Genomic DNA, 288,358 nt, shown 5'->3' with positions numbered 1-288,358 from the left:
TCAATGTGTTCTTTTTTCCATTTCCAGGAGTGTAGATTTAAGTGTTAGGAAGTCTTTACTGTAAGTGTGGAGTGTAACCATCTATGGAAACGAAATATCGATAATAAACAGTTCAAATGAGAAGAGAATACAAGCTTTAGAGATGTGGTGCTACAGAAGAGTGCTGAAGATTAGATGAGTAGATGGCGTAACTGATGAGGAAATGCTGAACAGAATTGGGGATGCAAGAAATTTGTGGCGCAAAGATTGGATTGGTTGATGGGACATATTCGGAGACTCCAAAGGATCACCAGTTTAGTACTGAAGAACAACGTGGGAGGTAAAAATCGTAGAGGGAGGGCAACAATACAGTAAGCAGTTTCAAAAGGATGTGGGTTGCTGTGGTTATTCTGAGATGAAAAGCGTTGAGCAGGATAGAGTAGCATGGAGAGCTGCATGGAGAGCTGCATCAAACCGGTCTTTGGACTGAAGACCACAAAGAAAGAACCGCCTCTCAAAATATGGGAAGCAAAGGAGTTGCTGTAGAAGAGATTGTTCCTGTCATATGTCTGAATACTCACTGTTCCTCCTGGAATACCTTGTATAAGGTTGCGGCCAATTTGTTTCCCTATCCTTGTCCTGTTCCTGTTAGTGCTTCGACTCTAACGATATAAACATGAATTAAAATTATTGAAGACCCTGTGTCATCTGACCGAGAGAGCGAACGAAATACTACGCTGTGGGAACATATCCCGTCCACGAAGAAATTTCGCGTGTAACATGCAGCACGAGAAATCACTGGATCAGTTTCCTAGGAAACAATAGGTTTATGTTCGTAGGACTTGTGCCACGTAATTCATCCACTACAGGAAACATGTGTACTTCAGCACTGTTACTAAGGTGCAGCGACGCTGGTGGTTGGAACGACAGGTATAGAAGGGCCTCGCTCCATCTTTGCTACACGTTCCCCCAATAGTTTTCTCTCCGTACGCAACAGCTGTCACAAGTCGGGAACCTCCCGTCCGAAGGCCCGCCCGTGTTGAGTCAAACCTGGCAAATTATGCCATCAGACAATGCTGTGTGGCAAAAGCATGCACAGTGCGTTTACAAGGCGCCCACTTGAAGACGACCTGCAGATGGCCCATTACAATAAAGATTTTGTAGTTAGAAATAGTACATGGAAATGCTGATGAGTTTTCATGGAGCTGTTTGCGAGCGATGGTGGAGTAGTTATTGAGGTATTCCAGTACAACACTAAGTTTTACCACAATATAATCTTCTTGAACCAGCTGCATTTTTCCGGGTTAGACGAATGAGTGCCTCCATTTCTGACCTCTGAAGATCCAAACCTCGCCCTGCCATATCATTGCTAATCAGATCGAGCCATCTCCTCCTCGGCCATCTTCTAGGTTTGTTGCCTTTGAGCTGTCAGACTACAGTCCAGCTGTTCTTTGTCTATTCTTTCTTTTGAGATGACCAAACAGTTCATCTTCGATTCCACTCAGATCACATTGAGGGGTTGTTTAATTTCGAGAAGATGGCGCACCTTGTCCTTTTTCGTTTCGTAATTCTTAAGAAGTTCATCTCCACTGGCTGCAGCTTGCTGATATTTCTCTTGGCTTGCGTACAGGTACGTAATATATGGAACAAAGAGGTTCTTATACTGATATCATTTGATTATGGTTGAGGTGAGTTATTTGGTGGCCAAGGTTTATATAGATTATTTATTTATTTAATTGATTATATCCAAGGTTGATATGATTCTAACCTTAAGATTTATCTTTTAACTTTTATTTTTTGAATGTTTATTTTAGTAATGTTATTTTTCGTATACTTAAATAGCTTATAATTAGAGTGTGACACTGAAGATGTTAAGGAAGTATGTTTACTTTTAGGTATTTATAAATATAAATATATTATTTTTACAGTGAAAATGTAATGTTTTATTTAAACTATAAAAATTTTAGAAATGTTAACGGAGTTTAACCGCTAAGATAAAAAGTTTGCAGCTTTCATATTGGCTTTACATTTTCTTAGTTGGAACTTTATAGTTCAATTATACTATTAACAGTAATATGCCTCTTTTTGGCTTCAATTAATAAGAATAAGGGTATATTATTTACCAATCTTTCAAGTCGAAACTGACTGCAATATTTCGCTTCTTATATTATTTAAGGTTGATTGATTATATCAATACTTTTTGAATGCAACCCAAATGTTATAGTTAACTACAACTCTTTATTCTGCTCATTGTAAGACTTCTTGATTTCATTCATGGTATAGTCCGCCTAATAGGACTAGAATAAAAAATATTGTTGATACTGTTCAGATTATAATGTCTGAAGTTTTGAAAATAATTACAACTGGTAGGATTAATGCAATTTCTACATCAAAGATTAGAAAAATTACTGCGATTAGGAAGAATCGGAGGGAGAATGATATTCGTGCACCCTCAGTGGACCAGTGTGACTCTCCAAATTCTTATACAAAGGCTAGGTCGGTTCCCCTCATTACTGATTCTGTCCCCATCCTGCTCGCTTGCTTGCTTTCTACAATCATCTCCAGACTCTGGAATTACAAGAACATGAGTATCTTCACATGGTTTACCAGAATATCATACCATTTACGCGATGCTTCTCGATATCAAGCACATAGCAATATCACTTACATAGCAGTATTGCTTGCACAGTATAATTCCAAAGATAAATACTGGAAATTATTTCCCTACAAACGCGAAACTTTAGCGAGGTGCAGCGAGGTGGAGCATGCTGTAAACCACTGAGAACTAGAAACTTATCTTGTCTGTGAAGACCTTTATGGGAAAACTCGAAAGAAAAATAGAGGAAACTGATAATTAAACTCTCGAATTCGAGAAGATGGCGCACCTTGTCTTTTTTCGTTTCGTAATTCTTAAGAAGTTCATCTCCACTGGTTGCAGCTTGCTGATATTTCTCTTGGTTTGCGTACAGGTATGTAATATATGGAACAAAGAGGTTCTTATACTGATATCAAGGGAATTTTCTAATCCTAAAGAAGCTTTCTTACAAAGTGGAAAAATTGTGCTCCATCGGATACTTACTAGTGATTTCCGCAGACGATTATCTGTTGTTTCTACTTTTAATGATAACAGATGGTATTGAAGTATTCATATGGTTTTATAGCGCTGCTAGGCATTCTGATACGTACGTGTCGTACGGTATGCCATACGGTACCCATTCCCTATAATCGTGTCAGGTATCCCCTTTAATAGAGTAGGAATCCTGTAACATAACTAACATAACCTTAGTCGTATTATGTTCTATTGTCAGTTCTGTAGCATGTTTATTTTTCTGCTACGAAATATCAGGCGCGCGGAATATCTGTTTCCGACAACTAATTAGGAAACCTGTGGGTACGATACACTTTTAGCAAGACTCCTTACTCTCTCTGTTATACGTTCCATTAACTTGAGACCATAAGATATAAGAGTAACGTCCAAATTGTTGCTTCGTTTCTGTTTATCTACTTCCTTAAGTAGCGGAAAATGATACATTGATATCAGTCTTTGGAAAGATTTTTCATTCCAAACTACCAGAAACTACGAAGTACGGAAATTGGAAGGTACCACATGGGGGAGCGCGGCCGTGCACCGTGATAACTATTGCTGTGTTACTCCAGTGCTGATATGCATGTTCGGTATGGTACAAGTAGTCATTCTGAAAGATATATGTGGTGCTTAATGACACCTGTAGCATTATCACGGGTTGTTAAAAAGCTACACCCGTAAATAAACTCCACTGTCTTGCTGCCATAGCCCCTCCTGAAATTGGAAGCGAGATAGCTGCTAGGTGCGAAAAAAGCAAGGCTGTGAATATGGACCCCACTCTTTATATGGCTGTCAGCCACCATATTCTCGGCTCAAATCGAGAAAGAGCTTCTTGGAAACTACTGAAACTCTTATAGGAACACCACAGCAAGCAAGGCCTTGCAAGCAAGCAAGCAAGGCACCTTGCCTTTCAGAAAACAACAAGGAGGGCTCCCAACAGACTACGTTCTCGTACCACGAGATGCAACACGAACCTGCAGAAGTCGGTCTTCTTGTGGAATCAGTTTTTCTTTGCAAGTGCTGTGCAGACTAACAACCATCTACTACAATGTTGTTATCTCCACCCACATGCACCATGAGAGACCTGATAAGGGCGACACCAAAAAACACTCGACGTGGCCAATTTCTGGTCAACCAATGTATAAACTGATGTCAGCGACTGATTTTCTTTTGTTGATTGTACACTTCGTAGTTCTGACACGATAGTAAATTCCAAACTGTGGACTTGATCCTAAACAATCTATGCAATCGATGTGCTCTAGTTGCTTTGATCACGTTTGCTGTTTCCTCGTCCATTCCAGTTGTGTTTAGGTGATTTTGCTCTTCTGTCAATGTTTGAGAACGTGCTACTTCTTCTCATCGTGTGTCTTTATTTTCGTGCTTCCAAAGGCTTTAGAATAGGAATGGTCAGTGTTTTTCACGAGCCAATTGATGACGAGCAAGCTGAGACGCATATACGGCCGTATGCTGATTTTTGGGTTTTTCGCTTAGAGCATACGGCACCCATACACCCGATTTTTGAACCTTCCCCATTGCATGCAAATGAAGCACGATGGCAGAATGATCATCTATCATCACATTCGACATTTCTCGAGCACACTGGCGTGGATCATTGTGGATTAACGCGTTTGAAGGATCTTCATCAAATCCCAACGGTCTTCCTGAATGTGGAGAGTCACTAATGTCAAAACGACCCTCCGTAAAACAAGAAAATCATGTTACTGCTGTGCTCTGTCCATTGGGATTATCCGCAAAGGCGCTGCCGTTACCCCTCTATCGAATTCAAACGGAAAAATATGTAGGAAATATTTCGATTTCTCCGCTTGGCAAACCACTTTCTCTCGTCTACAGCTCCTGTCACTATCTCCAAATGACAAAATGACAATATGTAAACTCAAATAGGAGCATAGAACTACAAATTAAAAATGACATTCGGTAAATAAACCTACAGCAACCGGAATGGCAATATGCAAAACAAACAGGTCCTGATGGAATTCCAATTCGGTTTTACAGAGAGTACTTTACTGCATTGGCTCCTTACTTAGCTTGCATTTATCACGAATCTCTTGCCCAACGTAAAGTACCGAGCGACTGGAAAAAAGCGCAGGTGACACCTGTATAGAGGAAGGGTAGAAGGACGGATCCTCAAAATTACAGCCCAATATCCTTAACATCGGTTTGTTGCAGGATTCTCGAACATATTCTCAGTTCGAATATAATCAATTTCCTTGAGACAGAGGAGTTACTGTCCATGCATCAGCACGGCTTTAGAAAGCATCGCTCCTGCGAAACGCAACTCTCCCTTTTTTCACATGATATCTTGCGAAACATGGATGAAGGGTATCAGACGGATGCCATATTCCTTGACTTCCGGAAAGCGTTTGATTCGGTGCCCCACTGCAGATTCCTAAGTAAGGTACGAGCATATGGGATTGGTTCCCAAGTATGTGAGTGGCTCGAAGACTTCTTAAGCAATAGAACCCAGCACGTTGTCCTCGATGGTGAGTGTTCATCGGAGGTGAGGGTATCATCTCGAGTGCCCCAGGGAAGTGTGGTAGGTCCGCTGTTGTTTTCTATCTACATAAATGATCTTTTGGATAGGGTGGATAGAAATGTGCGGCTGTTTGCTGATGAAGCTGTGGTGTACGGGAAGGTGTCGTCGTTGAGTGACTGTAGGAGGATACAAGATGACTTGGACAGGATTTGTGATTGGTGTAAAGAATGTCAGCTAACTATAAATATAGATAAATGTAAATTAATGCAGATGAATAGGAAAAAGAATACCGTAATGTTTCAATACTCCATTAGTAGTGTAGCGCTTGACACAGTCACGTCGATTAAATATTTGGGCGTAACATTACAGAGCGAAATGAAGTGGGACAAGCATGTAATGGCAGTTGTAGGGAAGGCGAATAGTCGTCTTCGGTTCATTGGTAGAATTTTGGGAAGATGTGGTTCATCTGTAAAGGAGACCGCTTATAAAACACTAATACTGCTCGAGTGTTTGGGATCCCTATCAGGTCGGATTGTGGGGGGACATAGAATCAATTCAGAGGCGGGCTGCTTGATTTGTTACTGGTAGGTTTGATCATCACCCGAGTGTTACGGAAATGCTTCAGGAACTCGGGTGGGAGTCTCTGGAGGAAAGGTGGCGTTCTTTTCGTGAATCGCTACTGAGGAAATTTAGAGAACCAGCATTTGAGGCTGACTGCAGTACAATTTTACTGCCGCCAACTTATATTTCGCGGAAAGACCACAAAAATAAGATAAGAGAGAATAGGGCTCGTACAGAGGCATATAGGCAGTCATTTTTCCCTCAGTCTGTTTGGGAGTGGAACAGGGAGAGAAGATGCTAGTTGTGGTACGAGGTACCCTCCGCCACGCACCGTGTGGTGGATTGCGGAGTGTGTGTGTAGATGTAGATGAAATGCACCAACCTAATATTTTTGATAGTTACTCATTTGCGTTTCCTCCTTAATATTATTATTGCTTGAGGCTACATAAGTGACCACACAGTTGCTTTCAAGCGCCCTGCCATACGTGTCGAGAAAAATAAGAGATGACGAGCTGAAGGTATCTATCCGGTTCATCAACATCCTGCCGTTTGCCCTTATATAATCGTTCCTGGCCGCGTCACATGAGGCGGGCGTTGTGCAGGCATTTCTCGGAACCGCCGCCTGGCAGAAGTTTTATCTTGAGGCGATGTCAGTTCTTTCCTTGAGCGACGTGGAGCGACTAACATAATCGTCTATAGTTGCAAAAGTTCGTGACTGACAATGTACTCCATTCTTTCACGTCTTACACTGGTTTAGTGCACAGAAAATTTCATTTCAAGAATTGAGAATGCTTTCTCAGACTCCTCCTAGTCTCATATTGCTTCGGATCACCCAGAATAACTCTATCTCTTTATCTCTGAAAGCGTCACATCCAGATGTGCCGACGATCACTGTTACTTATCATTCATTTCCATTCAAGGTCTCATGATAACGTTCTTCCTTCTTCTTCATTTTGTCGTCTTAAATACTTTTTATATGCTAATATCTGTCACGAGCAACTGTTTAAGTTCTCTGCTTCCCTGATGTCGTTCTTGAGAATTATGGTGCATTTTATCTACTAGCTCAGCAGGTACTTTGAAATTTGTATTCAGAATTCGTAGATCCAATAGCCCAAGCAAAGCGTGCTCACCATTGTTGATTCTCTTTGAAAAAATAATTTTTCGTACCCAATCGACAAGTTACCGTCAAGTTAACCCTGTTGACCTGGAATCAGATCACTTTAGGGCTGTTCATTGGCAGTGACAGCAAAATGTAAAGAATATGCAGATTTACAGCATCTAATGGATAACGTTGACACAGGACGGAGCAATGAGGGTAGCACAGCGTGCCTTACGCTCCGGTCGCTATTGGAACACCTGAATGTGTTTCGTATTTGCTGTAAAACAGAAAATAACGTTGAAATGAACACCATGCTCCAGCCACTGAGCACGTAAATTCAGACTTTAAACAATATTTCGTGTCTGCGTGTGTCAGAGAGACAACACAGACACATTTCACTTTTATTCTACTAAGCATTCTCAACATACGTGCTGTAATGTATGACATTTCTAGGTGTCATACAAACATTGCTTGTAAATTTGGGACAGTTACTGTCTTAGTCTGCGTAAAATGAATGGATACTTACAGTTAAATTCCTTGACATCTCCCACCAGCTTTCACAGCGAACTTTTAATTCCTTTACAATTACTAAAATTTAATGGGCTGTTGATCCGTGGTAAATCAGTATATCGTCGCAGTATAGTAACCCACGAGCAAGATACAGGCATGTTTAAGGTCGATCAAGGATGTTTTCCCCCCCCCCCCCAGGGGATCCACAACTCTTTTGTGGATACGTGCGTAGTGAGCACGGGGCCCCGAGCTAATGTGGCCTTCCTTCCTTTCCGGGCTGCATACCTTCCCTTTCCGCATCCTTCCCCATCCCCTGTCTTCACCCCCCCCCCCCTCACCTCTGGCTCTTTCCTTCACTTTCTCCCCCTCTGGGAGTATGGTTTCCGCCTACGTCCGGAGACGGACGCTTGTAAATGTACCGCATTCTTCTTCTTCCTTGCTTGTATGTCTTCTTCCTTCCTTTGTCCTTCTACTTTCCTTACCTCTTCTCTTTACCCTTTTCTCCGCTGCGGCGTTTGAGACCCCCTCTTCTTTCCTTTCCCTTTCTCTTTCTTCCTCCCTGTGCGTGTCTGAAGGCCGACCCACGCACTTCCATGCGTAGCCGGTGACGGGGTAACGCGTAATTCCCCGCCCCGGGTAGACAGGTAGGACACGTACGTACCCCCTGGTAAAGGCCAGGCCCAGGGAGGGGTGATTACCCGAGCTGATACCTTCCGAAAGTGCCGATTGGTCCCTCCGTCCGTTTGTCGGGAGGTGTGACCTGAGGTGTGAACAATCACCTAAGGCGGGTGTGCCCTCGGTGAGGGCCCCCACAAGGGAGGAGCGCGCCATCGGAGACGCCGGTAATCATGGGGGATTCTTCCGCAATGGTTTCCTCACCTTCCACTATGTCTGCTCACAAACGTAAGTTCACTGAGTCTCAGCCACAGACGGTTCTTCCATCGTTGCCACAGTTCCTTGTTGTTTCTCGGTCTGACGAAGGTCACGACTTTTCCACGGTCAACCCTTTCATTATTCAGAAAGGTGTCGACGCAATTGCGGGTCCTGTAAAGTCTTGTTCCAGATTGCGGAATGGTACCCTGTTGTTAGAAACACACAGTGCCCTCCAGGCTCAAAAATTGCTGCATACTTCTCTGCTCCACACCTTCCCTGTCCGGGTGGAACCGCACCGTACCTTAAATTCCTCGCGTGGAGTCGTTTATACATGCTCCCTCGATGGATTGTCTGACGAAGAAATTCAGCACTACCTGTCTGACCAGGGCGTCACCGCTGTTCATCGGGTTATGAAAAGGGTTGACTCGAACATCATTCCCACCCGCACTGTCTTCTTGACATTTGACAAAGTTCAACTCCCATCAAAAATCAAAGCAGGCTATGAGATAATTTCCGTTCGCCCTTATGTCCCAAACCCTACGCGTTGCTATCGATGTCAGCGGTTCAATCACACCAGCCAGTCCTGTTCCAATCCGGCCAAATGTGTTACGTGTGGCAAGGATGCCCATGAGGGTGCTTGTCCACCTCCATCCCCTCACTGCATCAACTGTATGGGTGACCACGCTGCTTCCTCTCGAGATTGCCCCGTTTTTAAGGATGATAAGCTCATCCAGGAAATAAGAGTGAAGGAAAAGGTGTCGACCTTTGCTGCTCGAAAGTTACTCGCCAGTCGACAGCCCACCGTGCCTCAGAAAGGAAAATACAGCACTGTCCTTGCTTCTCCTCGGCCAACAAAGGAGGCGGCCACGCAGACTTGCGACCTCACATTTAGTACCGCGGTCGTCAGATCGGCCAGCGCAAAGATCGCCCGTTCAACCTCACCACTTTCGCCTGCCCACTCTATGGCTCACCCTTCGTCGGGTTCTGCTAAATCTCGAGCCCAAAAGTCAGACGCCAAGTCTTCGAAAAAAGAGCATTCTCGTGAAGAGTTTTTACGTACTGCAACTTCACAACCATCGGTTCCTCCTTCATCTAAACATCATACCTCCAAGAAGGCTACGAAGAAACACAGTTCCTCTCCTTCTCCGCCAAGGCGTGTCCCAACTACAGCAGCACCTGGCGGAAATCGCCCTCGGCCATCTTCCGTGTCGCCGAGGCGCACTGCTGGTGGCCGGTCACCTGGCCGATCGTTGGTGGCAGGAGCTGCTCCTGACCAACCTATGGATCAGGATCTTCTGCCTTCGACTGAATGCCATTCCATGCTGTCGGTCGCAAGCTCTGAGCAGTCGTTGAGTTGACAGCACCCTTGGTCACGTTTCTCCATTTTCTGTTCACCCTATGTCCATTATCCACTGGAATATCCGCGGCATTCGCGCCAATCGGGATGAATTGTCGATCCTCTTACGATCCTACTCGCCGGTCATCTTCTGTCTTCAGGAAACAAAGCTGCGTCCCCATGACCGCTTTGTTCTCCCTCATTTTCAGTCCGTCCGATATGACCTCCCCTCTGTTGAAGGCACTCCAGCCCATGGAGGACTCATGATTCTGCTCCATGATACTCTCCATTATCACCCAATCCCCTTAAACAGTTCCTTCCAAGCTGTCGCCGTCCGTCTTTCCCTTTCTGGATACACGTTCTCTCTATGTACAGTATACATTCCATCGTCTACACCACTGGCACGAGCTGATCTCCTTCATCTTCTTGATCAGCTTCCACCCCCCTATTTGCTGGTTGGGGACTTCAATGCCCACCACCCGCTTTGGGGATCTCCACATCCTTGTCCACGTGGCTCACTATTGCTAGACGTCTTCCACCAAGCGGATCTAGTCTGCCTCAACACTGGGGTCCTCACATTTTTGTCTGCCTCCACGGCAAAATTATCTCATTTGGACCTTGCGGTCGGTACTGTTCCGCTAGCCCGGCGCTTCGAATGGTTCGCCCTTGATGATACACACTCGAGTGACCACTTTCCATGTGTCCTTCGACTGCAGCCTCAACTGCCATATATGCGCTCGCGACGCTGGAAGTTTGCCCAAGCCGATTGGACACTTTTTTCGTCTCTAGCGACATTCGATGACCGTCGCTTTTCCAGCGTCGACGATGAGGTCACACATTTTACCGACGTTATTCTCACAGCTGCGGAACGTTCAATACCACGCACCTCCGAATTGCCCCGGCGCCCCCCAGTTCCTTGGTGGAACCAGGCATGCAGTAACGGAATACGTGAGCGGCGACGTGCTCTTCGCATTTTCCGTCACCATCCAACTTTGGCCAACTGTATCCGATATAAGCAGCTCCGTGCGCGATGCCGTCGCGTCATCCGCGATAGCAAGAAGGCAAGCTGGCAATTCTTTATTAGCTCATTTAACACCTTCACTCCCTCCTCGGAAGTTTGGAGTCGGCTTCGGCGGTTCTCAGGCGCGCCTAGTTTCTCCCCGGTCTCTGGGCTCACTGTCGCGCATGATACCTTAGTGGACCCCGTCGCAATTTCTAACGCATTGGGTCAGCACTTTGCTGAGATTTCGAGCTCTTCAAATTACCCGCCAGCGTTTCTCCCGAAGAAACGTGCAGCGGAAGTGCGACATCTTGCTTTCTCCTCTCAAAATCGCGAAAGCTACAATACTGTTTTCTCCATGCGCGAACTCCAACATGCACTCTCTTCTTCTCGCTCCTCCGCCCCAGGACCGGATGGTATCCATGTCCAAATGTTGCTGCATTTATCAACCCATAGCCTGCGCTACCTCCTTCGCCTTTATAATCGAATTTGGACCGACAGTACCTTTCCCAGGCGATGGCGGGAAGCTATTGTCGTTCCCGTTCCGAAACCTGGAAAGGACAAACATCTCCCCTCTAGCTATCGCCCCATTTCTCTCACGAGTAGTGTCTGTAAGGTTTTGGAGCGTATGGTGAATTACCGTTTAGCTTGGTGGCTGGAATCCCGCAGTCTTTTAACACCAGCCCAATGCGGATTCCGACAACATCGTTCTGCCGTTGACCATCTTGTTGCTCTCTCCACTTATATCATGAACAATTTCCTCCGGAAACGCCAAACGGTAGCAATATTTTTTGATCTGGAGAGAGCATACGATACCTGTTGGAGGACAGGCATCCTCCGCACACTGTTCTCTTGGGGCTTTCGAGGCCGGCTGCCCCTTTTTCTTCGCGAATTTATGGCAGAGCGCACATTTAGGGTGCGGGTGAACACTACTCCCTCCCGTACTTTCTCCCAAGAAAACGGGGTACCCCAGGGCTCCGTGCTGAGTGTTGTACTGTTTGCCATTGCCATTAATCCAATTATGGATTGTCTCCTTCCTGATGTCGCGGGCTCCCTCTTTGTGGACGATTTTGCGATCTACTACAGCTCTCAACGGACCAGCCTTCTTGAAAGACGTCTTCAAGGATGTCTCGATCGCCTCCACTCGTGGAGCATCGAAACCGGCTTCCGTTTCTCACCCAGTAAGACCGTTTGTGTTAATTTTTGGCGACGTAAGGAGTTTCTTCCGCCCTCCTTACATCTAGGTCCTGTCAACCTTCCGTTTTCCGACGTCGCTAAATTCTTGGGTCTTATGTTTGACAGAAAACTGTGCTGGTCCTCCCACGTTTCCTATCTTTCGGCTCGCTGTCTGCGTTCCCTTAACACCCTCCGTGTCCTGAATGGTACCTCTTGGGGAGCGGACCGAGTGGTCCTTCTCCGCCTCTATCGCGCCTTAGTGCGCTCGAAATTGGATTATGGAAGCATAGTCTACTCCTCTGCTCGGCCGTCTATTCTTCGGCGTCTCGACTCTATCCACCACCGTGGATTACGTTTAGTGTCTGGAGCTTTTTACACCAGCCCTGTGGAAAGCCTTTATGCTGAGACTGCTGAACCTCCGCTATCCAATCGGCGCAGTCCAATCGGGCAGTCCTTCTGAGTCGTTATGCTAGCCATTTGTCATCCATGCCTGCTAATCCAGCCCATGACCTTTTTTTCGACGCCTCCCTTGATGTCGGGTATGCAGGCCGCTCCTCCTCCCTACTACCCCCGGGAGTCCGCTTCCGTCAACTGCTCCATTCTCTTTCCTTCCGCTTTCCTAAAACCTTCTTGACAACTTGGGGTACAGCACCGCCTTGGCTCCGTCCCCGGATCGACTTGCTCAGAGACCTATGTCAATTTCCCAAGGATGGTACCCCTACACTTGTTTACCGTCGGGCATTTGCTGCTCTATGTGCACAAATGACGGAAGCCACATTTATTTACACCGATGGCTCGAAAACATCGTTAGGTGTAGGGAGTGCCTATATTGTTGGCGACACCCCAAATCACTTTCGGCTTCCCGACCAGTGTTCGGTTTATACTGCGGAGCTTTACGCTATTCTCCAGGCTGTCCACTACATCCGCCGCCATCAGCGGATACAGTACGTAATCTGCTCAGATTCTCTCAGCTCTCTCCTAAGTCTCCAAGCTCTTTACCCTGTGCACCCTCTGGTCCACCGGATTCAGGACTGTCTGCGCTTGCTCCACCTGGGGGGCGTCTCAGTGGCGTTCCTCTGGCTCCCAGGACACGCTGGTATCTGTGGAAATGAGGCGGCCGATATAGCGGCCAAGGCTGCAGTCTCTCTTCCTCGGCCAGCTATTCAGTCTCTTCCGTTTACCGATCTACGGAGCGGTTTATGTCGCCAAGTTGCTCATTTATGGCATGCGCATTGGTCAACACTTCCCCATAATAAATTGCGGGAAGTGAAAGCCCTTCCTTGCGCATGGACCTCTTCCTCCCGATCGCGTCGTCGGGAGGAGGTAATTTTAGCTAGACTCCGGATAGGGCACTGTCTTTTTAGTCATCGACATCTTTTAAGCGGTGATCCTCCCCCACTCTGTCCCCACTGCTCTCAGCCGTGGACGGTCAGACACCTTTTAATTGAATGCCCCTATTTTAATCCGTTACGCTCCCGTCTACAGCTATCGCCTGATCTATCGTCGATTTTAGCAGATGACACGCGCTCAGCTGACCGCGTTCTACAGTTTATTAATGACAGTGAAATGACGTCAGTCATTTGAAGCCTTTTTTTGGGGGGACAACCAACCCCTTTCTATAGTGGATTTTTAAGCATTCCTTCTGCCTTTAGTTTCTCAAATTTTATGACTTTGTTCCCATTGCTGCTGATTTTAAATTTCGTTTTCTTCCTGTTTTCTACGTCACGGGCTGGGCGCTAATGACCATAGAAGTTTTGCGCCCTAAAACCACAAACAAACAAAAAAGGATGTTTTCCAATCAGTATTTATTGAAAGAATTGGAATGTACAGACTGTTCTGTACTTGTGGGCTGCTTTTGTGGTTACTACAGGCAGAACGGCGGGAAAACGAACAGAGCACCATAAAGGCAACTGCCGATAGAGAAGGATGGATATTCAGCTGTAGCGGTCAGCAAATCACAGTATTATGTTTGGTATTCCGTGTCATGGCTGCTACGTCCTGTTTGCAGCGGAAGGATAGTATTACTCAGTTTTGTATTATTTACACTCATCATAGCAATAAAAGAGCGTGTTGTGACCATACAGGTTTATTCGTAATATACTCTAAATAAAGCCACAAGCAAATTACGGCGAAGTAGATAATGATGGATATGCTTCATATTTATCTTGTCCAGCCTTAGTTGTCCACTGGCAGATACAGTTATAAAATTGTATCAGTCCATCAGGAATGTATTGTGGAATTTTCTTTATATCGATCAGATTCTTCTTTTTTTGGTGGGACAGGTTCACTATACATTTGTTTAAATGGACAAAGGCCCTTCTATAAGTCATTACCCTTCCAACGAGCACTTCTGTTGATAGGTCATGACCTCACCTCCCAACGAAGATGTCCTCAGCACAGGGTTGCGAAATATTTGGTCTATCAAGAAAATTCACTGGACCACGGTACAATTGCGTAGGATATTTTAAGAATCGTAACAGTTCCGGCCGTACAGTTATTTTATGATTTCGATCGTTTTGCTTATATTCACGAATTCTTGTTCGTCTCTAGTTTCGTACTTTGTGTTCACTGTACTACAGGCTCAGTCGATAGTTTAGTCGCTACTGAGCCGAGAGAGCACCTCTGTGGTTAAGATATCGTATCCGGTATGAGTAGCGTCCATACACTCATTTGGCTTTATGCATTTGTCTGTGGGTTCTCTAAATCTCTTCAACCGAATTCCGGGATGGTGAATCCGAAATCTACGTGACCAGTTTTCTGCTTCTTCGGGTACAGTATTAGTTTATACGCCGCAGTATGCAAAGGTGCACATTGATCATTACAAATATAAAATTCCTGCTTAGTTCATACGTTCATCTGTTAGTTGTATGTCGTCAGTCTTCGAAATGTTCTAGCCTAATTTCGACTCTTCTGATTGTACCCTAGAAGACAAATGAAATTTTTTATATCACCAAATATCTGTCCTTTATGATTTATTATGATAATGACACAGAAGATACACTCAACAGCCAAAGAAACTGGTACGTCTGCCAAATATAGCGTAGGGCCCCTACGAGCACGCAGAAGTACCGCAACACGGCATTACAATTCCCTGCTGACATGGTTTCACGAGGTCGTCTCCATACCCGTACACGTCCATCCACTCTGTTGTGGACTGGCAAGACAGCCAATCCACTAGGAGGAAAGCCGAAAGGCACGCGTTTAAGCTCACGCCGGCTGGCGTGAGGTCTGGAACAGGTCAGGGATATGAGCCTAGCAAAAATAGTTCGTATCTGTCGGAATACTTAACTTTAATCCATAATTGGTGAATATCGCTCTTGACGGTACATGTTTTACAGCATCAATAGTAACTGGTAATGGCGCCTTGCTAGGTCGTAGCAAATGACGTAGCTGAAGGCTATTCTAACTATCGTCTCGGCAAATGAGAGCGTAATTTGTCAGTGAACCATCGCTAGCAAAGTCGGCTGTACAACTGGGGCGAGTGCTAGGAAGTCTCTCTAGACCTGCCGTGTGGCGACGCTCGGTCTGCAATCACTGATAGTGGCGACACGCTGGTCCGACGTATACTAACGGACCGCGGCCGATTTAAAGGCTACCACCTAGCAAGTGTGGTGTCTGGCGGTGACACCACACACTCGGTACAATTTGAAATGAGACTCATCCGACCTGGCAACATGTTTCCAGTCATCAACAGTCCAATGTCGGTGTTGAGGGGCCCAGGCGAGGCGTAAAGCTTTATTGTCGTGCAGTCATCAAGAGTAAAGGAGTGGGCCTTCGGCTTCGAAAGCCCATATAGATGATGATTCGTTGAATGGTTCGTATGCTGACAAGTGTTGGTGGCCCAGTATTGAAATCTGCAATAATTTGCGGAAGGTTTGCACTTCTGTCACGTTGTACGATTGTCTTCAGTTGTCATCGGTCCCCTTCCTGCAGGATCTTTTTCCGGCCGCGGCGATGTTGGGAGATTTGATCATCTTGAAAATATTTTGAGGTCTGGCCTGCTCACTTACCGAATTTTTAAAGAGCCGCGGTATTTTGACCGGATCCTGATATTCACGGTACACTCGTGAAATGGTCGCACGGGAAATTCCCCACTTCATCGGTAGCACGAAGATGTTTATATAAAAATGTTAAAAACCACGAAGATGGTGTGTCCCATCGCTCGCTCGCCGACTATAACACCGCGTACAAACTCACTTAAATCTTGATAAACTGCCATTGTAGCAGCAGTAACCGATCTAACAACTCCGCCGAACACTTGTTGTCTTATATGTGAGTTGCCGACCGCAGCGCCGTATTCTGCCTGTTTACATATCTCTGTATTTGCATAAGCATACCTATATCGTTTTCTTTGGCGCTTCACTGTACACATGTGTATTAAACGCACTTTCATTTTATTTTCCTTGTTGGAAATTCCTCACCTTTAAATGCCAAAAAATGTTATCTAGAAAGCACTTAAATAGCAAAGCTGACCTTATCTGCTCTGACGACGTTGCCTGCGACATACCCAGTTATTAATTCCGGAAGCTGGAAAGTTCATGCGGTGGCATTCGTTGGTTTCTCGTGTTGTTATAACGCCATTGGTTCTCTTTCGGCGGTTCTTAAACCTGTAAAAACGGTATAACGGCGTGTCATTAGTATTACGTACCTTGGTCCATCTAACAATTTACTTTTTATGTTTGGGATGTCCCAATGCGTATGTTAATCGTAATTGGATTTTCGTTCAATAAAATTTGTTTGACATTTTGAGTTCTGCTGTGAGCAAAGTTTTTACTTTACGAATTATTCTACCCGATTCAATTTTCTCTGTACATAACGAATTTTTTCCTGTTTAGGCATTTCCAATGGCAAGTTATGCAAGATTATTAACAGCAAGGCAATCAAAGGGGCACTTACAAATATTGTAGGTAATATCAAGAAAACTTATCTGAATTCGTATTCGTTACATATTCTGTGATACTGCACGATATGAGACAGATATAAACCAGCGATCATTGTGATTATTCCGAGAGTAACATCTCTTGAAACGTACTACTTTTAAGAAAATAGAGCCGGTAATTATTCGATGTGGATAGCAAGTCTTAGAGTTATTTTACAAACTTTGTGGTGATAATGATCGCCCTAATAACGCAGAAATGTGCGAGTGCCAGTGGGATTTTAGGAAAGCTTTCCGAAGTGCTTCGGAGCTATGATACTGCCTTTGTAGGTATTTTACAGGAATGGAATTGTCGCCAACTTCGAGCAAAGTTTTGCACTCGAGAAAGTTTTCAGTTGGTTGCTGAAATTTCGGTGCTAATCTCTGGTCCGTCCAGTATTTGGAGCGTTTCGACACATTGGACAGCAGCAGTTCCAGACAGCTTTCACAGCTAACCAGTACCTTATTTCTTTTTCATTCTTTTTTTGTATTGACGAACTAGGATCACGCAATAACTTTTGCTCCTCTTCTTAGTTGGGTCCTATTATTACCTGTGTTCCTTCATCGTCTGCCCATGTTGTTATTTCCTTTCTTCTGTTCATGTTCTTTCTAATATCGTAATATTCCCTAAATTGATGGTCACCTAAATTTCGTATTTCTTCTGTTATTTCCGAGTCTTTGATGTACTTTCTTTCTATTTCTTTTCTTATTTCTGTAGTCTATACAACGGTTGACCTATTTTTCCAGAAATGCAGGAAATTGGTTGCCTAGCTCTGTTCTCATTCTTGATGTAGAGCTGTCCCAAGAATATTATTCTCCCTTTGTACATTTTCGTACATGTCCGCATTATATCTGGTTTTCCATTCATCTGCACTTTTTCTTGTACCCATTCTTTTTCTAACAATTTTTCTTTCAGTTGGCTGTATTGAGTTCAGCATGTAGTACGTTTTTAAGTATTCATATGCATATAAACGTCCACTGTGGTATACTGTTTTAGTTTTGTGCATTCCAAGATCATTTGTTTTCTCATATATTCTTAGTTGAACAATATGCTCTTTCCATATTACTAACTCTTAAATCTATTGCAATTTTTTCTAGTCCACTGTGCTGCATGGTTTCTTCAATATATTTAAACTTACTAACTTATTCTATTTTTACGTATTTTGGTTTTATGTATTTTGGTGCGTATTTTGTAACTGTCATCGATTTTCTCAGCTGGAATTCTTAGACCAGTTTTGTTGTTCTTATGAAGATTTAATTGAGTAACTGCTTCTGTCAGATTCCCTGAAAGTATTGCCAAATCATCTGCAATAAACAGGCAGATTACGTTAATTTAATTTGATTTCCTTTCTAGAAATATTGGTTCAATTTTTTTTAAGCTCCAACTTCCAGGTCCTAAATTTTATTAAAGTGCAGCTAAACAGTAAACATAGAAAGTCCCCTTTTTTATTAGCCCAATTTTTTTATTTTTAAGTGATAGAGAGATTTCTCTAATACATTTTACTTTTGTTACAATTCCACGAACTGTATTTGCTATTTTTAACACAAAATTCTGTAATGATTTTAGCTATTTTTGTGCCTACAGAATCAAATACTATTTGTTATAGTTGTTATTATTGTAACAATCATATTATGTTTTCGTGCTAGCACAGGGGTGCATTCGATGCGGCTTTACTCTCACTACTGACAAGGGGAGGCCGCCAATTGTGAAATTCAGATTCGATTCATACTGCGCATAATAAAAGCTCATGGCCAGAGGTGTAATGTGGCAAACCACCAAGATGCACTTCTCAGCCGTTGTCGAGAAAATCGACAGTTAAAAGAAACCGTTGCGGTGAAATACTCTCTACGATTAATGATTTTTCTACAGCGTCATAGCGCAGCGGTAAGCGCTGGGGTTCATAATCCGAAAGTCGCCGGATCGAATCTCGCTCCATGCAACTTTTTTTTTTAGTATTTGTTTTTTGTAATTTATAATTTTAATTTATGTGTATATATATATATATATATATATAATTCCCGGCAATCAGTTGCAACAATTATGCATATAATAAGTTGTTGAAAGTCGTTTGTCGTGGAAAAACTGGCGACTTCGAACATCATTATGTTTTCCGCAAACAAAGTTGTATTTCACAAATATTATTAATTGTCTTCATAATGTTAACCACGTATAGTTAACGGAAGACGTAGAAACGAATACGTATAGCGTAAGACAAACGTTCGAATTAGAACAGAGACCCCACGAATACAAACTTGCTGTGGCAGGTATGAAATATAAACTCCGTTACTCGCTCGTTACACTTGAAGGACAGATGTTGAATGGCCCGAAACGAGCCGCCCCATAACAGCGTAGTTGCCTGCTAACTTTGAAAGATGGTAGATGCGGTCCCTAGCGCAACTTATAACATCGTCGAAAAACAGTGCGGACGGGACAGCTTTGGTACACCCTGTTAAACAAACGGAAAAATGGAGGCGGTACAATTGGAGAGCGATCCGCCCTCATCAACGCGCATAAGCAATTCATTAATAGTTTATATATATATATATATATATATATATATATATATATATATATATATATATATATATATATATATAATATATATATATTTGAATTGCAAAAAACTAATAATAAAAAAATATTGCATGGCGCGAGATTCGATCCGGCGTCATTCGGATTATGAACCCCAGCGCTTACCGCTGCGCTATGACGCTGTAGAAAATCATTAATCGTAGAGAGTATTTCACCGCAACGGTTTCTTTTAACTGTCGATTTTCTCGACAACGGCTGAGAAGTGCATCTTGGTGCTTTGCCACATTACACCTCTGGCCATGAGCTTTTATTATGCGCAGTATGAATCGAATCTGAATTTCACAATTGGCGGCCTCCCCTTGTGAGACGAAATGGCTCTGAGCACTATGGGACTCAACTGCTGAGGTCATTAGTCCCCTAGAACTTAGAACTAGTTAAACCTAACTAACCTAAGGACATCACAAACATCCATGCCCGAGGCAGGATTCGAACCTGCGACCGTAGCGGTCTTGCGGTTCCAGGCTGCAGCGCCTTTAACCGCACGGCCACTTCGGCCGGCTCCTTGTGAGACGAAAGCCAGTCGCTCTCCAACCACAACGCAGAGTCGCTCTATGTTGAACAGTTCTCACAAGGAATTTTCAGAAGGAATTAAGGAGTCGAGAAGTATATTGCTGAGCTCTGCAGGTAGGAGTAGACAAGGTTGGCGTCCTGCGTGACTAGTGAGGCGAGGCGAGGAGATAATTGCGTTACGGGGTTCAATTGTAGAAGGCGAGATTGTGATCCAGAGCGAACAATAGAATGTGTGGAGGGAATGCGAAATCGAAGTCAGAGTTTTTCCTTGGCCAGCGAATGTGGAAGGATACGCTTGATCGGCAGGTTGGAGAAATACGCTACTTTGTCACTGGCAACTGGTTATCTTTTCTGATGGTGGGAAGTGAGATATATTTTACATAACAGCAGCACGATATTAGGAGAGAGTCGTCAAAACAATTCGAGAAGAAATTTAGCACATTTCAACGACTGAGGATGAGTATTTTAAAAATAGTAGATACAGTGGTTTTAGCGTATGGGAAAGACGCGTGTTCAGGTCGATGGGCAATGCTACATTTGCCAAAAGAGTGAAAGAGACAGGCTCGAATACTCACTTCATTTCCCTCTGCTTTTCATGTGACAGAATTATTGGGTCCAGGTGATATCCCTTTAAAAATTACTGTAAATTTTGATAGAAGGTACATCTCAGTTGCATTCGTTACGCAGGTGAATGTATTCAACTTCCAATAAAAAGGTGAACTGAGAGCACTGGAAGTTCCAGAAAAGGAGGTAAGGACCATGGAGACACAGCAGTGGATAGCCGAAAGGAAAGAAGCTTCCAGTAGTTGAATGGAGAAATGCTGACGACAAGAGACTTGATATGATAAGGAGCATTCACCTCATCAGTAACAGCCTAAACAGAAAAATAGTACGATACCTGACTGACAGTGTGTTACAGTTATATTCAGTGTCAGGGTATATAGTTTCACTACCATCAGAACCACGCAGTCCACAAAACGCCGTCCGCTTTCTACCAGAACAAGGTAATGCATGGGAGTCGATAGAGAAATCCAGGATATTAACAACTACACACAGGCAGTAAAGGATCCTCAATATGTAGTCTTCCTGTGTGAGGCATGTGTTTATAAACTGTCTGCCACTGAGCGCCGGTGGAGCGCGCTGGTCCCCGCCCACTTCTTTCACCCCTCAACGGAAAATAAATAAAAATAAAATGAAAAATCGTCTATGATGTGGCCATGCTGGATCAGTCCGCTGCTAATAGATGATGACTGATGACTGGTTGCCGAAGACAGAACCTTACAAGCATGCATTTAACTTGTAGTACAGCAGCTTTAGCGTCCGCATAGCCGAACGAATGTACAGACAAATGTTTCACAATTGTTTCGATGTTGCAAGACATTCATCGCCAAGGATAGAAACTTACGGTGAACTAGGTCGTTCAAGCCACAGGGTTTGCGTCTGCGTGTTACGCTGTACGAGCAGGTAAATTGTCTATGCTGCTAAAAACTGAATATTAATTTACGGCCATTGGTTCCTCATCTCACAAGTACTCACCCGTTTGAGAGTTCTGTTTTAGATGTATTTCTGTTCCCAAGAACTCTTCCAACAAATCGGAGTCTTTCAATCATCTTACCTATTACAAATATTACTTGTTTTTCCTACATTATGTCGCTCCTTTGTTTTATTGTCTAAGTATTTGAACAATGTGACATGCTCCAGATGTTCCCCACTAGCCTTGTAGTTGAATACTGTCGGGTTCTTTCTCTTTGTTACAGACACTGTTCTACATTCATTCAGCCGGCCGCGGTGGCCGAGCGGTTCTAAGCACTTCAGTTCGGAACCGCGCGACTGATACGGTCGCAGGTTCGAATCCTGCCTCGGGCATGGATGTGTGTGATGTCTTTAGGTTTAAGTAGTTCTTAGTCTAGGGGACTGATGACCTCAGATGTTAAGTCCCATAGTGCTCAGAACCATTTGAACCTACATTCATTCACATCCAGAGAGAGCTGCCATTCAGAAGGAAATGTTCACTCTGTAGCGGAGTGTGCGCTGATATGAAACTTCTTGGCAGATTAAAACTGTGTGTAAAACCGAGACTTGAACTCAGGATCTTTACCTTTCTTGGGCAAGTGCTCCACCCACCATGCTACCAAAACACGACGCACAGGCCGTCCTCACCACTTTACTTCCGCCAGTACCTCGTTCTGGAAACATACCATAGGCCGTAGCTAAGCCATGACTCCGCAATATCCCTTCTTCCAGGAAGGCTAGTCTTATAAGTTTCGCAGGGGAGCTTCTTTGAAGTTTATAGACGAGATACTGGAGGAAGTAAAGCTGTGAGGACGGGTCGTCAGTCGTGCCTGAGTAGCTCAGTCGGTCGCAGTTCGTCTCCGGGGGCGGCGCGGTTCGCACACCTGTTTACTTCCACGCCGCGGAGCATTGCGCGCGCGAGGTTGTTTACCTCTTGCGCTCAAGTAACGACGCTATAGTCACAACATGGCTCACTCCTACAGGAAGTCAGCCATCAAGATCAGCTTCAAAAATGGTTCAAATGGCTCTGAGCTCTATGGGACTCAACATCTGAGGTCATCAGGCCCCTAGAACTTAGAACTACTTAAACCTAACTAACCTAAGGACATCACACACATCCACGCCCGAGGCAGGATTCGAACCTGCGACCGTAGCGGTGGCGCGGCTCCGGACTGAAGCGCCTAGAACCGCTCGGCCACTCCGGCCGGCTTCGCGCCTTCGAAATCCAACACTTCATACGGGAAGAGATCAGAATAGAGCCACAGAACTTAGGGATCCACTTCTCTGTTATGAGTAATTTGGTTTACCTTAAACTGATCAACGATATAGTATGTGATAAAACTGTACATGTTCATAAGAAAGGGCTAAAATTGAAACATCCTGATGGCAACGTAGGGACACTGTCAATCGACCACGCGGGACCTGGTCTCCGCACTACTAGGGTTTGTGAACTTCCCTTCGAGGTTCCGAAAGACGTCGTGTTCAACGCATTATAACCATACGAATGCGTCCTCAGCCATGTCGCCGAAAAACGAACTATTTTTGCGACAAACCCCGTTCTTAACGTGGTGAGGCAAGTTTGGATCGAGCTTACAAGGCATGTCCCATCTTACCTTCTTATTGGTGGCTGAAGAGCGATAATTATTCACGACGGGCAGCCCAAGGCCTGCTCGGGTTGTGGCAAGGAGGGCCACGTACGTTCAGAGTGCGTCCAAAGGAGAATAATTCAAGGAACGACGGGCGGAGCTCTACCACCACCCACGACGTTATCCACGCCTCTTTCGTACGCTGCTGCCTTGCACGTTCCACATTATGACGGACGACCCCATGGAACAGATGACACAGGCGTCCAAGATGTCAAACGATGAACGCCCCGTTGAGCAGCTGCAACAGAAGTCCGACGTCGCGGAGACGGATGCGAGTATGGAAACCGGCTGATTAGTGCTACCGACGGCCGCTTTGTCCCCAACTTCCAAGGCGACGGGGCTTCCAGAAAGCATTCGGATATGGAGAGGGATGTATGACAGCCAAACAGAGGTCGAGTCGCCAAAACGGTGGGATAAAAGGCGTCGCACACCATCAGACGATTGCTTTCTCCATACGGGAGACCATGAACGAGAACAGGCAGACAATGACGACGCCACAGTAGCGAGTGCTGGAGTCTCCAACAACGACCGACGTTGTACCGTCGAATACGAAGGGCTTCTCTCCACCATCGAGACTTTTCAGGCGAGTCCCCAGTATGTCGCAGAACACGGCACAGTAGAGAAATACATGGCCATAACAGCAGAGGCTGAGAAGATCCGGCCGCAGGGATCGTCTTGGCAGAGCTTGGCCGATGACAGTCAAGAAATCGAGCATCCTGCAACCACGGGAATCGCGGTTGAGGCAACACGTCCCACAGAGCCTTCTTTATAACTAACAATGGCCACTCACTCGAAGCACCGACATAGAGCGCACCGACCAGGACAACGTACGCCTAACCTGCACGCCCCAAGGAACACAGGACGTCAACAGTAGTTCCGCATTGCATCCACTAATACTAATACTATACGATCACAGATCAAGACGATCTTACTCGCAGATGTGCTACATGCGTCAGACATAGGTATCACTCATTTACAGGAAGTATACGTCGACGAATTTCCTTTCCTCTATGGTTACAACTTGATGTCACCAGCTTGAGAAACCGGTAATGGAGTAGGGATATTTCTTAAGGGAGGTATAGTAGCGGAGGACGTCACCTACCTGCCATCGGTACTCGGGGTGGCTGTGACTGTACTTGGACTGCGGCTTACCTTCTACGCGCTGTCAGGCACAGGCAAACGAGGAGAACCGTCACGTTTTATCGCGGAAGAAATAGCCTCGCTCTTTCTAGGACGGCACGCTCATTATATCCTCGGCGGCGATTTCTGTTGTGTGCTGGCGCCGAAGGATCAGTTCCCACATTGTAACCCGTGCCCAGAATTTAGAACATTGGTACAAGATCTGTAGTTGGTAGATTCGTGAGAATATATCCATGATGACCGAACCGGGTATACGTATGCAACTAGCCATTCCGCCAGCCGCATCGATCGCGTCTACATCACGCGCCGCCTCCAACGTGACATCCGTGATGCAGAACTAAGTCCTTCATAGGACACCTGGTATACATCCGCACGATCGCCCTCCAAAGGAAGCAAGTGTGGCGAAGCCGCGGCTTAACGAAAATAAATGAAGTCCACCTTAAAGATCCAGAGTGTCAGCAAGTTATTGAAGAAGTCCGGCGATCTCGCCGCAGGTGTCGACGGACTTTGCTTTGGTGGTTGGGACATACCAAACCGGCGATACCGCGTGCATTGATTGCGATGGTACACGTACACTCACAGTGGAGACAGCAAACATTTTTATATATTTTATTTTTATTTTTTATTATTTTTTTACTTTTTTTGGGTCATCAGTTTTCTGACTAGTTTGATGCGGCCCGCTACGAATTCCTGTCCTGTGTCAACTTCTTCATCTCAGAGTAGCACTTGCAACCAACGTCCTCAGTTATTTGCTGGGTGTATTCCAATCTCTCTCTCCCTCTATAGTTTTTGCCCTCTACAGCTCCCTCTAGTACCATGGAAGTCATTCCCTGATGTTTTAACAGATGTCCTATCATCCTGTCCCATGTCCTTGCCATCTTTTTCCACATATTCCTTTCCTCCCCGGTTCTACACAGGACCTCCTCATTCCTTACTTTATCAGATCACCTAATTTTCAACATTCTTCTGTAGCATCACATCTTAAATGCTTCGATTCTCTTCTGTTCCGGTTTTCCCACAGTCCATGTTTCATTACAATACAATGCTGTGTTCCAAACGAACATGCTCAGAAATTACTTCCTCAAATGAAGGCCTGTGTTTGATGACGCTAGAGTTCTTTTGGCCAGGAATGCCTTTTTTGCCGGTGCCAGTCAGCTTTTGATGTCCTTGTTCCGTCCGTCATTGGTCACTTTGCTGCCTAGGTAGCAGGTAGTAGAATTCCTTAACTTCATCTACTTCGCGACCATCAATCATGCTGCTATGTTTCTCGCTGTTCTCTTTCCTGCTGCTTCTCATTACTTTCATCTTTCTTCGGTTTACTCTCAATCCATATTCTGTACTCCTTAGACTGTTCATTCCATTCAGCAGATCATGTAATTCTTCTTCACTTTTACTCAGGATAGCAAAGTCATCAGCGAATCGTATCATTGATGTCCGTTTTACTTCGTCGATCGCTTTTCCCAGATCTACAAAGCCTATGAACATGTCTTGATTTTTCGTTAGCCTTCCTTCAATTATCAATTGCAACGTCAGAATTGCCTTTTAGTACCTTTACCTTTCCTAAAGCCAAACTGATCGTCATCCAATACATCCTTAATTTTCTTTTCCATTCTTCTGTATATTATTGTTGTCAGCTACTTGGATGGATAAGTTGTTAAGCTGACTGTGCGATAATTCTCGCACTTGTCAGATCTTGTAGTCTTCGGAATTTTGTGGATGATGTTTTCCCGAAAGTCTGATGATATGTTGCCAGACAGAATGTCATGAATAGTCGTTTTGTTGCCACTTCCCCCCATGATTTTAGAAATTCTGATGGAATGTTATTCATCCCTTCTGCCTTATTTGATCTCAAGCCCTCCAAAGCTCTCTCCAATTCTGATTCTAATACTGGACCCCCTACCTCTTTTAAATCGACTCCTATTTCTTCTTTATCACATCAGACACATCTTTCCCTTCATAGAGGTCTTCGCTGTACTCTTTCCACCTATCCCTGCACTTCCTGTTCATTTCGTTCCTCAACGACTTGGATTTCTGTATTCCTGGATTTCCCTGAACATTTTTGTACTTCCTTCTTTCATCGATCAGCTGAAGTATTTCTTCTTTTACCCACGGTTTCTTCGCAGCTATTTTCTTTGAACCTACGTTTTTCTTTCCAACTTTTGTGACTGAGCTTTTTAGAGATGTCTATTCCCATCAGCTGTACTGCCTACTGACCTATTCCTTATTACTGTATCTATTGTCTTAGAGAATTTCAGTCATATTTCGTCATTTCTTAGTATTTCCGAATCCCACTTCTTTGCATATTGATTCTTCCGGACTAATGTCTTAAACTTCAGCTTACTCTATATCTGTTCCTCGGTACGCCTTCGCCAACCCTTGACAAGGCAAACAATACGGGGACACACTTTTCAGTGCACAGCGTATGCAGATGATCTATTCCTTATGGTGCGGACTGGCAACGACATAAATGCGGCGCTGGACTGGATCAAAAGATATGGCGCTGGTATGGGTAGCCGACAAATCGGTCGCCCAGATTATTGATACTGGACTACCTGCTGACTGCGTTGCGCCATTCCAGATACGGGGCAGTATAAAGTGTCTGGGGATCGTCTTTACAAATGAGGTGAGATGCACTGCGGCAGGCCGACCGGGGTGGCCGAGCGGTTCTAGGCACTACAGTCTGGAACCGCGCGACCGCTACGGTCGCAGGTTCGAATCCTGCCTCGGGCATGGATGTGTGTGATGTCCTTAGGTTAGTTAGGTTTAAGTAGTTCTAAGTTCTAGAGGACTGATGACCTCAGATGTTACGTCCCATAGTGCTCAGCACCATCATGCATATTGAAGTATTATCACATCAATTACACCACCAACCATACTATGTACACTATATGATCAAAAGTATCCGGACACCTCCAAAAACATACTTTTCCATATTACGTGCATTGTGCTGCCACGTACTGCCAAGTACTCTACATCAGCGACCTCAGTAGTCATTAGACATCGTGAGAGAGCAGAATGGGGCACTCCGCAGAACTCATGGACTTGGAACATAGTCAGGTGACTGGGTGTCACTTGTGTCATACGTCTGTACGCGAGATTTCCACACTCCCAAACATCCCTAGGTCCGTTGTTTCCGATGTGATAATGAAGTGGAAACGTGAAGGGACACGTACAGCACAAAAGCGTACAGGCTGACGTCCTCTGTTAACTGACAGAGAAGAGGGTCGTAATGTGTAATAGGCAGACATCTATCCAGACATCTATCCAGACCATCACCCAGGAATTCCAGACTGCATTAGGATTCACCGCGAGTACTATGACAGCTAGGCAGGAGGTGAGAAAACTTAGATTTCATGGTCGAGCGGCTGCCACACATCACGCCGGTAAATGCCAAACGATGCCTCGCTTGGTGTAAGGAGCGTAAACATTGGACGACTGAACAGTGGGAAAACGTTATGTGGAGTGACGCATCACGGTACACAATGTGGCGATCCGATGGCAGGGTGTGGATATGGCGAATGCCCGGTGAAAGTCATGTGCCAGCGTGTGTAGTGCCAATAGTAAAATTTGGAGGCGGTTGTGTTATGGTGTGGTCGTGTTTTCCATGAAGGGGGCTTGCAGCCCTAGTTGTTTTGCGTGGCATTTATCACAGCACAGACCAACATTGGTGTTTTAAGCAGCTTCTTGCTTCCCAGTGTTGAAGAGCAATTCGGGAATGGCGATTGCATCATTCAACACGGTCGAGCACCTGTTCATAAAGCATGGCCTGTAGCGGAGTGGTTACACGACAATAACGTCCTGTAATGGACTGGCCTGCACAGAGTCCTGACCTGAATCCTATAGAACGCCTTTGGGATGTTTTGGAATGCCAACTTCGTGCCAGACCTCACCGACCGACATCGATACCTGTCCTCGGTGCAGCACGCCGTGAAGAATGGGCTGCCATTCCCCAAGAAACCTTCCAGCACGTGATTGAACGTATGCCTGCGAGAGTGGAAGCTGTTATCAAGGCTAAAGGTGGGCCAACACCATATCGAATTCCAGTATTGCCCATGGAGGCCGCCACGAGCTTGTAAGTCATTTTAGCCAGGTGTCCGGATACTTTTGGTCACAAAGTGTAGTACAAATTTTGTAATACCATTGAGTGACACAAAATAATGAATTTTTTTTCGTCCGTTACTTGCAAACGAGAGCCGACCAGCGTGAATGGATAGTGGATCGCACCGCTGGGGATCTCTCCCTGAGCCGGCCGAAGTGGCCGAGCGGTTCTAGGCGCTACAGTCTGGAACCGCGCGACCGCAACGGTCGGAGGTTCGAATCCTGTCTCGGTCATGGATGTGTGTGGATGTCCTTAGGTTAGTTAGGTTTAAGTACTTCTAAGTTCCAGGGGACTGATGACCTCAGCAGTTAAGTCCCATAGTGCTCAGAGCCATTTGAACCATTTTTTGATCTCTCCTTGTTAGACATAATTCAACGGGTCGCCTACGTAAATACCTACTTGACGTCGTGTATCTCCACACTACGCACAGATTCTTCCGATGCCGAAGACGATCGCTCGACGAATACTGGAAGCGTTTGGATACCTCGTCAGCGCGGGATTACTCTTTAAGACCTGACATAATGCCCTGACCCTACCCATTGGTACAGGATGCCTCAGGCTCGTAAACGTTCGCGGTCGTACGATAGCCTTTTATCTCAGTGCAATGTTGAAAATGTGGGTAGGCAACAGCCGAGTCCGTCGAGACTATTGATAGACGAACTGGCACCAGCTTTTCGAATCGCACCAGTGATGGTGAAGAACATTTTTCAACCATTTCACCATATCAGAGATTTTTTAATTGAATATAGCTACGTTAAGAAAGGTTTCCCGCCCAATAGACCGTCGACAGCACTAGACGTCTATCGAATACTCACAAGGAGGCTCCCCCCCGCCCCTCCAACCCTGTGGATGCATGGTACCCGAAAATCCACTGGCCGCTGGTATGGCGGACAATTCACCATACCACCCTTGACACACAAACACTAACGACATGGTTGTTGTTGTTGTTGTGGTCTTCAGTCCTGAGACTGGTTTGATGCAGCTCTCCATGCTGCTCTATGCTGTGCAAGCTTCTTCATCTCCCAGTACTTACTGCAACCTACGTCCTTCTGAATCTGCTTAGTGTATTCATCTCTTGGTCTCCCTCTACAATTTGTACCCTCCACGCTGCCCTCCAATGCTAAATTTGTGATTCCTTGATGCCTCAAAACATGTCCTACCAACCGATCCCTTCTTCTTGTCAAGTTGTGCCACAAACTCCTCTTCTCCCCAATTCTATTCAATACCTCCTCATTAGCTATGTGATCTACCCATCTACTCTTCAGCATTCTCCTGTAGCACCACATTTCGAAAGCTTCTATTCTCTTCTTGTCCAAACTATTTATCGTCCATGTTTCAATTCCATATGGCTAGACTCCATGCAAATACTTTCAGAAACGACTTCCTGACACTTAAATCTATATTCGATGTTAACTAATTTCTCCTTTAACGACGTGGTACCTGGTAGTTAATGGTAAACAAGTCACCAGATCCCGATTCCACGCCATCAATATGCTGAACTCCCCGTATGCCATGTGTGTCAGGTTGGAGACGACGACACCCACCGTCTTATTTGCGGGCCCTTTGTGACAGTGTGGCATCTTGTGACGAAGATGATATCCTTCCTTCCCCGTGTAGGACAACAATCCATTGACCCTTCGATTGTTTTTCTTCTTGACAGAAGTTATTACCCACGAGCCAAGACGAACGAGGTGACACGGATACGAGCCCAAGTGGTGCATTACTTGCTTCGCGATCGCCCGAAGAATATGCTGGACTTCTGGAACCACATGCATGAATGATATACAGCGATTATGCGCAGCCAGAAATACCAACAATATTTTTCTAATTCCTGGGTAGTGCGCTACGAGATCCACAGCAGAGCAGGAATGAGAATCTGATGTTGAAGACGATGAAGAGGCGTACACTGACCATGACGAAACGGTTATCTCCTTCAGTTCTAGGAGACAACATGCCCGGAGGCAGCAGCGCAGTCGAGGATCACTCTTGTACTCACCCACTAGCGGCGACTTTTTTTTCCTCTCTTTTTATTCGAGAACACATATTATCTCTTTAGTGAAGAGCGCCCCATGGACGATGTCGTTGTAAACTCAAAAACAAGGTGTATTTTGTTTCCTTTGAGTTACGTCCTTTTCAAAGTGTTTTGATTTCTGGAAGACGTGCCTGGCTGCAACATGAGGTGCAACGTTATCGGCGAGGATCGCGGCCACGAAGTGGGACGCAGTTAATTACTGTTTTGTACTGCACGAAGCACTTTATGTCTGTTATTTGCGCCACCATTACCACTTGTTGTCACATCCTAATCCTTAATAAGTCAAACAAATTCCTCACTTATATTTTCATGTTATACGTGGAACAATAAAAAAATAAAAATAAAATAAAGAAAGAAAAAACAAAAAGGGCGGTTAAGGCGGAAAATACCAGTTCGTGACGCAAGGGAGAAAAAATGGCTAAAACAAAAAAAAGAGAAAAAGTCGATTAGGTTGACCGCACCAAAAAAATTAGGTAGAGCACTTACCCGCGAAAGGAAAAAGTTCCGATTTCGAGTCTGGGTGAGGCACGTAGTTTTAATCTACCAGGAAGTTTAAGAGCTGCCATTCTTTGCAGTAAGTGTCTCTGATTTTTCTACAATCACCCAGCGACACAACTTCCCTTCACAACGGAGACTCTCCGAGTCAGCGTCGCATTGCGCAATATTCACTTCGGTAATGGGAGAGTTCATGAAACACAACGACCTACTGAGCCCCGCCGTCAGGCAAAACTCACTCGTTTGCCGGAGACAGGCAGGCGGCTTCATGTCACTGACTGATGCTTTCTGTGCAAAGCAGTACAAAGTAAACTGAATATGAAACGATTTAGCGGTGTGTTTCACACGTAAAAGAGCTGTGTAGACAGCCGCAAAGAGAGATTAGAGTTAGCATCCAGTCGTCATCTACGCCACTAGAAATGGTAATACAATGAGAACACCGTGTGCGTATAGCATGCCACATAGGAGGAAGGAGGGACATAGTGCTCAAATGGTTTAAATGGCTCTAAGCACTATGGGACTTAACATCTGAGGTCATCAGTCCCCTAGACTTAGAACTACTTAAACCTAACTAACCTAAGGACATCACACACATCCATGCCCGAGGCAGGATTCGAACCTGCGACCGTAGCAGCAGCGCGGTTCCGGAATGAAGTGCCTAGAACCGCTCGGACACAGCGGCCGGCGGTCATAGAGCTGTAATGTTCTTTCGGTGACGTGGCCGTTAGATAGAGAAGAAACTCAGACTTAGGAAACCTAGGAGGGCAATAGGCAGTATCCGTTCCACAGGTACCTTCCAGCATTTGCCTTCAGCGACAGAGGGAAATCAGTGAACAGCTAAATCTGGTCCAGTGTCTGGTCCCGTGTCTGCCACCTAGGGAGACTACGTAACTCTCTAGGAATTTAAAATTATTCATTGTACTTAAGATAACAAAACAATGTAATTTTTATAGATACACAGTGTATGTAATATTTTGGAAAGGAGTCAGTCCAAAGTCTTCGCATCAGCTCAGACAAGTAAACAAAGCTGCATTGAGCAGTACTAGCACCTAGACATTCCCACATGCTTGTCATCATTCCACCTCACCATAGCTCAGAAACCTGTGTCCATCCACTATTTAAATAAGTTTTCAGTTTAAAGACTGGATTGATGCATCTCTCCAACCCAGTCTATCCTGCCTCAAACCTCTTCATCTCTGCGTAACGACTGCAACATACATCCACCCGACCCTACTTTCTCTGGTCAAGCCTTGGTGTTCCTCTACAATTTGTATCCCACACATTTCTACCCATTACCAAATTACCTACTCCTTGATGTCTCAGGATGTGACCTCTCAGCCTACCCGTTCTTCTGGAAAAGGTGTGCCACAAATTTCTTGTGTCTTAAACCTGAATCAGTACAACTTCATTCGTTCACCCAAGCATTCACCTTTAGTATCACATTTCAAATGCTTCTATTCTCTTGTTGTCTGAACTATCCATTGTTCCCGTTTTTCTTCTGCACAAGACTACACTTTTGACAAATGCTTTCAGGAAAGATTTTCAAACACCTAAATTAGATGTTGACAGTTTTCTCTTTTCTTTGGAAAAGCTTTTCTCGCTGTTGCAAGTCTGATTTTGTATCCCTTTTACTTCTTCCATTGCCAGTTATTTCGCTACGCAAACAGCAAGACTCATCTACTACTTTCATTGCCTTATTTCTTAATCATGTGACATTAGACGTCAGAATGACACGTGTGGAGTGAGTGATCACTGTGCTATAGCAGTTCGCCGAAGGAAAATCTGAGGCACCATAGGGACTGACAAGTCTACACACCGATGAAGATAAACACGGCCAGACAGAATTTCCAACGCTCAGTTGTTGGCCAGGTAGGTTGCAAACGAGGCTTTGGTAGAAATGTATGTTTCATAAACGGCTAGTACTTAGCAGGGAATGGGGGTATTGACCTTGAGCGACCTCTAGCAGACAGCTCAGACAACACGATTTGTCATTGTGCATTGCTGGAGTATAGATAATTGCGCGTTTGCTGTCGAGCAAGATTTTAGAAAAAATGATTCTGTGATCATGGTTCAAAGTATTTTACACCAAAACTTTAATATCGAACATCGAGGTGCAGTCTCAGATCGAAACACCCTACTACGATGGGTTGAGGCATTTAGAAGTACAGGATCTATGATGAAAATAAAAACCACTGTGGTCTTCCCCGAACTCCAGAAAAGACAGAGTGAAGGGGAGTTCTTTCTAATGCGAAACGATCCGCTAGGAGGCAGGCTATAGCGCTGAGTATGTCATGTCTTTCGCTTCATTGCATCTTACATGACGTTTTCAAATTTCACCCACAGAAAATAATGACACTCCAGGAGCTAAGAAAAAGAGATTTTGTGCTACGCAAAGAATTTTATGGCTTAATGGACGCCATTCTAGCGGAAGATGCAGACGTCCTAGTAATGAATGATGAAGCCCATTTCCATCTGGACAACTATGTTAACATACGGAACTGTCGGTATCCCATATGAACTGCACCAGAAACCTCTCCACAGCTCAAAAGTAACAGTTTGCTGCGTCATCTCCAAGATATGGATTGCCGGTCCTTCCTTTTTGGAAGAGAGGGGAAATACAGTTACCTGTGACATCACCACAACACAGCAAAGTTTTAAACAGCTTCCTGTGCCCAAAAATGGAAAGACATGTTAACATATGGGAAATGTGGTTCCGACGAACTAGTGTCACAGCTCACATGGCGAGAGCGCTCATGGAGTGTTTGCTAGACACATCATTTCGCGATTTGTTGATGTTTTTTGGCCTGCACGCTCTCCTATTGGTGTTTGACTTCATTTTGTTAGGCTACCTGTAATAAACTGTGTACGTGAACAATACTGCACAAAAGATAACCTGAATATCTCCATACGTCAAGAAATTGAAGCTGTGTGAAAGAAATGTTGGAGACGCCATGCAACTTTGCGAGGTGAGGCTCCGAATTTGCCCACAATAAGAACAACGTCATTTTAATGACTTTATTTTCCGAACCTAATGAATGTGTATAGATTTCAAAATGCAGTAAAAATTAATTTTTATTAAAGGTAAAACTTTTCTTCTATAAATAAAACAGCGTAAATGTTTCGGTTCTGAAAAACGTGCATTTCCTCCGCTCTACGCCGCATATATACAGGGAGAACATTAATCAAATCGACAAACAGCAGGGACGGATTACTGACTGAAAATGGAGGAAAAAAGGTCCTATGAATATGTGTCCGGAAACGCATAATTGCCACGGCAGATGACGCTGACGTATGAAAGTTCCTCTGACAACGTGACGTGTGTTCCTTGTGTTGTAATTGACGCAGCGTGCTGTAAGCAGCCGAACGGTTCGGTATTCACGTTGGGAACAAGCTGAGTTGGTGTTTATGTACAGCCAGACAGCTCGAAACGGTTTCATTAATGTTCACCCTGTATATAAATATACACAGAGCGAATAAAATTTGTGCACATGGACGCCAAAGCGTGATTTCATGCATGCTACAGTACAAAAAAATCTCTTACAAAGTTGCTACGCGTCCATATTTTCGGTAGGAAATGGACGTTAAGGAAAGGCAATTTGGCAACAGTGTAATCGCATGTGCGACGAGTGTCTTCGTTCAGTGCTGTCCAGATAATACTGTGCGTAGAATGTTGCCTCAGAGTACTGGAGTTCACGATTTTGATTTAGGGTGTAGGTGCAATTTTTTCATTACCAAATATTCGAATACTTGATATTGCGTCTGGTTTCTTAATCGTTGTACAGCTAATTAGTCAGCATGGCTGTTTTTGTTAAATAATGATTCTTGTCCGATATATACGTCGGGTTCCCCTCATGAGAGTCGGCGGGCACATTTTCTGTGGTCTTTAGGCAGATATTTGCAATTTAATTTATGCTATTTGTAGCTGGAGTCGTCCCAAACAAATACTGCTCATAATGTCTTCCATTGTCGACGAAAAGTGTCGGTTTGTTTCTTATTATGAACAAAACTGCATTCCAGATTAGTGTAGTGTGATATTCGATTTAACAGTATGTGTAAGATATCAACAGGAGCGGTAAAACACAAAGAACAACCAGTTCTCCAGCAGCAACTAAGCAGTACTTCTGCATGGTGGTAGCAGACAATTTGGGCCTGTGCAGTGCTGACGCTGCTGTTTTATGTTGATCTGGATGATAAGAACTGTTTTTAATACCTAAGACAGTGGTCGTTGGTTTCCTGAATGTGCCAAAATGGTTTCAGAATGAGATTTTTACTCTGCAGCGGATTGTGTGGTGATATGAAACTTCCTGGCAGTTTAAAACTGTGTGCCGGACCGAGACTCGAACTCGAGACCGAGATCGAGTCTCGGTTCAGCACACTGTTTTAATCCTCCAGGAAGTTTCGTGCCAAAATAGTGTTTCTGATTTTTATTCATACCTGTAACGTCAAGGAAATTTACACTTTTGTTACTTTCATGTTCTAAGGCGTCGATCTGCGAAAAGCGTTCGACAATGTAAAATGGTGCAAGATGTTCGAAGCTCTGAGAAAAATACGGATAAGCTATAGAGAGAGACTGATAATATACAATATGTACAAGAGCCAAGAGGGAATAATAAGAGTGGACGACCAAGAACGAAGTACTGGGATTAAAAAGAATGTAAGACAGATATGTAGTCTTTCGCCCCTACTGTTCAATCTGTACGTTGAAGAAGCAATGGTGGATATAAAACTAAGGTTCAGGAGTAGAATTAAAATTAGATGAAAGGATAACAATGATACGTTTCACTGATGACATTATTATCCTGGACGAAATTGAAGAAGAATTACAAAATGGTTCAAATGGCTCTGAGCACTTAACTTCTGAGGTCATCAGTCGCCTAGAACTTAGAACTAATTAAACCTAACTAACCTAAGGACATCACACACATCCATGCCCGAAGTAGGATTCGAACCTGCGACCAGAAGAAGAATTACAAACTGTAGAGGAAGACAGAGACTGGAATACATCCAACAAATAATTGAGGACGTAGGCTGCAAGTGCTACTCTGAGGTGAAGAGGTTGGCACAGGAGAGGAATTCGCGGCAGCTCGGATCAAACCAGTCAGACGGCTGATGACTCAAAAAACAAAACAAAAAAGGTGAAGGTGATATATTATGCATGTTGTTGAGTTTATCTGCAAGCGCGTGTATTTCATTACTCCTATCACTGAATAAAGTGATTGTATCATCAACATACTTCTTGTAACAGGTAGGTATCATTTAGCTGATGATTTGTTGAGAGAAATTACTGTTCTTGATTGTATCAGATAATATGCCACTCTGCTGTTTGTAAAATTTATTATTGAAACTGAAATAGTTATGTGAGACAATGAGTTCCAACAACTCTATCGATGTATATATATTTCTGCTAAGCTTTAACTTTTTACTCTTAATCAGACTATTTTTTATTGCTGCAACAATTTCTGCAATTGTTAAGTTTGTGTAGTCTAGCAAGCAGACCCGGATCTAGGAGGGGGCAAACCGTATTATCTGCTCCAGGCGGCAATTTCAGGGGGCACCAAACTCATATTCTTGATGAAAAAAAGTCTTGTTTCACAAAGCGCCTAGCATCCGGCGCCCGTTGGTCTATCGATTATTCATATGATCTTGAAAAGAATCCCTGTTGGTTTTTGAACATTTTTGAACACATCCTAAATTGATTTCTGAACGAATCATACGTTGATTTTTGAATGCGTCCATAGCGTACGTGATGTCTTTGCCAGAGGAATCCCTGTCTCATCTAGAAATAAAAAACGTTCCGGGCAGACAAAAGGAGACGGGCCTATACGAGCTGAGTCGAATAAACCCGAATGGGTGAATGACAATCGCTTTTTGTTTATGTTGTTCATTGGGTGTCCGAATGAAAAGCATTATTATAATTGCTAGCGAAATCCACAGATTCATACCACCAGAGTGGAAATAAACGACTAACAGGAATAACAGGTAAGAAAGATTATATATTACATTCTCGATGCTTCCAAGAAAATGTAATTTTGACAGAAAATTTTTGCCAGATCGCTATACTACTAAGGACCAGTAGTACAGTCCCCGGCTAGCAGCCGCTTAAGTCCTGTTGTCGGAGTAGCGCGGAAAACGCGTCATACGAACACGTAATAGCCCCTAACTGGAGAATAAACGCGGGATAACCAAACCGGTGATTCTGGCAGGATTAGTGAAGTTAACCAGGGACTGAGATTTGACAGTGGCAGGAATAGTTACAGAATTACTGATGACAAGATTGTTAGAACGAGGAAGGAGAAGAAGCGGGGACATTACACAGTTTATGTGGAAGAATATGACGATTCCAAATTTATGTAAAGATTTCGTGCTACTATTGCTTTTCGATTTCATGTTTGAGAAACTGGAGCGTATGAATGATATGTGGAACTATTTCCCAACATAAAACTTTTTGCTTGTAGTAGGCCTAATAGGGATTTGGTATTTGTACTTCGTGAATTGTATTTTGTCATGTTATTCATATAAATGAGGTAGATAAAAATGACCATTCGTGCAAAAACAGTATCGCTTATTTGGTGTGCAATATTAGAAAGCCCTGTACGTTTTATCCAGCAGACGTAATCAAATCGAGAAACCATACCAGTCTTCAGTACTATTCGCATCAACAGGTTTTTCAGTATTAGACAACGACAATTTGATTTCTGACGTAGCAAAACAATTGACAAACTTTAATGAGGTAATAGATTCTTTCGCAGAAAGGAAGTCAAGCCATGCAAAGCTATACCAAGATTAGAAAAAAAATGCTAGGCTCTAAGGATTGAAGAAATGTGTATTGTCTTACCTGTCTTTTATGTTGTCTATATTTAATTTTATTTCACACAAAAAAAAAAATAAAGTTATTAGCCAATACGCAACAAAGAGTGCTAACTTTCTGAAGAGTTCCTGTTTTCCTGGTCACAAATAATCCCATCCAATATTAATTGTGACGTTTTTTTAATATATTGTAAGATGGTAAGACCTATGTCCATTACATGAAGTCATTAAAGATCACCTAACTCACATTGAGCGAACAGTAGGGCTGAACAAAAATGACTGACATGAAAACTTTGTGGAAACGCGTCGATTTACTGGAGGCTAGTTTATTCCAGGGAAGTATACAGAGTTGGCCGTGGCCGGCTGTGGAGCGGCGAAGGGAAGCGACAGTAGGCAGCTTATGGCGGCTCAAGCTCTGAGAAAATGGTAACGGGGCGCGGCCTTCAGCTGCCTTAAGATGAGTGACAGTGAGTGGGTGGTTGACGCCATGCTGGTGTACCGGGAAGCAGATGGAGAACTTGTACGCCTGTCGATAAATGTCTGTCGTCCAGTTTTCAGCTAAACATGCGAGCAAGCTGCGCAAAGCTATGGTGAAGTGGTCAACAGAGGCCAAAATATGCGTGTTCATGACTATAGCAACTTCACGCTGAATTCACAGTCCGCAGAGTCTGAAGTAAAGCAGGTGAAGAGCGACAGAATGAAATACGCCGGCCTCTGATGGGAACATAGGACCAAGGAATCTGAAGTACTCTCCTGGGAGTCAGAATTCCGGAAAAATGGGTGTTTTGTGCAGACGTTAACCTTGATGGATAGCCTGGGAGGAGCTAAATAGCAGAAGTTGAGAGGAAGGGAAATTTTGTGGGAATTTGTTCACTTCCCAGAGCAGGCATCGGTCGGCGCTGGGAAGCGACGCATAATTAACGCGACTTGCACTGCAATTGGCGTAAGTGATTTTGCTGGAGGGGAAACCGAGGCCAAGAGCGGACTGGCAGAAGTCTTCGTAGAGGTCTTCCATTCCCAGCTTGCCTAGAGTGCGGACGTGGCGTTCTTTACTCAGCTTGCCTGAGAAAGAGTGAGCATCTCTGCAGTTTTGGACTTAGCAAATGGAATGATTGAGCTCGGCGATAGGAAGTTTGGTTCAGCTATGTATGAGCAAGATAGCTAGGAGTGAATAGACGAGCACAGACTTGCAGCACCACGAGGTCGGCCGACGTCGGCATGACGACGACGCTCGGCCACGCTGTATTCGGTGATATTGCGCCCGCTCCGGCCACTGATTAATTTGTTGGATCACATCAGCAAAGTTTCTATGAGGGTTTCATGGGCCTTGTATTGCAGAATTCTTCTCGCACTTCGCATTATGCCTGGGTCAGTCGATAGGAATTACATTTGAGTTATCGCGCTTTACTCCACCCAAACGCAATTTATTATCACTGCCTGGTAGGAGAATCATGTAATGTGATGATTGAAGGTCGTGACTTGAAATAAATTTTGTGCTCATTGGCTGCATCTGTTTTCAATCAAGTAGTTGAAATCCCAAGTCACTTTCTTAATTAATTTTATGTTCAACATTTGCATCTGGTGTTCAATAGCTGAATATAACATCAATGTACACCCCTTTTTAATTAACAGTGATCAATTCTGAATCAGTTAATGTCAACACTGCCACCGCTGTTCAATCAGGAGTCACAGGGCCTTATTCCTTTCTTTGCTTTATCCGATATTGCGGCAGTTTTGCATTCTCTGTTGATCTGTTAGTAAATTAGCTGGGGTGAACACACGCCAAAACCAGATAAGTGACCGAACGAGGTGGCGCAGTGGTTAGCACACTGGACTCGCATTCGGGAGGACGACGGTTCAATCCCGCGTCCGGCCATCCTGATTTAGGTTTTCCGTGATTTCCCTAAATCGCTCCAGGCAAATGCCGGGATGGTTCCTTTGAAAGGGCACGGCCGACTTCCTTCCCTAATCCGATGAGACCGATGACCTCGCTGTCTGGTCTCCTTCCCCAAAACAACCCAACCCCAACCCAGATAAGTGAAGAGTGGGGTGTTGCATATGGCTGACCCATGCCAGGATACGATACTTTGGGATTTGCTAGGAAGTAGTCTTGAAAAAGGAAATTTTTCCACGTGATCCATTGCTTAGCCATTTTTAATTGGAAAACTGGTAGCATTAGTTACAATAAGTTACATTGTCTTCTTCATGTGCTGTCCTTTCAAATTGACATTTATAGGTGCCTGTGCAATGTATTTGTGATTTGTTGGAGTACGCCCGCATCTCGTGGTCGTGCGGTAGCGTTCTCGCTTCCCACGCCCGGGTTCCCGGGTTCGATTCCCGGCGGGGTCAGGGATTTTCTCTGCCTCGTGATGGCTGGGTGTTGTGTGCTGTCCTTAGGTTAGTTAGGTTTAAGTAGTTCTAAGTTCTAGGGGACTGATGACCATAGATGTTAAGTCCCATAGTGCTCAGAGCCATTTGAACCATTTTTTTTGTTGGAGTACTTATGATGTGCAGTGCCGTAATCAGCCGATGCTGAGCACACAGAACACAATCATTGGTACTAGCCTTTTTGGGGGAATGCTTCATGAACTGTTTGTCGGGTCACTGCTCACACCCAGTGTATCAATTTGAATCCTGATATATGTTTTGGGTTATCTAATTATTGAGAGTAAGGAGTACCTGGGTTTTGAGTTTTCGTGTAACATAAAAGTGCAAATGATAACGAGGGGAAAAGCCAAGACAATGGCAGAACATAATCAGATTGTTACTCGGGAGAACATGGGTGATAGTAGGGAAAGCTCTATCGATGAGCGTGACGAACGCGAGCTGCAACTTCGTGAAACTGGGTCTCACGACTGGTTTAGTCCGCTGAATAGAAAGGTCGTTGATTCAGGCAGTGATACTGAGGGCTCGGGGGACGCAGGGAGTACAGGATTAATCCATAAGTATGGAAGATCCAGCCTAAGAAGCCAGAGTGTGTTGGAACAAAACGGTGTCCGACCGTTATCAAACGATTCATTCACAAGTGATCCGACGGGGCTGCGGAGACGGTACTTGTCTAGATATGGAAGAGTTTCTCAGAACAGAGAAGAGTCGCATTTTCAACCACAAAGAACGAGTATCAAAATGCAGCTACTCACAAAAATATTACGGACCTGTTGCAACAGATGCAAACGGTGAACTTAGAGCAGAGCGCCAACCTTAATGCCGAAATTAAAAAGGCGAATTCGGAGCTGAAAGAGCAGAGCGCCAACCTTAATGCTGAAATTAAAAAGGCGAATTCGGAGTTGAAAGAGCAAGTAAAAGAGGAGGTAAAAAATCTCGGCGTCAAAATAGAGAAAGAGATTGCCATCATCAAACGAACGGCAATTGGAGCCAAATTAATTGCGAAAGGTGCAAGGAAAATAGCGAGAGAAACTCGGGACTCCACGCAAAGCACGGCAAAAGTAGGAAGGGTCATGTTATCAAGGCTACAAAGCCGGATAAAACGTAACGAAGAAAAGCGACAAGAGCAACCGGACATAGGGCCTAACGAGATGTTGAAAGAGGAGGTGGCGATATTAAAAAGAAATTTAGAGAACGAGGTAAAACGTCTCATTACAGAGACATCAGGAAAGGAGAAGGGTGTAATTACTGCGTCGACTGAACCGTCATTTGTCGTAACATAGATAACCGCTTCACGGTGTGACAAAGTTGACACTATAAGCAACGGGAGCCACGCCGTCATTCACAGCTCTGAGGCAACGACCGAGGTAAACACGGACAGAGCGCAGCAGTCCAGTGAGCACAATTGCTGCCGGCTGATTAGATGTACCCAACAACTGTCGAACATACTAAGGGTGAGAGATGACGTTAGCGTGTAGGAACGAATTTGTCCACGTCCCGAAATTCATACGAATCGTAAGAACGGTCGAAATGATAACTGGAATGATGACCGATTTGACTACAAGCATTTTGTATCAATCCGAAAATTCCATCACCACAAGGACGAAGGTAATAGCTTGCATCGAAAAACTTTTATGGGACAATTCGAGTTATCTTTGCCCCCAAACTGGCCATTGATGTACCAGCTGGATTTTGTGTGCTCCCATATGGAGGGCGCGGCCGCTGAGTACATGAGAATTGTAGCGATGACTAGCGTCTCGTTCGAAGAATTCAAAAATGCCTTCTTGGGCAAGTATTGGTCTAAACAAACCCAAGAAAGGATCAAACAAGAAATTATGATGTCCAGAGATATGGAAGGGGCAGGGTACCGGAGTCCGGTCAAATTTTTTGAAAATATGACAGAAAGGAACCAGTGCCTAGACAACCCATGTAGCGGTGCGGAAATCATCAGATTATGCTACATGAAACTTCCCATCTCGTATCAACAATCACTTGCCGGTCGTTGTGGTAGCGATGCTGAGGTATTTAAGGGCATTTTGCGCGAACTGGAATTCGCATTTCAAGAGGAACAGGCGCGGGAGAAACGTCGACAGCGTGAACAAAATAACAACCGTCGCAATAATGGATCCCAGTTGGATAGTAGGCCAGCACCGAACTAAAACGGCCACAACCAAGATAAGAGTAACGGCAACTCGAAAAGAAGGTACACGGAAGAAGAGCGACACTCTCCGGTGCAACATAATAAATCACAAAGAACTTGGGGCGGTAATCAGCAATTGGGAAGGAACAGGAATAATGGTTACCAAAATAACAATCAGGAAGAGGTCGAAGTCCGCCCTCCGAAGCCTGGTCCATCCCACCTTAACGGGCAGGATTACGAATGACTAGACCAGACGGCGGACGTAGTAAATATAAGCATAGAATAAGGATTTTTTCTAAAGTCCTATTTTTTCGTGTATGTACTGATTTTAGTGGTAGAATGTCTCGTTTATATGTGACTATATTTTGTGTTTTTATTATTAATAATGATATTTCGCCTCTCGATGTTGAGAAAGTGAAGTGCATTATTTTGTAAAAACACATTATTAAAGAATGGAAAACAAGTATTTCTGGGCGTACCCCTAGAAAAAGATAGATTAGGAACTCTGTAAATTACAGGAAAGTTAACCGTAATTGTATCTCCGTCATTGGAGAACATATTTAAGGTGGCCAGTCCCGTAGGTCGTTACGAGGACGCACCGATGCATCTCGTATGCCCCTGAATACGTAAGAGATGGACATCTATACGCAGTTGCGTGAATTAGCGCACCCAGTGCGTGTTAAAATGAATCGGATGTAATCAATACGCCAGAAATACTTGTTGATACCAAGATAGTGTAACAACTGTGAGTGTGAGCAGTGAGCTATATTTGTGTTGTGCCATTGTGACATTGCTAATCCGAAACATGTTCACAGGCCTTATGAAACCATTGGTGACAAAAGGAGAAAACGGGAAGAAAATAGAGAAGAGAAGAAGTGTCCCAATAGAACGCGATAAAGGACGCTATCCAAACTTCCAACAAAAATCTTGGTAAGATTGACACATGTCTAAGTTTGTTGTGTTTTATACATGTTCGCAGGCACAATCAGAGGGACGTCTGCCACATAAGGAATTCAGAAGAAAAAACAAGATTAGAGATAAAAAGTAGTAAATAGTAGATATGTAGTCGGGTTGGCCAACACCGTGTTAGTCGTAGGAATTGGTAGTTAGAAATGGTGATGGGATCCTGTCCAGATAATCTTAATTCCCTATCCCTTGATTGTGTGTGTGTTTGTGAACGACTGTGAAGCAAGTAGTCTTGTACATTTTTATGTTTATGTATAAAAAAGTTCTGTTACATTTCTATTTTAATTGAACCTGAAGTTGATTTACAATCAAGTAAAATTATTCGTTTTGTAATGAAATAAGTTCATTGTCTTCAATCAAATGTAAAAAAAATGTATGGTACTGATGGTTAAACATGAGCACTTTTCCATATACTAAAATTAGTGGTCTTAGTGTGTTAAGGTGGCGTAACTGAGCAAGAGGGAGTTGAAGCTACGACACCTGGCACACCACAAACGAGCTGACAAGGAACGAGGACGACAGCAATGAGGGGAGCACACAGCTGACGATGCTGATGGCATGCAGACCTCGCCCTGAATCGACGGGGTCGGTGGTCAACTCAGCAGCCAAGGAGAGGTGACAAGGTGACATCCAGCATTCTGTGTACGACAAGGAGGTCGGTCCTGGTCTCTGTACACGGTGCGGATCGGGGGCAGCAATGAAAAGGTCCAAGAAGGTTTCTATATTTGTTGCTCGCCACGTCAGGTGGAGCGACAGCCCAGCTGACCTTTTGTGCCTAATGACACCAACTTTGAGGGCCTGAGCAAAAAAATATGCTATCGTCTGATCACGGTCCCTCCCTTGCCGTAAAACGTTTATAGAAGGAGCAATGACCTGTGGCTGAGCTGCGAGAGGTCACCGATCGTAGATGCACCGATGGGATCTCGGGCCTGTCGGACAAGATGTCAACAACGAGCTCTTAGGTGAGAGCCATCCTGCCTCAAGAAGATGCGGGTGCCTGTGGCGCCATCTAGGTAATCGACGTTGCTCTCTTCTCAGTCGTTAGTCATCCCTCAACTTGAAACTTCCTGGCAGATTAAAACTGTGTGCCCGACCGAGACTCGAACTCGGGACCTTTGCCTTTCGCGGGCAAGTGCTCTACAAACTGAGCTACCGAAGCACGACTCACGCCCGGTACTCACAGCTTTACTTCTGCCAGTACCTCGTCTCCTACCTTCCAAACTTTACAGAAGCTCTTCTGCGAACCTTGCAGAACTAGCACTCCTGAAAGAAAGGATATTGCGGAGACATGGCTTAGCCACAGCCTGGGGGATGTTTCCAGAATGAGATTTTCACTCTGCAGCGGAGTGTGCGCTGATATGAAACTTCCTGGCAGATTAAAACTGTGTGCCCGACCGAGACTCGAACTCGGGACCTTTGCCTTTCGCGGGCAAGTGCTCTACCAACTGAGCTACCGAAGCACGACTCACGCCCGGTACTCACAGCTTTACTTCTGCCAGTACCTCGTCTCCTACCTTCCAAACTTTACAGAAGCTCTTCTGCGAACCTTGCAGAACTAGCACTCCTGAAAGAAAGGATATTGCGGAGACATGGCTTAGCCACAGCCTGGGGGATGTTTCCAGAATGAGATTTTCACTCTGCAGCGGAGTGTGCGCTGATATGAAACTTCCTGGCAGATTAAAACTGTGTGCCCGACCGAGACTCGAACTCGGGACCTTTGCCTTTCGCGGGCAAGTGCTCTACCAACTGAGCTACCGAAGCACGACTCACGCCCGGTACTCACAGCTTTACTTCTGCCAGTACCTCGTCTCCTACCTTCCAAACTTTACAGAAGCTCTTCTGCGAACCTTGCAGAACTAGCACTCCTGAAAGAAAGGATATTGCGGAGACATGGCTTAGCCACAGCCTGGGGGATGTTTCCAGAATGGGATTTTCACTCTGCAGCGGAGTGTGCGCTGATATGAAACTTCCTGGCAGATTAAAACTGTGTGCCCGACCGAGACTCGAACTCGGGACCTTTGCCTTTCGCGGGCAAGTGCTCTACCAACTGAGCTACCGAAGCACGACTCACGCCCGGTACTCACAGCTTTACTTCTGCCAGTACCTCGTCTCCTACCTTCCAAACTTTACAGAAGCTCTTCTGCGAACCTTGCAGAACTAGCACTCCTGAAAGAAAGGATATTGCGGAGACATGGCTTAGCCACAGCCTGGGGGATGTTTCCAGAATGAGATTTTCACTCTGCAGCGGAGTGTGCGCTGATATGAAACTTCCTGGCAGATTAAAACTGTGTGCCCGACCGAGACTCGAACTCGGGACCTTTGCCTTTCGCGGGCAAGTGCTCTACCAACTGAGCTACCGAAGCACGACTCACGCCCGGTACTCACAGCTTTACTTCTGCCAGTACCTCGTCTCCTACCTTCCAAACTTTACAGAAGCTCTTCTGCGAACCTTGCAGAACTAGCACTCCTGAAAGAAAGGATATTGCGGAGACATGGCTTAGCCACAGCCTGGGGGATGTTTCCAGAATGAGATTTTCACTCTGCAGCGGAGTGTGCGCTGATATGAAACTTCCTGGCAGATTAAAACTGTGTGCCCGACCGAGACTCGAACTCGGGACCTTTGCCTTTCGCGGGCAAGTGCTCTACCAACTGAGCTACCGAAGCACGACTCACGCCCGGTACTCACAGCTTTACTTCTGCCAGTACCTCGTCTCCTACCTTCCAAACTTTACAGAAGCTCTTCTGCGAACCTTGCAGAACTAGCACTCCTGAAAGAAAGGATATTGCGGAGACATGGCTTAGCCACAGCCTGGGGGATGTTTCCAGAATGAGATTTTCACTCTGCAGCGGAGTGTGCGCTGATATGAAACTTCCTGGCAGATTAAAACTGTGTGCCCGACCGAGACTCGAACTCGGGACCTTTGCCTTTCGCGGGCAAGTGCTCTACCAACTGAGCTACCGAAGCACGACTCACGCCCGGTACTCACAGCTTTACTTCTGCCAGTACCTCGTCTCCTACCTTCCAAACTTTACAGAAGCTCTTCTGCGAACCTTGCAGAACTAGCACTCCTGAAAGAAAGGATATTGCGGAGACATGGCTTAGCCACAGCCTGGGGGATGTTTCCAGAATGAGATTTTCACTCTGCAGCGGAGTGTGCGCTGATATGAAACTTCCTGGCAGATTAAAACTGTGTGCCCGACCGAGACTCGAACTCGGGACCTTTGCCTTTCGCGGGCAAGTGCTCTACCAACTGAGCTACCGAAGCACGACTCACGCCCGGTACTCACAGCTTTACTTCTGCCAGTACCTCGTCTCCTACCTTCCAAACTTTACAGAAGCTCTTCTGCGAACCTTGCAGAACTAGCACTCCTGAAAGAAAGGATATTGCGGAGACATGGCTTAGCCACAGCCTGGGGGATGTTTCCGGAATGAGATTTTCACTCTGCAGCGGAGTGTGCGCTGATATGAAACTTCCTGGCAGATTAAAACTGTGTGCCCGACCGAGACTCGAACTCGGGACCTTTGCCTTTCGCGGGCAAGTGCTCTACCAACTGAGCTACCGAAGCACGGAAGCCAGGAAGTTTCATATCAGCGCACACTCCGCTGCAGAGTGAAAATCTCATTCTGGAAACATCCCCAGGCTGTGGCTAAGCCATGTCTCCGCAATATCCTTTCTTTCAGGAGTGCTAGTTCTGCAAGGTTCGCAGAAGAGCTTCTGTAAAGTTTGGAAGGTAGGAGACGAGGTACTGGCAGAAGTAAAGCTGTGAGTACCGGGCGTGAGTCGTGCTTCGGTAGCTCAGTTGGTAGAGCACTTGCCCGCGAAAGGCAAAGGTCCCGAGTTCGAGTCTCGGTCGGGCACACAGTTTTAATCTGCCAGGAAGTTTCATATCAGCGCACACTCCGCTGCAGAGTGAAAATCTCATTCTGGAAACATCCCCCAGGCTGTGGCTAAGCCATGTCTCCGCAATATCCTTTCTTTCAGGAGTGCTAGTTCTGCAAGGTTCGCAGAAGAGCTTCTGTAAAGTTTGGAAGGTAGGAGACGAGGTACTGGCAGAAGTAAAGCTGTGAGTACCGGGCGTGAGTCGTGCTTCGGTAGCTCAGTTGGTAGAGCACTTGCCCGCGAAAGGCAAAGGTCCCGAGTTCGAGTCTCGGTCGGGCACACAGTTTTAATCTGCCAGGAAGTTTCATATCAGCGCACACTCCGCTGCAGAGTGAAAATCTCATTCTGGAAACATCCCCCAGGCTGTGGCTAAGCCATGTCTCCGCAATATCCTTTCTTTCAGGAGTGCTAGTTCTGCAAGGTTCGCAGAAGAGCTTCTGTAAAGTTTGGATGGTAGGAGACGAGGTACTGGCAGAAGTAAAGCTGTGAGTACCGGGCGTGAGTCGTGCTTCGGTAGCTCAGTTGGTAGAGCACTTGCCCGCGAAAGGCAAAGGTCCCGAGTTCGAGTCTCGGTCGGGCACACAGTTTTAATCTGCCAGGAAGTTTCATATCAGCGCACACTCCGCTGCAGAGTGAAAATCTCATCCCTCAACTTGCTAGTCAGAACTAATGTCACTTCCGTTCCTGCAAGAAACTTGTGCCGTGTGTGTGAGTGTGTCAGTGTGGATTCAAATGAGTAACATGCACCTCAACGAACGTAAAGTACTCATTTGTTCTGTTTATGAATTATGTTATAAGAAGGTTATGATTTGATAAATGTGCCATTTGTTAAAACTTCATATATTTGTCATGCCACGTCTCTTTGTGTTAGAATAAGATTTCATACTTGTACCTTGTTACAAATACACAACAGTGGTTGCTCAATACGCAATGATGCTTGTTATTTTGGTTGTGTTTTATAGATATGTATATATAAAAAAAGGTACATGTGTGTACACAATCCCAGACACTGGACTGGGCCAGACCTTGTTGAATTGTGTAAAGATGACACTTACACCATGCACAATATAAACGTCCAGAGACAGTGAGACAACAAAAATAAAACTTTATTTATAAAATGTCAAAAGGGTGTTCACATATAATTGAATGAGAGCAACCATTATCAACTTCACAAAATGTTACACGAATATTGTTCATGTATGTTTTTAGTAATTTAAGTCGAGTAGGGATGGATAACTGAGAGTGAATGGACCTTAAGTTATAATTCGCTCACCATTAACACTTTTATAACGAACAGTCTGTTTTCACATTCATTTCATGTGTTCTACATGTACTGTTAGCTTACAAAGACGCTACGAAGCAAAGTTATACGCCGTTTGCATTAGCTGTCCGGGATGAGGTGAAAGAGGTGATATTAATTGAATAAAGTTGTTCTTTAAGAATACATATGAAATAATGTTGTTTATTAAAAATAGCTCTTGTGCTTGATAAAACAGAGGAACTAAAAGCCATTAATATCATTAAAACAGTAGCTAGGAATAATGGGTACAATCCTTTCTTTACTGAGAAATTTTCGTATAAAACGAAAACCAAACACAATACATCTGCCGCCTCCTTGTTGCCATTATGGGCTCCTAAAACCACCACCAAATATGCTGCTATACCCTTTCTATGAAGGCTGTCTTTTAAGACTGCTGATCTCTTCAAAAGCACAAATTTCAGAATAAGTTTGTTCACAAAAAATAAGCTGCAACATGAAGCCATCCATAGTGCAAGTACTTCCATCCATCCCCATAAAAAATCTGATTCGTACAAACTAGTATATCAAATCTGTCCAAAAATTCATTGGCCATACAGGTAGAAGCTTAGAGATAAGATTTATAAAAAACCTCAATGCAACTGAGCTAAAGAATTTAAGCAAATGCATCTTTGCTACTCTCATTTCTGAAGAGAAACGTGCTATGCAAAGCATTGAAACTAACCAACAGAGCCTTCATTATGCAAATAAGGGAAATACTATGAACGTCCCTGAAGAAACAGAAATTTTTGCATAGGAAGGCATATCACCACACAACATCCTCAATGAATGGACTCAACTAACTAGCAATGCTTTTTTAAAACCACCAAAAGCTACTCTCTTATAGGACACAAAAATAAACTCCGCCAGTTTTTACCGCTAATATATACCACACATGTTTTTTACAAATTATGTGTGTAACATATTTTAAAAATAAGATCTACTCTTATCAAACAAATTATTTCACATGCATTTTTGTAGAGCAACTATGTTTTGCTACTGCACACGTATTACTTAGCTATTATTGCCAAAAACATATCGATGTTAATATCAAGTCTTCTAATTCATCCCTGACACTTAATGTAAACAATGCACGTCAAACATGTTGTTGCTTGGGATTGGGTGACAGAATTCAGGAAGAAGGTGAATAGTCGTTTGGCGTAACTGACAGGCAGTCTTGACCCGACTACGTCATTAAAATTCCCTTATTACAAAAGGTAAGGCTTGGAACACGTGTTGAAATGATAAACACTATGAGAAGTTGTAGAAACTTCTAATTATATTTAGAAAACGGTACCAATTCCTGATGGATTTGCTCTAAAGAAATTGTACCCATGAAAAGACCAAGTCTTTACAAAGAGTTGGTGGCTAACTAGCATTCTTCTACTTAAAATGAAATCGTCAGATTAACGGAGCCTACACCCACGACAGGACACACGGAAGTCCCTAGCTGAACGGCCAGGATTCTGTCAGCTGTGCTGAAACTACTGGAGACGACTCTGCTTAGCCCTGCGTGGTAACTCTCCTTGGTTGCCCCTTCTGATACTACCACCAACTCCCTCCTCTGACTGTAACAGACCTCATGGAGACTCCTACTTCAGACTTCTAATTGAGTTTTCCCCTTCGCCCCAGCCAGTCCTGACATGCCACGTTGTCAAAACGCTGTCACCATCTCATTAGCTCTAATAGACTATTATTATTTGGAGGCTTAGTGGTGGGAGGGAGGCGTCTGTCATTAAATCATGTCTTTGGCCTGCTACAGGCTCTTTATGTATAAGGTATAGGTGCCCCTTCCAAAGACTCTATCCCTTTATCCTTCTCCTTGTCTGCAATTATATCACTCTTGTTTTTACGGCTTATGGTGTTATCACTGTAAACTACCATCGCCACCCTAGCACTACTGGTCAGTATTTTCCCTGATGTGATTAGGGGCCTCTGATATTTTATGTAACATTGAGAGGAGACAAGTTACTTTCTCACCTATTTTTCGCATGCAGAAAATTATTAAAGATTTTATTACAACCTCACGCACCTTGGGCGAGACTCTAACAAAGTTAACAACCTGAGCAGATGATGATGGAACCTGGTAGGACACTAAAAGCATCAGGTATTTTTATGATTTTTAGCTTGTTGAAACGGCTTGTTGGGAGTTGAAAGCAATTGGCGGCAAGCCCATCCCTTAGTAAATCTTGCCAGACAGGCCCATAGCTGTACAGGGCATATAGGGCAGCCCCTCATGTAGACAGGGCTCCAGCAGAACAATGCTGCAGTACCTGCTGTGGCACCAGCAGAAGCCTGGGCTGGGGCAACAGTGTAAAGGGACGCATCTACACAGTGGAGTCATAAAGCGAGCATTGTGTACAGAGCCATGTGTAATAAAAATTCTCATGTTTCCGTGTTCACCAATAGTGCAAGTAGGCCAGTGAACCACTTCCCTCAGCTGCCTCTGTTGTGTAAGACAACTCTGGCATCTGAGAAACATCTAGAGATAGGAACTTCATTACACCCCATAGCTAAGACTAACAAACTCCAAGGCACAGGTGATTTCGATAAGATCTTTGAGATTGTATCTGTTCGTTTGTTGCTGTGGGAAGAGATATGGCTTCGGAAAAAATCATCCCTCCTCCCTCTGTGAAAACTAAAAAAAGCCAATTATTGGCGGTTATCTTTTTTTTCGGAGATGCAGGCTTCTTAACTCTTGCCCTGGTTCGACACGAGTTTGTGCTGTCGTGCCGGAGGGGAGATTGAGCGCCTCTAGAGCCTTGTGATTGGCTCAAGACGGTGTGAAGGCAGTGTCGTTCACGCACTTTGCGGGAAAACGGATTTTTTTTTTCTGGAAAGGTGTGAAGCACTCGGGTGCAGGACTTTGGTCTGGTAAGCTCTTCTAGTCGAAGCTCTGGCATGTGTGGTTGGTTCTTGGGACCTGTCCTGAGACTGACTACACTTGCGAGTAGCTTAGACTGGGGAGCCTATGGTGAAGTTCTTACTGTACTGACAGTGTGACTTCAAACGTCTTGAACTACTTGTTTGCCGAAGGCACAGTTATTCGTTTTTGGTTTACCAGTCTTGACGTTTGGTATCCTTGTGCGCTCTGTCGTATAAGTGAGCCAAATTGGTCCTTGGTACGACCAGCGAACAGGTGTGTCACACACTGAAATCTACCATGATTTCAGGGCTCTGGTAGAGACTAAATTGCGATCCGTCTGCCTGATCGCTAGAGCGTGAGATTTTTGCATTTCTTTCGTGGCCGCGATCGATTCACAGGTGCCAGCTCCACGTCTCGCCTCCTCCGCCACAGACATCTCGCCAGCTGCAAGTCACGCGGCCGTACAAAGTAAACAGGGTGACGTACTGCCGCTCCTTCATTGTCAGGGCTTACAGATCTCAATCGCCACTTGCTCTCAGGTGCACCTATGTAGAGAAACTTTAGTCGATTTGATCAATCAAAGTCTGCTCAGCGTCAGATGAATTCAGCGTGTGTTATCCACAATTTTTAGGGCCAGAGTTCTTGACTCACTGATTACCTAGTCAAACTGTCTTTGCCAACCAGGATCCACCCAGTGAAGTATTAAAGCATCTGTTAGTTGTTTAGGGAATTAAATCTTTAACTTTTTTAGCATAATTTGTCTGGTTTGAAAAAATAAATGTTGTTAGTACACTAAATTTTGCCAACATTCTCAATCAATTAAAAAGTCCGAACAAGTTACCTTTCAACCTCCCTCCAATGTCTAGCTGTTGTCGCACCTAGGTGACCAGTATCTCTTGACTCATCAGTTTCCCTTTATTATGTTTCGAAATTACAAGACTTGGCAGTTTACTGTGGCTACTAGAACATGAAGTGTACGTTAGATCAGATTGTTCGTTGTAAAAGTGCTATTGGTGGCCCATATTTTACTCGGGGCTTTCGTGATTGTACTTATTACACTGGGACACGTTTACTGTGATACACGGAAAGTAATAAAATGGAAGCCTTAAACGCTATCACATATTCACTGTAAGTACTTGTATGAAACACCCTTTATTCATTAACAAAATCTTCTCGGGTTTCCAGCTTGTCAGGTGGTTGAGATCCCACTAGTTTTCGCCGGAGCTCTCCTTGGCCATTGTCACGTAGCAAATGACTGCGTTGTTGCCATGGCCTCCCCGTTATACAGTCGCGCTGCTGGCTGTGATGCCACTTGTGCCCTCTTCCTCGTCAACTGTGATAACGTTGCATCCCGTGGCCGTCACCCCCGCTTCAGCCTCGCGATGGCCGAGTGCCAGACTGTGCTGAACTGCAAACTGCCGTCCTTGTTGACGGTGTTTTCAGATGTTTTTATTTCTGCTGCCCTCTCTATGACGCTATCCCAAAATCCTCATAATGACAGATGTTTTGTCCAATAGAACCCGGTGTCGATTTTCTAAAGCGTGTTCTGCCACAACTGATTTTTCAGGTTAACGTTGGCATAAGCACCTCTCGTATTCCGTCCGGCGGTGCTCCACAGTGCGTACTTTCTGGCTGACGTAGTGCTAGCTACACTAGCATGGTATTTTGTAGATATAAGTCGTTCTAAGTCCTAGATCATCCTTCACAGGCCTCATGAGTTGTATTTTTGCTGGAGGCCTGAACACTGATGAGATGTTCTGTCTCTTCAGGATCCGGCTAATCTTTCCCGACACTATGCCACAGAAACGCAAAAATGGAAGTTTCTTGTTCTCTTTTGTGGTGGTGTTCTTCCTGCATGTCTCACCAGAAGTAGCCAGTGATACTTGACGGTGATTTTAGTCGTTTTCCCAGAAGACGTTTCGGAGGTGCTTTACTTCTAGTGGTGGATTTTCAGCATCTGAGACGACTTTAGCACTGTGGACGAGGATATTCAGAACGCACGTTTTTGTGGTGTTGGCTACGAGCGTGCAGATACCGATCCATCGGTATAGGAACACGTACGATAGAACAAGAGAGGTGATTATGTGTACGCTATCCTGAAAAATCAGTCGTGGCAGAACACGCTTTGGAAAATAGACCCCGAATACTGTTAGACGAAACATCTGTCATTATGAGGATGAAGGGATTTTTGGACCTCATAAAGAAGGTAGTAATAATAAAAATATCTGGAAAAACCACCAACAAGGACGGCAGTTTGCAGCGTAGCGCAGCCTGGGATCCGGCCATCGCAAGGCTGAAACAGGCGCGACGGACGCGGGACGTAAACATTACCACAGTGGGTGAGGAAGCGAGCACCAGTGACGTCACAGCTAGCAGCGCGGCTGTATAACGGCGAGGCCATGGCGACACGGCAGTCATTTACCACATGACAATGGCTGGGTAGAGATGGGTCGAAAGCTCGTGGGATTTTAACCCTATGACGCAGGTGGAAGTCAGAGAAGATTTTATTAATTCGTATCGCCACGAGATCATGCATTCATACAGCCGTTATGCAATTTCCAGATTTCATTTATCATCATCTCCTTTATGAATGTTTATTACTTAATATATTTTCACGATAGAGCTCACTGGTATGGAAAAAACCATAAAGCAGCCGTGTGATGAGGAACAAAATTTCGAAACCGGTAATGGCAAGGACAAAAAATGCGTTAAAAAAGAGCGTCTTTTGCCGGCCGAAGTGGCCGTGCGGTTAAAGGCGCTGCAGTCTGGAATCGCAAGACCGCTACGGTTGCAGGTTCGAATCCTGCCTCGGGCATGGATGTTTGTGATGTCCTTAGGTTAGTTAGGTTTAACTAGCTCTAAGTTCTAGGGGACTAATGACCTCAGCAGTTGAGTCCCATAGTGCTCAGAGCCATTTGAACCATTTGAAAGAGCGTCTTTAAATCAGTGATTACTGGCTGTTTTTATAAGATGTGTCATTCTGAATGTTCTTTCCGTCTTTCAGCTTTCCCTCCTTTGCTTAACATTTGACATCTTGATATTCAAGCAGCTGCTTATTTTGTCTCCAAAGACATTTTTTGTTAATTTCCGTATAAGCAGCGTCTACCTTCACTATAGTCGCACATGCTCTACAACTTTGCACTTCTCACTTTTTACCAGTCTGTATTGTCTTTAGTCTGTCTCATTTTCTGCATTTTTAAAGTGCACTCTTCATCAGTTAAATACAATATCTCGTAAATTACCCAGGAATTTTTACTGGGCACTTTCTTTTAACCTAGTTGTTCCTCAGCTGCTTACACAATCTTAAAGCTACACTCTCATCTTTAATAGTATTTCTTTTCTCTGCTTCAGTAAGTCGTTCCTAAATGTTCCCTTAGAATCTCACAACTACACCTGGTTGTTGAAACACGCTCTGGTCCCATAGCCCTATTTTCCTAACATTCTGCAATTTGTTCAGCTTTAATTTGCATTTGATAGCTTGTAAATGACAAAATTTACATCTGCCCATAGAACTGTTTTGGAGATTGAACGCTGGTTTCAAACTCTCTGTCGCACCATTATGTAATTAATCTCTAATCTTCCAGTGTCTCCAGGTCTGTTCTAACTATACAGTCTTCTTATGTGATTCTGAAATAAAGTACTAGTGGTGGTTAAAATATACTAGCCCACACTGGAATTTTTACAGAAACCAAAGAAGACGGTCTTTACAGATTTTGATGCGCTAAACACGAATATCACGATTAAAATTGTCTCCTAGCTCAGGGTTATAAGGAAGTTGGGACTTCAATTTATACATATATTGCTACCTTAATCAATAAGACATATACATTAATTGAACTTACCTAGTTTATTCTCGCAGTTTATTTGCCTTCCTCTTGTAGGTGATGTCTGGAGCATCTTTGTGTAGCATCCAGCAGGAATCAGCCACAGCAGTAATACACCGTCCTGTGTACTGCAGTTGCATGAGAGAAACGCCCTTTTGGAGCCGATCGTTGTCATCACTGAATGGACCACAGTTCTCTGGGAACACATAGCGGCCGAAGTAAAGGAAGTGCATCTCAGGGTTATGTTGCAGCTAATGACCTCATAAGCATGACTGAGTTCGTCCACAAGGTCCCTGTAATTTTCGGTTCTCCTGTTTCGCAAGAATAATGTTGCCAAGTCACGAAAACAATGCCATGCATTTAGCTGATCAGGAGTTAGAGTGGACTCAAAGTGTGTGTGTCTCTGAACAGCTGGTGTATCTGTGGACCAAGGAATATTCCGCCAGTAATTAGACGTAAGTACAAGAATGTATCAGTTACAGCAGAAATAAATGCGATCTAACAATTAGATGTTACCGTCGTTCTGCCCTTTTCTTTGTAGTTTGATGCATCTCATAATATGGGGACGTAGGAGCAATTCCGATTTTCATTAAGTAATAGTATTTCTTCCTGGCCAATTTTTAGCCAAGTCGCCTTTGGATTGAGAGCCATTGGGGTGGTCTATTCCTCTTCACAAACAATGGCAAAACGGCCAATACAGCAGGAACATTTTCCGAATGCTCATTTCACTCCGCGTAGGCTCAAATGGTTCAAATGGCTCTGAGCACTATGGGACTCAACATCTATGGTCATCAGTCCCCTAGAACTTAGAACTACTTAAACCTAACTAACCTAAGGACAGCACACAACACCCAGTCATCACGAGGCAGAAATATCCCTGACCCCACCGGGAATCGAACCCGGGAACCCAGGCGTGGGAAGCGAGAACGCTACCGCACGACCACTCCGCGTAGGGGCCGACATGATCTTTTGCGTTAGAATGTCCTAGATAAGAGCGGATTTCTGATGGGAGCACACCGCCCACGCAATAAAGCGTCACTGCCTTGACTTCAGACTAGCTGTTGCAAGCTTAAAGCACTAAATCGCGCTGTTTTGGAGTACGCTCGGCGTGGTTGGATATTTAAAAATTCTCAGAAGAGAGAGGGAACTCAAAACGACAATTTCCTCTCGTTTCATAGGCTAGAAACTAGCCACGAGTTTGATTGGCTGATGATAGTTAGGCGTGCATCTTTCTTGGGAGCACCGGAAGGAAAGGGGTTTCAACCACAGCAGGTTACCCTGTGTAGTGACTAGCCACAGGCTTTGATTAGCCGATAGGTTAGGCGCGCTCCATTGTTCCACGAAAACGCCATAAGTCGAGGAAGATAACTTTACGTAGATCGAAATAACAAAGTGCCTGACAGCTGTTTACGGGAAGCTACCACAGCAACAACCAATGAGATCACGAGTTTGACCACATCTTCTCCCCTGTGCACAGTTGTCATATCGCTCTCGTACCTCACCTGCCGGTTCTGATTCAGCGGACAATTGAAATAATGGCTCTGCGCACTATGCGACTTAACTTCTGAGGTCATCAGTCGCCTAGAACTTAGAACGAATTAAACCTAACCTACCTAAGGACATCATACACATCCATGGCCGAGGCAGGATTCGAACCTGCGACCGTAGCGGTCGCTCGGTTCCAGACTGTAGCGCCTAGAACCGCACGGCCACTCCGGCCGCCGCGGACAATTGAGGTCTGTAACATAATTGCAGCGATTTTTTCTTGTTGCGGTATGCTTCTTTCATGGAATGTGTGAAGCTAACTGTGAATGCGCTAAGAAAGTGATGCAGTACTAAACTGCACAGGTGCTACTGCCGGAGCTATATTGCGCTTGGCCGTAATGGCGAACTGACAATACCGCCGACTCTCACTTGTGAGCTCTTCGGGGAGACACTTCTCTCGACTCTCTAGACTCGTCCGCAGACGCTGGAATGACACACTTCTGTGGGACACGAGATGTGGACACTGATTGTGGATGCTTGTTCTGTAAGTGCTGCTTTGCGGCGGCAATTGATTTGAATCAAAAGTGTTTAGGAGGTAGTTTTGATTAGGCACTGTCTGATAATAAGGTTCCTCTCGTGATATTCAACCTATGTATTACTGCATTAATTGTACTCTCGTCTGGAGTTTTGCAGGTGTATGATCCAAATAAATCTTGGGCATAGGTTCCCACACTGCTCATTACAGTGCCAGTTACTGACCCCTCTGCATGCGAGCCTAGCACTCCCTCTCATAATATGATGAAGGTGATCATTTCTGTAATATTGGTTGTTGTAAGTCCAAGGGTGATCCCAGGAGACCATCTTTCTGATTTTATTTCCCCAGTACCTTACGGCTCACTCATAGGTGTCCAGAGCATAATTCACGTCAATTTTTTACCATGTACATTATTGTCATTCGAATGTAAATTTCCTCTATATGTGATTTTATACATATATGTTTAATAAAATCAGTAAAATAGCTATATGGCAATAAGTAAACGTTTACATTAATTTCAAAACTAGTGAATCTCCCACACAATTACTATTGTTCAGTGCTTTTGCAAGCCCGTCATCTATTGTTCATTCCTCAGGGCCCTTTCCTCTTTTCTTGTCAGTCTGTTGCACTAAATACTCTTTTACGTATCTGAACAAATGGGGAGCGGTATGACTGCTGCCAGGTCCAGCTGGCAAATACGCCAAAGCTTAAGACTGACAGCTTGTACCCTACTCGATTTGGTATTTACAACCCTGTACTCATCTGACCAAAACCCCTGTTCTTCCTGCCGCCGCAGTTCACTAGTTCCCACTACATCCAACATCAGCCTAACCATTTACCTTTTTTAATTATCTACCCTACCTACCCGATGAAGGGATCTAACATTCCACACCCCGATCCGTAGAATACCAGTTTTGTTTTTTTGGTGACAATATTTCATTGAGTAGTCCCCAACCGGCGATCCAAATGGAGTGTAGTTGCCCTCCGAAAATATTTTACCCAGGATATCACCATTAAACTATACAGCAGAGCTGTACTGCGGGAATATAACCTGGTGAAATTTCCACTTGCTTCCAGCCGTTCGCATTGGCAACATAGCAAGGCCATGCTGGTTATTGCTAGAAGCCAGGTCAGCCAATCTGTCACACGTTTACCCTCCGCTACTGGAGAGACGTCCGCCCCCGTTAGCTGAATGGTCAGCGTGGCGGAATGCCAAGCTCAGGCGCCCGGGTTCGATTCCCGGCTGGGGCAGGAGACTTTCTCTCATCAGGGACTGGGGGATATGTTGTCCTCATCATCATTTCATCCCCATCTCCGACGCGCAAGTCGCCCACTGTGCCGTCGAATGCAATGAGTACTTCCCCTCAGCTGCCGAACTTCCCCGAATGGGGGACTCCCGGCCCACAATGCTGTACGCTCATTTCCATCTTTACTGGAGAGACCATTGTCCCTTTTTAGGAACCATGCGTCAATATGACCTTTCCATAGACACATCTGCAGTATGGCTATCTGTGTCGCAGAAGCACAAAAGTCACTCCACTGCGACAACGTCAAGAGCTTTAAGTATCTGGACGATCGGAGAACAGACAAAGAGCATCTTTCTTCTACATAGAGAAAAGACCCGGTACGATCAGCACATAACTGCGATCGTGAAGCAACGACGGCATACTGGTTTGTACTCACTGAAGCATCGGGCATCTCTTACCATTAAAAATGGATTGTTTTTTTGTTCAGCCTGGGCTGAAGTGAATTGCACATTACCGTTTTTAGCTATCAGATGTTGTGGTTATATAATAACAAAGTGTCTGTCACAGACCTAATAGTTTTACATCTACGTCTATATGCATACTGTGCAAGTCACAATACGATACATGGCGGAGGGTACCTTCTACTGCTAGTCATTCCGTTTTCTGTTCGACTTGCAAATGAGCGAGGGAAAACCGACTCTCTATACGCTTCCGTACGAGCCATAATTACTTTATCTCGTCTTCGCGGTAGTTAAAGGAAATGTATGTTGGCGACAATAGAATGGTTTTGCAGTCAGCCGCAAATGATCGTTCTGCCCATATTTTCGATAGTGCTGCACGAAAGGAACGCCGTCTTCCCTCCAGGGTTTCCCATTTCAGTTCACGAGGCATCTCCGTAATACTCGCTTGTTGATTGAATCTACTGGTAATAAATCTAGCAGCATGCCTCTGAACTGCTTGGATGTCTTCCTTTTTACTCCGATCTGGTGGAGATCCCAAGCACTCGAGCAGTACTCGTGAATGGGTCACAGTAGTGTCACACAGGCGCTCTATTTTATAATCGAGCTACACTTTCCTAACATTCTCCCAACTAGCTGAAGTCGACGATTCGCTTTTGCTACTACCGACTTTACATACTTGTTCCATTTCATACTGCTTTGCAACATTACGCGTAGATATTAAATCGACGTTACTGTGTCAAGCAGTACACTGCTAACACTGTGTTCCAACATTACGGGATTGTTTTTCCTATTCAGCTGCATTAACTTACATTTTTGTACATTTAGTCATCAAATAGAAATTTAGAGTTATCAAACAGGATTTCTGTCTAAGTCATCCTACATCCTCCTACAGCACTCAACGGCGACTTTTCTCTGAGCACTTCAATGACATTAGCAAACAGTCGCAGAATCCTGCTCATCCTATCATTCAGGTCGTTTACTTAAATGCAGAACAAGAGGAGTCCTATCACACTTCCCAGGGGCACTTCGGAGGACATCCTTGTCTCTTTTGAACACTTGCCGTTCAGGACAGCGTACTGTGTTCCATCGATTAAGAAGTTTTCGAGACACGTATCTGGGAAGCTATTCCGTATGCTCGGACCTTCGTTAAGTCTGCAGTGGAGCACTGCTTGTAGCACTTCAACCATGGCTCGTTGGACATCGCGCGAGAAAAGGTCAAGCTGAGTTCACACGAAAGATGTTTTCTAAACCCATGCTGATTTATGGACAAAAGTTTTACTGCCGCAAGGAAATTTATTACATTCGAACCTACAAAATGCTCAAGAATTCTGCACTAATTGCGTTAAACAGTCGGTAAGCAATATAGCAGACTACGGGACGTTCAAATATACCGCGTGTAACAAAAATGTATGCCCAAAACACTCCTCGCATGTAAAGGAATAAAATGTGTTCTATGGACGTGGGTCCGGAAACCTATTATTCCCACATTAGAGCCCATTTTCTACTTCTCTTCATAATCGCATTAATCATTGAAAACAAAGAAACAGCAATTCGTGAGGAACATGAAAGTCTTCTTATATGAAATGTTGAAAATATCATCTTTGTTACGTTCGGTGAGAATATAAAGTAGTTTGCAATTCTTAGGTTCCCCTCCAGGTTCCAGTTGAACGTAGGTAATGTTAATAAGTGACTCATTTCCTTGCTTGTGTTGACATCCGACTAACTTTGTCTCCCTATTAGCGTGAAGCAGGAACTATTAACTGTTTTTAGTGTTCATCACGGACCGTGCGAGAACGTGGCATCAAACGTTTAGTGTTCATCATGGACTTGGTTCTCATTACTGTCTGCAATGGAAGTGTACTTAAAGGCGGAATTGGCAGATGCCCATTTGCTGCACGGATTAGCAAATGGTAATGTCCGTGGCGCTCAACGTCTGTATTCGTGATGACTGGGTGTTGTGTGATGTCCTTAGGTTAGTTAGGTATAAGTAGTTCTAAGTTCTAGGGGACTGATGACCGTAGATGTTAAGTCCCATGGTGCTCAGAGCCATTTGAACCAAGCCAACGCCTGTATAGGGAGAGGTTTCAGGAACGACGGTGCCCCGACAGCAGGACGTATGAAGTAACTGATCTTCGTATTAAGAAGCATGAGATGTTTAATGGAGGGGGCCTGGAACGACAAGGTAATATCAACTGGAGAAACCGAGCGAGATGGAGCAGTGGTTAGCATATTAGCCTCGCATTCGGGAGGACGACAGTCCAAACCCGCCTCCGGCCACCCAGGTTTAGGTTTCCCGTGATTTCGCCAAATCGCACAAGACAAATACCGGGATGATTCCTTTGGAAGAGCATGGCCGATTTCCTTACCCATCCTCGACACAATCCGAGCTTGTGCTCCGTCTCTAGTGACCTAGACGTCGACGGGACGTTAAATCTAGCCTTCCTTCAACTGGAGAAGAAACTTCTACCTGCAGTTGACGACAGACCTAGTGTCGGTATAAGACAACCAGCGGAAAAATACTCCTATCAAAGCAACAAAAAAAAAGCAAATATGCTCCTGTTTAAAAGTCTTCCTCAGCACTTTAAAAATGTTTTCAAAATGTTTTTTGGCATGCGAACATAATCACGCTTTTTTTAACATGCAACTCACCTCTCAACCGACAATCTCCCCTAACTGTAAATCGCTCACACCCACTTCTCCAGCACTGTAATTCCCTCTTGCCCATTCTCACTCACTCATTCAGCCCAACTCATTCTCATTATCTCTTTGCATCCTCTGTTACTGCCCCGTGTGTCACAGCCACAGTGCCTGTTGTGGTTGGCAGGAGAGCCAACACCGTGTTACTACAGGAGGCCGAAATGGACGCGTTTTAGCTCACGCAGGCTGACGTGAGGTCTGGAACAGGACAAGGAAATTAGAATTTAGAAAAACGGACGTAGCTGGTGGAATACTTAATTTTAATCCATTAATGATGAACGTCGGTCTTGACGGTACATGATTGACAATATCAGTAGTAACTGATAATGGCGCCTTGCTAGGTCGTAGCAAGTGACGTAGCTGAAGGCTATGCTAAACTATCGTCTCGGCAAATGAGAACGTAAGTAGGCAGTGAACCATCGCTAGCAAAGTCGGCTGTACAACTGAGGCGAGTGCTAGGAAGTCTCTCTAGACTAGACCTGCCGTGTGGCGGCATTCGGTCTGCAATCACTGATAGTGGCGACACGCGGGTCCGACGTATACTAACGGACCGCGGCCGATTTAAAGGCTACCACCTAGCAAGTGTGGTGTCTGGCGGTGACACCACAGTCCCCTTCGTTCTGTCCGTCTATTACTGTCTCCTCTCAGTCTCAATGTCTCTCTCTCGCTCTCTCTTACTGCTAATATCTCATTCCCTCCTTCCTACTGCTCCTGTCTCTCTCTTCCTCGTTGTCATTGTCATACACTCTATCTTGGCTCTCACCCACTTCCACTTTCTCTTTCTCTTCATTCCTCCACCCTGGCACTGTCTCCTTCCCTCCTTTCCTACTTTCCTAGCACTATTCTGTCACTGTCAACTATGTTCCACTACCACTGTGGCCCTCTCTTTCGCTCACACTGCACTGTCTTCTTCACTCTATCTGTAACACAACCATTGTCTACTACCATCTAGTATTTATTACTTTTCTGTCTCTTTCCCACTGCCTCTGCCTCCTTCTCTCTTAGCATAAAAAGCGAGAATGTTTCTCATTCCAAAAGTGTTTGAAATTTTTTTAAAGATGCTGAGGAAGGTAGACTGAGGCATCTGGTATCCCTTTTGTCAAGCCGTCTTTTAAACACGAGAATGTTCGCCTTTTTCGTGCTCCGGTAGGAGTGTTTTTCTGTTGCTTTCCTTCTTCTCCCTGCCACAGCAGAGCATGTCACTCATATGAAAAGAACGTTGTGGATAAGTAATTGTTCCGGTGTAAGGACAAGAGCAGGCACTACGATCAAGAAGGGAAGAGCAGAGACGGCTGTGAGACGACGTCAGCCGGTAGTTCGCTGCTGAGGAACCCCTCTCTAGGATGGCACCAAGTCAGGAGCGGCCTCTACAACAAGAGAATATAAGCGCCGCGCTGCCTAGCCGAAGTGGGGGGGGGGGGGGGGGGGGGGGAGTAGAATACGAGCAGTCATACAAACGCTGCAGCAGTGACTTATGAACTGCATTGTTTTGCTTGCAGTGAAGTTGTACATACCGAAGGACATCATTGATTATTTGTCGCCATTTGCTTGCGACACATTTTTGTGAATACGCAAAGTTTAGTATTGTCAGCTTAACTGACTGTAATAAACTCCATTAATACGATTTGCTTGAATTGTTGTCCAGCGATCCGAGGGAGCAGCTTCCTAGGCACCCTATATTAGACGAGTGGGCAGAACACAATAGAAATATTTTGATAGTTTACTTATGTGTAATATAAATAACACAAATCAATTTTACATCTCAGGCCGAATGTTACGTGGGCTAAAATTTTTCATGTGCTTCAGTACTACAACTTGGGATTCCCAGAACCCTTCTGATGATAACGGAGACGCTTCACAGCATATTTCTCGCATCCGTACCAATTAGCTGCAACTCGTAATGTTGACCACGTCATTGTATGGAGAGTGTTACATGAGAATCTGTCGTATCCGCTCCACGCATAGCGTGTGCACGCGTGTTGAAGAGTTGTAGAAACCGAGTTCTGATATGGAAATAAAGCATTTTTCGGACCCATGTACATATACGAGTAAAATATTTTCTTCTTCTACCTGTGAAGAAATTTTTGCTGAGAATTTGACGATGCCTATTCATTACATGCTCTATGTACACAATGAATGCAGGAAGCAGGATCAGACACATAAAAGCTGTTACGTAAGGTCTAGTCAGAGAGCAGGGTGCAGCAGGGACGGTGAGCACACACCATGGTAAAAACTGTCGCTTGATGCAGTACCGTTACTTTGTCAAGCTTCAGTATGACTTTGTACATTGTTCTGTCAGCAAATAATACTAATATTTACATCTCCATTTACATGGATACTCTGAAAATCACACTTCAGTACCTGGCAGAGGGTTCACCGAATCACCTTAACAATAATTCTCTGTTATTCCAATCTCGAACAGCACGCGGAAAAGACGAACACCTGTCTTCCCGTACGAGCTCTGATTTCCCTTATCGTATTATGATGATCGTTTCTCCCCACGTAGGTCGGCGTCAACTACATACTTTCGCATTAGGAGGAGAAAGCTGGTGATTGAAATTTGTGAGAAGATCCTGTCGCAACGAAAAAGTCTTTGTTTTAATGATGTCCTCTCATAATCCTTTATCTTTTCCGTGACACTCTCTCGCCTATTTCGACATGATACAAAACTTGCTGTTCTCCTTTGGACTTTCTCGATGTGCTCTGTTAATCTTGTCTGGCAAGGATCCCAGACTGCGCAGAAGTACTCCAAAAGAGGACGGACAAGTGTAGTGTAGGCAGTCTCTTTAATAGACCTATTATATTTTTTGATTTCCTGCCAACAAAACGCAGTCTTTGGTTTGCCTTCCTTATTTTCTACGTGCTCTTTCCAATTTAAATCGTTCGTAATTGTAATTCCAAGGTATTTAGTTTCTGAATTTATGGCCTTTAAATTAGACTGATTTATCCTGTAACCGAAGGTTAACAGATTCATTTTAGCAGATTCATTTTAGCACTCATTTGGGTGACTTCTCATTATTTAGGGTCAATTGCCTATTTTTGCTTTTCTAAATCGTTTTGTAATTTGTTTTGAGCTTCTGACGACTTTACTACACGATAAACGACAGCATCATCTACAAGCAACCTAAGATGGCTACTTAGAGTGTCTTCTAAATCGTTTATATAGATAGGGAATAACAGAGAGCCTATAAAATTACCTTGGGGAACGCCAGAAATCACTTCTCTTTTACTCGATGAATGTCCGTCAGTTACTACGAACTGTGACCTCTCTGAGGCCGGCCGGTGTGGCCGAGCGGTTCTAGGCGCTTCAGTCTGGAACCGCACTACCACTGCTGTCGCAGGTTCGAATCCTGCCTCGGGCGTGGATGTGTGTGATGTCCTTAGGTTAGTTAGGTTTAAGTAGTTCTAAGTTCTAGGGGACTGATGACCACAGATGTTAAGTCCCATAGTGCTCATAGCCCATTTGAACCATTTGACCTCTCTGACAGGAAATCACGAATCCAGTCACATAAGTGAGGCGATATTCCATAAGCACGTAATTCCACTACAAGCCGCTTGTGTGGAACAGTGTCAAAAGCCTTCTGGAAATCTAAAAATACGGAATCGGTTTGAAATCCCTTGTCAACAGCACACAACACTTCGCGTGAATAAAGACCTAGTTGTGTTTCACAAGAATGATGTTTTCTAAATCCGTGTTGACTGTGCGTCAATAGACCGTTCTCTTCGAGCTAATTGCCGCGCGGAGTGGCCGCGTGGTTTAAGGCGACATGTGACGGATTGTGCGTCCCTCCCGCCGGAGGTTCGAGTCCTCCCTCGGGCATGGGTGCGTATGTTGTTCTTAGCATAAGTTAGTATAAGTTAGTTTAAGTAGCGTGTAAGTCTAGGGACCGATGACCTCAGCAGTTTGGTTCCTTAGAAATTCTCACATTTGAACATTCTTCGAGGTAATTCATAACGTTCGAACACAATATACGTATGTTCCATAATTCTGCAGCATATCGACGTTAATGATATGGACCTGTAATTTAGTGTATTACTCCTACTACCTTCCTTGAAAATTGGTGTGACCTGTGGAACTTTCCAGTCTTTGGGTAAGTATCTTTCGTCAAGCGAGCGGTTGTATATGATTGTTGAGCATGGAGCTATTGCATCAGCATACTCTGAAAGGAACCTGATTGGTATACAGTCTGGACTGGAAGACTTGCTTTTATTAAGTGATTTAAGTTGCATCACAACTCCGAGGATATCAACTTCTAAGTTACTCATGTTGGCAACTGTTCTTCATTTGAATTCTGGAATATTTACTTCGTCTTCTTTGGTGAAGGAATTTCGGACGGCTGTGGTTAGTGAGTCTGCTTTGGATTCACTGTCGTCGATACTACTTCCATTGCTATCGCGCAGAGAAGGCATCGATTATGTCTTACCGCTAGCATACGGTACTTAACATTCGACCAGAATCTCTTTGGATTTTCTTGCAGGCTTCGAGACAAAGTTTCCTTGTGGAAACTATTATAAGCATCTCTCAATGAAGTCCGCGATAAATTTTAAGCTTCAGTAAAATATCGCCAATCTTGAAAACATTGCGTTGGTTTGAATTTGGTATGTTTTTTTCGTCGTTTCTGCAACAGTGTTGTGACCTGTTTTGTGTGCCAAGGGAGACCAGTTCCGTTGTTTGCTAATTTATTTGGTATAAATTTCTCAATTACTGTCGATACTAGTTCTCTGAGTTCAAGCAACATCTGATCTACAATTACATGGTTAATTTGGAAAGAGTGGAGACTGTCTCTCAGGAAGACGACAAGTGAATCTTTATCTGCTTTTTTGAATAGGTATATTTTTCGTTTATTTTTGTAGGATTTGGGGTTACAATATTCAGTCCCGCTACGACAACCCTGTCTTCACTAATACCTGTAACCGTTTTGACGCTCGTTATTAGCTCAGGATTATTTGTTGCTAAGAGGTCAAGTGTGTTTTGACAAACGCTATACTACTTGCGTGGCATCAAGACCTAACTGCTCTTAATAATTTTCAGAGAATGCGTTTAGCACAAATTCGGATGAGGTTTTATACGTATCTCCGAATTTAAACATGTATTTTCGCCAACACGTCGAGGATAAATTAAAGTCACCACCAACTATAATTGTATGAGTTGAGTACGCCTTTCAAACTAAACTCAAGTTTTCTTTGAACCTTTCAGAAATTGTATTATTTGAGTTGGGAGGTCAGTGGAAGCATATAATGATAATTTTATTTCGGTTGCCAAGAATGACCTCTGCTCATACTAACTCACAGGAACTATCTACTTCAAGATGAACTGCTTCTAACAGCAGCAAACAAGCCACCTCCAACTGTGTTTAGTATATCCCTTCCGAACACCGTTAGGTTCTTCACAAAAATATCCGCTAAACTTATCTTCGGCTTTAGGCAGCTTTCAGTGCCTATAACGATTTGAGCATAAGTGCTTTCTATTAGCGCTTGGAGCTCTGGTACTTACTCATCACAGCTACGATAATTTACAACTGTTATACCGGTGGTTCATGGATCTACGTTCTTCCTGTGTTCGATCTGCACCCTTCGAAACTGAAGCCCTTTTTGTGTTTCCCCGAGACCCTGTAACCTAAAAAACGGCCCAGTTCACACCACACAGCCCCTGCTAGTCGTGTAGCCGCCTTCTGTGTGTAATGGACACCTGATCTACTCAGCAGAATCCGAAACCCAACCACCCTATGGCGAAGGTCGAAGAATCTACAGCCCGCACGGTCGTAGAACCGTGTGAGTCTCTGATTAAGATCCTCCAGTCGGCTCCATACCAGAGGTGCACAATCGGTCTTGTCGACTATGCTGCAAATGGTGAGCTCTACTTTCATCTCGCAAGCAAGACTGGCAGCCTTTACCACTTCTGTTAGCCGCTCGAAACCAGAAAGAATCTCTTCCGACCGAAAGCGAGCGACACACATCATTGGTACCGACATGAGCCACCACCCTGCAGTCGGCTGCCCCCTGTGCTCTACAAAGCATCCCGAAGGATCCTTTCCACATCTGGAATGACTCCACCCAGTATGCACATGGAGTGCACATTGGCTTTCATCTCCTGCTTGGCAACCATGTTCCTAGGGAGCCCCTAAACGCGCCTAACGTTGGATCTCCCAGCTACCAAAAATCCCAGCCTTTATGATTGCCCAGATCTTGCAGACTGAGGACAAGGCTGCAGGACAAGTGACTGCATCTGGCTGAGGGACAGTCTCAGCCGCTGACAGCACCTGTAAATTTTTTGTCAAATTTACTGGGGAGGTCTCATATGCGGTCCTCTGGGAAGTCTTTGACTGCCTGCCACGCCCTGAGGCGACCTCCCACTCGATCACAGATGATGGGTCAACCTCAGTGCGAGCTGGGCTGGCCACTGGTGTGGACCGATCGGAGGACTCAGGCATGCTGGACGTTCATTGGATTCCCACGACCAACCCACAACAGTGATGCCCATCCACTGCAACTTCAAGCTGTGTGACCGAAGCCATCACACTCTGGAGCTTAGAGCGCAGTGTCACCAACTCAGCTCGCATCCGCACAAAGCAATCACAGTCCCTATCCATGCTAAAGACCTTGGAAAACTACACGACAATCGACACACGCTACGGAACTCTACTGCACAAAACGCTAGAACTATGTCTAAAAAATTAAATTAATACGCAGAGATTCAAAAACTGAACTACCATAGCACTCAGGTGAGACTAAATAATTTGATCCTGATTGGATACTTGTAATATGTCAAAAAGTTGGTTTACTTTCCGACGCAAACGGAAACGCGAGAACTTTGTCTATTAAATATTAAATTTCACAAGCTGCGGCACTGTCGCGAATAAAACAGTGAACCATATATACAATAAGTTTCCTTTAATTTACGTCTATGGTCACAAACTTTTTGTAAACAGATTACCGGTTTCGGTCTATAATGACCATCATAAGATCTGCAGCAAAAATTGGAAAAAAACATAAATACACTCGCAGATTGTCTACAGCTTAAAAACAATAAATAGACCATAATGAAGAATACTACTGACGAGCACACTAACGCATCTGTATGTCAGTAGTACTTATCATTATGGTCTATTTACTATTTTTAAGCTGTAGACAATCTGCGAGTGTGTATGTTTTTTCCTTATTTTTGCTGCAGATCTAATGATGGTCATTATAAACCGAAACCGGTGATCTATTAACAAAAAGTTGGAGACCATAGACGTAAATTAAAGGAAACTTAAAATATTAAATTAACACGCAGAACCTGAAGAAACTAAACTCCAAAGCACACAGATGAAACTGTACAATTCGCTCCTGGTTAGGAACTCGTAAAATGTCCAAAAATCGGTTACTTCCCTGTTGCCGCTTGTGTCTCGGCCGGCTGCTGCTGCCTGACTAACATACTCGTACAAATCTAAGTGCCAAATGGCGTAACGATTTCATACGACTTCTTCCCAAGGCCAAATTGAGATCGACTGCACAGCTCGAGGAACTGGCCGAAGCGATCGGCCATGTATTGTGAAGATAGAGACTCTGCATAAACGCAGGCAGTTTAACTGTCAATGATGCATCCATGCCTCGACATCCAAAATGACGGGTTAAAATTTGCCACCCTGTAGGAGAGTCATGAACTGTGCTAGCGTAGAGTTTGCGAGAACGTGATATTTGGAAGTCTGGATCGGTCCTGGAGGCGTGCGCGGATAGCCTTAGTGGTTAAGGCGACCACTCCCAAAAACCTGGGAATACGGTTTCGAGTCCCGGTCCGCCACAATTTTTCACGTATCGCAAAGAGCTGACGTCGATGAATAGCCGCAGAATGCGAATCTATTTCGTCCCATATTCATGCCATCTCCGTGGTAGATCGAGAGTTTTTACAGCGTTTCTTATGCGAAGGAATAATAAACATCCTTTTTCAGTAATTTGCAGGGTTTCGATGTACAGCAGCTGTAGAATACTGAAAGGCCTCGCGGCGACAATTCACCCAGTTGAGATCTGATACTAAAAGCCAGCGCCGGCTGCAGGAGCCGTTGCAGAGCCTAGGGTAGGCAATTGGCAGGTGTCGGCTCTGGGCCGGCGCCACGCGTTTAAAGGAGGCGCCGCTGTTTACTGCTGGGCGTTTACGGAGCACTTGCGTAACTCAAAGTGTGACGCGTGCGCTTTGTTGCTCGGTGGACACAGTAATAACATCCGCTTAGGTGTCCACACATTACATGACCGCTTCACACCTCGAGCATCTTCCACTCGCGCCATATTGTGCGTTGCTCACCGCGAAAGCGTTCGTAGAACGAACTCTACATCATTCAGGAACTGAAGCGCCCACGATCAGTTCGTTAAAATCATCCACTTGCGCTATCTTACTCTTGCTGTCTTGGGTGTAACGCAGACATTAGCTTCTTGCCGTACTCGCTGCCGCTATTAACCTCTGACTCCAGGTTAATGCTTGAAGCCAGCCGGTGTGGCCGAGCCGAGCGGTTCTAGGCGCTTCAGTCTGGAACCGTGCGACCACTACGGTCGCAGGTTCGAATCCTGCCTCGGGCATGGTTGTGTGTGATGTCCTTAGGTTAGTTAGGTTTAAGTAGTTCTAGGTTCTAGGGGACTGATGACCTCAGCAGTTAGGTCCCATAGTGCTCAGAGCCATTTGAACAATCTTTTTAATACTTGAAGCCGTGGATCTTGTTGGCGTGGAGAGATTTTCGTGCCGCGGCAATACTGGTAGCATACGCATGGGAAAAGTACCTGTGGTCACATCAGATCGACTTGCACAGGAGCAGCAGTCCTTTCAAGAGCAACAGTCTGGAAGGTTGATCTAGATACTAACAGAAATTTTGGACAAGTGAGGAAGTTCCAAACCTAAGTGAATAACAGTAACTCCAATAAACATGTGTACAGAGTGTTTAAAAAAGTGCCACTTACGCCTACAGGAGGTTTCGTAAGAGATGACCTAGTAAACAACTTCAACACGCGCGTGTGGTCATATGAAAGTCCTCGAGAAGTGATGGAGATAAACCATAGAGATCACTTCAGCATCAATGTAAGGGTAAAAATTACCGATGCCAGACTCATAGGGCTAAACGCTTTCCACAAACAGATAACGGCTGCTGTGTATCATCGATTTCTTCGCAATAAATTACCACGGCTATTGGAGAACATTATCTTTGCAACAAGTCAATGGATGGCTTATGCACGGCGGGGAGTCACCCCAATTTCCAGGTATAGTCAACAGCCCCTCACCGCAACGTTTCATGAACGACGGATTGGTCGAGTAGATCCGGTAGTATGGCCTCGTCGTTCAACGGACCTGTATCCGTTGGATTTCTGGCGATAGGGACACTTAAAGGCCCACCAACAACGTGCAGACGTTACAGAACCATCTGGCCAACGCATGTGACGCAATCTGAAGGAAGCCAGGCGTATTTAAAAGATTACGTGATTCACTGCGAAGGATGCGTCAGGATACGTGTTAATCACAGGCAACACAGTTACATTAGATTGAATTAGATTTGATTAATACTTGTTCCATAGACAATGAATACATTTCATAATTTTGTGGAACGTGTCATCATAAGAAAAGGTTTCCTTACGTGACATAATTCAATTTTTTTTAATAACTGTAAAATTAATAATTTCTATCTAAAAATTCGTCTGTTGAGCAGAGGGAGTTTTCATTCAGGGATTCTTTGGTTTTTATATACTGAATGGCTGCCAGATCTTTGATGCCATTTGGTAAGTGAGCAAAGACTTTTTTGATAGCATAATTCACGCCTTTCTGTCCCTAAGTTTGATTTAACCCAGAATAGTGAAGATCAGCCATTGTCCTAATGTTGTAACCATGCACATTGCTATTGTTTTGAATTGGAATGGGTTATTAATGACAAATTTTGTAATTGAATTGTGAAACAAGTGTGAATATCCCTATATTCCTTAAGTAAATGTCTGCAACAAGATCTTGGGTGGGCTCCAGCGATTATTCTGATTATACATTATGTACAGTGAACACTTTTTCCCTTAGTGATGGATTATCCCAAAATATTATCCCATACGAAAGCAGTGAATAAAAATGGCCATAGTAAGCTAATTTACTGATACATTTATCGCCAAAATTTGCAGTAACCGTAGTAGCTGAACTCAAACTTTTCAGCACATCAGTGTGTTTCTTCCAATTCAGTCTTATCAGTGCATAGACCGAAAAATTTTGAACAGTCTGTCTTAGCTGCAGACTTCTGTCCAAAGTCTATTGTGTTATGTTATCTACTGTATAGGACTGTTTATAGCGTGGTTCAAAATGGTGCAAATGGTTCTGAGCACTATGCGACTTAACTTCTGAGGTCATCAGTAATAGCGTGCTTTATCAAAATTTAATGAGAGTCTAATTAAAGAGAACTACTGAATAATTTTCTGAAAGATTTTTTTTACAATTTCCTCAGTTGATTCTTGTTTGTTGGGTGTGATTACTAGTACCATCAGCAAAATGTATTAGCTTCGCACTTCTGCACTCTTCCAGTTAAATATTAATTAAACCATTTGTGTACTGTCCCATTCATATCAGAATATTTAAGGTTATCTAGAAGAATTCCATGATTTATATAATCAAATGCCTTTGAGAGATCACAAAATCCCAATGGGTGATATTCCGTTATTCAGAGCATTTAATATTTGATCAGTGAAAGCATATATACCATTTTCTGTTGAAAATAGTTTCTGAAAACCCAACTGACATTTCGTTAGTATTTTGTTTTTACAAATGTGTGAAACTACTCTTAAATTCATTACTTTTTCGAGAATTTTGCGTAAAACAGTCAGAAGTGATACTGGGCGGTAGTTGTTGGCATCAGACCTATCCTCCTTTTTATACAATGTCTTAACAATAGCATATTTCAGCCTATCAGGAAAAATGCATTGTTTCAGTGAGCTGTTCCATATGAAGCTGAGAATCCTAGTTATCTGTTGTGAAAAATCTGCTAGTAATCTGCTGAAAAATCCATCAATTATATGTGATCTTCTATTTTTGTGAGAGTTTCATTATTTTCCTAATTTCAGAAGGAGAGGGGAGGACAGCGTAGAATTACAATTTTATCACATTGCATAGGTATTGCCTCTTCCTTACACAGCCATGAATTTTCTAATGCTCATTTGTATCTTATTTTCTCCACAACATTTAAAAAATGATTATCAAAAATCTCCCTTAATGACTAGTCCTATGTAACAGGTCTGGTTTCCGTACATACCGGTGCCGTGGGCAAAATTCTTGAACTGGATTGACAATCATTAAAACAAAGTCGTTTGTGGCCAGATCTTACCACGAAATTTCAATCGTCAACTTTCTCTTCCGAATGCTCGCACCTACTAGGGAGAAATGAAAATCGTAATGACGTAAATGAAATCAGAACTCGCACGGAAAGATGTAAGAGTAGGTACATTTTTCTAGTTACGCCTACATCACCTTCTGCATTAATATTTGATAATTTTCTAAACACTTTGTGTTAAATGAAACCCTCAGCTACAGATACAAGAAAATCACTTAAGGACAGGCGTAGGACAAAATGATTCGTGTACTTAAACATATATATCTCGAAAGATATTGCACCTGAAATAGTAAAACCTGAAATTATTATGTACAGCATAATGCTTGACGACCTGTGGAGTTTTTGTCTGAAAATGACCATCGACAAACATTTTATAAGGATTTGAATTTTCATTATCATTGTTTCTGTAATGTGCTTTTTCCCGTAAACTAATCAAGCAATAAAACTGCAATTTCACAGTTTACTTCTGCATAATAGGCTAATGAAACGTTTGGAGCAGATTTTTCTTTAAGGTCGTAGTTGCTTTGAAATTAATTTTTCAGTTGTTTGCAACCCAGCAATGCTCTATTTTTCTAAAATTTTAAAGGCGTTCTTTTCTCAGAGAAAATATAACGGAAAAGTGCCTCATAGGATTATTAAGTAAGTAATTCTTAAGAATTTTGCAAAATTTCAGGATGTTCGCTTTTACAGTTCCTGGGAAAAGGTACATTATAGCTCAAAAAAGTCACTTTACAGCAATTTGCATTAAAAGTATTTGTTTCAGTTTTCGATAATAATGTTATACCTCTAATGACTAATGCCGTCCATATCCATAAACTTTATTCTCTTCCTCGTCTTCCTGGAGTAATCTCGTCCCCTGCCTCCTTTGCCTAGCCTACTCTTGCATTTTTTCTTCTGCTGCCTGTGCTTTGCCCAGTCGTACTTCATCTATGCTTTTGAGGCACTTCAGTGTGGATGCACCTCGATGGAAACTTAGTCTCTGCAGCCGCTTAACCCTACCTACATTTCCACTACTGAACACTACACAGGTCTCATATGCAGCTATCTTGATAACAACTGAGGACACAAACAATGTTTTTGAACAACACCTACATATAAGATGATTTTATCTCTCATTTGTGTTTTGTGTTTTCCCATGTACACATTTTTTTAGCAGTTCAGTATTGCCTAGGTACGTGAAAGTTGGTTTTATAACTTCTAAAACAGCAAGCAGCAAACCATGTTTGTAGGTGAATGGCTTTCCACTGGCTCCTGCCTGAAGATATTTGCACCACAATACGCCACGAAGGGAATATTGAGGATTACCATCTGTGGAAAGTTTGTGAAAGAATATTGCCCACACGGCTTGCTGCGTTGTTTTCGCACTCTTTTAGTTATCCCTGATAGGTTTTTGGTAATATATTTGTAAAGTGTGAGTTTCCTGGTCTGTCAGTCTGTTAACACCGCACACTAGCTCTCCATCTTCTAATTTCTTGCCTTTCATTTCTTTCTTCAATCTGAGAAGTCTACCTCTCAATCGCTTTTAAACATGCACCAGACATTCCAGTTTTTTAATTTTGATCTGTGAACCATAAGGACTGCTCTATAAAACACTCTTAAATACACTGCAATCTCCATCACCTAAATACTTCACACACCTAGCACCGTTTTGTTCAACTGTCCTTTGGAATATTAATTTCTTCCCAGCTGCTTCCATCCCACCACTTGACTCCAGGTAATTCTTGGACACTTTCTTTTGTTCCTGCTGCCACCTTTCTTCTTCACTGCCATGATCGTTCTTTTTTGTGTCACACTGAGAGCAATATTTACTCACTACTTGGAAGTATAAGATTTCCCCTGTATCCACACTAATGATTGATCATACACCATCAAGTGAAGTATGGCCCCTCTTCATCCAGGTTCCATCACACACAGATCTGTCTTCACTACACAGTGTGCTTCGTCCGCAGCTCGTGGTCTTGCGGTAGCGTTCTCGCTTCCCGCGCACAGGGTCCCGGGTTCGATTCCCGGCGGGGTCGGGTATTTTCTCTGCCTTGTGACTGGGTGTTGTGTGTCTTCCATCATCATTTCATCTTCATTGATTCGCAAGTCGCGTCAACTAAAAAGGGCTTGCAATACGGCGGCCGAACTTCCCCGCATGGGGCCTTCCGACAAACAATGCCATACGATCATTTCATTTCATTTCAGTGTCCTTCTTCCCCTTCCTCAACAGCTGCTTTCACATCCTCCTTGCACTCAATTTCAAGAGCACTGGGAAGTATTCCATTATAATCACTGAATTTAGTCACTGATGCAAGCATGTTCATAAAGCCACCAAAAAAATTGTGCCTCCTCTGCCTACATCTAAGCATCTCATGGCGTAACACAATCTTGTATGCGCCTCATACATTTTCCCATGGAAAATTTTCCCATGTCTACCGACTTTAGAAACCAGGCTCACCAGTACTGCCCCCATGAAAATAAACAAAGGTCCCATCTCCTGTTATTCGACGGTTGTGTTGGAATTGGAAGGAGAGAACTGCTTACGTCACACCTCCAAGAGCGAGACCCACGAGAAACACAAGCCGAGCGTGTACGTCACGAAGGTAGGCGTGAACTCGCTCGCTCGCTCAGCTCAGCAGACAAAATGTGTTTCTAAACCTGTTAACTCGCAGCTGGGCGTGTACGTACTAACGAGAATTGCATCTTCTACATGAATCTGCTATTATGAAGTCATACTAATTTACAGTGCAACAACGAAACTTAGTTTAAGATCAATACTCGATATAAATGGTATAACAGCTTGTTTATAGCAGTTAGTCTCTTCTGCTTAACAGTCCTCATTTCATACAAGAAGTGGTGCCTTATGCAACTGATAATCATTTTGGCATGATTTTAATTTAATTGTACCCCAGTACAGCTGTAACAAATTATAAGTGGGCCTATGGACTTCCGATCATTGTAGGGCTAGTAGCAGTAGGACTCCACAATGACGGATTGCAGTAGAAGATGCCATTCTCGTTTGTACGTACACACCTAGTTACGAGTTAAGAGGTGTAGAAACGTAATTTGTCTGCTGAGTTGAGCGAGCGAGCGAGCGCAGGGCTACCTCCCTGACGTACGCGCCGCGGCCTGTCTTTCTCATAGGCCTCGCCAAGAGTCTTGCATGTCAAATGGCGTACCTTCTATGGATATGACTTCATATTGGCGTTGAAGAACACTGATTTATGGTATGATTTTATGTCCCTAACAGGGCTGACGGACCTACTTCTATTTATGATACTAACTGAAAAACCCAGTATTGCCCGGGTATTTACGAGGATCGTTCAATAAGTAATGCCCCACATGTTTTTATTTTTTTTTCCTCAGAACATATTTATTGTTAAGAGTCAAAATTTGGTGTCAATATACATCAATATGCCTTGTCGCTGTCCTGTTTTTCTACGTAGTCTCCATCACGTTCTATGACCACACGCCAACGTTGTGGAAGAGCATGTATTATCCACTGGTAAAAGCTCTTGTCCTGTAGGCGTAGCCATGTTTTCACTGCATGACTGACAATCTCGTCACCTTCAAATTGTTTTCCCAGTATAGAATCTTTAAGCAGCCCAAAGCAGCCAGGTCTTGAGTGTAGGGTGGATGAGTCATACAAGAATTCAATAGTAGCAGGCTGCTTGTCACGTGAGTCGTAGGTAAACGCCATTTTGACGCTGTAATACTGCTCTGCCATCTGATAGAACGGTTCGAAACTTCACTGGCGCACATCAAATGTGAAGCACCAACAAGGACGTTTGTCTATATACATTAACGGCTTCTTTTTTTAATGTGGAGAATTACTTATTAAACAACCCTCGTGTTTACAGCTGTATCCGAGACTTTGTATGCGTGTAATTTATACAACGTCTGAAAGCAGAGTGATTGGGGACATGAACGAAGTGCTTGTCTGCTACACTAACACGGGGAGAGAGCCACGTAGAGCTCACCGTGCGAAAAGCAAGGCACACACAACGTCTGCCTTTGTGCTATGTTTATGTTCATGGCATAACATAAGCTCATCGGGAATTATACACGTTTAAAGTGAAATGGCAAATTTTTCGGAATAAGAGGGATTTGGGGTATAAAAACACGTTCGCCTGCACCTTCCCATCAAAATTTCCGCTTCTATGATATTAAACTGGAGAGAAGCACTTTAAACCTCTGACGCTTTTTATCAGAGTTACGCTGTGCCTCGCTTTTGGAAGTAGGTTTCAAAGAGCGAGCTAAAGTCTGATGTTCCAAAACTGCAGCAAGTCTCGCTTCGCGACCTTCATTGAATTCTTGAGAGCGCATGGTTCTCAAACTTTTGCCATTCTGGCGTATTCGGAAAAACTCGACTGTTTCCTAGGCATTTTTATTCGTAAACAAAACGAAATAAAAATATAGTAGTAAGCACCCAAATCGCAAATCAGAGTTAATAAACACGTTTTTTTTCTCTCCTTTCTTGTTACTTTAGCCCACTCGCCCCAAATGGGCAGGAGGTGGGCTATCAGTGGTATAATTTCCGCTCTGCAGCCACGAGCATTTTTAAAACTATAACATATAACATATTAGGACTGTTTTTCTTTTTTAAATTAAAAATCAATGACACAGTTAAAAAACGAGAATATATGGTAGAAGGGTGAAATTCTTCGAAGGAAAAGCACTGAAGCACTGCATATAACACTACCGTCTGCTACTGCTATAATGGTTCAAATGACTCTGAGCACTATGGGACTTAACATCTATGGTCATCAGTCCCCTAGAACTTAGAACTACTTAAACCTAACTAACCTAAGGACATCACACAACACCCAGCCATCACGAGGCAGAGAAAATCCCTGACCCCGCCGGGAATCGAACCCGGGAACCCGGGCGTGGGAGCGAGAACGCTACCGCACGACCACGAGATGCGGGCTGCTACTGCTATACCATAACCCTAAAGTTGGAGGCAGGTTGTGAAATAAAACTATCTTGTTAAAGCAATTATGGTATAACGCAACAGAGCAGTGTTACCCCCTGAGAGGAATTCTGTTGTATTGACCGCGTTATACCTAACGGAGGTGGCTTATCGGAAATAAAAGTCAGAATTACGTAAATATTCGAACAGTAACAAACAATATTTTTCCTATCTACACTGTTTAATGAATAAAGAAAACGGTGGCCAGCCTAATCAGGCAAGAGAATGATTGACATTCCTGTTCAAGAAATTAAATATGAGTAACCTTCACGGACCAACACAACCTATACTTTGCTACACGCGAGTACAATGAACTCTGACACCTGCATATGTTCACGGTAAGATTTGAGCTAACTGAGCAGAACAAACTATTTGCATAAATATAACAGATAACGAAACATACTATTACTTTCAGAGCTAATTGAAACTGAATGTTCTTTATAACATTACTATTACTATTCACTGCACAATCATTAATTGGACATAGGTTCAGTATTATTGTTCAAATATTTTCCTAGCTGACATAAAATTATAAATGCAGTTCAATGCATTTTTATGAACTGTTCACAGGTTAAATATCTCTCAACTAAATACTATTTTATTTAGAATGAAAGTTAAATGGAATTCACTAACAGGTTACTTCTCACTGTCTTTTGAATAGAGAATTTATGGTTTTCATAAATAGTGGTCTTTCCGTTACTTGTTACCTAGCATTAGCACAATAGACACTGTGGATCCTGTTATACTATTAATATGCACTTCCAATACACAAGAGGAACAAACATTTAGCAATCATGAACATGTAACTGTCTACTATTGCAGTTTTCCACTTTTACTACAGTGAAACACAATGTTGACAAAATTGCAAGAAACCGACTCACCTTTTAAAATTTACTACAGGCAGCAATGTGATCATTTACTAAGCAAAACTTTATAAGCCCCAGTTTTATGAACTTTTAATCTTTAAAAGAAACAGCAAATTGTCTTTATTACCACAGTCTTCTGCTTTCAAGTAAATAATTAAATAGATGACTTTAAAACTTTACAAAACTACATTTACTGCTTCCCACAATTTCACTAAATCCACAGTAAACCTGAATATTCCCTTCCAATCAAAGATCCAACAACAATATGTAATTAACTGTCTAACATTGAGGCTTTCATTTTTTCCACAAAATAGGACACTCGGTAATCATAGTTCAAATGGAAAGGAACCTGAGAGGAGTTGTGATAGGGAAAAAATCAAGGTAGGTACATAAATTCAGTTATAAGTTACCTTATATTTGTGCACACTAAAACATCCAATAAGCTGATCCTTCACTGTACATTATCATAGCATTCCGATACAGTGATTGCGCAATGTGGTGACAACTGCATGTTGGTAGGTGGATTTGCAGGCAGAATTGCTGGACTCTGTCCCTTCTTGGTGGCGATGATGGATACCAATTCCACAATCGTTCCAGCTATTTATCCATCCATTCGAGGCATTGGAAAGTAGCAGAAAAAGCCTCTCTCGGAACCAGCACAATATACAACTTTTACATGGCAGTGCACAGTTTGGTAGCTCGTCCCCGACTGACTCTCAATTCCACCTTTTCTACTTATCCCAACCACAATCTGCGCGCGCTACACAGTTCCGTTCCCGAGGGGAATCACAACAACTTTTACATACAGAATAACTAAGAACCCTAAGTGAGGATCAGCAGTTTACATAACAGCAAACAAACATTTTAAATAAAACAGAACGTTTGCACATATTAGTATTTCTAAAAAAAATTATTCACACAGAAATTACAATTATATACAGTGAGTTTTGTTCCATCCAAATGGGACAAAGAATTTAAATGACAGATATACTACATTGCATAGAATCAAATCATGACATCAAAGTTTTAACAAAGAAAGGAGTATACAATTTTGTGTTATCGATTCAAACACATTTACAGATACTCAATGTTATAACATTAAATAAAACAAAAGGCAAAATAAATCAGTAGAGTATTAGAGCTGTGGTGTTACATGCAGTCTTACTTAAAATCTGAAGGAACCGCACTAGGAAAGAAGTGTATCGGGGTGAGGAAATATGTTCCACCGGATTGAGGGTTGTCGGTAGAAAAGATAACTATGAAGTTGAAGGTAAGTGTTGGGTGGATAGTAGAAAGACAGAAGGTGGGGGAAACAGAGGGTGAGGAGAAGTTTGGTGTCTCGGTAGAGCAGTGCTAAGAGATGAAGATGGATGGAGCGGGAAGGGAAGAGAAGAGCCCTGATGTGGAGAAGGGTAGGTGGGAAGAGCTAAAGTTGGTAAGAGGGATAAATACCCAGGCAGATCTCACTGTCTGGAAGAGGAAGTTGCATTGGCGAGGATATGGAATATGTGGAGGTGTAGGTATGGCGGGACGTGTTTGTAAAGGCATGGCAGCATACCAGGATTGGTGATTAGAAGGGAGACAACGGGGTTACTGGAATCTAGTTTTCGGATTGTGTAGGAGATGCTGAGATGTTCCATGTGGTTGAGGAAGGTGGGAATTTGAGGGGATGGTAGAGGATCTATGTTGGGGAAGATAAATGGATGCAGACAGCTTAACGGAGTGCATGGCGTTTGGGGATTTGAAAGGACTTATAGAACTTTGATGGGGCAAAGATCCGTGCAACATTTGCATAGCAGAAGAAGTGTCAGATCAGGGTTTTATAGGTGTGGAGAATAGTGACGTATAATCCCCAAGTTCGGCCTGTTAGTAGTCTTAATCTGTTGTGGGATTTTTGTTGGATGATTTGTAGGTGAGGTTCCCATGTTAGCTGCCGGTCGAGGGTCATTCAATGATATTTTAGTGCATCAGGTAACTGGATAGGATGGTCACAAATGGTAAGACAAAAGTCATGGAATAGAAGGTGTAAGTGGTTTGTCCTATAATTATTGGCTGGGTTTCAGAGTGGTTGGCCTTGAAGAGCCATTGCACAAACCAGGAGGTAAACTGATTGCGGTGGATTTGGAGGAATCGACAGGGTTTCTGAAGTGTAGGATAGAGGGCGCGGAAAGCAGTGTCATCACCACACTGGAGGAGGCGGACTGGTGGCTGTTGTTTGGGCATATCAGCGGCGTAGAGGAGATAAAGGAGAGGAGAGAGGACAGTCCCTTGGGGCACTCCTGCAGCGGAATGGAAGGTGCAGGAACTGGTATTATAAATAGTAACAAAGGATGGGTGACTAGATAGAAGGGATGCAATAAAGACATAGTTAATTGAAATAGTTTGGAGTTTAAAAGGAGAGCAGAACGCCATACAATGTCATAGGCTCTCTCTAGGCTGCAGAAGCTTGTCATCACAGAAGAAATTGTTACGGAAGCCAAACTTGTTAACGGGAAATGGTGGTTTTGGTGCAGGTGTTGATGGATTGAAAGACCTTGCTAAACACTGAGGTGATATCAGTTGGACGTTTGTACGGTTTGAGTGGTGGTTTTATAAGTTGAGAACAGTAACGCGTGGAGAGGATCAAGGGCGTAGATATGCGGGGAGGGGGGTGGGGGGAAGACCGGGTCGAAACCCACCTCCCCCCTCACCCAGAGCCATGCAGGTTTTTTTGGCTCTGAAGTCGCTCACGTTAAGATATGGCAGGTATTTGTTGTAGCGATATGAAATCAAATTTTGCCTGTTGAACACTTAACAATGATTATTAGATTGCGAAGTCTGGCAGCAGCGGGAAATGGCTTGATGTCCATGTTGCGATACTAAGTTGAGTTTCGGCTCTCCGCTTCTTACCGGTATATGTGGGTACAATTTGTGTCTACTGTCTTATGTTTAAGACTATTGCCAACTATAGTAATCTAACAAGTACAGCATTGCAGCAGGGGCGTGGAGAACTCGTGTTGTGTGTGTCAAGTGAAAAATAGCATAACGAATGTTTTTGAACAGGAATAACTCTATGATATGCTTTCACGTAACGCTGTTATTTTTCCCTGTAATTTAGACCATAGCTGCCGATTATCCACGGGCTTGCATGCCTAATGCGGCATCATTGTATAGCACATAGATAACATTCTCACTGTCACATCCCTCCCTAACGTGGAGACAAAATTCCTGCTTTCTCTATACCTCACACTCCACTCAGGTCGAAGCTAAACTTGGCACCAGCAACTTAAATCGACTTCTATCGATATCTGCGGAGCGGAACTATGGCGCCTCAGATCACTGAAGCTTGAAACAAACAAATATGACTTGAACAAGATAATTATTTCCATTTGCTTGAAGGGTTTTAACCCTAGAACACTAGACGGGGGAAATATTATATTGCTACTAAAACATCGTAAATTTTACTACTCCATATTTTATTCAAATAAACTAGTAATGCATAGCTTATGTAGAATACTAGTTTATTATAATTATAAGCTCTCCAACGATACGTCACATAAAAAATAAGTACAAAAACTCCTGTTTTATACCCTACAATGACACTACCAAATCAGCGGGAACCGCGAGTTGGTACCAACTGCGATCTTAAATTTTACGAACGTTTAGTAATCTAGGGCTAATGCTTTATACTTTAGGTGTGCCTTAGAGTTTAGTGTGTAGTGATGTAACAACAGTGTAGTCATAGACGCCAGCCACAGGAGGCAATAGAATGCACTTGCCCCCCTCCCCCTCCTCCTTCCCCCTGGAACCTGGAATTGAGTGAATAACCGTCAATTCTCTGTGATAGAACATGTTTTTTGTCACCTATTCAATTTAGTTCTTATTGCACGTCGTCTTTCGAAACTGACCAGCTGATTTATGTAGGAAGTCGGAATTCTAATATCTCGTCCCCCTCCCCGGAAAAAAATTGTGTAACCCCAGGGGTAAATCTAGTAGCTGAGTTGGACGTATTTCCAGTTGCCTGACAACACTGGTGGCCCCGTCGTAGTGTTACCGACCAGTCATCGAGCGTGCGTTCGTTTATTTGAAAGTTAAACAACGAGCAGAGTCGGTATAACTTTTAAAACGTTTCATCACACTGCTGGCAACAAGGGAGCTGCCGCACTCAGAATCACTGAGACTGAGTTGTGTGCCCAGTTCACCTGAGGTGATATTTCATGGTAAGTTTTTTTTGTATATTTTGGAACAGAGAAGTGTTATTAAATAAATCTGCTAATTTAATCGTATTAAACTTACATTACAGTAAATGTAAGTTTTGTGCCATCCATTGTATATTAAGGTTAGGGGCTTACCGCTTAAATAATCCAGAAATAGTCTGTTTCTAGTGGCCTCGTAAATGCATTAAAAAGAGAGTAATGCTCCAGAAGACAGATCCTTTGGGAGGAAAACACTTTAAGAGCGGAAATGACTTTAAATGTACTTTGATGTATAGAGTAACGAACGGAAACTTTCATTACTCACTTAATTACAGGACTGTAATTACGATGTTCACAGTACCTGCTCTATGGGGGGAGGAAAAGGCGACAAAGAAGCCAATCAATAGTTTGGTATTCCTAAGCACATAATTTTAATTTCGACTCGTATTTCATTTCGGTAGCAGTTCCAAAGGGATGCCGATCCTTTCCCGAATACGCCATACTTACAAATTATACCTTAAAACAAGCAATTTAGAGAGTATTTACAAATTGTGTTACCTGGAAAACAGCAAAAAACGAGTGTGAGGTTCAGAATATCTTCCAGTAGTTGCTTTGTCACTACTTTGTGAGCAAAGTGGAACCTCATGTTGATGATCCGCAACTCTAACTAAGATCATTAATCTTAAATGCGAATGTGCGTGAGATAATAACATCTCGTCTTTTCAATATTTTTCGATATAGCAACTTTTCTTTATGTTCAACCCACGTGGAGTGTACTTTGTGAGACCAGTACCACGTGCTTATATACACTCCTGGAAATGGAAAAAAGAACACATTGACACCGGTGTGTCAGACCCACCATACTTGCTCCGGACACTGCGAGAGGGCTGTACAAGCAATGATCAGACGCACGGCACAGCGGACACACCAGGAACCGCGGTGTTGGCCGTCGAATGGCGCTAGCTCCGCAGCATTTGTGCACCGCCGCCGTCAGTGTCAGCCAGTTTGCCGTGGCATACGGAGCTCCATCGCAGTCTTTAACACTGGTAGCATGCCGCGACAGGGTGGACGTGAACCGTATGTGCAGTTGACGGACTTTGAGCGAGGGCGTATAGTGGGCATGCGGGAGGCCGGGTGGACGTACCGCCGAATTGCTCAATACGTGGGGCGTGAGGTCTCCACAGTACATCGATGTATTCGCCAGTGGTCGGCGGAAGGTGCACGTGCCCGTCGACCTGGGACCGGACCGCAGCGACGCACGGATGCACGCCAAGACCGTAGGATCCTACGCAGTGCCGTAGGGGACCGCACCGCCACTTCCCAGCAAATTAGGGACACTGTTGCTCCTGGGGTATCGGCGAGGACCATTCGCAACCGTCTCCATGAAGCTGGGCTACGGTCCCGCACGCCGTTAAGCCGTCTTCCGCTCACGCCCCAACATCGTGCAGCCCGCCTCCAGTGGTGTCGCGACAGGCGTGAATGGAGGGACGAATGGATACGTGTCGTCTTCAGCGATGAGAGTCGCTTCTGCCTTGGTGCCAATGATGGTCGTATGCGTGTTTGGCGCCGTGCAGGTGAGCGCCACAATCAGGACTGCATACGACCGAGGCACACAGGGCCAACACCCGGCATCATGGTGTGGGGAGCGATCTCCTACACTGGCCGTACACCACTGGTGATCGTCGAGGGGACACTGAATAGTGCACGGTACATCCAAACCGTCATCGAACCCATCGTTCTACCATTCCTAGACCGGCAAGGGAACTTGCTGTTCCAACAGGACAATGCACGTCCGCATGTATCCCGTGCCACCCAACGTGCTCTAGAAGGTGTAAGTCAACTACCCTGGCCAGCAAGATCTCCGGATCTGTCCCCCACTGAGCATGTTTGGGACTGGATGAAGCGTCGTCTCACGCGGTCTGCACGTCCAGCACGAACGCTGGTCCAACTGAGGCGCCAGGTGGAAATGGCATGGCAAGCCGTTCCACAGGACTACATCCAGCATCTCTACGATCGTCTCCATGGGAGAATAGCATCCTGCATTGCTGCGAAAGGTGGATATACACTGTACTAGTGCCGACATTGTGCATGCTCTGTTGCCTGTGTCTATGTGCCTGTGGTTCTGTCAGTGTGATCATGTGATGTATCTGACCCCAGGAATGTGTCAATAAAGTTTCCCCTTCCTGGGACAATGAATTCACGGTGTTCTTATTTCAATTTCCAGGAGTGTAATTGTTTGACCCATCAAGTTAATTGTATGACGATAGTAACCAGTTCGATATTTTTCTTTTGTAAATTGCGTTTCGATGTAATTTATTTTAATTATCAAAATTATTGTAGAGTTACACTTTTTGTGTAAACCAAGTTGACCACGTGAAGTATGTGGTGTAATCATCAAAGTAGAGGAGATTTCACAGACAATTAGTATGAATTTAGTATACCAGTGTGTGGTAATTTCATGACGGACAGGATTGCACTACGATCGTAACTTCTTTGGGTGAAAATTGAATCGGTTGGTTGTGGTTAATTTCCTCTTGCATATGTTTCAACGTTATTCGTATGTTATTTTATGAATGCAGTGTTGTATGCAGTCTCCCAATCTTGGCTCCATATTTGATGTGTTCCGTAAGATTACAAACTCACATTTTTACAATCCTAAATAAGGCACCAGTTTAGTTATGAATCAGGTTTAATATGCTGAAATTTTAACGGAACAACGATCAATGTTAAAATAAATGTCCAAATATAAACTGATTTATTTCTTTTTATTTAAATTATCTTATATATATATATATATATATATATATATATATATATATATATATATATATATATATATATATATATATCACCGGTTGTCGTAAGATGACTATTAAAAGATTATAATTAATGTTAGTCTGTTTGGGAATTTGGTAAGCTAGACTGGATACCTGGTGAAACAGTTTCTCAGTAATGCAAGGTTAACTTCCCCAGATAGCTCACAGCTTTTAACCCGCTTTTATTGTCTTGAATATCAGCACCGCTTTCAGAACAACTTAATGCATGAACTTTACACTATGAAGTGGATCAATTATGTGGATCACCGCAACGTGAGTGTGAAAGAAAAGGCTATGGTATGTTACGTGCACTTCTTTCACTTAGATAGGAAAGATTTTCGATTTTGTGTTGCGGTAATCACACTTTTTTATTTAAATCCAAAAAACTTCAAACTAGACCCGTAAGTCACGGAAAAATAACTTGCTACACTCCATTCACACAATTCAATTTACTCGGCAGAGCTAATCAATCAATGAAAAAAATAATCTCCTGATCACCATACTAATACTTTCGATGTTAATAGTTATCTTATTCTAATTAGTGAAGAACTGCGGTGACGTGCTTTTTTCGAATCTTCTAGGGTATTTCCAAAGTCAGTCTGCGGAATATTTAAACATCGTCGAAACTTGACAAGAGGAAAGATACAAAACTTTTTTTCCAGATCTTGACGACACACCACTGCATTGAAAATCTTTACAGTCGAAAATGATAACCAGTCAGCTGTTGCAAAGCCCCCAAGGTACGCGCACGGAGTCAGTTACCAGTTACTTGACAAAGGGAACTCCTTAACGAGAACAGGCAACCATTAACAGATGAAAGTGAAACGAATATGAAAGTCTGCGAATCAGTAAATTGCTTATTAATGTACTTAAAAGACAAATTTTACACACAAATGTATTTGAAAATAAAATAAAAGAAAAAACCACTACTAGTTCAATGCTGGTAATTTTAACATGATTCAGTCTTTTAACTTACTACGGAAAAGAGCAGGAAAAAATTGTCCATGAAACCTGCACTCAGTGGTTTTTCTGTTAAGTCATTAATTCCTGTCACAATGACATAAAGATCTCTTGAGTTTACCTTGCAGGCATAAGATATATGAGACGATTATATTCATACTTTTTTAATTAACTACCAATTACCTTCTCAAAGAACCATCTCCACCACGCAAGGAAGATGGCGAAAACCAGTTATATGTTGAAAAATGAATGTTCCTTGATGAACGGCCGCAAGAACGAATTGCAAAGTGTTCTATTTGTATTTTCCTTACCACTATGTGCGTCCAAGCATGACTCTGTGCCGCTTCAGACGCCAAAGCTTCGTAACTGCATTTCAGCAATCTTTCAAAACTTCACGGGTATATATTACGTTGTCGATATCGATATCTCGCGAGTAGTTTCACAAAAGCTGAAATATTATTCATGGTTGCTGATTCGAGGCATGCTGCTTCGGGATGGTAGGTCGACAACTGTTTGGTTTTGTCTTTCAAGTGTAACAGCAAACACATAGGCGATATGAGAAGTGAGACCATTTGTTGCTTACAGTTTGACTTCCTGTTTGAAAGCTAATCTTGCCATTTCGCACCATGTTGTATGACTAGCTACAGTTAATAACAATGTTGTTAATGTGTCAGGATTGGCGAGGAATGAAAAGCAGTGGGCACTCGTTGAGGTGAAGAAGTTCAACATTTTAAAGTCGGGTCGGAAGCTGCCAGTAGAAGAGAGCGGACAACGTGTCCGCTCCGGGCGGCTGGCCGCAGTTCCACCCCCACGTGACCGCCTCTAACCCTCCCTATTGGACAGCCAAGTTGTAGACGCGCAGTTCGGTAGCGTTACCTCGTCAGCAACACGTGAGTTTAGCTGTTGATGGTTCAACACGTGAGTTTCAAAGTGGTTCTCTCCAGTTTTGTGCAACGTGGATGATACGCTGGAACTAGCCGCCAGGCAGAAGGCACTCACAAACATCAAGCGAAAAATGAAATCAAATTTTTATACTATTAAATCCATTCAGTAACGGCCCCCACTGTGCAATGTGTTTGGTTTGAGAATGGGTGCATCAGCCCGAAATCGGGAACTATTGCAGCAAAGAACTGTATGTTCATATAACTGAGACAGACAAAATAAAAAAATTTCAAGTTTCCTGAGTCATTTGTGGTCCTGTACCTCGCCTTAATCTTCCGAATAAAAAATAAAACAGCCATACACTGAATCGTGAAGCAGAACCAGCATACGAAGATACATAGAGGTTCAAGTAGATATATAAGGATTCAAGTAGAAATCGACCAAATCCCAAAAATTGTGACAAGTAGGAATGAACTGCTCGTTTTAATAAAATAAGATTATATTTAAACAATTTGATTTTAGTGACGAGTTCCTTAAGACACATTCTTCATGGTGGCATGTAAATGAAAATATCAATGCTCTACCCCTAGTTACTAAACTAAACGTTGTAAATTATCCGACTGACACAAGTGTCAAGTTCATGTAACACTGTAACAAATAATTTTTTAAAAAAAAAAAGAACAGAAGATATATCCAAATCAGGTTTTTCATGAACATCCTCATAAAGTTCTAGGGCAAAAACAAAAAAAACAAAAAAACAAAAAAACAAAAAAAATATGTCGACGAAGAATATGTATGTTTAAAAGAAAATGTGATTTTCACGTCATATTTGCCTCACGCGCTTAGCAAATAGCAGGTTTATAGCGTATTACGAAAGTTGATGGAGCAGTAGAGAATTAATAATTAAGCTGAAAGTGCACTAGTAATGTTTTTCGCTAAAAGGATGCTTCTGAACAGCATTTTTTGAGATTAAAGGTAAATATGACTTTATCCCATTTCACGAATTTTCAAATGGAGAACAGCCCCTTCTCCTTTTTCTACGGAGCCGAAATCACGGACATTTCATTTCATTGCGCGAAGAAACAAAACTAGGGAGCAGCACAAAGAAACAACCAAACGTGAAAAATAAGAGAGTCCCTAAGTGACATTTTATTTTTGGAAGAAACGCGAAAATCGCAAGTGCCATGTGACCTTTCTTACACTGCAGTAAAAAGGAATAATTCAATGTTAACTTCAAAACTAATCGTTAAATCAAGCAGATGAAGCCAGAAAACCTATGAATAAATAAAATTCCACTTGTGATAATTGTGTCCTATAGTTGATCAAAATGAGGAAGGGAGAAGTAGATTTCTTTGTTTGTCGACGGGAATGTATTACATACAACTTAATTTTTATTAAATCGTATAATTACAAAAAATTTCAAATGAAAAGGGGAACGAATGACTACCCGAAAAAGAACAAGACGGAGGTGGCAACGAGAACGTCTGCTATCTTCCCTGGAATAAGGACTGACCGTTCCTTGAATGAGAGCTGGCCACGACTAAAGTGAAAGCTGAACGACTGTTCCTTAAAAGACGTTTCTGGGGCCTTCTGTTCACTTTGGTGAGCCTTCCTTTAGACTCGTTCGTTCGCGAATGACCCACTTCGAAGACACATCATAATTTTTCTGCTACATTGCTTTCGTTCCCATTCACTTGTATCAGATTGTTCAGTACATTCAGTAGATGCAACTTGCGTTCCAATTTTAAAAGCTGAAAGTGTTTATGACAGTTCAGTTGCTAATATTTTGAGACCCTGATCTGAATGACGATCTGCTACTTGAACGGGAGAGCAGCCCCCCCCCCCCCCCCAAGAGCGAAAAATTGTCTATGCCCCTGGTGAGTATAGTGGTGCACAGCGTTGCAAGGATTATTAGAAAGGGACTAGAAAGGAGAGGGAGCATTCTTCGAGATATCAACAGATAATGCAATTGTGATCAGGTGAAGTTCTTTTTTTTTGTGAAGAACTTGTTTAATGTCATGTATTGTGATTAGGTAGACCGAGCGAAGTGGCGCAGTGGTTAGCACACTGTAGTCGCATTCGGGGGGACGAAGGTTCAAACCTACGTACGGCCTTCCTGATACAGGTTTCCCGTGATTTCACTAAATCGCTTCAGGCACATGCTGCGGTGGTTCCTTTGAAAGGGCACGGCCGATTTCCTTCCCCACCCTTCCCTAATCTGAGCTTCTGCTCCGACCGCGTTGTCGACGAGACGTTAAACACTAATTTCATCCTCCTCGACCTCCTCCTCCTCCTCTGATTGTTGGAATGAATGGGGATATCAATGGGACAGATTGGGACAGTGAGTTCAGGTTTGGTTAAGGGAGTGGGAGTCATTGGAGGAGCTGCTGGTAGGAGGGGAAGCAAGATTAGGGCACTATATAAGAAAATGGGAGTCCTTGCAGTGTGGATAAATGGGTGCGTTTTTGCGATCTGCAGTTCAGTGGGCATTGTAACGAAGGCACTTTTAGCAGTAGTAGGTCTGAGGATGGAATCCGGATGATTCGCCCTTGTGGCAGTGATGGTTGTGGCAGTGATGGTTGTGGCAGTGATGGTACATCAGGGCTCCTTCTTTAAGGAGAAGGTCTATGGTGGACTTGGATTCAGTAAAAACATGGACGAGGTGGGTAGGGCCATGATCATTGTTGACCCCAAGGGCTTTTAGAAGTTCTAAATTCGGGTTGTTGCTCAGTTCAGATTTTACTTCCTTACTGAGATCTCAGTGCTGACTTTGGTGATCGCTGTGGTGAAGGTTCGGGTTGTTTGGCATGAGGTATTGTGGTAAGAAGTGTTAAGGCCTTGGGACCAAAGATAGTGCAAGAATTCTTGGAGAGGCGGTAAGTGTGAAAATGGGGATTCAGAAACTGTAGGAATACAGAATCTTTTCTTTGGATGATTTGTTGTATGTGGAGGCTTGGTAAATATTTTTGATTTCTAGGCTGAGGGATTTGGATTTGAGGAATTCTGGGTCTGGGTTGGACAGGATGAAGGTGTGCATGGTAGGGGAAGATGTTGGAGGGGGAGGAGCTGTGACTATACGCTGAGTGTCAGTGGGATCAGTTTGCGGATTTTTTGTGGAGGAGTGCAAAGATGTCGGTGTTTTGAGGTTTTGTTAGTTTTTTAACGGTTGTTGGAGGGAGGGATGGTTGGGGGATGTGACATTGGTGAGGGTTACCGGGAGTCGTGCATATCCTTCAGCATGACATGTGTTGGTTGGAGTGGTGAGACTTGAGGAACTGATGCTTATGATGTCATCTGCGGCAGTCGTTGCTCATTGTGCTGTTAACTATGCGGCCGTGGTGGCTTGTGAGTCGTGGCTGAAAGAGAAAATGTAGCGGGAGCTGGGGACAGAGAGATATGCATGTATTACTACTGTGGTGGGAGAGGATACTCTAGGTAAGGGAGGATAGATGTAGGGGGTGAGTTAGAGAACAATGAGATCTGGAGGAGGAGAGTTCTAGATGAAAGGCATTATGGAATGATCCATGATGGCGGACTGTGATGAGCGACGTTGAATGGGCTGAGCGGCCGTCGAAGCGGCGCTGGGACGACGGTGACGAGCTGTGGTGGAGTTGTGAACGGTGAGTGTCTCCGATATGACAGGCATGGAAACAGCTGTGTCAGGTGTGGTGGGATGGCGGCGACAAACAGATAGAAGTGGCGATGGCGACGGCGGCGAGAGAGTGGTTGATGCGTGATTGGTGGTTGACGTCGTCGACGGCGGCGGCGGCGGTGAGATGAAGACGGCAGCACTGACGATGATCCACAGAGTAAGGTGACGACGAAACACATGCACACGCTGCAGAAGTCTCGAGGTCGCAAATAACACATGAAAGAAAGTCTCGATTACGAAAAAAAACTACACAGACGAACGAAACTTCCTGGCAGATTAAAACTGTGTGCCCGACCGAGACTCGAACTCAGGACCTTTGCCTTTCGCGGGCAAGTGCTCTACCAACTGAGCTACCGCAGCACGACTCACGGCCGGTACCCACAGCTTTACTTCTGCCAGTACCTCGTCTCCTACCTTCCAAACTTTACAGAAGCTCTCCTGCGTCCTGTACACAGACGAACAGTTACGGACGCAAAATGTACCCTACGAGTCTATGCAACAAGTTGACCAGCAACAAACGAACTAGTTCTAGGAAGTACCTAGCCTGGTCCTGGGGAAGGATGTGTACGTTTTTCCTGTTAATGAATATAAATAAAACATATCGAAAGAAGTAAAGCAATGTCGTTATGTTTTTACTACGCAAAGCGAAATCAGTAAATCCATATATCATAGGCAAGTAAATTCAATGTTCTTTTATATTCGTAAAGATAATATTGTGTTAAAAAAAAACAACAGTGCCATGTATTGTTTGTTTGCTGTACTACTAAATTAACAGCGCCATCTATTGGTTCTTTGGTGAACTACACCGCCACATCCGAACCACTAAGCTGAGTAAACTCCTAAAACTATAAATTACGATATTTTTTCCGTGATCCGCTTTTAATGAAAAGCCCCAAGCTACGCTAAAGTACTCTGTGAAAACGTCATGAGAATTCGTTTATTAGTTTTGGAGATTAGCATGTTCAAACAGCTGCACAAGACGATTTCGGTGACAATTTCAATTACTACTTCTTTTTTCCGTGATCCGACTTTCACGAAATAAAGCCTATATGTTGCCCCAAGTCACGCTCAAGTAACCAGCAAACGCCCCAGAAACCTCGAAAAGTCTTCTAGTAGTTTTGCAGATTAGTGTGTTCAAACAGACACGACGCTTTTACACTTTTATTATTAGTATAGATTTCATAGAGTTATCTAGTTTTCTTCGCCAGGTGCTTCGAACGACTATCTTACGTATGTGTTTGTTGCTTCCCCTCTTATCAGCTTGTCAGTTCGTAAGTACCTGACGAGATGACTAAAAATTGAGTGTTAGTCACTCCAGTCAGCAGGGTAACCTCAGAAACCACAGTACTGATCTAGTTCACCATCTCTTCTTTCAATATACTTGATCAAACGCGGTACTCCATCCAGGAATACACGACACCATTCTTGCCGTGCCTGTGCGATCCAAGGTAAGCGAGAGCGCCTTACATATGTTAAACCCGGAATTCTTTGTTGCCAAAGTATCATTTTTATGTGTCGAACGGTATCGAGAAGCTGATATTACTCATGGTGGACCCTACGGTTGACACTACGGCGACATCTCTACAAGCTGCGAGTGAACAAACAAACCTGTGAGGTTGTTGGGCGACCTCCGACACCGACTCCACATCCGGGTTTTTTTGCGGACGCCTGCTGTATTTCACAGTTTGCGAAAAGCTGTTCTCCGTGGAGAAGAAGGAAAACCTGCACGAAACCGCTGGCTAGTACGTAAGGACTGGGCGGCGCGTAAGGTTCGGCGACAGCTGTGCGCTCCCAGGGCCAGTTACATCAAGACCGGGGCGGCTGCGTTACGCGGCCTGCCCGGTCACCCGTCAGCGTTTATAAAACTCCCATCCGGTTATGGAATGATGCGCCTTCGTCCGGCACGGCAATTCTATTTGCGCTGCGACCCTTATGAAACGAACGCAATTGTGGCGTTGCAGTTGCTGCCTAACAGGGATCCCCGTTTCATGTCCAGGCATACACAGATTCCCGCTCTGTGGACGTAATGTTTACTTTCGCGTCGCACCTCCTATATGTAATTTTTTATTGTTTGTCTTGCTGGTGCACTCATGTAATCTCCAATGATAGAACTAAAGACAAACCATTCCTTGGGGTAAAAGACTATAAAAAAGCAGTATGTTTCTAGTACCTGTGATGACTTGTTGTTGTGTGATGTCCTTAGGTTAGTTAGGTTTAAGTAGTTCTAAGTTCTAGGGGACTGATGACCATAGATGTTAAGTCCCATAGTGCTCAGAGCCGTTTTAACAGTTTTTCTAGTACCGCCTAACGCTTAGTGAGAGGGGACGATCTGGATATATATATATCAATTCATGACATCCATCTTTACAAATTTCCTTTTTCTGACCGACACACGTCCAGATCGTCCCCTCTCACTAATATATATATATATATATATATATATATATATATATATATATATATATATATGATGACTCTTGAACATTATTAAGGTAAATACATAGTTTGTTCTCTATCAAAATCTTTCATTTGCTAACTATGCCTATCAGTAGTTAGTGCCTTCAGTAGTTAGAATCTTTCATTTAGCTGGCAGTATTGGCGCTCGCTGTATTGCAGTACTTCGAGTAACGAAGATTTTTGTGAGGTAAGTGATGCATGAAAGGTATAGGTTATTGTTAGTCAGGGCCATTCTTTTGTAGGGATTTTTGAAAGTCAGATTGGGTTGCGCTAAAAATATTGTGTGTCAGTTTAGTGTTGATCAGAATAAGTAAACAGAGAAATATCTGAGTACGTTCAGTTTTGCTCAGCTGTTTGAAAATCAAGTAACTTAAGAGGTTCATCAGCACAGTCATTAATAATTTTCCTAATGGGACGTTACATTAGTAGAAAAAATTAGAAAGCCTAGATCGCTAATTGTTTTAAAACAATGACATTCTCCGTTTATTCGCAAAAATGTTTCGGCGAAAGCAACAAAAAAATGGTTCAAATGGCTCTGATCATTATGCGACATAACTTCTGAGGTCATCAGTCGCCTAGAACTTAGAACTAATTAAACCTAACTAACCTAAGGACATCACACACATCCATGCCCGAGGCAGGATTCGAACCTGCGACCGTAGCGGTCACGCGGTTCCAGACTGAAGCGCCTTTAACCGCACGGCCACACCGGCCGGCGAAAGCAACAGAAAATAGTTCTTTCCGCATGAACATCAACAAAGATAAATACAGTTTTACCAAAATATAGATACATTTCTGTGTGCAGAATGGTTTTTATTTTCACGTCCCTCTTACCAGTTATTTGTATACTTCGTACTTTATTTGTCCTTTGATTCGACGCACACGTTTGTGAAACCACATTTCAGATATTTCTAGCTCCTGCTTTTATGGTTTTTCAGCTGTCCGCTTTTCTATTTCTGTGTTCTGCTGAGGGTCTCGGACTCTGGAACTCTTTCTCGCACTCTTGCATTACTAAATATGATTAGTTAAGGCACTGTTTTTCTTCAGAACGCTAGTCTGCTTCTTACATACCTTTGTTTGTTTCCTTCTAGAGTGTGATGTTTTCCAGACTGCAGATGTACTGCGTCAGTACTAATTTCTTAGAAAGTGTAACACGAACAACAACCTTTAATGTTATAAGTCACACCTCAATTGAGTCAACACGTCCACCGCGATACGTGATTAGCAAATCACATGGCCACTTTTTATCTGTCCTCCCTAATCAAAATCTTTAACTTATCTACGCAGTGCTTTCATAATCTTGGTTATATCAAACGATTGGTATATAGTGAGGCCCCGTCAGGAATGAAAGTCAGGGTAAGGAAACTGCACCACACTAATGTTAATTGGCGGGAGAAAGGCGGAGAGAAGAAGATATATCAGTGTTTAACATCCCGTCGACCTCGAGGTCATTAGAGATGATGCACAAGTTCGGAGATGGTGTACAAGTTCGGATTGAGGAATAGGATGGGAGAAAAATTATCTGTCTCTTTTTCAAAGGAACCATTCCGGCATTCGGCTTATGCGATTCAGTGAAATCACGGAAAACCTAAATCTACATGGACGGTTGGGTGTTTGGACGACCATCCTCCTGATTGTGAGTCCACTTCGCTCACTACCGAGGGAAGACAGCATCGGGGATAACATTGAGGACAGACCTGTGGCGCAACTCGCCATTGTGGTACATACTGCCTGCGTACCCAACAAAAGACACCGCTCTCGTCGAAGCCTCTTATGAAAGCCTGAAATAGCTGCATGACACGTTGGTGTGCTTCTTCCGCTTCAGTACTGATAACCGTCACTCCTTAGTGCAACTGCAATGTCTCTGTAAGAGACATATTTTGTTTCTTACGAGTAGTGTTTGCGAAAAAGATAAATCATATGATAATGTTAGCCGTGATATAGCTAACTGTAAAATGTGGTGATGAGTGGGGCAGGGGAAGACAAACAGCATAATTGGAGAGGTTTTTCTTCGTTATTACGGATTGGTGGTTTAGTTAAAGTGTGGATGTATTGTCTCAAGTGTAATTGTGCAGAATAAATGGCTGTCGCGAGTGCTTGTATGGTATAGGGTATAGCGTTCACGGCTGAAAGACGTGTGTACTGCGACAAAAAGCGAAGACTCCTTCCATAAGCAGTTATAATCAAGCTCTGAAACTTTCAAGCTACGCAAAATGTACAGTTCTCAAGCGCAAAAAATGATAAATAAATAAAATTGGAAACGCTATCCGACTCGTAGAGGTTAATAGAAAAGTCCCACGCCTATGTACTTTCATAATTTAAAGCAGCGGAAATAGGTCTGCATAGCTAATACTTGGACATCGCACAGTGAATATTGTTTCGTAAAGGCATACGAATATCGTATTAATCTGCGGAATCTATACTCACGATACATTACAAACAACAATCGGCAAATCAGCACCCGTCGACCTACCTTAGCTGAATTCGGAACCTAATAGCATGCTTATTGCTGGTCTCTTGTGAGATCGGAATCGAGTATTTGATTTCCGATGCGCCCTGAATATTTGAGGATGGCGAAGCGATGCCGCAAGATTCAGCAATATGATGGCCATCCACCGTGCCACAATCTGGTGACTTAATACAAAGAATGATAGGGGATAGCTCGAAAAAATCCAAAATAAGTAAGGTGATAAGGAATTATAGTGTATGTGATCTGGGGCTTTACCGGCGTGTATGTTGCTTCCAAGGTTCTCGGGCGTGCTCCCGGATCGAATCGTCGAAGGTCCACGATATTTCGGCGAACAACCGTTCCGCCATCATTAGGTGGTGCTGATGGAATCACCACCTGACAGTGGCGGGACAGTTGTTCGCCGAAATATCGCGGACCTTCGACGATTGGATCCTGCAGTGCACCCGAATACCTTGGAGGACGTTACATTGCCAAGAAGGGGCACAAGAAATTATTTTAGAAGCCCACGTGGGTACTCAGACCTACAAAAACAATATTCAGATTCACGACAAGCAATAGGAAAATCCTTTCATCATCTCACGGTTTATGAACGAGCAGCACTATTTTATACTCCAAGAGAGCGTAACGGCTTTGACTTCACAGCAGAGTGAAATTAAAAGATAATGTACGGCACTAAAAACGGCCTCCTTTTAATTAAGTATAAGCAATCTATGAGCTTCCATTTTACCACGCCCTGGCACACAGCCCAGTTCCTAGTCGCGGAGTAATCGCGATCAAGCGATGCCAATATAACGTCGCCACTTTATCAAAGCTTCACAACGGCAGGCATATTGAAATGGGTGCGCCTAATTCTTTATTTATTGTAGAATCTCAACAACAGCATTGACCTCCACCAGACAAAGGTAGTCTCCCATGCAAGGACGGCTCCAGCAACAAGCATCCAACCAAACCCGGTACAGAAAATAGACTAGATCAGCGAATACTCTTTCAGTCTTTCAGACGAGAAGGACCTAACGGCCCACAACCTACGAACGATTCCCATAGGTCGAAAATAAACTGACTCCCTCAATATCTAAAATTGCTCCAGTGGTCATGGAAAGAGGTTATTACACTACATTGGTTAATCGAAACTGATTATATCAAACTCACATAAAGTATTTGAAAGATAAATATCGCGAACTACTAAAAGCAAAATATAATGGTAAGAAGTGAAAGTGCTGAATGAACAGGCGTCTTTCACAGTAATGAAGATGATGAGAGAATGAAACCAGATGCCGAAAAGACTACTCTTCTTCAATACTGTGGTCACTGAGACGCCAGAATCATATAATGATTTAGTTAGAATCATCCTGTTTCAGATCTCTACAACACGGTCACGGAAGAATCCTTTCGTTGCCCTTATAATCGAATTCTAGCTTGGCTCAGCCGCTGCTCACGTAGTTGCTCGGGCATTAAGCTCCATCTTTCCTTCCTTTTCCTCGAATGCCACGAAGAGGCTCGCTAACGCCGTCTCCTGGCTACGAGACGGATGGATCACAATCAGCAGTGTCACATACCCACACACCAAGAAACACTACAGTGACGTTTGGAATTTAACCCGATCTGGAGATCAGAAACTGTATGCTAACAGATTGCTTTGCCTTCCTGGTTGAACCCTACTAACCTTCTATTAGATAGCATATGGCTTGTTGCAAAGGATGGGAAACACGTGAACGACAGTGCAATTGAGCATTAAACGAACCACGAACGGTTCCCTGAACATACGTAAGATAATCTGTAGTTACATGCTTCTATTTCTTTACTGTGTTAACACTTTCACCAATACAGAAGATGAGGGAAGTATTCTAGAGCTGAAGTTCACAGTGACCACTTTATATCTTTGAAGCACCACATTGTTATTTCCGTTATGATTCTAGCTAAACTAAAATATGTTTTGGAGGGTGTTTGTAATGCCCTGAATGATAAGTAAGTGTAGCTGTACAATTAATATATGTACTGTATTATATTCTAAAGTGAAGAGCGGATGAGAAGACAATTTTTTTCTGAGGAATGGGGGATATTTTGAGAAACTAACAAACTAGTTCATGAACCTAAGCACAAGCTTCCTCATAGACATTTTTACTTGATTTTCATAACGTCATAGTTCGCTTAAAATATCTCTCATGCGTTTTCGCTTCCCGAGCACGGGGTCCCGCGTTTGATTCCCGGCGGCGTCAGGGATTTCACCTGCCTCGAGATGAATGGGTGTTTGTGTTGTCCTCATCGTTTTATCATCAGTCATGCATGTGGCGAGATTGGACTGAACAAAGGTTGGGAATTTGTACGGGCGCTGATAACCGTGCAGTTGAGCGCCCCACAAACCAAACATCGTCATCATCATCTCTCATGCGTGTGTTTGACGCCTGTCGGTTTCTGCCGTTTACAGAGCATAGGCTGTTGCTTTGCGGGGCTGCAACTTATAAGGCCGGTCTGTATTGCCATCGATCACATGTCAGAGCACAGACCATCGCGGACAGACACTGTGTACACGAAGGATTATTCTTACAGAAGTTCTCCTGCTCTCTTGGAGCAGATAAAGCACTAAGAGATTTGTTAATCAGAGTGAAAATGGTTCAGACTGGGGCTTAGACTAGAACCCCGAGCAGAGAATTCATAATTATGTTTCATAAAGCTCTAACATAACTTCCACTGAGCAGAAACGAGCCCCTCAAGCTTACAACAACTAACTTACACATTATTTAATGGAACTAATACCATACAGAAGTAGATTTCTTGGCAGAAGCGACAAAACTCCGCTATGTAATCTAATAACAAAAACTGCAGTTACACAGAAGAAGTGATACAAAGTGATGGATAATTAGTAGTTGCAAACCTGATAATGGCAGCATTTTGCTAAAGTGTCTCATGCCAAAACCGAACAGTGTTATCATTGCTCATAAAATTAGCGAGACAGTTACAAGTCTCACTCTATTTATGTACAAATTTAAGTTTAAATGAATATCAAGACAGGAGTGACACAGGAAGATGGATGTTCACCCCTTCTACTTAACTCAGTTTTTGAGGAAATATTCAGAACATGGGACAAACAAATCGATGGTGTTAACATGAGGAAACACAAGGATAGAACCGTCAGCATGAAATGTCTAGCCTTTGCTGATGTTGTAACCATCAAAACATATAACAGAAAGGAATCCAAAGAAGCTCTACACACGCTACATTAAATCTCATCCATAACAGGACTACGCCGTACATGGACACAAAATCCATAGGCAGACACCCATAGGCAACGAAGTATGGAAAGAAAATACAAGTAGAAAATTTAAAATATGTCGGGGACGTTATACAGAAAAAGAGGACTAAACGCGACGTTCAATGAACAAAGGATCACAAAACTACGAAAAGCATACAGACTTAAACGGAACCATTACAACAAAATAAGTACTTCCATCAGTGCCATATTCAGGCTCTATAGACGTCCTACCAGACGCATTGTATGCCTCAGAAAAAACAGTAATCAAGTGAAGAACGAAAATCAAGGAGATGGAAAAACAAGAAGGAAAAATACTGCGAAAGACCTGTGAGCCGGTTCAGGAAGAATCTGTATGAACAAACGGAGACGATTACAGACAAGAAGGGCAAAGTTCTTGGGATACATACATAGGATGAACGAACAGACCGATTAAGAAGATTTTTAACGTAGTGACAAGAAATACATCTACATTTATACTCCGCAAGCCACCCAACGGTGTGTGGCGGAGGGCACTTTACGTGTCACTGTCATTACCTCCCTTTCCTGTTCCAGTCGCGTATGGTTCGCGGGAAGAACGACTGCCGGAAAGCCTCCGTGCGCGCTCGAATCTCTCTGATTTTGCATTCGTGATCTCCTCAAGAGGTATAAGTAGGGGGAAGCAATATACTCGATACCTCATCCAGAAACGCACCCTCTCGAAACCTGGACAGCACAGTGAAAAGCGGTTGGTTAAACGTAATCGTGGAAGACCTCAAGAAATTTAACATCTCCACGGAACATATGACAGACAAGGAAGAATACGGAAAAAAATCTGAAAACGAAAATTTGAGCAAAGGCATAACTAGAGCAGCAAGGAAGTGGACAGAAAAGAGGAATAAGAAACATGGCGAATATTTGAGAAGTTTTGGGGAAGAAAAAAGAAAGACAGAAAAAAATACCAGGAAAACTGTGTTTTAACTTTTTCCTTAAAACGGAATGAACGACAATAATGCTTCTGTTGCTGATGCGGTTTTTTTAAGTGGAAAACTGATGATAGGGAGGCGGCTGCTCGTTCGGGGCGCTGTTGGCAACAATAGCCGGTCTGGTTTATGTAAAGCTGGGTGCGGACGAGGAGAAGTAGCGCAAATGGGAGGCGTTATGTGAGCGGAGGCACCCACATTTAGCCGGTGAGGTGGTTATACGGTGCCCGAAGCCGGCGGCAGCAGGAGCTGCGCGGCGCGGAGCCACGGCGCATGCGCAGAGCGGGGGCCTGGAGGGGGCACGGCGCGGGGCGCGGCTTACGTAAAGTCGTTCACTGCGAGGCAGTCAGTGTGCGAGCAGGATTGCGCGCAGTTAGTTGGTGGTGAGTGCCGGGCCAGTGAGGAGTGCGCACCGGCCACGCAGGCGACACAGGCCAGGGAGCAGGGAAACCGGGCGGTCAGTGACAGATGCAAAGGCCGCGACGGAAGCGATGAGCGGCGGTGAGTGCGACGGCAGTGCGGCCGCGCGGCGGCGGGTCCGCCAGCTGGCCAGCGCGCTGCTGGAGGCGGCGGTGGGCGCCGGGGGCGGCTGCGCGGCGGCGGCCGGGGGCGGAGACGGCGCCGCGGCCGCGGGACCTGAACTCAGCCCGTTCGCGTGCCCGTCCTGCGAGGGCGTGCTCGTGTCGCCGGTGACGCTGGCGTGCGGACACAGCCTGTGCCGCGTGTGCACGGTGCGGGAGGCGGGCCGGCCGTGCCGGCGCTGCGGCCTGCGCCTGCCCGCCCCCGCCGCCCCCAGGGACGCGAACGTGAACGTGAACGTGCTCGTGCAGGCGCTCACCGAAAAGTGGTGGCCCGCCGAGCTGGCGGCGGCGCGGCTCCGCGACCAGGGCAACCAGCTGTTCGCGCGGAAAGACGTCGCCGCCGCCCTGCGCAAGTACGACGACGCCCTCGTCATCGGTGAGTAGCTTCGCCTGCCTCGCCGTTCTCTTCTCTTCACTGCACTGTCACCAGGTCTCCGCGGTTACCGCGTCGCTAAACATCATCACACAATACACTTTTTGGAACGATCCAGTAGGGTCGCATGTAGGAAAAGCGAATGACAGGCGGTGATTGGGAAGACAAAGCTACAGTTACAAGACGCCTGTGCGGACTACGATAGAATCTTGCTCGAGTCCGTGGAATTCCTGTCTGTCGGACACATCGAAGGTGCACAAACAACGAGAACAGAGGATGAACCTAGGGTTGTTTGTCCGGTACGAATGTGTAATAGAAACATTAACCACATGTCATTGACCTAATATGAACATGCAAATCAGTCAGTCAGTCTGCGTAAGAAAGACCAGTTATAAATTGAAATCCGGAAAAGTTCAATCTTATAACAGTCGGTGAATAATAGTAAGACACAGAAAAATATAGTATTCTTGAGTTCCGTAATTATAGTGGTCAGGACGTGAGACGAATGACAGAATAACGGGACGGTAGTTTGTTATAGCTTCTGGTACAGAAAAGTAGTTTGAGTTGCAAGAAAGTCCAAGTCTATCTACTTTCAAACAATACTGCCAGATGATTTGGTCTTTGTATATTAATCTCATTCTGAGAATAAGAAAGATAGAAGAGTGAGTGATTTCCTCATGTCAGCACTTGTTTACTAAATTGTCGCTAATATTATTACCGTGCAATTCACAATCAAGTGCGTGGCAGACGGTTCATCGAACCAGATTTAAGCAACCACTGTACCGTTCCACTCTCGAACACGAAGAACAAACACAAATCCTTTCGTGAGAGCTCTGATTTCTCTTATTTTATTATGATGATCATTTCACCTTATGTAGGTGGGCGTCAACAAAATATTTTCGCATTCGGAGGAGAAAATTTGTGATTGAAATTTCGTAAAAAGATCGTGACGCAGCGAAGAACATCTTTGTTTCAAGCGTAGATGGAAGTAGTTTCAATAAATGTCTTTATCGTTCGGTTACAGCTAGAATGAATGCTTCGTAGAATTTTGTGGGACAATGTTGGAAATAACCTTCACCTTGTTTTGAGTAGTGTTGAATTTCTGTTGAATGAAGAATCGGACACTTCCAATATGCATCTGAGATTTAAGTGTGCTGCACGGTGTAGTGAGCTGTTACCTGGAGTCATGTCGGCACCATGCAGGTGTCTCCCAGGCAACGAGCGGTTAGACTATTCTCTGGCACCATGAGTAGGAGGTGTTGACAGACGGCGCGCCGTGTGTCAGCGGTGACGTTGTGGGCGGCGCGGTTGTCCCCTGAGTCAGGAGCTGCGGCATGGCGACGAGGAACGGCCGTCACGCCTGCTACCTAGAAAAACCTTGCGGCGCTCGCCTGTGCGCTCGCGAAAACGCGCACAGTTAGGCGAAACCGTTACTGCGAAGCACTGGGAAGCCCGCGCACAGAGAGGAGGAAGTGGGTTTGCAATTGTTTTCTCGCTACAGACTGCCAACGTGACGCCTTGCTGGTGGCAATCTCTTTGTAACCAATCCTTTGCACCTCCCGTGATTTATATGGAAACAAATTTCCTCGTTGATGAATTGACTTTGTCATTTTTGACATCATTTTAGCCTTCCCGGAAATTCACGGTAGTGTGTGTGTGTGTGTGTGTGTGTGTGTGTGTGTGTGTGTTTTTGTTTGTTTTCAACATCGTCAAACAATAGCGAGTCTTGTTCATTGTTAGCCTGTCTCGAGTAACCTGCGCTGCATGAGGAATGCCAAGTTCTGAACACGTCAGCAGCGCTGACTGGATAGTTACGTAATGATTTGCAGCAAATATTCCAAATAAGTATGAGGTGCTTTCGTGGCAGAAATTTTCCTTTTTTAAAGTAGTAATTTGTTCCTACAGTGAAAGAAATCATTTTTCTCATAATCTGTAATTCCCGCCTCGTCATCAACTGTCAACCCCTACGGCGGTTCATGGCAACGAGTCTGAGTTCACTCGCTCGCCCATTTGAGAAGGAACGATTGCTGATGTATATAAAACTGGAAGAAACTTGTGTTCCGTTACTGTTTTTATACACCGTTATTATTTAACGAAAATGTTGTAGTTGCAGTTACAAGCCGCTAAAACATGACAGTGTCAGTTCATCGCCTCTATCGCAGCAGAGATATTTTCGACGATAACGTGAGTAGCAGTACCACAGTGCTGCATTTTTAGACGGCACACAATCAGCATTGGGACTGGAACGGTGGGCCCAGCAACAATACCTCCAGGAAGATGCACGCGACAGCTTTATATAACGCCAAACTCGTCGCGGGACTTACGAAACGATGGGTGACTGGCGGGCACTACGTAATCACGAGTTCTCTTGCGCAGTTCACTGCAGGTCTAGCCTGTGGCCCACGGTATAGGGTTGCTACACTGGGACGGGGCGTGCTGCGGTAAATATGTTTTGACTGACTTGGGTAATCTGTAATGCCAAAGAAAAATTTCTCCCGGGCATTTCAAACTCTGATGAGCTTATCCTCTAACTAAGAATAAAACTCTACCCTGAAATTACAATTACCGCAACAGGAAATTGCAAAATTAGATAATTTTTTGCGTTATTCTGTACAGTATGGTTTCTTGTACAATGGCTGTGTACTTGGTAACTATGCATTACGGTTCCACACCATGTCATACAAGGAGACGATCGCCCACTGTTTGCTTCTCCAGCTAACATCGGCCTGCGTGCTAGCGGCCTAGCATCCATAGAAGAGAGAACAGGTACGGGGATTGCACGGCAGTGCCTTCGGTCTTCCTTTACGCAACGGGAGCAGCCAGTGACCAGTTACGAAACGGTATGGCGAACAAGGAAGTGCCGGCTCGTCGCGTAATAGCATCATCTCAGCAATTGTAGACGCGGTTGGGGCAGCCATTCAGCCGGACGCGGCCTGGAGCCGCTGTCCCCGTTCCCCTGGCTCCTAGGGGACGCCGCAGAGATGAGTGTAGAATGAAAGCCTTTGTCACTTACGTAATTGAGATGTGATGTACGCCACGGGCACTGATCTTTGGCCTCCAGGCGGTGCGGTGTGTTCTGCCCCACGTAGTATGAGATAGTGTCTGCTTCACTTACATAATCACTCGGAATTTGTTTTTCTCCAACAGTACTTAAAAAGAGCTCTATTTCCAACACCTGTCTCTGTATCTTTACGTTAGCAAACCGTGACATCCGAGACAAAGAAACACTCACTCTGTTATTACAACAGCTGTCACCTGCATGCCTGAGTACTGAACAAAGGTATGTACGTATAACTCTGTTGCGTAGTTGCGAAATTGTGTCATTGATTCTCATTGTATCTCCTTGCAACCGTGATCTTATTTGCTAGTGTATCATTTCAATTCCAAAACCGTCTCATGTATTCCTCTTTTATCGCCAACTTTCTACTATTTTCGTGTCATTATACATTTCTTCCTGTTCGCTTGGTAGTGTATCACTTTCAGATCTGATGTAAAGGCTAGCATCATAACAATAATTTGCTTTCTTTGCATAATACTAACTGGAAATTACAGAGCAAATTAGTTTTTCATTACTGTTTCAAACTTCTGTCTGTCAGCTCGTTCTATATTGTCCTCCAACTTTTCCTATATCGTATTAATTTCTTCATGTCCATGTGTCAAGTACATCTGGCATTGCCATTAATCTATTGTACGTCTTCTGATTTTTGCCTGCACTCACAATGTTCCTTTCTAGTCATCCATCTATCTGTAAGCCTGCCAGGTTCCCCCTTGCATGTTCGCTTCTGTGGTAAGAATTTCCCGCGTGCTGATTTCTGCATCTGTCCGTTCATGTAACAGTACATGTTTATTACGTAATTCATCTCTTAAGGATGTTAAAAATTATGTAAACCGTTCGATCACACGATGTCCTACAAAATAGTAATGGTACCTTAAGTTGTGGCTACCGAAATCTTCACATTCGTCTATTCGGCATTTTCACGCAAAGATATACCATGCACGAGCAGTAGTTCTTGCAGATCCTCTCGTATTTTTCTCTAACATTGCTCACATAACTTACTTTTAATTAAAACCTTCCTGAACGTCTTGTTAAATGCAACTTAATACACCAGACGATTCACCCATATAATTAAAATAGCGGAATTAGTAGGAACAAAAAACAGCTTTCTCCCAATCCGTTAAGATCGAAATGTATTTAACCAGTAATGCGAAAATTTCTCTCTATTTAATTCACGTTAAATAACTAGGTCTAAAGGCATATTTATCAGTTTCATATACAAATGACATTGCTAAAGTTACAGGTGACAATAGGTATCAGAAACAGAATTTTATGTCCAACGAGCTGTCGAAAACAGACCTCTTCTATAGGGCAACACATAACACGACAGTCGGTACTGGTTCACGAAACTGGATTTCCGTTATCAGCCCATGAAGACAAGCGATTCTGTTCTTTGCTATTCAGAGAAACCGCGGGAAACTTAAATGGGAAAGGTAGAACGGAGATCTGAGCCGCCGACGTCTCCTGTGTGCGCCCCGTACAGTCGTGCCATCTTCCTCGCTAATTGCAGCCGGATCCGCCGCACGGCAGTCAGCCACACTGATGTTTCGGCCGTGGAGTCAGACGTAGTGCTTTGTGGAGAAATAATTTTTGTTTTAATGTAAAGCCAGGATGCAGATTTAGTAACTACTGACTTGTATCACACAGATACCTTACACGATTTGGACAAAAATGTGGAAACACCGCAAAAAATGGATACTTTAACATAAATGCTGATATGAAACTTCCTGGCAGATTAAAACTGTGTGCCCGACCGAGACTCGAGCTCGGGACCTTTGCCTTTCGCGGGCAAGTGCTCTACCGCACACTCCGCTGCAGAGTGAAAATCTCATTCTGGAAACATCCCCCAGGCTGTGGCTAAGCCATGTCTCCGCAATATCCTTTCTTTCAGGAGTGCTAGTTCTGCAAGGTTCGCAGGAGAGCTTCCGTAAAGTTTGGAAGGTAGGAGACGAGATACTGGCAGAAGTAAAGCTGTGAGGACCGGGCGTGAGTCGTGCTTCGGTAGCTCAGATGGTAGAGCACTTGCCCGCGAAAGGCAAAGGTCCCGAGTTCGAGTCTCGGTCGGGCACACAGTTTTAATCTGCCAGGAAGTTCCATATCAGCGCACACTCCGCTGCAGAGTGAAAGTCTTATTCTGGATAAATGCTGATACTAGTCAAGGTCGCAGGCTGCGCTGTTGTACTGAGCCACAAGCGACACCTGTGCAAAATCTTCAAACGCTGAAAGTGTCAGTCATGGTCAGAACAGTGTTCTGTACAGTTCTGAGTTCGTTATGTCGGAGCTAAGAGAAGTCGAATTTGGGCAAGTTGTTGGTGCTCATATTGTGCGTGCTTCTGTAACCTATAGAGCCAGAATGTATAGTGTTTCAAGATCTTTACCGCATACAGAAGAGGACTGAGACGAAAAATGAAGAACCGACAGCTCCAAACGTCACTGCAGATCAGAATGTCACATTCGCGACCCCTGTCAGTACCAAAACAATACGAAGGGAGCTCCATAAGCAGGAAATCACAGGGCTAGCTGGAATTCCAAAATCACTTATCAGTCATGCAGATCTCCGTAACAGGAAAACGTGGTGGCGAAGCTGTAAAACCTGGACATTGGATCATTGGAAGGGTGTCATTTGGTCGGATTACTGTTGTTTTACATTGTTTCCAGCTTATGGTCGAGTTTACGTCCCAAGAGTATTGTGAACATTCGATGATAAGTTGGGCAGCCGTATCGTACTGTTCCATAGACTCCATGATTAATCTGCAAGATGGCGCTACTGCCAAGGATTATGTGATCATTTTGGCTGATCTGGTCCATCCCGCCGTAAAGTTTCATTCCCCAATGATAACGCTGTGTTCCAAGACGACGGCGCCCCTGTTCTCACAGCTTTCATCTTCCAGTACTGGTTTTGTGAGCTCGAGAATGAAGTGTCTCGTTTGCCCTGTCCACCACAGTCAACAAATCTCAATATTATTGGCCCATTGTGGTCAACTTTGGAGATAACTTTGCGTATTCGGTATCCCTCTCCATTGTCGTTACCTGAACTTGTCGCTATTTCGCAGGAAGAGTGGTGTAAGATTGACCTGTATTTATCCATTCCGAGACGACTGGAAGCTGTTTAGAGTGCCAGTAGTTTTCCCGCATCATACTTGTCATAATAATGTATGGTGTCTACGGTTTTCTATAGTTCCACCCTCTGTAGATGCTTTTCAGCATATAGCTGTTTCTACTTCAGAACTCGTAGCGTAATTATAACATCAGAAGCATTGCAGCCAGACATTTGTTGAGTGGAGCGAAATACAACATATCTAATGGTGACTGAGCAAAGATATCTGACTCAATATTGTATTATTAATGAACATTGTCGAGATGCCGCACGAAATCTGGAGAAATGTGCGGTTCATGCATATTTATCTGATTACATTAGCGTCGGTCCCAAGCGCGACGTGCGTGCCACGAACCACGAGCCCGTGTCCCGCTATCGGCTCGCCGCGTCCACAAACACGCCGCCTGAATTGTGGTCGCTTGTCCGGTGACGCCACGACGTGAACTCCGACCTCTGTCCTTTCGCATTCCGCAGGCGCTTTTGTCCGGTGGATTTCATCTGGAAGGCAGGAGGCTGACTGGAACTTTTCCGGGAGGCACTAAATATGCCTTTCCCATTGTTCTTTGTGACATATGCCTTACATGGACAATATTTTTCGGTTGGCACGTCCATAAATCAGACTGAAAAAAGCTGTAGCTCTCGCGTTCTGCACGAGTGTGGTTGTGGAGGCTGTTATACCTTTACAAATTTGTCAACGGACAACGTTTCAGCATCCAACTGCACATACTGAGTGGCGACGTGGCTAATTGTGGGAACAGCAGATCGCACGAGCTCGAACTAGATATGGGACAGCGCAAGAAGCACGTGCGGTGCAAAGTTGCCTTCACATTCCTTTTGTTAGCTGCTTTCAAAAAGTACATGCTTTCATACTTTGTAACCTGAAACATTGAACCAAAGGTAACGGATAGGTGCACCGATTCTAGCATTGGTTTCTTAAACATAAAAACAACATCCACTCTCAAACCCTAAAATTTAAAGGCTCGAATAAATATATCGATTAGCTGATATCGAGAAGCTGATTATACACGAAAAAAGTAATTTCATAGACAACTTCCTAATACGGGTATAGTATTTCAGATGAGCTGAAAAACTCTACATTTAGAGATTTCTGCGGTTGTGGACAGCAAAAATGGTAAACAAATGTTCCTTTTAAACAAACGTGACAGCCAATACCTTACCCCCTATATTTGCATTTAGAATATGTGACGTAACAACACAATTGGATGTTTTAAAATCTCAAATTCGTGTAACTAAACTAGAAAGTCTCTTTATTGATATTAAAATTGCTTCATACGAAATGCTCATCTTGTTCATTCGCGAAAGAGATTGCACGTCCCTCTGTTATACACACGCGAGTATTTCAATATCGAAATACTGTGATGTCAAACTGAGGATAAATATGATTATTACATTTTAACACTATTTTCTGTCGCAATCGCCGCTGCCGGGAATGGTGAAAAGGTATAGACTGAAAGGAAGGGAAAATTAATAATCAAGGACTAGTACGTAGTACCAAATGGTAAGTTGGGTTCAGGTTTGTTATAAGATATTTTAGAGAACAGGCATTGGCATGATCACGCGGAAAAGAAGAAAAGGCTCGCTAGTCTTAGAGACCGAGACTACGAAGTCATATTAGTGCTAAACCGTAAGTTTGCCTACTGAAATACTGACAGTAAATTGTTACTATAGTTATCTTTGGCAGGATACTTGACTTCCAATTCCAAACAAGTTATGTCATCGTATTTATCTAGAACCAAAGAATTCGTACAGTATTGGCGGTGGTAGTAGTATAAACACAGTTCCTCATGCCCTGTTTCTTCCGTGGGATGGAGGCATTAAAAATTCGTGCTTGCTTGGAATTTCTTAACAAGCTACGCATATTATCGGCTTTCATTTTTCGTTCGTCAGTTACAACACAAAAACAACATTATTCTGAAAATGTTTTCACCTCGACCGTGGACAGAACGGTTTATATATGTAATGCCATAACACAGATACAGAGAAGGTAAATTATTCATGCCGTTGCACCTTTTTTTTCTGCTGAATATGTGAGTCGATTTGGTGGAAACAATGTATAAACAAACTCGAAAGAAGTGTTGGATGTAGACTCCAAAGACTTTTGAAAGAAAATGAGAATCCGCAGTTCTTGAAAGTTTTATATAATGTTGTAGGTACATCATGTAATTACTGGAAAGGGTCAGTCCCATAATGTACAAGAAAACAGAATTTTAAAATATTGCACGAGTGTTTCTCCCACACAGAGCACTGCCTGGGTAATGCCGAGATTTTGAAAAGTTTTACGCAAGCCAGGATAAGTTTCAGAAACAAAAATTTTAGTAACAACAGGCTATCGAATCTATCCGTGGGAGTAATCGGACTCTTGTCGTCAGAAACCTACATGGCGCCGAGAAGGAGTATCCATATCATGGAGTTGTATCACTATTCGACATATGAACTCTGAAGTTACATCTGTACCTACGTTTACATGACTACTCGGCAATTTACACTTAAAGTCTCTGGCAGAGGGTTTATTGAGCCACCTGCACACTTTTTCTCTACAATTCTACTCCCTAATGGCGCTCGGGAAACACGCACACGTAAATATTTCCGCTCGAGCTCACATTTATGTTTTTTTTTTACAACGATTATCATTTTTGCCTATGTAGATGGGGGTCGACAAAATATTTTCGTATTCGGAGGAGAAAGTTTGTATTTCGAGAAGATCTCTTGGCAACGAAAAACGCTCTTGTTTTAGCGATTGCCACCCGAACTCCCCTATCACATCCGTGATACTCTTTCCCCTATTTCGCAATAATGTAAAACGAGCTGTCCTTCTTTGAACCTTTTCGACGCCCCCTATCAGGGAAGTTGAGGAACCGGCGGTTGGATGATTGTCGTAGTGGTGACGCTTTTGGGGAGCGGCTGCAGGCAGAAGCAGCTGTCTTCTCCGCAGCGTTACGTAACTGGGAGGCGCGCGATCGTTGGGGAGCGCTCCGGATCTCGTTTTGCGACGCGCGGTGGCCGTGTTTGATGTGCCCCCTCCGTTACAGCTGACGTGTTTCCAACATGCAGCTTATGCCAGACAGCGAGTTTCTTCGAATACATTCTGAGACCTCTTTAAGGAATTTTTAGAAAATACAGAACTGTACTTGTAGCCGAAAAAGGAACCCATGAGTGAGGAAGACGTGACGATACTAAATTTCCCCTAGTATGCACGACTTCTCGGCTGCTGGTAACCTTGAATAGCTTTAATCGACGATAGAAGGACCCGGTACGTACAATTGGAAAAGGTACCGTTGGAGGAGTCTGACAATAAACACATGTTCAGCGAGTATTCGAGGCAAATACAACCGTGTAGCGCTTGCATAATACAATACTGTGTTGTTTTCTACATACAAATATTGGACTATTTTTTTTCTGCTTGCGATTACTGAATAAAATAAAAGGAGATGCAGAAATCTTGTCAGTATACACATTGCTTGTCCCCAAAGGCACCCAGGTCGCCCGCCGAGCATAACGTGCTGATTCAACGAAAGGACTGTCGTCAGTATTACATTAATGTTTTACTGAACGAAATGTTTGAAATTCATATGGCGCAGTGGTCCAAGATTTGCAGGCAGATTCTAGAGAAAAAAAAAAATAGGAGATTCGTACTTATTCATCGAACGTCAATCCGTATTTGCAATTCAACGACATCGGCACTAATGCCGAGAAAGGTTGCTATCATCTCAGAAATTTTCCTGTTCTTGAAAGAACAAGCAGTCTTAGTAGGTAGCGTCGACTCCTCTCTCATATCCTGTCAGGTATGATTGAGCTTTCATGAATAACAACATTCCATCCCGTGGTTGGTTGTGATGCCTCCTGATCTGCGATACATGAAATCAGATACTGAAAACACTCTTGTCTTTCTTGTTTGTAGTAGCAGCAGCTTCTTCGCACCCAAGTCAGGAAGAACGGGATGAGTCAGAGATACTGTCCGCATCATGCCACCACAATATAAGAAATTGATTAGTAACTTGACAGAATAACATCATAAACTTGGAATTCCTCAGTTCTTCAGCCGGCCGGAGTGGCCGTGCGGTTCTAGGCGCTACAGTCTGGAGCCGAGCGACCGCTACGGTCGCAGGTTCGAATCCTGCCTCCGGCATGGATGTATGTGATGTCCTTAGGTTAGCTAGGTTTAATTAGTTCTAAGTTCTAGGGGACTGATGACCTCAGAAATTAAGTCGCATAGTGCTCAGAGCCATTTGAACCATTTTTTCCTCAGTTCTTCAGCACTTTTCATCACCTGCATCGCTTTAAAAAATTAATTTTTCGTGTCATATTTTTACACGATTCAGAAGTAGTATAAAGTTACTCGTATTTCATACGTATTTGGATTTGCTATCATAGAAAGCGATTCAGTCGTTCAGACTTGTCCATGGATAGTGTGACAAAACTAACCCATACGATCACTATCTCCTCACTTCAAGTCAAAGTATTCCCATACTGAAGAAAAGAGCGGAGGGGAGCAGATGCACCAATCCTGGATCGTCGTTCTGGACAAGGTCCGAGTGGAGGTGGGTTTCCGATGCCTTCCTCCGACGAATTCTCAAGTTCGTACGTGTGTCGCGTGGATGATTGTGACCAGTGTAGTGTTGGATTCGTGTCCTTATGTTTGAAGCAAAAGGGAGAGGGCGAAACCCGGTGCAGGTACACGGCCCACTCCTGTCGAACAGCACCAGCCGAGCTTAACGTGCCCGTCTGACGGACGATTCACCACCAGCAGTATAATGGTTCAAATGGCTCTGAGCACTATGGGACTCAACTGCTGTGGTCATAAGTCCCCTAGAACTTAGAACTACTTAAACCTAACTAACCTAAGGACAGCACACAACACCCAGCCATCACGAGGCAGAGAAAATCCCTGACCCCGCCGGGAATCGAACCCGGGAACCCGGGCGTGGGAAGCGAGAACGCTACCGCACGACCACGAGATGCGGGCCAGCAGTATAATAACCCGCCCTCACTTCATGAGACATTGCGAACAGATTTGAAATTTAATGTAGGATACTGGTGCAAAGCTGTTGATAAAGAAATTTACGCCACCGTCTCTCGTCCCCGTGTCGATCAGATTCTGACAGCAAAATTTTTCCCGCACCAAGATTCGAACCGGCTTACCTCAGACTCAAGAGGCACCGCTCAGGCGTGCGTTAGCGGCCTTGGCTACGGAGGCGTGTATCTCCTCACGTGAAGGTCGCTATTTACTCAAGGTTGCGGCTTAATCGGAACAAAACGAAAACACCGTATGGTCTAAAGTATGTCGGCTTTGTTCTCCACTAAGGCTCTCTCTTTCCCCGTCACCGCAAGATTTTGCGCCACCCTATTCAGATTCACGCACTGTTAAAGGCTGAGTGGAAGCAAAATCCCTATCCAGCAAAACTTGTTTGCAAATTAAATATTCCGTAACGACAGTGTGTCCAGCAGTACTATCAGCTATTCGTCCCGTATATTAGTAACGTTAAGTTACTCAAGCCGCCAGCACACGGGGCAAGGCAAGCTAACGTTGCCGTCCAAACATACGGGATCCCCAGCGTGACGAGACTCTATGCCGTCGGCTCACGGGACGAGCTGGTTAACGTGATCTTGCGCTCTCAGTGCTCTCCAGCAGAGTTGTCGGCCTTATTTGGCTCGCAAACAATACAGTTTGTTCACGAAAACGGACGCGTGTAAAATCCCCACATTAGCTGTATTACAACGCACATTTCCTCCCTTGTCCATATGCTAGTCGTGTCGTTCTGTCCGTGGTGTGCATGAATAAAAGCTTCAGTATCTGTGAACGTGTGTTAAGCCAAAAAGGAAAGACACATGTCCATGTCAGTGAGGACATCAGCTTACAAAAGTCCATCAAATCGAACAAACTCACTCAGACCGCACGTATATTTACACAACATTACGTAATACAAAAATTTTTTCTATGAATTTCGTAAGAAAGTCCAACAATCTTTTGGAAAACATGAAGGTGAAGAAAAGAAAAGGTGCAATAGGACTCGAACCCTACACCAATCTACTCTCTGCGCTGTGTCATGGTGCCTCTACACATTACGTTTTCTTTTAATCTCATTTTGTTCGTTTTAGTTCGTTCCAATCTGCTCAGGGCGGACGTCGCAAGACACTCGTTTCAGTTCGTCGTTGATCCATTAACTCGGTTTTTTTTTTTTTTTTTTTTTTCCAATTACATAGGGCAGCTAACCCTCTGAGCGAACACGCTGACCTACCGTGCCGGCTCTCTAGGCCGTACCGTTGTTATAAGAGCTTTTGCATTTTATTGGATTTTATCTTATAGACTTCTATTGCCGATTTGTTGTTAATATACATTTAATTATAACAAATCCTAACAAGAACGACACGATGTTTTATGAATAATGTTCCGTTTCCTTAAAACTGCTTTCTCTGTTACCATTCGAAAATAGCAAAATCTGAAAATTCCTTAACCACCAGTATGACGTTTCCCGTAGTTTTACTACAATAAATAGTACCAACAACTATTCGTTATCGGGATATTCAGTGTGCTGGTGCTTAGAAACAGTATATATTTATGACATGTAAGGTATAACATAAGACCTACCGAATATGGGCTTCCACTGAACGAGGAAAGTACAACATGGTATCCTGTTGTCTGCGGGCCTCAACATTTCTGCTTGTGACTTAGTGAGCGTGCTTGCTTCCTATTCGTTCTGCTTTACGTCGCCGAAATATCTCGCAGAACTTGTTTTATGTTTAACGTGACGAAATGGCTCATCAACGTGAAACAGCGCCAGGTGACCTCAGAAAACTCGTAGAGGCCACGTCAAAGTTAGCTAACTCGTCTCGAGTGCCAGCAGCTTTAGCTTAGCTCCATGCATGTAGACAACACGAAGTTTTCTTGCTGGTGACGTAGCGTATTTTTGCAGTAGTTTTCTTCGGTGTCTTTCTGCTCTTTCATTTACTGTTCTGTTTGTGTGGCTTCTACATTCCATTCGCCCTTTTTTTCAGAATACTGTCTATAGTGTGCACGGTTCATTGTCTAAGCGAATTAGTGTCGGTAGAAAAGTCGCCACTCTCGCAGGCAGCGCGGGACCAGTGTTGGCTGCAGCGAGCAGAGTAGAGTTGCCGTGCTTATACTGCAAGATGAGGGCGCCGCTGTATTGATCCGCAGGCCGCGCCGCGCCGGGCCTTGGGCATTCACGGCCCGCCTGTCGCTCTGAGCAGACACCGCGCGCCGGCAAAGGGCACCGCCCAGCACTCCGCTCTGACCCAGCTGCCAGATGATTGATTAATAACGTGTGCCGTTTTCACGAAGCGTATGGAATCACGAGCTCTGGTTCTGCTAATACTTTACATTCTTAAAGAACTCGGCCCCGTTTGTAGTTAGTTGGCTCGATACTTTTTTTTTCATCTCGACCTTGTTTTCGTTATTTGCCAGCTACACGCTCTCGCTCTACGATTTTAGGATGGTTCTAACTTTTCTTTCGGTGGCTCTGTTCGAAAACATACGCATTGGAACGCATATTCAGTGAAGTACATGTTTTGCAAAGAGATGGCGTGATTCATCCGCCATCCCACTATCTTTTTCTCCGTTGTGCACTAAGATCACCAGGAATGGTTGATGCCCAACCTTGTGAGAATTGATGTAGTTCGCGGAGTTTGTGCTACATGGGACCTTGTTATCCGTAATGAGTCATACAGTATTTATGCTACCGGTTTTCACTGCCGAGTAAGATTTCCATTCTTCTTCATCTTTAAAAGACAATGTCCGTCTTCTTCTAATTTTGCGCAAGCTTTCCTGTGTCCTGTTGTCATCTATTGGAGATCTTGATATTTCGTATTCCTCATTAAATGAGCGATGATTCTTTCCGCCGTTTATTCTTTCATTTACAGTTTGATACACTGTTTCACTTCAGATGATCAGATGTGTGTGAACTACTTAACCTAAATTATCCTAAGGACACACACACACACACACACACACACACACACACACACACACACACGCATGCCCGAGGGAGGACTCGAACCTCCGCCGAGACCAGCCGCTCAGTCCATGACCTTTCACTTCATAAATGGCACATAAGTTGAGACTCAAACCACAAAAAGCTGTACAATAAATATACAGTTTTATTTTTGTCTTTTTTCGTGTGTTATTTTCGTTCCGTATTCTTCCTAAAGACTTATTTCTAGGATTACTGGCTTTTAATTGCAGTGTATTCCCGTCTGGTCAGTCTAGGGGCAATATGCAGTGTGTGTTAACTGAAGAAAACTTCACATGGAAAGATCGCTAAAAAAAGCGTTTTATAGAAAAGCCGCTTTCCACACAGCTATTCTGTCATCATCGGACTCAAGCTTTTGAATTCTTGCAACATACCATCGATGAGTGTTACACGTCACTTCACCTTGCATATGTACACCCCGTTACACTGAAGGTCACTAGACATCGGCATGTCAAATGTAAAAGTAATATGTACAGACATAAACATAACTACGCTGCGTCGATTGCAAGTGCACACTTTCAGTACCAGCTAGTAGTTGCTGGCCAGTTGCCAGCTCGTAGTGAAAGTGTACACTTGTAATCGACGCAGCGTAGTTTATGTCTGTACATTACTTTTACATTTGACATGCCAATGTGCAGTGACCTTCAGTGTAATAGGGTGTACATGTGCAATGTGAAGCGACGTGTAACACAGATCCATAAGGTGTTGTAAGAATTCGAAAGCCTAAGATCCGATGATGACAGCACAGCTCTGTGGAAACCGGTCGTCCAATAAAATTCATTTTCAGCGATGTTGGCTTGCTAAGTCTTCTTCAGTTACATTTTAGTTGCAGCTTCGTACTGCATAGTTTGTGTTCATAGTTAGGTACGAACAAATTGAAGGAGATAGGGTCTGGAGCCGAAGCTCGGAGATGAACCAAGAACTTTGTGCGAAGCCGTGCGTTTTGCTGTTCTCTGACTTATCACAAAATTCAGTGACACTTGTGAGCGACATGGCACCTAATGCTTGAATCGGCTTCTTGTTTGTTTTCATTTCACCTGCAAATGGACAATTCATTTGTCTCAGGAAATGAAGTGCTCATTTATTTTACTGTCCTCATAGCAGTTAGGAATTCATTTTACTTGGTGCAGTGCGTATATACACTAGCGATTCAAGTGCCGCTTGAATTGCCGTACCCGGCACTGGTGGCCACGTAACGCCACGGCCGTTCGTAAGGTTGCGTCCAGCGGCGTTAATGGCGCCGTGGGCCACACAGTTTGCGGTGGTCGTTATTCATACCTCATAAATAATGCCGGGTTCTCGCTGCGGCAGTTTCACCTGAGCTCGGGAACATCAGCCAGCAGCTGCGTCTTGCGTAACATTTTCGAAGCAGAACGTTGGCCACATGAAAACTATACCCAGCTGAAAAAAATCCGTAAGTTATGAAGTGTGTAATTATCCGCGAATATAGCTTAAACGTGTTCGCTTCCTGCAGTTGCAGCAGTATTAGAGTCCATACGGAGGTCTTAATTGCGACACATTTCCATGAGCAGGAGTGGCGTTGGAGTAAAATGGGAGAGAAAGCTGTCACTTACGGCATGTAACAAACTGGGAGCGCTCATCAGCTTATAGAGAATGGACTTTGTTACACTGTGATAAAAATGGCGGAAAGCAAAGTAAATGTAAGTCCAGTATCAAAGTGCCAATCCCAGGCAACATAATAACTAAGCAAACAATTAAGGGAATCTCTGACGCTGAGGTACGGTAAAAACATAACAGGCAAGCTGCCTACACGCTCTCGTTCACTCTTCCGGCCATAGATTTACACGATGACATCTTAGTAGAGGTTGGAACCGACATTGTATCAATTGCATTTGAATTTATACAAATTTATTGTTAATTTTTTTCATGAATGTAGAAAGAGTTAAAAGAGCGGATGACCTAATTCGAAACATCTGTGTTTCTGTTGGGTGATAGCTGTTAAACAATATATATATTGTGTGTGTGTGTGTGTGTGTTCCCCCTAAGTCGCCTTTTTTTCCTTTCATTCAACCATATACTCAGGCATTCACGTCAATCTCTGCGCTACAATACGAAACAGGGAGCAGCTCGACATTTTTACATACACAAAATATTGACAGACGTGGAGGTCGTGAGAGATGTCGGAAAACAATTTGCTAAAAGTAATATCCCGTTGTACAGAATTTCAGTATTCTACTTTGAATATCTATTCTTCGTAGAATGATATGTTTGTTTTTTTTTTTTTTTTTGGTAGGTATTTTTTAATGGATGCAGTATGTATCAGCCGTAGGTTATTTCCACAAACTATTTCTCCTGTTCAGCTCGTTTTTAAAGGGTGGGGTACAGAAAAGACGTCGCATTTCTTTTTAGCAGAGGGGAGGGGATGGAAATGAAATTGACTTCATTATTCTTGTGTTTGTGTTTCTTATTCCAGTATTTTTTTTTTCCATACAAATGTCAATTTGACAAGCAGATGAGTTTTCAGAACATTTCCATTACTGTGTAAGTGAGCAGCTCTGAGAACCGTCCTCTTTTCTGAAAGAGACCTAGTGTGGTGGCGCAGTGATCGGCACCTTGGACCCACATTCGGGAGGACGGCGGTTCGAATCGGCGTATGATCTTCCAGATGTAGGTTTCCGTAAATCGTTTCAGGCGAATGCCGGGATGGTTGGTTAGTTTGAAAGGGCACGACCGATTTCCTCCCCCATCCTTGAATAAAATCTGAGCTCGTGTTCCGTCCATAATGACCGCGATGTCGACGGGTCGTCAAATTGTAATCTTCCTTTCCTGAAAAAAGGGTATGCAATACAGTATAATGTTAAGCAATGAATCTCAAGTCTAAGACTGCAAATATATAAATTAGCAATGTGCTACATGTCTAGCAATTCGTGTTATACAGGGTGTTTCAAAACTCGACAGCAAAACTTCAGGCATGGAATCCTTATTATATAACAAACAAAAAAGTCTAGAAAGACACGGACTCTAAAATGAGTACCTTCAGAGCTGCGAAACAAATCTCTTTGCTTTCCATCTTTTGGTGGGGTGTAGTGTGGACGAAAACAATTAAAAAAAGTCCAGTAAATATTGACTCTGAAACGTATACCGGAAGAGCACTTTATAAATAGAAAAGATGTGTTTCACAATAGCGAAGGTCAACAAATGATTATTGGTTCAAATGGTTCAAATGGCTCTGAGCACTATGGGACTCAACTGCTGAGGTCATTAGTCCCCTAGAACTTAGAACTAGTTAAACCTAACTAACCTAAGGACATCACAAACATCCATGCCCGAGGCAGGATTCGAACCTGCGACCGTAGCGGTCTTGCGGTTCCAGACTGCAGCGCCTTTAACCGCACGGCCACTTCGGCCGGCCCAACAAATGATTATTCTCTTGAGATATACACTTCTATCACATTTTTACTACACATGTGTTTCTCGTTTTGCCGGCCGGTGTGGCCGAGCGGTTCTATGCGCTTCAGTCTGGAACCGCGCGACCGCTACGGTCGCAGGTTCGAATCCTACCTCGGGCATGGATGTGTGTGATGTCCTTAGGTTAGTTAGGCTTAAGTAGCTCTAAGTTCTAGGGGACTGATGACCTCAGATGTTAAGTCCCATAGTGCTTAGAGCCATTTAACTTTTTTTTTTTTTTTTCGTACTACCTTCTCCCAAAATATGTAAAGCAAAGAGCTTGCAGTATAAGAGATCTGTTTCAGAGTATCGAAAATGAATAGGTGCTCGTAGCTCTTAAGGTATGCGTTTTAGAGCCTACATCTAATATGCTTTTTTTTCCTACTGTATGAGGAATCCATTTCTGAAGTTTTGCTCTCGATCTTTGGAACACCCTGTAGACATACACAAAGCACCGTCTGAGATGAGAATAACGTAAAGTGTACACTTGTTGCCTGCCGTTTCCCCACGTAACCACCACGCCGCCGACTCGAATCGGCCTGGTCTCGCGGTCACTCAGCCACGGTGCCGGAGCTCGGTCCAGTACAGACAAAGGCTACGTACAGCCCCGCTGACTCACGGCGCCGGTTGCCTAATGTCCTCAGCTGTCAGCTCGCGCGCTGCCACGCTTCCCTTCTGGATTCTCTACCGCAGTCCCGCCGGACTCAGCGTCTTCCCGAACAACATCGACAAGACACATTTCCGAAAAATCTTTCGCTTCAGAGACGAGCGATACGCACATCTGCAGGATGACCCACAAAGGCACGTTAATATTGACATGCAGTATAAATACAGAATACGGCGGCTAGCCACTTGTGATATATCTCTTTATTTCCGTAAACCAGTTTTCGAACCTTTTCAGTCTCACGTTCGCATGGGACATTCATTTTGCAGAATGATCCTGGGACCGGTATCGAGCTCATGTCCATGAGCAACGGCCTTATGTTTTATTTTAACCCTTCATAAAATTTTTACTTTCTAGCACATTTTCATATGATAAAAAACGAGACAAATCGTACTTCCATATGTATAGGTCTTTCGTCAGCTGTATGAATATAAAAAGTGCTTTACTGATATCGCAGAAAGTCTTCCTTCTCAACCACTTTGATAGCAGCGTCCCTTACACACAATAAGGTGCCTACCGATTACAAATGTAAATGCTAACAAACTTGAGCAACTTACAGTGATATTTATCACCCCATCAACGAACGTCGCACGTAATAAAAATAATATCGTAAAGAACAGCAACCAGTCGGCATTTCTCACGCGTTTTGGAGTTCTCGAATAGCGCTTTAAGCATATTTAAAAAAGTTTTTAAACGAGACCTTGAATGTAAGAACTCTGATCGGTGCCAGTAACGTTACAACCCACCAATAATCACATCAATTTCACACGAGGAAATGCGGGACTGTCTTGCATGAATTAGTTTCAGGCGGAAGGCGCACATGATTTTAAGTGTATCATGTTGGTATTCCTTTCTAACGAGCGTGGTTTCATTTTCCCAGTCGTAACCTAGCACCGTGGAGTGACGGGGAATGGCCTGCGTCGCGAATCAGAAGTTGTTCTTCCAGAACGAGCAATGACGAAATATCCAGGTCATCAACGCTGTTGTTCCCATATGACTACCACTCGTGTTTGAATTGTATTGCCGGCCGGAGTGGTCGAGCGGTTCTAGGCGCTACAGTCTGGAACCGCAGGTTCGAATCCTGCCTCGGGCATGGATGTGTGTGATGTCCTTAGGTTAGTTAGATTTAAGTAGTTCTAAGTTCTAGGGGACTGATGACCTCAGAAGTTAAGTCCCATAGTGCTCAGAGCCATTTGAACCATTTTTGAATTGTATTAGACACGAAAATTGTGCCATTTTAATAGATAAACTATTAGCTCTGTTGGTGTTCGCTCCAGCACACTGAGACAAATTACGATGTCGTGTTCTTCCATTGAAAGAAAAGTAGGTTCTACTTAAGGCGAAACAGTGCATATGCCGTTATGACAGTTACTGTGGCATTAGTCGTTCTTCTCTTAAATCTTAGTTTGAAAAGATACATGGCGATGAGAAACCTGTAACCCAGGGTAAATTCCTGTAGTATTCTAAGGTGCATAGTTCTCGGATGATGGCAGGATGGTAAATGGTAGAGTCCTACCCGGATGATGTAAATGGAACCTCAAACGGTGTACGTCATTCACCACTGCGAGAGAGCAGCAGTGCTTATAATTCACAAGAAGCAGGTCGTAAGCTGGTTCTTCTGATGTGCTTGCAGTACGCTAGGTCGCTTCCTCCTTCCTTATTCACTCCTACTTCCTATTATCTACCTGTCCCACCGTTGAAAACAATAGTTGCACCGATTTTGTTCTTCATGTGGCATCTCGTAAATTGGAATGCTGTGGCTAAGGTATTATTTTTCTAGTGAGCTATCTTCTAGCAAAACACAAATATATAAGTGAGTTTTGGAATCATATTTCATGCAAACACGGGGACACAACTTAAAATAATCAAAAATACCCTTGCGCCTTGCTGTGGAATGCAGTTGTGAAGAGACGTATACATTCCTCTGTCTGTCTGTACGACGGTAAGGTTCGTATTTTTGCCCACATTAATTTTTTCAGACTTAAAATTCATTATGAGGCAGAAAATATTCCTGGTGTCGAACATCTAATCATTGAACTGCTAATCTGACAGGCTTGCAGATCAAAATTGCTGGGAATGTGGTCTTGGTTTCGTACATTCGTGCAAGAAATAGAGGGAAGATACTAAATAGGTTTCCAGTCGCCTAACCGTGTTCTGGTCGGCTGCCTTGTTCATAAGTGAGATTTCTAATTCAACAAATTTCCTCGTTTCCACTGACAAACAGAAACACACTCCTTTTTCCGGCGGTCCCCTTCACGAACAACACAAATTACTCTTTTATTGTCTGCGCTCTGAGCGAGGTGTTAGCATTTCTGGGGCAGTGGTTTCGTTGTCGATGCGCTGGCAGTTGCAAGTGCCATTGGTCCATATATAGGAAGGTTATTAATACCGATTTCAGTAAGTAACATCGTACGAACATTTAAGCTGCTACGGCTTGCCATTATCTTTACACCGTTATCAAAGAGTTAACGACTTTTTGTGAAGACAGAACGCAGCATGTCATTGTCAATGGAGAGAAGTCTTCCGAAGTAAGAGTGATTTCAGGTGTGCCGCAGGGGAGTGTCATAGGACCGTTGCTATTCACAATATACATAAATGACTTTGTGGATGACATCAGAAGTTCACTGAGGCTTTTTGCGTATGATGCTGTGGTGTATCGAGAGGTTGTAACAATGGAAAATTGTACTGAAATGCAGGAGGATCTGCAGCGAATTGACGTATGGTGCAGGGAATGGCAATTGAATCTCAATGTAGGCAAGTGTAATGTGCTGCGAATACATAGAAAGAAAGATCCCTTATCGTTTAGCTACAATATAGCAGGTCAGCAACTGGAAGCAATTAATTCCATAAATTATCTGCGAGTACGCATTAGGAGTGATTTAAAATGGAATGATCATATAAAGTTGGTCGTCGGTAAAGCAGATGCCAGACTGAGATTCGTAGGAAGAATCCTAAGGAAATGCAATCCGAAAACAAAGGAAATAGGTTGCAGTACGCTTGTTCGCCCACTGCTTGAATACTGCTCAGCAGTGTGGGATCCGTACCAGATAGGGTTGATAGAAGACATAGAGAAGATCCAACGGAGAGCAACGCGCTTCGTTACAGGATCATTTAGTAATCGCGAGAGCGTTACGGAGGTGATAGATAAACTCCAGTGGAAGACTCTGCAGGAGAGACGCTCAGTAGCTCGGTACGGGCTTTTGTTGAAGTTTCGAGAACATACCCTCCTACGTATATCTCGCGAAGAGACCATAAGGATAAAATCAGAGAGATTAGAGCCCACACAGAGGTATACCGACAACCTTTCTTTCCGAGAACAATACGAGACTGGAGTAGAAGGGAGAACCGATAGAGGTACTCAAAGTACCCTCCGCCACACACCGCCAGGTGGCTTGCGGAGTATGGATGTAGATGTAGATGAAGTATTGCGACTCTGGACGTTGATATAAAAAAAATATTGTTCAGGTCTTTCTTTTGTATGCAGAGCCAAACCTGTTTTGGTATAACCGTTTTATTGAGATTTATTCGAAGAGGTCTGCAGTTACGTTGCCTGAAATTCAGCGCACAGGCAGAGGCGGCGAAGTAGCGTGTTTGAACCTGCCACGAGACAGAACTGCTGATGCTCCTGTTCCAAACTCGTGTGGAGATTTGAAAGCTGAGAATGTGGTGGTGTAATTCGTAGTGCTGTCTGGCCGCAAGTGATACGCGTGGGCACGCGTAAACACAAGGCGAGCAGAGGCAGCTGGGCGGCTCACCGCTTTTGTGTGACGCTGTGAAAGAAAGCGCTACGGGGGCGGCGGCGGGGGTGGGGGTGGAGGTCACGTGCCGGCGGGGGAGGCTGGCAGCTGCAGCTGCGTGCGCTCCGCGGCACCCGACCACGCACGTGAGCCTTGCGTATAGGCGCCGCGCGCGACCACGTGACGCTCCGGCGCCGCTGTACCTGGAAAGCGCGCGCGACCGTTTTAGCGCTGAAAAAGTCTGCAAAAGGACGCCCGCTGAGCCGTGCCTTGGGGCCTACCCCCACTCCAGCCCTCACCACCTTTGCCTTTCTTCCGCTGCAAATATTCATCCGTGTACGGCAAGCGCTAGAAACCTCGACAAAGAATTAGACAGTGTTAATGTGCTTGCGTCTCATCAGCAAAACAAGTACACTACTGGCCATTAAAATTGCTACACCACGAAGATGACGTGCTACAGACGCGAAATTTAAGCGACAGGAGGAAGATGCTGTGATATGCAAATGATTAGCTTTTCAGAGCATTCACACAGCGTTGGTGCCGGTGGCGACACCTACGACGTGCTGACATGAGGAAAGTTTCCAACCGATTTCTTATACACAAACAGCAGTTGACGGCGTTGCCTGGTGAAACGTTGTTGTGATGCCTCGTGTAAGGAGGAGAAATGCGTACCATCACGTTTCCGACGTTGATAAAGGTCCGATTGTAGCCTATCGCGATTGCGGTTTATCGTTCCGCGAACTGCTGCTCGCGTTGCTCGAGATCCAATGACTGTTAGCAGAATATGGAATAGGTGGGTTGGATCCCAACGGCCTCGTATCACTAGCAGTCGAGATGACAAGCATCTTATCCGCACGGCTGTAACGGATCGTGCAGCCACGTCTCGATCCCTGAGTCAACAGATGGGGACGTTTGCAGGACGACAACCATCTGCAGGAACAGTTCGACGGCGTTTGCAGCAGTATGGACTATCAGCTCGGAGACCATGGCTGCTGTTACCCTTGACGCTGCATCACAGACAGGAGCGCCTGCGATGGTGTACTCAACGACGAACCTGGGTGCACGAATGGCAAAACGTCATTTTTTCGGGTGAATCCAGGTACTGTTTACAGCATCATGATGGCCGCGTACGTGTTTGGCGACATCGCGGTGAACGCACATTGGAAGCGTGTATTCGTCATCTCCATACTGGCGTATCACGCAGCGTGGTGGTATGGGGGTGCCATTGGTTACACGTCTAGGTCACCTCTTGTTCGCATCGACGGCACTTTGAACGGTGGACGTTACATTTCAGATGTGTTACGACCCGTGGCTCTACCCTTCATTCGATCCCTATGAAACCCTACATTTCAACAGGATAATGCACGAGTGCATGTTGCAGGTCCTGTACGGGCCTTTCTGGATACAGAAAATGTTCGACTGCTGCCCTGGCCAGCACATTCTCCAGATCTCACACCAATTGAAAACGTCTGGTCAATGGTGGCCGAACAACTGGCTCGTCACAATACGCCAGTCACTACTGTTGATGAACTGTGGTATCGTATTGAAATTGCATGGGCAGCTGTACTTGTACACGCCATCGAAGCTCTGTTTGACTCAATGCCCAGGCGTACCAAGGCCGTTAATACGGCCAGAGGTTGTTGTTCTGGGTAATGATTTCTCAGGATCTATGCACCCAAACTGCGTGAAAATGTAATCACATGTCAGTACTAGTATAATATATTTGTCCAATGAATGCCCGTTTGTCATCTGCATTTCTTTTTGGTGTAGCAATTTTAATGGCCAGTAGTGTATATTATCAGGTCTTTTCATCATCATTGCCTCCTAACCCACTACTTCATCGCTGCAACTTCATTTCTTTTGTTTGCACTTCATTCCTTTTCTCTGGTCGAATGAGGGGGTGCAATGATTAATCCACTGGACCCGTGTTCGAAACGATCGGATGTCAATTACCCTACTGGCCGTACCGGTTTAGGTTTCCCAACACGGGAATACGCAATGTGTCTAGATATTGGAGTGAAAGACGTAATTATGACTATTTGAAATGAAATGCAGATGAACAAATCACCAGCCTTCTTTCCTTCGTTATTGTAAAAATGCAGAACCCATTTTTAACACGTCTTTGTTAGAATTAACCGTTCATTTCTGCTAATATTCTTCTGGAGTGAGGTATTTTAGACACCTTTAGTCGCCGAACCTCCAGTATTACATCGTGCACTTTCGTGATATTTTCTTCTGTGGCTGTAGGTTTGTGACGTCCATTGAGAGCCCCATTTTTCCAAAAGACTTAGGCCACCTTTAGGTTCACCTACCTATTTCTTAACTGTTAAAAGTATAAAAAATGTCTCCTTACCAACCTTCACCAACTTGGGATGAATTTCCGTTGACGACCAACCGTCGAAAACGAAGAACTTCATGACGACGTAATGTTCCAGTGTACTGATTTGAACGAAACACACACACAGCGCGGCTACTCCACAAAGCAAGCCGACATTTGATTTATTCTATTGCGTAACGCGTACCAGCGTAACAAGAATAATTGATATGAACGCCATCTCTGTGCCAGACCGATAAATTTCGTCCATGGCGAGAGAATAACAAAAAGAAAGCGAGAGGACTGCTGGTCGCTGAGTGTGGACTGCTGACGTGTGCCTTTTGGCCACCGGAAGATGTCCGCCCAGAGCGCTGCTCTGGCGGCGGCGGTGGCGGCTGCGCGGACAAAAGACCGCAGCGGGCCACCTGTGCCGTGATTGCCCGCTACTGCGGACGCCAATCACGGCGCAGTTCTTCAGTCACGGCAATCGCGTTGCGAAGGCGAAGTTCCTCCTGCTCCCATGACGATTTCTTCCTGGAAGACTCTTTGAGTTCGCGGCAAAGTTTCCGACTGCCAGCCGCGCGATTGTAGCACTCTGACAATTGAGACTAATGATCTCTTCAGCCAGTATTACTATGCAACACGAGCTGAAGGACGCAGCTTCTCTAGCAAATATATGCGGCGAGAGAATCTCACGAGTTTTGTTTGTAACTCTAACTCTGCTCGAGCGAAGATGCCTAAGATGTTGCAGTGCTATCTAAATTTCTAGATTTCCAGAAGGCTTTCGACATTGTTCCTCACGAGCGTCTTCAAACCAAACTGCGTGCCTACGGAGTTTCGCCTCAGTTGTGCGACTGGATTCGTCATTTCCTGTCAGAAAGTTCACAGTTCGTATTACTAGACGGAAAGTCCTCGAGTAAAACACATGTAATATCCGGCGTTCCCCAAGGAAGTGTTATAGGCCATCTATTGTTCCTGATCTATATTAACGACGTAGGAGACAATCTGAGTGGCCGAGCAGTTCTAGGCGCTACAGTCTGGAACCGCCCGACCGCTACGGTCGCAGGTTCGAATCCTGCCTCGAGCATGGACGTGTGTGATGTCCTTAGGTTAGCTAGGTTTAAGTAGTTCTAAGTTCTAGGGGACTGATGACCTCAGATGTTACGTCCCATAGTGCTCAGAGTCATTTGAACCATTTGAACAGTCTGAGTAGCCGTCTTAGAGTGTTTGCAGATGATGCTGTCATTTACCGTCTTGTCAAGTCATCAGATGATCAAAGCGACTTGCAACATGATTTAGATAAGATATCTGTATGGTGCGAAAAGTGGGAATTGACCCTGAATAAGGAAAAGTGTGAAGTTATTCACATGAGTACTAAAAGAAATCAGCTAAATTTCGATTACGCGATAAGTCACACCTATCTGAGTGCTGTAAATTCAACTAAATACTTAGAGATTACAAAGAACCTAAATTGGAACGATCACAGATAATATTGTGGGTAGACCAAACCAAAGACTGCGATTCATTGGCAGAATACTTACAAGGTGTAACAGGTCTACTAAAGAGACTGCTTACACCACGCTTGTCCGCCCTAATCTGGAGTGTTGCTGTGCGGTGTGGGATCCGCATCAGGTGGGATTGACGGATTACATCGAAAAGTACAAAGAAGGGCATCTCGTTTTGTATTATCGCGAAACAGGGGAGACCGTGCCACAGACAAGATACGTGATTTGGAGTGGCAGTCATTAAAAGAAAGGCGTTGTTCCTTGCGACGGAATCTTCTCATGAAATTTCAATCACCAGTTTTCTCCTCCGATTGCGAAAACATTCTGTTGGAACCCACCTACATAGGGAGAAATGATCGTCATGATAAAATAAGAGAAATCAGGGCTCGCATAGAAAAATTTAAGTACTGATTTTTCCCGCGTGCAATTCAAGAGTGGAACGGTAGAGAGACAGCTTGAATGTGGTTCATTGTACCCTCTGCCAGGCACTTTATTGTGAACAGCAGAGTAATCGCGTAGATGTAGACGTAGATGTAAATGAGGAAGGCCCAAACCCCTGCCAGGCTACACTTTCGTCATCATTTTGGTAAACAATGTAAGGCAAACACCGTTCATCATTTACTCCCAGTAGAACTGAAGCTCCATCTCTGTTGTCCTCAATATCGACGAAAGGTTAATATCGGGAAAAATGAATGGAGGAGTGAGTACTTATTTGCGACTAACACATACTACGGCCGGCATTAACTGAAGTGCCTGTATGGGAACCATACGTTTCTCTGGAGGAGACATCAGGAAAAGGCAAAAATCAAATTTCATAACAGATTACTGTTTACTATTAAAATTCAGTGACTGTATTAGGAAATCAGCTTCCTCTTGCTATGACGACACCACCTGTTCGACAATGGACGGATAGGAGTCTCTTTGGAGGCGGGAGAGAAACTACAATGGAAGAGCTGAAAATTTGTGGAAGGAGAAACTGCAACATTTCTGAAAGAGAAGTTAAAACTCATAACAGATTAAACAGTAGTTTATTTGAAAGCGAGGGTGAATACACAGGAAGAATAAAGAAGATAGACCCAAAACTTTGAGCCCGCATCTCGTGGTCGTGCGGTAGCGTTCTCGCTTCCCACGCCCGGGTTGCCGGGTTCGATTCCCGGCGGGGTCAGGGATTTTCTCTGCCTCGTGGTGGCTGGGTGTTGTGTGATGGCCTTAGGTTAGTTAGGTTTAAGTGGTTCTAAGTTCTAGGGGACTGATGACCATGGATGTTAAGTCCCATAGTGCTCAGAGCCATTTTGAACCAAAACTTTGATAAGTAAACTATGGCAAGGAAGTGCCGGGAATTACGTTATTAACACTGAATGGAAGTACGAGGTTGTAAGATGAGAGAGGGACATAGGCAATACTTTGAGAAATGGACGAGGCAGCAAATAGTGGTGTTGACTGCAAACTATCGGACTAAATGCTGTAAATAATCAAAAAAGACAAAAGAAGTATAACCGGTCTTTGCGGATGGAAGTAATTTAGAACTCATGAACTCGGGCATGGAAAAGGCAGTAAAGGTCTCTTAGTATTAAGAATGCTGTATTTGGTAAATAGGTGTTTCTTTTGCGATATGCAAGGCATTGTCGGAAACTGAAATCATAGTACTTGACAAAATATATATCACCGGAGAACGATGCTCAGTCGCTTAGGTTAATGATTTACGGACTTTTTTTTTTAGAATTTGTGCTAGTAGCTGTCTACAGCGGGAGAGACAGAAATATGGACTGATGCGACGTGAACGTAAACGTCAGTTACCGCTTTACGAGTGCTGATAAGGAGGGACCCAAGTGCCTCTTTTATCTAATCCATTCTTTACCGTGACAATACCTATCTGTTATTGTCTTTCTCTGCAGGGATCATTTGATTTCGCCATCCAATGGGCTCACCAAAGTACGTTGTAGCGTAAATAGGACTTTATTTCGTCAGCTGACATACAACAATAGTATATATATTTATTCCAAAAACAAGTCACCACCACAGCATTCAGCCCACATTGCGCGGTACAGGTTACTCTCACGGTAATCAGGATCTCCCATATTCTCGGTTCTGTTCACTTAAGCAGCCTTTTCAGGCACAGTAACTTGCTGTCTCCAGGCCCAAGCTCTGCCACGATTCCTGTGAAAGGAAATCTCGTACTCGTTACCTCGTAACGCATGGAATATTTTCACCTCCCTCTGAAAACTGTCTTAATTAGAGTCACAGTGGCCTAAATCTGCCTCTTTGCGAAAGTTATTCTGCGAAAAAATTAAACAGTGTGATCGCCACTAAAGAAAATTTTTGCGTTTTAGTACTATATTGATTCTTCTGTCAGCTACTTATTAGTCTAACACGGCAAATCTCTGAAAGTTCTTCGTCTCCGGCCATCCTGATTTAGGTTTTCCGTGATTTCCCTAAAACGCCTCAGGCAAATGCCGGGATGGTTCCTTTGAAAGGGCACGGCCGATTTCCTTCCCCATCCTTCCCTCACCCGAGCTTGCGCTCCGTCTCTAATGACCTCGTTGTCGACGGGACGCTAAATACTAATCTCCTCCTCCTCTGAAAGTTCTTAAAATTACGCGTTCAGCAAAACGTATGAAATGCCAAAATTTTAACGTAATATAGTTACTATTGTTAAGTTTCTCATTTAGTGACAGCTTCTTTAATGTGTAGCTCAGTCATGTATCTGGGACAATAAGAAGCCAGCTATTGAGTAAATAATGTAGACAAGAGCTAAAATGTCTTTGTGGAATACTTTTCCACATTAAGTGAAGACATGGTGAGTGTTGAATGGTAGGTGCATGGTTAGGAGTACTGATTTCGTATAAATATTAGAGTTCTTTACTATCAGCACATAAAGCCTCGATGGTGCCGCAGGACGGTAGAATAATGTTCCGAAGACACTAACCCTAGATTAGTCTTCCCATGCATAACGTTACACAGCAGTGGATTTCAAATGACTGATAGCGATGAATAGTCTGTCTTTTCTTTATCCCATAAGTGAACACGGTGTTTGCTCGGTTTCGAAGCTATAATGTCGCCATTAAAGCATATGTATTGTTGGCTGTTACTGTCACCAATATCATACAGTTTGATGTCTCCCTGAATGAAATACAACAGCGGTCTCGTAACATTCGTCCGGTTTTCAGCGGACGACAACTTGCAGAGTGAAAGATTTGGAGCCTCATTCGGAGGAAACATTCCAACTGAATTACCTTAGATATTCTTGAATGCAGATAGACCACTGAAGTAGTGGTCGCGCTTAAATAAGATTGGTTCGTAACCAACACAGGACTTGCTGCCAGGGAATGGTACAGCAGCATGGCAAGACACCACAACGTAATTGACGATAGTGGTCCAGATTACCATAGAGGGAGAAGAACTGCCAAATTGATAAAGGTGCATGCCATCCGTGTAGTTTAACTGCATACCAGTACGTCGCACGTCTAGAGTACATAGTTGTGCTCATCTTGCTTAATAATGTAATTAAGAAGGGGGAGTGTGTCAGCCAGTCAGTCCATAGCCTAATCCTCTGGAGAGATTACAGGGGAACGGCCCAGTCCGATGTTTTACGTCATCGCTGAATAATATATTGTTGGGAATTTTGTAAAGGAGGAAAGATTACAAGGCGTGTGAAAAAAGTAATGAGACTGATTTTTTTATCCACCAATTTTTTTTTTCCAAACAACAGTATGGTTCCCTTCAAATTAGTTCCCTTCGGTAGGTGTGAACCGGCAGAGTCATTGTTTCCAGTCTTGGTACCAACGCTGAAAGGCTTCAACTGATGTCGGCTACATTATTTTGAACGTTCTCCAGATTCCCAAAATTACATCCTCTTAACACGTTTTTCAATTTCGAGAAAAGAATAGTCACAAAAACTAAGATCAAGTAAATAGGGCGGCTGTGGAACAACACTTACGCCTTCTGAAGTAAAAAGTTCCTTATGGAAGTGACTGTGTGACATGCAGTGTTGTCATGAGGCAGCTTCCACTTGTCTGCATTGTCTGGACTCATTAGATTCACCCTTTCCCTGAGCCTTTCAAGAACATATTTGAAACACTTAATAGTTTGTACGGGAGAACAAATTCTTTGGGCACGTTACTCCTACGGTCAAAATAAGCAAATCAGCATTGTTTCCAGAATGAGATTTTTCACTCTGCAGCGGAGTGTGCGCTGATATGAAACTTCCTGGCAGATTAAAACTGTGTGCCGGACCGAGACTCAAACTCGGAACCTTTGCCTTTCGCGGGTAAGTGCTCTACCAGCCTTTTTTTTTCATTTTGCTCCTTGTTGATCGTTGTTTGGTCGTTGCGGACGTCACAATGACATCTGTTCAAGTTAGTTTGTTGATCCTTCCACTCAGTTTTTATTTATTACAGAGGCCAACCGGCTCTCTGACCGAACACGCTGAGCTACCGTATGAGATCACAGCGTTACTTTAGCTCTTCTGCGAACCAGGTTCGCAGAAGAGGTTCTGTAAAGTTTGGAAGGTAGGAGACAAGGTACTGGCTGAAGTAAAGCTGTGAGGACGGGGCGTGAGTCATGCTTGGGTAGCTCAGTTGGTAGAGCACTTGCCCGCCAAAGGCAAAGGTCCCGAGTTCGAATCTCGGTCCGGCACACAGTTTTAATCTGCCAGGGAGTTTCACCATTGTTTTTATCTTTCATTTGTTCATTCCAGTTTTCTTCAGTCGAGGAGTTGTCTCACTTTGCTGCTTTGACTCAGAATCGAACTAATCTAGGATTCATCACCTGTAATCACACGACTGAATTATTCGTGGCCATTGGCAGTCCTCTCATCGATTGTTGCCCTTCTCAGTTGCGAGGTTTTTAGGCAGCATTTTGTCACAAATATTATGCATGTGTAAATCTTTGGTAAAAATTTGATGTGCAGTGAAAAAGATTAGCAGGCCACCCATCATCCTTACTGTGATCTCACAAGAACATGCACATGTTTTCTTCAGTTTTTGATGTTGAAAGTATCCCTGGGGTAGGACTGTCTTCAACGTATTCTCAGCCTTCCAAAAACGATTTGTGCCAGCGAAAAACTTGCGCTCTTGGCAAGGAATGTTCTCCATAGGCCTGTTTTAACTTTCCAAAGATGACTGACGCGGATTCCCCATGTTTAACATAAAACTTGATTGCATAACGTTGCCGGACGGAGTGGCCGAGCGGTTCTAGGCGATACAGTCTGGAACCGCGCGACCGCTACGATCGTAGGTTCGAATCCTGCCTCGGGTATGGATGTGTGTGATGTCCTTAGGTTAGTTAGGTTTAAGTAGTTCTAAGTTCTAGGGGACTGATGACCTCAGCAGTTAAGTCCCATAGTGCTCAGAGCCATTTGATCCATTTTTTTGCATAACGTTACTCTAAATTCCACTGTTCCATTTTCGTACCACACAACAAAAACACAGATTCATAGATGGCGCTCTCAGGAATCACAATATGGCTTTACGGTGCTGAAAATGGGAATGAGCATCTGGAAGGCAGGAACACACCGGTCTACATAAGTAGAACAACACAGCGTTTCTAGATCGCTTAGTGTTGTCTGTCTCATTACTTTTCTCACACACATCATTAGCCATTAGAGACGGAAGACGAATTCGGTTAAAGATATAGCGATAGGGAAAGAAAACGGCCTTGTCTTTTCAAAGGAACCATGCAGGTATGTTGCCTCAAGCGATTTAGATGTATCACATCCTTTCGGATGCGAGTTCTGTGTCTTACACTGGCAACACCTCGCTCTGTGAGGAAGTAGAGGGCACTGTCATACTGTCCGGTGATCACGAGCCTTTTGCCGTCCCTGTTTGATGTGGTGCGAATTCTGGTAAAGCAATCTTTCTCGGCACCCAGATTCGAACCAGCCACCTCTCGACAAGAGTCCGAGCGGACCAGCGTGTTTCAGTGAGGTGAGCGGCGCAGCCAGCAGCCAGAAGGCGGAAGGGAAGGCTGGTGCGCGGGTGGCCGGCCGGACGGTTTTAGCCGCCCTGGTCGCGCGGCGCTGCGCAGCGTTACATAAAGGAGCACGTCTCGTCTCTTCCCTATCAGAACACCGGCAACGCCGCGTTATGTAAAGCGCCGATTGTCCCCTCCATCGGTAAATATATCTACTCCGATTACAGGGAGGTGCGCTGCCCAATGCCGCCATTGTTCTCCGTCTAATCCAGCCTGTCCTACCTGTGTATGTTACCTGGCAATCGTTAAAAATTCCTGATAATGGCGGAGGTATCCGACGAAAGCTCGAGAGTTTGCGTGGCTTAGAAGTGAGAGCGTATTTTCAAAGGACTTGGGAGATCAGTTGATCGGAATGGAATGGCTCTGAGCACTATGGGACTTAACTTATGAGGTCATCAGTCCGCTAGAACTTAGAACTACTTAAACCTAACTAACCTAAGGACATCACACATATCCATGCCCGAGGCAGGATTCGAACCTGCGACCGTAGCGGTCGCGCGGTTCCAGACTGTAGCGCCTAGAGCCGCTCGGCCACTCCGGTCGGCTGATCGGAATGGACAGTTTCCTGAAAAGAAATAAGATGAACAGCAACAGTTTAATAGATGATTTTTGCTATTTGGGCAGCAAAATAATGGCTAAAGTAGGAAGTATGTAAAATGCAGATTTGCAAGAGCAAGAAAAAATTTCTGAAAAACGAACTTGCCAGATCAAATATCAAGGAGTTATGAAGTATTTTCTTCAGATGTATGTATGCAGAGTGAAGCGACGAATGAAAATTTGTACCAAGGACGGGATTCGAACACAGGTCTCGTGGTCACTAGACAGATGCGTTAACCACTACGCCACCGGGGCACAGTGACTTTACGCAACTGCACGTACTACCCAAGTACGTTTCCCACATCCATCCAATTTCCCCTTCACGCGTCAGCCCACTTGGTATTCCCCATAAAACAAAACAGCCTTGCAGAGGCCCTCCAGCTATATTGGAACAACACCGCAGCATCGAATTAAACGGGAGATCCTTCTTGAAACCCAGACATAGGTGCTTTAATCAAATGAGACTACATGGTTCCAGAGACCTTTTCAAGTCTCCAGTACCTAATATACACATGTGCAGACTGAAGGGACGAATGATTTTGTACCAATGCTGGGATCCGAATCCGGGTCTCTGCTTTGCTGTTTGAGTTTAAGGGGAATACCAACTGGCAGTGAATAAGAATTTGGATTGAGAAGGGAGGCGTGCAAGGGTAGACCGCGCACTTCTGCAAAACCACTGTGCCTTAGCATATCTACCTAGTGAGCATAGATGTCTAAGACTTGAAAAGGTATCTGCAACCACATATGATTATTTCCTTACGCTTGTAGTCGGTGTACGTGCACCGACGACAGTTCGTCCCGGAACACAGTACAGAGCTGCTTCGCATATACAACAGATGTTGAAAGTGGCCTCCATGGGAGGTGATGGCGATAGTAGCAGTTGTTGTGCAGGGTACACATAATCGTTGCTTGCTGGCGGGCTACTTGCGTGGAGCTTGTACTACCGCTCGTCTCAACATCCTATAGAACCGGATCTTCCAAATCTGGTGTAAGCACAGTCCGTCGCCTCCCTGCACGTTGTTCTGTCCAAAAGGGTCCATGGCCACACAAACCCCCTAAAAGGGGTTGAAATGCTGTGTGATGTGGTCGGTGTCTGTGAGGATACTTGTTTGGTGTAGTCGTGCTGCCTCTCGACCCTCCCCATGTGCTTGGCTGCACACAGACACCTTCTCGGCTTGTTACCGACGCGAATATAGGACCCTGCGTCAATCATACAGACTGCAAGACGCAAGGAAGAGAAGGAACACGCTCCACGTGGGCAGAGGAAGTGTCATTCGTCAGAGCCATCTACCGTGGCAATGATACATTTCCGGACACGTATCCGAAGGACGTTCTTACTCCATTTTGCATCAGGAATTCGTCACTGCAATTTGTCTATTTTACTAATGTTAATCCTGTACACCTATGAAAAGACTTCTGTGAAATATGGAAAGACGAGTGGTGGTTCAAATGGCTCTGAGCACTATGGGACTTAACTGCTGTGGCCATCAGTCCCCTAGAACTTAGAACTACTTAAAAGTAGCCTAAATACAGCACACACGTCCATGCCCGAGGCAGGATTCGAACCTGCGACCGTAGCGCCTAGAACCGCTCGGCCACACAGCCGGCACGGGTGGTGACGTCACAGTTAAAGGAGACTGGTGAAAAAGTTAGTATGAAAGCGTGGTGTGCTCAGGATCAAATCCTTTAATGCATCGTTTCAACTGGACTTCGTCCTAAACACGATTAAGTGGCTGTCCATGTACATCTTTGTAACGCAGTTTTATATCGTAACCTATTCTACTTTATTCGTGAGATGAGTTGACAACGGGGTTTACATTTCATCTAGGGCTTGTGCTGTACAAATAAATAGTAAGTTACTGTATGCGCGTATGTTTGCTACTTTTTTGGTCGTATAAAATGGAGTATATTTGACATAAATATTATGATATCAAATGAATGTAATATTGGAATAAAATTATTCTTCATCGATATATCTCATTCTGGAAACATCCCCCAGGCTGTGGCTAAGGCATGTCTCCGCTACATCCTTCTTTCAGGAGTGCTAGTTCTACAAGGTTCGCAGGAGAGCTTCTGTAAAGTTTGAAGGTAGGAGACGAGGTACTGGCAGAAGTAAAGCTGTGAGGACGGGGCGTGAATCATGCTTGGGTAGCTCAGTTGGTAGAGCACTTGCCCGCGAAAGGCAAAGGTCCATAGTTCGAGTCTAGGTGCGGCACACAGTTTTAATCTGCGAGGGAGTTTGATATTGTAAGTATTCCACCACGGAGCAAGGCAAGGTTCCTTCTTCGACACCGTGGTACTGCACACAAATTTTATATGTCAGGAATTTTCACTCTTAACTATAACAGGTGCGGTGAAAACAGTATGAACTACATTAAATAACGCTAACAGGATCACTAGAGGGCAAGACAGAAACTGCAAGACATTTAAATGTGCAGGGAAAGAAAGTTACAATGTCCATTCAGTTTCGTAAAACGAATTTGTATCTTTATCCATGTGAATAACTGTAAAGCATTTGCCATAGACTCAAGGCCAGGTAATGAAATGAAATGTCGTGTGACGAGGGCCTCCCGTCGGGTAGACCGTTCGCCTGGTGCAAGTCTTTCGATTTGACGCCACTTCGGCGACTTGCGCGTCGATGGGGATGAAATGATGATGATTAGGACAACACAACACCCAGTCCTTGAGCGGAGAAAATCTCCGACCCAGCCGGGAATATAATCCGGGCCCTTTGGATTGACAGTCTGTCGCGCTGACCACTCAGCTACCGGGGGCGGACTCAAGGCTAGGTGAAGGCCCAAGCGATACGAGGGTTAAGAGGGTTACCCATGCAACAAAACTGCGCCCCCCCCCCTCCCCCTGCTACTTGGTTAAAATGGCTCTGAGCACTATGGGACTTAACTTCTAAGGTCATCAGTCCCCTAGAACTTAGAACTACTTAAACCTAACTAACCTAAGGACATCACACACATCCATGCCCGAGGCAGGATTCGAACCTGCGACCGTAGCGGTCGAGCGGTTCCAGACAGTACCCCCTGCTACTCTTTACCAAAAATCTAGTATTGAGCAGTTCCCGAAACACAAGGGACGCAAGTACTGGGTGATTCTCCCTGCATACCACTGTGCACAGCTATAATGCGACGTGAGTACGATTAAATGTCACGTTTCAGAGCTCACCAAATTTATATTTCAGGAACGGAAAGGTGTGTGGTTCCCAGAGTAGACCCAACAATGCCGTGACAAAGAAAGTGTTGCGTCGGTGGCACGCACGTTGTAGCCGTCCAGCGGGGGTGACGCGAATGAGAAAAGTGGTTTACGAGGGTGTAATGGGATAGGCGCGAGCCTCGGTAGCGCAGGCAGAGGCGCGCCGCCGGCCGCGCTGACAGTAAATGGCGGCGTGACGCCTCCGCCGCCCCGCCATGGTGGGGGCGGCTTACGTAATCCCGGACGCTGGGCGCCAGGTGGGGCCGCGCGAGCTCCGCTGCGCCGCCTCCGCCCACCCAAGGCGGGCGGCTGGGCCACGCCGGCTGCTTTTGTCTCCGTGTGTGTGTGTCCTAATTACACCAAGCAACGACACCAGGTTGACGGCGGTACTGCATTGTCCAATTATTGTAGAACCTCGCTAAACCGTCCACCACGGTGCCGGGAGCATGATGCAGAAAACAGCGGATTACCAGAGGAGCACTTATTGACTCATAACATCACAATATAGTGCGCACAACATTAATTTTAAACTGGGAATACTGTCAGAATTATTGATCCATATTAAAACATCACTGAAACGAAAAGAAAACGTTAACACACTAAAGAATGTACAGTAGTGCCTGTACTGCAAAGTACGACTGTATCGTACGGTAAGGTATTGTTACTGTGAGTGAATGTTTAACGTCTGTACATACCTGTTACAGTACTGCATTGATAAACAGCTGATTTGCACCGAAATGTTTAAAACACATGAAATCACACCGAAAAAAAATGTTCTGTTCTTAAGCAGGTCTAAAAAAGTCTGTATTATTCTTTTGCTTAGCAGACGACCACCTTGATTTTGCCGCGGTTTTCCGCCATAAAGTGTGTAAAACATAATGTTTGTCTGGGGTACACATGTATTGAAGGACTATATCAAATGCATTTTTAGTATCGTTATGTGATACTCGAGACGTAGGTTCACTGTCTTCGTTGTCGTCATCATCTTTGTCGTTCTCATCGGTTGTTAGAGTTACAGCGTCGATGATTTGGTCGTCTGTTAATTCTGCTTCCCGTTGTGAAGTCAACGTCACCTGTACTGATCTACTCACTTACGTCACTGGGATCAATGTCCGGTTTTAAAAACTGTGTCACTTGTATTGTTTTAGTTTTACACACTTTAATGTGTAAGGATAATACTGTCACTAATTTGCAAAACAAATGCGTGCATAATAACACTTATTGATGGAGTGAGAAACAAGTTTAGCCGGCCGGTTTGGCCGAGCGGTTCTATGCGCTTCAGTCTGGAACCGCGCTACCGCTACGGTCGCAGGTTCGAATCCTGCCTCGGGCATGGATGCGTGTGTTGTCCTTAGGTTAGTTAGGTTTAAGTAGTTCTAAGTTCTAGGGGACTGGTGACCTCAGATGTTGTGCCATAGTGCTCAGAGACATTTGAATCATTTTGAAACAAGTTCTTTCATACCAAAGCTAGTCGAACAAACACCCAGTAAAGGTCAGCTGCCTACTGATCCACATCGCGAGTCATCGACAACTCCAGACCTGACTGTAGCAGCAGCCCCTGTACGTTAACAAAATACCGAAAATGGGATGGTTGGACTAAGCGCGAAGTCGGACCATCCGAGGTCGGATTAGCGAGGTTCTAGTGTGTACCTGTCTTGTGATTTGGTCCCGAAGAATTATCTGCTTGGGTTAAAGTTGGTAGGAGCGACATTTCTTTCTTTCAGAGTATCTTGAGAAGCAGACTAAACACACAATATCTTGTGCTTTCAGTAGAATTTCAGCAGCAGTTGTAGTCAGTCCACCGCCAATGTCGCCAGATTTTAGCGACATCTTTTTTAAGTAGGTTTGGGCGAAGCAAGCGAGAGAATATGAAAACTCGTGGGTGTTTTTTTGAAGACACCGAGCTTCACACCCAAACGCTTTACGCGGGTATAAATTTGCAATGTAAAATACCCTCTGCCAGGCACTTAAATGTGATTTGCAGAGTATCCTTGTAGATGTAGAATTATATGAACACTCAGGTATTGTGCTGTATAGCTTGTGGGGATTCAGAAAGGCATAAACACATCACCCCCTCAATACGCCGGCTGCGTGTCGCTGGCAGTAATCGCTGCTAAGGTAGGGTGCGACGGCACGGCGCGTGTGACGGCTCACGTGGCCCCCGCAGTCCTTACAGGGCAGGCCCACAGCCCAGCTGTGGCCGCTACACAGAGCGACAGCAGTGCAGGCCTGCCCTTAACGAGGCTCGCCGCAATCATCGCATTAGCGGCTAATCCCGCGACCCTCGCTACTCCCAGCTGCTCGTCACGCAGTCTGCCTCTCCGTTAATCGCCGCACAGCTGACAGCTGCCCAACACTACGTTACTTCAAGCAGCAGCGGTCGCGATTATTTTTAATTCTTTTTTTGGGGCGCCAGTCTTCCGACTTACCTGATGCAGCGTGCCACGCTTTCCTATCCCTACCAAACTATTCATTTCTGAGTAGCACTCGCACCCAATACAATTACTTCTTCTATATCTTCAAATCTCTGTTGTGCCCTGCAAACTGGACACCAACAGCTCCATCTAGCTCCATCTAGTACCATCCAAGCTGTTTTCTGAGCTCTTTTTCCCGTACTGCAATTACTTACTGTTTAAGGATTTTTGTAGGATATTGTAGGATAAGGTTACATCTACTTAAACTTTCAAATCAAATGGCTCTGAGCACTATGGGACTTAACATCGGAGGTCATCAGTCCCCTAGAAATTAGAACTACTCATACCTAACTAACCTAAGGACATCACACACATCCATGCCCGAGGCAGGATTCGAGCCTGCGACCGTAGCGGTCGTGCGGTTCCACACTGAAGCGCCTAGAACAGCACGGCCACTCCGGCCGGCAGTTACCTTAGACACACCATCTCTCATCACCAATGACGATACAGGAAAGGAGTGGTCGGTGTGACGAGCAAGCAGAGATGCGCGTAAGGCCACCAGCTGATTTTTGTTATTTCGACTTTTGAGCATGCGGTACTCATACACCGAATTTTTGAACCTCCTCCATTGAATGCAAATGTCGCACGATGGTGGAATGATCACAGTTCATCACATTTGCCAGTTCTCGAGTAAATTGACGTGGATCATTGTGGATTAATGCATTTAAAGATCTTCATCGAACCCCGAAGGTCCTTCTGAACGTGGAAAGTCACTAACGTCAAAACGAACCCCCTTAAAACGAGAAAACCATTTTCTTACCGTGCTTTGTCCGATGGCATTATCCCCCTACACGGCCCAAATGTTTCTGCCTGCCTCTGCAGCTGCTGTCCCCACCCCGAACCCTCTCCCTGTTGAACTCAAACAGAAGAATATGTCGGCAGTGTTCTGATTTCTGCTCTTGGCACTCCGTTTTCTAACGTCCGCAACTCCACTCATTATCCCAAAATGACAATATGTGAACTCAAATAGCAACAATGATCCACAAATAAAAAATGACAATCGACAAATAAACCCATAGCAAACAGAATACCAACATGTAAAACAAAAATGTTACGATCTAATGCACCATCCTAAAAGATCACAATGACCTATACGTATAAAAAATCTGTTCATAAATTTAATCAGGGCTGGAGTTACTTTCTTGTTGAAACAGGCGAAATACTCGCGAATGGAAAACTTACTTTCTTAATATAAGAGCTGTCACATTGCTTCTCATAACAGAAATGATAACACGGTGGGACACGACAAGAGCGGTACAGCTATCATTTGTGTATTGCTTGCGGTGTCAGTGCAGCCCGCAGCTGCCATGTGCCAACTACTCTAACTAGGACAGTAGTCGTCCACACTGGCGCCTGAGACGCGATGAATCAATACTGTTCCCGTTAGGAGGATTCCAGAAAGCGTGCTACAGAAGAGAAGGCAGCGAAACTGCTACAGTCGGTAACGCGATTCGCTAACCGTCGAGGTGCGGCAACGAGGCAAAGCAAGGGACGAGTGAAACGGGAGGCGGCATGAAATGGTACTGATCCGTCAGTCCGCGGAGAATCTAACGTTCAGTGTCCCGGCTGCGGGATGCCTCAGCGCTTTGATGGGGCAACTGTTCAAAACGAGATCAAACCTGAACTGCAGACGCACAAAGCACGCAGGGTGTCCCGAAACTTCAGAGCCTAACCTAAAAAAATGGCTCTGAGCACTATGGGACTTAACATCTGTGGTCATCAGTCCTCTAGAACTTAGAACTGCTTAAACCTAACTAACCTAAGGACATCACACACATCCATGCCCGAGGCAGGATTCGAACCTGCGACCGTAGCGGTCACGCGGTTCCAGACTGAAGCGCCTAGAACCGCACGGCCACACCGGCCGGCCCTAACCTAAACAGATAGTAAATACTATTTTGCGAAACGTAAGTAATGGTCAGACATGAACGTTTCAGGCAGTACGAGATGTGAATCAGCAATCTATTAAACGCGCATACTTGTAAATTGCTTATGTGTAGCAACAAACAACTACTCACCATAGCGACGTAGCGCCCGAGGACCAATAAACAACCGTTTGTGATGTGTTCACGATGTTCACTGTTGTTTGCAGTCTATGACTAATTATCAGAGATGGGGCGTTACTGCTTACAGGAACTTGCAGACACGCATTGAATGTATATGCATCAGCATGAAGTTCTTACAAAGCTAAACGAATGCACAGAGACAAGTTTCTCATCAGGTATAATCCTAAAGGGAGTAATTTTATCACCGTTGATAGAAACGTATGAGAAAGAATTCTGCGCACAGATTAATTTGAAGGTATGGCGTTGGCTAGTATGGGCAAGATTCATCAGTAAGCACCCGACAATTTGCACGCGAAATGCACGCTTCGAAGAAAACATGTGAGGAATACTGGTGCAGCAACACTTGGGGCCAAATGATTCTGAGCCCAGAGTTCAACTCTGTCACCGAATTACAACTCTCAGCAGGATAGCACATGATTAAATAAATATGTTTTACGAGGGCTGACTGACAAGTAATGCCTCCACCTTCGTAGCCCTTCAACAGTTGGCAGCACTGGCTTGTTCCGTAGCCTCTTCTCTACAGCTCTAGTTGGCGGAAAGCCTTGGCATTGAACGGTTGTGTTGTTACAAAGTATGGAACCCTGTGCAGACGGTCGGTCAGTGCGATTTCAGCAACGTGCAGTCATTGAATTCTTGACAGCAGAAGGTGTCACTCCAAAGGAGATTCATCAGAGAATGAAAGCAATGCATGGTGATTGTGTTGATGTGAGTACTGTGCGTCGTTGGGCGAGTAAGTTTAAAGATGTTGAGGCGGGAACAACTGATCTGCCTGACAAACAAACAGTTGGACGTCCTGTGACAGCAACGTAAGAGTTTAACAAGCAAAATGTTGACAGATTTATTCAAGACGATCTTCGTATCACTCAGAGAGAAACTGCAAACACAATCGGCATTTCACAAGAAACACTTGTGCTGATTTCAAAACTGCTCGTTCCTCTATCACGTAATGGAATAAACTTTGCTATTTTTAGCTATAGGACTTTCAGGACGACGGCAAGATAGGTACACCAGGCTGCTCTGATTTTTATGTGATTTTTATGTGATAGCTGATGACAGCTTTAAGTTTATTTAAAAAAAAGTTCCCTATCTCAAATAACTCAAATTATTTTCCTCTTTTCTTTTTTTACACGTCAGACTTCTGACTGGTTTGATAGAGCCCACCACAAATACCTCTCTTGTTCCACTGTCGGCTCTTCACCTCAGAGTAGCACTTGCACTTTGCGTCCTCAATTATTTGTTGGCTGTATTCCAGTTTCTATCTTTGCCTTAGAGTTTTTGCCCTCTACATCTCCCTGTAGTACCAACGAAGTTATTCCTTCTGAACGCATGTCCTTTCATCCGGTCTCTTCTTCTTGTCAGTATTTTTCACATTTTTTTCCGCTGACTCTGCGGGGAACGTCCGCGTACTTAGTCTCACCAGGCTACTTAATGATCAACAACCTTCTATAACACCCACACCTCAAGCGCTTTTATTCTCTTATTTTGCGGCTTTCTCACAGTCCATCAATCTCCGACACATTTTCATAAATTTCTTTCTCTAATTAAGGTCTATTTATGATACTAGCAGGCTAATTTGACCATAAATGCTCCGTTTGTCTGTGCTAGTCTAGTTTTTATGCTCTCCTTCCTTCGCCCGTCTTGCTTTATCTTGTTTTCAAGGTATCAGAATTACTTCATTTCGTCTGCTTCGTGGTCACCAATTCTGATGTTGAGTTTATCGCTGTCCCCGTTTCTGCTACTCCTCGTTACTTTCGTCTTTCTTCCGTTTACTCTTAAACCGTATTCTGCAGTCATTAGGCTGTTCATCCCATTCATCAGGTCGTGTAATATTGTTCTTAACTTGCACTGATGACACCAATATCGTCAACTAATCTTACCTTTGATATCCTTTCAGCCCACTCCTGAACCTGTCTTTTATTTCCGTCTTTGCTTCTTCGATGAATAGATTGAACAGTAGAGGTGAAGGACGGCATCCCCGTTTTACACCTCCTTCGATCTCCTTTACTATGTGCACTATTTTAACCCGGCAGATTTGAGGATGGCCTACCGTCTAGGAGAGGTGTCGCCAGCGCACCTACATGGCGTACATCCGACTGGTTAGTGCTATTCGCGGTCGTGAATCAGAGCTGTTTCCGTAGCAGGGGCGCCGAGAGTGCGATAGTCGGTGGCGTATTTAATGAAGCGCGCCGAAGATAGACCGTTTCTATCTTTGCTAGCGTATTATGTAAGGCGCCGCCGACTTGTGACTCACCAGAGTTTTCCCCCCGACTCGTTCCCCAGCGCAATCCGGCTGCTCGTCCGCGTCCAGGAGAGCAACAGGGAAACTTCTGCCGCTCTGCGTCACGCTCTTCTCTCCGCGTTCGGCTTAGCGGATTGATGTAACTCGCCTGTTTGAAAACCGCTGCTCGACGGGAAGTAGTTTTTATACCATTCCTCCTGAAGAACGGCGAAGGTGAAACATGCCCGGCTGAGAAAGCTTCGGAGTTGGTGGTCCTAAGGTGCACTTGCGCTCTTCTAGTCCAAAGGTACTCACGGCCCGCGGGTCGCATGCGGCCCAAAGCAAGTATCGGTGCGGCCCAAGAAGTAAGCATCTATCACACGACCGGCAAAAAAATTCACAAAATTCCATTTATGTAAAGATATGATAAATTGAATATTTTTTTCGCTCAGCAGTTGTTGTTAGTAGTATCGACCACATTATGTGTGCCCCAAAAATCCTCGTCTTCTTCCAGTGTGGCCCCCCACCAAAAGGTTGGGCACCCCTGGTCTCGTCTTTTACACTCCGCGGTGAGGCCACCTCCGTGGCTGAGGCTTTAGCATTCCAGGCCATTGACGCGGAAGCCTCGTGTTCGATGGCCACCACCTTAGATTTTCCAGTGGTGAAAATCTTTGGAACGGAGGCCACTCAGCCTGGTGAGAAGCTGCTTTAATGAACAAGTAGCGAAGTTGACACGGAAGCCTCCGAAATGGCGTGAAGTCGAAATGTTTACACCCAGCGGGAACCACACATTTGTTCGATTCGCACGTACAACTGTTTGGTAGGCTGTTTCTGTTTCTGTTTAACGTATATGTAAGAAAACGGAGCTACATCAGTGACTGAACTAAGGTTTTTTTGTTTACGGCGCGTTTCGGAGACTTTGATTCATCATCATGTGGGAAATTTGGTGATTATTTCAGGTATATTGCTCCAGGGAAATCAACGACGTCGAAATATCTACAGTCTCGTTTGTCTTCATCGTGTATTTTCCTCGAGAGCGCTGAAAAAAAATGGTTCAAATGGCTCTGGGCACCCTGGGACTTAACTTCTGAGGTCATCAGTCCCCTAGAGCTTAGAACTACTTAAGCCTAACTAACCTAAGCACATCACACACATCCATGCCCGAGGTAAGATTCGAACCTGCGACCGTAGCGGTCGCGCGGTTCCAGACTGTAGCGCCTAGAACCGCTCGGCCACAATTGCCTGCGAGAGCGCTGAACCTGTCCTTCCCACATTCGCTGTTGTAAACTTTACCAGAGATGATGATGTCGCTGTGGAAAGAATCACAGAACCACCTTTACCTCTGTAAGCCATGAAGTACGTACCAGGTGGAAAAGAAAGTCTTGGGGCAAAGAGAGAGACGATGAATGAAACTGACCCACGAAGATGGTTGGTTGGCTGATTCGGGGGAGAGGACCAAACAGCGAGGTCATAGGTCCCATCGGATTACGGAAGGGTGGGGAAGAATATCGGCCGTGCCCTTTCAAAGGAACCATCCGCCATTTGCCTGATGCGAAAACCTAAATCAGGGACCGAGCGAGGTGGCGCAGTGGTTAGACACTGGACTCGCATTCGGGAGGACGACGGTTCAATGCCGCGTGCGGCCATCCTGATTTAGGTTTTCCGTGATTTCCCTAAATCGCTCCAGGCAAATGCCGGGATGGTTCCTTTCAAAGGGCACGGCCGACTTCCTTCCCCGTCCTTCCCTAATCCGATGAGACCGATGACCTCGCTGTCTGGTCTCCTTCCCCAGACCAACCAACCAACCTAAATCAGGATGGCCGGACGCGAGTTTGAATCGTCGTCCTCTCGAATGCGAGTCCAGTGTGCTACCCACTGTGCCAGCTCACTCGGTGCCACGAAGATGGAACGATTGTCGCCCTTAACCACTGAAAGTGATATTGACGATGACGTCGACGACGATGATTTTGTCCCATCTGAACCCCAGCTCTGTCCCCGTGACGTGCTCGTCTTCTTGACATGTTTCGGCTACTGTCATAGAACTTGTAACTTCGGATATGATCGTGGCAGTAATCGAAAGTAATGTAATTTGTGAAACAAAATAATTAAGGCATACAGAGATAATTATTCGCCGTAACAGATAGCTCGTTGTCTTCGGGACGTTGCTTCCTTGTTTCCTGCCGGTGGTTTTCTTACGAACCGTGTTCAGCAGGGCGTTGCATAAACTGCAGTTTTGACGTTCTTGCCAGCCTGCCGGCGCACTGCAGCGGATGGAGTCTGCGACTGGCCGTTACGTAAGCCGCTTCTTGGCACGGCAGCCGCAGAGCACGACTCCCCCGCCAACGCGTCTGGTCCGCGCGCCAGCGGCAGCGGGAAGCAGCTCGCACAGTTCCTGCTCTTCCCTCCTCCTCGCACGTCCGCTGCTACTCGGGCAGTGACGCACGCGACGTGGCCAGCCGCAAGTCTGCGTCACGGAGTAGCAGCTGAGGTCGTGCATATTTTATCCACCTGTTGCGTTACACGGATGTCAGCCAAATTGTACGTCATCATTTGACTCAGACAGCTTGGACCAATGAGTAAGACTCGAAGCTACTGCTGACGTTGAAGGTCACTGGAGATAAGGCTCATTAAGGTCACAACTCTGGCTCATCTAGATACGAATCTGAGAAGCCGAACAATCCATTCTGCACGTTTACGATTTCGGTATTTCCTTTGTCGCAGAATTTCCGTGTGCAATCACGACCGCGTTAAAAAATATGTCTGGACAACGGAGGAGGTGGCACACTCAGAAACTATGCTGATGAAACCAACGTACATGCGTATCGACATCCAGACAATAATCAAAGGTTAATTTACGCTGCTCGGCACCACAGAAGTAAAACTGCAAATTGTCAGAGAGACTGTTGAAGGAATCGGTTCATTTTTCCTAATATATCCTCTGATTTTCCTAATTCACTGCAGCCGAATATAAGGAAAGGTAGCCAGAATGAGATTTTCACTCTGCAGCGGAGTGTGCGCTGATATGAAACTTCCTGGGAGATTAAAACTGTGTGCCGGACCGAGACTCGAACTCGGGACCTTGCCTTTCGCGGGCAAGTGCTCTGCCATCTGAGCTACCCAAGCACGACTCACGCCCCCTCCTCACAGCTCTACTTCCGCCAGTACCTCGTCTCCTACCTTCCAAACTTTACAGAAGCTCTCCTGCGAAAAGGAAGGTTCCGAGTTCGAGTCTCGGTCCGGCACACAGTTTTAATCTGCCACGATGTTTCATAAGGAAAGGTAATCTGAAATCCGAAGCTATTGCTCATGCTGACATCGACAGAAAAAAGAGAAATATCAGTTTGTAACACCTCCTCCGTCAAAGTCTAGAATCTAACAAACAAGAAATAAACGGTTCACTACTTTTCTGCTTCTTGAGGTAGTGGTTCAGTATTGGAAGAATCAGTTAAATCACAAATGTGTAACTGCGATTAACAGTGTCTTAAAATGTTATTTCATGAGGAAGAGAAAGCTAGAGTTTAGTCAGCAGAATCTGCTGAGTAAACTGCGGACTAATGTCAAATGCATACAGGTAGTTGTGGCTGGCGAAGAGGAACACGTGATATAACGAACCAGAAAAAAAATCAGAGTATAAATAATTCGTTTTGTTCGACGCACGACGCTGGTAGACATACAAAATTTTACAACTCGTGACGTTCGTAAATAGGACAAATATCTAAGAATCTGTTTCGATTCTCATCGGCGTCTCATGTAGATAGGGAACTAAAAATGTAAATACGAATGTGACTGAAAATAACTGAAAATTTAGTCAGGGAAATTTTACATTACATACCGGACGGTTATCAGTGAGATACCAGGCATTCTAGCAGCAAAGGTCAACGAGCCAGACAATGTCTGAATCTTATACTGTAAATGTTGAAATCCTCTTTGCGCAAAAAAATTAGGCGTGCGTCAGCTCACCATCCGATAAAAGATAGAGATATATTCACCGTGGATATTATATGTGCCAGGGCAAGAGCTCTAAGGCGAACAGAGAGGTGAAGTGCACTAAAGTTTTCTGTAATCCTTGAGTCTTCTCAAGACAGAGATTAGAGTGTGTGCCTCATTTCAGCATACGGTTTGCAGCTGTTACCAAATTTGGTGTCTGACATTCTTCCGTCGTCCCAAGGCCATTTGTAGCTAACATTTTTGCCAGTTTTTTTTCCATATTTATTACTCCTGTTTCCAAGCGCCGTTGAATGCTATTTTAAAAGTACGTCGCTACGTTTTAAAGGAAATACGCTCGCTTAGTTCCGTTGCCAGTTTCGTACTATCGTGTATTGTGAACATTGTTTCTATATCTCCAACCAGTTTATGTGGTATTTGAGGGTCCATGCTCGATTTATAAAACGTTACGGATGTCCAAACTATGTGAAAAAATCGTGTGTAATGTTACTGTATCACTACTGCTTACTTTATCGCCCCATAACCTCAGGCAACTGTATAAGCTTTTTCAAGAGTCCATTTCGCACATTCACAGTTTCGTTATTTCTGTTGCTGAGAAATTTCTGTGCACTTTCACGACGCCGTTACAAAACGGGACTGTGCCGCGGAAGAGACGACAGAGATTGTGTGTCGTTGAGTCCTGACACAACGCAACCTCCACGTAAGAGGACAAAGGGAAACACACAGCCGCGCTCGAAATCTGGAAAGCCAACTACAGCATCCGGCTGGCATTCCTACACACGACTGAAAGATTAACGCAGGCGGCTGTCCACGAATGCGCGCGATCAGTGCTGGTACCGAACAATTACTCGCCGAAGGTGAACCGGCCGGAGCTTACGTAACGTAAACTGTGCTCGACGCCAGGACGGCTGCCAAACTATTGCTTTCGCCACGGCACTGCGCCCCACACATTTCCAACTCACCACGACCGCTAGGAATTATTACGCTGTTCACCTACGGGAAGCAATCTGGGTCCGCGTAAGCTAAGCCATGGGGACGCTCTCCCCCTGAGATATTCCACAGAATGTAACCAACTGCTTGCTGTTGTGGCGGTGAGTCGCTCATGTAGGAAAGACGGCTCAGCATTCCTCGCCTCATTCCGTCACCGTCTGTTCCTGTGTAGGAAATACTGTATTACGTATTTTCCCCTCTCGTCGATGCTTGGCAACGGTAGAAGAGCAAAAAATAAATTTCTCTCAGAATGAAGGACACTACAGTGTCTTAGAAAATTCTGCTGTCAATTAAAGGCGCCATAGCTGGTAATACATCACACTTTGCGGTATTTAATTGACAAGATACTGAGCTGTGCTGGAAGATTTTGACTTTTCCCATTCACTGAGGTGACGAAAGTCATGGGACACCGCAACTCGACGCGGTATGGGCACAATAAGGCGTTGGGAGTCCCCTGCCCGAAACATTGAGCCATGCTGCCTCTGTAGCCGTCCATAATTGCGGAAGTGTTGCCCGTGTGGGATTTTGTGCACGAACTAACCTTTTTTTTATAAAGAGGTGGAGCCACTCCACGCCCACACCGGCATGATGGCCAACTCAAAAGGTCTACTGTCATCTCTGCATAAGGGTTAGTTTTCACTAAAGTGCGCTGTCGCAGGATGTGGGTACTGCGATGTTTGCGTACGTCTGGTTAAGGTTAACCATTAATACACGCTCAATTGGAAATAGATTGGGTCGAAAGTCGAACGAAGGGTATCGGTTTGGAGGGCAGAGGAAAAAAAAAGTGCCAAGGCAAGAGCCAAGGGAAAAAAACCTCTGCGGTAGTTAGCACGGGTGGTAAGAGCAGTAGCGGATGTCTTGCTGCCTACTACAGGTCATGCAAGGGCAGGCTTTGTTACGCGGGTATCATGCATGTCGATACCTTTGACGTTGTGCGGTGCTGTTATTCGGCGGCTGCCGCTGGGTGCCGGTGGTGACCTGTAACAGTTAGGTTCATCATCGTTTTGTGTCGGATAGTTCATATGTCAGATGCAGAGTGTACGGTGATGCTGGTGATTTGTTGGTGCGTCAGTGGGCGAGCTCGTCGGTTTCTCTGCTGTAGCCTGTTGGTCGGCTTTGGTAGCAGCTGGTATTGCCAGTCAACGTTGCTGGTATGCGGCAGCTTGCCGACGTACGTCGCTTCTTGGTGTGTGTTATCTTGCCATAGGTGGCTATGCTCTAGCTAGCAGTGTCTTTGGCCGTTTATGCTTCCACCTATGGTTGGGATGCGAACTAACATCTCGATTATGTCCCATAAACGTTCGATGGGATTTATATCGGGCGATCTGTGTGGCCCAATCTTTGGCTCGTTGTGTCCAGAATCTTCTTCAAACCAATCGCGAACAATTTTGCCTGATGACACGACCATTGTCATCCATTAAATTCCACCTTCGTTTGGGAACGTGCAGTCCATGAATCGCTGCAAATGGTCTCCAGGTAGCTGAACATATCCATCTGCACTCAGTGACCCATGTAAACACAGCTCACACTATTATGGGGCCACGACCAGCCTGCGCGGTGCCTTGTTGACACCTTGGCTAAATGGCATCGTCGGGCCTGCGAATCCTACCATCAGCTCTTACCAACTGAAATCGGGACTCATCTGACCAGGCCACAGTTTTCCAGTCGTCCAGGTTGCAACAGACATGTTCACGAGGCCAGGAGTGGCGCTGCAGGCGACGTCGTGCTGTCATTCGTCTTCTGCCATAGCCCATTAACGCCAAATTTCGCCTCTCTATTCCAACAGACACGTTTGTCGTACGTCCCACATTGATTTCTGCAGTTATTCCACACAGTTTTGTTTGTCTGTTAGCATTGACAACTCTAAGCAAAGCCCGCTGTTCTCGGTCGTTTATTGCGACCGAGTGGTACTAGGCGCTTCAGTCTGGAGCTTCGCTGCTGCGACGGTCACAGGCTCGAATCCTGCCTCGGGCATTAATATGTGTGATGTCCTTAGTTAGGTTTAAGTAGTTCTATTTGTAGGGGACTGATGACCTCAGATGTTGTCCCATATAGCCATTTGAACTATTTCTCAGTCGTTTAGTGAAGGTCTTCGTCCACTGCGTTGTCCGTGGTGAGAGGTAATGCCTGAAATATCGTACTCTCGCCACACTGTTGACACGGTGCACCTAGGAATATAGAATTCCCTAACGATTTCCGAAATGGAATGTCCCACACGGCCGGGCTGGGGTGGCCGAGCGGTTCTAGGCGCTACAGTCTGGAACCGCGCGACCGCTACGGTCGCAGGTTCCAATCCTGCCTCGGGCATGGATGTGCGTGTTGTCCTTAGGTTAATTAGGTTTAAGTAGTTCTAAGTTCTAGGGGACTGATGACCTCAGAAGTTAAGTCCCATAGTGCTCAGAGCCATTTGAACCATTTTGTCCCATACGTCTAGCTCCATATTCCATTCCGCGTTCAAAGTCTATTACCTCTCGTTGTGCGGCCATAATCACTTTGGAAACTTTTCACATGGATCACGTGAGTACAAATGACAGCTCCGCCAGTTCACTGCCGTCTAATACCTTGTTTACTCTGTACTACCGATACCTGTGCGTGTGTGTATCCCTATCTAGTGACTGTTGGCACCTCAGTGTACATCACATTTCTCGCCAGCTATTGTAAAAAGGTTGCAGCGGTTGCATTGTTAGCATACCATAGTTACCGCAGCATCTTAATAAGTGAAAAACTCTATAATACGTTGCAAATAAACTGTCTGGGTGCTATTACTAATCGAAATCTTGGTGTTGTTCACCTTTGGCAAGTTAAAACCGTTTGCCACACCGGGATTCTAACAGAATACTTGCCTTTCACAGACCTCGCGATACCAGTTTCGTATAATCTTTTGACGTAACAAAAACCTGTATCTTTCCAGCGTGGCGAACAGCTTCATTTATCCGTGACAAGAGTATGGTCTTAATAACTTCCCCGCCGTAGACCTAATTTTAGAAAAGGTGCTTCCAAAGTAACTTATATCTGTCACATTATGCAGTCAACTGATTTTATGCGCATAGCTGGTAGCATTGCTCTGAATGTGCCATCGTGTACAACTGCGCTACAGTGCCCACGAGCCTGCTGGCGAACTTGTCGATTTTTATTCTCTGCAGTGCACACGCTCTAGGGGCCTAACGTCTTGCCCTGTGACGAGTGGTGGACCTTCAAACACGTTGCGTCGCAAAACAGGTCTTGCTGTCCACGGCCGGTTTGGTTACTGCCTCTTACTTCGTTTTTTGGTCCCTTCGCACCTCAAATAAATTTGCTTACAATGGCCGTCCTGACAACGGGAAATGCCCAGTAGGTAGCTTGGTCCGGAATTTAGGAAGCACTTACCAGTAGTGTGTGCGCTGTAATAAAGCCTCCATTTAATTTACAGTCCAATACCTGTGACTTAAAAGTTATCTCTGAGTAGCTGCGACGGAAGAAAGCAACCGTGGCGCCTCCTAGACTGTTGACGGTCAATTACGTGACAACGCGAGGTTTATGACTTCCGTAAAGTGCCATTTCACAGTTTTGTGTATTGCACCTGAAGCTGTTTCACGAAATTCGGACGAATTGGTTGGAAGGTATCGTTTGCAATAAATGCTTACAGATTGTGCCTGATTTGAATCGTTTAGAATTTCAAGAATTTGGAAGATTCGAATCAATGTGCACTTTCGCCGTATGATCGGATCATAAACCACAGGTTGAGTCCTGGTAATTCGATACAAAATTTGGCAGTCTCCGTTGCCGCTCCTTTTGTGGAACCATAACTGTATGATTTAAATCTCACAGTTCAGCAGCGCTACTACTATTTATCAGCGTAAAAGAACGCTGTCTGGAATTAATTACATCGACGTGACTCGTTTTGATCTAATGTAATTCTCGTATGTGCTCAACTAAGAATCTAGACGTAGTTTGACATCCTATTTACAGCCGTGTTTTACAGCAACACCTGTTCCGTGCTGTGGAGTGGAGTGGAGCGTGCGAATAAGCGGCGCGATGGTGACGCAAACTTTATGACGTCACGAATCTAGCTGGCGTGGCTGCGCGCGTCGACGAGATAGCATCTGCGCGCGAGCGGGCCGAATCGATTGTTCTGCCGAGGTTTTGCGCGACGCCATCTTTGATCATCGCAGTAACCAAATGAAGCTTGCAGTTGCATTCCGAAGGCCAGAATGAGAAATTGCCGCTGTTATTGCGGTTCGGGATGACGGCCGTATTTCCTCATTCATGAGGTCCACCGCTCCAAGACAGACCATTAATCTTCTGTGTGGAATAAATGAGCAAAAGTGTGCCCACTGCAACAGCGCTGAATATTTTACAGCACAATAGCCCGGATAAATGAGGTCGCGTATCTACATTCATCTCTAATACCCAAGCAGGAACAGTGGCTGACCGTAGTTTCACAAATACTCAAGACGTAGTCCTTGCAGTGCTGACCAATTGTACGAGATCCTTGCGCAAGTGATGGATACACCCGGCAGCGTTACTCAAGTTGAAAGCAGAATTATAGCCAAATTTAGAGTAACTCCGAGAGCTACGAGGCGTGTGAGAAAAGTATTGGAGGCTGACAACAGTGCGAGCGATCTGACAATGCTGTGCTGTTCTACTTGCGCTCGTCCCTTCCAGATGCTCAGTCTGGGTTTCAGCTCCGTACAGCCATCATGTGATTTGTGAGAGCGCCGTCATTGACCTTGTGTTTTATTTGTGTGTTACGAAACTGGAATAGCGGGATTTAAAGTAGCGTTATGCAATCAGGTTTTGTGTTAAACTTGGGGAATTCGCGAAGGTGACCTTCGAAAAGTTGAAACGGGCCAGTGGAGAACATTTCTTATCAACAGAACAAGTTTTTCGCTGTCATAAATCATTTTTGGAAGGCCGAGAACACGTTGAAGATGAAGATGGACTTCGCTCAGGCAGACCTTCAACTTCAAAAACCGACGAAAATGTCGAAAGTGTGCGTGTTCTTGTGAGATCAGACCGACATTTAACAGTAAGGATGATAGGTGACCTGTTATAGTTTCACCGTACATCAAATTTCGACCGAAGATTTGCACATGCGAAAGGTTTGTGCCAAAATGGTGCCGCAAAAGCACAACAACTGAGCAGGGCAATCGAAGAAACGTGAGCGTTAATATTTTTGAGGGATTGCCAATGATCACGAATGGTTCAGTTGTGTGCTCACCAGCGATGAACTCTGGATTATTGAGTACGATCCTGAGACGAAGTGGCAACGTGAGGAGTGGCACACCGAGACATATCCTGGACCGCGAAAAGCAAATCAAAGATTAAAACAACGCTAATTTGCTTTTTTGACGATAGGGGTATCGTGCATAAATAATTTGTTCCTCCAGGACAAACTGTCAACCAAGTGCTTCACAAAGATGTCATTCAAAGGTTGAGGAAAAGGGTGAATCGAGTGAGACCAGCCCTTGCAGACAAGTGGATGCTGCATCACGACAACGTCCCATGTCAAACGGCTACTTCCATCACGAAATTCTTCACCTCAAAAGGCATTTCTGTTGTTCTACATCCCTCCTATTCACCTGCTCTGAGACCTTTTGACTTTTTTTCTTTTCCCGAAACTGAAAAAGTCTTAAAATGATGTCATTTTGGGACTCTGGAAAACGTTCGAAAGAATGTGAGTGGCGTATTAAAGGCCCTAACAGTCGAAGCCTTTCAGTGCTGCTGCAAAGACTGGGAACAATGACTGCGCCGGTGTACAGCTGCCGAAGAGAACTACTTTGAAGCGGACAATACTATTGTTTGAAAAAAATAAAAACTCTGGTAGATAAAAAATCAAACTCATTAATTTTCTCACACATCTCGTGAGTCAAAAGAAAAGAAACATCTTCACTTAATCATTTTAAATTAGATTGGTGCATGTAGTTAGACACCGCGAGACTGTGCGCCTAACAGATAAGGCTGGTTTTAACATGCAGTGGATGAACAGGGACAACAGTGCGTTATGTACTTTTACATGAGGTTTTCACGTGCAAAATGATATTTCTTCACACTCAATGGCGTTTCATTATAGTTTTTATTTCAGTGCTAGGGTTAATAGGTTCCAGGCAAATGTCATTGTGGAAGCACGTTGTGCGAGAGGTGTAGCGATCCAGTGTTCGACGTATTTGCTGACCACTGAAATAACTTTTAAATTTCTGCGTGCTTGCTCCCTGTGGGCTAAAAGCTTTAGCTCTGTGGTTTGTCATTCATTTCTGTTGTCAGATAGTGTTCCTTCTGCCTTGGCATCGCGTAGCGCTGATCAGCGGACGAAGGTAATGAAGGACACCAATACGAAATTTATAAACTTTGTTCTGTTTCGATAGGTCGATTTTTAGGGTCGTTAGCATTAACAGGAGTACTTTTAGGTGACAGTGTCGTTGACTGCCGTCGCTTACTGCATTTATGCTGTGTATTGCCGCATGCCGGGACTTGGTTGCAATCTGTCCTTCACATAGCGGTGGCTTTTGTAGTGCGCGTTACGTGATTAGCGTGACCTCGATCCTTCATGTAGACTGCTAGTTGTAACGACGGCCGGCTGCTTTCAGAGCAAGAGAAGAACAAAGAGAGTGTACGGAATTTTAAAAAAAACAGCGCTGGTTGCTGTTGTTGGCCTCTGTACTCGTTATGTTGAAATTTTTCTGTCTCTTGCTCTTGTATCAGAATAATTTATATATTCCTGACAGTATTCACTATCACCTACGCTGTTTCATTAGATACAACTGCAGAATAAATACGGTTCCACAATCCAGGAAGTATGTGGGCATAAAAATTTCCTTCGATAGTGTGCAGAAAGCCGTGTAACATTTTGTTTTTGTTACTGCTTAACTCGGTAACTGAGGATTCTGTGTGCGGAAGACAAACAAAGCGAAAATCGTGAACGTGCCACATGGATCTAATCATGAAAGGTGCAGGATGAGACAGCTACGAAGAGATTAAGAAATCGGGGAAACGAGGAAAACGGCGAACTGCTCCCAATAAATCTAGGCATTGATCCCAAATGATGACAAATGGTCACACATCTTCAGCGCAGCTTTCTAAACGCGACTTCTCCTTTATTGTAATTGCAACAGCGACCGTGGTGTATCAAGTGCGCTGCAGTATTTAGACAGATACTGGGGACGTGATGATCCTAGCGGTGTTATGGGGAACCGATGCGATATTCATCGGTATTTATCAACGAATACTGAGGAAAAGACTTTGCCGCTCTTGGTAACGCAGCCAATATTTTCCTGTAACACCATAGAGAACATTTCTTAATTTTCCGATCACATCCGTATAATCCCTTGGTTCTTAAAATAACGACTACAAGACAACAAATTGTACGTCATACATGCATTTCATGCACTCATTCTCGCACTTGATTCTTATGGTCTTCAGCTTCACTGAATTTTTTGCCCAGTTGATGGTCTCAGTGTGACCTATGATTCCTTGTCTTCATTACTGAGCGTGATGATAATACGGAATATCTTTCACTGTTCAGTGTGGTGGTGGACGTTGCTTGTCATTGATTCCGTACTCTGAGAGTGTGATGCAATAATTTCATTACGTGCAAAGTTAAGTTGCATAACAGCTACCGCCACATGACAGATCATGGATAAAAAGCCAGCTTTAGTCACAAAAGTAGGCCATACCGTAATGTGATGAAATGTACATTTTTGTTACACGTAAATATATGTTGGAACTCTGCTGTACATACGTACTTTGACTGTAACTAGAGTCTGCAGATGAACGGACAAACACTGAAATGCACCGTTCAGTGATTAAAAAACGGTATTTACCATCCCACCGGTGCTTGTTTGTGTTATATAGTTGATTGTGGCGGGTGCTTGTATAGCGTGATGTTGAATTTGTATTTTTACAGACTATCAATAAATGAAGGGAAGGAAGAGAGTGAAATCCAGTGGGCAGGCGAACGTAACGTCCCATCAGCTCTGACAGAAAAAATGGTTCAAATGGCTCTAAGTTCTATGCATCTGAGGTCATCAGTCCCCTAGACTTAGAACTACTTAAACTTAACAAACCTAAGGACATCACACACATCCATGCCTTAGGCAGGATTCGAACCTGCGACAGTAGCAGCAGCGCGGTTCCCGACTGAAGCGCCTAGAACCGCTCGGCCATAACGGCCGGCTAGCTGTGACACATTCTCGCATTGTATAAGTTTTGGGGGTGTAACGCAGGAAATGGCGCCCAGTGTGGTTGTCAAGTATTTTACGTTAATATTTTTCCCGTCAAATACCGGCTGCGAACCTTTATTCGGGTATCAGGTTTCGAACCGAGTAGGTGCCTAGTCCACAGCACTTCATCGGTTTGGACAAGTTCGGTACGGTCGCGTTCATAAATGTGAAAATGGGTTGTGTGAACGACAGCGAAAACGAATAGTAATTTTTTCAGTAATTGTATAGTACCGAAGAACACCCTTTGACGATCATAAATCAGATGTCGACCTACTACTGTTACATTAGGTATTCTGAAGTCAGGAGAAACAGAAAGTGGTGAACATGCCACATCAATTTCTTTGTGGCTCTCTGCCTCACCTATTACACTACGGAAGAACGAGTGAACGATGTACTAGCTCGCCTCGTTCACTCGGTAGATGTGAAAGTAGTCATTGCTTCCTCGTTTCATCCGGTAATGCAACAAAAACAAACCTTAATATATGGAACCGTAAAATATAGAGTCTGCACGCACTTGATAGTGATTCGCAGGGTACAGACGTAGATGTCTGTTCACCGTTCTGCGGCTGACAGTGACGAGCTAGTTGGCGGACGAGTCAGGGGTGAGCGGGATGTGAGGATTTAGGAACTTGGCTCTGACGATTCACCATCACCCGCCCCTTATGACCACGAGTTTATTTCGAAATAGGTTAGCAAGCAACAGCGCTTCCTCACGCCTAGCCGCCTCTTGAACAGTTGGGTTGGGTTGTTTTGGGGGACGAGACCAAACAGCGAGGTCATCGGTCTCATCGGATTAGCGAAGGATAGGGAAGGGAGTCGGCCGTGCCCTTTCAAAGGAACCATTCCGGCATTTGCCTAGAGCGATTTAGGGAAATCACGGAAAACCTAAATCAGGAAGGCTGGTCGCTGGATTGAACCGTGGTCTTCACGAATACGAGTCCAGTGTGATAACTAATGCGCCACCTCGCTCGCTTTCTTGAACAGTGCTTGGACAGACTACAGGTGGGTGCTGTACCTGTCGTGGACACGGGCCGGTAGCCACGGAGGCCATTGCAAGTCTCTGCTCGTCTACTGATCAGCTTACGCATAAAGTGCAGTAGTTTAGCTTTTAAGTTCCTGTGGGACCAAACTGCTGAGGTCATCAGTCCCTAAAAGTGCAGTAGTCCGCCGCGGTCTAGTCGATAGCTCGGTCGTTCGATAGCGGTGTAGTATACGGGCGTGCGAGGCGACGCGCCGGTCAGCGCGTGCTGAGGCCCTGGCAGGGAGCGATCCACTGTGGAGGCGGCGGCGCGCCAGCCGTGGCAAAAAATGTACCGGCAGGCGACGCCATGCCGCGCGTGCATGGGCCGCTCATCAGAATTTCAGTGGCGCGCTCAGCCCGTTGCGTAACGCACTCACTTCTCGTCGCTGTATTTTATTATACCGTCATGCTTGTCCTTGCAAGACTGTAATATATGTATTCAATACAACAGAACACTACGTATCATATTATATTATATTATATTAATAAAAAGTATCAATAGCTCTGTATTTTTAAACAAGTGACTTTCATAACCGACAGGTACACTGAGGAGCCAAATAAACTGGTACACCTGCCTAATATCTTGTAGGGCCCCTACGAGCACGCAGAAGTGCTGCGACACGACGTGGCATAGACTCGACTAATATCTGAAGTAGTTCTGGAGGGAAGTGGCACCATGAATCCTGAAGAGCTGTCCATAAATCCGTAAGAGTACGACGAGGAGGAGAACTCTTCAGAACAGCACGTTCCAAGGCGCCCCAGATACGCCCAATAATGTTCATGTCTGGGGAGTTTAGTGGCCAGCGGAAGTGTTTAAGCTCAGAAGAATGTTCCTGGAGCCACTCTGTAGGAATTCTGGACGTGTAGGGTGTCGCATTGTCCTGCTGGAATTGAGCAAGTCCGTCGGAATGCACAATGGACATGAATGGAGGCATCTGTTCAGACATGATGCTTACGTACAGGTCACCTGTCAGAATCATATCTAGACTATCAGGGGTCCCATATCATTCCAATTGCACACGACCCACACCATTACAGAACTTCCAGCAGCTTGAACAGTCCCAGCTGACATGCAGGGTCCATGGATTCATGAGGTTGTTTCCACACCCGTACACGTCCATCCACTCGATACTATTTGAAATGAGACGCTTCCGACCAGAAAACATGTTTCCAGTCATCAACAGGACAATGTCGGTGTTGATGGGCCCAGGCGACGCGTAAAGCTTTGTGTCGTGCAGTCATCAAGGGTACACGAGTGGGCCTTCGGCTCGGCAAGCCCATACTGATGATGTTTCGTTGAATGTTTCGCACGCTGCAGAAATTTGCGGAAGGATTGCACCTCTGTCACGCTGAACGATTCTCTTCAGTCGTCGTTCGTCCCATTCTTGACGGATATTTTTGCGGCCGCAGCGATGTCGGAGATTTGATGTTTTACCGGATTCCTGATATTCACGGTACACTCGTGAAATGGTCGTACGGGAAAATCCCCACTTCATCGCTACCTCGGAGGTGCTGTGTCCCATCGCTTGTGCGCCGACTATAACAGCACGTTCAAACTCACTTAAATCTTGATAACCTGCCATTGTAGCAGCAGTAACCGATGTAAGAACCGTGCCAGACCCTTTTTTTTTGTTATATAGGTGTTGCCGCCTGCAGCGCCTTATTGTGCCTGTTTATATATCTCGATATTTGAAGACGCCTGTCTATACCAGTTTCTTTGGCGCTTCATTGTGGTACTGCCATCTAGCTTTCTTCTTCACCAAATAGTTTGGCGTGCACAGTTAGTCAGTTTGCATTCAAATGTCATCCCGTAAGGTAGATCAGATACTATGTGTTTGACAAATACAGTTTACGTACGAATCTGTTCATATATTTTGGTAACTGTTAGCTTGTTTAGATTTTAAGGTGTGTATTTTATGTAGTTTTATCAATGTTTTTCCATGAGCGTTTGCTTCTTCCGTTTCTACGATGTGCATTTTATGTAAATGTACGAATGATTTTTTCACTGACACCTTTTCATGCATTTCTATTGCAGCGCCTTTGTGGGGCGTAAGGCCGAAGGGTGTACGGCAGAATCCATACGTATTATAAAGAATGTGCGTCCGTGAGTGCGCGCGCGAACCACTGGACCGATTTCAATCAAACTTTGTGCACATATAATTTACTGTCAAGCAACAATCGCTGTGGGCGGTAAGAACCACCTACCTATGCTAGGTCAGGATATAAGACGTCATAAACATTGGGATGCGTGAAAACTACCGCATTGTGCATGCCGTATAAATTTATTACTTCTTTGCCAGTAACACTATTCGCAATATATTTCATTGATAATATCCATATATGTACCTACGTAAATGTATCATTGTATGGCACATAGATATAACGTCATAAGCGCTGAGGTATTTGAAAAATGGAACATCGTGCATGAAGTTTTAATAAATTTATTCTTTACTAGTAAGACACGCTTATAGTCGATTCAGCTTAAGGAAATCCCTGACATCTGGCAGCGCAAAGTGCAACGGTTGTATGCGAAAACGACAGTCGTCTATAGAGCTGTGAAAAGGCGTTGACGTAGAGACTTTCACAAAAAAAAAAAATGGTTCAAATGGCTCTGAGCACTATGGGACTCAACTGCTGAGGTCATTAGTCCCCTAGAACTTAGAACTAGTTAAACCTAACTAACCTAAGGACATCACAAACATCCATGCCCGAGGCAGGATTCGAACCTGCGACCGTAGCGGTCTTGCGGTTCCAGACTGCAGCGCCTTTAACCGCACGGCCACTTCGGCCGGCTTTCACTAATACATGGAAATGAAATTTGTTTGGTATTACACGACAGACACAGTTCATTCTTTGCTTTCGTTTCTAACAGAAAATTATCAAAATGAATGCGTAGACAATACCGGGTTTGTCAGCTAGCAGAATTGGTAAATACGGTGGCCAAGACTTACATCCGTTTCGGAGTGCATTTGGTGGTACCGTGATGCCATCCGCCCCTATATCGTCTTTGCTGGTGGGTAGAGCAGACCGCGCTGTACTTGGGGAGGAGCCCGCACCTCTCTGTACGCCCCAGAGGGCAGGTGGCAGCGCGGCAGCGGCTGTCGGGCGCCCTTGGGACGGTTTTTGCGGCGGCAGCTCGCTTTGGGCTGCCTCAACCCGGAGGGCCGCTGTCCGCCAGGCGCCGGCCGCCAAACAGGTTCCCCGCGGCGCGGCCAGGTCGTCACTCAGCGCCACACCCGCCTGCCTGGCTGGCCCCTGCAGCCCGCCGCTCTGCGCCCAGCTGCACTCGCCACGCGTCCCGCCGGGGCCCCAGCACTGCGGACGTCTAGCAGTTCCCCCTCATCTCGTCGTGATCCTTCTTTTGTATTTTAAGAAAAGTTCCGGAAACCTCATCGGCAGCTCCTGTGCCACGTACTGCGTGCTTATAATTAAAGCGCAGCTACTCCCGGGCGTCCAGAGTGCGCGCCGTAACTATACTATGGCAGCGAAATTTGGTAGCTATGCTAATGTGGAACCGATTTACGCTGAAAAAAAATTAGTTCCAGTTTTGACCACCAGGTGCAAATCTGGCGCTGTACAGCATCTCGTCGACGTCTCCAGTGCCATATTCAAAAAACTGTCTAAGCAGCGGTTGATAATAAAATCATCATTATGCCTTTCTCAGTTGCAGTTGTTTAATATTTTCTGCCCAGTAGACTTACGTACTACTTAAAGTAACTTAAACTTATGGTAAGAACAACACACACACCCATGCCCGAGGGAGGACTCGAACCTCCGGCGGGATAGAAGAAAAGTCACATGGGAGAAGACCTCTTGGTAGATCGAAGCTGAGAGCTATGGCTCTCCGCAGCGTAGTAGAAGATTTGACATGTGACGGAGAAAAGCACTTAATCACAGTCCGAGAATTGTTTCTAGAACAATGCTTCCCGTTGACCGGTGGAGTGTTTGATATGCAAAATATTATTGGCAGATTAAAAACGTGTGCCGCTCTGGCGAGTACGCCATTGCACAGACAACGCTCAAGGTTGGAGTCACTGTCGAGCGAACAGGTTCAGCTTGAGATACCTTTCTCTTTACAGAGTACTGACAGAGATGAACGTTCGTGACAGGTTCTCGAACGTAGACACGTTCACATCCGTGAAACCGTCAGCCTGCCATCCCCTCCGCTTTCAAACTGTGTCCTCTCTCCCAGGATACTGCAAGCCTCGTACGCTTGTGAGTGCTACTTTACTGATAGTGGTCTGAGAATATAAAGAGATGCATACCAGGAACGGGGAGTGCAGGAATAGCTAACAATCCTAATCCGCTACTGCGTTGTGCGTAGACAAAACTGCTTAGTGTAGTCGTTGTATACATAATATACAGCCAGGAGTAATTTCCCTGTGCCTCGAGTCAGATTGCGGTCCAGCGACCGATACAGACTTCATGCCACTTTCACCACAATTTCCTACGTGGTGCAACAGATCAACTGGACAATCAGATTGACGTTTGGAAACTGAACATCAGTCATAGATGTTTAAACTGTGCGTTATTACACGCAATGGAAAACTGTGTTCTGAATTTTACTTTTAAAAGAGCGGATTAGGTTGTTGTGCCCCCTCGATCACGAGCTCGTCAGCGACGGAGCACTTGTGAGTGGAGAAGGAAATCAACCTCACCTTTTGAAAAGATCCATTCCGGCCTTCGACTGAAGTAATTTAGAGAAGTAATCGAAAAACCAAGTATGGTTGGATAAACAGAGACATGAACTGCTGTCTGCCTGCATATAACCTGTCCAGTGACTCAACACTGCGCCATCTCGCTCGATACTAGAAATGGTGGTTATGCTTGGAGTGAACAGAACTAGCTATTAGCTGTAAATTATTTGTGCTTTCTGCTTTTAGACTTAATATGGTCAGTTTTAAAATAGACAGTCGGTTACGTTTTCACATTCCCTCCTTCGTTACTCTTTTGCGACATAAAAAGTAATGAGTATTGTAATTATAAACGGCCAAGGTTGGAAGATTTTTCTGGTAATTAGTTCATCGGAAATAGCTATATCATACTCGAAGACCGTTCGTTGCGTCTTTTGTGACGGATATCCCTCCCAAGAGTCACCAGGCGCATTTTCTCAGATGTTGCGGCACATTTAGCAGTTTCGTTTTTGCAATATGTGGCTGTAATGAGTCCAAACAAATATTGATCATCACGAATTTCATGCGAGGCCCTGTGTCTACGGAATGCGTAGCTTTGTTTTCTGTGTCAAACAACACGATTTTTATTCCGGAATGTTACGTGCCCACTCGATAGAGCGCTGCCAGATTAGCCTAGTGCGATATTCGTCTCGTTGATATGTGTTAACAGGGACTGTAGAGCATGGAATTCCAGCAGCGACTGAGTAGCGTTGCTGCATGGCGGCATCAGTCACTGCGGACCAGGCGGTGCCATCGCTCCTGGAGTACTCGTTATTCCTCGTGTTATACTGTCCTAATTAATTCATATCGATAAAGCAAATACCGCACTAGCTAATTTGGGACCGCTCTACCGATTGTGCAGGTAAAATTCTTCTTAAAAAGTTTTGTATGAAACGGGAAACAAACCGACATTTTCCGACGGCCCTGGGTGTCGCATGAAAGGGGTGACGAACAGTATTTGTTTGGACCGACTCTGGCTACACAGCGCAAAAACGAAATCGCAAATATGTTCCGAAACACCAGAGAAAATGGTCCTGACGACTCTTATGAGACACACCCTGCATAGTATAGAACGGTAATTAACAGTTGTAAGATACATTCTGTTGAATGCTGCTACAGTTCAGAGATCGATGTAAACCATATATTTGATTCCAGAATGAGATTTTCACTCTGCAGCTGAGTGTGCGCTTATATGAAACTTCCTGGCAGATTAAAACTGTGTGCCGGACCGAGACTCGAACTCGGGACCTTTGCCTTTTTAATCTGCCAGGTAGTTTCATATCAGCGCACACTCTGCTGTAGACTGAAAATCTCATTCTGGAAACATCCCCCAGGCTGTGGCTAAGCCACGTCTCCGCAGTAGCCTTTCTTTCAGGAGTGCTAGTTCTGCAAGTTTCGTAGGAGAGCTTCTGTAAAGTTTGGGAGGTAGGAGACGAGGTACTGGCAGAAGTAAAGATGTGAGGACGGGACGTGAGTCGTGCTTGCGCAGCTCAGATGGTAGAGCACTTGCCCGAAAAGGCAAAGGTCCCGAGTTCGAGTCTCGGTGCGGCGCACAGTTTTAATCTGCCAGCAAGTTTCATGTATTTGATTCTCGCACGGTTTCAATAACGCCCATTTCAGACTTCGAGCTTGCCGGCCGCTGTGGCCGAGCGGTTCTAGGGGCTTCAGTCCGGAACCGCGCTGCTGCTACGGTCGCAGGTTGGAATCCTGCCTCGGGCATGGATATGTGTGATGTCCTTATGTTAGTTGGGTTTAAGTAGTTCTAAGTCTAGGCGACTGATGACCTCATAGTGCTTAGAGCCATTTGAAGCATTTGAACTTCGAGCTTTACTCGTTAGAGACAGAGAATTTGCTGGCATTGGTGATGAGGTCATTTGCCTAAAGTGATTTAGGGAAATAATGGAAAACCTAAATCTGGATGACAGGACGTATGTGAGTCAATTTTTGGGCTACTGCACCATCTGGCTGGTTTGAAGCTGTCGAGGTGGAATTATTGAACTTATTATAGGCCTTATAAAACAATAAACTGGTAGCCAAGTTAGCAGGAATTCTTTTTATTCCATGATTACCGGTTTCGGCGAAACTAATGCCGCCATCATCGGATCTAGGAGACATACAGGTTACAATATCAAGGCATACAATGGTGATACTAATAGTTGCCTATAACACGCAGGCCTTACAAAATTGTCCTAAGTAGCACATAGCCGTCCGAGAGAGATGATATTATTGATGTTAAGTGTCTCCATCACATACACGCGCCAGCTATGTACTGCTGCAACTCCGGCCCTGTTCTTACACTACAGGCCGCGTCGCGAGATGGCGGTAGCAGAAGAGGCGCCGATGACTGTCACAGCTCGCGTCATAGTTTCGCCGAAACCGTTAATCATGAAAAAAAAAAAAGAATTCCTGCGATCTTGGCTTCCAGTTTATTGTTTTACAACCATTTAGAACGCTCCCACATGAGCACAATGTGCTCCCTACAAAATTATTATAGCCCTGTTGTTATGTTTAATAGGTAAATGTACGATTAAAAGACGAGCGTCGTGCATGTTGTGTCGAGTATGAGTAGAACTTAGTAGTTTCTGTCATTAACTGTGTTTTAAGCTAAAATCCTTACCAAAGCTGCTTTGAGTGCGAAGGAAAAACACGCCGTTCGTTTTCCGACTGGAAACTAGTGAGAGATTTCAGAGTTTTTACCCTTGTGTCGATCGCAGGCTACCCAAGGAGCACACGAGTAATTTGTCCGGCTAATGGCGAGGATTCCGAAGAGACAATCGCTGCAACAGGTGACAGTCGAGGCGAGGAATGCGGCCGGACGGGACGGGGCGGGGCAGGGGCGTACGAGCGCCACGCACGGCGCGGTCAGCTTTTTGCTTCTCGCAGCGGCAGCGGCAGCCTGGCTACGCAGAGCCGAGACCTCGTCCCCCGCCAGCAGAGCACGGACCCGCCACGCAGTTGGCCGCCGTCGAACCACCCAAGAATGCGCGCCGACAGCCACACACTGGCACGTTCGGCTTGGCCGCTCATTTCTCACCGGCGAAACGGGACGGGCGGAGGGAACGATCGACGCCAGAACAGAGCGCCGGTCCCGTTTAACGTGACGCAAGAGACGTAAAGTTTGCACTTGCTCTGGTCTCCTCTCCCGCCCTAAAGGCAAAGGGAAAAATTGTCGACAGTGCGTGCCATACCAAGACGCTCACCAATCCGGATACTGGCCACGCCCGACTGAACTTAATTTCTGTGATCGGACAGCAATCACTGTATTCGTCTCGGCACGGCCGTTGACGTCCGAGACAAAGTACCTCTAATCAAATGCTTTTTTTCTGTCCTTCTCCCACTCCTAATACACACATCATTTCCTGGCCGTACCAATGTGCTCGTCCTGTTCACTATTGTGGACGGCAGGGCCAGTTTACTGTGGCCTCGGGAAGTAGATTTTAAATGGTTCAAATGGCTCTGAGCACTATGGGACTTAACATCTGAGGTCATCAGTCCCCTAGAACTTAGAACTACTTAAACCTAACTAACCTTACGACATCATACACATCCATGCCCGATGCAGGATTCGAACCTGCGACCGTTGCGGCAGCGCGTTTCCAGACTGAAGTGCCTAGAACCGCACGGCCACAACGGCCGGCGAAGGAGGTTTTAGTTCAGCTTGCAGATGATGGCCTGGTCTTTACCTAATCGTAAATTGGTACCTGTCGGACAGGGCTACATTCACAGCTTTTGGCTTCACGTGATAACCGGTGTTTTACAACACCCGTTTCCATCCACATCTGTACTCCGCAAGCCACCTTGTGGTGTGTGGCAGAGGCTACTTCGCGTACGAATCTGCCTTCCAGCTTTCCGTGTCTCACTCCTGAATGGTTCGCGGTAGAACAATTGCCAGTAAGCGTCCGCGTGGGTTCGAATCTTTCTAATTTTATTTTCATGGTCCTTTCGCGAGACATGCGAGGCGGAGGCAATATATTAGTTGACACTTGTGGTAAGGTACCCTCTCGTAACTTCAACAGTAACCCACACCACACAATTCGAAAGAAGCTTCTGAAAAGTCTTGTAGGAAGCGGCATCTTACACAAGCGCTATTAGCGGGAGCAGGAGATGGACCACGGAAGTCCCTGATATGTTTTCCTGGGACTGAAATATGTTTCACGGAACGTTTCGGAGCTCGTAGAATAGAGGTTGCTCTCGTGGTGTCGTGGTGGCAAGTCGTCGGCTCTCTAGAGTTAATGTTTTGAAGTGCTCAGCTGGAATCGAGAGCTAGTAAAATGAAATGGTGGAGTGGCGTTGATGGCCGGGAGGCCCCAACCGGGGAAGTTCGGTCGCCGAGTTGCAAGTCTTATTTCAGGTGACGTTATATTGAGCGACTTGCGTGTCGGTAATGATGAGAGGATGATGACAACACCAGTCCACAAGCGGAGTACCTCCAACCCGGTCGGGAATCGAAATCTGGCCCACTGATCGGTAGGTAACCACGCTATCAATCAACTAAGCAGGCGGACTCAGGAGCTAGTGATCCTTCATGATCAAGAGAATCGCTTATCAAACGCGGAAGGAGTACAAGAACCTGTAGTGCGGTCCTATAGGCGGGTGCGGAATCCTGTTCAGCCCTTTTCCGGTATGCAAGACGAGTTTTGTCTTTTAGTGAGCGTGTAAATGCTTCACAGGAACCGAGCACCTTGTATCGCAGCGTGAAGCCATTAGCTTAGCTAGCTGGAGTAACTGTTCACTGACAGATCTGATTTGACGAGGTTTAACCAAAGTAAATAAATTCCATTTGTTTCCGTGAAAATTTGTTCAAAATGTTCAAATGGGTGTGAAATCTTATGGGACTTAACTGCTAAGGTCATCAGTCCCTAAGTTTACACACTACTTAACCTAAATTATCCTAAGGACAAACACACACACACCCATGCCAGAGGGAGGACTCGAACCTCCGCCGGGACCAGCCGCACAGTCCATGTCTGCAGCGCCTCAGACCGCACGACTAATCCCGCGCGGCGTGAAAATTTGGGTAGTGTGTTTCTGCGTGTCTTTTGCCTTACTGACGTTGAACTCTATTCCAGTTTGCCAGTTGGAGGTGGGTTACATATTCCAGTCCAGCAGTCGGATCTCGGTTCTTCCCGAGAGTATTTAGATAGCTACAAGGTTTTTACTTACTAGTAGGAGTGCTGTGAAATTTTAATCCTTCCTCGTCATCCTTACTTACACTGTTTTTATACGTGTGGCAGCGCAGAGATTTAATGCGGATCCGTTAATAAATATTTTCGAATAATCCTGCAAAGAAGTACGCCATGTAATTTGTTTCGCGGAACAAGTGTCTATGTGTTCTGCCAGTGGCGGCGGCTGAGACTTCGCGCAGCATCGCGGATGATCCGTGGAAGGACATGAAGAACGTAACAAACTGAGGGACAGCTTGAGAGAAATAAGTTACGCGTCAATGCCATCCTACCCCCCACCCCCCCTCTCTGCACCACTCCTTCCTTGGGAAAAAACGCTTGAGAAATCGCGCCATACATTACCCTGCAGATTCCCGTAGGCTTCATTTCTGTGTGGTACGAAAAGACCGCTGCGTCAGCTCCATTTTTTTCACACGATATCTTGCGAACCATGGAAGAAGGGTATCAGACGGATGCCATATTCCTTGACTTCCGGAAAGCGTTTGACTCGGTGCCCCACTGCAGACTCCTAACTAAGGTACGAGCATATGGGATTGGTTCCCAAATATGTGAGTGGCTCGAAGACTTCTTAAGTAATAGAACCCAGCACGTTGTCCTCGATGGTGAGTGTTCATCGGAGGTGAGGGTATCGTCTGGAGTGCCCCAGGGAAGTGTGGTAGGTCCGCTGTTGTTTTCTATCTACATAAATGATCTTTTGGATAGGGTGGATAGAAATGTGCGGCTGTTTGCTGATGATGCTGTGGTGTACGGGAAGGTGTCGTCGTTGAGTGACTGTAGGAGGATACAAGATGACTTGGACAGGATTTGTGATTGGTGTAAAGGATAGCAGCTAACTATAAATACAGATAAATGTAAATTAATGCAGATGAATTGGAAAAAGAATCCCTTAATGTTTGAATACTCCATTAGTAGTGTAGCGCTTGACACAGTCACGTCGATCAAATATTTGGGGGTAACATTGCAGAGCTATATGAAGTGGGACAAGCATGTAATGGCAGTTGTGGGGAAGGCGGATAGTCGTCTTCGGTTCATTGGTAGAATTTTGGGAAGATGTGGTTCATCTGTAAAGGAGACCGCTTATAAAACACTAATACGACCTATTCTTGAGTACTGCTCGAGCGTTTGGGATCCCTATCAGGCCGGATTGAGGGAGGACATAGAAGCAATTCAGAGGCGGGCTGCTAGATTTGTTACTGGTAGGTTTGATCATAACGCGAGTGTTACGGAAATGCTTCAGGAACTCTGGTAGGGGTCTCTAGAGGAAAGGAGGTGTTCTTTTCGTGAATCGCTACTGAGGAAATTTAGAGAACCAGCATTTGAGGCTGACTGCAGTACAATTTTACTGCCGCCAACTTATATTTCGCGGAAAGACCACAAAGATAAGAGAGATTAGGGCTCGTACAGAGGCATATAGGCAATCATTTTTCCCTCGTTCTGTTTGGGAGTGGAACAGGGAGAGAAGATGCCAGTTGTTGTACGAGGTACCCTCCACCACGCACCGTATGGTGGATTGCGGAGTATGTATGTAGATGCAGATGTAGACGTGGGTGTCGTTTCCTTTGCTGTGAGTATTTGACATCAAGTGATGCTGAGCGAAAAGTGCTGGCGAGCCAGCGCATTGTGCAACGGCGAAGCGCTCTCGCGGTGACCCAGTTGCGCGGCGCGATACGGATGCTGATTTACGCCGCCGTTAGTGCGGCCGGAGCCGTTGTTGCGTTGTCCCCGCTCACTACATTCTGTAGGCGCCGTGGAGTTTCTCAGTGCTCAGCGGATTTAGGCCACCGCTCCGTGACAAATAAATCTCCAGTTTTCGAAACGAGGTCGTCAATGCGTAGGACTGTAGCTGCTAAAATTCTGCCGCTGTAATTTCGCAAAGGTACCAATAGACGAGTGCGTTCCAGATTCCGACGCGATGTGGACCGGAGATTCATTTGCATGGTACCCACCGTGGTTCAACGATGCACAGTTTCCGAAACTAGGGCGGGGGGTACTCCGAGTCATACTGAAAAGGTCTTACGCAACTTTGAAGAAGTTCTACTTTCAGTTGCTCTTGCGGATAACGATACGACGAATAGTAGTCCACAAAGAATATGTAAAGTATGAACGAAGTGATCGCGCTCTGCGCCCATCACGAAAACCAGTTACTATGGATTTTGAGATTTAACTTTCACCCGATCCACCATCTGATTTATTCCTTTGATACTTTCACAATCGGTTGCTTGTGTAATTTATTGTGGCGGAAGTATGTAATCCAGGGCAGCAACCAAATTGATATAAGAGCTCAGACCCACTTCAGAATTCAAGGAAAAGACTCTGGATAAGTGTTTTGGGTTTAGTAGAATGAGGACCGATGGATATCTTTACACGAGTGATTTATTTGCGGAAACTTAAGTGCTGTCGATGTTGAGGACGTCGAAGAACAAATCAATTAGTTATTTTCCAGTGTTCTATTTCAAAGGCGATATGTTCTGCATGACTGAACTTTTTCTGGCTTTTGGCGCGACATTCACGTGCGGCAAGCTTTGAGTGTTCAGATTCTACAAGTGGAAGCGAGATTTCTCAGGCCGCAGGAAAGTTACAGCATATCACATTGATGAGCGCCAAGCCTAATAGCCGGCCGCTGTGGCCGAGAGGTTCTACGCGCTTCAGTCGGGAACCACGCTGCTGCTACTGTCGCAGGTTCGAATCCTGCCTCGGGCATGGATGTGTGTGATGTCCTTAGGTTAGTTAGGTTTCAATAGTTCTAAGTCTAGGGGACCGATGACCTCAGATGTTAAGTCCCATAGTGCTTAGAGCCATTTGAACCAAACCTAATACATCACGAAGGAATATATTTTGCGAGCTGCGCCTGTAACAAAACAAAGTTTCTTGACGAAATTCAAATTCCGACATTAGCCCCAATCGCGAATTGAAATAAATTCAGTGGCGACACTTGAAAATTCGTGCCAACCGGGACTTGAACTTGGATTTCACACTTGACGCGGGCGATCGCCTTATTCGTTCGGCTGTCCTAGCACACTTCAAGTCCAACCCAAGTTGTCTGTGTAGCAGTACATCCTTCGATGATGTGGCACCATCATCAGTGGGTTTCCCTTCATTCTGCTCAACAGCACATTTGCTTGTTCGCGTTGTAGTTAGTCCTGTGCGTTACACGTGTAACTGTAATTTGTGGTGGTAGTAGTTTCCACTTTGTCACAATACTATAAACTCTCTTCCCAACACGCACTGTTTTACTGGAACCATTGTGACAATGGCGAAGATACTATAACAAACAATAAAATTGCAGATAACAGACTGTGTTAAGACACTAGCTGTAGTGCAGAAGGCAGAAAGCAACAGGGACATAAAATCTTCAGTGAAATAAAATATAGGGAAGTCCACTCACGCTGTTATACTATCAGCGAAGAGAGAACGACAAGAAATTGCGTTTTGCTCAAGGAGGAATCCTCAGAATATTTTGTATGTCCATCCTTTTAGCAGGAGGTCTCTGGGACGACGGCCATTTACTATCGTGACATGTAAATAAAAACACCTACAGCCGTCCTTATGATTTTATTTTATTTTGTCGCTACCAGTTGCGTCATCTTCAGGCTGTTTTTGATGCGATACAGGTTGATAGGTTCCCATGCATACCACATCTGTTGCCAGCATTACTGGATACGCAGATAATGTGTCAGCACTCCGACCACCTGACACATTATCTGCGTATCCAGTAATGCTGGCAACAGATGTGGTATGCATGGGAACCTATCAACCTGTATCGCATCAAAAACAGCCTGATGATGACGCAGTGCAGCGTTGAAACTGGTAGCGACAAAATAAAATGAAATCATAAGAACAGCTGTATGTGTTTCTATTTACTTGTCCTCAGAATATGTTTTATTGTTCAAGTAAACAAGAACGTAGTATTGAACTTCTCCCGAACAAAATAATCTGAATGCACCACGGGTTTCCAAGCAATCTCGGATTGTATGAATGCATGGTGTCTGTTGTTTCGGACGCAAAATTACGTTCGACCTCCTGCGGTAATCTCAAAGTAGCGACCATGGAGGACATGACCGCGACTGCAGATAGATGGCGCTCGGTGGGAGTGTAGGTTGGCTGGGAAGCGTGCCGAGATATGCGGATGGCACAGTGATGCAGGAGACCCTCGGTTCGAATGTCGATCCGACACACATTTTCACTCATCGCCACTGATTCCGCGTTAAGTCCCGAAGTAGCTGCCATCAATAGTTCCTTTCCTTCCCTTTCGTTTCTCCTCTCTGCACCTTCAATTTACACAATCTTAGATTAGTGATTACTTACGTCACCCTCACGCGAACAGAGACGAATTGCTGCTTACTTGCAAATACCTCCCCTAGATCCACTGAGAACAAATGCTTCGTGTCTCCTGACCTCAGTTCTCAGCGAGTCGTCAAATCCGTAAAGAGGCAACTACGATATCAATACCTGCGTTGCATACTCATTTCTGAGATACTGCTCGGGAAACAGTGTTGTCCGATTTGATTTTAACGAACGACGTAAACCGAAACGAGTCTGATAGACGTTCCAGTACCGAAAACGCTGAAGCGGTCCGACAGTGCAACTGGAGGCAGTGGCGGCGCGCAGTTTGGTGGTTAGGCAAATTTGTGCAGGTCGTGGTCAGGCGGCGTGTAAGCCGAGCTCAGCTGAGCGGCAGCTCGGGATGAGGCGGGAGGCTGCCTCCACCGGTCTCTCGCTGGAAACCCGACGCCAGCCCGCGGTGCAACCGCTTACGGCCACGCGGCTGTTAAAACGCCACCAATCACGCGACGGCTCGCTGCTGCCAGACTGGCACCTTCAACGAGATCACAATCGTGATGTGTTTCTTTTATGTGACACGCCGGGGCAGCTCAAACGAATGTCCTCACTAAACATTCCGTGTATTTTTATGAAGCTCTAGATCAGATCGTCTCTTCTTTAAATGGCATCTAAACGGAACGAATGAAAGAAAGATCGCTGCGTTTCTAAAGATAGACATTAGGTTACATCTTCCAATAGTCATGATTGTTAGGTACGCCGTGCGATCGTGTTCAGCTTGAGTGCGGGACAGACTGCGAATCACAAGAGCTGGGGCTCGATCTCCAGTCGGTCCAACGACTTATCTTCCTGACAGCAAACAGGACTAACCTCTCCGTCAGTGTGGGGGAATACGCAATTGTCGTTAGACTGAGGATCCCACTATAACTTGACGGCGGAACAGTTCTCACGTCGTACGAAGACAATGATACATCTCCTCATTATTATTACTGGTTTGATGTAGTCCATCACGAATTCGTCTCCTGTGCCACCTCTTCGCCTCAGAATTGCACGTGCACCCTACGTCCTCAGTTATTTGTCGGATGTATTCCAGTCTCTGTCTCCCCGTACAGTTTTTATTCTTTACAGCTGGACGGAAATTATATCACGGCGCCTTAACATAGTGATATAATCCCGTCCCTTCTTCTTGTCAATGTTTTCCACATGTTCCTCTCCTCGTTGATTTTGCTACGAATCCCCTCATTTATCAGTCCTCCTGATTTTCAGCATTCTTACATATCACCACATCTCAAAAGCTTCGATTCCCTTCTTTACCGGTTTTCCCGCATCCATGTTTCACTAACATACAGTGTGCTCGACTCTTAGTCTTAGAAATTTCTTCCTTAAATTACTCGCATGCCCGGTATGTGATACAAGTAGACTTCTTTTGTCTAGGAATTCCCTCTTTATCTGTGCTAGTCTACTTTTTATATCTTTCTTGCTTCATCCGTCAAATGTTATTTTTCTTCCAAGGAACCAGAATTCTTTCACTTGGTCCACTTCATGGTCCCTAATTATCATGTCAAGTTCATCGCTAATCTCATTTCTGCTACTCCTCGTTATGTTCGTCCTTCTTCGGTTTTCTGTTCATCCATATTCTATACCCACCAGACTATTCATTCCATTCAGTAGGCCCTCAGTTCTTCTCCACGTTCACAGAGGTTTGCAGCAGTCTCAGTGAATCTTATCTTTCTTTTGTTTCCGTCATTGCATCTTCGACGTATAGATTCGACAGTATGGGCGAAAGAAAGACTACGTCCCTCTCTTACACCTTTTTTAATCCTAGCACTTCGTTCTTGGCCTTCCATTCTTATTGTTCTTTATTGGTTGTCGTACAGTTTGTATATTACCCGTTTTTCCCCTAAAGGTTACTTCAACTTTTGTCGGAATTTCGAAAGCCTACATCCTTATAGAAGCGTTGTCCCTACTTTTGTCTCTTTTCATGTTGCTGATTCAGTTCCATTGTGTTAGTCCAATGCTCTCGGCTCGATCCTCGGTTGATTCTTGAAGTTTATCTTGTTATCGTGAGATTAAAGTATGGATTTATTTTCAGTGAATTAGAAAATGCCGCCCCACTACGTAATTTCCAATCTCTTAGCTCTGTCGTATTTCAGTTCGGAGGAAGACTGCGGTATAGTACCTCAAGTATTTCCAAGCCGAGTAATATGCTCAGTGTAGTTCAGTCGAATCGCAAGGCTGATGACCTTGTTTTTATAAAATCGGTTAACAGACTGACTGAAAGCAAGAGCAAAGATTTGGTTTTTCCTTGATGAGGAAGGAGCAAGTGCCATCGTTGTTAGACTATTGCCAACGACAGTCACATACCACGCTAAAAGATCATTGCTTCTAATTAAAGTTCCATTCAGTAATCAATACTCCCCGTGTCGGATAATCGGAATGTGAACACATGCGATGATAACCCATAAAACGCCACTTGTTTTGCCATCCAAATCCCACTCTCTGTGAGAATTTCGCGCTGAGTAGTGATCCTGATTTGTAAAGAGAGATGTTGTTCTCCTGTTCAACTACGCCGATTTAAATCGTCCAGGGGGTGCTTCGCAACGGAACATTGTAAAGATAAACGAGAAATCGTGCGTAGTCAAGTTCGCCTTTTCTCTTTCGAGGTCCGACATTTGTTCTGTCACCTAAATGTTAAAAGTTGTTTTCGCACTGTACGTTCCCTTCACTGTGGAACTCTCTAAGAGCAATATCCTTGTCAATTCTTTTGCGTCTCTCGTTTACACATCTATGGAGTATTCTTCTTTGGCTTCAGAGCTTTAAACCACAAATACGTCAATCTTCTTCTTGGCATTTGTTCGTTGCCGGCTTTAGATTCCTGTTTTTTTCTGTATAATCAGTAAATCTCTTCTCATTTACGAGCTTCTCGCCTGAGTGAAACAAATAGTTGCGGGAGACGAGACTGTGATGCAGTGGAAAGAGAATTTTGTTTGCTCACGGGACAGTCAATGTCCAAGAATGCACTTAGTAGTAGCCTGCTCTGATGGATGATTGCGTTACTCGCAGATGTATCTGCCATCAATTCTAGCCACCAGTAGCGATTTCCGTTTATCTCCGGTTTCGCTTTTCAGGGAAATGCCAAGGTCAACTCCTCCTCCTTTACATACACAGCAGATAGAATCACTCAGTATGTAGTTATACGGGAGCTTTTACGGAATGAAAATCAATAGACAATCGTTGCCCAGTATTTAAGGATTGCCGTTTGTGCGACGTAATAGTTCCTGTTGAAGTCTAGCGAAACAATCTTGCGATTGTGCGTACACTATCAAACACAACACACTGAAAGTGCGGCCAGGTTTTCGGGCAGTTGTTAAGAAAATCAGAGAATGTTGTTTTTATTTCTTTGGTGATGACGCCGGCGGTGGCCGAGCGGTTCTAGGTGCTTCAGTCCGGAACCGCGCGACTGCTACGGTCGCAGGTTAGAATCTTGCCTCGGGCATGGATGTGAGTGATAGGTTGGTTGGGTTTAAGTAGTTGCAAGTTTTAGGGGACTGATGACCTCAGATGTTAAATCCCGTAGAGCCCAGAGCCATCTGAACCATTTCTTTGGTGATATGAAGAATGCCGTGCGGTTAAAGGCGCTGCAGTCTGGAACCGCAAGACCGCTACGGTCGCAGGTTCGAATCCTGCCTCGGGCATGGATGTTTGTGATGTCCTTAGGTTAGTTAGGTTTAACTAGTTCTAAGTTCTAGGGGACTAATGACCTCAGCAGTTGAGTCCCATAGTGCTCAGAGCCATTTGAACCATTTTGATATGAAGAATATATTTCACTTTCACCACTAGGGTGACTTGAGAATCTCAAGAAAACGACTGCGTCGCTACTTCTTAAGTATTTTAGGTCCTAATTTCGTTATCCACATTTCGTTCACTAGCGTACGAGCTTTGGCAGAAATATCGCTTGTGCAGTTTTTCCGGGGACGAACTCCGTACACTCATTTCTTGGGCTTCAAGCGCTCGACAGGGAAGTCATTCGCGAAGATGGTCATACCTCGATTCTTGGTCACGGTTTTTGACTCTCTAGAGTTGGAGATGACCAGGGACCTAGTGCTGTCGGCATAGTATGTCCATTTGGAGAACTTTGGCTATCATGCGGAACATTCTTGAAAATGCATGTGGACGATGCGTCTTTGAGATGGTGAGGTTCAGTTTTTTTTTGTGCTTCGCGCCAATTATTTATTGCAGTAAATGATGTTACGCAAGCGTCTTTTTTCAAAGATTTCTTGGTCTCTATTCGTTGTCTGTTCTTTCGAATATCATTGTTCATTTTTATGCTCTTCGGTTTTCACAACTGAGGATGCGAACGTTTCTGACAGGTTTTGAAGATGCCCCTAAATTAATTTTTTCAGTTGTACTGATTTATTTGTCAAGTTCTTTTTCTCTTCACCAACAGCGCTTCCATCTCATCCTTATATTGCCCTCGTGGACTACTTCTACTTCCTCTGTATCATCATCGTCCTCATCATGATCGACATCCTAATTCGTTCACTTATGTTTTATGCTCACCTACTTCCTTACTATCCTTTCCTCGAGACGTAATTTAGTATTTCTAAACTCACGTAGAACATCCGTTTCCTCACTTGTATTGTTTTGTATGTTAACCGGGGACCTAGAAACGACGGAGAGGCTCCGTCCCCGCCGCAGCCGCAGTGGTCCACAACCCCACGACGACTACCGCAGTCCACTTCACCCCTCCGCCGCCCCACACCGAACCACTCTTTCAGGGAGGAGGCTTATTGTGCGGTTCGGCCCCGGGTGGACCCCCCCCCCCCCCCCACACCCCAGGGAACGTCTCACACCAGATGAGTGTAATCCCTATGTTTGCGTGGTAGAGTAATGGTGGTGTACGCGTACGTGGAGAACATGTTTGCGCAGCAATCGCCGACATAATTTCCTCACTTAGTATTAGCAGGCGGAAAATAATTCCGACCACCGTTGAAACGGCGAGTCAGTGGTGCGGAAATTTAGATCAGTTCCGGTACCTTGTCTTCCTCCCCACCGACAGGTGCGCCGAGCTCGTGGCTGTCGGCCAGCGTGCCGGAGGAAACGCCGCGGTCGCTTCGCGCGCAGCGTTTTTCCGCGGTTGTGCAACCGCCGCCGCGCCGGCCTGCATCTGTCGCAGTCTCTGCTCGGCCGGCAGGGCCGCTTCCCACGCTCGCGTCTCGTGTGCAGCCGGTCGTGAAGCCTTCGGTCGCCCGCGAGTTAGCGAGAAACGGAATCGGGAAGTCGTTGTCAGTCTGAGGACGGTCACTGACACGCCCGCAGCGAGCACTTGCATCTTTTTTGGCAAGCTTCTTTCACAGTTGCTTAAACCCTTCGCTGACTTTCCTGCAGAATCGGCTTTTACTCCATGCAGCTTGCAAACCGTAGCAATTATCGTCTTTTCTCAGTCTAGTGAACTGCTATGACGTGAATGCGTGTGCGAACATTACGGAATGCGAACTACTCGCTGTTGAGAGGAACGCCGCTACACGTATTGCCAAATGCATTGAGGTTGACGGACATCATTTTGAGCATTTATTCCATTAATGTGGTATTTACAGGTAATCACGCTGTAACAGCATGCGTTCTCAGAAATGATAAGTTCACAAAATTACATGTATCACATTGGAACAACCGAAATAAAATGTTCAAACGTACCTAAGTTCTGTATTTTAATTTAAAAAACCTACCTATTGCCAACTGTTCGTCTACAATTGTGAGCCATATGTATGTGACCATTACAGTGCCATCTATCACAAAGTGAAAAAAGTGGTCCAACTAAAACATTCATATTTCTTTACGTACTACACGAATATGTAATAAAAAATGGGGGTTCCTATTTAAAGAAACGCAGTTGATACCCGTTTGACCTATGGCAGCGCCATCTAGCGGGCCAACCATAGCGCCATCTGGTTTCCCCCTTCAAGCTAGACAAGTTTCGTTCTTCGTAGTTTTTTTTTTTCGTTTGACGCTTATTTCGTGAGATATTTGGCCCGGTCACGATCAGTGGACCACCCTGTATATATATATATATATATGTCGCAAGCAGTTAGAAGATTAAAGTTACTTGCGTGTGAGAAACAGTGACGGACGTCAGCGAAATGTGGCTAGCTGTAGTGGAGAAAGCGAGACGCTGCTGCGAGCAGCGTAAACGGTGCGGTGCGTGGCACCTGCTCGTCAGACTAGCGGCTGGCGGCCCCAGCTGCTGGCAAACCAGTTGTCCGCAGCTGTCGCCGTGGCTGTCACTGCAGCTGGCCGGCCGGGCCTTCCTTTTTCGGGGCCCACGGCCGCTGCCGCTGCCGCCGCCGCTGTCAGCAACAGGTAGCGCCGGCTGCCTCCCGCTGCTGCTGAAGCCGCCGTAATAGCTCTCGCGTGCGGGCCACTCCTCGACCTCAGACAAGGCGGGCTGAGCTGGGCTGGGCTGGGCTGCGCTGCGCTGCCTTCTGCTGCCAGAGGCATACACCGCGCACCGACCTCACAGTCAGAGGAGACAACCGCCGAAGGAAGTAACTCCCTCAGCGACGTGCATGGGAAGGAACTCCGTACAGTACGCCAGTTTTCACACTTCAGCATTTACTTGTTATCTCCTTTGTGGCATTTTCGCCATTCAGTCCACTATCCCAATTCATATTACGTAGAACAATGCTTCTGTAGCCAACTTCATGTACTCGTTGACAAGGACAGTGCCAAACTAGCATCTCTAACCAAAGCTGTCCTCGAGTTGGTTTTAACGCCTCAACGGTCCGTGAGACGAATGATTGCTATTGGCAGTTCACGTGGTCAGATGACAGTGTTGCCGGATGTGCCGTACTGCACCCCGCTCGCTGCGCCTCGACAAAAATAAAAAGCAGTTCCTGTCTGCAAACCTAAATTTATTGACTGTACTTAGTTCAAATCTACGAGGGGCTCTCAGTAAGTAATGCAAACATTTTTGTTTTTTGTTCTCGACCAGATTCGGTTGAAACAACGCGGAATCTCTTGTGGGACATCATTGAATATTCTCGCTTTAGCCCCAATAGTTTCACGAAGTACCGATTGCGATGTTACATGTTGTTGTTGTTTTTGTTGTTGTTGTGGTCTTTAGTCCAGAGACTGGTTTGATGCAGCTCTCCATGCTACTCTGCCCTGTGCAAGCTTCTTCATTTCCCAGTACATACTGCAACCTACATCCTTCTGAATCTGTTTAGTGTATTCATCTCTTGATCTCCGTCTACGAATTTTACCCTCCACGCTGCCCTCCAATAGTAAGTTGGTGATCCCTTGATGCCTCAGAACATGTCCTACCAACCGCGATCCCTTCTTCTAGTAAAGCTGTCCCACAAACTCCTCTTCTCCCCAATCCTATTCAGTACCTCCTCATTAGTTATGTGATCTATCCATCTAATCTTCAGCATTCTTCTGTAGCACCACATTTCGAAAGCTTCTCTTCTTGTCCAAACTATTTATCGTCCATGTTTCGCTTCCATACATGGCTACACTCCATACAAATACTTTCAGAAACAACTCCCTGACACTTAAATCTATACCCGATGTTAACAAATTTCACTTCTTCAGAAACGCTTTCCTTGCCATTGCCAGTCTACTTTTTATATCCTCTCTACTTCGACCATCATCAGTTATTTTGCTCCCCAAATAGCAAAACTCATTTACTACTTTAAGCGTCTCATTTCCTAATCTAATTCCCACAGCACCACCCCATTTAATTCGACTGCATTCCAGTATCCTCGTTTTGCTTTTGTTGATGTTTATCTTACATCCTCCTTTCAAGACACTGTCTATTCCATTCAGCTGCTCTTTCAGGTCCTTTTCTGTTACATATAGCCTTCAAAATGGTGTCTGTAACGGATGTGAGTTTCTTTTGGCGGAAAACCAGAACTTTGCAGATATTCATAGGCGCTTGCAGAATGTCTACAGAGATCTGGCACTGAACAAAAGCACTGCGAGTCGTTGAGCGAGGCATCCGTCATCTTCGCCACAAAACCTCATTGGACTGTTCGTCCTCCTCCACCCTCCAGCTCGGACCTCGCAACTTCAGACTTCCATCTGTGTGGCCTAACATGGCCCCTTGTACAAACTCGAAAGTCTTCAGAGAAGCTACTGAGAATCTAGTATGCAGGAATCTTTAAGTTCTTTGTTACAGTTCACTATAGAAATGCAAACTATTTTCGCTGTACTGTCGAAGGTTCACAGCTTCCCATTTCGTTGTTAAATATTTGCATTATTAATTTGTTCTGCAGCGAGCGACGGAATAATTTATCAGTTTATTAATAGCTACAATTTGAAGTTCGCAGAATATGATGATCGGTCGATGGCATGTCCTCCTCTTAAATTACAGTATGTGGAACTATTAAACTAATGGAAAACTCCACTCCCATTGCTTGGTGTTTACCCAAGCTTCATCTGACCACACAAAACTTTCGAATGTGACTGCCATAATGTTTTTCAGAAATCTTCCCCGCCATGCAGCAACATCGATTCTCTTCATTAATGTCTTAATGTAGCTGAAGCCTTTGTCTTTTGACTACTATACGCAATGAAAATTTGGTACCTTTAAAAATATCGCCTCTCAGAAGTTATAAGAGCAATTTCGGTAGCTTGGTCTGTTTTTTCTTCTCTTGCAGTAGTTATATACATGACGACGAACAACATCTTTCTGAAAATCGTCCAAAGCTCACTTCCTTCATCGTCGGCCGCTTTTTTCTGGTGCCTCCAGCCTTGCTGTGCCATTCTCTTCACAATCTATATTGTACTTTTCTTTCCCTATCATTAGAACAGTGTTTCTGTATACTTTTGAAGCTGTAGATCTACGACCGGAGCATCACGAATAAAGTGCTCACTTCGTTTTCTTTCTCAAAATACTACCTCACAGAGTACACGTATTAGCGGACGTGGCTATTTAGCATGGTACACGACCCGAAATGACAGCACCGTTTACACCCAAGAAACTCAATTTTAAGTTCAACCCTCGAGACGGCAACGTCGCTCGTGCTATCAACTCAAACGCCGTCCTCCACTGGCCAGCATCTTGCGGCCGCTAGGCAACGAAAGACACGACTAAGCTGTTAGTACGAAATGTTTGGATAGCGGGGACCCGGATTCGATTCCTGGCCGGGCTGAGGATTTTCTCCGCCCGAGGTCTGGGTGTTTGTGTTGTCATTTCATCATCATTCCGGAACTGCCGAGACTGGAAATGGAAAGATTTGGAAGTTGTATGGGCGCTGATGACCAAGATGTTGAGCGCCCCACAAACCAACATCATTATGAAAGGTCTGTGTCCGAGACTAAGGCAGTGGTCATATTAGAGTACAGTGTATCACTGGCTTCCTCTGACCTCTGAGGTGGTTTATTTACAAGGGCAATTATAGGTAGATCTACAGTTTACTGTGAACGACTGCAACTTCTCATTTATAAGTTGTATAAATTGTCGACAGAGGTCAAAGAAGCAACAAGTGACCGAAAAAGACACTAGGTCAGAACGAAGTTTGAACGCCGATCTTTTGAAATTTAGTCTGTTACACGTTTAGCCAGTGAGCCACATTATTATTTACTCTGCAATGGACCACCCTCGAGGGCTGCCGAATAATGCACAAATAAGCGTAACGCTCTGCGTGAGTCACCCTTAGTATATCCACCGCGCGCTTCCGTGATCAATGGATCTTTCAAGAAGTTTTTCCTGCCCAGTGCCGCAACACAAACAGGTCTTTACTGCTTCCAACACCTGTTCAAAGATGGAAACTTTATACGACTGGCCGTAATTCGGTGTGGCAGATCATGGAGAAACATCGGGAAGTTCCGAAATTTCTGCCGTCACTCTGCGAGTAACTCATACACGTGCCGTCCCTGCAGCTCCTAATATAGGCGCCACTCCCATCAACTGAACGCTTAGTTAGATGAGGACGGCTTATAGGAGGCGGCTTCTGCGCTCCCATCGTGCAGCTCCCACGCAAAGAAGGCAAGAGTATGCCTTCCTTCGACATTAAGGTTGCTAGAGCAGGACCTCATTTGGAAGGGAGGACGGAGAGGGAACATGGAATTCCTGAAGAACCCATCCTAGCGTTGTAGCTAAACTACTGAAGTGTATATCCACCGGAGACACAAAGACGACCCCTTCCAAGAAAGAGTGTATTATCCAGTAAGCGACTTTCTCAGTAGAATTTACCTTTATTCACTCATTACTTTACTTCGTTTATCACTTAGGGGAGATGAATTAGATTGCGTAATAATAGTAATGAAGTAACGTTCTTAAACGATATTGAAGCATTATTGAAGAATTAAACGCAAAAAAAATGGTTCAAATGGCTCTGAGCACTATGGGACTTAACATCAATGGTCATCAGTCCCCTAGAACTTAGAACTACTTAAACCTAACTAACCTAAGGACATCACACAACACCCAGCCATCACGAGGCAGAGAAAATCCCTGACCCCGCCGGGAATCGAACCCGGGAACCCGGGCGTGGGAAGCGAGAACGCTACCGCACGACCACGAGATGCGGGCAATTAAACGCAGAGAGCTATATTTTTTGCTCTGGGTGACTGTATCTATTGGTACGTGTTAAATACCTGAGCGAGTATCGTATTGATTGCATAACCTGTGGAAATAATTATTCTTTGAATTACCCAAAGTGCCCGTCTAAAATAATAGTTCCAGTTGCTTAGAAACCACTGGCAAAGTTCTGTTGTAACGGTAATAGCATTACACGTACTCCTCGAAAAGCCTGTGATGTTCTTTTTTAAAAAAAAGCAGACTTTAGCCTGTGTGAGCGATTGTCAGTGCTTATATAACGTTTCAACTTCTTTTTTTACACCGTTCATCACGTCAAATCTTATCAGACTGCAATTTATGAAACAACAACCGCTAGAAATGTGCGGCAGCCAAACATTAGTGTAAGAAGTGAAAGTGATCATAAATGGTAATATTGAGCGACTTCAATTATACAGATATGTCTAACTGAGGTTAACGAGAGTCCTATCATCATCTAGCGAGTAAGAATGGAAAAATTTTTCGTATACCGCGTCGTCTCAGGACCGCACCGAAAGAAGTGAAATTATTTTCAGTAATGATAAAAATAGGTACATGTTTCATCGATTGTTTTCTAGTTGGAACAAAGTGCGTGTTCCTGTGGAGGAACGAATCACACTCCTCACTAAATAAAAGAGCAAACGCTTGCAACATTTACGTCTTAAAGCATTTTGTAGCGATACGTCCTTCATATTTAAGAAGGTATATTTCAACGTGCGAAAGCGACCAAGACTGGTACGTAACTAGGTGTGATACAAGTACAGTAGATAATAAGAATCTGTCACGAACTGGCCTGTGCTGTGTGTGTTAAGGCACATCACAAATCACGACAGCCAGACTCGTGATAATCACTCACACGTGAATGTAGGTTAAGGGATGAAATTAACCATGCCAAATCTGTTAGTAATCGTGCCGACTCTCGCGGATGCGGGACACAGGCAAAGTGTTTGCCATACTTCTGTTGGACCGCGCTATGTTCTTGCCTGCTTCGAACGCCCGAACTGACGTACTCAGCCGTTTGTAAGGTGGCGTGCAGATCAAAATGTTCAAATGGCTGTAAGCACTATGGGACTTAACATCCGAGGTTCAAAAATGGTTGAAATGGCTCTGAGCACTATGGGACTTACCTTCTGAGGTCATGAGTCCCCTAGAACTTAGAACTACTTAAACCTAACCAACCTAAGGACATCACACACATCCATGCCTGGGGCAGGAGTCGAACCTACGACCGTAGCGGTCGCGCGGTTCCAGACTGTAGCGCCTAGAACCGCCTGGTCACAACCGCCGGCTAACATCCGAGGTCATCAGTCCCCTAGATTTAGAACTACTTAAACCCTAAGGACATCACACACATCCATGCCCGAGGCAGGATTCGAACCTGCGACCGTAGCAGCAGCGCGGTTCCGGACTAAAGCGCCTAGAACCGCTCGGCCACAGCGCCCAGCGACGTACAGTTTCACGTTGCTCCGCACGACGGTGCAATTTGGCGTTTGTTATATGTACTGGCGAGAAAGAGGTCAAAGAAATGGTAAGTGGCAGAAAAACTCCTAGAACTGATCGAGCATTGAACCTCTAGTCTTTGGAATTGTAGTGTGACACCCACTGAGCCGTGGAGACACTGCACTGTGTCTAACGTGTCGTAAATGTGGATGCAGAGGTGGGAGTTGTTGGCTGTGGACTGATACGTCAGGGACAGCAGCGATTCGCATGTTAATTATCCGGCGAATGACAAGATTTAGGGAACTGCGTTTTAACCGCAGCGAAGGTACGAATAACACGTAGCGGAGACGGCGAGACAGGCGATAGACGGACGACGGTGCGAGGTATACTGCAATGTGGTGACGGCGCGGCGGAGGCCACGGAGACGCGACTGACGGCTGATCGCGGTTGCTGGGAAGGGCAGGGAAGGCAAGGCAAGGGAAGGGAAGGGAAGGAAACCTGCTGTGCGGCGCGCGCTGGCTGCCGCGGCTGCGGCTGCTCTGTTACGTAACGGCGCGCCGTGGCCGCCAGCTGCCGCCAAGTTCAGCCGGCTGCGCTGCACGGCCGCTCACCTCCAGCGCCGCTGCCCCGCCGCCACCGCCTCTCACTCGTTTCCCTTAAACGAACGCCACACGGGACGAGGCAGCTAACGTCGACGTGCACGCAGACGGGATGTCCAACGTGACGAATCACTGCGTCGTCGGCACACAGGACGAGGTGGTTAACGTGATTTTTGCGCTCTCGGCGTTCTTCAGCGGCGCGCCAACAGTACAGTTTGTTCACGAAAATGGGCGCGCGTAAAATTCCGATGTTAGCTCTTTAAAAACGCACATTTCCTCCCTTTTCCATGTGTTAGTCGTGTTGTTCTGTCTGTGGTATACATAAATAAAAACTTCAGTATCCGCGAACATGTAACAAGACAAGAAGTAAAGATACGTCTCCGTGTCAGTGAGGACATCAGCTAAAAGTTCACCTGATCGGACAAACTCATTCCTGTCAAGAGAACGCACTTGTATTTACATAACATTACTTCTTACAGAAATCATTTCTAGTAGTTTCGTAAGAGAGTCCCACAATCTTTTGGAAAACATGAAGTTGGAGAAAAGAAAGGGTACAACGGAATTCGAACACTAGAACAACGCCCGCATCTCGTGGTCGTGCGGTAGCGTTCTCGCTTCCCACGCTCGGGTTCCCGGGTTCGATTCCCGGCGGGGTCAGGGATTTTCTCTGCCTCGTGATGGCTGGGTGTTGTGTGCTGTCCTTAGGTTAGTTAGGTTTAAGTAGTTCTAAGTTCTAGGGGACTTATGACCACAGCAGTTGAGTCCCATAGTGCTCAGAGCCATTTGAACCACTAGAACAACCTACTCTCTTCACTGTGAAATGGTGCCTCTACACATTACGCTAGGCTGTAGCTTCGTTACAACAGATTTTGGATTACATTGATTTTATCTTACAGACTGTCATCGCCGATATGTTGTCAATTTACTTTTAGTTGTAGCAAATCCTACCAGAACAACACGTTTTTCATGAATCCTTAACGTGCCGTTGCCTTAAAAAGGCTTACTCTAATAACACACGAGTTATTGTGGTGTCACCGCCAGACACCACACTTGTTAGGTGGTAGCCTTTAAATCGGCAGCGGTCCGTTAGTATACGTCGGACCCGCGTGTCGCCACTATCAGTGATTGCAGACCGAGCGCCGCCACATGGCAGATCTAGTCTAGAGACCCCCTAGCACTCGCCCCAGTTGTACAGCCGACTTTGCTAGTGATGGTTCACTGCCTACAAACGCTCTCATTTGCAGAGACGACAGTTTAGCATAGCCTTTAACTACGTCATTTGCTACAACCTAGCAAGGCGCCATATTCAGTTACTTCAGGAATGTATTCTGAACAGACAATATTGTAAATCGTGTACCGTCAAGAGCGACGTTCATCATTAATGGATTAAAGTTAAGTATGAAACTAATTATGTCCGCTTTCTGAATTCTCATTCCTTGTCATGTTTCAGACCTCACGTCAGTATAGTTCTTCCCTCCTCACGCCAGCCTGCGTGAGCTAAAACGCGTGTATTTCGGCCTCCTCCAGCAACACGATGTTGGCTCTTCTGTCAACACAACAGTTATGACTAACAATAATACCGGGTGATCAAAAAGTCAGTATAAATTTGAAAACTGAATAAATCACGGAATAATGCAGATAGAGAGGTACAAATTGACACACGTGCTTGGAACGACATGGGGTTCTATTAGAACCAAAAAAATACAAACGTTCAGAAAATGTCCGACCGATGGCGCTTCATCTGATCAGAATAGCAATAATTAGCGTAACAAAGCAAAGACGATGATCTTTACAGGAAATCCTCAATATGTCCACCATCATTCCTCAACAATAGTTGTAGTCGAGGAATAATGTTGTGAAGAGCACTGTAAAGCATGTCCGGAGTTATGGTGAGGCATTGGCGTCGGATGTTGTCTTTCAGCATCCCTAGAGATGTCGGTCGATCACGATACACTTGCGACTTCAGGTAACCCCAAAGCCAATAATCACACGGACTGAGGTATGGGGATCTGGGAGGCCAAGCATGACGAAAGTGGCGGCTGAGCACACGATCATCACCAAACCACACTTGCAAAAGATCTTTCACGCGTCTAGCAATATGGGATGGTGCGCCATACTGTTCTAATAAAACCCCATGTCATTGCAAGCATGTGTGTCAATTTTTACCTCTGTATCTACATTATTCCGTGGTTTACTAAGTTTTCAAATTGATACTGACTTTTTGATCACCCGGTAAATACCAGAATTCTTTAACCATCAATATGACGTTTTCTGTAGTTTTATCGTAACAAATCGTACCAGTAACGATTCGTTCTCGGGACATTGCTTAGAAACAGCACATACTCGTATCGAAGGTACGTAAGGTTTAACATAAAACTTCTCGAATATGCGTTTCTACTGGCCAAGACAATATGGCGTCACGCTTTCTGCGGGCCTCAAGGTTTCTGCTTGTCACAACGGGAGTTTTGTTGCTTCCTATTGGTTGTACTTTGTGTGACACGTCGCCGAACTTATTCTGTGTTTCACGTGACAAAATGGCCCCTCAACGTGAAATAGCAGGAAGTGACGTCACAAAACTCGTAGAGCGCCAATTCAACGTTAGCTAACCGGTCTCGTGTGTCTACAGTTTTAGGCTGCGATCAAGTGGCATCGACATAGACATCAGCCGAAGACAGCCGAACATTTCAAACCTGTACGCCAGTACGTCCGCGCCCACAGTGCTGCCGATCTCCTCATCAGAACGTACAATCTGTGAAATTCAGTTTAGGTTGTCGTCTTCGTTCGAATCGGCAGACGTTTTCACACACAAAATGTCGACCTTCAGAAACTGATAGGTATAGTGCAGGAAAGGTGGGGTTTGTGGCATCCTGAGGATGAAAAATATCATAATCCGGATACAGTCGGAATGTGGACTGAAGTCGCAGCTTTGTTGGAAACCGCAAGTAGGCAAAGATCTTTCTCGGAAATTTTAGGCGTAAATTGTAGCGTCAATAATTCGTTCGAGGGTGGCGTATCTTACGCTTAAAGTTACTTTTGTAGATACTTTTCGGGTTGTAGTGTTTGGGCATTAGCTGTTTATGAATTCTTATTAGTGCTTACTGGCGTTTTGTGCCACCAGGGTCGTGATTCTCTGAGATGGTTTGCGAATATGAAGTATGTTTCCACTTCTCAGGCTCGGAGTATGTTATAATAAAATTGGGGTGTTTCACACGTCTGGATCTGGATCTGCATCTACATCTACATGACTACTGTGTAGTTCATACTTAGGTGCCTGGCAGAGGGTTCTTCGAACGACTTAGACGATTTCCTGGTGTTCCACTCTAACAGTGCGTGGGAAAAATGAACAGTCTTTCTGTACGAGCATTGGATTCTCATATTTTAATACGATGATCGTTTCTGTCAGTGTAGATCAGCGACAGTAAAGTATTTACATATTCAGAGGAGAAAGTTGGTAATTGAAATTTCGTCAAAAGATCTCGCCGCAACGCCAAACGCCATCTTTTAAAGATCGCCACCCCACCTCGCTTTTCATATCCGTGACACTCCATCCCTCACTGTAGTTGTGAACTTATCCCAAACCATATAGTCAAATGTCTTTTCCAACTCTATAAAACACGTGTATTCGTCTCTGTCCTTCTCAATAAACCTTTCAATATTCGCGACGTTTCATTGCGTCACTTGTTTCTGTATTGCATCTAAAACTTTCACTGTGAGTCCATTTACTCCACATTGCGCAACTTCCCTCCACAGTATCCTATATTGTTACGGGAATTAGCTCGTCTGTTCTGAAAGACGCTGTTCTTTCTATTGACCAAACATATTTCATCACATTTATGCCATCATCAGTGTGTACCTTTATTTAGACATTATGCTCTAGAATGTTAGATTGTGTAAAACCTTTTTTACAATGTAATATAGACTGTCAAAGTTAACTTGGTGGTACTTATCCTCATGTGCATGCTCATTTGTTGTAGAAACACTGAACACGATACATATTTTAAATGAACCACAGTCCCAAGTTACAACTCCACGGTATTAACGTTGCTGCTGTGTACTCGGCCCGATAACAATAAATACAAATTGCGTGTTGGTCCGAGTTGACTTCCTCCCACGTACACACGCGCTATATCTAACACATACACATTACTTCCTGCGCGGAAACCATTTATTTAAATTACTACATGTTCCTGACCCGTATGACTGGTTTATGGCGTGCGAGCCGTGACTGAATCACTTTGCGTAGCAATGTCGTGATAGTTATACATTGCTGTTATGCATCCTCTAGTGCAGTTTATCGTATCTGGCTGCATCATATCGACAGACACCTGCTTGCATCGGCCGCTTCATCTTTCTTCTGCGAGATATAACAACACGGAAACTGAGGACCGGGACCCTAGACAGGCAGGGACAAAACATTTCCCGTTAATGCCCCCGTCTTCTGTACTGGGAACCTCTTCCCAGCGTCCCGCAAGGCGCGTGGCGTCACAGTCAACCTTGCGTCTCGCCCACTGTCGCTGGATGACACACGAGCGAAGACCAGCGCGCTGCCTCGGCTGGGAGCTCTAGTGCAATGCTCGTCTTTGTTCTTGCCTGCGCTGCAGTCTCCGTACCTGTTAGGGACCTCTCTCGTGTTCCCAAACATGCTGTTAATATGTAATCTCGTTGATTTTCCCGGCGTGTTATGTGACTATGTTCTTCACGGGTATGCTGCCGGATATAATCGTATTCAATACACGATATTTCGGCGATCCATCTGGCCGCCATCTTCAGGTTCCGGTGTGATTGTGTCTCAGCGATCGCACCTGAGATGGCGGCCACATGGATCGCCGAAATATCGTGTATTGAAGACGATTATATCCGGCAGCACATCCGTGAAGAACATGATGCTGTTAATATGTTTTGGCATTATCGGAGTTACCTTTTCAGAAAACCCAAAAAGACCGGAACAAGTTGGTCTGACGTTAGGAAAAGAGCCCATTCTGAGAGGAACTGACTTAAAGGAAAGTTAATTCCAAACACTGCCTCGTCGTTTCTTGTACAATGTATGGTCCAGAAAGGCTCAAGTATTATTATTATTAGTTTCTGTTATTATTATTAATATTATTACTGTTGCTGCTGGTGGTGGTGGTGGTGGTGGTGGTGGTGGTGGTGGTGGAGGTACAACTACTGGTACACCAACACACTAGATGAAATTGGTTGTGGGGCAAGGAGTTTCACCATTCAGTATATGCAACCAGTACGCTGATACCTGCTCCCTGGAGCCAATCGAAAGTTTGTGCAATCAGTTACAAACATTGGCACATGAATACAATTGATACTATCCTATAGATGTCATTTTTGTCGTTGCGGTTCCTGTTTACACTGACTTTTTTTTTTTTTTTTTTTTAATGTGAGTGGGTTGTCGCTTACTTCCTGGTAAATACACAGTAATTGTAAGTGAATAAAAATTTGTCGAATAAGCAGCGCCTTTACAGTTACGTTATCGTGCAGTATACGAGGGTTGGAACTTTAATAGTGGCAACTATTTACTTACAGCTCATACAAAATAGATATGTGTTTCAAAGTTTCACTGACCTTCAATGTAATCATCAGCACTGTGTATAACCTGTTAACAGCGATGTGGAAGTCGTAGGATACTCTTAACAATGCCAGTTGTGTTGACAGTTCGAGCGGCGCGGTCTATTGCCCGACGAATTTGTAGCAGTTCTGAAGCTAATGTCGTGAAATGTTTCCTCCAGTTTAGAAATCGAGCTGAACTCACTAGGGCTTAAGTCAGGCGAGTGCGGTAGGTGGTATAGCACTTAGCAGCCCCATCAATCAAACAAATCAGTTACAGCTTGCACTGGACGTGCTTGAGCGTTGTCCTGCAAAACAATAGTCAGGTCCTGCCGAAAGTGTCATCACTTCTGTCTCTAAGCTGTTCATTTTTGGAACACAACCTACGACCAGCATAGAGACAGAAGTGATGACACTTTTTGCAGGACCTGACTATTGTTTTGCAGGACAACGCTCAAGCACGTATAGTGCAAGCTGTTACTGATTTGTTTGGCTGATGGGGCTGCTAAGTGCTATACCACCTACTGCACTCCCCTGACTTAAGCCCTCGTGAGTTCAGCTCGATTTCTAAACTGAAGGAAATACTTCACGGCATTCGCTTCAGAACTGCTACAAATTCGTCGGGCAATACACCGCGCTGCTCGAACTATCAGTACAATTGGTACTGCTAAGAGTATTCTACGACTTCCACATCGGTGGCAACGGGTTACACACAACCCTGGTGACTACTTTGAAGGTCAGCAAAACTTTGAAACACACCTATATACGAGCTGTAAATAAATACACTCCTGGAAATGGAAAAAAGAACACATTGACACCGGTGTGTCAGACCCACCTTACTTGCTCCGGACACTGCGAGAGGGCTGTACAAGCAATGATCACACGCACGGCACAGCGGACACACCAGGAACCGCGGTGTTGGCCGTCGAATGGCGCTAGCTGCGCAGCATTTGTGCACCGCCGCCGTCAGTGTCAGCCAGTTTGCCGTGGCATCCATCGCAGTCTTTAACACTGGTAGCATGCCGCGACAGCGTGGACGTGAACCGTATGTGCAGTTGACGGACTTTGAGCGAGGGCGTATAGTGGGCATGCGGGAGGCCGGGTGGACGTACCGCCGAATTGCTCAACACGTGGGGCGTGAGGTCTCCACAGTACATCGATGTTGTCGCCAGTGGTCGGCGGAAGGTGCACGTGCCCGTCGACCTGGGACCGGACCGCAGCGACGCACGGATGCACGCCAAGACCGTAGGATCCTACGCAGTGCCGTAGGGGACCGCACCGCCACTTCCCAGCAAATTAGGGACACTGTTGCTCCTGGGGTATCGGCGAGGACCATTCGCAACCGTCTCCATGAAGTTGGGCTACGGTCCCGCACACCGTCAGGCCGTCTTCCGCTCACGCCCCAACATCGTGCAGCCCGCCTCCAGTGGTGTCGCGACAGGCGTGAATGGAGGGACGAATGGAGACGTGTCGTCTTCAGCGATGAGAGTCGCTTCTGCCTTGGTGCCAATGATGGTCGTATGCGTGTTTGGCGCCGTGCAGGTGAGCGCCACAATCAGGACTGCATACGACCGAGGCACACAGGGCCAACACCCGGCATCATGGTGTGGGGAGGGATCTCCTACACTGGCCGTACACCACTGGTGATCGTCGAGGGGACACTGAATAGTGCACGGTACATCCAAACCGTCATCGAACCCATCGTTCTACCATTCCTAGACCGGCAAGGGAACTTGCTGTTCCAACAGAACAATGCACGTCCGCATGTATCCCGTGCCACCCAACGTGCTCTAGAAGGTGTAAGTCAACTACCCTGGCCAGCAAGATCTCCGGATCTGTCCCCCATTGAGCATGTTTGGGACTGGATGAAGCGTCGTCTCACGCGGTCTGCACGCCCAGCACGAACGCTGGTCCAACTGAGGCGCCAGGTGGAAATGGCATGGCAAGCCGTTCCACAGGACTACATCCAGCATCTCTACGATCGTCTCCATGGGAGAATAGCAGCCTCCATTGCTGCGAAAGGTGGATATACACTGTACTAGTGCCGACATTGTGCATGCTCTGTTGCCTGTGTCTATGTGCCTGTGGTTCTGTCAATGTGATCATGTGATGTATCTGACCCCAGGAATGTGTCAATAAAGTTTCCCCTTCCTGGGACAATGAATTCACGGTGTTCTTATTTCAATTTCCAGGAGTGTAGTTGCCACCATTAAAGTTCCAATCCTCGTACTTTTGTGGCTGTGTAAGAAACCTTATGAAACACAGGCCATGGTCAGGATACCTCGTGAAACTAATGACCCTTGTCATCTCCTCGTGCTTAATGGCTGCACGAGTCTGTTCATAGGTCAGAACAATGTAAGAGTATACCGCCATCAATAGAAGTGTTACTAACAAAGGAGTGTAGTGCTGAGCGATTTATGTTGTCTTTGATGTGAAGGGTAATTGTACTTGTCGGCATGAAGATTACTTTTTACATGTCACATGCAATTGAGGACTTAGTAGTTAGTATGTCGTCGATACTCCCTTCAGTTGCGCATAATCATTTTAAATGCAAGTCTTCTCACTCATGTTACAGATGATAATCTGTAGCTCCTTTGCCTCTTCCATACCGCTGCCGCGTATTTATGATATTGCAGAATGGTATCATGCTCTGGTGAGGCCTATGCAAGACAACCTGGAGTAGTTTAGTTCATAGGGCGGTGAATGTATGAAACCTAGTCAGGTTTGTTGGTCCATGAATGATTCGTGTAAAGAGGAGTGTCTACAACTTAATAAACTGCTCTAGCATTCATCCATTAAATCGAAATTTCTCATATTTAGCATTAAAGAATTTGTCCGTGTTTGGGTGTGACACCGTGCTCGTACTCAAGTTGAAAATTAGAATTTATGCTCAGCCACACATGATACAAAAAAGCATTGCTTTATGTGTGGCCGATCTTTTTCAAGGCTGTTTGCGAGATAATGTGCGTGGCTAGCACCGTCGCAGAATTCATTCTCAAATGTTGCCCTAATTAGTAAAAATGTATTTGAAATGTAAAGTTTTGCGGTCAAGTTCGCATCTGATTGCCCTGATTGGAAGATATTTTATATTATAATAATACACGAGCTTCAAAATGAAAGTTAAGTGAACAAGGTGTAGAGGGAGAGACTTGCAACTGTTGGTGCGTGTTGACTTCGCAGCTGCAGTTGGCTGCAATCCATTTCGACGCGAAGTAGGAGAGAACTCGGCGCGGCGGCTGTGCCGAGGTGACATAAAACGCGGCACTCGGCTAAATTAATTTCTGTCGTAATTATATACATTATTGGAGAGGAGCAGGGTGCCTTATTTTACCAGGGTAATTTTCTCACGGGTATTACGTAACGCGTTTACCAGAACGCCTGTACTGCGTTGCGAAGGCTGCCGAATGCGGCGTTCGCCTTATATAAGCGGTATAAATAAGTCCCTGGCTACGTGACTGATAGGGCCCCCGTGGCCGCCCGCTGATTACCTAATTACGAATGCGCAGAGTTCCCATATGCCTCTATCTTATCGGTCAGCATCTGCGTAAAGCGCTTGCCCCCCTCCCTCCAGCGCCTTAGCATTGTCAGCTGTTATATAAACGGAGATGATAGTGTTTTGCTTGGCGCGTGAATAATCTCGAGGCTTTCGTAACTTTCTGGTAATCGCAGGAAGCTAATGACGCCACGGGCAGACTGCTAGTGCTGCGGCCGTGTCGACACTATTGCGAGAATGAACTTGTTTGTGCAGTGCGTTGTGTGTGACGTAACAGGAAGGAAGGCGAGGTACCGCGTTAAAAAATAAAGCGCAAATAGACTTCTAGAGAATTCGTGGCATTCCGCGGAAGAAACCTGAGTTACCGCGGATTGTTTCCTTGTGCTGCCGAAGGTGTGGTTTCGTTGTACGAAAAGACGAACCTACCTTTTCACTGCGCCGCCCATGTTTCATAGTTGCAGTACAGTCCTTTCTGGAGTCGTTTGTAGGGATGGGAAAATTCTACTGGATAAAACACAAACCGACATTTTAGTTGTGAATAATCGGTACTTTTCTACATTTGTTTGGTCTCGGTTATAGCAGATATTTTTTTCTTATTTACTAATAATCGAGTAAAAAAAACGAAAAGTCAATTTGCCTAGCAGCAGTGTTCAATTTTTCGTTTCAATTAAACTTTTTTTTTTAAAAAAAAGGAGTTGTTTTATTCGTAAAATGTGCATTTGTTTGAAATATTGTGTTGTTATAGAAAATACGAAAAGCGGTCAGTGCTATTTTAATAACGATGCCTGACAGAAACATACAACAAACAAATGACATAAGAATTGGTACAGCGCTGATGTCTTTGCTGCCGTGTGTCGTGGTTTAAGGTACGCGAGTACATTCTGTGTGCAAGACTCACCCACACCGAGTGTATACGATAGTTTCTCGCTGTGGTCACCGGACATCCGTTATATTGCAGAATGGCACCAACCATAGTCTGGAAATATTCTTTCGAACTGACGTAGTAATGAAGAACAGTGCTTCATTTGCTTTAAAACGTTGAAAATTTGTCTGTCACTTCTATGAAATAAAGAAAGAAGAAATTATGTTAACAGTAATAAATTAAAAACTTAAAAACAGTTCATTCAATAGAAATTAGCTTATCTCCTGCCTCTGTCTACGTAACATGGCTTTATCTGCTTGCAGCCTTTGAAAACGAACAAATTAACACGGAAAACAGAGTTCTTCAACCTCAGTTTTCGCCCTTTATTCATAATTGCCAAATACTGGCATGATCCCCTAGTAGAACATGATTTTTTGGGCAGAGTTTCAAAAAATTAGAATCAATGGCAGAATACTGGTGATTTTTTTTTTGTATTATTTATTCAACCACTTACCCGTATTCGAGAAAAGTAGCGAACAGTGGACGTACCATGTTTTCTTTTATTTGTGTGTTTAATTTAATATTTTGTTTCTGTGTACCTTGAAACTGAGACAGTCAAAATTTTCAGTCTTTGTTAGATTTCTACCTTTATTACACGAAATAATAAGAATAAATAACCGAAAATCTGTTATTTCAGTAACCGGTTATATTGAGCGGTTTTAACAGTCAGGTAAAATGGCGTAAAAAAAACAAAAAAAAAAACCAGATATAACCGAAAACGGTTGTTTCAGTGATAATCGCCATCCCCAGCCGTTAGTGACTTCATGACCTGTATTTTAAATGATTTTGTTTTACAGATGTTGAAAGTAAATATTCTTAGTCATTAAGTGATATTTACAGACGTATAATGATATTCAGATCAGAGCGCTATTGTTCTGTCGTCTGAATTTTGTCGAGTCTTCGAATACATTTCCAGCTTGTCTGACACGATGAAAGCTGACCTCAGGAGTAATTAAATTAACTTGCTTGTATTTCATTGTATCTGGTAGCATGCTATTGTCACAGAATTGCTTGAAACAGATTCATTGTTGGCTATTGTATTTCTTCGAATGATTCAATCAACAGCCACTGCAATGAACCGGCGTTATCGTGGGTAGAATAATAATGTAAGAAATCACTTCACTATCCAAGATGGCACCGCGCACCCTTTGGGGCCGCTACATATTTTACCCTTTCGTCGGAACGGAAATGATTGCCTCTCAACTCCCCTTTCAGCGTTCAGAGAACAGGAGTATCACTGACTGGAGGAGGGGTCCGGGAAATGTTTCGTGAAAGAAACTAATATTTGATATTCCGGGCGGTAGCAAATTGCTGGAGTTCTCGACAGTGTCAGGTATTGCCATGAGGCAGAAAACTCTTGAACGCAAATGTCCCCATTGTTTAGCGAATTAAATATTTGAGCGCCTCTCCTCACGCGTCTGTATTTAAATTCTGCAGTTAACTGACACAGTAGTTATTGTATACATAAAGGGTAGTCAAATGAAAACGAGACAAATGTCAAAAAGGCAAGTAACCTTCAAAAGTAACAGACGTAACTGTTAATACACTCCTGGAAATTGAAATAAGAACACCGTGAATTCATTGTCCCAGGAAGGGGAAACTTTATTGACACATTCCTGGGGTCAGATACATCACATGATCACACTGACAGAACCACAGGCACATAGACACAGGCAACAGAGCATGCACAATGTCGGCACTAGTACAGTGTATATCCACCTTTCGCAGCAATGCAGGCTGCTATTCTCCCATGGAGACGATCGTAGAGATGCTGGATGTAGTCCTGTGGAACGGCTTGCCATGCCATTTCCACCTGGCGCCTCAGTTGACCAGCGTTCGTGCTGGACGTGCAGACCGCGTGAGACGACGCTTCATCCAGTCCCAAACATGCTCAATGGGGGACAGATCCGGAGATCTTGCTGGCCAGGGTAGTTGACTTACACCTTCTAGAGCACGTTGGGTGGCACGGGATACATGCGGACGTGCATTGTCCTGTTGGAACAGCAAGTTCCCTTGCCGGTCTAGGAATGGTAGAACGATGGGTTCGATGACGGTTTGGATGTACCGTGCACTATTCAGTGTCCCCTCGACGATCACCAGTGGTGTACGGCCAGTGTAGGAGATCGCTCCCCACACCATGATGCCGGGTGTTGGCCCTGTGTGCCTCGGTCGTATGCAGTCCTGATTGTGGCGCTCACCTGCACAGCGCCAAACACGCATACGACCATCATTGGCACCAAGGCAGAAGCGACTCTCATCGCTGAAGACGACACGTCTCCATTCGTCCCTCCATACACGCCTGTCGCGACACCACTGGAGGCGGGCTGCACGATGTTGGGGCGTGAGCGGAAGACGGCCTAACGGTGTGCGGGACCGTAGCCCAGCTTCATGGAGACGGTTGCGAATGGTCCTCGCCGATACCCCAGGAGCAACAGTGTCCCTAATTTGCTGGGAAGTGGCAGTGCGGTCCCCTACGGCACTGCGTAGGATCCTACGGTCTTGGCGTGCATCCGTGCGTCGCTGCGGTCTGGTCCCAGGTCGACGGGCACGTGCACCTTCCGCCGACCACTGGCGACAACGTGTTGAGCAATTCGGCGGTACGTCCACTCGGCCTCCCGCATGCCCACTATACGCCCTCGTTCAAAGTCCGTCAACTGCACATACGGTTCACGTCCACGCTGTCGCGGCATGCTACCAGTGTTAAAGACTGCGATGGAGCTCCGTATGCCACGGCAAACTGGCTGACACTGACGGCGGCGGTGCACAAATGCTGCGCAGCTAGCGCCATTCGACGGCCAACACCGCGGTTCCTGGTGTGTCCGCTGTGCCGTGCGTGTGATCATTGCTTGTACAGCCCTCTCGCAGTGTCCGGAGCAAGTATGGTGGGTCTGACACACCGGTGTCAATGTGTTCTTTTTTCCATTTCCAGGAGTGTACATTTATCTAACTGTCTGCCTACGGAGCCGTGATCGTACCCAGGCGCGCACTTCTTTGTCCGAAGCAATCCGACGCTCACGAATGTCTTTCTTCAGGGCTCCAAAAATATGGAAAATGCGTGGGCAGAGATCGGGACTGTATGGAGAATGTGAAAGGATTCCCACCGAATTTTCTGCAACGTAGTCCAAACAACCGTGGTGACTTGTGGGCTGGCCCTGAAGAAAGACGTTAGTGGCCGTCGATTCGGACGAAGAGGAACACGCATGGGTAAAATCATGGTTATGGCGATTACTTTTTAAATAATAAACAGTTTACTTACTTTTTTTCTATCTGTGTTGTTTTCATTTGACTGCCGCTTGTAGCTCAACTCACGGTAGCCCTGTGCGTCGTGTGTAACGTGCTGTACCAGAGAGACGTGACTATCTACAAGTGTCGTTATTTAGTTCCCAGAATTATCGACGTGAACATCCCGCTGTTGGTCTCCTATCCGCATCCTCATCTGAGGATGACACGGCGGTCGGATGGTCCCGATGGGCCACTTGTGGCCTGAAGACGGAGTGCTACATGCAGTGGTTTTTGTTTCACTAATTTTGGCCCGACCAGGACATTAGTAGAAGAACTCAGGAGACGCCTTTTGTCGTGCGGAACATTTTACACAGCTCGAGAAGTGTCTCGGAGGTCACTGCACTTCGCCGCTCGAGAAGGACATGTCGACATGAGCTGTGTCCCACTTTCGTAATTCAAGTGAATGACGCTTATTAGAGTGTGAGCAAACCATTCATAGGTGGCTATATAGCCTGAGGCGCCACAGTGCCGTAACTGAACACAGCTCGACATGTCTGGCGCAGAAGACGCCCCCCCCCCTCCCCCCTGAGAGAGCGTTTCGTGCTGCCACATTCAGCGCACTCATCCTGACTTATTGAGTGAGCATCTGCTTTTAGGTTTCGTTTATTCATCAGGCACGTCATAGCCAGTATCTCTTCTGAGAAACATTATCGTAATCATTCAGACGTATGACAAAATAAATCGCATACGTACTTTCAGGTACAGTCCAAAGCATCTAGCAGGTTACGTTCTCATTCTGTGTTGTCCTGTCGTGACAAGCGGAAATGTAACAGGTATGTTGTACTGCACACTTAGAATCACTTGATGAGGCTTCCATTGAGTAGCCTACGCTTCCCTGAGAACAAAAAGTATAAACGTCAGGCAGCTGCATATTCTGTTTTCTCACACATTTCAACGTGAGTTACGTTACACCTAACCCGAGCGACTTAAGTTTCCCTCGTTTTCTAATCTAGCGGATCATGCAGCAGCCGTTTCCTATAGAACAGAGCGAAGTGCACACAGGACTCATATTCGCAAGGATTCGGTCTTAAATCAGTACTCACCCGGGCAGGTTCTCTGTAGTTTACCTAAATTACTTCAGGCATATAACGGGATGGTTAATTATATTCCTTTCCCTGTACTACTCCTGTTCCCTCTATAATCACCTCAGTGCTGGCGGGACGCTGAACCTTGCTCTCTGAGTAGTAGACGTAGATACACTTCTCCGTTCTTTACTTGTACAGCCTGTTTGACTTTAATATCTGAATATTTTTGTTGAAACTCTTGTTAATTTTTTTCTGACAAAATTCCATAGCAAGCGTTTTTAAATGTGTCAGAAGTGATAATAACAGCTAAAATGTGGGCCATAAACTGCAGTACCAGAGGTAGAGTGGTTGCACATATATTACGCCGACGTGAAAGGTAAGATTATCATGTGTGTTAGTAAGAAAATAGTAGATTACTGCAGAATTTGGCGGAAGAAACATTGTCCATCTACAGTTCGCATGAATCGTTAAATTCACTCATAATTGCAACCCATTTTTGAAACTGAATATGAAGACTGTAAACAATTTAAGACCTAGGAGCTCGGACTTCAAAAGTGTTAGTGCAGAAAAAGAATGAACCTGTTGAAATATTAAACGGGCCTTGTGCAACATTTCGCCAGGGAAGTGAAAACATTTAAATCTCAATTTGCATCCTTAAACTATCGATGGGTGGTTCTGTTAAGGCATTACAGCACAAAGTGAAATGAACGAGATCTTTATTTACGGGAAAAAACAGTATTTCATTATGTGTGTGAATATCACTCAACGTAAATAATTTTAAATGCTTATTACAAACGTCATTCCAAAGATCCAACTATTGCGTCGCTTAAGTACGCGTAATTGGCTAAGTCTTATTTATATCCCTTCGAATTGCAAGACAAGCCAAGCACTCAATTCCGATTATCATAGAAGGACCGCGGAGTTTTTTTTGTGAGACTGCCGAGCGGGCCACTTGCTCAGATTCCAGAAGTCTACATCAATCACCTTCAGTGATTTTCCATCTGTATGCTATTGTTAATAGAAGGCCTACTATAAATAATCTCCTCTATTTTCGTTGTAAATAGCATTTAGCTAAGAAACCAGCATCGCTTCTTCAAGGAGACAGTATGCACGAAATGCATGAATACTTAGAAATGAATGCTCTTCCTGCAGTTCTGCAAATTGAGGGCGTAACTTCTCCTGCACACAGCGACCAAGGATGAAAGGTATTATAGCGTCTCGTCTGTTATACCGTTGCACCGAAACGCATGACTGTTAAAGCTTTTAGCGCTTTCCCTTCGCAATCAGAGGACGCGAGGTTAATCTGAGCTGGGCATGTCACTGTTCTTACAATGCAATTCATGAAAACTCTGTTGTCCTGCAAACAGCTAATGCCGTTAAAGTAAAGCTCTAAACGAGATGAATGAAGGGAAGTAATCTTTTCGATCTTTATTTGAAAACCTGAACCTTCGACCGTATCACCAATAACATAGTTGTCTAGCAGAAATTAAACACTGTGTACAGGGAAAGGAAATACTTTTACCATGTTCGTCTGATGAAAAATTATGGACAAATTCTGAAAAAGTGCGCATGTTGTGTGACGGAGAAAGTCTGTGCAAATTTCGCTGTTATAGTATTTCGCCATTTCAGTGATAACTTTTTGCGGTCACAGGAGTTTTAATTAAGTGAACTGCATTCTTATTCAGTCATACAGAAAATTACAAAAACGTTTTGAAATACTATTACACTTAAGTTTTTCACATTTTTTTTAAAATAACTGTAAGACGCGTGGTACAGGTAAGAACAATTTCAGATGCGAGAGGCAAGCAGTAGCAGCTCTAAAAAACAGCTTTAGTTGCGCATTCTACTTGTACTGCTCACAGTAACGTATCAGTGTTGTACAGGAACGACAATCCTATGCTTAACTCTTGTTTCCTGTCACGAGAACCAGAATACAGGATCCACCGTCTCTTGGTCCATAGGACATGATGTTTAAGAACCGGCATCAGGTCTTTTGTAGACAACCGCTCCGTCCCAGCTTCCATCACAATGATCAACAATACATACTCAACCTAATAGTCATCACAACCAACTATTGTGAAAACGCAAGGGTAATATTAGCACGCGCAGTTGATAGAACAGGTGTCGTTGTTCATGATTTAAAGTAATGTTTCCAGTTAGTGTCGTTAAATCAATCTTCAGGGCTTTCAAACCAGCCGTGCCACCTGCCTCATCATACACTTCAGTTATCAAAAATGGGAGAAATTAATACAAATTTTAAGCAACGTTTTCCTTACAGCCCAGTAGTATTTTCTTAGAATGTTTAAATTTTGATCGGGGAAAAAAATGAACTTTAGGGTTCAACCTTCATCGACAACGAAGTCGTTAGAGACGGTTGTGATCTTCAGTGCTGGGGATGAGAGAAAACGATCCTCTCTAGTAGGAGCGTAACATAATTGATCTTTCTGATGTAGGCTCGCTTGACGGCACCCTCTGCCAGACGCCTAGACGAAAGCTGTGCAGAGAAAGGGGGGAACGGTCCTGGAGGCTGGTGACCGCCTTGCGGAGTTCGTTGCCACGGTCACCGCCGCCAGCTTTCACGAACGCCAGCTGCGCAGCTGGTTGGGGGTCGCTTTCTAGTTGCCGCGTACCCCCTCGATGTGGGGCACTGTGTCAGTACGCGGGGGCCTCAAATCCTACTTACGTAACTCAGCGCCTCATCCCGTTTAGCACCTCTTGCTGACGCCTGACAGCTTGCAGTCCGAATCGTCTGCGAATCGCCGTACTTGCCAGTCATGCGAGAAAAAGCAAGAAATCTCCCCGCGTTGACCAGTTGCCCGGCAGGATCAATTCCTTTTTGCTCTCGAAGCTTAGGGTCAACAAAAACGAACCCAACAAGCCGACGTACTTCGTCTATCTCTAGAAGACCAGCTGTGACTACTCCTGGCACAAAGACAGTGATGAGCTAAAACATTATCACCACCTACTTAAGAGCGTGTCTATCCCCTTCTGGAACGCATTTCAGCAGTGATTCTGCGAGCCATGGATTCCATAAGTCCTTCATACGTTTCCAGAGGTTTGTTGCCCCCAGATGCTTAAGCAATTTACGGGCGGTTGATTTGTATGCTCTGAGCTGGAGCCCGATAGCCTCCCAATTTGGTTTGATCGGATTTAGGTAAGCCGAATTTGATGACCAATACATCAACGTGAGTTCACTTTTATACTCCTAAAGCCATTGCAGCACGATTCTGGCCTTGTGGTTCAAATGGCTCTGAGCACTATGGGACATAACTACTGTGGTCATCAGTCCCCTAGAACTTAGAACTACTTAAACCTAACTAACCTAAGGACATCACACACATCCATGCCCGAGGCAGGATTCGAACCTGCGACCGTAGCAGTCGCGCGGTTCCGGACTGCGCGCCTAGAACCGCTAGACCACCGCGGCCGGCTGGCCTTGTGGCACGGACAGTTATCCTGGTAGAAGATGCAATCGCTGTTGAGGAAGACATCACAAGTGGCCCCTAATAATGTTGACGTAGTCCACAGCTGTCATGATGGTTTTAGTTACTACCGTAAGTCGCACGGAAGCCCAGGTGAATGTCACCCATAACATAATACTGCTCCCACCGGCCTGTGTCCGTGGCGCTTCATGTTTCGAGCAGGCATTCGACACCATCATTGACCTGATTTAACAATGAACGGTGTTCATCCGACCAGGCGACTCGATTCTATTGATTCGCCGTCCAATATTAATGATCCTTAATCATAATTGACGACGTTGTTGGGTCAGCATGGGAACACGTAGGGGTCCTCTATTGCGGAACACCATGGTCAACACTGCCTGCTGAACGGTGTGCGCCAGCACTGTACTCTATCATCAGATCGCCGCCTATTCTGCTTTAGAGAGCTGGCGAGCCTCCTGTCACTGTATTCTCTGATGTATGGACGTCCAACTTGTCGTCGCCTACTCGTGGTTTCAACATTCTTCAACCACTTTCCACAGATGCTCACGACAGTAGGACGCGAACAGCTGAGCATCTTCGCCGAGATGCTCACTTCCAGGCACTGGGTTACTACAGTCGGCTTTGAAATTATAATTATATGAATACCTCCACCTGCTGACGGGCGTTGATATATATCAACGGGGACAGGTGAAAACTGTGCCCCGACCGGGACTCGAACCCGGGATCTCCTGCTTACGTGGCAGACGCTCTACCCATCTGAGCCACCGAGGGCACTGAGGATAGCGCGACTGCAGGGACTATCTCGCTCACGCCTCCCGCGAGACCCACATTATCACCTTGTATGTCCACACACTACATTCGTAGTGTCCCGTGTCCCATCCCAGCACACTCATTACTCGTGGAAGACATTCTTACCAAGTCCCGTAAGAGTTCGGGGAAAATGTGTGCATCCGCACAGAAGAAGGAGGTCATGGCCGGTATTGCCAGAACTATATACTTATATGGATATAGTGCCTGTTCTTTCGAACATGTCCATATCCATATAAGTATACAATCGGCTTTTGTCAAAGTCGTTGAAGTCAGCGGATTTCCGCATGTGCGCCACTTCTCGTCGCTAGTATGATTCCCCATTCGTCTCTGCTCCACTCATATAAATTATCTTACCGCGTCATGTGCTCTCAATGTCACAAGGCAGCATGCAACCTGGTCATAATGTTTTGGCTCATCAGTGCATTACTGATCTTAGACTCAGATACGGTACTTAGCCGTACATTATAATTCCTCCGATCTCAGCCACACCAGGAATAGGAGTGACGGCAAACTCCAGTTCTGGTTCTCTAGTAAAAAGAGGACTGCTTGAGCCGGTCCAAAAGTTTGTTCCATTCTTTCAGTGGATTTCAGCGTAAATGTGTGAAAGTACACAGTGTACAGTCATGGAGGGTGAAACCATTTTTGCAATAAAATTTTCGTTTTCTATTTAATATTGGAAAAGTAGTTCTTGTAATGACTGTTCGGCTCCGACAACAGACTAAGCTCCGTTATCGATTGGCTGAATCCTAAATATCAATCAGCAGATGATTTCGTGCTTTCCTGTGTTGTGTCCGATTTCTTGGACAATGAGGTGGCTAGTAATAATGCAGTTAATTAGTACACTCTGAATAAGTAATGCTGTATTAATTGCAACAAAACTTATCTTTGATAGCCAGGCTCGACTGTAGCTACGACGCTGCATACGTGGACTTGCAGTTCAGAACATCTCAAATGAGCCACTATTACTGAGTGGCTAACTGATAAAAGTTCAGGATGGACATACTTTGGCTTCGCTATGGTCAATAGAAAACACAATTTCGAAGACAATGGTTAACACAGATAGTGCTGGCGCGTAGGCATAGTTAACGGGAGACGGGAGTTTCTTCACTCCCCGACGGTTGACTTTGGCTGTGCCATGGCGAGTAGGCAGCGAACCGACGTTACTCCGATAAGAATTTTCTGGAACGGGGCAGGATTCGACCCCAAACAGAACTGCCCTCTTGGCCTCTGGCGACGCTGTTTCAGAGCAGAGGCGCGGCGGTGGCGCCTCTGAACTACGGGGGGCACGGCTCCGTCCTAGCATCTCATTGGCGCCCCGTGATACCGCTTTGCTGTGCAGTATCTCTGCGTGGCCGATGCTTCTTGCACCGCTCTCGATACTCGACGACACCGCGTCCTGTTACCACTGTGACCATTGTATTTTCAGTGTGTAAACGGAATAGTTCCAAGCACTAACTCAGGATACATTCGTTGGGTAGTTAGTGAAACCATGAACTATTAGGTTTTTGGGAAGCCGAAATAGCTAATTATTGGAGACTGCGCCTTCTACTGTAAGTATTATCTACACAGCTTCATAACAGTTTAGAGAGAATGGAAAAACGGCAAACACCCTAACTTATTCTTGTTGCCATATGGTACTTGATTTGTTTCCATAGCCGGTTTCCCTGATTCACTGAGCCGGCTACAGTCTGGAACCGCGCGACCGCTACGGTCGCAGGTTCGAATCCTGGCTCGGGCATGGATGTGTGTGATGTCCTTAGGTTAGTTATGTTTAAGTAGTTCTAGGGGACTGATGACCTCAGAAGTTAAGTCCCATAGTGATCTGAGCCATTTGAACCATTTTTGAACCTGATTCACTTACAATAATGCCGTTTTTCTTGTATCGTTGTGATATCATCGCGAAGACAGCGCGAGTGGCCTGACAAACATTATATTTCCAGAGGAGTAAGTTTATTCAGCAAGAAGGCGTCGGACCCGATTCACTTGTGCCAAAACACTCGCTCGGTTTCACCAGCAGAATCCCACCCGCCCGTTTGCTTTTCAGTGCAAGCAAATAAGCGACCTTTTTACAGCACCGTCCGCTGCATCCCTTGAGGGCCACAATTCCAAAGGGTTTGCCACTTGATAGCTGTATCATTCTCTAAGGTCGCTTGATCATATCTTAGATAGCTCATTCATAAAGAAATTACTCTTAAACTTTTATAATTTTCGCATAAAATGTTTTAAGTAAACCAACATGAAATGTACGTAGCATCATCACCAAGCTAGGCACTTGGAATATGATGCACTCTAAAGATAACAAGTAATTAGTAACTAATTTTTATCGACATTTTCATCGCGGAGGAGACTAAATGAGGTTGGTCACTTACTTGCATTTCGTAACACTGACCTGGGATTAAGGGAATACTTACTAAAATTGTGTATGGACACAACTTTTTGCGGAAGAAAATACGGATGGCGGATGATTGTAAAAAAAATAAAAATAAAATAAAATAAAAAAAAGCAAAAACATTTTACAACTGCGACACACTGAGGAATAAACGAAAACGTATTAAGCGTGACATGACAGAAGCAGGGAGGAGAGAGAAAGAGGGAACTAGGATGGTGTTCAGCATCCGGTCAACGTCCTCACCCACCCATTGCTCTGTTGACTTCAGTAATCGAAGTACTAGAGACATTAGCAAATTTTTCAGTCTACAAGGTACACATGGGTTTACGTGATAGACAGAACTTAGTATGAAGAAATGGAGTCTGAACAATAATAGTTGATTGTTTACTTTGTGATCAATGAAATCTTTGTTTGGCTGTTCGTCTAGCTGGCAGATTCTGCTGGCTGCGAAATAGTTGGATTGTTGCTTGGAAATGCGAGTATGAGCATTGAAATAATAGAATGAAGTAGGTTACTTTGTTCATGTCAACTTTTTAACGAATGTCAAATCGTTCACTGCACAACGGTCGGAACACTTGTTGATGGTTCAATCCAATCATTTACAAAACGAATTCACAGTGCAGCACCTTATGCCTACTTCCATCTCGCTACCCGACTTTCAGCTACTCGTTGATTATTCTGGCGATATACAAATGTCATAGACAAAGATATGCATATGCATACTATCGATATATTCGATATTCATTAACCAAATTGATACAGACAATAAATATTTAATAAACTAAAGTATCTTTCAGCAATTTTATCTTTTCAAATAAATTTGGAAAAGAATAAGTATGATTATATTACTGCATCACAAGATTGATAATTTTAAGTATTGTGTATCGTGGACTTCTATACTTCGCGAAATACGAGGTGTGCTGAGCAGTTCCGTTACAAAAATGGTTCAAATGGCTCTGAGCACTATGTGACTTAACTTCTGAGGTCATCAGTCCCCTAGAACTTAGAACTACTTAAACCTAACTAACCTAAGGACATCACAAACATCCATGCCCGAGGCAGGATTCGAACCCGCGACCGTAGTGGTCGCGCGGTTCCAAACTGAAGCGCCTAGAACCGCTTGGCCTCTTCGGCCGGCTGTTCCGTTACAACATCGAGTCATCAGACAGGGCGAAGTAGTTTTACTGGACGATGTGGAAAGCTTAATCGCGTCATTCGCCCCGATTGCATATCCCGATGGGAATTAGAACACCGCTCCTGAGGAGTAAGAGTTCAATGTATTTAGCGAAAGTTAACTTATCGGGGTTAATAGAAACGGAGTGGGGTATCTCCAGACACCTATGACTAGGGCATCATTGCCCCTCACAGAATCGGAGACGTTTCATACTTTTCGTGTGTTTCTTGTCGTAATAAATGAAGTTATCTTGACACTGGGGATTGATTTGAACGTCGACATGTAAATAAACACCTGTTACAAGCGATCTGCTATTTTGCATATTTCTGACTTGTGGATTGGTTCACGTAGATAGTAAAGTTTAAGGTGATAATGAAACAGGACAAATGTAGACATATCTCTCATATGTAAAGCTCTGCACAGAGGTTAAAGTAATATTAAATGTTGGACGAAATCTTGTGATTTACCTCCGCATTAAATCACAGACCTTGATAATTCTATACAGACATTGCCACACTTGCCCCATACTGAATGTACGTATACTTTCAGACTGAAACAACCATGGGGTATAGTGCAATACTTGAATGTTTCCTGATGGGACGAACACGAAGTTTTATAATGTAGGGGCAAGTAATAAATATTCTCCGCGCTTGTAGTAAATTCAAATCCATGTATTCACAGTGAGTAGGGGGCATCAGTTTCTCAAATCACATTTGCATTATTCATTTTCCCTGTAGCCTGATCTGAGTCAATTCCATCCACAGAGATATCGGCAGCAAAAGAGAATTAGTTATGGAGCGTCCTGTGCTCGAAAATGCCATTAAGATTGCAACCAAAGGGCAGTTCTCTTTCCTGTGATTAGTTGCCGAGCATAAAATGGCTGAGTCAATCGAACAGATGTACACGTTGTTCCAGCATTTTACTGTCATTCCAGGAACGTGATAACTCAGGGAATTGTTGTATTTTCCGCGACAACTTCAAAGACTTAACGCACTGACGTCAGCGAACAATACCCAGTCGAGTCGCATATATTTTTATCGGTGTTCAGAGCTCTTTGCCGTGTAATTCTCCTTCGCTGTTGTTCAATGTCGCGCTGTGTGGAAAGAGAACAAGGCTCGTGGGACGTTGCCAAGTTTTCTCGACTGGTTGCACAAACGGAAGACACTTACTGGAGCTATCTGATTGTGTGCACCTTAAATGCCTCACGATGCCACTGGAAATATTTTAAAAATTCTTCGGCCGGTTTTTTGTCCCGCCGAGCTAGCAAGAGTAGGAAGCGCGAATGAGATTTGGAACTCGTGGCGTTGTTCGGAAAGGGTCGCCACCACTTCAAGCGTCTGGAAACTGTCCGTACCAGAGACCACCTAACGGCATCAACACGGCCCCATTGATCCGAGGATAGACATTCCAACTACTGGAGATAAGCTAATTGCGTCCCTCGCGTCATTTCTTCAAGGTCACCTCCCTGCAGACAGGGAGTGGAACATACTTGATAGTAATAGACCATTCTGATGGGAACATAAAAAGTGAGAGCACCATTATTGCTTGCGTGAAGAGAAAACTCTTAAATTTCACCCTCTCCCCTCACGCCCCAAGTTAATTAAATTCATACTCGTAGGTCTAAACGAGCTTGAATGTGGCATAGTCATTCGAAAATCATTTTAGCAGCTGAAATAGTCACTCGTATTGCTGAGGGAAGTCGCTCCAGAACACCATGTGAAGCACTTGGTCTGCTAGCAATCGAAACCACGTGACATTACTTTATCGCTGAATGACCGAGTATCCTATTGTCTTCTTATTGCTGGTAACAAATATTCAGATCCACTCTTCGCTGTTTCTTTCCAGCGAACTCCTGAATGAACATTTAGTTGACGGCCGACAGGTGTCTCCTTTGTTCGTACGTATTGTTCGTCATTTTCAGGACACTACAGAGAGAAACGTTGCAAGATTAAGGTTTAATGCACCCCCACGACGAGATGATTAGAGACGGAGCAGAAGCACGGATGGGGTAGAAGGAAAGAACATTGGCGGCGTCCTTTTAAAAGAAACCATCCCGGCATTTGCCTTGCGCTATTTAGGGAAATGACGGAAAAGTTAAATTTCTATAGCTAAGCCGGGAACTGAACCTCTGTGCTCCCTAATGCGAGTACATTTTTGTAACCGTTACTTCACCTGCCTCAGTAGGAAAGTAGTGTGCCAAATAGTAGCTACGGATTCTCAAGCTGTGACAACACATTTTTCTCTGCTGAAAAAAAACCGTGACTGTTAATTATGTAGCTTATTTAACACTGCCTTTCCCACCCAAGCAGTTGCTTACAGCTCTGAAGATAAAAAAGCAAGATAAAACTAGCACGGCAAATTAGTGGGTTTGAGTTTCGAACAAGCGGGCAGAGCTATGCAAAGAAAATGCACACTTCTAATTGAACAGTAAACAGCGGATTATTTTAGCTTCTCCCCGTGTTTCGTGTAGGTGCATTGCATGATTTATTGTTGTCTAGATTTTCACAGAAAATGTGCGAGCCGGAATAAATGGGAAATGAAAGGCTGGTTCGCGTAGTTCTTGGCGAGTCATTGGAACGAGATACAGAATGTAAAGGGACAATTACTGTGATTCGTTTAATGAGCCTCTCATAAACGACTCCAGTGATCGCAGTCTCTGTTATGAATTTACTCCAAATGGCCAGTGGTCTACGCATTATAGAAGACGAGGACTGTGATTAGTGAGCTCTGCGACGCCATCTACCTGGTTGAAATTTATGGTAATTACGCCGTTCCGTTTCTCACGTCTGACATTACACGGTGACAGCCTGCGGAAGCAAGGTGACTGCTGGAGAAGGGAAATAACAGGCATGCTGGTCCAGTCCAATTGAATTCTTTCCTTGACCGCGGGGCTGTCGACTCGTAGCGAGCTAGAACGACGAAACTTGGAACCGTCCACTTGTTTAGTTACGCAGCCAGCGCAGGCTCTATAGCGACGAACTGCACGGCTGTGTTTCACACCAGAGACACAAATTGTATTTCAACGTGTTTCCAACGCTAGTGCACTACTGTCTTTGTTCTTAATGGACGTAGTTGTGCCACAAGAGTTAAATACACTCCGGTCTCCCAGAAGTCAACGAATACAGAGGGTGGTATACTATATTTACCAGAGGAAAAAACAGGTTTTTATTTCCGTCAGAATTGCTCAAATACTGTGTCTAAACAAGCTTCCCTGTTTTTTAGATTTCGAGAGTAAGGCGACTCGTTTCTAAAGAAATGACACCGTGACTGATGAACAAGGTCAGTCGTATTACCCTTTGAAATCCGTGACGTAGTACTGCGGCGATGTATTTGGGTCGAATGTGTAATGCCGGCGACCGGAAGCACTGAATGGAGTATCTGGGCTTATCTCTGTTTGCCAAACGCTGCTGAGTGCGCAATGTCCACAATCTAGTCTTCTGATCGTTTGTTGTTCGTGCAGAACGTCAGCTCTGTGACGGCGCAAGACTTAGTACTGAAGAGTATCAGCAGCTTTCTGTTTTCATTTTCGTTACTCTGAGGTGTTCAAGGTAATCAGTTGCCCATTGACAGCAAATGTCAAAACGTGCGGATGGGGAGAGTTATTCTGAAATTATCCAACGCTATTTAGTTCTTCTTCAGTATGAAGAATATTCGGTGAATTCCTTCCATAAGGACCAGATTCAATGTGTACTCTCCTGTTTGATCATTTGCGTGGCAGTAGCATCTCTGTTGGAGTGCATCTTTGTTTGCTTCGCTATCGCATGTCCTCCTCAAAGCTTATGCTGCTCGATAGAGTGAGGTAGCGACGCCTGTAAGTAGGCTACCATGATCACTCAAAAGGAGATGCGATATCTGGTGACGTAATATGCTGGAACAATCTGGTACAGTAGATACTAATTGTCGTAGCTGTTATTTTGTAAGGCTCATTTATTGCAAGAGGAATGAATGAAAGTAACTGTAACTATAGAGTTTTTATATCTGACGTAGACAACCAAAACCGTGTACTTATGGCGTTGGCACGGTCCTTCACGGCAGAAGTTTTCTACATGGATCTCCGTTCGCCGATTACGTTTGCTACCATTTGCAGACCTGAAGGAAAGTGAAAAGTGGCGGAGGCTGAAGAACTGTCCTGACCTGTTCCCAAGACTGCCGCCTAAGCTGTATAGCCTGAGAGATTATCACAACTTTGGACTGGCCGTAGTCACGTTCAGATTTAACTGGGGGAACTGATGAAAGTCCCACTTCAAAAAATAAAAGGGCGAGAGAGAAATAATAAGTGTAATTGCTGCAGTAGTAGTTTTCGTAGTACGAAGACCATTATGCGGTGAATCAGTAAATATTACTGATTCGTAAAAACGAAATGCTGCAGTCTCGCCTTTGTTCTGTAATACGTATACTAAATTACACTTCAGACCCAAACAAGTCGCGTAATGAATGAGATTTTCACTCTGCAGCGGAGTGTGCGCTGATACGAAACTTCCTGGCAGATTAAAACTGGTAGAGCACTTGTCCGCGAAAGGCAAAGGTCCCCAGTTCGAGTCTCGGTCCGGCACACAGTTTTAAACTGCCAGGAAGTTTCAAGTCGCGTAATGATTATCCATAACGCTCCGACAAGCTAAAAGTAGTTAATTTCGTTTTTCACTTCTCTTCTAATCTTTCATACGCTTGAATTACATTACTCATTATCTTATGGCAATGTCTTGCTAATGGGGAAGCATTTACGTTGAATACTAACCACTATCAATATTTGTTTCTGAGAATACTTTTTGTTGCGTTATCTGATATTTCTTTTATTTAAACCATACGAGGTTGGTGTTGCAGAGGTAAGACAATGGACTTGCATTCGGATGGACAGTGCTTCATCTCCGTTTAGATATCCAAATTTACGTTTTCCCTAGTTTCCCTAAATCATTTAAGGCCTTGAAAGGCCCTTGAAGACCCTTGAAAGGGCACAGCCGATTTCCTTCCTCATACTGTCCTATTCTGATGTTGTGTATCATCTCTAATGATGGCTTCCTCGATGGGACGTTAAAACCTACTCTTCCTTATCGCTAAATGTAGAAGATAACCAACATGCTTCTTTTTCGCTGCTTAACGTTGTGTGATCCTTAGTTCTTATACACTATTTATGCTACATCCAATTTCTTTTCTAACTCAAGGAAGTAACTATATTCGCCGTGTCCGATTGTAGTGTATACTTTCTACCAGCTGCTTTTTGTGCGTCACTTGTTTCCGTTTCGCCATGTACTCAGTAGGTGGCAGCATCTACTTGAAGAAAGTTGTTTATGGCAATGTCAGCGTACCTTCGAGAAATAAAGTTAATTTCTGTTTGTTTTTATTAATTTTGGACCATAATGTATTTAGAATATGCTGTAATATGCTGATACACCCTACGCTATGGAAAAAATGATTGTTAATTTCATCACAGCAATACGGCAATATTTTCAGTGTATCATTGGGTCTACAATCACCAACCTATACTTCCACTTTCCAGTGACGCTGTTTTCGTAATTTTTAGGCCTGTGACATTGAGTTTTCTGAATGTTACACTTGTATTTTCTAAATATTGCTCTTGTGATATTCTTCTCGGGTGTACAGCCGGTTCATAACGTCATCTTGACAATATTTCCGGGGTCCAACTGGCCGCCATCTTCAGGTGAAAGTGCTGGTACACGATCTCGCCGGAACTGACTTCTCGGCGCAAGCGGCGGCCCCTATGCGTGCGCGAGAAGGTGCCGTAACTGCCCTCTAGCGCAAGTAAACATACTGCGCCGCCAGCGGTGGAAACAGGCGAAATCGAGATATCGCTATCAAAACTTATTCCGGCGATCGAAACACAGATAGTTGTTTTTGAATGTCTGATAACACCGGGTTGCAAGCCTTACATAAAAGGTAACCCTTGTCTCTATTAATAAGATTATCAGATAAACGAATCTCTATGGATTCTTTTAAAACACAGTCCCAATAGCGAGATGCATGGGCAACCATTCGTGTCTCGTCATACAGCATTCAACGTCCCTCGGTGAGACAGTGCACCGCCACTGTAGATTTCTCTGATTGAAGCAACCGTGTGTGCCTCAGGTACTCAACACATCGCTCCTGTATGGTCCGGATTGTCTGACCAATATAAGACTTCCCACAGTGGCAAGGGATCTTATACACACCGGGCTTCCTCAAACCCAATTCTTCCTTAACAGAGGCAAGAAGCGCTCTAATCTTGGTTGGTGGACGAAAAATACTTTTGATACGATATTTTTTTAGAATTCTTCCTATCTTGCTCCCAGCAAAAGGTAGAAAAGCCAGCGATTTGCTGGTATCTTCTGGTGGTTCAGACGAAGGTCCAAACTGGAAAGCGCGACCGATCTTTTTATATGTGTAGCCATTCTGCTTGAACACAACCTTAAGATGGTCCAATTCTTGTGTCAAGCTTTCTCCATCTGAAACGGCATAAGCTCTTCTCGCCAACGTCCGCAGGACCCCCGTACGCTGGAACGATGGATGACAGCTAGAAGCATGCAGGTAACGGTCCGTGTGCGTAGGCTTTCGATAAACACTGTGCCCCAGTGTCCCATCATCCATTCTGTACACCAGAACATCCAGAAACGGAAGCTTTCCATCAGTTTACACCTCCATGGTAAGCTTGATGCTACGCTGCAGGGAATTAAAATGAGCTAGGAGGCGGTCAATTCCCTGCATCCTAGCATCAAGAAGATGGCGGCCAGCTGGACCTCGGAAATATTGTGTCAAGATGACGTTATGATCTGGCTGAACACCCGCGAAGAATATTATCAATTATTACGCCGGGAAAGCCTTCGTAATCATATTGCACTTGTATTTTAGCCATTTTCTAACATAAATTGTATTGACACTGAACATGTTCTAGATTTTGTAGAGTCACACCAGCCTTTTAAATTTAGTACTTTAGCCGTATTTCGTCCCAGAATAATGCATTGACCACCGATATAAACTTCTCATCCGTAAAATGTAAACTTAGTACTGAGGAGGTTAATCAGTACTCATTTAATTGGATGATTTCTTAACTCTCTGCAGTAAGATGACGAGGCTTGCAGTGGCAGAGGACGATGCGCAGTGCTTAGCGATGACAGCTGTTTCGAGTACTTTGCACGCCGCACGGAACGTTATCAGCCGCGGCTCCCACACGCCAAGTAGCGGCAGCATTCGGCCTCGCCACGCCCTCGATCGTATCACGCTCTCGAGATATACAGCTCGGCTCGAACAGGAGTACGGGAACGTAGCGGCAGCAGCATTGTGGGCTGCCACGCGTCGGAAGGCAGCGGTTACGTGACGCACGAACGAGGTCGCGACGTACGAACAGCACCGCTACGCTTGGCTGGCGGCCTGCCTACGGTGCCGCGCTAGGTCTAAAAGCGAGGAGAGGTGTCGCGACAAAGACGCCGTGGTCGCGAGTTAACAGCTGCTCACGAGGGCAGTATCGATTTCGTTCAACTTTCTCACGACTGTAGTGCGATGTGCCGGGGTTGAGACGTGGCCACGTTACCCAAATTCATTAAAAAATCCGTATTTGTTAGGCTAATACACTCAAGCCTCCCCTTTAACTACCACAGTTCCTATCACTCAACAGATAATTTATGGAGCAAATTATGATACGGCGCTGCATGTGGGCAGTTTAAGAATTGCGCCTTCTACTTAATTCCGTTTACGATGATTTGATAGCTGATCTATCTGGCAAAGGGCCCTGATAATAAAGGTGAAACTCAACTACCAAATAATACAAATATTTTGGTATCCCAGAGTGATTTATTGCGAGAATTCGTAAAGTATTACCAGGTACAAATATTGAACGGAATATAAATAAGAACAATGTAAATTGGGTAATGAGGTGTTGGCTGAATTCGCGTACAGGAGTGGGATCAAATATCACATTATACAGCCCAGCAAATGTGAATCAGAGTATGCCTTAACACCTCACCCCTGACTAGTACGAACAATATCGATCGATTAAATGAGTACTGATTAACCTTCTCAGCCCTAAGCTTAGATTTTACGAATGAGAAGTTTATATTGGTGGTCAATGCACCCTCCGCCACGCACCGTATGGTGGATTGCGGAGTATGTATGTAGATGTAATGAGAGCCCTTGATACAGATTACACATGCAAACCGTGGCTGTGTATGTCGACGAGGCGACAGCGTAAGCTGGGAGGGCTTAAATTAATTAGACTACTACGCCGGTGCTGCGAATACATTACCTACCTATAAGACTGTCCTCGCGACAACAGCTGGAAGCACAGGGGTGATGATGCAGCTACTCTCAGTGGCGGTCCGAGCCCTTGGGTAAAGATACGACTGAAATAGTGCGAGCATGAATGACAAACAAATCCGGTTGTTGTCACAAAGTGGTAACAGACAGGTTCTGCCCGGACTACCTTGATAGTAATGCTTCTGATTCTCGCGATGACCTTCACTCTGGTTGACCAGAAGTGAAGGATTCTACCGTTCGCTCTGGCGCTCCAGAAGTGAAACACGAGCGATCTCTCTGGCGAACTCCTCTCTTCGCCTTCACACCGAAGATTAGCCTCTTGTCCTCACTGCGCAGGAAAATCTCCAATCTCGCGAGGACACTGAAACACTGAATGTACGAGGTAGTTGTACAGGGTTTTATATTTTGACTTCCGTTTGATTATGCTGTGTTGTTATGTTTGTAGAAGCACTTGAGAAAGAGCAACGCTCGAAATTAGCAGTGCTTAATAAAGCACTATTTTAAAAAGCAGCCAGGTGGGATGATGGCTTTCTTCAGATTAGTCGACGCTTTGGTGTCCACACAGAAGATGTTGAAAACTGACCCAAGACTGATTTTCACTTTTTCCTTTATCGACTAGATTGTGGTACGCCGGTATTCTAGCACCAGGGCGCCTAATTCTGTCGCGATTGTCGATTCTTCAGCCGGTCCGGGTGGCCGAGCGGTTCTAGGCGCTACAGTCTGGAACCGCGCGACCTCTACGGTCGCAGGTTCGAATCCTGCCTCGGGCATGGATGTGTGTGATGTCCTTAGGTTAGTTAGATTTAAGTAGTTCTCAGTTCTAGGGGACTGATGACCTCAGAAATTATGTCCCATAGTGCTCAGAGCCATTTGAACCATTTTTTTCGATTCTTCACAGAGAGATGGTCTACCATTTCGTACTCGTCATTGAGACATGTCTGACCACAATGGAAGCTGCTGCGCCACATAACCACTGTCGTGTCGTACGACGATGCAGTGTTTCCGTACACTTTCATCTACTCAGCTCTGACTGTTGTAGAGCAGTTCCGCTACGAATGCAGAAATCGAATCGCCGCACGATTATCTGCACGATCTTGGGATGCCCCGTGCTGTTTCGGCTCCTCTAGCGGAATGTTACGGCACTGTGGTGCGGGGATTTTGAGTGTGTACCAGGACTGAAGAGCTGTATCTGCAAGCGTACAAAAATGTCACGTCACTTTGTTTCCTTTCGATGTGATGATTAGGCGTAAATGTCCCTGTCTGCCCCCCGTGAAGATTACGTTTTTTAAATTCAACAACACATCGCTTTACGGCCTTGAAAATAAATGTGGTGCTATCGTGTTGCTCTCATGACATCACGAGCTTTCTAAATGCAGTGCCGGAATTTCGGGACGACTGCGCGGTTGCTGCTAGCGCAGCGCATAATGGGGAACACGCAGGGGAGGACACGGCACAGGGTGGGGTCGTCTCTAGCGTTACGCGAGCGCCCCGTGTCGTAACAAGTAATTCACGTTTGCGACACTTGGCTTTCACCGCGACCGGGTGGCGGGTGGAGCGTTACGCAAGCGCGCCGCGGTGCGTCCCATTGTACGGCACACCTCGCCACGCTCTTGGCCTATTCTCGCGGCCTCTGCGGCGCAGCCCTGACAGCTTTCTGCTGCCGTGGCTATAGATTTCTTAATATTCTAGAACTTGTTGCAGAAGTTATGGTGTCTATATCTCGGCGTTTAACGCGACTGAGGTAACTAGACGAGGAGACGCACAGTACCTGAAAACGTCTTCTCACTTTGCCTCCGTTTCTAAGAATACCACCACTTGCAAAGTACGTTAGAAATCAGATTATTAATGTTGCTCACGCAGCATATGTTCGCTTTATCGGGCAACAACAAAGTTATTGACTGTGGATGGTATCGTCAGAATGTAAATAATGAAGTCACTGTAAAAAAGTCACTAATTTTGGCACTTACCTTAAATGGATTTCCACGTAGATTTCGTCGAAGTTGTTACGGCTCATCTTGTTGAATCTAGGGTGATTGCACTTTGACTGCTAGAAGGTCCAGATCTGTGTTTTAGCAATATTTGAAGACGTAACAAATGCGTTTTTCAGGCAATTCTTAATGCTCAAACAATCCCAGATCAGAACAATGGTATGGTAGAAATAATTTTTGACTTGGTGTTCACGATCCACATTTTTATTAAACTTCTTGTAATTTCACATATACTTCTTTTTAATTGTCACATCACCAAGAAAACTGTTTTGTATCAATCTTATTATATTTAATTTCCACTTTAACCAAACACGAGACTTGACTGATCATTTACAAAGCGAAATAACAACTTAACTTCTGCAAAGTGAAACAAAGCTGCTCTGTGCCCATTCGCGCCAAAACGGTTACAAGTAAGTCAGAGATTATGACAGTCTCACAGAAATGAATACACATTAGGACCATATCACTGTAATATATCGATACATCGGAGTACCCAAATGTGAAAATTGTCACAAAAATATGCCTGTTACTTCGCAGAAAAGTAGTACGATATTACTGGTATCGAGAACTGGGGTTGGAGTGCCGTAATGGTCACTTAAATAAAGAACCATTACACGTTGTAGTGCAAAAGGAGGAGTCAGCAGCGAAACTTTTCACGACTGAAAATTGTTGAGGTGTAGACAGACTCGTTGATACGCAGGGTGTAACCGGTATAAGTCCAGATATTTTTATGTGTAGTACTTTAATATGTACGCACATCAGTGTATTGGTCCTTTTTGCCCTGCGTCGGACCCTCTTCCCACAAACACTTCACAGGCTTTACGACCTGATGTCTTCTCCACGATCGTAACTGCACCAGTAAGTGGACTTCGCCTGTCAGTATAGGCTAACCACTGTGCATCCGCGCTTCCACACTTCAGCACCTGACCTGCTACCTAATGGAAAAATAAACATTAATGGCTTGCCTATTGCCACGTGTACTTGGAGGGGCTAACCAACCTAAAAACACACTACTCCTAACAGCTATAATTATGGTATGTAAATGAAGAAAATACTGATATAATGTTGTTCAGTGCTCCTTCATCTGTACCCGTCGCAATATCTGCACGCACACCCGTTACACCCTATATAGCTGCTGCATTGGAGTAGAGTGATATAGTTGCACGTGTCTAACATGTCACAGATGAGGCCTTGTGGCTCTGGAACCGACTGAATGTAAAGCGGAAACTACTAAACAAAGTTGTTGTGCTTAAAAAATAATAAAAGTGGAATAAATAGCACTTACCTTTCGTCGTGAAAATACTTGCATTTCAATTAGGGCTCTAGTTGAATTCTTGCTTCGTTCTCCTCCAGTGAGCTAGCCCGCCGCTTCTAGAGATTTCGCAGCCGACTGAATGCTATAACATACTTCCTAAAGAAAAGAAATATGCCTCGAGTACACTTACAATGGGAGCGCGGTACTTCGACAGTCACCGTTCGCTAGCGTCACATTTTTGACGAAACTAGTCACATCCCTTTTCTTATTCTTCTTCTTCCGCTTCATCTTCTCACGGTATTACAATCCTGCGTGGGTTCTCAGCCCCTTCAACAAGTTTTCTGCGCTTTGCCCTCTCCAGCGCGGTTCTCCGCCATCCGCTGACTGTGAGAGATTTTATATCTTCTTCCGCATCGGCTGTTCATCACTTTCTTGGCCTTCCTTCCGGTCTTCTTCCAGTTGGCCGCGATTCAAAAACCTTTTTATTCGTTCTTCCAGTATTCATCTTGAGGACATGTCTAAACCAAGCTATTCTCCTACTTCTAATTAATCTTACACTATCAGCCCATTCCCTTATATATGGCATCAGTTTTAAAGTGATTTCAAAATCTGACAGACATGTTGGTCTCTCAACTGATGATAAAACTAATTTCGGAGATGTTGTACAAAAGGGTGACGTAATAGGCGACACGTTATTGGTGCGTGTGCTAAATACTGAACATGTCAATAAAGCGAACAGTACAAGGCAAACAATTGTGGCAACAGGTAAGGAACACATTTAAAGTTTATCAACAACTTTAGATGTCGTAACTACCTAGAGACGACAGCGTTAGCACAAGACTGGATAACACGGAGGATACCATCAAAACACTGAAAACACTAACGACTAATGAAAATAATAAGCCGGCCGTTGTGGCCGAGCGGTTCTAGGCGCTTCAGTCCGGGACCATGCTGCTGCTACGGTCCCAGGTTCGAATTCTGCCTTGGGCATGGATGTGTATGTGATGTCCTTAGGTTAGTTAGGTTTAAGCAGTTCTAAGTCTAGGGGACTGATGACCTCAGATGTTAAGTCCCATAGTGCTTAGAGCGATTTGAACTATTTTTTTTAAATAATAAAATATAACGTTTCCGTTTCAGTTCCCTTTGACGTAAACCGTCGTCTGGTTTATACACCCCTCGCTTTCAACAGGACATCCGAGGACAAGTGATTCGGTTCAGCTTGCGAACGCCAGCAACTACAATTCTTTCATAGATATTGTCCTAAATGCTGTCACGATAATGTTAAGGTGGTGATATTGCTTGTTGGTTTTGGCGCCCAACGCGCGGCTCGCCGCCTCGTGAGCACACTAGAGAGTGAGTATAGGAATGCGCAGAGAGCAAGGCCTGCCCTGTTGTGACGTAAGCAACACGGCGGCCGGCATATCTTATTAATCTGGCCGGCGCTCCGGAAAGGTTTCTTCAATGTTTCAGATTGTTACGTAAAGGCGTTTAGGCAACCGCCGCTTATCGGCTCGTGATGCAAGAGGGCTTCGCTTTTCTGTGAGGGAGGAACAGTGGCGGCAACTGTGCGTAGAAAACTGGCGGCGTGCCAACGGCGCAGCGCTTCCGAGTATTCACTGCAGTCTACTGTATACTGCACCGCGGCGGCGGCGGTTCGTGTGACCCGCGTATCGGCCTGGCCGCGCTGGCACGTGATGTTTTCAGGACCACCCATTAGCGGGTAATCGGTGAGCCATTAAAACATTGTTGCATAATGCTTCAAAACAGAAGATATGACGCCGCTACAGACAGGTCCTTGTTGTCTCTCAATAATGCGCTACTGTATAGACGCAAAAAACAGCCTGATGTTGTTTTTCGCTCTACAGTACACTTCATCCACGCTCTAGCCTTTTGTGTGCGTCTCGTGAAACCAATCGCGAGTACAATCGGTGAACGCTGTCCAGTTGGTCCTGTGATTTGTTTCTTTGGCACAACTTTGAGTATTCACAAAACGAACCCAAGTCAGACGGTTCCTTCCTTATACTTCGATTTGCAATCTGGCGGAGAGCTGTCATACGTCAGAGCAAATCGACCCGTAGGGCCTTGCTGGAAAAGAACTGTGCGGTCAGGAACAACCTTCGGGCAGATGACTCCTGTAGTCAAACGCAGGTACCACCACCATTTGCCCGCATATGATTTATTTAATGGAACATATGCAGAAGCGAATACTAAACAGCACTACCTGTGTTATTAAGAAATGCGGTACAGTCTTCCTTGGGACATTGCATCGTACTTCTTAATAACAGAGGCTCTGCTATTTAGTATTTATTCGCCAATACCCGACGCTCGACTCACCATAAATATGTCCTTCCTGGACGGGAATATACGTAACCTACGAGTGCAGGTTGTGACCCAAGGACGGCGACATATGGACATTTGGGTCTGGCCGTGACTCATGCACCGATTGCCGAAGCTGTCAAGGTGACGTCTCGCGTAAAGCGGGAAACCCGTGTTACAGTTCCGGTCCGGCACAAATTTCTAACGTCGTCATTCTAATACAAAGCCGAAGGTGGTTCATACCGCAACTGCGAATACAGTTCCTGTATGTAGAAGCCCTGCTAACTTCGTCACATTGTACACTTCATTTTAAAACTACGTATTTATGAAAATAATTCGCCGATGCTGATATTAGTTGCTTCGCTGTTGCCCCCTTGGTCCAGAGTCGCAACTGTTGCTCACCATATTGTTTGCTTATTTACCGTATGGTTTTTAAGCACAGTAACAAGTAAAATTCAAAGCATAATACGCGTAATTTACAAACAGACATTTAAATTATTTATACAATCAATCTCGTTGCTCGTTGCTATCAGGAAATCGTAGAAAGTTCCACGGTACATTTTTTGACAATGTGCCGATCGATATGTCTACTTGCAACACAGTCGCATTTTGGAGATGGAGTCTTACCCTCATCTATGAAAAGATACCGCGCTTCTGCCATGATTGGTCCGTATTCTGTTAATCGTTGCCCATGTTGTGCGCGATTGGTCAGATGCAGGTGGTTTCTTTCTTATGCAGGGCAAGTTGTGCCAATGTGGAAAGGGCAAACCTGCCCAGTCTCTTTCCCATCGCTCTGAGTTAAAGATAGGCGTGTGCAGTTCCATGGCTAGTTTTGTTAATAGAAGTTGGTTTCTTTTAGGATAATCGCGTCTTGACGGATAGGGAGTTGCGGGTTGCGTTGTATGCGTTTCTCGTGGTGAAGAGCTGCTTTTCGTCGAAGTCGACGGGCGGAATGTGGTTCAGTGTGGGCGGCCATTCGAGAAATGCTAATCTTCTGTACCACTGATAATTCTCATTGTGTTGTTCAGCTGTGCGTCGAGTATCATCTGCGTGCGCTATTGAGCTATAAATAAGCACCACATTCTGCAGTAGAGTAGACGACTCAAAGTGCGAAAGTGCACAGAGTTTCAGCATCGGAGCTTTAGTAGGATATTGTTCCTAATTGGCATCTTCGGTGCGGTGTTTGCCAGATGCTTCTTGGAGGACAGCGTCGGGTCCTGAGTAACTACTGATGTTTTGCGTGCTGATTACGATGAAGTAGTCTGTCACCAAAATGGATTTACAGTTGTCTATTCGCCGCTCTGTTGCGCATATTAAAGCAAGCCATCTCGGTGGGGTTTGCTTTCAGTCTCCATTTCCGAAAGCATGTTCCCATTATCGCCAGATCGGATGTGAAGAAGGCTTCTATTTCTTTAAAATTACAATGTGCAACGTCAGGTTGCCTCCACCTGGTGCACCCCGAGTAATGCTAAATAGCTGATACTGGCTGCCAAACAATTTTCGGGTCTCCTTGCTGAAGCACGTGATATCTGACACAGCGTTGGTCATTGGCGATGACGACCGCAAAATACTGGAAATAGTTTGACGTGAAAATGATTGTAAGTTTTAGAAAGACTCCAAGATAGAACACTAAACACTCCAGATCGACAGAGTTCCATACTGTTCCTGATGTTATTCCTGTTTCATTTAAGAGACTGAAATGCTACATCTGCTTTCATTTGTTTCTATGATGTGTTACGAAGACAGAGAAGGGGAACCAGCCGAAACACGTTTGGGAAACCAACTGACAACCACAATCACGCTGAATAGTATCTGCTCGGGCTTCCAGCCGCATCAAGTGGTTATACAGGGTGGCCCAGGAGGAATGATAGACGTTCAGGGATATGAAGGAACGATCATTCGAAGTAAAAAGTCCAGTAAACAAGGGCTCTATAACGCATGCCTTAAGAGCTATGAGCACTTCTTCATCTTCGATCCTATGAAATAAAATCTCTGCTCTTTGCTTTTCGTATTTTGGAAGGAGGTAGTACGCATCAAATAAAAAGAACTAGTAAATATGGGCTCTAAAATGTATATCTTGAGAGCTGTGAGGACTTGTTCAGTAAAAGAAATGCGCTTCTCACTGACAAAGATGAACAAGCACTCATAGCTCTTAAGGTTCTGCACTTTGGAGCCCATGCTTACAGGATACTTGTTCTTGTTTTGGTCTATATTACCTCGTCCCAAAATATGGGAAGCGAAGAACTTGCAGTAGATGAGACTTGTTTCACAGTATCAAAGATGAAGTTCACATGGCCTTTGTCCAGTCGTAACCGACTGTCAGTTACTACACGACATTGGTCGAAAAGCACTCGGCCAAAAGCCGCTTGATTGTACTGGAACACTGAGAACATATCATTCAGTCACATCGACGCAAGACCATACATTCGTAGATAGACTGGTTAGTCTACGTTAACTGTTGTGGTTAATTCGACGAGTGGGTTCGATACAGGTTTCACCCAACATTACTACGTACCTGAAAGCGTAATCTCTTTTGCTTTACATGACGAATACTAATTCTCTCGCAGAGACAGGCCTTGGACACACAAGTTTCGTTATGCAGCAATGCTTACCGTAATCGCTGATCTTAAAGTGTTCTGTCAAGTTTCTAATTTGGTTGGGCGCGCTATAAACTGGTTATACGAGCGTAGTGAACAGACGACATGTATAACTGAGCGGTGTAATGAGTGTGTTTCTTTGACACGGTTACGACCAGCCACCCGTCTCTAACTGAGAAATGCAATTTATCGCTTTACTAACAACTTCTGCAAAGACATAACATAGTCTTTATTAAAGTCACTTTATACGTCTCGGTTATAGGATTGGCTTACTGTAAATGAGTCATTCGTTTTGAAAGCTATACATTTCCCGAAGTATTACATTTATAAATGTGAATGATGCATGAATAGAACGGTAAAGTCTCCAAGTTTGCGTTTTGCCCTGTACAAATTTCCTGTGTGCGTTCCTCGAGTCACACAAGGATCCAAGCGATAGTCAAGTTCGTTCCATGCCTTATGTAACAGCATCCTAGTAATGATCATCGCAGTAGCATTATGTCTTCTGTGAGCTGTTTCAGTGTTATTGACAGTGACGGTACGTAAACAGGTCCTTAATGTACACCCAAAGGAAAAAGTTACAAGGCGTTAGGTCAGGCAACCCGGGGGCCAAGGGAAAAAAATGGTTCAAATGGCTCTGAGCACTATGGGACTCAACTGCTGAGGTCATTAGTCCCCTAGAACTTAGAACTAGTTAAACCTAACTAATCTAAGGACACCACAAACATCCATGCCCGAGGCAGGATTCGAACCTGCGACCGTAGCGGTCTTGCGGTTCCAGACTGCAGCGCCTTTAACCGCACGGCCACTTCGGCCGGTTGGGGCCAAGGGAACAGGGCCACATAATCTTCACCACTACGGCGAAACCAGCCATGCAGGAGTTCGTCGTTTAGGTGGCGACGAATATCCATGTTCCCATGAGAGGGTGCCCCGTCTTGTTGGAAGATTAAGTTCTCGGTATCAGCAGGCAGTTATAGAAACAACCACAACTGGAACACATCAAGGCTAGAAGTACCCGTGACAGTCTTCTCACGGAAGGAAAACGGTCCATATAGCTTCGTCTTTGACATTCAGAAAACATTCACCCTCGGTGAATATCGTTCATGCGCCACAGTTTAGTGAGGATTTTCAGTGCTTCACATTAACACTGCGGCGAATAACCTTTCCACATAAACGGAATGTCTCGTATATTCCAACATACAAAACTCTTTTTCTCGCTTTGTCGCCATTATGTCAAGATACAGCATTCGTAACGCCGATTGGTGGGCACAGTACAAACTCGATGAGTTTACGGTTCTCTTCATGACTCAATCCATTTGTCCATGTAATACGTTGAAAAACGTAGAACCTTGAAAACGAATGAATCTTTTATAGTAGTTCTGTACACTTCTCATTACTGAAGCGAAACAGGAGAAATCTGCTCTCCAGTCGAGCTGTTGAACTTATCTTCACCAGCGAAGTCGAGTTTTTCATGTACGAAATTTAAACTGATGTACTATTTGAAGCTTGACTCGAGAAGCGGCGCGATAACCGTGACGCGTTAATTCTACTGTCGATTGATACTAACGTTGTTTGTCTCGTGAAGTGTAAAACTGTACACGTTTTGTCAGCTACTGCACCTTGTATCTGTGAAATACTACGGCTGGATACTGGTATACCTTGAACAGATACCGACAGCATGAAAGTATCAGGTTACAGCTAACGTTATTCACCCTGCGATTAATACCCCGGAAACTGGGAGGTCCTCTCTGCACTTATATAACAACCATTGCCACTCTAGTCAAGTTCCGGCTTCTCCGTACTTGAGCAATACATAGGGAGCAGTATGTGGAATTTGGGTCTATGACGGGAATGTTAGCCAAAGGAGAAGGCGTGGTATCTAACGATATGACTTAATCCTTACCCGGAATTAGTTGCGAGGTGCCCAACCCTTCCTTTCACCTTTCTCGGTTCACGAGTGAAACCGGCCGAGGAAGGTTGAAACAGGAATCCCAGTGTCACCAAGAGCACGGTCATGTGCACTTGGAGAAGCAAAACCAAACAAAAAACGAAAACGGGGAGATCGAGTAAAACTTGCTCACGGTGAAAAAGTGCGCGATTTAAAGAGGTAATTTTTGTCCTACAAATGTTTCGTTGCGCCCGGCAATGAGTGCAGTGTTCGCGGTGTGGCGGCTGAACAGCTGCTAGAAAGCCGAGGCGGGGTGGGGCGGCAGGCCAGGTCCCCAATTTCGCACGCGGTTTTCCTGTTGCTTACGTAAGGGCCGAGGCCCGCGCGCCAATGTCTCGCCTCCGTACTCCTGTAAGGCCGGCGCCTGGCACAGCGGCAAACCGCGGCACGCAGCAACGACCAGGACCGCCGCCACATCAGCGCCACTTTGTGCTGTCGCCGCTGCCCGGACCCCAGACTTCGCGTCATCAGCTTGCAGGCAGAAAACCTGTCGTTTTGACAAACCGTTTAGTGAGAATAGCGTTGCTCTTTACAAATAAGGCAACACTATAGACTGTTAATACTTAATAGAACAGTAGCGACATTTTTCCACATTGGATTTCAGAAGAGTTGCTGTACTGCGAATGCCATTTACACGTTCACTCATCATATTTTACAAACAATTAAATAACAAAATAGCGCCGATTGGTATTTTCTGCTACCTTCTAAAGCATCCGACCGTGAATCACGGCATTTTCCTAGATAAACTGTGGATTTCTGGAACTGATAGTGTAGCCAACTAATGGTTCTCATATATAACCAAAAGAATACAGGAAGTTGTACTTCGTAATTCGACCGATGTAATGAGGAGAGTATTCTGACGGGGAAAAATCACGTGAGGGAGCTCCCCAAACCTTAATCGTAGGTCGGCTGTCGTTCCTCGTACACAGGGTGTTCAGAAATTCCCGTTACAAACTCCTAAGAGTTGTAGAGAGGAGTGACTACATAATATTTTGAATGGAAACGTACCGTTTCCGTTCTACGTCGGTTTCAATTCAGATGTTTAACTCGTCCACTTCTGCCTGAGGCATTGAATTAAGCGTGACGCAGTTCAATTATTAGGTAACAGTCCGAAAAGAAACATAACGAAATATCCATTTATCACTTAAGCACATCGAACTGCTGTTGTATTGCATCAGTACTGTTCTGTACGTACAGTATGCTGGGTTATTGTTTGTTTTGGAATCATGTTAGCACGTAGCGTTTAAGTGTTAATACGAATGGATATTTCCTTTCGTTTCCTTTCGAAATTATTTGATAACTGTTGCGCCACGCCTAATTCAGTTCTTCAAGCAGAAGTGGACGAGCTAAACATATGAGTTGAAACCGTCTTAGAACGGAAACGGCGTGCTTCCGGACATGGGTTTCTGTTCAAAATGTTATGCAATTACTCCACTCTACAAGCCCTAGAAATTTTTAACGGGAATTTCCGAGCACCCTATATGTAAATAATCTTCCGTCTAATGTAAAATAAGCAAAGTTACTTCTTTTTGCTTATCGTAATCAATCCAAGCATACACACAGTAACAGAAGAATTGGTAAACTACGTTCTTAACTGTGTCATTGACTGGTTTACTGCGAATATATATAGTCTGTTCTTTTACATATGTTCGAACGAATCATACAGCCTTAAATACATATGACTAAAAGGAAACACAAGCAAAGGCTGCTAGTGAGCAGGTGAGCAGTGAAATAAATCAGTTTTCAACTTTCCACATTGATTTATCTTCGATTCATTTCTGCGAATGATTTCACTTTCAATTTCAATTTTTAAAAGAAACAACGCAGTCAGTTCTGCATATCTAGTGGTACTACACCAATGACGAGTGGAACACATGGCGAGGAAGTAATAAATAGGGTGGAAACTTAAAAATTCTTAGCCGGCCGGAGTGGCCGAGCGGTTCTAGGCGCTACAGTCTGGAACCGCGCGACCGATACGGTCGCAGGTTCGAATCCTGCCTCGGGCATGGATGTGTGTGATGTCCTTAGGTTAGTTAGGTTCAAGTAGTTCTAAGTTTTAGGGGACTGATGACCTCAGATGTTAAGTCCCATAGTGCTCAGAGCCATTTTTTTTTTAAGTTCTTAGCTATCCATACTGATGAGAATTTAAACTGGAAAACCACATTTGAAAATCGTAAAACAACTTAGGTCAGCCACATTTGCACTTAGAATCATTGCAGAGCTTGGGTCATCTTTAAGAAAAAAAATTGTTCATTGCTCAAAAGCGTTCTGTAAGACAAATATATGGTGCTGACCCACGATCATCCTTCAGAGCATCTCTTCTCAGTGATATCCGTTTCCACGCTGTACCAATTTATAATTTTAGGCAAAGCTTATTTGTAACAGTCACGTGAATGTGGCTATACTTTTACGATAACGTCACAGGCAAAACAAATACTGCTCGTAAACGTGTACAGACGCGATCTGTCCGTTATGGGCTCAACCACTGTTTACGCATTATTAGTTTCGTATTTATTAGCGATTCAAATCCGATGGTATTTTGTCACAAAAGAACGTTCGACCGGCTAGCGTATATGTGTTTTCGCGTCAATAACTGAAATAAAATTTCTAATAAAAATTTCTAATAAAAAAAGTATGTCAACCACGGACCCGCTTCTAAAATTCTCCTTCGAAAATGATGAAGAAGGGGCCATGAAATACGAGCGAAAGTAGTTGTCTGTGAATGAATATAAATTTCCGCAGTTTTTGGTGGTTCCATAGTGGCATTCTTTGAATGTATTGATGCTATACAGCACTGCATACAGAAAATGTGTGGCCAATGTTATTGTGCTATTCTTTAGGACTATTAATCTGTGTGGAAACAGTCCCTACGCATGGTATGGTTACGCATTCATCGCCCGAGATACCCTGGGAGCGATAAAATGAGCATTGCAACATCTCTACAAGTGTCTGTGAATGGCAAGCGCAGTAAGTATTACTCGGACCCGGAAATGCTAGGCGTTATTAATACCTGTCGGACAATTTGGATCGCCGCGTTAGTCTTCTGCCACCCACACTGGTGGAAACACTGCAGACACAATTGGAAACCTATTGTCACATTGCTGAAGTCGACTCACTTGCAGCTCATCTAACAGCTGTGCGAGTGCGCCGCAATGGGCTGTTAACGCTTAACACCGGCTGCTTGCCATAGCAATGGGACTCTGCAGCGGCTGCGCCGGTTAACAAGAGGAGGGGAGAATTGCAGCCAATCGGGCATGCGCGTAGCGGCTGCCGGGAAGGGACGGGAGCAGCCAGGGACCTTGGGAACTGAGCCGCCTTACGTCATTTCGCGCCTGCGCTCCGCTCGAACTTTCTCCGCGGGACGTCCGGGTCGTAGACCGCCGCACGCCTGCCCCTGTAGCAAGTGGCGGCTGGCGATCACCCACCGGCCCACCTGTTGTTACGGGGATGTTTCAGACTCCGTTAAGCCGGTATTACACGCCACACCTGTCCTATATAAGTCTGCACCAGTGCCCCGAGTACAAGTCTGGAACAGCCGACTTTTTCGTCAGCCGTATTACACAACACACTTAATTTTTAAGTCTGCACCAGTACCACACCACACCACAGCCTTACTTGCGTCGGTTATGTCGCTGAGTGTGAAAGTTGATATTTTTATTAAATTGCTATTTGCTGCTATTGAAACTTATTATTCAGTTATTGTTATCTTGTGCAGCTGTAATGAAATTGTTATGATTATGCAGAATAGGCTAGAGTGTTCGTTTTATGTCATGCTGGTACAAGCAAATGATTATGTTTACGTTACTCAGCATGTTCTGCATAGAGGATGGAATTATTTGTGCAGCATTTGTCATGATAGTAGCAGCCATAGTTGTTAGGAGACGCCGCAACGCCAGGAGTAGGACTTGGGTCCGGTCCTGACTGGGAAGAAGAGGTGAAGGCAGAGACATACACTCTCTGTTTATGAAGGACTTAAGGCCCGAAGAACCACAGGAATTCAGGGACCGACTTGTCGATCGTACATGGCGGGATCCGCGCAAGTGCCAGCAATAATGAGGGAAGCTATTTCACAATAGTGCTACAGCAAAGACGCAAAGACGCAAAACGGCTTTTATGGTCCTCACTGGTCACGGCCGGTACAACTGCTCTGACTCTTGTGGCTGTTCTGTACACATATCGAAAGTAATATTATATGCAATTTACGTAAAACATTTAAACTCAGAAGTAAGCATTTTTAGACGTAACTTACTATGGTACAACCTATCTAGAGGTTCATATAGACACCTTTCCTTGCTGAATGAGATTTTCACACTGCAGCAGAGTGTGCGCTGATATGAAACTTACTGGCAGATTAAAACTGTGTGCCGGACCGAGACTCGAACTCGGGACCTTTGCCTTTCGCGGACAAGTGCTCTGCCATCTGAGCTATCCAAGCACGACTCACGCCCTGTCCTCACAGCTTTACTTCTGCCAGGAAGTTTCATATCAGCGCATACTCCGCTGCAGAGTGTTAATCTCATTCTGGAAACATCCCCCAGGCCGTGGTTAAGCCATGTCTCCGCAATATCCTTTCTTTCAGCAGTGCTAGTTCTGCAAGGTCCGCAGGAGAGCTTCTGTAAAGTTTGGAAGGTAGGAGACGAGGTACTGGCAGAAGTAAAGCTGTGAGGACGGGGCGTCAGTCGTGATTGGGTAGCTCAGATTGCAGAGCACTTGCCCGCGAAAGGCAAAGGTCCCGAGTTCGGGTCTTGGTCCGGCACTCAGTTTTAATCTGCCAGGAAGATTCACCTTTCCTTGCTGTATGCCTCAATAAGCTCGCTTGTACTTTCTTTGTTTCATTCCATTACTGCCATAAGAAGCTATCATTAGATATACAGATTTTCTCAACGGCTATTCAAAAAACACTATTTTCATTTGTTTTACTATAGTATTTATAAAAAATACTCGCTGAAAAATGTGTAGAATCTCTCTCAGTAGCCAAAAGAGTCCTCAAGAGCTCACGGGTTTCTCGTCTGTTGAACACACTTGAAAACAAGGAGTAAGCCGCTCGAAATACTGAGTTTGCGCATGCTCGCCTACACTACTTCTGCTGCGTACGCGCGGATCCATGGCAGAATAGAACGTTTAGTATTTCTCACCGGCGGATAAACCGTCTGTTGAAATCGCGGCTTCACCCGTTCTGACTCTAGGTGGCAGGCCGTCTACACCTGACTTGTACACGTTAGGTGTGTCGCGTCATACCGGCCTTAGGCGTCGCCTAGTCGGTCGAGCTCGCCTCAAAACGGAGAAAGGTTTAGCATTTAATGAATCTTGCGATGGCTCACAAGAAGGCGCCGTTGACAGCTAGCCAACTTGCTTGCAGGGAGTTTCTCGTGTTTCCGGGTATCAGCTCCGTGTCTGTATTCCTTGTAAGATTCTCTGAACACAACCACGAGCCCTGCCAGCGTCTGACGTGACAGCTTAGTGGTGCTACCGTTAACGTGCTCGCAACGCAGCTACGCGTTAAATGACCTCGGTTGGAACTTCAATTTAAAATCCCTTTATTGAGCCCGGATGGCTTCACAGTGGAGTAAAGAACAGTATTACTTTGACGCATATAGGGAGGAATCGATTTTAGATGGCGAGGAAACTTCCATTTATTACGACGGACATCCCCATTTCTGACAAGCGTTTTAGGAGCAAACAGTTTTCCGCAGACCTAAAACAGTGTGACAACTTCGTTAGCCAAAGCCGCTGCCAGCTAGCCAACAATCAAGGCTAGCGCGTCGACAGCCAAACTTATGGCGAAACTTGATCCGTGTGTGGTGTGTTTTAGCGTCCCTAGCCAGTGACTCTCAGACCTTGTGTGCGATTCCAGTCCGCACGTGCGATGTTAATGTCAGGAACGGCCTTTAGACGTCCAAATAAGAAGCTACTCGAATAAATAACCAGCACCAGTAGCCGAAGTGGCATCAAATCGTAACCCTCGCACCGAGATGTGGATCACTTATTTATTTTCAGTTCCGTCTGCCATATTCGAAATACGAGCTACGTAACAATGAGATTTGTATTCCCAATGGGACGAAGACGAGGAGCTTTAAAGGCAGTTTTCGATCAGATTAAGAAAGAACCAGTTCATTGACGTTTTAAGCATTTTAGGACTATTTTGGTATCTATACGATACGTATGACATACGTCCTAAAGAACGCTTAATCGATTAGGTGGCATCTCGACTAATAATTGGAAAAAAACCTTTTTAATATATTTAAACTGTTTCAGTTTTAGGTACTCGGGGAAATATTGATGTCATTGATGTAGCACTCCATTCAGCGCATCTTCCACAAACAATTTCTTTTCATATGACCCACTTTCTGGGTTCGTAGCATATTTTCTAGTACAAAAACATAACAAACGAAGAAGATATTACAGTAATCTGGGAGTTGTCTGAAGAAACGAGAAATAAACATAGTGAAAAGAAGGAAAAGAGAACTGGAGGTTAAGAAAATAGCAAATGATAAAAAAAACCAGAACAGTCGCATAGATCATAATTAGACAAAACTAAAGGGGAAAATCTAGGAGTTACTAACGATTAATTTCTAGTTCCTTTTGTGACAAGACTGCTCTCAGAACAGGCGCACTAGTAACAAGGCTACTAAATTTTATCCTAGATCTTAAGAAAACAAACGTTTTGTGGAACAACTGCAGAAATATGTATCTCGATCCCATTTAGTTTGTAGTAGTCATGAGATTTATATCTACACTGATAGCACCTAGTTAACCAACTCGTATAGCGTAACGCGCATCGCGCTAGCTAGTGAGATAGATCGGTGAGTCATATCTGGATCGAAGTAGCACGGTCGGCCGCTGTGGCCGAGCAGTTCTAGGCGCTTCAGTCTGCAACCGCGCTGCTGCTACGGTCGCAGGTTCGAATCCTGCCTCGGGCATGGATGTGTGTGATGTCCTTAGGTTAGTTAGGTTTAAGTAGTTCTAAGTCTAGGGGACTGATGACCTCAGATGTTAAGTCCCATAGTGCTTAGAGCCATTTGAATTAGGACGACGGATTACCGACAGTGGCAGGTGCAGAGGTCAGCCAGTGTGTGGTTTTTAGGCGGTTTGCCCACCACCGTTTAGACAAATTCTGGGCTTGTTCCCGAATTCTGCCTCAGAAAATTTGATACACAGACCGTTAAAAAAGATTACACACAGAATGAAGTTTACACGGTTCACAGAGAGGTGATTTCCATCCTTTACATAAGCAGACTGGGCTAACGCTAAGTAAAGGAAGAAGACTGATAGTACAGAGGGTGAGTCGGGAAGAAAGGCACATGCTTTGAGCTTTGATAGTATTAGTGAATCTGAACAAAATTGGTTGTATGAATATATGAGCTGTCGTTAACAGTTTCGGAGGGGATTAAATAAAACAGTGGGGAACAGGACAAATACAGGTGACAGTAGATGAAACAGTGTGATCTAATGTTTTGTTTAATTGTGTACATTTGCTGACAAAAGATGTTCAAAACGTGCACCGTCAACTGCAATGCAGTTTGCAGCTCCTGTATACAGCCGCTGTTTTGCTGATCTGAGCTTGTTCGTACGGCCCTGTACCTGAGCACACGGATGTAAATACAAGCGAGGAGTTCCTCCCATGTGTCCACTCTCCGCTTATACACTTCGCCCTAAAGCCAACCCCACAAGCAGGATCGAGTCACATAGAATGCTAGTGATAAAGGAAATGCGTCTGACGCTTGTGATTTTCAAACAGCCGTACGTCGGATACGGTTAAGAAAAGGGCATACGTTCACTTGAAGTTTTTTGTTCAGAATTACTAATACTATCACTCATCAAAGCATGTATCTTTCCTCCTGAGTCACGCTTATGTAATTAGATTACTTGAAACCCAAATCAATCCACATTTCCATTGCCACGTGTGGTTCTGAGTCTGTCAACCTGTAGTAGTTAATTAAGATTCCTCTTATGAAACAAACTAGCCAGTTTTTTTCTATTTCATACAAGCTTATAGCACTGAAACTTCAAGTGAGTGAACGAAAGAAACTGAAAATAAATAATGTTCATAATTTTTCGTAATTTAGTCCCAAAACTTCAAGGAGTACTTGAAGTACCACAGAAGGCTGAAGGAAGAAACATGAAATAGTGAAACTGATCACACTGGCGAAACTAAATACAACTTATGCGGAAAGGAATGTCGCCTTCTGGAAACAATTCAGAAATGACCGCTAGAGTAGAAGCGAGTTTCTGCAGTTCGCATTGCGCAAACTAGTGCGCTGCGCAGGTGAACCGGAATACTGCGGCTCTGCGGTCCTTGGCGTGGCGCTGGAGAGGCTGTTCTTCAAGGGCGGCAGCAGTAGCGGCACGAGCCGAGTTTCTGCAGGCACGCTCAGCCAGCGCAGGACACACGGCGGCAACCGTCTCCTCGCAGCTCACGGAGAGGGAAAAACCAGCAGTCTGATCATCACCGTTCAACCAACACACTCTTTCCTTGATACAGAAACCGTGATTGCGCAATCAACGGGAACGATTTTCTCCTCTGATGCGGATAGGGTGCTCTGACTATACTCATAGGTCTTCCCAGGCATCATGTCTATCCTGGAACTTTTGGTCCGAGGCATATGTGATGCTAAACTGACAGTAGAAATCGCCGCAGTATATTAAATTGAAATAAGCCATCGTAGCGATGGCAAATGTTCATGACATGGCGTACAAGATATATTTCTTAAGATAGAGTCGTCGATTTCCGTATCTAATTCTACACAGGTCGTTCTGAAAAAAAAACTAGACTAATTGCTGAACTCCCATATAAAGAACACACTTATATTAATGTTAACCTCTCACGGGTGCAGTGTTTGTTCAAGTGCTACACAGTGCTGCAAAGAAGTGGAAACCTCCCATTAGAAAAATTTATGAATTACTGTGCTGGTAAACCCCCTAAGTTATTTGATTTTCAAACACCTGAGCAAAACTGAACGTACTGAGACATTTCTCTCTTTACTTATTCTGATCATCACTAAACTTACACACAATATTTTTAGCGCAACGCAATCTGACTTTCAATAATCCGTACAAAAGAATGGTCGTGACTAACAATAACCTATACCTTTCATGAATCACTTACCTCACAAAAATCTTCGTTACTCGAACTACTGCAATACAGCGAGCGCCAATACTGCCAGCTAAATAAAGGATTCTAACTACTGAAGGCACTAACCACTGATAGGAATAGTTGTCAAATGAAAGATTTTGATAGAGAACAAACAATGTATTTACCTTAATAGTGTTCAAAAGTCATATATATAATCAGTTCATGACCTCCAGTCTTACAAATTTCGTTTTTCTGACGGACACACGTCCAGATCGTCCGCTCTCAAAACTCCGCCATCTCTCCCCCCACATCCACCACTGCTGGCGGCTCACCTCCAACTGCGCAACGCTACGCGCTGTTCACATCCAACTGCCCAACACTACAATAGTGAATATTCCAACAATGCCAACCAGCCACAGATTGCACACAGCACAGCCAGTGATTTTCATACAGAGCGCTACGTGGCGTTACCAACATAAAAACCTAAACAGCCTACTTGCAAAGTATGTCAGCTTGTAATAACAATCATCCCTACATCCGACTGAAATGACATGGGATAAATATGTAAGATTTATATTAGCATAATCGAATGAAGTTCGAATCTGACTTACCGCGCTAGAACACAAAGCATACGCCGCTATAGTCGTATTTCTCTGGATATAGAGCGGTGGAGTTGCACAAGGACGCTGAACACACCTGTTGTTGATGAATTTGTAGAGCAAAGCGGTATGCAGACGTCTCTCTCCACACGCTGTTGTTACTGTCTTCACGCTACATGATGATGCGTACTTCATCCGTGAACGTCGTTTGGGCCCATTGGTCCGGAGTGTAGCGTTGCTGAACTCTTACGAATCTCTGGCGAGTCAGTTTTTTATCTCGACGGACTATTGGCATACTGCACGTCTCCTGTGAACGTTTTCTTTATCTAAACTTTTTTTTTCAATTGCGTATTTAATCGACTCCATTATTTCGCCTTTAAGCCGCAGCTTTTTCACACCGACTACATGAATGTAAGTTAGCACAAAACGTAAGAGAAAAAAAAGGGGACAAACACTGAGTTCCATGCTAAAGCACCAACGAGGGAACCACTGGGACGTGACAGTCACAGTTCTTCAAGATACTGTCTCGTTGACTCATTAGCGTCATGGTTTAATTAACATTTTGATGTCTGTTCTTCGATTATTTATGGTCTATTCACCAGATTTGGACTTTTCTCTATTCCTGGCCATCCGTGAGACCATAAGGCGTCTTCAGGGTATCTCCTTGTGAGGCCGTTTTGCTGAAGGCAGGTCAGCAGATGCCGTGACATTTCAGCGGACCTTGTAACGGCGATAAACAGCCGAGTTAAGTGCCGGAGTGGTCCTACGCGCTCTTTTTTTGAAGCTTCGCGTTGAGGTTCGGGACGGCAGTGCTGCGAGTATTGGCATCAATCACTGTAGAACGCCGGCTACTTCATGTTGCAATGGCACTGCGATTGATTCGTCTGTGCCGCAGCGATTCGATTTCCTGTTGCTGAGGACCTTGCTAAGGCAAGCGTGAGACTGATAAATCAAAGGTCGGCCGTAGAATTCTTTCCCACAACAGATCGCAATGTTGAATTTTGAAGGTGCTTTGCATATTTCAAAACCACCATGCTGGAACATGCTTAGGATTCCTCATTAAACGGTAAGTCTATCAAAACTGGCCGTGGGAGCTAATTGATTCAAAAATCGGAGCCAAACAACAGAAAATTACTCCAATAGGATCATTCGCAGTATAGCAATGTGGTGTTCAAATCAACGTAAGGATTGGTTATAAAATTAAATATAATAATCACGTCCAGAAATAAGTACACTATAGAGCACGATTGGTCACTGAATGTACTTAATGTATGCGTTCGTCGTTGTATTCGCTCTTGCAACTATCTAATACGCTACCCTTGCAACTGAAGTCTTTATATTTTACGGATTCCGCTCGGATTATATGTATTTGGAAATTTCCTAACTTCTACTACAAAGTGAATGAAAATACTAAAATTTTCCGTTAATTAATCCGTTTAAAAGAAGGTTGTAGGTAATTCGCGGAACGATATTTGTTAAGCTGTGAACCTGACTCCCCCCTCCCGGACAGCTGAGCTGTCGGATTGAACCTCAAGGACAGCCTCAGAACCGCACACCTGGCGCTATTGCTTTACGCAATTCTCCATTCTGACAGCGTACGCTTTATTCGCGGAAGAAACCAGATGAGGAATTCATTGATACGCTGATGACATGTGTCCGTACTTTACGATTCGCATATTTAAGGAAATCAGTGTGAGCGCAAGAACTGTTATATAACGAAGGTCATTTTCGCAGTTACAGCACATGTGCTAGGGATGTAAAATCGCCTTCAGTCAGAATAATAATGAAGATGCTAAATCCGTAAGGGTCATTTTCAAGTTCCGAAAATGTTGCTGTTAGAGTTTTCCTGATGAAAATATTTTCTTCAACTACCTAATTATTCGCCGTTGCCTAGTAACTAACTTACCTGGATCTAATGTTGGTTAGGGAAAGGAATGAAATCTGTCTCTAATGTAAAAGCAAACTCAAAATTATTTCCACATTAAAAATGTAAGCACAGTATATAAATTAGTATCTAAAATATTTCACAATTTTATGTTTTCATTATTTTTGATTGCTACTCCCATCATAGCTGTGCCCTCCGTTGCAGGTGCTACAGGTGTCTTGTCCAAGGAGAATTTTTTCATAGACATTAAGTCATATACGTACTACGTTAGGCTGACATTGCTCCAGGCGTTAACTTACTTTCTGCCCCCCTTCCCTCTTCATATCCCCATGACATAACGTCGAAAACACGAACCGGCCAATGGAATTCAATTGTAGCATTTAAACATTGTGCTGAAGGACCACTGTGTCAATAATTTAACACTGCGACGCATCCAACTCTACACACCTTTAAATTGTCTTGGTGTTAGTGGTTTAGGAATTTAAGAGCAAAGCTGTTTCAAAACTTTGCAAGCATCCAGACGTTGGATGCGTCACAGTATGAGATCGCAGTGTAACGCCGTTCTTTTCCAGCTGTTTTCACTGTTCGTTTGCACAAGACAACGTGATTTTACACAGTAACATAGTACAGACGCTGCTATTCACGGAAAAGAACACCCCCGGTACTATTTAGATTTCTGTGTAAGTTTTCTAGCATTGACGTATCGATAAATTTATTTTAAGCAATATATGTACATTTCGCTACCTACCTGTCATATGAACTTCTTTTTCGACTTCAGACCATGTTCTCTCTGTCATATCCCCCGTGCGGCAGTCCAAGAGCGTGTAGTTGTAGAATATGTGGTGGTTTTTCCACATGCAGTAAAAAGCTAACGCTGACAACCTGCTAGTTCCTTTTCAAATTAAACCAATACAGACATGTTCGAGAACACGACGCAACTAAGATCGCTTGGCACCGTGGAAGGCGACTCGTTGGTAACTGGTTGGTAACGCGTTGCCGGCGATTTACTGGTGAGCCACCCTGCAATCGCGTCGTCCGCGGAGCCCTACTTAACTAGGCAAGTAATTCGCAAGCGACCAGTTAGCAACTCGCGTCATCGACGGGTATCTTTTGAGTCGCTCCGTGTGCAGAGGATTCAGTTCAAAAATGGTTCAAATGGCTCTGAGCACTATGGGACTTAACATCTGAGGTCATCAGTCCCCTAGAACTTAGAACTACTTAAACCTAACTGACCTATGGTCATCTCACACATCCATGCCCGAGGCAGGATTCGAACCTGCGGAGGTTCGAATCCTCCTTCGGGCATGGGTGTGTGTGTTTGTCCTTAGGATAATTTAGGTTAAGTAGTGTGTAAGCTTAGGGACTGATGACCTTAGCAGTTAAGTCCCATAGGATTTCACACACATTTGAACAATTTTTTTTTTTTTTCGAACCTGCGACTGTAGCGATCGCGCGGTTCCAGACTGAAGCGCCTAGAACAGCTCGGTCACAGCGGCCGACCAACGAGGATTCAGTGCTGCAGTGTCACGTCTTAGCTTGGATAGTTACCGCTGCAGTCTTCCTTCGTGCGTCTTATCTGATTTGTAATTTTACACTACGCCGAGATCTACAGATCCCTACTTATGGGATTTATGCAACCTGCAACACCTTCAAATACCACGCGCAAGGTTTTTTAGGAAATTTAATGCTGTTAAATTTTGTACTGGGATACGTTTTCACCAGAGGCCGGAGTTTTTGAATTATTCAAGAAAAACATACAAAAGTGACCTTCAAACGCCTTTTTCTGAAATAACTCTAAAACTGTGGCCTCCATCCAAAACGTATCCCAGAACAAAATTTAACTACATTAATTTTCCTCCGATGATGCTCTTTTTTAATGTAGGAGAACCAGTTTGCGCGTAGAAAGCGAGAGAACATTAAAATTCGCGCGTGGTTTTTTTTGAAGGCTTCGCGGGTTGCATAAGACCCGTAGGAAGGAGCAGCTGAATCACCCTGTGTAAAGCCGGCCATTGTGGCGGTGCGGTTCTAGGCGCTACAGTCCGGAACCGCGCGACCGCTACGGTCGCAGGGTCGAATCCTGCATCGGGCATGGATGTGTGTGATGTCCTTAGGTTAGTTATGTTTAAGTAGTTCTAAGTTCTAGGGGACTGATGACCTCAGTCCCATAGTGCTCAGAGCCATTTCAACCCTGTGTAAAGAGAATATCAAGACTTAACGGCCACCCCACCACCAACTAGTGACAAAAATTCTTTGCCGTGAAAGCATTACAAACAGCTCTTCGTGGGCGCGCGCCGTGTCTTGGTTGTATGCTCGTCGCTGTGTCCGCCTGCCGTGGCCTGTTTACCGCTCTGCATGGTGAGACGCCCGAGGCTGCGACCAGCGGCCTATCAGCGTCCGTAGTCGCCCACGCTCTTGCATTATTCATTCAGCGTCCGTGTGCTCCGATGCATCGCTTCGTGGCGAAATCCCTCGCTAGAGGACTCCATCAAGCTGCCGGACTTGTATTCGCAGATGCACGGACGCTGCTTGCTGGTCACTCTCAAGTGATGCCGCTTGTCTTGTTTGTCGACTTTGTTTTTGAAATCATCCGGCCGACAGCGCAGTGAATGGGAGTATTTGAGCAGAATCAAGGTGAAAACGATTCTAATGTCGCTTAAGAAATCGTCTCGGCGGTGATACGAATGATTTAAGATATCATTGGGACATCAAAAATTTTTAAAGAGAGATGCCCGGATAGCAGCGTGCCTTATCAGGCCGCTTCCGGGATTCGGGAGGCGCGCCGGCCCAGGCTTGGATCCTAGGTGATTTGCCACATTCGACTAGATGAATACTGTCTAGTACGAACGACCCGCCTCTGTTAGCTGGAGAGAAGGAGTAGCAACAGGAAAGACATCTGGCCACCCTATACCACTGCCATACCCAACAATAATTAAAATGTCGACTCCACGAAGAAACGGGCTGAAGGACAGAGAGAAAAAAAAGAAGAAAATCGAAATTGTTTCCAGTGAGTTTGCGTGTGTCGTTACGGTAGTAACTTAGGATACTTACTGCTTTAGCGCACACGTGATTTAAGTTTCTCCTGTCTCATTCTTTGCTTCACCGCCATCCTCACCCTAACACCTATGTAGTTTTAATAGTATGGCTAACAGAACCCATATCAAAAATTCATCCCTTAAATAAGAATAGAAATGTTTGAAGGCAATCACTGTTGTGAGAGAAAGGTCATCCCTTCAAATCTCGTAAAAAGGGATATTTTTTTTTGTTTGTTTCAGATTTCGGAATCAAATGACAACCACGGAATCGAGTTCTAATAAATTTTTGTTATTGCGACCGCCACAGGAAACCACCACTTTTGTGGTTGTTTGCTGAACGATAGCAAGATCCAATTTCTAGCCAAATGGGAAACACGTCGTCCGATTATCTCTAGGGAAGTCAACATGTTGCTCAACGTGTGACGAGTGGCGAGCAGCACACACATAGCAGCTACACGATGCCTTCTGCGCACATCAATCGATGACCTCATCCTCCCAGTGCTTGCAGCGACAGGTGCGTAGTGCGTAGAGGAAAAATCGGTTATCGCCGCGCGCTATCTCGTCCCCGCTTGTCCAGTAAAAGATGACTGCATCCCTTTTGCCAAGGCAAGTACCCTCCCAGACTGCCTTCTGACTCTCCCACAGCACCAACTGCCACCCTAGTATCGAACGTGAGTCATCTCAGGTTTGCACGCTGTAGTTTCGCAAAGTGCAAAGGTGTTGCCGGCCGAAGTGGCCGTGCGGTTAAAGGCGCTGCAGTCTGGAACCGCAAGACCGCTACGGTCGCAGGTTCGAATCCTGCCTCGGGCATGGATGTTTGTGATGTCCTTAGGTTAGTTAGGTTTAACTAGTTCTAAGTTCTAGGGGACTATTGACCTCAGCAGTTGAGTCCCATAGTGCTCAGAGCCATTTTTTTTGCAATGGTGGTAGTAACAATTCATTATGATTTATGCCTCCCTTTTATTAATCGGAACCGAAATATAGCAGCTAATTAATGAGAATATTGGGTGCGTTAATTAACAGAGAGAGGGGGAAAGAGACAGAAAACTCTGAGATAGGGAAAAATAAAACTCTGCATGCAACCAGACGTAAGTGCCTACCTTAAGAAAAAAGCAAAAAGGAGCCAGGAGGTAATGATGTTATCTTTCAGCATCGTGAAGAGAAAATGAAAGAGTTTCTGAGATTTTCCGGCTGTAGACAGCTAGAAATAATATAAATCGAAAGAGAAGAAAACGAGCTAATAGTCTAGTCAAGCGTGAGAGACAGTGGAGCCCACGTATTCTCTAGCGAGGCAGACTGCAGTTTGTGGTTCAAGTGAAGACATTCCACGTCACAGCTGCGTTGTATTTTAATGGCGTGGCAGATACATACGGATCCACGTTTTGGTTCTGCGAGGAGTCGCACACTTTCCCTGTCTCTTCTGCCTCTATCTCTTCCAAATATAACTTACGAATAAGCCTACATTTAGTGTGTCAAAAATTCTTGGGATTTTAATATTAAGAAAAATAAAATATGTAAAATGCCTCATGTCGTCTTTTTTTGGATTCGCAACTGAGGGCAGACAATATTGGTAGTAACCCGGACAAAATTACTTGTAACCCATACAATATTAGTAGTAACCGTAGACTTTGTCCAGCAGCTTTCATCTGCAGAAAAGTATTGCCTGAAAATAGCTACACGAATATGGGGCCAGAACTTGATAAAATTTCAAAATAGTACGACGATTGGCAACATTCCGTACATGCTCAGAAATGTAAAGCTGATCCCTACAAAAAACGTAGTGTCATATGACTGCAATACCAGTGAGTTAATTGGAGCCAATCTACTCATGCAAATGAGTGGCTATAACAATTATAGGGATATGGGATGGAATGATCGCATAGGCTCAATCGTAGGTAAAGCAGTCGGCAGATTTCTATTCACTGATAGCATACAATCAGTGTACAAACTAGTTTTCTTACAAAACACTCATGCGATCCAACCTAGAATATTGCTCAAGTGTGTGAGACCCATATGAAACATGACTACAAGCGATACTGAACGTATACAAAGGACAGCACTTACGATCTCAGGTTTTTTGTGCCAGGGAGAGTATCACGGAGATGCTGAAGAATCTGAACTGACAGACACGTGGAGATGACGCCAAATGTCTCGCCTGCTTACAACGGGCGTTCAATAAGTAATGCAACACTACTTTCTTTTTAACGCAGGTTGTTTTATTCAGGATTCCAATACACCGTCTTATTCCCCACTTTCGTGGCTTCAGAAGCCTATTTTTCAACATAATCTCCGATCAATACGACAGCCTTACGCTATCACTCTATTGGTCGACGTCGGAGCCAACATCTTGCTACGTCAATAACCTCCCCATCATCCAAGTGCTACTTCCCGCGGAGTGCGTCCATCATTGGGCAAAATCCTGGCTGTAGGTTGGATGAGGAAGAACAGCCCAATGAGGTTTTGAGAGCTCCTCTCGAGTGCGCATACTTGGGTGAGGCCTTGCGTTGTTATGGTGAAGGGCGAGCGCTCGCAAGTCGTTTCCTCGGTTTCCTGAGGGTAGCAAAGTACACTTCCCAATTGACCGCTGCAACATGACGGAGGATATCAAACAGAATAGCCTCTTCAAAGTCCCAGAAGACCGTTGCCATGGCTTTACCGCGTGAGGGTGCGGCTTTGAACTACTTGTTCGAAGGAGATGTGGTGTGGCGCCACTCCATGGATTGCCGTTTTCTTTCTGGTTCGAAGTGATGAATCCATGTTTCATTGCCAGTGACGAAGTTGGACAAAAAATTGTTGCGATCAGCCTCGTAACGTGCAAGCATTTCCGCATAAATGGTCCTGCGCTGCTTTTTGTGGTCTTCTCTTAGGTGGCGAGGAGCTCAGCAGGCATACACCTTTAAGCACCCCATCTGGTGGACGAATGTGTCAGTGCTACCAACAGAAACGTCCAGTGCTGCTGCGAGATTTTTGATTGTGAGTGAGTGAGAGTGTCCGCACGTTCCAACATTGCGGGAGTCGTAGCTATGTGCGTCCGGCCGGCACGTGGAAGATCGGACAGGTTAACGCGACCTTGACGTGACGATGACAGACGCCTCGCCCAACGACTCACCGTGCTTTTGTTCATGCCGCGTCTCCGTAGACATTCTGCAAGCGGCTATGAATATCTGTGATGCTCTGGTTTTCCCCCGGAAATGGCAACTCTCTTTTTGGAACGCACTTCCGTTTCACACCAGCTTGAAGCCAGTTTGAAGGCTACGTATGGCATCGCCAACTGTCGGAACTACATGAAACTATAGGGCCTGAAGCGGGAATATCCCGCATTTTTTCAACTGAAACTGGCCGAGAAAAAAAGGTTTTGTGTTACTTATTCAACGCCTATCTTGCATACTTTGAAGAACCAGTATTAAGTGAAGAATCGAGGAATGTACTGCTGATATCTACGTTTCAGGGTTATAGTAATAATAGCGCGCGCAGAGGCGCTGAGGCAATCATTCTTTTCGCGCCCCATACGGGAAAAGACGCATAACGTGTGGTTGGACAGAGTGTACCCGCTGTCACACGCGTCGGTGTATTTCAGAGCTCGGATATAGATGTAGGTACTGGACGCTGTACACGGGAGTGCGGCCGGCCGAGGCGCGGCTCCGTTGTCTGCCCGCCGTCTGCGGTCGCAATAAAGCCGCAGCGGGAGGCAGTTGTTCGCGCCGCCTTTGATGTGAGCCGCCTGCCGTGCAGCCACCGCGCCTTACACGGCGCAGCTGCCAGCGACCACATGTGTACCTGGCCTGTGCTTCAAATGGCTCTGAGCACTATGGGACTTAATATCTGAGGTCATCAGTCCCCTGGAACTTAGAACTACTTAAACCTAACTAACCTAAGGACATCACACACATCCATGCCCGAGACAGGATTCGAACCTGCGACCGGAGCGGTCGCTCGGTTCCAGACTGAAGCGCCTAGAACCGCTCGGCCACACCGGCCGTACCTGGCCTGTACGGGGGCCTCGCACCTCCGTGGTATCGAAAACTTTGGTCTCGAGAGCCAGAAGAAATGGAATACACCAACAACTATTACGAGTACGGCCTACCTGGTAGGAACACCGTGCGCTTCAGCCACGCAGCCGAATCTTACTTGGTAAGTTCTCTGCTTTCAGGGAAATAACGGAGTGAAGGACCGAAATTTTCCTGCAGAGAATGAAAGTGTGCTCTTCAGAAATGTATTTCGTAAACAGCTTGAGAACTGCACTTCTTGAAAGATTTTGACAGGAGGTTTAAAGACAAAGAGCAGACACATTTACCTGCTCTGCCAGTATGCCTATGCTTTCAGATCCAGTCTTGAAAAGCGCGCATTTTTTTAATCAAATTCATCATGAAGAGCTCCTAATCAGTTTTGGGAAGGTTGTTGCATTTCTCTCAGGAAGGGTATCATCATCGGATTCAGAGAATGACATGGACAAATAAAATGTCCTTCAGATATGTGGTCACACGACAAGTCGCTCACACTCAACGGAATTTGATATCATTCCTTCGAGTGAAACTGAAATGGGATACTAAGTAGAGCTTTAATATTTGTGACTATCGATAGCTGCATACATGAAATAGATCGGTATTTTTTCTCCTGTATATCGACAGCTTCAGAAGATCGGGAGTCGAAAAACCCATCGTCGCGGTCCTAATCTATTTGCGCCGGGTTTTCGAACACTACTTTAGAGCCCGCAGTTGATTTTTAAGTTACGTTGACTAGCTAATCCAGGATTAGAATTCTAAAATTTGTTGGGATATTAATTTTATTTCAGGATTGACACAAAAACAGAGTTTTTAGAGTTTCTCTGTATTAGCAGCAACACAACACTAAACTATATCATTAGTCATGCAATTTCAAAAATAAGAAAAATATTTACAGGATACGTACATTCGGAATCCTCGACAATGTCATTAATTTCATTATGGGTATCGTGTTAAGTTATAATCGAATCTTATATACTTCCTTGCGAAAGAACTGATATTACTTTTACTTGCCTTATGTGGTGGCACACGGCTGATTAGGAATTTAATCCTTTAGAATGTGATCACAATAAAAATTAATCTTTGAAATAAATGAATAAGGCAACAGGTTCTCTGGTCGCCGTAATTAATATGAGCCTTAGATTTTTGTCTCTGTAACTGCCGTTCCAGATAAGATCTTATTCTATTATACAGTACTATTATTTCTGAAATTATTCTGAAATCTCATCAATGACCGTGAATTCATTCAGTAGTTCATATCTTCCGAACTGAAAGAAATGTGATAAGGACATGTACATTATTTGTTATGTGAACAGATAATCAATTTTATTGCAGTAAAGTATACAGGTACTTCTCTTATTAAATCGACTGTACTCCTCGGAAAACTACAGATGAGTTCTACTGTGGCCATAATTAATTTTATAATATTCATTAGTGATCAGCGAATCATGTCAGAGTTGGCAAGAATTCATATTCTGTGTCTGTGTCATTACGTTATCTCTGGCTAACAGCAGACGTAAAGCGAATTTCATAATATTTCGGAAGATATGTTACACAGTACTAATCGGAAGGAAATTACTGATTAGTGTACTTTGCCACAACGTGAACCTGAGGTAATTTTTATTATTTTATTCGCGCCGTCGACAGCAGTATATGAGTCACAGCGACAGCGGTAGGAGAGACGGAAATTTTCTCTCCCGGTCGTCGTTTTACCCTGTCGACGGCAGCTGTGTCGGAGGTTGTTACCCGGCGCCGGTTTTGGTTAGCCTGTCCCAAAAGGCGTTTCCTATCCTCTCCGAACGAAACAGGAGGCTATAGGTAACACAGAACACGAATATTTCCAGCGTCAGCAAAGCTTAAAGGAGGGGTCAATTGAACATGTGAGTCACAAGTGTTTAGACGCCCATCATATATGAAGCGGGTGAGTTGGCTTACATGTACAGGATGATTCAAAATGCTTGTTAAAGGTTTCTAAGGTTTGTGGAGGGGACATAGTGGATGAAGTTTCGATAAGGAACATATGTTCGGAAATGTACCTTTTGGATTTAAAATCAGTTTGAGGATTGGATCATTTTCAAATCTCTCACTCTACGGTACGCACACAGAGGAGACAATGAGCCCTGAGCTGTGTGCTGTAGGAGGAGGTAGTAAGGGCATTATTTCGATCACTTGTCCTCGGGTTGTCTCCTGCGTGACGGAGGACGTTGTGACGAAATAAATAAAGAAAATTAAATTTATTGATTATTTGAAAAGAGAAAAAATTATGGATATGGAACTTTAACTTTAGAATATTTGAAAGGCTTTTTTTTTCTACGGACTGTATTGACCGGCTTCAATGCGGACGAATTCAGTGTTGCGTGAAATCTGCCTGTAATATAATTTACAATTCCGATTAATAATATTATTGAATTTTACGTCATTGTTGATTTATTCAGAGTTCTCACCTTAGACGTAGAATTAGTCTTTCTTCCACAATATTCATTCATTAGTCGCCATCGATGTTCTTCTCTTTGTTAACCGTGTGTATCTTCCCAAGTCTGCATCGGTTTCCTTCACGAAGACGGTGGAAACAAAGGAATACCATGCTACGTCGCTTTACATAATTCTCGTAAAACTTAAATACTTTTCACTATTTTTTTATTAGCAAGACATTAAAACTTGCTCTGCTCGCGCACAAACCATAAATACTAACAAGATGGCTGCCTTTCAGCACACGCCAAAAATTACGTCCATCCCCTACAAGGTAACAATCGAGAGTGTATCTTAACTCTTCTTGGAGTATGAAACAAAAGAGAATCCAATATGAACATTACAGAGGTTCTATTCTAGATTCGTCTCTATTTAATCTTTGGCGCAGACTTTAAAGTATTGTATCTCTCAGCGTCGGAATGTGTCATTATAACGTCCTCTTTAAAGCCGAGTTCAGCGCGTCCGTAGAGCCTCACAGCCAACCGTCCTAATTTTGAACGTACCAATTTCTCGCAGCAGTTGTTGTCGGGCGAAGGTGTTGCGTGATGTCATGACAACAGAGACTGACCCGGCGCCCTCTTCTCACTTTGTTTGCGTGCCGTGAAGCGGGTGGTTTTAAACTGATCCCAGCTTGATGATGCTAATTCTACATCCAAACTATACATTTCCGGACATGGGTTCTTTATGAAAACCTTGTACTATGTCCCGTCTACAGCCCCTAGAGGCCTATAATTGGCATTTTTTGAATCACCCTGGATATATAGAACAGCATCATGTTACGGGGTGCTACACTTTTGGCGCCAATTGTCAAGGTGCCAGGATATGCTAGTAGTGGAGATGCCGTCCTAGGTTGATGGGCAGGGCGAGGAGTGGGAGGGACCAGTTCCTCGGAAGTCGCGGAATCAGACGTGCAGTCAGACCAGCAACATGTTTTGTGTAGCAAGAACTCGTGCAGTAGCCGCACGCGGCGCCCCAGTGCTGTGCGTTGACCCCGGGCGGCAGTGCCAGCCTCAGCATTACACAAAGCGGCGCACAGACGCCAGTGGACGGAGTCGCTGCGTCAGCGATCTGGCAGCGCGCGGCCGCGTCAGGCGAAGCTCGAGGACGCCGGGAGGCAGCAGCTAGCGCCAGTACGTCACGGGCTGCGAACCCAGGACTCCGTGCGGCGCCTAGGACCGGCCGATGACAGCACGGAGCAGACCCCAGTGGAGTGGCTCCCGCTCAGACACTGGAACTGTCAAGCCTGGGAGCAGCCAGTAGACCAGCGGCAAGAGGCGGCGGCGGCTAGTTGTAGACGGTGCTGCGTGTCCCACATCAGGTCGACGGTTGGCAAGGAGTATCTCTCGGCATTGGCTGCATTTGGACGCAGATATTGCTAGGTCCGGGCGGCGAGAATTTATAACAAATTTTGTACGATATGTGCCATCTGCAGAACCGTGAATAGGTTGTTGAGGGAACAGCGATTGCCGGCCGGTGTGGCCGTGCGGTTCTAGGCGCTTCAGTCTGGAACTGCGTGACCGCTACGGTCGCAGGTTCGAATCCTGCCTCGGTCATGGATGTGTGTGATGTCCTTAGGTTAGTTAGGTTAAAGTAGTTCTAAGTTCTACGGGACTGATGACCACAGATGTTAAGTCCCATAGTGCTCAGAGCCATTTGAACCAATTTTGAACAGTCATTGAGTGAGTGCAAAATCAGTTTATTAATCTAATATTACGCGTTGCGACGTTTGTCATCATCAGACATCTGTTAAAGATTAATAAAGTCCCCTGGGCACACTTCTCAAGATGGCGCATACCTCCTTTGTGATTTTATGTAACGGCAATGAAGTTTTGTGCGGCTCCTTGTGGCCGGTCGACGCCCCTTCTCACGTAGGGATTTAGGCGCAGGGGTCATGGTGTGGAACGACGCAAGCCCGCTCACCACTACGCCGGCCTGTTGTAAAGCACCGTACCGCCTCAGAATATCCCGACACTGGCAGGGGAACTCCACAGCCAGCATGCTGATCCGCCTGGCCACGGGTTGGGCTGCTAGGGAAGGTATCGGCGCAACAAATAGTAGTACAGTATCTTTGTGTACAAAGTCATAGTTAACTCAGTGATGGACGGTGAGCTCAGCCTTCGGTACCTGTCTGGAGCTGGCGCGTGCGAGCGGTGCAGCCCTGGGTAGCGCATCCTCTGTCAATACTGGGGAAATATTAGTCATCTCCCACTAGGGGCGGTCCCTTCACTCGCCTGCAGCGTCGCCGTTGTCGAGACACAGGGTTCCCTGCGGCCACACACACACTGGCCTGACACCTAGAGCCTTCGGCTGATAATTGGCCGCCGGCTTATCTCGGGCGCTTGCGTAACGCCCGGCAGGCCCGCCCGCGTACACCGACAGTGGCTGGGCTGGGCTGGGCCGTATCCGGCAGCAGCGAGCCGCGCCGTGACTCACCACATTCCGCGCCGGCACGCAGCCGCACGCGCGCTCACGCACACACGCGGCTTCCTCACATTGGAGTCCTCCGGACAGGAAGGCGAGGCGAGGTGCGCAGCCGCCACCGTACAGTACGTCACTCCAGCCACCTGTGGGCGGAGCTGACAGTGACTCAAGCAGCGCGCAACGTCGCCCCTTTGTCGGCACTCCGAGCTCCTGGACGCCGCAGGCTGTCAGACTATCCTGCTCTATCATATCGTCTTTTTCCCTGTCTTAGTTTTGAAACAGCAACAGTATTACAAGCGATGATTCACATAACACTTGACCAATCAATGCAACAGTTACAAATTTAACGAAGCCAACGACATACAAAAACAACAAGATGTTAACTAGCGAAGTGACGTATTGTTTAGTACACAGGTATCGCACCTGGTAGGACGACGATTCAAATCTTCTTGCGGCTATCCAGATTCAGGTTTTCTCTCATCTCCCTAAATCGCTCAAGGCAAATGCTGGAATGGTTCCTTTGAAAGGGCACGACCGATCTCCTTCCGCCGACCGCTACGGTCGCAGGTTCGAATCCTGCCTCGGGCATGGATGTGTGTGATGTCCTTAGGTTAGTTCGGTTTAAGTAGTTGTAAGTCCTAGGGGACTGATGACCTCAGATATTAAGTCCCATAGAGCTCAGAGCCATTTGAACCATTTGATCTCCTTCCCTGTTAGGATTGCCAGGTCCATAAACAGAAAAGCCGGACACGGCGCTATATGTAGCTGGATATTTTGTCCTAAAAGCGGGACTAAAAAAAAGTAAATAGCCTTATAATTTCGCAGCTATGATAACAACTAAGTGCTTACTAAGTGCTTACGTCATGATCTTGGTACAGACTTTAGGTGTGGTTTTTCTACTCCATAGTAAAGGCCGGACTTTTATGTATTTTGCCGGACATGACCGTAAAAAGCCTGACATGTTCGGCTAAAGCCAGACACCTTGCAACCCTGCTCCCCGTCCTTCTCTAACCCGAGCCTGAGTTCCGTCCCTAATAACCTCGTTCTCGACAGAGCGTTAAACTTTGATCTCCCTCCCTCCCTCCCTCCCTTCCTTCCTTCCTTCCTTCCTTCCTTTATACTGGGTACTTGAATTAATTCTCGCTTTTTTTGGGACAGAAAACACCTTTTCTTTTTTTCTCATGCCTCTGTCCTGTGCTTGCGAAGGGTCGGCATGGTTATTAGCGGATGTGATGTGGTTAGTTTAAAGGGTGGCCGGATGCCCGTCTGGCCGCCACTCCTTTACGCTCCCCGCCCTCCGGGACGGAATATGGGTACCCAAACTGTCTGCGTGAAGTGTTATTGATATGAAAGTGTGCGTAAATTCTTTAAACGTTTGTGAAACGTGTAACTGAGGCGGGACTTGGGTGCCACCCCGAATTCACTTTGTCGGTTGTGGAAAACCGCCTAAAAACTACACTGAGGCTGGCTGGCACACCGACCCTCGTCGTTAATCCGCCAGGCGGGCTCGACCTGCGGCCGGCCTACCTTCCTGTCCCGGAAGCGGCACTTTATAGCGCACGGCTAACCGGGCGGCTGTTGGACGGAAAAAAGCACGTTTATTTTAACAGAATGATGTAAAATAACTTACTGAAAGTAGTATCCTTCGGGAACTACGGCCTTATCCCACTTCTCGGATAGCGTGTGGATTCTGCAACTAAATAAATTCAGGTTCTTTTTGACGTGATCCACTCATCGAACCAGTTTTCGAGATCGTTAAAAGATGTGAATTGTCGATCAGAAAGGCTATCGTACATGGGCCGAAACAAATGGTAATCGGAAGCATCTTTAACATACGTTTCCAATAGCAAGCGATGGCTTTCTGAAGCAAATTTCCTGAGATGAAAGCAGAAGAGTAACAATTCCCTCAAATTCTCTTTGGTAGGTGTAAAACCCGAGACGTTAAAGAAGCTAAATAGATCTGTACTTCTGACTCCATTCCTCTAACCATTAATTCGAATATGCGCCTATCTGCCTCCTTAAATCACGCTTGTGCGATGACTATCGACTACCAAGGTGAAGTGCGAATCCCAGCATTGGAAGCAGATTGCCCAGCAAGAGGAGGAGATACGGAGGCGTACACTTCATAGTTTCAGACTTATCTACGTCTGTACTGTGCAAGCTACATTACGGTGTGTGGTGGAGGATGTTTTTGGCACCACTAGCACTTCCGTCCCTGTAGTTCTATTCGCATTTGGCGCATGGGTGGGAACGACTGTCAGTAAACCTCCGTTCTAAATTTCTCGTCGGCATAATTTCGCGAGACATGTAAGACAGAATGACGCGTTGCCCGTCTGTGTTTCGAAATACACGCTCGGAATTTCCAAAGTGAACTTCTACATGCTGGCACACACTTTCCCCGTGACATGCTTCTTTCATTTCGTAATTATCCACAACAATACATACACAGCAGCCAACTCCATAATTACCTATCAAAATTATGCACGCACCAACCACATGATGCCGTCATGTTGGCCATAGTGGTACGTATTCGTTAATGCTCGTCACGCATCGTCTGGTAGCGCAGTTGTAGGAGAAGTGAGTCAGCGTCGAGAATTTACGGCAGCACATCTGTACTCGCGAGAACCATTTCTGAATTCTGTTCTGTGTTAGTCTGAAGAGCGTTAGGAAGTGCTCCTTAAAAGAACGTACAGTGTTTCTTGTCTTAAAAAATTATTTATTTATCGTATGGCTTTTTAAGCACTGTGTTAAATATAATACAAACATTAACACATGTAATTTGCAGACATAAGATCAATTGCGTCCTTCGTTGCCGTCAGGAATTCATCGAACATTCTATGATGTACCATGTTGGGACATTCTGTAACAATGTGACGAACGGTTTGCCTGCCTCCGCCACAGTCGCATTTTGGAGATGGAGACTTAACCAATGTGTGAAGAGAGTCTGCACTTGTGCCATGATTGGTGCGTTCTCTGTTAATCGTTGTCAATGTTCTGTGCGACAGGAAGAAGGCAGGGGGGTCTCTTTCTTGCGCAGGGCAAGTTATGGCAATGGGGAGGGCAAGTCCCTGTCCAGTCTCGTTCCAATAACTCGGGTTAAGTTGAACTGAGACGTGTGCAGTTCGATGGCTCTTTCCACGGATAGATTTCTCGATCGAATCCGGTTTCTTTGTAGGGTAACCCCGCCTTGATGGATAGGGAGCTGCGGGTTGCGTCGTTTGCCTTAAGCTCACGGAGAAGAACGGCTTTCCGTCGAAGCCAATGGGAGGGAATGTGGTCAATGTGGGCAGCCATTGGATGGGGGTTGATGTTAGTGTATCACGGATAATTCTCTTTATGTTGTTGAGCTGTGCGTCGTGTGTGTGTGTGTGTGTGTGTGTGTGTGTGTGTGTGTGTGTGTGTGCGAGCGAGCGCGCGCGCGCGCGCGCGCATTCTTGAGCCACTCATATTTACATGTTACAGAAACCATCAAAGTTGGTTTATTGTTGAACAAAAAAAGGTATAGTTACAAAGGAGTTCGCTAATAACGTCCATTACGAGTTGTGCAAGAGATAAATATGCAATTTTCCACACTGTCACCATTTGTTCCAGGGCACTGTGCCAGAATTGCCGGTCAATTACGGTAGCTGTTAGCGGTGCACTGCAAGCTTTTATGCTTGGAATGGTGAAAGAACAGCTCTGTTGCCGGCTTTCAACTACGGTGCTGCTGGTGGTACCGAAGCTACGTACCTGAAAACAATAGTCATCTACAGGGATGCGGCAACACTGAGGTGCTGCCGCAAAGACGTGTACGTAATTCCTGTTCCCGGTTAGTTGTGGAAGACGCGTGGAGTTTTCGCGTGCAGCACACGTCGGCTATCACGGATCATATTTCGCCGTGCGGACTGCAGACTTGATTGCATGAATACGTGCCCACATTGCACTATGTCACCACAACACAGAGAAGAATCCCGCGGCGTTGCAGAGTGTAGGGACTGTTGCGTGAACTGAAGACGGTTCTCAATAGGAAGCGCGTGGGTGTCACCAGGCCGTGCGTGCAAGTCGGCGGCTCTCGTAACGAGCCTCAGCCGCTCCAGGAATAGTCCAGCGCGCCGCATCGCAGCGCGCGACGCCGCGGCCGGAAATAAATTCTGTCCGCTGCAGAGGGCGGCGCCGCCAAAGTAAAGGAGTCGGAATGTGCGGCTTCCAATAAACAAGGCTTCCAGACTCAAAGTTCACTAACGTCTCGCAGGCTACCCTATCCCTCATAAACGGAGGAAAGGGAGGTGGAGAGATAAGTTAGGCTTCATTCTCCCAACAATGACTAGCTTATTAGGTACGGAGCACAAGTTCGGATCAGGGAAGGAGAGGAAAGGAAATCGGCCATGATCTTCTCAAGGGAACAATTCTAGCATTGCCTTAAGGCTTTAAAGCTAGTTAGGGAACCACAGAGAACGTAAATCTGGGTGGCAGGACGGGGATTTGAATCGCCCTTCTCCTGAATAGATTGTCGAGTGACTTCGCACTACGCCACACTGCTCGGTATATTGATCGTAGTGGAGAATGTCCATGGAAATGCATTTTACGGGACGCCAACATCAGCGTTGGGAAACAAAACGCGTAGCTGACGACGGGGAACGAAATCGGAAAGCCGCCCGGGATTAGCCGAGCGGTCTAGGGCGCTGCAGTCATGGATTGTGCTGCTGGTCCCGGCGGAGGTTCGAGTCCTCCCTCGGGCATGGGTGTGTGTGTTTGTCCTTAGGATAATTTAGGTTAAGTAGTGTGTAAGCTTAGGTACTGATGGCCTTAGCAGTTAAGTCCCATAAGATTTCACACACATTACAGAAATCGGAAATAAACAGTGCCGTTTGATCAAGTAATACATCACAGATTGACTCTCTCTGCCTAACGCGCGCGCGCGCGCACACACACACACACACACACACACACACACACACACACACACACACACACACACACACACACACACACACACACACAAGCTCGCGCACCACTTGCCGATTAAAAAACTGGTGTTGCACTATTAGCTGTAGTGCTGAAGACAGTCTTATAGAACAAAATGGGCTGTTAAGGTATTTTTGTTGAAACAATTTTTGCGAAAGCAGCCAAGTATACAGCTTCTCACCTAATATTTTCGTACTGTTTGACACTAAAATTAAAAGAGAGACACTTTGATTCTGTAACACCTCTAAAACATGTATGGGTGAGGAGAGAGTTATAAGACATTGTATTTTTCTGAAGACAGAGTAATCAAAATACGTGTAATCAGTTAACAGTTGTCGAAGTTTCGTTCAAGGACTGACATGAGAAAACTGGTTCCTGCTTGGGTTCCTTGTACTAGTGTGTGGACAGGGGAGAGAAGATTAGAGCGTATAGGCCTACTCCTAAATTCCGAAACTATCGGGCGTCTCGCTTCAAATTAGACCCGGAGCACTTTGTTCACGTCCTGATGTAGGTAATTAGTTACTATCGCAACAGAAGGAAAAGGGACAAGAGTAGCTATAAATTAGGTCAACGGCGCATAATTCAGAGGTCTGCAGCAGCTGGGGCGGTCGCTGCAGGGGGAAGGGAGCGAGGTGGACGGGCGACCAACAAGAAAAACGAACGACAAAGCCGAACGGTGTGGGCGGCGCGTTGTGGGCGGCCATTGTAGGTCCGCGCTCGCGCTGGCGCGGGTCCCACGTCGCGTGGGCGGCGTGGCACGGAGCGGCGCGGCTGATCTCTGCACGGCAGGTCGATGACTGGGCCGCCGCCTGCCACCGCTGACGCAGCACACGCTCGCGCGACCCCGCTTGGTAAACACTCCCACACACCCACTGGCCGCGCGCGCGCTTCACAACGGCTCACTGCACGCTACCGCGGGAATGGAACGAGTCGGGCTTGTGTGTGTGTGCGTGTGCGTGTGCGTGCGCGCGCGTGTGCGCGTGTGTGCGTGAGCGCTTTCATGTTTAGAATACCCTATAGTAAGGTTACTATAGCCTCTTCACAAGGAAGTGAACGACTTCTGAGACAGTGCGGGGAGCGGAGGAAGCAAACCCCACTGCCGAGGTGTTAGGGCCGGTGCGGGGGGAACCAAGCCGCTCTCACGTCACGAAGTCACGCCATTTATGCACGAAGCGCTGTTTCGTTCCGCTGCGCCATCAGCTAGCCGGATTGCCAAGCGAAGGGGCCCTCGTTCGATTCCCCGGCCGGATCGGTGATTTTCTGCGTTCGGGGACTGGGTGTTGAGCTGTCCTTACGTTCGTATAATCGGAAACGACATTCCACTGTTAGGATGGCTGTATAGGCATGGTGTTGACGGCGCCGCCCTACCAGCTATCATCTGCTACATACTGCGCGCCTGCGAAAGTAAAAGTGGAGACAGGGGCGCAACGAAAACTTACAGGAAGCGTGAGACGGAAATCGATAGTTTCGTGCTGTGTAATGGAACTTGTCGCAAATTATTCCAAATCACTTCTATGTTCGTTGATTACTCGCAGTCGAGGGCCCACCAGAATAAATGATTGCAATGTTTGATGCCTGGGATCCTAATTTACACAACCATATATGTGTTTCCAAAAAGTCTATCCCACCCCTGGCGCCCTCTCCTCGTACGGGAAGCAGTGCAGTACATAGTGCTGCTTTTACACACACGAAGAAAACTACCATTTTAAAGTAATTCGGGCCGAAGGCAACATAGTTTCAAAGCACTGTGGAACTGAAAAATTTAAACAGAAATTAGCATCTTTCTGTTGGAAGTTACTGCCGATTTCCCGGGATTATCTTAGCAAAAAAGGCAAAGTCTTCTCAGAGTGCAGAAACGTCACTGTCCGTCTCATCGCGTGAGGGTGAAGCAGCTCTTCATTTTTGCTCTCCCGCTCGCAAGTTTCAGCGATATTATTAATTACTTTTCTAGCTCCACTCCGTGAAGTAGCACCCTTTGCCCTTCTCCGAAGAGTGGAAAAAGCCAGTGAATGGCCAAGAAGCGCTTCGTTACTCATCAGGAGGTGTATCAGCTTGCGAGACAATACAACACGGTGCAACAATCTCTTTGGAGTGGTTAGATACGTGAGGTTCTGTATTAGGTAGCTGAGGCTGACAGTGGCTGGACACAAAACAAGAACGGGGTTGTCGGCTGACTTCTACCGACCTCTACCGATATAGTAACAAGGCCAGTTAGCGATTGCTAAAGCACTCTGACACGAATGTAATTAAAACCGGTGAGACTGGAATACAAACTCACCTTAAAAACATAATTATTTTATCCTATTCTCACTTAGTTTCACGTAGCCAGTCATAGTTAATCACTCCGAATGTAAAATGGACAGCTTTACAACTTCTAAAATGTTCTCTTAAAATCGTAATTGGTCTATCGAATAGAGGCAAAAAAACTCGGGAAGTTGGAAGTGTAAACGTTCGTAGCCGGAAAGAATACCACACTAACTTATTCCCGACTACCCCGTGGTCGGAAGGTTATCTTTACAACAAAAAGGGGGGTACTGTGCTGCGACAAAAATTTTTGATCACCTGCCCAATGATATAAAATGTGTGACAGACAGCGAAGTATAATTTGGAAACACACTGAAAAGGTTTCTCCTTGATAATGCCGTCTGTTCCGCAGAAGAATTTCTTTTACTGTAATAATTATGTAAAACGTGGTGGGTAGCACTTACCAACTCACAACATCAGCATATCTTTTTTTCTTTTTGAAAAAAAAAACTTTGAAATGTTCAGGATGTAACCATACGTACAAATTAATTTACGACTTGATTGTAAAATGACTCGTTCCACGTCATTACGATCTATCATGTAAAATGATCCACGAAACATGAAACTAACTACAGTAACTATACGACAGAAGAAAACACAACGCATAGGGACTACTACCTGTTGTTTTAAGAATATTGACATCAGTTGACGTGACGTTAGTTAAGAAAACTGACCACCGCAGAGCAACTAATCCACGTTGGATTCATTTGGCACCAACAGCCACTGTCTCGGACGAACAAGGAAGAGAAACCAGAGATTGTTTGACACAAACTTCACGCGAAACACCAGGGTTGGCAGAGTTTCGAAGCAACGCCCCTTTTCTAAAATAGAAGCGGAAGCAACAACTCAGAGGATACGAGACGTTAGGAGTCGCCGCCAGCACCAGACAAAGGCCGCGTGCGTCAGTGCTGTTACGTAATAAGCGGGGCGCGAGTCGGCAGCGGCGCTGCCGGTGAGCCATGCGGCTGTACTCCTCCGGGCGTGGTGCTGGGGGAGGAAGTGGGGGCGGCTGCGACGGCTGGCCTCAGCTTCCCTCGTGGAACAATCGCGCAGCTGCGTTCTACTTATCTCCTTACCGCCAAGTCGAATGTGACATTACCAATCTATTACAGGGAGAAAATTAACTGCTGCTAGACATAGCACGGCATACATGTTTTCAAGAGCAATTTGCCTACGCTGAAGAAGAGAGACCGGTACAACGGAGCGCCCCCCACTCTGTTGGCCACATGAAACTATAGTGTAACGGCAGTAGATGTCGTACATCGCATTTGACAGCCATGTTTTTCCTTTCGAGTTGACAAAGACTGTTGGATATTGAGTTCCATAAATCCCGTGTCACACCGATTAACACTTACTCTTACGTTTACTTTAAGGCTAGCGCGCCACCTTCCATGCAGACGCCGTTCACCGCTAGTTTGTTTTCCTCTAGACAGCCTTACAGGTTTAAGGCAACAGTTCCTGTGCTGTTTTCCTTGTAATGTTATTTGAGTGCTACCTGCGCTAGCCAGGTAGGACTCCTGTCGGCAGTTGACGTGACAAGTTGAAGTCTCGGTCGCTCTGTAAGCGCGCTTGATTCGAACTTAACCTCACAGTGCCTTTTAATTATCCGCAAGTGTCGTGCTTATATGCTGTGAAAATTCCCAGTTATTACAACAAAAGCCTGCATGCCGCATCTCTGCCAAGAGTTTAGAGTGCCTTTTTTTAAGCCGACACTATATGAAGCAACTCAGTTACAGATGTATCAAGTCTTGTAAAACATGCTAATAACGAAGAACATTATGTCGTATTAGAACAGAGTCATGTGCTGCAATCATTGTTAGGATACTTAGAACGTCAAATCATAATGTAATACATTCCAAATTGGAAAAAGTAATACTCTTCAAATTGAACAAATAATTTTATTCGAACACTAACCTCAGTTCTCCACATAGTATAGAGAGAACTCCTCTTCTATCGTTCTTCCTCTTTAACCACGTTCTTGACGACGCTTTAGTCCTTCTTCCCTGGTCTCTTTCCTCCCACTGTCCATTGCTAGCCATCAAAAGAGCAATTAACGTTCATTTCTTCTGAATGTCGGGAATCAACAGACCTTTTGCAATCAAAGAACTCAAAGCAGACCTTATGCCGTGTGACAGCTTCGGTAGGCAAGCCGGGCATCCCCGCTGGCGAACAGTCATGAATGCTAGCCGTGTAGCAAACCTACGGAGAAGCTTCCTCCTGCTGACACGGATTTTGTCCAAAAAAAAAAAAAAAAAAAAAAAAAAAAGCACAGTAGCTTGAGAACACACGATGAAGCTGCAGTTATGAATGTGGGCAGAAATTTCTTGGTCTGCGACTGATCAGTCACTATGCAGAACAGGTTAAGAACTACATGTAGTGAACCTCTTTAGACTTATGTCGACAAGCACTGTGGCGAACTCCAACTCAGCAGACGCAATATAGTACGAAGAAGAACAGGGAGGGATGGGTACCGCCTGGTCGGCGAGAGGGGAGGCAACCCGCGCAACGCCAGTGGCATGCGAGTCGGCAGTTAGCGCCGTCACTTGTCCGTTACCACGTCACATTGGAGGGAACACACACGTTTCGTTTCACTAATGCTACAACATGACTTCATCTCTTTCACCAGCACCAGTCTGAAACAGTGAAAAACACAAAAAATTGGACGTCGTCTGTTCTTGCCGGTTCCGCGCAGAAATTATCGAATAGCGCCTTGATCCCAGTTTCTTACTGACAGAAAGGTAACATAGCTGAAGAAAATGTGAGTCATCACCTTAAAAGAACGCACTGGTCGCTGCATATTGGGTTACAACAGGGGTATGTGGACGAGCGTTATCCTGTTGAAAAACACCCCCTGGAATGCTGTGGCAGCACAGCAGGTCGTATCACCAGACTGAGGTACAAATTTGCAGTCAGGGTGATGGGATAGCCACGACGAGAGTGCTCCTGCTGTCATACGAAATTGCAGCCCAGACATTAACGCCAACTGTAGGACCAGTATGTCTAGCACATAGACAGGGTGGCTGCAGCCCCTCAACTGTCCTTCTGCTCAACACACGGCCATCACTGGCAGTGAGGCAGAACCATCTTCCATCAGTAAACACAACAGTCCACCATCCTACCATCCAATGAGCTCTCACCTGACACCATTGGATTCACTCGAATGCACGATACGGGGCGTCTGTCACGGAGCTATCCTTGAAGTAAGAGATTTGTAACACTGCGTTGTGTGATTGTGGTGCCAACTGCTGCTCAGATTGCTGCTGCAGATGTCTGACAATTCCTTCTTCATGTTATGATTTTTTTTCTTCAGTGTATTTATGAGCTGAGGGGCACTGCCTGCGCAAAAAAAACCTACTGACCCTTAACATAGACAAATGTAATGTGTTGCGAATACATAGAAAGAAGGATTCTTTATTGTATGATTATATGATAGCGGAACAAACACTGGTAGCAGTTACTTCTGTAAAATATCTGGGAGTATGCGTACGGAACGATTTGAAGCGGAATGATCATATAAAATTAATTGTTGGTAAGGCGGGTGCTAGGTTGAGATTCATTGAGGGAGTCCTTAGAAAATGTAGTCCGTCAACAAAGGAGGTGGCTTACAAAACTCCCGTTCGACCTATACTTGAGTATTGCTCATCAGTGTGGGATCCGTGCTAGGTCGGGTTGACAGAGGAGATAGAGAAGATCCAAAGAAGAGCGGCGCGTTTCGTCACAAGGTTATTTGGTAAGCGTGATAGCGTTACGGAGATGTTTAGCAAACTCAAGTGGCAGACTCTTCAAGAGAGGCGCTCTGCATCGCGGTGTAGCTTGCTGTCCAGGTTTCGAGAGGGGGGTGCGTTTCTGGATGAAGTATCGAATATATTGCTTCCCCATACTTATACCTCCCGAGGAGATCACGAATGTAAAATTAGAGAGATTCGAGCGCGCACGGAGGTTTTCCGGCAGTCATTCTTCCCGCGAACCATACGCGAGTGGAACAGGAAAGGGAGGTAATGACAGTGCCACGTAAAGTGCCCTCCGCCACACAGCGTTACGTGGCTTGCGGAGTATAAATGTAGATGTAGATGTAGACTTGTAAGACCGATTGTGTGTGTGTGAGACGCTAGCTGTAAGCTGTCACGTTGTAGTGCTGGCGCCGTGTGACGCAATGTGGTGTGACGTGTGTTGCAGCGCCGCACAACCACCTGGTGCTGAGCAACAGGTCGCACGCGCTGCTGCGGCTGCACCGGCTGCCCGAGGCGCTGGCCGATGCGGACGCCGTCGTCCGGCTGCGGCCGTCCTGGCCCAAGGTAGGCGCAACTGCCCAACTGCTGACGTCACCCCCTTCCACCGTCCAACCTCCACGAGTCCCAGCCTTTCCTTCAGCCCACTCCGCCTCGAATGAAGAAGCGAAGTGCATGACGCGCTGAACGTGTATTCCGGAGGACTCCGTTTCATATTCCACTCTGGCGCTTTCCGTGGCCTCCATGAATCACGTTCGGAAAAATTTATATTTACTTTATTTTCATTGCACAGGACCGCTGTAACGTTTCCACAACGCTAGGAAACTTGACGCAATGTTTTGATTAATAAATACATATGGTGGATAATAATTAAATACAGTAAATAGTAGCAGCGATCGTTAGAGATAGATTGCCTCGTTTTTGCGGGTAATCTGGCACTTTTCTCTAGTGACATCACAGCAGCCCAGAAACGGATTTCACTCTTAATGGGGCTTCACACGCTCTCTGTTTATTCCGCAATACCAAGGGTTGCCCACTGATTAAAGTAGAGATAAGGGAAGTGAAAATAAGGGGTAAATGCAAAAAATAAGGGGCCTGAAGTTGACTACTAGTACAGAATAACAAATGGTAAATAATCGTATTGAATCATTATTCTCTATAAAAAATGATATCACTACGTTAACAACACAAGTTACATACATTCCTGTAAATACAAAGACAAGAACAAAAAAACGACACCAGAAGAAAGGTTCAATATAAAAGTTTTCTGGCTTTGGTACCGCGTCTTCTGGGTCCCAGAAGAAGGCCGCTGCAATCGTGGCCGGAACGTTGGTTTTTGTATACCAGCAGTAGTTTTTATATTATGACGCGGTACCAAACCCATAAAACTTTTCTGTCGACTGACTCTGGCCGCGGAAGCCTACGCAGTTATAAAAGGTTCAATACTTGACAGGAAGCACAATTTAAAACCTTATCTTTTAATTATTGATGCATTTCTGGTATTTGGCAATAGATCGTGCCTCTCTCTATAGAAGTGTGTCACTTTTTACAAATGAGAGGAATTCTTCACAACTACATTCAAAATTTAAACTAATCTAAAGTTCTGCTTTTATTAGTCTACACTATTTTATTATTCATTAACGAAAATTAAATACACGAATCGCCAATACTTGCTTAACTATTTTCACGTTGCAATTCTTGTTACTATAGCTGAGTGATACACAAATGCCACTTCTCCTGTAGTTGCGCTGCATAATTCTTTTTGTAATAGGCGACTGAAGAAGCCGAATAGCTTGTTTGCCTGCTTGACCTTCCTTTCCTTCTCTATGTGACATACCAAGAGAGAAAAATAACTGATCAGTCACTGCCGCTTTTCCTAGATTACGAAATGAATAACACAAAATAAATAACGACTATGAGTCCATAATTCATACTCCATACCCAACGTTTTCGGATGTTGAAGACAGTCCGCCTTGCCAAAATGTGCAATACTAAAATCTTTCTTGCAGAAAAAACTTTATTTTCTAGGTGAATTTTCTTCTGCACTGTACTCACCATCATCATTCATCTTTAACTCTTTACAAAATATTTCAATGCCTAACCGGTACATGTTTTCCTCTCAGAACACAACTACAGTGACTGAGCAATAGTGCTACGGTCGCAGGTTCGAATCCTGCCTCAGGCATGGATGTGTGTGATGCCCTTAGGTTAGTTAGGTTTAAGTAGTTCTAAGTTCTAGGGGAGTGATGACCTCAGATGTTAAGTCCCATAGTGCTCAGAGCCATTTGAACTGAGCGATAGTGAAAGAGCAACACCTCCTCACGCATTGAAATGTATTGGGCCGATGCAACACCGAACGAAAGCCATACTAGCGAGCCTAAATCTACCGATAGGACGGCAGAGGAAAACAAAGGAAAGGAAGTGATGAAGAGCATCAAAGCAATCAGCATCTAATTTATACGAATGAGTGGCGGGAATTCCCAAAATACGGGATACAGCTTGGAAAATACGGGACCCGCGGTTTTAGTCTAAATAAAGTGTAAATACAGGATTTACCGGAATATACGAGGAAGTTGGTCACCCTAGCAATACCGAGTCTTGCGCAGTGATGTCGAGCGTATGAGAATAATATTGACAGTTTGTGCAGATTGAAAGATTAGAAAGTGGGCTGAAAGGTTTACGGCGGGGAGGAAGGGGGGGGGGGGACAAAGATATGGAATCTCAAAATACAACACGTTACCAAGCCTAATACAGTGTAGGAAAGAATGGATAACTACAGATGCTGTATGATTTTTAAAGGAATCTTATACCATTCTCCCTGCAAAATAGTAGCGAGTTCGGTTAACGATGATGGAGGTGGATAGGACAACACACGGGCTCAATTGTGTATTGGGATCTGGTGAGTGTGGCGGCCAGGTTAGATGCAACAATTCGTCCTCTTGTTCACAAAACCAGTCCTGGACGATGTGGGCCGCGTGAACAGAGGCTCCGTCGTCTTGAAACACAGCACCGCCATTGGGGAAAAAACATTGTACCGTGGCGTGGACCAGATCATCCAAAATGGTCACATAGTCCTTGGCAGGAGTGCGGCAATGCAGAGTAACAGAGGATATGGCTGCCCAGATCAGCACCGAACCGCGCCATATTTCACTTGTGCGACGTAAACTCGGCCAGCAGTGTGAAATATGACTCATCCGATCAAATGACTTTCTTCCATTGCTCCATAGTCCATGTTTTACCGCCTCGGCGCCACGTTTTCCTGTTACGGGCTGTTGCGTCAGTGATTAGTGGTTTTGGAATTCCAGTTTGTTCTATAATTCCCAGCATGTGGAGTTCGCGTTGTGTTGGCACTGAGAGGGTTCGCGAGTGCGACGTTCAGTTCCGCAGCGACTTTTGCAGCTGTCGTCCTCTCACTTTTTGTCACAATCCACTTCAGTGACCATCCGTCATGATCACTCGACGCACAGTTTTATTCACGTTGCGACTTAGCGGACGACATTTTAACGCTTTCCCTGTGTACGGTATAAATCTTCTACATGCTGCCTCCTGAAATACCATACACTTTGTATACCTTGATTATGGCAGCACCCACGCTATGAATGCCAAGATTATGCCCATGTTCTGATTCACTCAGCTTCGACATAATGCAGAACACTCTTCTGACCACCACTGGCACTTGCAGCGTATTGAGGACATTGCCAGGTGTCGGCATTTATGTTCAAGCGTGCAGTTCTCACGGTGTTTCCGTAGGTTTGTCTACCACCTCCCCCCCCCCCCAACCGTATTTGAAATGCAGTTCTTGGTTGATCAGGAAATTCCAGAGGCTCAAAGGAAACGGAAGATAATGGTGTCACAACTGTAAACAGAAATGTTTATTTTACTTGCAGAATTTCTCAAAGCTGGCGAATAAGATAGGGTCAGCCGTCCAGTGGGCATACATGTTTATATTTCTGGTTTCAAATGTCACAGTACAATTATAATATGATGTACGTTATCAGTGAGCATAAGTGTCATTTGCAATTGTTACCGTAGAGAAGTGCAAGGAAAACTGAACGTGTACACGATGTATTATACAGTTCGCTTGTTTAATTTGTAATTAATTATTGTTGTGATCTACGAATCTATGCTGCCATCAAAGAGCGCCTGATGCATTGAAATGTTCTAGGGAAGGTTCTCGGATCTGTTTTCTCCCGTTCTGCATAATATCCGCTTGTGTTTGGCAAGGCGACCAATTCACGAGGAGAACATGGCAAGTGTCATCCCAGAAACTTCGCTCAGTGAAAGAGTTGAACTATTTACTCTCTAAAAAGCACATAAAGAGGCTTGAAAATTTTGACGGTCGTTTTCTCAGAAACAGTCGAGTCTCTACGGATAAGCCGAAACACGGGTCCGCTTATTATGACTCCTCTTCCCCTGAGCGAAGTTTCTGGGAAATCAAGTTGTGGGACCAGGCGTGTTCTTCTCGTCGGTCGCAGTACATATTGACATTGTCGAGCGTCGATATGGTCAGTATCAAGACATATATAAGTGTCGCGTCCCGGACATAAAAATCGCGCAATAGAGTTTCGTCGTCTTTGGCTTTGCACTTCCGCGCATTATATTGAGGTACAGTACTGGCCATTAAAATTGCTACACCAAGAAGAAATGCAGGCGATAAACGCGTATTCATTCGGCAAATATATTATACTAGAACTGACATGTGATTATATTTTCACTTAATTTGGCTGCATAGAACCTGAGAAATCACGGCCTTGATACGCCCGGGCATTGAGTCATTGTGTATGGCGTGTACAGGTACAGCTGCGCATGCAGCTTCAACAGGATAGCACAGTTCATCAAGAGTAGTGACTGGCGTATTGTGACGAGCCAGTTGCTCGGCCACCGTAGACCAGACGTTTTCAGTTGGTGAGAGATCTGGAGAATGTGCTTGCCAGGGGAGAAGTAGAACACATTTTCTGTATCCAGAATGGCCCGTACAGGACCTGGAACATGCGGTCGTGCATTATCCTGCTGAAATGTAGGGGTTCGCGGGGATCGAATGAAGGGTAGAGCCACGGGTCGTAACATATCTGAAATGTAACATCCACTGTTCAAAGTGCCATCAATGCCAACAAGAGGTGACCGAGACGTGTAACCAATGGCACCCCATACCATCACACCGGGTGATACGCCAGTATGGCGATGACGAATACACGCTTCCAATGTGCGTTCACCATGATGTCGCCAAGCACGGATGCGACCGTCATAATGTTGTAAACAGAACCTGGATTCATCCGAAAAAATGACGTTTTGCCATTCGTGCACCCAGGTTCGTCGTTGAGTTACACCATCACAGGCGCTCCTGTCTGTGGTGCAGCTTCAAGGGTAACTGCAGCCATGGTCCCCGAGCTGATAGTCCATGCTGCTCCAAACGTCGTAGAACTGTTCGTGCAGATGGTTGTTGTCTTGCAAACGTCCCCATCTGTTGACTCAGGGATCGAGGCGTGGCTGCACGATCCGTTACAGCCATGCTGATAAGATGCCTGTCATCTCGACTTCTAGTGATACGAGGCCGTTGGGATCCAGCACGGCGCTCTGTATTACCCTGCTGAACCCACCGATTCCATATTCTGCTAACATTCATTGGATCTCGACCAGCAATGTCGCGATACGATAAACCGCAATCGCGATAGACTACAATCCGACCTTTATCAAAATCGGAAACGTGATGGTACGCATTTCTCCTCCTTACACGAGGCATCAGAACAACGTTTCGCCAGGCAACGCCGGTCAACTGCTGTTTGTGTATGAGAAATCAGTTGGAAACTTTCCTCATGTCAGCACGTTGTAGGTGTCGCCACCGGCGCCAAACCTGTGTAAATGCTCTGAAAAGCTAATCATTTGCATATCACAGAATCTTCTTCCTGTCGGTTAAATTTCGCGTCTGTAGCACGTCATCTTCGTGGTGTAGCAATTTTAAGGGCCAGTAGTGTAGTATTATTGGTTCAATAATGCTGAGTGAGGGCTACATTTACAATAAATTGTAGTGAAAGTAGATTTGCAGAATTCGTTCTAAAGGGAAGAATGTATTACGTGCAGCAAACAGCCACAAAATACATGGAAAGAAGGTATGTGTAAACTATAGCTTGGAGGGGTCTCACCGTGCTGACGAGGACGCCTCTGGATTTCGCAGGGCCACTACCGGCGGGGCGCGGCGCTGTCAGCGCTGGGCCGGCACGAGGAGGCGCTGCTGTCGCTGTGCGCATGCGCGGCGCTGGAGGGCAGCGCGGCCGGCGTGCGGCGGGAGGCGACGCGGTCGCTCAGCTACGTTCTGTTGCTGTCCGCTGCGCACGCGCACTCGCCGCACTTTCCACTGGGGTACGTCTCACACACAGTTTATTTTTTGTCTGTCTTCTCAGTAAGCGCTAATATAGCCATCGGTATACTTATATAAGAATCAGCTCAACGAGGGTTATTCGGAAAGTAAGGTCCAGTTTCTCACAAAACATAAACAATCACATATTTTTTTCATTTTAAATCCTTTCATGTTTTCCTATTTTCTACACAGTTTCCATACTTGTTCAAACAATTATGTCCAAACAATCTACAAGCATTTGTATTTCTAAATCATAGACATCTGCCGCCTATGAGGATAACCAGTCTGTGGCTGCTTCGTCCATTTCGTCATCTGTTGCGAAGCGCTTGCCACAACTCCATTAGGTAGCGGAAGAAGTGAAAAATCGCTCGACGTCAAGTCTGAACTGTACGGGTCCGCATCTCGTGGTCTCGCGGTTGCGTTCTCGCTGCCTGAGCACGTGGTCCCGGGTTCCTTTCCTGGCGGGGTCAGGGATTTTCGCCTGCTTCGAGAAGACTGGGTATTTTCGTTGTCCTCATCATTTCATCATCATTCGTGCAAGTGGAAGATTGGACTGAGAAACGATTGGGAATCTGTACGGACGCTGATATCCGCGCAGTTGAGCGCCCCACGATCTAACCATCATCATCATCAACACCATGGTCCGCCCCCGGTAGCTGAGTGGTCAGCGCGACAGACTGTCAATCCTAAGGGCCCGGGTTCGATTCCCGGCTGGCTCGGAGATTTTCTCCGCTCAGGGACTGGGTGTTGCGTTGTGATCATCATCCTTTCATCCCCATCGACGCGCAAGTCGCCGAAGTGGCGTCAAATCGAAAGACTTGCACCAGGCGAGCGGTCTACCCGACGGGGGGCCCTCGTCACACGACGTTATTATCACCATCATGGACTGTACGGTGGCCATGTCACTTATTCTGAATTGCACGTCGAGGTTTAATCAGGATAGCTCAGTAGGCGGCTGCATTTATTGTTATCCCATGCCTCATAAACTCGATTAATAAGACCCCAAGTCTACCCCAAAACACGACTGCTATAACTTGCGTGTTGAGATTGGCTGCTTGGCCTTGAAATTTACTAGTGATGTCGCGTGATACCATTCCATTGACTGACTTTTAGACCGTGGGATCATGTGAGAAACCTACGTCTCGCCCCTATGACAATGTCTTCTAAAAATTGATCGCTTTCCTTATGACGTCGGTCCAGAAAATCAAGAGTACAAGCCATTCTTTCCATCTTATTTTCCTCAGTAAGCAGCGTGGGAACCCAATGCAGATAGTTCACTGAACAGCAACTTTTCAGAAACAATTTTGGGCAGAGTTGTTCTATCCACATTCGGAAATTGCGATGCTAATGTTGAAATTGTGAATCGCTGGTCTTTGTGAATCTTCTCGTCCACGGCTTGAGCCAAAACATCTGAAATCACCGATGGTCAGCCTGATCTAGGTGTATCGTGAACATTTTCCCATCCGTACTTGAAAGTTCTCGCCCATATACGCGCTTTGCTATCACTCATAGCACTGGGACCATGAACATCAATTACCTGTCGATGAATTTCCGCTGCTACAACGTTCCTTTCCGTCAAAAACCGAATCCCTCACAGGATGATTTCGTTACAGGATCATTTAGTAATCGCCAAAGTGTTACGGAGATGATAGATAAACTCCAGTGGAAGACTGCAGGAGAGACGCTCAGTAGCTCAGTACGGGCTTTTGTTGAAGTTTCGAGATCATACCTTCACCGAGAAGTCAAGCAGTATATTGCTCCCTCCTACATATATCTCGCGAAGAGACCATGAGGATAAAATCAGAGAGTTTAGAGCCCACACAGAGGCATACCGACAATCTTTCTTTCCAGAACAATACGAGACTGGAATACAAGGGAGAACCGATAGAGGTACTCAAGGTACCCACGGCCACACACCATCAGGTGGCTTGTGGAGTATGGATGTAGATGTAGATGTAGATATTTCAGTGGCCGAGTTGGTCAGTTGCTTTAAACATTTTGAATTGACACTGTAAACAGTGCACCGCAACAATACCAATGCAAATGGCATCGTTTGATGAGCAAGTCATGCCAGAAGTCAAGTGCGCATGTGGTTTTCAGTGTTCGCACGACTGTTGATTAGCTACAGCTATTCGGACCTTACTTTCCGAATAACCTCGTAAATTACAAACTGATCTGCCATTCAATTGAAAACGTATATAACAGGTGGTGGACTCTCAATTCCTTTTAAGTAAAGCAGCACAGTTTCAGTAGTCAGCAGAATGCATCACATTATGAAGAGACATTGTATTACTAGTAGTAATTTATAGTATCATAATTGTTCGGACAGCCAAAGATTATGTGGCTGGATAGTCATCCTCAGTGTCGTATAATGGGGATGCCACCAAGCCAATGCAATGTAGGTGTTTACACACACACACACACACACACACACACACACACACACACACACACACACACACACACACAGTACCCGTTTTTCTAGTTGCCAATGAAAAACATTTGATTACCACAGGAGGTTGTAAGGGTGTGAAAGAAGGAACTGTTTCCACGTTTCCCACACCAGCCACCGCAGGCAGTTTTCTGAGATGCATACAATAGTCTCCATTTCTACGTGGAATAACTGCCGGGTGCTGAGGAATATTCTATTTGTGTTGCTGCTGGAGGCAGGAGCACAGTGTATGCTATACAGAGGCCTCTCACCACAGGGGCTTCCCGGTCCGACAGCTGAAGATGGAGGGCAGCCTGCAGGCACGGTGCCAGGCGCAGCCGCGGCGCACGGCGCAGACCCACCAGCACCCGGCCTCCTCGGACTGCGAGGACTCCTCCTCTGGGGAGGAAGATGACTCTTGCCAGGTATGCTACTACTGACGCTGTTAAGCACTCGCACTCACCCTGAAAGCAAACAGCTTGCTAAAGTCTGTGTCATAAAAGTGTCTCTTCTTCTTCCCCCCCCCCCCCTCCCCCCTCCCCCCCACACACACACACCATCCTGCCCATCACCACACCATCTGCCTATCTGGCCATTCAGATTGACGTTTTCCAAGGATTCCCTTAATTACTTAAGGCACATACAGGGATGTTTTCTTTGAAAAGGAGATGACCAATTTCCTTCCCCATTTCAGCCATCGTCAATGGGACATTAAGTGCTAATTTTTCTCCATTCCTTCCCTTCTTCGTACTTCTGAAGTTGTCCGCAGTTAAATATCGTACCATCTGTCTAACTGACAAAGCACACTATTAATCAGATTCACATATTGAAAAACCAACAAAACTGCATACATACATTTTATGAACAATTGTACAACTATTTGTAATTTCTCTATAAACTGTCTCACAACCAGGACATCTGCAACTTTAAACCACCATGTATCCTCCCCTTCCTTTTCTAAAATTTTGTTTCAATTCATCAGTGTTTGTTGAACCACGTGAGCTAAAGTTCAAGCACCGAGTTACTACATAATTCACAGACTGCTAATAATAAAATTTAAAGAAAGCATTTTTCACCATAGATCTTTCAATTTTCCAAAAAGATTTCAGACTTGGTCTGTAGCATGAATGACTAAAATTTCCCAACAGAACTGTTGAAGTTTCCATGTTTTCACTGACATCATAAGTTCTGCCACTCTCATGGGGAGTACCGTGCTAAAAGATGGCATACAACATTGAATTTCTTAGCAGTTTGATTGGATTTTCATGTATGATGGCATATTGACAAGGGAACAATAAATCTTGTATGTCTATCATGTAGGTAACATTACACGACTTCGTCAGTTGGAGACATAATTTCTTTTAATGGACTGGCGAGCGTTCTGATGTTCATCACGATCGACTTGCTTTCTCCCAGTATTGAAATTTCAAACTGTTGTACAGCAGATATCTTTATTTTTTAATTGTATAGTTTTTTCTTATTTCAAATTCAAATCACAAATTTATTTTCACTCATTTCCCATACAGAGAGCTGCCATATTCAACCAGTATGACTCCTAGTAATTGTTAAAACTGCCATTGCCATACTTAATGAGATCGTGCACTACTTTTCAGATGTGTGTCATGTAATGCATTATTTTTTAACCTTTCAACTAAGAAGAACTACTTATTCAGTATAAAGTCCTTACTGTATTTAAAATAACAATAGATACTGTCCTATTACTACTCTTCTAAAAGTTAAAATTGTTTTTGTTTGCAGCCTGCACAACAGTTCTCTTCTGGCACTATGGTGTTCTTGCAAGAAAACAGCATTGTAAATAAACTAACTCATAAGGTCTTCAATCAAATCGAGAAACTGAAACGTAAGTTTAGAACATTTTTCTTCTCTAGTAGGATATTTTGCATTAAAGAAGGAATGTTGTACACAATGAAGTTTATTAAATATTTGGATGCCTTACATGTGAACTATCAAATTCAAGTAATTAACTTACTGGTTATACTTAAAGCAAGTGCATCATTTATGGAGTACTAACATAAATAATGCTAAATGTAAGGCAAAGGCAAATTAAAAATTGTATAAAGAAAGATCAGTTGCATTATTTGTAGATTGTATTCAAAACATTTTTGTTACTTGCTGTCTCATTTGTATCATTTAGAAGTTTCTTCAATGCTTCCTATAAACTTTTCTCAAGCCAAGATCTTATATCTAATACAAGATATGGTCGAAGGTCTTGTCTTCAGTAATCAGCTGTGCAGTCGGTAGTATGTAGATTGTCATAACATTGTAAGCTGTCTGATGATATAACATGAATGGGAGTAATGTCTGGTACATTTTTACTACAACAAATGTAAACTTCTGTGTGACAACAGTGATGAATCATGGATTTTTAATGTGTTTTCAGGTTCTGAAGTGCATGGCAGTGCAGACCTCAGTGTGGACCAGCAGTTAGTGGAACCAGCCGAATTTGAATGTGTGCTCTGCTGCCGGATTCTGTGGCAACCTGTTACCACACCATGTGGCCACACATACTGTTGGATGTGTCTGGACAGGTGTCTGGACTATAGCTGTGCATGCCCACTCTGTATGACATCGCTCGCTGATGTGAGTACCTCGTACTGAGGGTGTAATGGGATTAGTGCAATGCTCGGAAAAGTCTTAATAATTGTAGTTTCAGGACACCATAAAACTAATAACAGTCGTATCACATTATTATGACTTACTTACCTTTGATACTCACTGTATGTGGCTCTTGAAATACACGACTGTGTCGGTGCATATTGTGCCGTAGGGAGGAAGTGCATGTCAGTCATTGCTATTGTAAGTAAAAGGTGGGGTTGGTACCACTGCAAACAGTCAATGTGGTACACAAATTGCAAATCGTAGTTCACCATTTACATGAGATGGGAAAGGGAGCAGTTACAAAGGTGTAAGCCTACTGGGAGGAAATGGGATAGTTGATGTGCCAAACTGTTGCAGCTAACCGTCAATACTGTAGCACTGGATTCTGGAACTTTACTTCACTGAACACCAGCAAGTGTATCATTGTTGGTTAGCTGCTAAAGAAGAGTTTAAGCAAAAAATGCTTAATTCTGAACTACAGTCTCACAGTTGAGCCTGCTCTGTGACTTTTTAAGGTTCTTTTCCATGTGAGTGATAGTCTAGGCAACAAGAAAGATAATAATGTCAACTGAGAAAGCAATAAGTTGAGCAACCCAACATTTATGACGAAATCTAAAAGGATAGTTAAATATTAAATAAAAACTTTTAACTTAAGTATGAAAACATTGTAGTAAACGCAAAGGAAACCATAGAAGAATAAACTCAAGAATAATAAATTTAGTTTTCTGATACTCGGTGGATTCCTTAAAATGATGGCATTAGAAAATGGGTGGTTTCTGTGTAAGTTAACTATTTTAGTATACAGTTTATCACATTTCTTTAACTGCGTACAAACTACTGTTAGCTGACCAGGAGCTATTGATAGAGTAAGGATAGTATGAAAAATATATAGATAAACTAAGCAACTTATTCAAAATATCATTTTTGTGATTTCACTGTCTTATTGTAAGGTGTCAGAAAAGAACTAATTGTCAACAATAACTATTGTTTCCATATTTACAGTATTTGGCAACAAGTCCACGCAGTATCACGGAATTTGTCGAGTGTGCTCTACGTCTTCTGCTGCCTGCTGAGTATGCAGCACGGCAGGCTCTTCATCGCCAGGAGTTGGTTGGAGGAGGACCCCATGTGCCTGTTTTTGTGTGCACTACAGCATTTCCGTGTGTGCCGTGCCCTCTGTATGTGTACGAACCGCGATATCGTGTGATGGTGCGACGTTGTGTCGATTCAGGATCGCGCCAGTTTGGTATTGCAGCTTGTCTTCACAAAGATGCAGGCAGAGATAGGTAAGCTGATAGCCTTTTCTGTGTTTTTATCAGTGTGTACATCAAAATTTCATAGCATGAACACGTTGATCTCTGTTAACAATGTTTCAGTTCATATATTTTTTACTTGATTCAGTATGTTATAAGAAAATATTTATTTATTTGTTTTCCTTGTGTAATGAAAATTTTCAGTAAATTTTGAGCTTCACTAAGCTCACAATTATCTGTATCTTTTTTAGGTATGCAGAATATGGTACAATGTTAGAAATTAGAGACTGGATTCTCCTTAAGGATGGATGCTCCATCTTGACAACTGTCGGTATGCGTCGCTTTCGTGTGTTGGCCCGAGGAGAGCGTGATGGTTATGATACTGCACAAGTAGAGTTTCTACGAGACCAGCCTGTGATGCCAGAACATCTTGGCAGTAAGTTTTTATTTTGTTTAGTTATTTATATTTCTTGTTGAGTTTGTAATGATATCCGACAGCAACTTTTTCATTTTGGCTACTACACAATAGTGTCCTCTAGGCAGACATTGAATATCAGCATACACAAAAATTTTGGAAGTTGCATGTCTTTTGACTGCAGCATTTTAGAGATTTTGCTACACAGGGATCTTTTATAAAGCATAATGAAGGAAAATCAGATAGAAGGAAATCTGTGAATGCAGCATAAAGTGTTAATACAGCTATTATGCCGACAGAAAACCAAAGAAAACACAAAACATAGAGAAGGCAATCTGGCTCACAAAAATAAAAGCCAACAGATAAAATCTGAAAATGAAACAATTATGATAAAGCCACTGTTTGCTAAGAGAGTGTGCAGCAATCACAGCCAAACTTGATCTGGAAAAAATGTGAAAGAAATTCCGAATAGATACAGAATGGAAAGGAAGCTGATTCACTGAAGTAAGTGCACTCGGAGAGAAGAGAGATGATGGAAAAAAGCTGCAATAGAAACTGAAAGCACAAGCAGAAAATATGAAAAAAGGAAAAAAAAGTGTAAGATAATAAAGTTACCAAGAAAAGTTTTACACCTAATGAAAACAAAAGAAGCAGAATAATCAATAGTCAGTGTGCATAGATCTTAAATGAGGAAGTAATGCAGATCAGACACATTCCATTGATAAGCGAGGAATCTCATTGTCTCAAATTATGGTCAACAATGCACACAATTGCACAACATGAAAGTTCAAGAATTGCAAGATGACATGCATCTTGCCACTGAGGTTGTAAACTAATAGATTTTATTATTTTACCATAGTATAAAGCATTCCCACATCATACCAAAAGTTTCCAGTTCTTCTTTTCACATAAGTTGATTAGAATTTACAGCAAAAACATGAATGTTTGACACTTACATTATTCGTATATGTTAATCAAGCTACAAAAAAGTTAAATTATTTGACAGGGTTGCAAGAACTGCATGAGCGAGTGCATCAGAAAGGACAACAGTGGTTTGCAGCAATGCCACCCCAGGTCCAGGCAGAAATTATACGCACATTTGGCCACATGCCTGCTGTTGAGGAGGACTGGCCCACTCTAGCTGATGGACCTGCCTGGCCATGGTGGCTGCTAGCAATACTGCCATTAGGACAGCATCTGCAGGTTAGAAGAGGCACTTTTCATGTAAACAAAACAATCAGCTTTTTTATTTTAACATTATTACTATTATTATTATTATTATTTTGTAACAATATCTCATAAACTGCAGTAGCTACATATGATGTCTGTAAAAAGAATTAAATTCATTTAATATGTTGACCGGGGGACACAAAATATTAAACATAAAGAAAATACAGCACAAAAATGTGAAATAACTTTTGAGGTCTTGCTCTTCTTCTAGTAAAAGTGCACACTTTCACATGCACAACCACATGGACACCCAAATGTACACTCCCGTGGTGAGAATGATTTTAGCTTATTGATAATTGAAGTAGTTGCCTGGGCTGATGGTGGTGGTGGTGAGGGAGTAGTTAAGGACGCATGAGGCATGGAGGAGGTAGTAAGTAGAATGATGCAAGTCTTTTGACAGATGACTCAGTGGCTGTACACCAAGACAATAGGAGTTCAGATGGTAGGGTATTTGAGAGATATAGAGTGAGGGAGAAGGGGGAGGGGACAAAGGGAAGGAGGGAAAAGGGAGAAGTAAGACAGAAATGAAGAGGGTGACAGAGAGTGGAAGAGAAATGGAGACTGGTGGTGGATAAGAAGCTATGAGAGAGAGAATAAGGGGGGGGGGGGGGGGGGGGGGGAGGGACCAGACTGGTGGCAGAAGGAAGTACACAATATGGATGGGGAAGGAGTGATGGGGACAGAAGAGAGAAGGGGAAAGGTAAGGTGAGGTATTGGGAAACAGCTTAGCAGAGATCGGAGATTTGGGCCAGGGGGGTCTCTGAGACTGCAGAATATGCTGGTGAGACTGAGACATTACCCCCTCCCCCGTGTAGTTAAGATGAACTTTTGCTTGAAAGGAGTATCCAAATGGCCCATGCAGTGAAGCAGCTGTTGAAGTCATTTGCATTGTAGTGTGCAGCATATTCAGCAACTAGATGGTCAAGTTGGTGGTTCGCCATAGTTTTGCAGTGGCCATTCATGTGAGCTAGACAGTTGGTTACTTGTCGTGGCCACATAGAATACTGTATAGTAATTGCTGCAAAGCTGATATATAATGTGGCTGCTTTCATACATGACCCTGCCTTCTGTTGGGTACGAAGTTCCCATGACTGGACTGCAGTAGAAGATGGTGGATGGGTGTATGAGACAGGTCTTGCATCTGGGCCAGCCACAAAGGAATAACTAGTGGGATGCTTGATTGAGAGCAGGTTTGGAATAGGGATAGACAGGGTTATTCTGTAGCTTAGATGGGCAGTGGAACATTACTTTTGGTGATGTAGGTAGGATTTTGTTAAAGATATCCTTCACCTTAGGGCACAACGAGAACTAATCAAAGCCCTAGTGAAAGATGTGGTCGACCTGGGTCAATGCTGTTAGGTGGCTCAATAACACATTTAGTGGTGCCAGAGGAGGAGATGACACAAGAGTTTTGCTTATGGATGAGCTGTTGCTTGTCACTAAAGGCTCTGGTAAGGTCATCGGTATATTTTGACAACTCCTGCTTTCCCCTGCAGATGCAGCATTCATGGTTGGCGAGGCTGGAAGGAAGAGACATTTTTGATATGGAATGGGTGACAGCCGTCAAAGTAAAGGTACTGTTGGTAGTTGGTGCACTTGATGTGAACAGACATTTGTGGAGCCATATCAGAGTTGGAGATAGGCATCCAGGAAGGTTGCTCATTGAGCTGAGGAGGACCAGGTGAAGTGGGTATGGGAATAGGTGTTGAGGGTCTGGAGGAAAGAGCAAGACTGTCTGTGCGGAGTCCGTCATGAAAATGTCATCAATGAATTTGAACCAGACAAAGGGTTCTAGGTGTTGACTGGATAGTAAGGATTCTCCCAGATGATCCATGAATACAGTAAGCTGGCATAGGGTGCTACCATGTGAGTACTCATGGAAATACCACAGGTATGTTTATAGATTTGGTCTTCAAAAGAGAGATAATTCTGGGTGACGATATGGTTGGCTGGGAGGATCAGGAAGAGTGAGCTGGATTTGGTATCAGGAGGACACTGGACATTCCACAGCCACAAGGCATGGGGGATGTGGGTGTACAAGGCTGTGGCAAACAATGTGTAACAAGGAGTCCGTTGGTAATGGGACAAGAGCTGTGGAAAGGCAGTGAAGGAATTGTGGGATGGGAGGTTACGACAGTAGCTTGCATGTGTTGGCCAATAAAGGCTAAGATTTGTTCTGTGGGAGCATTGTACCTAGTCACGACGGACAACCAGTAAGGAGACCTGTGAAGTCAGGGCTTTGGAGTTTGGAGATTAGGTGAAAGGTAGGAGCACAGGGGATTGCTGGAAGGAGGAGGCTGGTAGTCAGGTGTTAGGTTTTGAGATGGACCTAAGGCCTTGAGTAGCTGCTGAAGGTCTTGTTGGACTTCTGGCATGGGATCGTGGTCACAAGGTTTGTATGTAAATGTGTAAGGATGTTTCTGGAGACCCTCACCCACATCACTTTGATTCGTGATCACTCTGACAGAGCTTTTGTCAATGGGAAGGACGATGAGTCCTACATTGGTTTTTAGGTTATGAATAGATATTCCATAGGAGTTATGTTGGACTCATTGGGAAGAGATTTAGGAAAGGAAGGTGAGGCTAGGTCAGAAGTGAGAAATTCGTGAAAGACTGCCTTGGAAGGGGAGGAGGATGGTGGTTTGGAGGAAGTTGGCACTGTTTTAAACAAGATTCTTTGTGGGTTTTTGATTGGCTGTTATCAGTGAGGTGTGTGGTGAAGAAATGTGTCCACTGCAGAGAGTGAGTAAGGGAAAGAAGGTTCTTTACAAGTCCAGCATGGCTGAATGACAATTTCGGGCTAAAAGTGATGACTTTAGAAAGCACTGAGACCTCTGCAGAGGTCAGAGTTTTGGCAGAAAGGTTGACAGTAGTGTTACAGGATGGTTGTTCAGGAGCAGTATGTTTCATGTGGGGTGGAGGAAGTGTTGGGTGATGTGAAAGGCAGAGTAATTCAGCAGGGCTTGGTGGGGAACCTGTGAGGGGTTGACTGGGGGGGTGGGTTTGATCATAGAAGTAGGTTACTACTTGGCTAAAGGCAGTTCCATGTGGGGATAATGCAGAAGTATAGCTGGGGCTGCTTACTTGTTTGGTGCTGGGAATGCTGTTCCAGCTATTGAGAATAAGTGTATTTACTGAAGTGATGGTATTGAGGTAGTTGTGTTCACAGAGTAAAAGGTTTCTGGAAAAGGAGTAGAGGCTGTCAAGTATGGTTTGAGCTTGGTTTATGTGATTATGAAGGAGCAGATTAATGAGTGTGAGGTACTGATGGAACTGGAGAAGGTGAAGGTTCTTGCAGTAGGACGTGTGGCAGACACAGGATGTGTAATTTGAGTTTTACTAAGGCAAAAGACAGTTCTTAGAGTTGCTGAAGGTAGAATGTGCAGGGGTTCATGATTGGATGCTTGGCAGACAAAATGAGTGACTGAAAACACAGTTTATGTAAAAGTTTCAAACATAAGGGGTTTGCAGAGCACTCAGACCTCATATTGATAGTGTGTGCAATTAGTGGTACAGGCAATGAATATTGCACTGATATACATTTGTTGGATAAATCTAAAAGTGCTATAGGTCTACCACCTGAGCAAGTAATCATTGTACCATCATATCCAGTTTATTTAATAGGGAAGAGATCTGACGATACATCTTACAGGACCATTTGAATAGAACAGGCAGCATATGGCAGGGAATTATCCTTCTGAAACTGAATATTGCCTTCATGTCATTAGATTGGCAGAAAAATGGGTTATATTACATTCTGCACTTAATACAGTACTGTTCAATATTCTCTTCACAAATAACAAACATAAATATGAATTTTAACATACAATGCTCCAGGCCATAATGACCAGAATTACACACGTGTCATAAGTGAATTTAGGGTAACCTGTCACTATCATTCATTTATATGGAAGTGATTTTCACTTGCATGAAGACAGAACATGTTCCTGTTGCTAATAGGTCTGCCAACTACACCAGAGCCAAAAACAAAGTATACAAATAAGAATGAGCTTTCACATTCAAAGTCTTGCATTCTCTTTTTATTGTGTAGGTGTACTTGTGATAGTGTGCCAGGTCTTATTGTAAAATCCAGTAACTAACCGATTTAAAAAATTTCCAATACAAATCTGAAAAACAGATATCATGTTTTGTTGTAAAGTAGGAAAAATTCAAAATGTTAAAACTTTGCTCCGAATGTTATTTACTTGGCTAATTCAACCACTGATTAATACCACATTTTCGATCCTACAGGTAGGTATCTTGTCAACAACAAGCCTCGAGAAGCGACTTCGGGCAATAGACAAGACACTAGACCAAGTGCAGCTGAGAATGGTGAATGTTGCAGGACCAAGTGCATCTCAGATATCAACTGAAAGGGTTCCTAATGGAAGCCATCAACAACACTATAGTTATCAACAGCAACAGCAGCAACAATTGCAACAACAGCAGTTACAGCTTTTGCAGCAGCAGCAGCAGCAACAACAACAACAACAGCAACAGCAACAACACCAGCATCTACAGCAGCAGCAGTATCCACATCAGCGTCAGCAACTACACATTCAACAACAACCACAACAGCAATCAAACAGTGGACAATCACAACCACCTCACCCTATGTCAATGCCATCATCTGTATGGCAACCACAACCAATGGTGGTAGAGCCATCTTGACCCTGTGATGTTTTGCCACCACCTTCAGAAAACTGCATTCAGCACTTCAGTAATCTGTACTAGTCTGTTGCACTTTCATGTGCAAGCTGTGCAGACTGAACTATCTAAGCATCCCAAATTGCAAAAAAAAAGATATTTAAGATGTTCTTCCCTTTATTCTGTGTGTGCGTTTTGTAAACATAAAAGTCTTATTCACAGTGTCCACTTTAAGAAATATATTTAAAGTAACTATGATAAACATTCCATTTTGTTTGGATGATGTACAGTATCAAAGTTAATACTTCATCCCTAAATATTAGCGTAATGAAAACTAGATAACTGTATCACTTCAAAAAGATATTTCCAAAGATTGGTAGGGAGTACATTAGAAATTGTGAAATTATTTCAGACTTACTCCTGCAGTTTTCTGCAGTATACCGACAGAGTAAGGTAACTATATTCATTTATAGGCTTCCTAAAGACAAAGAAGAATAAAAAGGAATATGAGATGTATTTTATATCAGTCTCCAGATACTGTGTTAGGTATTGTTTATCAGTCACAATTTCTCAGTGTGTTAGGTACAAACAAGAGAAGAGTAAAATATCTAATTTCTTGAATGAATTTATCTCTCTTTCTCAGTTTTTGGCAAAAAGATTTTCATGGTTGTTCTTATTAACTTTTAAGGACTGTTAAGATAATCATTACAGAAGATAAAGTTCACCTACTGTGATGACCTGTTATCTCTCCTATTTGCATGGCTTGTATATAAAAATCTTGACTACTTTTGACAACTACAGTGTCACTGAAATTCTGTTCCGTAGTCAAATTAGGTCTCCCTTGAGTTTTCATGAAGCATCATCTCTTATTAGCTAACATGAAGTTATTATTTCCTTGCAAATTCCATTACATCTTATAGTTCTATGCCATTCATAAAGGCGCCTTTCTTATCGTGTTAAGTGTTTCTTGATTGTTTTACTAATTTTTTCGTCACTGTATATCCCATATGATTTTCTTTCGATATTATCTATACAGGTCTGACAAATTCTGCTGTCTCACTCTAATTAATTTGCTTTTTGCTCTGTGTGTTTGCCGCATGCCTAACATGAATTTCACAAAATATCATTTGGACTGAGTAATAAAGTATGTAACACAAAACGAACATATACAATAAAATATGAGTGGATTTATGCATTAAAATACTGTAAATTAATGCCATTTTACATTGCTTGAACATTCCTCTTATACTATTTTTCTGATTTTAATTAGTGTTAATTCTTAGCATGTTGAAAATTTCTTGGGTTATGGTATAATATTGTGTGTCAGTTTTCCTCAACTGAGTAAAAGGTCTTCTGTATCCTTAATTCACTGTCATACATAATCTTCTACTTGTAAATAGATGTGCTTGCATGTGAACAACTGACAACTCTCACTACAATCCACAAAAATAATCTATTTTCCACCTATAGCATATAAGATGGAACTTGTTTCTGTCATTTACACAGGTCAAATAACTTCTATTTTCTATATTATTTTTCACTCAGGGTCATATTTTCATATGGCAGCTCCTTGCTCTTGTGTAAATCAATTGAGAAGAGTATTTAAAAGCAGCAGTTATGAAATAATAATATCATTTCATATGCAGATTGAAGCGTTTTGCTCTTCAAATAATGAAATACCTAAATTATATCATTATTATACACAGGTTGGTTTCGGTAATGCTTTTGCTGTTTAATTGAAACAGCTTGCCTACAGTCATGGGATGCATTGGGTATTGTCTTGTTCTTGATGACAATGTTGACTCATAGCAAAAAGCATTAAAGATCTGAGTAATGGAAAACTAGAAAGTATTAAAACAGATGTCCATAGAAACGAATATAAAACAATAAAGGAAAGGAGCTTACATGCAAGTGTGATTTATGATTTGTCAGTTTGCTCAACAGCACATTGACTGGCACAGTGAGTTGTTTTTGGGAATGTCTTTCTAAAAAATCATTCTTTTTTTCTATAATACAAAGTGACAGTGCTCTTGAGAATATAAAAGTTAATAGTTAGCAAATACTCCTACTCCCAGGCATACATTATGGAATAATCAGGTCTTTGATACAAAATTTGCATGTGCCAAAACTGAAACTAAACTCAGTGACAAAAATAAAACATAGTCAGAAAGAACATCTATAGTAACTAGTTATAAATGTAAGCAGGATAAAGCTACAAAGATTTTACTAATTAATGTTGTATACTTTGCAAAATGGAAGTGTTAAAGAATACAGAAACTGTTTCCTGTCAGTGTTAATTTGTGTAGAGATTTCCTATATCACATGTTACAGAATAGACAGTAAGAGTATGAAAAGACTGATTAGATATAAGGTTATTTAATTATGAGAGATTACTACTGGTACTGTGAGACTTACTTAACTAACACTATTTTTCTGTGTGCAAGAAAATTGGCATACATATTACGTCAAAATAATTGGCTGACTGATCTTTGAAAAGAAGATGGAACTGCTAGTTTTCTGTAGTAATCTTTACAAGCATTTAGTCCAGTATGGAAATGGGTCTTTCATCATAATAAATTAAATACACCTGAAAATGCTATGCACATTGACATTGTTACCAAAATGAGGTACTATAATGTTGGCAAAATGATTAGCTACATATGCATCATTGTTGCCGTTTAAATGTAAGAGTCATATATTTTTCCACTTTTCTCATAATGACATACTGGACAGATTATTTTGCAGTTCTTGATACCTGCATTTTTTAAATGTCCAGAGCCCTAAAATATGTATATTGTATTTACACTGCTTTCCCATATTTTTAAAAATTATTTTCTAAAAATTATTTATCTCTATGGGTTCTTCTGTTGTCACATCTTCCAAATTCATTTCTTTAAATCCCTATACCCCCCTCCTCCACCCTTTTAAAGAAAACTGTCAAATTTATAACATACTACTACACTATTTTTTGTTTCTTTCTTTTGTGTGGTTAGCCTTACAACTGTCACTGCAAAATATTTTGCAGAGTGTAGGATTCTGTCCTTCAAAAAAAGCTGCCTAGATCAGCCTAAGTATTCTAAAACCATGATATATTTGTATTATCACAGTGGCACAACATCAGTTGAGTGAATGATTTCATAGACATTCATTGACTCAATTGTCTTCACATTAAAGTATTTATATAGTTTGTTCATATGTAATTGTTTGTGTCTGTGGGTGTGAAAATGTATTTATATAACAACAAGTGAATGTTGAAACACACATTGTGATATTATTAGTAGGATTGTTAGTTTATTTATGTTAACTAATTAAACTGTGTTACAGATTATGAATTTGAGACTGTTTTTCATTGACAGAAACCTCACCATTTCCCCACACTCTAGTTAATTGTACCAGCTGTGTTAACATTAATCAGAAGGAAAATTGTGTTTGATGCTGAAGTAGACTGGCAATGAATATTCACCAATTAAAAGCGTATTTGTCTTTTTTAAAGACAAGTATATCTTTAGTTGATGCAGTGTTACATTTAACATACGTGTTATACACATAAAGGAAAGATGCTTATAAGAAATACTAGGGCGATCCAAGGAACACATGTATCAAAACCACAAACTGACAGACAACATTGACTCATACTGAGAATATTACTTCCTGTAGTGATACTAATTAATTGCTTTAGTACCTTCTGGTCACACTATTGTTAAGCAGTTAAATACATCTGCCAACCTCCGCCATGCTCTTTTGCCAATGCATAAACTTTAGATGGGGTATCAAATAGTGGTGGTGGTAGTGGTGGTGGTGGTGGTGGTGGTAGTAGTAGTAGTAGAAGTAGTAGAGAAAAAAAAACCATTTTATGAAGTGGGGCAGTGAGGATACACATTTATTTAAAGGATCAAGAAACAACATTAGAAAGAAAGCAAAATTAAGTAAAAAAACTGAAGGCAAGAGCAGAGAGAGGTAGAAAATAAATAGAAAAAATGGAGTGACAATTAAACTGATTATTTATTTACTATTATGGTAATAGCTCACAATTCAGATTTCTCAACACTACACAATGTATATGATTACAACAGTAGTTGCTTTTAGATTTCAGGGTTATCAGAAGAGGCCAATACTCTCTCTTTGAAAGAAGTGCAGAAATATAGATAGGCCCATGAAGACAGTGTTGAACATTCCTGGTCAATGCACGATATCTATGATGAATAGTTATATTTTCTCCAACTTTTTATTCTATTTTATGCACAATTTTTCATTTTTTATTTTTAATGGTCGCTACATTTCAGTTAGTGTGTTTCTTACATTTGATACCTGCTGGTGGATGGAAGAGTTAGTGTCTATACCAAAGACAGCCAAGAGAGTGCTATCTTTTATTGGAGCAAATGAGTTTATCAAAAAGGGTAAGAAACATAGCTAGTAAATACACAGAGGTCAATAAATGTTAGGAATTAAGAAATGCGTAACAGTTAATGAACAGTTGAAACATATTCAGTGGGGTCATCTGTAGATTGTCATTCACTGTGTAAATCTGAGAATCATTTGTGTGCGTGAGCTCCATGGGTCTTTCTTTATATGACTACATATTATGTGATTCCTTCTAAAGAATTCCTTGTAGAAATAAATAGCCATTTACACAAATGAGCCAGTAATTGAAATAAAAAGTATGTATTCTAAGTTTTACATGAGCCCAAAAAAAGCTATACATCTTTTCCAAATTGAGACCAAATTTCATTTTTTTAGTCATCTTACACATAAAATACTTTTGAGATTAATTTTTGAATTTGGTTTCAATTGTAATTTTTAGAAAATAAAAAGTAAATGCAATCTCTTTGAGAATTCTTACGGAATTTGTTGTTGTAATAAATAGCGATAGTCAACACCTTGCCAATGCATTTTAAATTTGGATTACATAAACTATTTAAATATTAATTACCTGTGTGTGCCATTTCTACTTTCAAAGTTGCTTGGTACATAGCACAAAGCACAACAATATTGGTGGCAGTACATTGAGCAGGCAGTGCTTGTTCCCTTCATCCTCATAAGTCTCCATGCTGGGAGGAATGTTTCCCCCACACCCTGTATACCCATCTATTAGCAGTCAAGAAAAAGGTAGACAGATAGTAATCACAAACAACAAAATACCAAATGGTTCAAACATCGTGATATATCTTATACTAAAAGAATATGGAGGTACCAAAGAAAAAATTAGAGGACTTCTTCACACAGCAGGACACAGTGTTGTACCAACTGAGTATATTCAAACTGGTGCATTGATGGGATTATTGCCTCAATGCTCACAGCAATTTTGCCTCATCAGCACACTGGCATTCTGGACTATATGGTTTTCAAACGGAAACTCTGATCCTCTCTTATGTTACCATGGAAGGTGGTTACAAGAAATAAGTTACAGGCAACAAACATGTGAAATGAAAAAATGAAAGCATTAGAATTCACTGAAGCATGAAAAATAGAATAAACATTTTGTCACAGATTAGGAAACATTTTTTTTTTCATTCAATACAAGCATATGAGATTGTCACATCCAACTATTTCAATAAAAGAAAATGCCAGGTAAGTTGTGAAACAAACTTCTGCTTAGCATTCACTAGCATGTACAAGAGTATTTTGGAAAGTAAAGATACACTGTACGCCAGAGGAACAGAAGAGTTTTGACGAACAAGTTGGCAACACTGGTGTTAACCTTGAACCGTTAGCTTTCTCCTCGCAGTCATTCAGCAGTTGAACATTGCTTCTGGTTGGAGTAGGTCATGTTTAAAATGGCTGCACCAATTCGGAATCCCGCCAAATGCGAAGTGCACTCCATCATACGTTTTCTTCATGCAAAAGGTCAGTGACCAGCGGATATTCACAAAGAAATTGTTTCTGTTTATGGGAACATTATGAATCGACAAAATGTAACGAAATGGTGTTGTCATTTCTCTGAAGGTAGGACAGATGTTCATGACAAATAAAGAACAGGTCAGCCATCTGTGATCTTTGATGCCCTTCTTCGGAGAACGGAGGAAGCAATTCGTGCGAATAGACGTCTCACATTGAAATAATTGCATCAGATCATACCAGACATGTCGATGACAACTATTTATGACATTGTGACTGGGTACAGGAAATTGTGTGTACGCTGGGTTCCAAAACTGTTAACAGAAGAACACAAAAAGAAAAGGATGGGCTTTGCACTTGACTTCCTCACTCGCTATGCTGAAGCAGCTGATGAGTTCCTTGATCACATTGTGACAGGTGACAAGACAGGGGTTTATCACCGTACTCCTGAATCCAAGTAACAATCAATGCAATGGCGCCATTCAAATTCACTAAAAGCCAATAAATGCAAAACATCGATTTCAGTGAAGAAAATCATGGCTTCTGTTTTTTGGGACAGACAAGGCATTCTTCTGTTGGAATTTATGCCTCCTGGAACGGCAATTAATGCTGCTGCATATTGCCAGACTTTGAAACGTCTTTGAAGGGCAATTAAAAAAAATGCAGGGAAATGCTGACAAGTGGAGTCCGCTTGCTTCATAACAGTGCTCGGCCTCACACAGCACTCATAACCAAAGCACTACTCAAACAACTTAAATGGGACATATTGGACCATCCGCCATACAGCCCGGACCTTACGCCCACCGATTTCCATGTCTTCCGTTACCTGAATTCACATCTTGGTGGAAAATCATTCCAAAGATGAAGTTGAAATGTGGTTCCGACAACAGGCAGCAACCTTCTATGACTGTGGGATACAAAAGCTTGTGCACCGACTTAACAAATGTTTGGATAATGGGGGTGATTATGGCAAAAAATAACAAATAATCCAGTCAATATGATGTAACTGACGTTTTCTAAATAAATGTTCTGTTTAAGGACTGCAAGCCATTGTATCTTTACTTTTCAAAATGCCCTCGTACACTAGCTTATCAAAAGCATCCAGACACCACTACGTAATTTGCAGTTGACTACTAGATGTCATGTAAGGTGGCCCTGCCAGTATAAAAAGAGGTGGACATATTGTGTTGTTAGTAGAGAGGCAATGACAGGAGAACAGATCAGTCAGAAGGTCTCACTGACTTAGAATGTTGCCTAGTCACTGGACATCACCTGGGTAACAAATCCATCAAGCACATTTTAACCCTTCTCAAGCTGCCCAAGTCCACTGTTGGTGGAAATGTGAAGAAACGACCACAACTAAACCAAAACTCATGTGTTGATGGACAAGGACCATTGAGCACTGCAGAGTGTGACTGTAAAAATCACATTAAGTCAGCAGAAGGAATCACGCTCGAGTTCCAAAGGGCTACCAGTAGTCCAGCTAGCACAATGACTGTGTTCAGGGAGTTAAACAGAATTGGGTGCAATTGTCAAGCTGCTCCTTATAAGCCATAACTTATGTAGTGAATGTTAAACATAAGATCTGAGCATACGGATTACATTCCCAGATATGTGAGCAACTCAAAAAGTTCTTAAGTAATATAACCCGGTATGTTGTTCTCAATGACAAATGTTCATCAGAAACAAGGGCACTGCCAGTAGTGCACCAGAGAAGTGTGATAGGACTGCTCTTATTCTTGATACACATACTTGATCCGACAAACAGGATGGGCCACTATTTACGGCAGTTTGCTGATGATGCTGTGGTGTATGGGAAGGTGTCATTGTTGAATGACTATAGGAGGATACAGGATGAATTAGACAGAATTTCTAGTTGGTCTTATGAATAGTGGCTTGCTCTCAATGTAGAAAAATGTGAGTTAATGTGCATGAGTAGGACAAACAATCCTGTAACATTCAAATACAGCGTTAGTAGTGCACTGTTTGACAGAGTCACATTGGCTAAATATCTAGACATAATGTTGCAAAGTGATATGAAATGGAACAAACACATCAGATTGGCAATGGGGAAAGTGAATAGTGAATTTCATTTTATTGGAAGAATTTTGGGAAAATGCAGTTCATTTACAAAGAAGGCAGCTTATAGAAAACTAGTGGAACCTATTCTTGAGTTCTGCTCAAGTGATTGGGATTCCCTACAGGTCAAATTAAGGGAATACTTTGAAGCAGTTCAGAGATGTGCTGCTAGATTTGTTACTGGTTGGTTTGATCAACATGCAAGTATTACAGAGATGTTTCATGAATTCAAATGGGAATCCCTGGAGGGAAGATGATGTTATTTCCATGAGGCACTATTGAGGAAACTTAGAGATCATCCATCTGAGGCCAATTGCAGAAAGATTCTACTGCTGCCAATGCACAATTCACATGAGGATTATGGAGACAAGATGAAAAAAATTAGGGGTCATATTGAAGCTGATAGACAGTCATTCTTCCCCTCATTGTGTTTGTGAGTGGAACAGGAAACTAAATGACTAGTAGTGGTATGTAGTACCCTCTGTCATGCACCATATGGTGGCTTGCAGAGTATGTATATTTATGGAGATGTAAGGACACTTGAGGTGGCATGAAGTTGGACAGTGGTTGCTTTAAAACAATTGATTTGGAGTGATGAATCATGCTATTCCATGTGGAAACCCAGTGAAGTACCAAGGAGGCAGTGTTATGGCACTGGTGTTTTCATGATCTGGATATGAACCAATTATTGTGCTTAAGAGAATACTAATTTGGAAGTATATGAAAACATTTTACAACATTGTAAACTGCAAATGGTAGAGGAACAGTTTGGAAACAATGATTGTATCAGCATGACTATGCATCCTGTCATAAAGCAGCATCTGTGAGCCAGTGGTTTGTGACAATATCATTCATGAGATGAACTGGCCTGCCCAGAGTCCTGACCTGAACCCAACTCATCTTTTGGATGAGTTAAAACACCGACTTCACTCCACACCCCAGAATCCAACATCACTATTTCTGTAGCATCAGCACATGACGAAGCAGGATTGCCATTACTACACAGATATTAAAAGTGTTCCCATCAGAGTTCTTCCTGTCATAAAGGTGACGGGTCAACATGCTCTGTATTAATGCCACTAATAGGTGTCCGTATACCTTTGATCGGATAGCGTACTGATCACAGATGTGATACATCTTACATATAAATTCATTTCTCACACATATTAAATTATTCATTACTCAAGGAGGTGGTAATGCTCACCACATTCATAACATTCAATAAGTCACATGTGTCTTATGGGGCCAGTGTTGGCTAATGCTAAGTTTGGCAGTTAGTTAACAATATGAATTTTCCATGGATAATAATTATGACCTCTTTCTATGGTATGCTGAGGTGGACTCAGGGTTCCTGAGCTATGAAATGGTGAAGCCTGCAAGTACTTCTACAACTGGAAGCCTATGGAATACCTCAGCAATTATACTGCAGTGTGGCAGTGGAATATTATGTGTCACAAAGACCTGGGCTTAATTGCTCCACTAACAAAATCTCCCCCCCCCCCCCACCCCCACCCTCCCCCTCACACACAAATAGAGACAATCTAAAGGGTTGCTTGCTGATAATGCCAATGCTACAAAATGGTTATTAGTGTGCAGCATATGAGCAATAACAAAACAATTAAGAAGGTACGCTGATGACCATAGGAATCTGCATGTAGGTGGGCAGAAGAACCAGTTATTACAGTTGTGGGCCAGCTGGTCTCAAGAGAACATGTAATGACTTTATGACACCCTTCCCTACTGAATCAGCACATGCATCCAGGCCAGAGAGGGTGCAACATCTTAGTGATAACTGGGCTCATGCCAAATCTTTGTAAAATTTGATTCAATTTGCAGTCTCTGAAGTAACATCGCACACCCCCTCAACCCTTGTAGTTTCATCTCATTTAATCCTCCCCTTTTTGGATGTTTCACTTTTTTATCAGGCACTGTATATATAAAAAGAAATTCAGATTTCAGGTGTCACCTGACAAGACCTTTCCTTAGTCTTGACTAGAGCTAGATCAAGAGTCTAAAAAATTGTTGATCTTATTCTCC

At 44.5% G+C, this 288,358-nt stretch overlaps 1 protein-coding gene and 2 non-coding genes across 3 annotated transcripts; 2 read left to right on the top strand and 1 right to left on the bottom strand.

Moving 5' to 3' along the window:
* The first annotated feature begins 91,157 nt into the window (after nt 1-91,157).
* LOC124593932 (LON peptidase N-terminal domain and RING finger protein 3) lies at nt 91,158-281,683 on the top strand. The gene is made up of 12 exons (XM_047132285.1): nt 91,158-91,237; nt 100,639-100,727; nt 101,021-101,362; nt 259,906-260,024; nt 265,630-265,814; nt 268,521-268,668; nt 270,002-270,104; nt 270,645-270,844; nt 271,865-272,148; nt 272,367-272,551; nt 273,537-273,733; nt 278,012-281,683. The coding sequence occupies exons 1-12, from the start codon at nt 91,158-91,160 to the stop codon at nt 278,429-278,431; spliced, it is 2,352 nt and encodes a 783-aa protein (XP_046988241.1). The 3' UTR covers nt 278,432-281,683.
* On the top strand, nt 131,710-131,784 carry Trnaw-cca. Its single transcript has one exon. It is a non-coding gene; the product is annotated as a tRNA-Trp (tRNA).
* Nucleotides 202,984-203,058, bottom strand: Trnat-cgu. Its single transcript has one exon. It is a non-coding gene; the product is annotated as a tRNA-Thr (tRNA).
* Nucleotides 281,684-288,358: the final 6,675 nt, after the last annotated feature.

This window comes from Schistocerca americana, chromosome 1 (genome assembly GCF_021461395.2).
Source record: "Schistocerca americana isolate TAMUIC-IGC-003095 chromosome 1, iqSchAmer2.1, whole genome shotgun sequence".
In the NCBI taxonomy this organism is placed as follows: Eukaryota; Metazoa; Arthropoda; class Insecta; order Orthoptera; family Acrididae; genus Schistocerca; species Schistocerca americana.
The sequence above is the reverse complement of the archived record's forward strand: the minus strand, read 5'-3'. Positions and strand labels throughout refer to the sequence as shown.

Coding starts and splice junctions, on each gene's coding strand:
- LOC124593932 (XM_047132285.1), top strand. CDS start 91,158: ATGAGCGACGTTGAATGGGCTGAGCGGCCGTCGAAGCGGCGCTGGGAC. Junction 91,238..100,638: donor CTGTGGTGGAGTTGTGAACG/GTGAGTGTCTCC, acceptor CGGTGCCCGAAG/CCGGCGGCAGCAGGAGCTGC. Junction 100,728..101,020: donor CGGCGCGGGGCGCGGCTTAC/GTAAAGTCGTTC, acceptor CCGGGGGCGGAG/ACGGCGCCGCGGCCGCGGGA.